Source organism: Falco biarmicus, chromosome 3, assembly GCF_023638135.1.
Source record: "Falco biarmicus isolate bFalBia1 chromosome 3, bFalBia1.pri, whole genome shotgun sequence".
NCBI classification, from domain to species: domain Eukaryota; kingdom Metazoa; phylum Chordata; class Aves; order Falconiformes; family Falconidae; genus Falco; species Falco biarmicus.
In genome coordinates this window covers 82,141,835-82,385,291 of record NC_079290.1, presented here as the reverse complement: position 1 = coordinate 82,385,291, position 243,457 = coordinate 82,141,835, and the positions used below count along the sequence as shown (strand labels likewise).

General features: G+C 38.8%; 1 protein-coding gene across 2 annotated transcripts; it reads right to left on the bottom strand.

The window, feature by feature from the left end:
- Positions 1-3,749: 3,749 nt before the first annotated feature.
- Positions 3,750-228,656, bottom strand: ADCY2 (adenylate cyclase 2). 2 transcript variants are annotated; one of them, XM_056332858.1, is made up of 25 exons: positions 228,090-228,655; positions 208,142-208,339; positions 163,231-163,392; positions 121,661-121,810; positions 82,117-82,265; positions 80,789-80,900; positions 79,620-79,747; positions 71,653-71,811; positions 71,160-71,292; positions 70,655-70,831; positions 69,278-69,321; positions 67,679-67,759; positions 62,771-62,840; positions 59,622-59,719; positions 52,860-52,944; positions 40,817-40,954; positions 34,100-34,219; positions 28,521-28,705; positions 26,943-27,027; positions 20,268-20,426; positions 13,476-13,622; positions 11,850-11,957; positions 9,672-9,786; positions 5,785-5,909; positions 3,750-4,537 (listed from the first exon to the last, which is right to left on the bottom strand). In XM_056332858.1, the coding sequence occupies exons 1-25, from the start codon at positions 228,318-228,320 to the stop codon at positions 4,385-4,387; spliced, it is 3,312 nt and encodes a 1,103-aa protein (XP_056188833.1). In that variant the 5' UTR covers positions 228,321-228,655; the 3' UTR covers positions 3,750-4,384. The 2 variants fall into 2 exon arrangements, with proteins under 2 accessions (XP_056188833.1, XP_056188834.1); XM_056332859.1 differs by lacking the exon at positions 20,268-20,426 and having other exon boundaries at positions 228,090-228,656.
- Between the last annotated feature and the right edge of the window lie 14,801 nt (positions 228,657-243,457).

Genomic DNA, 243,457 nt, shown 5'->3' with positions numbered 1-243,457 from the left:
ACCTTGCCACGCAAACCAAATACAGCTGGCTGATATCTGCTAAACGGATACTCCAATTCAGACAAATATACTGTTCAATAACCTTCTTGGTAAGTAGAGTAATACAAAATTCCATACATGAGATGACATTACTTTCATAACAATTGCTATTTGTAAGACTGTTTTGTAATGCAAACATGAAGATTTCTAGTCCAGGAATGTCAAGCTTTCAAAATACTTCACGTGCAATTTTTTCCTGTCAAAACTGAGATTTTCATGAAGAGCATCTCAATGGCTAAACATACATTTGAAAAACGCTCCATCAAAAAATTTCAAACAAGTCTTGGCAGAATCTTTGTTTTGAACAGTGGCACCTTACAACATAAAGGGGTTCATACCTTCATAGTTGCAAACACAACTGAAATGTCCTTATCTTGCATTTTGACACATTAAAAGCTACACTGACCGGAATAACTCCTGCCTCTAATTTTGAAGATGTTTAAAATCAATATGTAGTAAACTTCAGATACAGTTGATTTATACACCACTTTTGATGAATCCACACAAAAATGAAGTACTTCAAGGAACAGAAATACTCTCTTAATTACATGTTTTTTCTAAGGCACATATTCTACATTTGCTTCCCCCTCAGAGTCACTCCACTATTGTTGAAAAGAAAGGAAAAATAAAAAGCCCTAGTTTTAAAATTGTTTGGGGTCCACCTGTAAAAAGTGTTGAAGTGTAGTATCTAGTTCAGGTGAAGGAGAATCAGCTACCTGAAAACGAAAAATTAAAATATCTTCATATAGAAGTACAACTAAAAGGAAAACTACATATCAAAGGACAAGGTAACCATTGCCTTTAACAGTAAATCTGCTGCTTTATAAAGATCCTGAAAACACAGCTAATTGTTTGTTCCGATCTGAGGTTCTGAAAACAGAGGATAGACTTTCAACAGCTTTACCTTCAGATGCGCACAGCTGTCACTTCAGAAATAAGCAGATTGAACTACCTGTGCCTCAGTGGAAAAATGGAAGGCCTGTAGATATTTTATGAAATAGAGGAATCATAAAGGAATATAAAGAGAATGAAAAATGGTTTTCACACAGCATAAATAATATGCTAATGTCTCTCTTTAGAAACAGCAGCTAAATAGCATTAATTTACAGGTAATCCCAACTACTTTTGTAGTCAACAGAAGTTAACAGAACATGCAAGTCTAATCTTTCTTCCTGTCTTTTGGTAGCCTTCCATAAATCAGAGCAAAGCATTGACCTTGAAAAAGAAATCCAGCAGGCTCCCCAGGTGTTCCCGTTTGGATTTCATTTTCCCATATGACAGTGAATCATTCATACTGATCTTTCGGTTGCTGCCTCACAATGTGAAATACATTTGCATTTTACTTTCAGAAGTCACGCTCTTTGTGGTTCACTAGTGACCTATTAACTATGGCCCCAACACAGAATTTGTAGAACTTGATGAGCCTTACTGTGATGTAGAACATATGGAATGTGAAATACTGGGTTTTATGATTATCTTTTCAAGTTACACACTAATACGTGAGCAGTGCTATATCCAGTTATTGAGGCAGATTAAATTGCTGCAGGAGAGGAAGAAAGAGGATACAAGAACTCTGGGTCAGTTTAAATTGGGAAAAATAAAATAGTATAAACATTAGATGTAAAATGCGTTGAAAGACAAAAAAGTATTTATTGGATACAAATAGCTTCTTTGCACTAGACAGATAATAGTATTACTCAGCAACTGAAGGCTAGAGAGGATGATATGCACCTTTCTTCTGGGCGTCATACTGCACATATAATCAGCTTTTGCCCGCTTTCTTGCTCTTTAGCAGGACTTGGCTGCAAGAATATAAATGCAACACCAAAATGAGTGAAGATCACCAGTGAAACAGGAGTGCTCTGAACAAGGGCATTTTCAACATGCTCTTGGAGGGCACGTATATATCTGCCTTTATATTTCATTGGACCAGTCAACTCACAGCCATTCAGATGTTTTAACATTTCATGGCTTACAGAAATATAATATTGTTTAACTTTTATAAATATCATAGAAACAAAGCTATCAAGTTAGGTACAAGTTTTGCTACTGATTTGCAAGAATACAAATGAAAAGCAAAATCCTGAATTTACAGGTTATACCTGAAAGCTGCACATATATATGACCGTATAATATAATCAACTTTACATAGCTTTCATCCACAGTGAGAAATGATTGCCTTGACCTGTGATAATACCAGAATGATTTTAAGGGCCCAGAGTACATTTAAAGTCTAAGAAAGAGACTAATAATTTTTTAAATTGTTCTTAGGACAAATTTATAATAAGTGGAGAGGACAGATTTAGGAGAAGTCTGAAGCATAGCAAAGTGATAGCTTGTTTTAGGCAATGACTGGGACATTGTTCCTGCTGTCATATGAGCTATTTGGAAGGTCTTTCATTCCACTGCAAAATATTTATCTTAACATACTAATTAAAAGGAAGGAATCATAAATACAACAAAATATTTTTAATGAGATTTTGTTAGACTGAGTGCTTATCTTGAGAGTTACTGATCAAAAGTCTCCAGCTCTGGGTGAGACATCAAGTGTGTTAATGTTGGACACAACTGAAATAACTTGCATTTTGCTTTTGGACTCAAAGGGATCAAAATTCAGATTGTCTATTTTACTGCAAATGTAGGCATTTTGGAATCTACTGCCATTCTAATTTGCTGCTGGGCAGATGGCTGCTGTGAGTAAACTGTGCCACACTCAGTGAGACTGTGGCCTGATGCCATTTATTTGTGACCCACAATGTTGAGAACTCCTTCTGAAAGGACACCGGTGCAATACAAATGTAAATATATGTTTCATGAATGAGAAATCTGAATACTTTTTACATTTTAATAACATGCCAGAGCTAATAGTGCATAAGTTAACTTCTATATTCATATGGTATCAGTCAGAAAAAACCCTTGTAATTATATGCTACTTTGTAAATAGGATGATTTTATTAATTTTGGTCTTGCTAGTATCTTATGACTAAAAGAATATGTTAATTTGAAGTACTGATTATAACAAAGCAAAAATTAATCTTTACTATCGCTGCTTTAAAGGAGCATTGATAGCACGATTACCTGCTTTTTCAGTCTTTAACCTGGCTTATCTATGAAACTGCAAGTGTGATACTTTTTAATTCAATGAGATTCAAATTAATCTCAAATATCCACAAAAACAGCATTTCTTGTGTCTTCTGCTCATACTTATGTCCTGATAAATTAGCTTATTTTAACTATCCCATGAAATCTGGCATTGTAAAGGTTAAGTGAAAGGCATGCAAGGGCAAAAGAGGTTGTCAAGGTGCAAAACAAACAAAATGTTTCTTCCCTTGTACAGTTTCTTCTAGTTATTGTTCAAGCATTGCAGGCCAGTTGCAAAGTAGCAACACTGCTACTGTCTTCAGTATCCCCCACTTTGCTTGTGTTTATGATTTTGAGGTAAGTCTTCTGTATCATCTAGGGAGTAAATGACTGCAAAGTGCCTAGGATGTCACCCAAGACTGAAGACAATAGAGGTGATTCAGTTTCTGAAAGGCAATAGCCAAGTCTAGCAGATATTATTGACCAAGGCTATCGAGGTAGCTGGCTATAGCCTGCCTCAACATCTAACTGCTGAATAAAAAGCCACAGTGGCAGAAGCAGAGGACGCGCAGGTTTAGAGCAACAGAAGCCATGGAAGGAAGCAAAACTAAGAGACAGCAACAATAAGACAAAGTACATATAAACTTTTAATGAATTAACCTTACAAAAGACAATAGCTTCAAAACATTTGACACGTTTGTACAAAACTATTCCAGCATTGTTAGTTCTCTCTTCAGAAAGAATGCCAGCAAGCCACCCAACGTGTCCCTGGCTATGAGATGCAACTGGTGATCACATCCAAATCATGTGTGGACAGAGTAAACTTATTTACAAATACTGTATACTTTAATACCAGATTAGTAGATGCTATTGGGGAGCGACTGTATTTTCCAGAAAACACCATGCATCAGAAAATAGTATGCACCCCTAGCTTTATTGCCTTTTTTCCCCCACATTTGTCACTAACATATCTTTTTAGTCCTTTCAGGATTAATCATCTTTTAATTCCTATTCCTTCTTTTCTTGTCTTTGAATAACAGTGCAAGTAGCAGTACAATCTTCCAGTCCTATAGAGTACATTGCAACTGTCCTTGAACTTAGGAATATCAAGGTGCAAAATGACGGCTCATGGGACTATTCTGCAGCCATATTAAAATAAGTGCCACATACCAGAAAATAGCACGCATGTTAAGGGCCAAAATGTAGTTAAAAAGTGCGTGATACTTTCCTGAAACTACGGTATCAATGACACGTACAAGCATCTTCAAGATGCCACGTTCCCTTGTGAAAGGGATCTTGTCATTTCAGTATGTACAAAGTATGTCTTCAGTTCTCCTTTTCCTTTCACATTTATTATTCCTCTGCAAGTGCTCATGTATCCCAGTGTCTGCAGGACGTTGTTTGTCTCCTCTGTAACCTGCAACAATACAGTAATACAACCAGCATTGATAACAGAGAAAAGCAGAATCTTCTTCCAGAGTGTGACTAGAACATTTGTTCTGAGCAACTACAAGGGGTTTGCTATAATGCCTACAAGGCCTTTAAGGGTCTCTGTAGTGTGAAAAGTGAAGTTTGAACACCTGAGCTTTCCACTAGCCTGTTGCTGGATGACCATTCTAATCACATCAAGTATAAAATTTGATATAACCATTGTAAACAGAGGGCTAGCAGATATGCATATGGCACCAGGGACAACATCTTCCTCATATAGCATTTTTCTCAACCTCTCCTCAAATGGAGCTGTTTTCCATTTCAGTAGATCCAAGCTTCCCCATCTTTTTGCAAATACAAAGGCTGTGTGAATGGGGTCATTGTAAGACACCAGCATCATCTTTCAGAGCTGCTGTTGCAGGTTTCTCACATAACTGTCAGTGAACCAAACTTTAGGCATTTCTGCCATTTTAGATGAAAGCCCACTAAGACAGAGGTTGTTCAACAGCATCCATTGTCTCAGACTGTTTCTTTGTGAAGCAAGCAACTGTTTGTAGATGTCATTGCTTTGACATCCCTTCAGTTTTCAGTTTTGAACAACAGTTGGTAACTTTAATTTTCAATTACTTAGTTCTGAATAGTCTCAAACATAGATTTGGAGTGCTCTCAGTCACATGCTGGGATCCCAAAGTGCTAGGCAGTATACTAGGCAGACAGCTAAAATGTGATCCCCGACTATGGAACCAGTGAAAAGTTAATAAATTGAAGGTCTTTACAGCTTTGTCTATAATCTAGATCTATAAATATTATTAAAGATAAAGATTAATAATCAGCATGGTTCATTAAAATGGAAGTTTCATGATTGCTTTATGGATTTAATTTGATGTACAACAATTATGGTTATTTCCGCTATTTAGAAATAATTAACATCAGGAATTCTCTTCAGAGATAAGGTAGCTAGTATTTTATGAGTTCAGAAATTCCCAGAATAGACATGTGATTTCCTCTCTTAACCTAGGGATGCATCTCTGGGCAACCCATGACTTCCTCCACTGTATTCCTCTGTAGGGCCAAGACAAAGTTTTGATTCTTGTCCCATTTTCCCTATAATTTTCTTTTCATGCTTTACTCTCCTGCTCAAGATCTAATTATTTAGTGCACAAATATATGACATTTTTTTAGGCTCCAAAATCAGAGGATTAAGATAAATACTAGTACAAAACCAAGATTTACCTGTATTTTATCTAAGACACCGGTGCTGTCCATCCTGCTGGCCACATTTACTGTATTGCCCCAGATATCATATTGTGGTTTTTGAGCTCCAATTACTCCAGCTATTACAGGTCCATGGTTGATACCTGGAAAACATCAGAACTTAACATTAAGAATGAAGATCCACCAACCAGGGACACTTAGTGCATCCATGGTATTTGGCCCATACTGGATAGTGAGTACAGCAACAAAGAGCCTGTTCACAACTGTCTCATAAACCATTTAGAGCAGGAGGATGTTAGTTATAAGAATGCCAAAAGTTAGTTCATCTAATTTTAGTTTTACAGCTCCCTCCCATCCTGAGTAAATTTGATATTTTCAACCATTAGTACCCTAATGCTACTGCATTTATTAGATAGCATGAAGAACACTGGGAGAGCAGGAGCTTCTGGGAAAACATACAAGAATTTCTTTAAATTTCTACTTGTAGTGTAAAGAGCGTCTCCTCTCTGCAATACTTGATGGCCAAATCAAATGACTGTTACAGTATCCTTTGCTTTTTAAACACAGAATAAACTAATGTGAATGAGCTGAATGGATTTGAAGCCTTGTTCTGAAGGCTGGATTGCCCACAGAATGGTCCTAAATAACTGCAATATAAATATATGTATTCAAATAATTGGATTAAGCACAGAGTAAGTGTAACAAATTGCTAGCTCTGAAATGCACGCTGCTAGAGTGAAGAACAACGTAGTCCCTCATTAGAGTCTGGGCGATTTTAATCTTGCAGTCAATTTGTGTCCTGTGTTACATTTGCAAAGGGAGCTAGTTGTACTCTGCTAGTAGGGAAGGAAACTAGGAGGCAAAGTCAAAAGCACTATTGTTTACCAGCATCAAATATACTACAATTGTAACTTACATACTGATGAGCAGGAAAGCCAAGTTAGACCTAGTGAGAAATAATCCCTGGACAAGTGAGTAGTTTGGATTTCTAAAATTATTTCCACATCAATGGATCATAACTGACTTCTATTAATTCCTTGACAGAAACCATTACTAGGGATATATCTATGCAGCAAAATGAAAGTGTGACTGTAGCATGGGGAAGCATCTCAGCATGAGCTCACCTAGTATGCAACATGGCAGCATGGGCTAGCAACCCCATTATAAACCCACTTGGAAACCCTGGAAAAAGCAACTGTAGCAGTTAAATTTAGAAAACTGGGGAAATATGCACACCCTAAAGGATGCCAGATAGAACCTGGTAAGTATTTGTCTAAGCACTTGTGATTAAGTGCACAAAGGAAGTTAGGCCTTGCAACACTCTCCATTAAAACCAAGCCATGGGTGTGTCTTTCTGCTTCATGACATCCACCGTGTGGAAAGCACTAGGGACCTAAGAGTGGGATCCACAAAAGGCATCTGCCGAGTAGCCCAAGCTGGCTAGTAGGGAATACCGAAGAGATGTGTGTGGCATATGCTCTGCCATGGTCCAGAAATCAGGGCAGTGAGGTGGGACTTTCCTACAAAATACAATGGGCAGGAGGCGACTTCTGTTTTTTTATCTCCTTCCTGAACCACCACTACTAATGGTTTGAGTAATACCTCAGGGGCTAGAGAGCCAGCTTCAGATCCCTTCTTCAAGGAGACTTCTACCCATAGGTCTTAGGAATGTGTTTTGGTCAGCCAGGCATTCTGGGTTGTGCTGCTTTAGGGCATTCCTGCTAGTGCGGGTCTATTTTGCATAGCACATGTGAATGTTTGTTGGGGCAAGGCTGGAAGAGTTGTACTCTCAGTCCAGGCGAATACTCTAACAGAGCGTGACACCATCTGTCTCTAAGTGACATGCAATTATTCTATGAAAAGGCAAATACTGTTCAGCAGGACAGACAGAGAATACCTCATTCCAAAGTATCCTACAGCCTGGGTGCATAGCATTCTGCAGGGAACAGGGATCCTCATGCTTGAGCAGCCTCAGTCAAAAGTAGGAACAAAATTAAGTTCACCTACAACACAGTCAAATGTTCTAACCGTGAAGCTACATGGAAAACAACGTCAGTCTCTATTCTGTTCTGAAAAACCCCCAACCCAGTACCTGTGCAAAATTTGCTGCAAAAGCATATCTGAACTTGTCTAATAAATCAAGCACCTTAGCTAACAGAAGGGGACTAATGCCTGAAAAATAAATGAAGGTTGAAAGCTGAGACTTCCAGTGAGTTGCAGCAACTCTGGGGTTAGATGCTGGCTGAGAAAGGCCTTTACAAATGGCAGTTTGGGTTTAAATCCTTACAGTGGAGATTATGTCAGAGGTAGATGTTCAAATGTTTCAGTGGCTCTAATTGCTATGGCTATCACAGGCTTTCATGGTCAGGTGGTGGTGGGAAGTGGAGAAGAAGCGAAGATGGGAAGTGAAGGTCCAAGTGGTGCCTATATTGGATTGAGGAAGCAAAAGTACTAGTTTGGGGCCTGTGTCCCTTTGTAGATTTAAACATTCCTTATTTAATGAAGCAAAGGTGTCTGACTTCTCTGGAACCTCTGGAAAGCATTCACTTTAAAAATCATGAGGAGGCATCTTTTTTTTTTCCCCTAGAAAGTTTTCTTCATGTTCCCCACTTTAAAGCAGTCAGTATTGCTTTAATCAGTTTGCAGGTTTAGCCGCCATATTCAGCAGTTCCTTATCTGTACTGACACTGCTGATATGTTTGCAAGTTATATGGCATGTCATGTATGGCAAGTAGAGAACTTTTATTCTGTACAGACATACGGTATCTCTACATGCTTTTTTTAAAACCCATCAAGTTCTGTAACACTTTGAGAAGGAAGCCTTCAGATTTGCTTTGCCAGTTTTTAACTATAGCATGGAATACAAAACGTACTAACAAAGGAGTGCTCTAAGGAACACATATATTAAGGAACACATGTATTTATCTTGCTAATAAAATAGCAAGTTTTGCCAGTGGGTGGCACTGTGAAATAAACATGAGAGGAGCAGCAGAAAGGAAAAGCAAGTGGTACAGCAAGAAAAGACAAGACAGGGGAATAACTGTTGGAAATCAAATATTTCTGACATGTTTACAGGATTTATGGGTTTCCAATATTTATTTACTGCTTTCATTTCACACTTTCGAAGTTACATATTGCATTGTATAACTGCTGTGTACTGCTATCAGGAAATAAACAGTTCACAACATATGGTTCTTGACCAGCTCTGAATTAATTTATTTCATCATCATTTCCATGGCTTACTGCAGCTGCCTATTTGTTTTTTTAAAATACTATAATGCACAAGTAGAAGCAATTAGAAGCTGAAATACAAAGGATACCCCTTTCAAATATAAACAACTAGTCATCTTTGTTCTTACTTGTCAATAACCACAGAGCAACAAAGAAGAGAAGTACCCTCCTTTATCCAACACTGTGAAGGAAAAGGTGCAGTTTTGTATGCTTGCTTCAGTTCAGTACATCTGAAATATTTCAGACTCCAGCTTCACTCACTCCTTATAGCTTTTGTCTTCCAAAACCATTTATATGGTTTTGGTAAAGCTCTATCTAGAGTCTTCTTGTGTCTTTTGGTATTGATAAGCTTAAAAAATGTTGACCTCTAGAATAATTATTACACAGTTACCATAAAACCGTTCAGAGTCAGGCAAATATATTGCTTCAGCCATTCTGTACTTAGGAATACCACCCTTTTTTGAGTCCTGCCTTGAAAACACTACTTGCCCCAACAGCAGCTATGGTTAATGGGCAATACCACGTAGGCTGCCTTTAAACAGGGTAAAGGTGTTGCTACTTACCTTCATGGCCCTTTTGGTCATTTTACACTTTTAACACTTTAGTCAGCTAGTACTTCACATTGAATTCCCCCCTCCTTCATTACATTCTCATAAAAATCCTGTGATACATACCTACTCGTAACTTGAAGTCATTGAATGAATGCTTGTTTATGACATCCAGTTTTGCCACCAAGGCAAATGCAAACTCCACCATGGTTCCTATGTGCATGTACTGTCGTTCAGGTTCCTGAATTTAAACAGCCAAACAGAGTAAAATCATTTTCCTTAGCCTTAGTTGCTATGAGAATACAACCAAAATATGCTGAACGCTTAAAAACAATTAAACTCTTAGGGATGTCCTAATGCCAGCAGTCAGCAGAAGAAAAGTAATGTACAAGATGGTGCCCTGCCCAGCATGAGTTAGATCGAACAATGGCCAATAGACCAGGATGCATTTTACTTCCACAATCGGGCAGTCCAGAGATGATAGGTCCAAACCACACCCCATCTAATGTTTTGATTGTCAAATAACTCATTAGCTTCTATCTAAACCCACAGGCACTCGATGTCTATGTGTGCCTAGGATTTACTCATTAATTTTTGCTATGTGTTTGCTTCTATTCTATGTCCTTTAATAATAAATAATGCTTGTGGTTATCCCTGCAGAGACTCCTCCCTCTCACTGTTGCACAGCTCAGCACTCTAGCTGTCGCTTAAGATCCAGTTAAATTCACAGTTTTAAGAGTTCCTCCACTGATCTCATCTGGTAGATAAAGCAAGCACCTCTGAGAATATCCAATAGACCTGGAAATGAAGAAGATGCAAGAGGAAGAGAGGAAGAAGGCACCCATCCTCTGCCCCCTAATTTACTGGCTCAGAGCTTATACCACTTATAAAGGCTATAGACTTAATGTGTCCTCATACATCAGTAGTGTAGCTGGCTTTCTAAGTACTGGTTTGATTCCGCTCAGGCTGAGAAGTCATTTTCGGGCTCAACAGCCCAGGGTAGGACCCTGACAAAAGAATGATTTCATAAGAGATGAACTCACTGTTCTCTATGAGAAATGACTGAATCTTCCTAATTTCTTGAGATAAAGTGACAGAAGAGATGGACAGATGACAACTTCAGGAGATGATTCATAGAGAAGATCCATCAGTCTAGGGGGACAGTAGTAGTGCTTGCCAGAGCAGCTGTTTTAGATGAATGAAGCCTGTTTCTTTAGGAGTTCAATCCTAGCTAAGACAGATGGTTTCCTGTTCAGTTGATGTATTCAGACCTCCTCCTGAGACACTTAGTCTTCCTTGGGTGCTTGTTTTAAGCTGGGAGTGGTTCCCAGCAGTATGACTAGCAGTCAGTCACTGCCACATTAGGTATGTGCCTCTTTGGGCATCTGTACTGAAGGCTGCTTAGTTCTGGTGGATTTCTTTCGAAAATGTGTACTAAATCACCAAAGGAACACTAAACCTTGGATCTCTTGATTCACTGTTTGTGGAAATAACTCAAATGATAAATTTCTTCCTGTGCACATACTAGTTTTAGTTGTGATTCAGAGCTCCTCTATGTCTTCTCATCTCCAGTCTACAGTTCTGCATTTCCTTCATCCCCTTCACCTCCCTGTATTAATGTCAGACTTAATTTAAAATCATTCTTTTTTCTGTCCTCAGGATCCTTAGGGTCTATAGTTCAGGTGTTAATTACTTCTGTCTAGAAGGAACATGAGTTTGGCAAGTGCACATTAATCCTTAGCAGAGAATGTGTTAATTCATAATTGCTGTCTGTCACTAACCTGTACTACTCTAAAGATCATGGCAAAAGCAAGGTTTTTGCTTGTAAGTTATGAATTGCTTCTCTGAACTTAATTTCTACTGAACGTAGTTCCCAATCCTACCCTATTAAATAAATCAGAAACGTTCTCAGTGCTGAGCCTGAGGATTCTGTAAGTGTATGGTTAGTACATCTACTCAGCCGTCCCAGTTTACAATGGAAAATACTCATTCTTGAAGGTTTTTTACACTCTGTAAGTCCAGTTCTGCTGCAGCATGTAGGAATAAATTGTTGTATTGTATTCAGAGTAGAAGGCTTGTTTTACACCTAGCAAATACAGAGGTGGCATTTTCAAAATGCAATGTGAAGGACAGTAATTGACAGAGACTACTATACAAAAGTATATACTTGTCCAGTACAATACAATCTACATTAATAAGGAAAAAAATTAGGCACCAACATTACACATAACCTGAATTTTAATGAACAGAATTTTAGTCTCCATTTGAACATGAATTTTAGTAAGCAGGAACCTTTTCCTGTACCTGACACTGTTCTTGGTTGGGTGTAGCACTCAGTCCTGTTGCTGCCATGTAAGTGCTTCCAATGGTCTTTATCTTTTCAACTCCACTGAACTTTGGCTTTGACAATAACTGTAAAACAAGGATGGTTATTCATTATTCAGATCAGCAACCTTGTTATGGTAACAGCATTGCTACTTTAACAGCATTCAGAGCATCAATTCTTAGAATAGTCTTTTAATAGACCCCAAGTGGTTTCACAAATACATACAGGATGAAGGACTTAAGGATGGATAAAATAATGGTTACACCTTCCAAGGAAAGGGAACTTCTCTCTGTTAAAATACCTTTTTATTATAAAGGAACTAAATTTTCCTGGTTTTAGTTGGGATAGAGTTATTTTTTCTTTTTAGTAGCTGGTATAATGCTGTGTTTTGGATTTAGTACGAGAATAATGTTGAAAACACACCGATGTTTTTATATGATGTTGCTATAGTAGTGTTTATACCACGTCAAGAACTTTTCAGCTTCTCAGATCCTGCCAGTGAGAAGGCTAGAGGGGCACAAGAAGTTAGAAGGGGACACAGCTGGACAGCTGAACCGAACAAACGGTTCACAAATATATACAGGAAGAAGGACTAAAGGAGGGATAAAACTATGGTTACAGCCTCCAAGGAAAAGGAATTTCTGTCTGTAAAAATATCTTTTTATTATAAAGGGACTAAATTTATAGTAATGAGAATGAATACCAACTTATTGCACATACAGCTCTTAAAATTTTGTCAGTAGACTTTGCACTCATTTGATCTTGAAACTGAGTCACCATGTGAGCCAATAGTTAAGCTTTAAGCAACTTTCCGAAAGTGTCTCTTCTCTGTCAATGAGAAGGTCCATGTTAATGGGACTAAAATCCAAGGACTGTAGTTAATATCCCAGGGTTTATTGGACATTCCAATGTTCTCCAAATGGCTTTGCTGCTTAAATACTCTTTATAGCTTCAGAACTGCAAATTCAGACTGTGCTTTCCAAGTCATGACATGATCTTAACACCTTTTTATGGTATTTTCATCACTAATAACTTTCTTTAAGACAAATACTGTTCTCAGTGAGACCTTTTCACAATCCCTCTGTAGTCACACTCTGTATTTCCTTGTAACTTCAGAGAATGGAATATTAAAAACATAGGCAGTCCTCTGAGTCACTCATGTATAAATTTATCAATGCTCTGTATAATGAGACCAACACAAATCAGGTATAACACAAAGCTGTATCATTTTAGGGGACATAAATTTACATACCTGACTTTAGGCACTAGTATTTAGAAATTATAGCTAATATATGGCATGTAATATGACTGCCTCATGAACTGTAGCTAAACAACAAAAAATTTCCCATCAGATATACATATAGGATTCTCTTTATAAAGAATCAAAAGAAATTGAGTATGATGTCAGATCAAAATCTCTTTTATCCCACACAAATCTTTTCCTTTTAATACTTCATGTAAGTAATTTCCATGTGACTAGGCACACAAAAGTTCTTTTCTGACAGCTCTTCTACTCTCCCTCTCAAGTACACATTTCCTTACTGTTGCATACCCTGATATATTAAGATTGAAACTATATACTGACATTTGTTAGAAGTACATACATCATCGAAGTCAGCAATGATCTCATTTAGCAGCCTCAGACATTCCAAGCCTTCCTTGTTTACATCAGATTCTGTGTAAAATTCCTTGAAATCCGGAACAGAGGCAAACATGACACAGACGCAGTCGTATGACTGATGGTATAGATCCTGTCCAAAAGAAAACAAAATAGAGAAAAAAAATCTGTCACACACAGCTCTAAATAAAAGTTTCCTTATTAACATGCAGTGTCCTGGTTCTGAAAAGGGAGGCGTTGCAGGAGTCGGAACGCCTTAAGACAGTGGTTGGGTATTTTTTGCATTTAGTTGCATTTATTAATTTTAAACATTGTATAAACCTGTTTGTTAAAAAACCTCAATATATACAGCTGAAAATATTTTAGTGATTTAAAGTCACCTTTTTTTCCCTCCTGAACATTAACTCTGTGAATCTAAAACATTCACTAATTTATTAGATAGGACCCATTTCTGAGGCTTCTCATGAAAATAATTTGGTCTGGCTTGCATGGCTGAAAATACAGTTTGCAAAACGGTATCTAATTTATTACTAGCTGTTTTTGTTATTTTAATAACTAGAAAACTAACCAAAACCACAAATCCAGTGCAGTAGAAATGCATAATGCAACACAATCCTGATTGATAGTTCCTAACCTAAAAGGACAAGATGTCTAATAGGAAAAAATAATTGGCATTTCTTTTCCATAACAAGGAGCTGAGGCAAAGGGAGAGAAGTCACCTGAACTAAAACTTATGTATGTCAGATTCTCCACTGCCTTTTGTGACCACTGAAATGAGAGCACCTCTGCTCCACAGGAAGATTCTGATGCTAAAAATGACACCCCCCCCCCCTTCAGTTTCTTCTCCACTGCCCTTAAACATCAGAATATCTCTTATTTCAGAACAAATTCACATCCTAAAAAAAAAAAATAAAAAAAGAATATTTATTAAGCTAATACATAAAAAAATTCTAGCATCTATACATAAAGATAGCCACAGCAATAAAAAATGCTGTAAAGTCAAATTCTGTTCAAGCTATTATTTGAATAAAACAAGGATTTCAATACTCATGTGAATAAGGTGAATAGGATTTGTTCTGTGATTTCAAGAAGAATCAGATATTATTTCCCTTTTTACTTAGCAAAGCTCTTTTTTTTGGCTGGTTTGGGGTTTTTTTTTGCAATTTCACTGGCAGTACATTTCTTTTTGGAAGAAAGTGGTGTGTCTGTACACAGATGTGTACAAACATAGTGAATCTCTACTGGTGATGTATAACTGAAAAATAGAACTACGGGAAAACTGTTGAGTGCTTCATCCCAGAACAGGTGTGAGGGAAGTTTCTGAGCAAACATGAAAATAATGGTGGACAGGGAGGAACATGGGCAGATGGAGGAGGTAGGTGATTTATTACTAGATTTTTCTGCCCCTTTATTTTCTAAGGATTCTATAACCACAGAATCAAGCTCCACTGTGCCTCCGTGCAGTGGGGATGGAATATATCACTGCAATTCACCATTACTATTTATATTCTTAAAGCTGAGCTGGTTTAAATTGACTGTGTGTACCTGACATCCAGCTTACAGCCATATATATAAAATCAGTATCACTTTAATGCAACCTGATTGTGTAAATGAAAAGTGACTAAACAAAACATCCAAGCCGATGAGTTCACTGTCAGATCGCTACTAAACTTCAAAGAAGTTCTGGATCTCCTATGCCCTCCTGCCAAGAGAGTTTTTCAGGAAGAACTATTATTGTGATAATATGTTTCTGCAGTCTGTTTTATCCATCTCCATAAGCACCTGATTAATAAATTTAATCCATATAATGAAGTAATGAATAAAAGGTGGGGGTGAGGGAATCCCTATGGCTGGATGATGTCAATTGAATTTAGGCAATTTAAGCACCTGTCTGAAGTATTTAGTTTGAGAACACAGTCATCCCATGTGTCCTATATTGTCAGTACAGTAGATATGCCTATGTGGAAGGTCATATTAATGCCAGATGGGCAGAATCACCTCAGATAGTGTTTCTCTCTCTCAGTCAGTTATGAAAAAAAGGCTAAAGAGGTAATTTCTCCTAATGTAGGCACTCAAGAGGAGTGCCTGAAACTCTGCAGGATGACTCTGACTCCAGGAAATTCAGAAGCTCAGGCCCAAAAAGATGTCTCTTTGGTCCAGTGACCCACACTTAAAACCAGGTCCACTCTGTAATACTGCAGTGACATACCTGGCAGCTGTCTTGATTCAATATGTACCTAGGCTTGGTGCAGACATACTCAAGTGAGCCTGAAATTAGTTCAGCAGAGCAGCAGCAGCATATTAACAGGCTTTCTCCTCATATGTTTAGCTTTTGCAGTCTGCATTTTTCTTCACATCTACCTACTTCAATTATGTCAGGCATGTCTACACTGAAGCTACAGTAACATTTGCATATAAATACACTCAAAAGTCAAGATCTAATGTCCTGAGTGTTTTTCATGGGCAAGTTAGCAGGATATGTACAGAAATTATAATCTATGGTTAACTCAGCTTTCCTTCTATTTCCTCAAGTCTCCTTCTCTGTAACGAGACTTCTGCTTTGGGTAAAGGAATTCAGGCCACACACATGGTGCTTGTTATTAAAAGACGTCTGCAGCACAAATACAGGGCCTTGGTAATGCAGAAGGGGAAATTCACAGTTTTAGATAAAAGACTGGAGGGAGATAAAAGAGCATTTATAGCAGAATGTAGATAATGAAGACTCAAAATATTATTTTTTATTCTCCTCATCATCATCATCATAATCATCATCATTCTAGATTATTTCAAACATACTTCTGAAACTTGACCTGACAAAATAAACAAGCTGCATACATCTGTGACAAATATTAATATTGTTTTTTTAAAAAAAGTTCATATTCCTACCAGCTTGAAAAATCCAGTAAGTTAAATCCAGCCAAATTAATAGTATGTTTATAATTAATATTAATACACAATTCTATTGTCCTAAGGATTCTGTTAATTAGTAAAAAAAGTTGGTTTAATTTAGATAACATTAACATTAGATAGCAGCTGTTTTATTTGCTTTATTGAATCCTGCTGATTTAGCATCCTGAGAATGTAAAACATGCCAGAATTCCACTACTGATGAGATACTGGTTGTAAAGTTTGTGAAACAGACAAAATCTAGGCACAGAGGTGGTACTGGGACAGTGCAATATCTGAAATAGTACATGGAAACTAGCACCATGTAGAGATTTATTTGAGAATATATCTTAAAGTCGTAAGAATACAGGTCAGTTAGGAGCTACAACTTAACCCTTATAGGAAAAGGAGGCCAACTATGCAGTTCTGCAAGCATGTGGTATTACTGAATAATATGAAGCAGAGATGATAGCAGATGGTTTCATTTTACTGCCTCATGATACAGGAACAAAAAGATAAACAGAACATTTAAAAGTAGAATAAGGAAAAATAATTTACATGAGCTATATAAATGTATATTTCATTGCTATTCAACAAGATGAAAGACAAGACCTTAGAGAGTCAAAAACCTGAACGCTTATGTGAATACTAGAAAAATACATAACTAGGATGCATATAGAAAGCATCTGCAGGAGAAAAATATGCCCTTACGTTTACAGGTAAAAGCAGAAGGGTGAATGGCACATTAACAGTTCTGCTGTTCCTCAAACTTTTGCAGTTGACTGGACTGGGGTGCAAGTCCTGTCTTGCTACAATTGCCACTGTCTTACCGATGTTAGGTGTGGAGCCCTAATTAGCTATTAAGTGCCTTTTCTGTCTTCCCTGAAAGCTGAAGTGTTGCCCAGAATAAATCACAGCAAATTGCACAATGCACAGTCATCAGGAAGTGAAATATTACTGAGCAAAAGACAGGAGCAAAGATTCAAATAAAAGTGCTGTTGCGACACAGGAAGATCACTGCACTTTGTGCTGTTGGTTGTCCACCCAGTATGGAGAAAACCAACCTGTAAGAAAGGGTTGCGTGTCTGACTGTTACGATTAGAGACACAAATCTTCTTTTTCTATAACCACAGTTATTACTCCTTCCTCTCTTCCACCTCAAAACTAGACAAACACATTGTATGTGAACACTTGTCATATGCTGAAGCTCAGCAAGTGTCCCCTTTCTCTTTCTTCCTAATACTGGGGCAATATCCATCTCCACTAATGCTCTACAGCAGAGTACCAGCATGGGAACAACATCAAATGGCACTGTTTATAACCAGATGAGTAGCAATTGTGGCTGTCACAATAAATGTCAGAGAATTTTAAGGAGGTATTCCCAGCTAATTTACTTTGATCATTCAAAATAATAAAGGCTGTGGCAATTGAGTGTCTTAATTTTCCTGTGAGTACTTCTCCTGAAACAGTACTCTCCAAAATGCTTAAACAGAAAATTACATGCAACACCATTCCAGTAAGAAACAGCTTTGTTTCTTTCAACAAAAATAAAATCATCCTGTCTTCAGCAGTCAACCCCCCCCTTATTTATTTTTTTCCCTTTTTTTCTCTTTGATAACAGCTGAATTTCTGCCAGATGACTTTCCTTACTGTTCCCTCTTCTTCTCCAGTGCCTGGAGATCTCGGGATGGAGGATGCAATCTGGTCCCATTCTGCCTCTTGGAAGTGTATAGCTGTCATCTTCTCTGGGGCAGAATTACTGCTCTAAGTAGGGTGCTGGCTCCATCCTGTAGCTAATGAAACAGGATTCCTCTTGCTCAGTAATGTGCTCACCAGTTAGCTTGCAGCAAAAAAGCTCCTGAGCACTTTTTACACCCAGGAGATCTGGATGCTAACAGCATAAAGGAAAAGGCTGCACAAGCCAGGTGAAGATAAATATAATCTTGGCCCCATTTTCTGCTTTTCATTTTATATTTGTTCCTGTCTTTCCCTCTCTCAACTGGAAAGTACCCTGTTCGGTACCCAGCATGCAGACTGTCAGCAGAAACCCAGTTCCGGAGATTCTGGTAAAGCAAACAAACTTTTATTACAGTTTGCTCTGAAGTAACTTTGCTTTTACCATATCAGCATTAGTCAGTGTGTTTCCTATTATGAAAAGACCTTTGTTGGTCATCTAAAATTACAATCCCACTACTCCCAGTTAACATTCATCCATTCATTTTCCCCCCTTTCATTCTTGCTGCCTCTTCTTCAGCAGCATACTTTGTCTTCCCTTTTCTCCATATAGCTGCATGCATATAAATCTACGAGAAACAGTATTCCAACCAGACTATTCATCCATTAATTTTCATCTCAAATTCTGGTTTAAACAGGAAAGAATATACATAAACCCATATTAACATGAATGCTTGCTGCTAAGGAAAATGCAGGCAAATTTCAATTCAGTATCTGTTGACCTAAATATCCACACAAAGAAAAAGGCATGATCTGTCCTAACATATTCTTAGGTGTATACACATAGACACATACAGAATGTCCTTTAAGACTCAACACATCCTTGCTGACATTGAAACAAATCTGAAGACACAGTGGATGCTTATATTCCCAAACAATTCCAGGAATTTGAAAGGTTCTTCCCTCTTTGAAAGCTGTGTTTAAATATAAACAAAACCAGAAACAACTAAAGATATATTTTTTTTAAATGAATGCTGCTAAAATCATGTCAAATTGTTTTCACTTCAGCTGACATGATAAGATTGGAGAGCTCAGCACATTACAACTTCTGTTCTTCACTAAATTTACTAAAGCTTATTCCAACATAAGAATCTTGAGGGGTGACAATATAAATCCAGTTGCCAATACAAAGGTAAGCAGATGGTGTTGCTCTGCTGGGGAGCCGAGATGGAATAGCACATAAATGAGAAAGCAATCTCCTGATGGTTTGCTGTGTTTAATGCCTGAACTAAGAACTGGAGCTGAGCCAACCTGGCTTCCTGCCAAGGTCTTCACTGGATTCAAAGGAACCCCACAGCAGTTTTCATTTGACATTAGCTACCGAATGAATACTTGCAGGTAGCACGAAAGTACTGATATAAAGTACTGATTAGTACTGCTTAATTCAAACCGCAGTGAAAGGGAAGACATTGTCCTTTTTGACTCAGGAGATCAAAAATGAATCCCTAAAGCTGCCCTCTGTCCTCTTTTGTCAGTTTTGGAACAATTGTTTGGTATGCACAAGTAATTAAAACTATTGCATTTAAGATACCTAGAACTCCTACTCTCTCTCTCTGTATTTTTTTTCATCCTTTTTTGGCTTTATTAAAACTTTAAAGCAATACTAGGAGCAGATCTAATTTCCACCAAAGTCAATAGGGACCTTTTGGTTGACTTTTCTGGTGCTTGGACTAGGTCCATAAGCAGTGAGTAAACAGGTAATTCAGTGTTCAGAACCTCTTTCCAGAATTAAGAGAGATGCTGTTTCAGGGAGAAGGCTAATTTTCACTCTGGCAAGCAAGGTCTCCAGTAGCTGCAAGAAAATTCAGAACCTGGATGCAACTCCACTCTGATCACAAAGGGAAAAGTATCTGAATGCATATGATTTGAATTTAAAACCATATTGGTTCAACCATCCCATTCTTCCTCCTTACCCTTTTTTATCCCCCATCAAAACACAAAGTGCATTGCCACTGAAGATAATTTCACATTTTTTATTTCAAAGTATTAGGGTGCGTTCAGTGCTGTAAAGCAAGACTTTCAGGCAGGTGAACGGGAATGAAAGTAACTGTAAATCTACAATCTCGCTGTATGGACCTACTGTTCAAATCAGCATTAAGTAGTGTTTCCAGGATACGCTGCTTTCTTACAGAGCAGAGGATATACAGAGATGGCTGACCTCATTCTTCAGGTTTCTTGCCAAGAAGTGTTCAGCTACGTGGGCTGGGAGCACGTTCTCCAGAAGCACCCGATTTAGATTCTCCATGGTTTCAATCTCCTCCCGCTCTTTTTTGAACTTGTTCTTCCACAGGAAGTCTAACCTACAGTAATATTCATTCTGTTACAAGAGGACACAGAGGTAAAGAAACAATAGGCATCTTGTCCTGCTGGAGTACAGGTTTAAGAGACAAAATAATCACAGTACACCACCCCTACAAGGCTGTTACTTGGTCACTCAAGTATAATTCCAGATTTTATAGAACTCAAACCCCCAAGCACACACTATACATTTCATCAAAGTTGTAAGGCCCTCCCAACAAAAAGGCCCAGGAAAAAATTAAAGTTGCAAGGTACCTTAAACAACGGAAGATTTATTTATTTACACTCAAACTTTAGTATAAATTAATTCAAAAAATCAAACACTGTTATGGAAACAGTTTACGGTTTTGCAACTTAATATGATTTTTTACAAGTAGAATTTCACTTGCAATAACGGGCTTTCAGGAAGACCCTAACTTTTATCAACTTGAACTTATGTCATGCAATCAGCCTGGCAAAAAGAGGGCAGTACAAGAAAAAACAGCCTATTTATATGCCTTAAGTTTATCAAATCATTATCAGACTATCAAAAATGGCCCAGTCAGTTGGGCCAACCCAGTTGAATTTTGTTTTTTTTGGTTTGGGTTTTGGTTTTTTTTTAACACTCCTTTCTATAATATTTTATCCTTCTTTACCTTTTGTTCCAGAGTTGTTTTTTTTAATATCCCCAGGAATAATAATATCTGGAACTATATGGAAATGTGTAACATTCTTGGAACATCCATATTTTTGGAGATCTGATTTCATTAGAAATATATTGAAAAATGAATAAAAATGCATTTTTGTGGAGTTCTCTCTACTTTTTTCTATATCGTCAATGTGTTGTCATAAATTCTATGGCGTTATTTCTACAGCAAAGCCTCCACTGGCCTGGAGTTGATCTCAGTTGAGCTGATAAAAATCAAGAACTATTTTTATGTAGTCCAATGGTTTAAAGCTCACGCAGTCTCAATGAAGACTACATTATTAACCAGGAGAACCTGATTACGATGACAATCTTAGGATAGAAAAAACTAAAAATGCTAGCTAGTATTATTAGCAGTCAATTAGCATTCACATGAAAAATGATAGTCCTTCTGATTGGAAAGTGGCTGTCACAATGCAAAATAAGTATTTTGATGAGATCACAGCCAAAGGTAGAGTAGAAAGTTAAAATAAGATGGTATTACAATGATTTGGCAAGCTTTTAAAAAGCAATGAAGGTAAAAATTTGTTAAGCAAAAAAATGTATCTGCCAAATATTTGTAAGATGAAAAAATAGTAAGAGGAAAATGATGCCTTTGCTAAATGCATACAGAGCAATACACTCAGGTTGCCTTTAAGTTGTTTGATAAGGGCTAGGTACTATTTAGACACTTAATTACAACATCAAAAGAGATCATCCATACCATGAAATCCTTGTTGATAGTTTTTGTGTGTGTGTGTTGATACACATATTAGTAAGGACAGAATGCAGACTTCAAATGCACTGCAAAAGAAATATTTTGGCTCTTCTGACACAAATATACATTGTTCTGAAAGGAAAATGGATCTTAACATTTTAGAATGGATCACACTGCATCCCAGAAATGTGGACTTATGATGTCAAAAAAGCAAACAAGCTGGATATTTCCAAGTAATTACATGATACTAAAGGATAGTTGCAGATTATAAGCAAATGAAGAGTGGGCAAAGACTTGAATACATGTAAACACAAACACAAAGGAACAGAGAACCTGAGAACAGGCTTCTGCAGGAACTTGGAAATAGGATCTTATTGTTGCTCTCTGTCATTGTTCCTGTATCAAATGGCAATTATTGTCCCTATAAGAACTGAGGTCATGAACCGCTTCATTTCAAAACTGACCACATGATGCAACATACATACAGTCATACTTTTGGAATGTCTGTTTTATATGCATATTATACATTTATACATCTCAGTTCCTCACACAGATGATAAATTCAAATGCCACCAACTGTATTCATGCAGAAAATAGCCAACAAAAACCTGGGACGTGAAAATTACTTGCATAAATTGACAAAAGTAAACTGGACGTATGCTGAAATTAGGTATCCATACATTGTACCAACTTCAAATTGAAAAGGTGCTAGATAAGCTCAAGTTATCAAAAAGGTAAGTTTTTTCTTTAAAAGCTAATATTAAACATAATTTACTACTTTATTACTTATTGAATCAAATTTACTCTGCCACAAAAACTGGCAAAGAGAAGTCAGAAATCAGAAAAAAATAAAGCAGAATGTATTCTACAATGTGCTTTGAAATTATAAAGGTCAACATATTTCAAAATGCCTATTCAGACTTTTAAAAACAAAAAAGCACCACCTTATTAAAATTTATTTCAAATAGTGAGGGGTTTTTTGTTTGCATGATCTATCCAATTTAGTATACACACCATAAAGATCTCTTCAATCTTTGTAGCCTTAGTCATATGAAAATGAAGATTGTTTCCTACTTTACATGTTATCCCCAGAACCTTTTCAACATATCAGAATCTCTGAATTGTGCCCTGCAGGCACAATATCCATGAGATACAAAATTTTCCTTCTTCACCTTACGCTGCTTAATTTGACAGCACTTCTCTGAGGGTGAGCATAGTGGAGAATGCCCAGGAAGGTATGAAGGACACTGTGTTCCTCTGGGCACCGCAGAGCAATTGGCTTCCTCCAGGACAAGAGACTACCATGCATCTGTGCAAGGTAATGCAACACAACCCCAGAGGTTAAAATCAGTTGTAACTTCTTGTCCAATAGCAGTTAAGTGCAAGAAGAACTGATTCACGTCTCACTGATTGCACAGAGATGGGTTTATCTATGTTTTTAAATTCTAGCAGGACACTCACCTGGGTCTAGTTTCAATATCTGCTTAAGTGAAGCAATGAACTCATTCTCATAGTTTCACATACAAAGTCAAGACAAGCAACTCCAGAGTAGCTGCCTACGCTGTAGGTGTATACAGCTGGGGGGAAGAATTCTGCAGTAGAGGCAGCACTAAAGCAGGTAAGATCACTAGAAATTAAACCTGGGGTTTCATTCCAGAGAGGGAGTTAAGGAGATTTTACCTCACAGCCATTAGTTACAGACAGCAAGTGTGAGAAACTGTCTCAACATGGAGCATCACTGGAAGATGTCTTAGAAGACATTAGAAGCTGATCGATAAGAAGTCATCGGCTCCAAAGTAACCAAAATGAAAAGCTGCTGGTCTGAAATGTGGTGGATAGCCTGATCATTCAAAACAGCCACAGTGTCAGGGCACTGAAAAATGGTAAGGATATAAGGCAAATCTTTGGAAGAGAACTGGGGTGACCCTGGGAACAACAGAGCAAGGTACTTTGGAAAAAACTACTACAGAAAAGAGCTATTTAAACGTATTAGCTAAAGCTGATACAAAGGGGAAGAGTTGACACCTCTTCTGTAAACATGCCTCCATTTGTTACAAAAAACCCAATGGGCATGTGAATAGCAGTAAAGTTTGAAATAAGTTTCCATCAAATACTTTCGGAAGAGGCTCTTGAAAGACTACATTATCTAAGAAGAGAAGGATCCTCTCACAGAATAAAAGCTCACTAAAAAACAGAAAAGAGGCTACAAATAAACAGCTTTCAAGGCTGAGGGAAGTTGCCATAAACATCTGGGCAGTAAAGAAACCAATGAAGTTCAGTGTGGATAAATACAATATAACCAATCTTGGGAAAAACAAAATAATCATCTAGCGTACAGAGTGATAGGATATGTATAATTTTGGGTACTGATAAGAAAGAAATTCTCAGGCTACCCCAATACTGAAAATTCAAGCTGGGCCATATCAGATTTAATGCTCAATAGTGTTTAAATATGAGCACGCTCCTTAAACAGTCTAGCCCACAGCAATGTGCATTCTCCAGGGCAATGCCTGGGCAAGGTGCAAGAGTCACCATTCTGAACATCTCGTCTGCCCGCTGCCAGACTATTTTCAAATAACTAACAGTATGCATGGAGAATGAAATGCATCACTTGATCTCAGTGTTAGGGAATGGTTGTAGCCTATGCTGGCATGACTATCAAAAAAAAAGCAGTTCTCCATCTCACTTCTAGCTGCTCACTCCCATCCTATGCTCATTCTTTTGGCACAAGCATTGCTGAAGCCACACCATAAAATCAGATCAGAAAACAGATCTGGCTGAAAACCAACCATTTTTCCAGGGTTAATTTTTAAGCCAGATAATTTCCCATTTTTGGGCCACTATACAGCTCCACAGGCAGCTGTGTCCATACAAATGAGGACATACAAGTATAAGAATGAGTAGCTGAGGGAAGGCCTACTTCTTTCAGCAGGGATGCTGGTTGTACAGCTAGAAGTATTAGCTGAACATGCAAATTAAGTTGGCTTATAAAACATGCAATGATATACTAGCTCTCCCTCTCTTTACCCCCATTCAACCAGAGACACACAACTCCCCTCCTGCTTTTGCATCAGGACAAGCATCTCTGACCAGTGGTGAGCAGGTTCACAGAGCTAGGTTTGTAGGAAAGCATTCACTTTTTGTCTAGATGAACTTTCTGGTTACTCACTCTGGGGACAGAGGAGAAGCAATGCCAGCGTAAGGGAAATGGAAAGACCACCCTTCTCATCGGTGGCTATTATCTTTACCATTGTTAAAATAATCAGATATTAAGAGAAAAGACATGTTATTATCTGCAAAGTAGAAAAGTGCAATAGCAAACAGAGAAATTACTTGCATATTACCCTTTGTGGAAGAAGGGTAAGGAAGAGTTTTTCTTTGCCTGCACTGCCAAGATGACTTAACAACATTCTGCGAGGGCTACTCAATTAAAGTAGCAAGCAGAAACTTTAAAAACAACCAAGAAGACAGACACTTTCACATGAGTTTTTATCAAATCGTGAAATTCATTATCAGACAGTGTTGGGAAGACCAGGAAGATAAAATGGGTTAAAAAGTGATCAGAGAGTGTAATAAAGAGCAGAGTAGCCAATAGGTATTAAATATTGCCACAAAAATGCAGGTGGGAAGCATATGCCCCTGGAAGGGTCACTCTATGCAAGTTCAATTCCTCCCCTATTCTCTTCCCAAGCATTTGCTACCAGTCAGTGTCACTAACAGTAACTTAAAATGTTATGCCAGGTATGTATTGAAATTAGTTCGTAACACTTTCTAGTTATCATTTAGAATTTACTTGAGAGTATTTGAAAACAGAAAGCCTTCTTCCTCCTTCTCCTTTGAGGGAGAATACATTAATAGAAAAATAAAAAGCAAAAGACTAAAGAGCCACAAACAAACAGTAACATGAGGATCCTGGACCTGCAGCTCAAGACTTTTTCCATTATATTGTTTTTCAGTTGGTGTGACAGGGAACAACATACAACACACACTGTTGCTGTATGCAAAACAAACTTTCTTGTTGATGTGACTGAATTCACAAAGAAATACTCTCCTTGCCAAGCAAAGATGACATTCCTTCTCTCCTTTCTTCTTGGTGTTGCACCCACTGCCTGTATCTGACACCTTGGTTGAGAGGGACTAAATGTTCTCAACTGGTGTGGTATTTATTCTTCTTTCTGAGTGGAAGTAGCTGTGCTCGAGCCCCATTCTCTACTATCATCATCAAAAGAGCAAACTCTAACATGGTGTCGGCAGTAAGGCAGATGAAGAATGTTATTTTTAATTCAAGAAGGGTGTTCCCCACGACAGCAAATACTGCAGAAGCTGCCAGATAAAAACTTTTTGTTCAGTAACCTGCAGGGCCTGCTTGGCAGTTTAAATGACGCTCATTACGTTTCTAAGAACTGTAATGTAAATGAGTGATTTAAAGAGTCTGGGATAAGCTCCCTCCCGAGGCTGCAGGCTGTTCATGAGATCTCACATGGATTACCTCTTCCATCTCAGAGCCCTGTGTTGCACACTGCATTGTTCCTGGCACAATGGGCTGGAATTGTTGCTTTTAGCCATGGATCATGGGCAGACCAGAGGATTTAGGGAAAGAACTGCCCCTGCACCTGCCCTCAACTTCATAAAGGGTGATTGATATCACGTTTGTACTAAAAAAGCACAACTGGGCAATAAAAAGAGTAGTTTCCTGTTGGGTCATAGTTTCAGTGCAACTGTGGCCTCAGCATGTGGTATACTTCTGTGTGCATGGTACATTGTTTCTATGTCTGCATCAAATTGTAGTAACTGTGAAGAAAATAGCTTTTAATTAAGCAACGAGGGAGACAGCAGATGGGTGCAGACAGATGGGAGCACACTAGGAAGCTATGAGACAATATTGGTCAGCATGACAAGCAATAGTCACAGCACACTCCCAGCGTAACGCCTACAGTCTCAATGGCAGTTATTGGTGAGTTTTAAGGGCATACTGGAAGGTAATAAAGAAAATAGCTCCTCAAATGTTTCTGCTGCTCCTTGGCAGGGGTGTGGGGCAGAATGGAATAAAGGTGTTTGTCAGAAAATCTAAAAACATTTGAGGAGGTGGCAGGCTGCATGTGGAGGCTGGCGTTGTGTCCACTGATGCAGATGAAAAGAAGTGTGCACCTTACCTGTCTACCCAAAACCAGTAATGTGACGAAGAATATAAACAAAGAAATTGAACCCATTGTCTTCAGGTCTTTCAGTATTCCTGGCCTATAAAATAAAAACATAAGTAAAGCAAACTGCTCAAAAGTTAAACCGAAATCACTTTAGCACAAGAATAAGACCACAATATATACTACTTTCTGTTATGTAAACTAGAACAATTTAAATATTATATGCTTTATTGTTTGATGAAATATTATGATTTCCATTATGTAGCTTTAATTACTTCTACTACATTCTGTGCAAATATGCCTACATTTTTAAGTCCAGTAGTAAGATGAGGATCTAATACACATTTCCTTGTTTGCTTACAAATGGAAAGCATTTGGTGATTATTCTATACAGGCAGAATAAAAAGAGATTTTTAATCTAATAACACTACTTCCATAATGGAGAGCTTGACTGTATCCAATGAATATTAAGAAGCAGAAACAAAAGCACCTAACTCTTAAGATGCCTTTTCACCTCAGAATTACAGGACACCCAAACTAGATCTTGTACAGAGTTAATTAAAAGCTCTGCTTTGGGAAAAGGTGCTAGAGGTAATGGGAAACAGTTCATATTAGCACCCTGCTGCTGACCCTACTGAAAGAATGGTGAGAGATTTAGGAGGAAAATATCAACAGACAAACAGCCTGACTGGCAAAATCAAGGCTGCCAGAAGCACATGCTCAATGTAAACTGTCCCAGGGCTCTCCATCCCACCACACAGATATCCTTTCCACTAGTGCAACGGAAACAAAGACCTGGGTTTGTTCATTTAATCTTCATATTTAAATGCAAAGAAAGCATATACTTTTTTTTCTTTTTTTTTTTTTTTTTTTTTCTAAAATCCAAATAATTTTCCATGGTTCTCTCTGTGTCCTAAAGACCTCGAGACCTCAAGCAATTTACAGCACAGGAAATATTCTACTCTGAATTTTCATTTTTTTCTGTTATGGCATTTGCACTGCACACTCAGCCCACATAGAAGAGCTGTATGCAAATTAAAGGTGTCCAAAAATTATTTTACACAGCAATACTTAGAACTTAAGTAATAATTTTGGTCTTATATAATATCATCTATAATAAAGATTTGAACAGTTTCACTGTAAATTTAACAAACAAATTCACAAGTACAACAAAATAAACTTTTGTTCTACTTAATTTTAAAAAACCTGTAACTGCATTTGTAAAGTTTTAAGACAACGTACTGGTTCTGAGGAAGTTGATTTTCTTCAGCTTGCAGCAAATGTGCTTTAACAGCCTTAATTATGTTCAGCCTTATGCCTTAACAACCTTAATGATGACTTCTTCCTGATGTCCTTTATTACAAAAATGCAAATTAAATCACACTTTATTTCCTATAGTATGTGATTTAAACACCTTGCCCAGACTTGTTTATTTTGTTCTAATGCCCTGAGGTGTGACATTAAATCATACATTAACTGCAGCATGACAATGATTTTAAATTGTGACTTGTAGATTACATAGCCAAGCTCCGAACTGCCATAGGTAGTATTTAACTTGTCTTAATTTCAGGACTGGTGTTATCCACCTACCTTCTAAGAGGTGCCATTGCATACATAAATTTGCTGTAGTCATCCAGCATGGGCCCATGAGTGTGCAGAAGGATAACATTGTAGCCCACCAGTGCAATCAACATTATCATCATTTTCAACTCATAATTTATCCTCAGGAAAACAGAACAGGAAATGAGCCCTAATATGCAGCTGTATATAAAATACTGGCAAAGAAAAATCAAATGGAACATATTTAGAATTTGGCTCTTGAGAAGGAAATCTCACATAATGTAATGTTCACGCTAGTTTAAAGAACAAATTATTGACCGACCACTCAAGCATGGATTCTATCACAACTTGGGACATTATGGGTTACAGACAGACGACAACAACCAGATGTTGGTATTTCACAGCATAGACCCTTTTTTTTGCTACGCTCCAATTCACCCAAAACTCAATAGAATCCAGATTATGCTCCTAATTTATGCTCCCTGATTTACACCCTTTGTCACTTTTGATTTACTCATCTGCAGTAGTGAGGCGTGCCAATTTGTGGCATACCACTGCTGATGCTGAAGTCTTATGCAAGAGTCTACTGCCAGCAGACTGACCAAAGATTTATTTCTGTGCCACTGTACAGTTTTCACTGTTTCCTGAGTTCACCGGTAACAACCCTGTATGTATCACTAGCTTAAGGGTCAAGCTAAAATGTCTAAAGATCTGAAACCAATTATTTCATTGCCTATATCTGCAGTATTTATCAATTGATGCAATACACAGTTGTTATTAACCTCACAGATATGCAGTTTTACAGACTCTAGAAATAGAGTTAAAATATGAATAATACAAAATTATTAAAAAGGTCTATGCATAATATTAAAAAAATCCTTCTGTCAAATACTTTTATGACTACATAAGAATATGTTCAATTGTTAAAAAAATGTTTTCTTTCCTATGTCATGTATATCAACAAAAATATGTATGGTTGAAGTTAAATTCCTGGAAAGGCATTTTCTTTGGATACTTTCTGGAAATGGATTAGGGCATCAAAATTGATGCTAAACCAGGAATAATGCATTCTCATTAGAATCATTATCTTAGTCATTAACATAGAGCACCTTTGCCAAAGATGCTTCAGGAAAATTACAGTCCTGCACCTTGTAAGGAAGTTAGCTTTACTGAAACTACAAAGCATTCTATTTCTAGATATGCTATTTTCAGACTACTGTTGACTTGTTGATGGCAGTACTTCTGACAGAACCTGAATCACTGTATACTAATTTTGGAGGATCACTAAGAAGAATAATTTTCACAGCACCCATCAGACAGAATTGATCTGCTATCTCAATCTCTGCCGTTACTGTAATTTGCTTGCAGATCTGCTTGAAATAAGAACAGAAATAACTGCTGTTCAGAATCACCAAAAATAAAATGTCTCCCATGGTGGCCTTCCACAGGAGGTCACACTTCAAATTCAGTGTTATGTAAAAGTAGCAGCATCCATTTTTTACTCTGTAAGGCGTACTACTTGTGAAATTAGTTTTCCAAAAAGAAACAAGCAAACAAAGGGCAGCCTTGAATCCATAACTGGATGCATTTTGACAAAGACCAAGAAACTTCCAAGTGGAACAGACAGTCTCTGTTAGTGTTCCAGAGGAATATGTAGACTAGATTGAAAATTTCAGTTAAGATTTCAGCAAGTGTTGACAGAGTGGCACACAGCCACACATTTAAGAACGTGGACTCCAATACTGCGTATTGCAATGCAAGATTCCAGTAAGCAAGAAGCAGATCTGGAAATGAGTCTGTAGGTAACTGTGCTTGAACAGCCACACCAAGTCAGGATGGCTTTTTTTCTAAGATGCCACCTTAAATAAACCATTTTCCAACTGTAACTTACATATGCTTGAGGCTATTGTTTCTGAGTGCTTAACACTGCAAAGGAGTTCTTCAATTCTCGTCAAAGGAACTGAAATTTCACTCTTTTAGTAAAAGAATTTGCAGATTTTACTAGATGCTTAAAGTATTGTAGCTTGAATCTTTAGCTAAACCTTTTAGCTTTTCAGACTAATGCAAAAGGGCTTGAAACAAAATCAGGAGGAACTGCAAGACAAAACGCTTCAAAAGATATGCAGAGCAATAAAGGTAGCTGGCATTCTAGCTAGCTTCTCAGAAGGATGCCTGCAGCTACAAAGCAGGCAAGTCACTGGAAAACAGTAAGAATTTGGTGAAGGAACAGTCAAAATAACCATACAGAAAATCAAGACTGGTGGAATTACTGTCAAATGTGTAACATGAGAGCTCTGGTCTTTGTCAAAGCACAAAAACTGCAAGCTGTCAGACAAATGGCAGCCTGTGTCCTGGGCCAAGTGGTCTGCTCTCAGTTCATCAAATGAACATGAAAATGCCTACAGAGGAATTAAGGTCCAGCTAGGAAAAAATCGCAGCTTTTATGTGCAGGTATACTGGGCTTATTTCTTAGTGAAGACGATTTTCAGGCTTGTTCATCCTACACCTCTGTACATCCCACTGAAGAAAGAAATGTGCTCAGGCTACAGAGGCATCGAAGCTTTATCTAAGGCAGAGAGTTGCGGTGATAGCAATCCTTTGCACTGACCCTAACTGGAAGATCATTGCACACTGAAGAATTAGCAATCTATGCTGCAGTGAAGCTAAGCAGGTGCAGGCCCATGCTGTGCTCTGCGTATCCCTTGGCTGCAGGATAACCTCAGCCAGCTCAGCCAACTGACTGCAACCAAGGAGCCTGCAGGCAGCTCCAGCTTGGTAGCAGCAGTTATGCCGCCTCGGTTCCCTTGACTTGATCTAACAGTGCAGCAGCAAGTTCTCATAGATGTTGTTCTTGTCTGACAGCAGAAACAATGAACAGAAATGTTTCCTTTTAAGAAAATCCTGTGAGAGCTCAAAAGAGGAAATACTAGGTAACCTCTCCACAGATGGGATCTGCACCTCATGCTGCCCTGACTGGGGAACTGTCTGGTGCTGCACGATTCAGGATTCCCAGCACCTGAAGGGATATAACTCTACCTACCCTATTTTCCTTCTTGTGCTAGCTCCAATAAATGGTATTTCAACCAACACATTGCAGAGTCTAAGTGACTTTCTTAACGGGATCACAGGCCCAGTGCCTTGCACCAGTGATCTACACCCTTAGGATTTAGCCCAGCGCATTTGGTCTCCTCTCTTAAAACTGAAGACCTACAGTTTAGTGGCTATAAAGACCTTTACTAAAGTAAAAAGGGATTCTGTGCCATTACATCTATGGAAAAAAACCTTGAGAACAAAGTCAATTTGTTCTAGTTAGTCAATTAATCAAATCCCTAGTCAATTAAAATGTCTTCCTTAATTGCATCTTTTAGAAGTCAGTATTAAGAATTTTATTTATTTAACACAAGTAGGTAGCAGCGCTGATACCAGACTGTATTTTATCACAGGAACAGATATGCAGGACTTAAAATCTCCCAAGTCTAAATTCTATTACATGGGAACTACAGAAGCATAATAGCAAAACTAAACAAAACTAGTCCCCATAACTTATGGTGTAATCTTTGCTAAGTCTTTAAAAAGAGCAAGAAAGGAAGCAATACAACTCAGAAAAGCTATTTGGTTGTGGTAGTGGTGATGTTAGAATCAATTAGTTTGCTTCAAAATGAACTAAATTCCATTTGGACTGAAATAATTCAAAAACCTCCTATTCATTCATTTTAGATTACATAGTCAATAGAACTGTCAGATCCACTATCATAAATCACAGGAAGTTTATCTAGATGAATAAAGCTTGAAGTTGACACATAGATTCTGAAGACTGAATTTTTAATTTAAGAAAACAAACATTTGTCAGCTTAATTATTCAATATTTCATTCAGTAAACACAGAAGAATTTTATTTCCAGATTTAAAAAAAAAAAGTCAAAAGTAGTAACTCAAAAGGACTTCATAGCTTTTTCAAGCAAGAAGTTATGCAGTGCCTGAGGATGAAAATGGTATGCATTTGAGGAATGTTTAATAAAAGAAAAGTGAGGAAAAAAGTTTTAAAAAACTTCAGCCAAGCAAACTTTTTCCTTTATTATTATTATTATTATCAGAAGTGACATTTTAACCTAATTTTTGTGCCAATTTAGCAGACAAAGTTTCTCTGATGAAAGAACACATTTTAATAGTTTAAAATTTATAAACTTGTTAGAAATACGCCAATCACAAGAAGAGCTGACAAACATCAATTATACATGGGAAAACAAAGGAAAAAGACACATAACATTTTTTTTTAAGAACAACAGATTGAATCTTAATAACAGGTATAAATTACCAAAACTGTATTTTTCAGATGCTACTTGGAGAACTTACTGATGAAAAAAAGGAACAAAATACCTTTCAGGATGTTCAAAACTATTACAAGTAATATAAAAGAAGATGACTAGAAAACCTGCTAACTAAAGACACAAACAAATATATATATGCATTGGAACAATTTGTTTCTATGTGCTTGTGAGTATGAACACATGCAAAGGCTGGGAGAAGGACTGCATAATTTCTTTGACAATAAGGATAACTTGATGTCAGGGCCAAAAGAAGACGTAGGCACTTATCCATACCTGGTGGTATTTAGTTAGCTAAATTTGAAAATGAGAAACAGAAACTCATGCACTGCTGTTGCTTTATGAGGCAGATGCTGAAAATCTGTAAATGCTGCAGTTACTGCAACTGTAATTTTTTTCCCCAGGAGAGTTCTACACATAATCAGCATCTTGCTTTTGTGTGTGCCTAGGATTGTTTAGCTTGATGTAGTGAATAGCTGTTTCATGTAAAACTTATCGTGTGGAATCACCACACACCATTTTGGTACGGGTCTCATCAATTCTGCATAGAGATAAAAGAATCTCCCATCTCCTCCCACTGCATCCTGCTTATTAATCCAAAGACTGTTGACCTATTCTGGCACAATATACAGCCTGTTATGTTCAACTGCAGGTCTTTTGTAATCCCCCTAAGAATCACTGGTTTTTAGGATACAGATCCCATTTTTTGCAACAATGTCCTTTCCCCTCTTCTTGCATGTGCCACTGTGCATTTGTTTACACTAAGACATCTTCTTCAAATCAGTTCAGATCTATTAAACAGTTGATAAAGTGGTACATGAGTATTGTATTTCCCTCCCTCTCAACCCACCTCTTAATCACACCAAAGTGTGATGATCAGAGATTTCACACTGATTGCCAGGTCAATGATGAAAATTGTGAATATTTTCAGGTCTACCACTGGTCCTTGTGAAACCTGCCTGCAGATCCACCTGGCTTTCAGTACACAGTCTGCTTTGCAGTCACTGGGTGCTCTCCTGTTTGTTAGCATGGGTGAGCTATGCTTTACAGTTACCATACTGTTTCCTGCTTTTTAATCTGACATTCATTAAAATATCTATTTTCAGAAGTGCCAACCCCCTTTAACTTCCAACTTACTTCAAATGTAGTTGCAGATGACTGAAAAAAAACCCAGTCTTTTGCTGCAGTCTTAAAAACTGGTGGGTGTTTAACTTCAAGCAGATCTGGCAACAGTCAATTTAGTGTAATCGTTGTAAACAAACGAATAAATGTAAAATGAACTCACCGGTAGGAAAAAACAGTTGTTTTGTATACACCACCGTGTCTGATTACTTGAATTAGGAAAACTTGCATTTGATGAATTAAGAACTGAAGGAAAAGCTTTCCCAGCATTATCCAGGAAAAACTAGAGAAAAACAACATATAATCCATTAGCTTGTCAGCTGTTTAAGGTCAAAATAGAGAAGAGAAATAGAGAAGCAGAGAAAGCCTTGCCAGTAATCACTTAACTCTGGTATTTCACTGCAAATTGAAATAGCAAAGGGAAAATGACATCACTCGATTACTTGTTCCTGCATTCTCAGACAAAAACAACTTTGTTAACCTCCATCTGACACTTCCCATTTGAGTAAAAGATGAAAGGCTCTTTCTTATGTTACTTTCATGTATCAGAAGCTCACACACATGAGACAATGATGAAATAAATTTAATATGAATAATTCTTTGATTTACCTCAACTGAACTTCCTATTTAAACACAGGAAGAATTAAAGAACAAGAAGTCTTTACTGAAGTTGATTTACACAGATGTAATAACGTAATAACAAAGACAATAATATTGGTACTAATGTTATTGAAACAGAGTAGAACCAGTATCTCCTGGGTCACCACATTCAGCCAGTTGATGTCACAGGTAACCATCATCACACAGTACCTCTGTATTGATCCAGTGCTTTCTTGGCATGTTAGATTTCTGTGACTACATTAATTCCACTGCTTTGAATCTCACCACTTAACTTCTTTCTATGTTTATCCAGTATTCCTGGCCAGTTCCCATGGTTTTTTTCTTTTGCTAATCTCATCCTTTAGGTTTCAGATAGCTCCTTTCTCTCCCTAGTATGTACATTCCTTGCATTTAATGCCATCTCAGCCTTCTTATGCTCAGCAATCTGTTTTTCTAGTTTCTTCCCAGAAAACAAGCTCTTTATTCCCCTAATCATTCTAGTAGTCACCCTCTGCACCCTCTTTCAGTTCAACCTTCTGGATGACCGAAACTGCAAACACACTTCCCAGATTTTATCAGTGAATCATGCAATAGCATTTACACTAATTCTGCAGAAAATATGTTTTCATACATCCTAGAACATCCTACAAACCCTTAATTGCTGAGTGTACTTCACAGAAGTGGGGCTCAGACAGATCATGATGTTATAGCAGCTTAACACATTGCTGCGCATTGGCATAATCCTAGCCACTAACATCACGCTCAGCAAATGTGAGGTAGCTCTCCTTCATTGGGACTCACTTTGGTAAATGCAGTTTACACTTACCAGGAGTTAAAAGCAGTCACATGGATGGTTATTGTGATTCAGCTGAGTTGTCATTAAACCCATATAATTAATCAAAGTCTTGTACTCATCACATCTCCATCTGATGAGCTTCCAACTTGTATCAGAATTTCTGGTCACTGGTCTGTAAGACCAACCACAATCTTGTGCTCTGTACTACTATATTACATCCTAGTTCTTTTACCTATATCCTTAGCTGACTTCTTCCTCTCTAAAATCTCAAGCCTTCCTTCAAAGACATTGCCTGTCACCTTAATTTCATTAGCAAATTTCACCATCCCTCTCAAGGTGTATATGAAAATCAACACCAGGTTGATCATTGCAGAGCTCCACAGGTTGCCTCCCTCTCACCCATTGTTCTCTGCAGGTAACCAGTTTGCAATCCACCTCTAAATTCTTTCCCCAACCCCATCTTTACCTACTGCCCCAGAGAAAAACTGCTTAGTTTCACTCAGAGTAACCAAATGTGGATTAAAACAGTTTATTGATTTACTAACACTAGATCTGGTCAGCCACAGCTCTGTATAACCAAGTCTTGAACACTTCCAAGGATGGAGATCCCATAATCCCCCTTGGCAGCATGTCCCAGAACTGTACTACATGCAGAGTGACTTCTTCTTTCCTTTCTAAGGACTATTCAACCTCCAAGCTATCACCCATGGTCAGTGTCACTTGGTACGTTTTGTGGTGCTGCTGAGAAGAGTTTGAAAACATCATCACTGTAACACCCCTTCAACAGAAGTAGGACTGGTTGTGGACTTGGGAAGGTGATTGCAACGCCACCTGCTACCAAGACCAAGTTGGCACTCAACTTTGTACAGTTGGCACTTTCAAGCTGTCTTCCTTCGCTAACATGCTTCTCTGACTCTTCATGTGAAACTACACATCTTTAACCAGCAATCAATGAACTACACATTCAGGATCAGCATCACTGATACAACAGATAAACCCACAACACCAGACACTACAAAATGTTAGTAAACACCTACAGATTTTGAAACACCCTTCTATAAATGATCCTGAAGAGCTCCCATCACACACACACACAGACACACACAGACACACACAGACACACACACAGACACACAGACACACAGACACAGACACACAGACATATACACACAGACACACACACAGACACAGACACACACACACACTCTCTCTCTCTCACACACACACAGAGTGTTATATGCATATCTACCCATTCTCACAGGATGTGTGGGTTAAATGCACACACTCCCTTTTCTGGGATTTTGGGCAAAGACCCTCCAGACAGCTTTAAGTATTCAACCCTCATCCCTACCCCCAACTATTTAAAGTGACATTCTCATCTTATAAGGTGTTATTAACCAGGTCATTTGCCAAGGGTGGGCAATGAGAGTCCCCACATCCCACTGATAGTGCATTTACTGTATTCAGTCTCAGAATCCCATCCCATGCTTGTCCACTGTGCAAAAGATTATATACCATGAAAAACTCACAGTTCTATTATATAAGATACATGTGTATATGTATTTATATATATTAAAGTATTTTAATTTTGGTTTTGAGCTTTCTACAGGGCATTTCTGACCTATGAATGTTACCTGTCTAGACAGAATTCTATAGGAAATGTGGTATACCTATGAATACATAAATAAATATAGAAAGGGGAAAAAAAGGATATGAAAATGTTGTCAACTCCCGTGAGCCAAACAACGGTTATCTCTGAATGATGTGTTTGTACTTGTCTTTCTTGTCTCTCATCAGTTATCTACATCTGCTATCGTGCTTTGGAGATATATATTGTTCTCCAACGTAGTATTTTTGTGTAAGAGACAGCTCAGTCCTACTAAGCAGTCACACCTACTCAAATGACTCAAATGAAAGCGATATTTTTTATGAATACCAATGTTTGCCAGGGAACATCTGAGCATGCTACCATTAAATTCTCATTTTAACGTCATATATTCTAACAACTTTTTCTTTCCTTGTGTTTGTATAATCTGCAATCTTCAGTTGAGAGTTTTTTGCCTCACACGATGAAAATGCGTGCTGTGCTGGTATTTCTTTCAATAGGAGCCATGTGGTGACAGACCCTACCCCTGCAACATGAGATAAGCAAGGCAGCTGCATCTCCCTTGTTACCTCATTAAGAATCTGCAAAAGATTACACAATACCCTAGTTTAGATCTTACTGGAAAAAAAGCCAGCTTTCCCAGTGTGGTACTTTCAACCCTTCTCTACAATCCACAAGGCATCAGAACCAAGGCTTCATAATGAACACAGTCCAAGAGCCTGTAAACATGGCCAAATAAAATGGGTTGTATCTCACCTTACTAAGCAAGTGGGCTTGCTGATTTCCATGTTAATGTGCATAAAATAGGATCCTATTGAGAAGAAGGAAAGGTGCCAGAATATAATGTTAAGTGCACTAATCAAATGCACGCTGAATTAAACAATTATGGAATAAGCAATAAAATGTGTAAAGTTTTAATAGCTACTATGTGAATGGGTTGACCCCATGACAGGTAAGCAGGAGGGAGAGAGCTGGGAAATACCCTTCCATTGAACTACTGAATCAGAGTAAAAGGCAAAATTAATTGATTGAAGTGCCACAGATAGTTCAACTGTGGTCATCAACCTATGGTAGCACAATGTCATGCAGCAGACATCTGTAAAGACAACTACTGACATAATTTTCTCTGCAGAAGGAACATGCAGGCTACCCTTGGAATACTAACAAGTGAGCTTTTGCACACTAGCAACAAACCCCCACAGGCCAGAGGTAAGCTCTTTAGGGGGTAGGTGCTTCAAGATCAGCAATTCCAGAGCAGAGCTGTGCTTAATCAATGGAAACACATAAAGAACAAAAACAAAGATCTGGCATGTTACCAAAAAAATGCAGCTCAGCTGAATTTACAGCTTACATTTAATTTGATCCCGTAATTGTTTTCTCTTCCTTATTATACAAAATTACATTGGAAATGGACATGTGAAGACTATAAAGAAAAGGATTAAAAAAAAATCTGTCACCATCCCTCTCTCCCCATGACCCCCTTGCCTCATACAAACACAAAACTGTATTTTAAATTCATTTTCTGCTATTCCAAAAGAGCTATGCAATCTCCTTAAGACACAATGGTATACAGATTTTATAGTGATATATGGAAGAAATTTTTTACAATGAGGTTGACGGAACACCGGCACAGGGTTGCCCAGAGAGGTGGTAGACACCCCATCCCTGGAAACACTCCAGATCAGATTGGGTAGAGCTCTAAGAAACTTGATTTAGTTGAAGATGTTCCCGCTTATTGGGGAGGGTGGGGGGTGGGGTGGGGTGGGTGTTGGGACTAGGTGACCTTTAGTGGTCCCTTCCAACCCAAACTATTCTATGATTCGAATCCTGAATCTGAAAGCTGGTAGGCAGGGCACCTTCCTGGGACAGTATAGCCCTGAGATCCTGTTGTTGTACTAAGAACCCTTCATGCATTTGGTTCAGAAGTCACTGAATCAAAGAGCTGTTACAGGGCTCTTTCATCATGCCATGTTCCTTGAGATTGCATGAGTCCCAGAGGATGGTGAGGTACAATCATTGGATGTACTGTATACGGTCACTCAGCTTCCAAGAATTGACCCTTTGCAGTCATGCAGTCCAACTATCTCTCGGAGGTGTCTGGAATGTTCCCTGCAGTATACTTTCTCACGTTCAGTTTAATGCAGATCGGCTTGGCAAAAAGAGTTTTCCTCAGCCATTGATTGTTGCCCTACTCTATATATAGCACCAGATCTAATGCTCAGTGGAAGTAGCATTAGTCACCCTCCCCCTTCAGCTAAGAAGTATTTGATACTTATGTCACCTTAGATGTTTTTTAACTTCCCTTGCTGATCATGACTATATACCGCTCAAACGGGAAGACTGTCTGCTGAAACAGCTAATTTGAAAGAAAATTGCACCCCCACTCTTTTCTACTGTTTCTTGACCATAAAGACTGAATTTTATTTGGCATTTTGGTCTTAATTATGATTTATAAGGTGTAGGATGCTTAGACGCTTTTTATCTCCATTAAATCTTAATGGCTACATTTTGCCTTTTTCTACTGAAAGAGTTCATGGAAATAAATGCAGTTAATGGACTCTGCTATTAAGTACATGTTGCTTAGAGATATAATAATGATACTTCAGAGTCTCTCCCACAATTTGCTATTAATATTAAGGAAATGCAAATTTCACAATCACATTTAAAGTCATTTTTGCTAGTCAAACTATTAAGGTTTAGTTTCAAGGTGGGAATTGTACTTAAAATTATCATCTCATGAATATCATGGAACATGATTATTTGTAACACTGCAGACATTACTGATAAGGCACAAGGACTTTAAAATACAGCATATTAGGCTTTACTGTAATAGTCCACATAAAAATGGACATGAACCAATAATATTAAAAACTTTTTCTAAAAATGTACTGAACAACTGCTGTTTTGCTAGAATGTCTTTTACTAGTTGAAGGCCAAATATGAGGTGGGCTGTACACAACAGTAGAGCTTCAGTCTAAGGAAAAAAGAGTTGCTGACCACATCCTCTTTTACACTTTAATTTAATAAATAACCATATGGTTGCAGGAACTCTAACTCAAAGTATACTTTAAACTTTAATCTGACCTTCATTTTACAAGCAACTCCATCTCTGGGTTTTGTCCTGTAGTACACCAAATAACCTTTGCTTGGCTAAAGTTTATAATTCATAAAGGCATATACAGTCTTCAGCTGAGGACAAGAGTTGATGGAGAATCAACAAAACAAATATTCCCATTGCTAACTGCCTTCACTGCTGAAAAGTGAGCTTATTTTCTCATTTCCAGCCACTGCTTCTTTGAGTTTTTCCTGTACCGGCCCTAAACACCAAATTCAAGTAGCTGAACTTTATATTTTGAATATGGAATTGTTTTTGACTCTACCTCCTCTAGTTAAAAAAAATGCAGGAGAAAGAACGGAAAATATCTACTTTCCTGAAAAGACAATTAACAAAAAAACCAAAAACAAAAACAAAAAAACAACCAAAAAAAAAAGACTAGGATCATTTAATAGAAAAAAACAGAGAGAAGATTCTACCAGAAATTTCAAGCATTCACATTTGAAAGCCCACATTACATCATTACATCATTCTGACAAGTTTAGTACTTACTGTAACAAATGATTGACTAATGGTCCCCTGAAATGTTGTGGGAAAACAAAATAAAACAGTGTAGGTATTATCAATCTTTAATACATTCATAATCTCCATAATACATTATGTTTTCTGTTACTCTGCTTTACATTTCTGCCTCTGGCAATCATTGTCATGTAAAGTTCCTGGCACAGCCATGGGCCATAAATTCAACATCTAAACAAATACTGAAAAAAAAAAGACCTCAGAAGAATAAAAAAACAAGAAAAAATTATCCCTTTTCCCTTACCATATTGAATACAGCCATAGTCAATATTATAGCAGTGGTTGTCAATGTAAGAGTGATCCTTGGCCAAGGACGGTTTGCAATTATTCCAGATGATTTCAGGATCCACAACAATGAAGCTGATGCTTTCTTGCTACATTGCTAAGTGTGAAGAGTTTATAAAAGAGAAAATAAAAATAGCTTTAGTATATTAAATTACTATAAATAAGAATAAAGAAGGCTCAAGATTGAGGGCAGCATTAATCTTGAAACATTGTACAGAAGTATTCAACTGTTATATTCTCATAAGTTACAATTCACCATTTTACATGAAAATAAATGCAAATTTAGTTTAAATTTCTATTATAATATCAATTCTGTTTAATTACAATTTGTAACTTATTAAACATTCAATATATATAAGTAATAATAGAAAACACAGAGTTGACAGAACTGCCATTACCTCTAATATCAGTAAATTACCTCCCCCGCTTCAATTGAAAGAACAATATTTAGTAGCCTTTGGAAACTTCAAAATGTAAGTAACAACTCTGCAAAGTCTTTGACAGAGAGACAGAGGTCTCCTCACGCAGGATAAAGGCTGTATACATAGATGTAGACCTGGCAGTCTACAAAATCGCGGGGTTTCTGGGTTTTTCTTTCATTTGTTTGGAGACCTGTTTGAAGTTCATTTTATGTGAAAGAAAACTCAGCAAACCAGATCAACTTTTCCTAAAACTATCTACAAGACAAATAAGCATTTCATACAACAATTAGACTTACAATTTGAAACAAGGTGTATTTAGTGAATAGAAAATTTCTCATATATATTGGCAAAAACTAACAATAAAAACCTCTGACTCATTTAACCTCTTTCCAAGAACACACTGCAAACTGTCCATTCATACACACATAGTGCCCAGAGGCACAAGATGCTCACACAGAATAAACAATTTGTGGCACATCCAATAAATATTAATTTTCCCAAAACTTTAGCAATGAGGAGATAAGGTTGCCTAGAAGCATCTTGTGCCCTTTCCAAATGCCAAATTCAGCTATATTGAAAACTGTAAAAAAGGCAATGAAAAGTTAAGAAACACCACAGTCCCACAGAAATAATTGCTTTTTATCAGCTTGTCTATTTACTTAATATTATCAGAGATCACTTTACATATTGTTTTCACCCCAGCCACAGCAATCAGCAGAGATACAAGCACAGGAAGTCTCTAAAATGAGAACTCAAGCACTAAAAACTATCAAATATAGGACTTACTTTACAGTATTTATCTATTAGTTCAGGTTCAGTGGCACATCAAACTAAACTACACTATTAACCAACACAATGTGATGTAGTTTGCACGAAGGTCTTTGTCATACTGCACATAACTATTTCCCTCCTAATTACACACTATTTGGACAAGCCCACTACATACCTAGAACTTTTTTCTGCATATTGTTTACATATTGCTTTTATGACAGGAGGTTTGCATACTGGATTGGACAGCTTCTGAGTGAATGAAGTCAGTGTGAGGAAGGCCAAAACAGTAACTGGAATCTCAAGGATGAATAAAGAAAAAGGGAAAAAGAGGCAGGTTTATATACACATTACTCGTCCCTCATATTAAAAGAAAACAGCACTTAAAGTCAAAACACCTGCATTTTTGAGCAAGAAACTTCTGCTCAGATGCCTTTTTGAACTTCCAAACCTTGTTCTCCAACCCTAAGTACATAGTAAATTTCAAGATAATTTGAATCCACATGTAGATTTTAGAAAAATTTTGTCATCCTTCCCACTTTAATAAAGTAAAAAGCACAAACCTAGATTGCTGCTGTTGCTACAGAAGGGGAGTGTTCAACTGGACGCAGGGAATGGATCAGTGTAAAAATTAATCATTCAGTTATCTGTCTAGTCTACCTAAAATCTAATGAGTCAGGGAGCATGGATTTATGGCAAATTAGTCACGAAATCATGCCTTCAATTACTGTTTGCCTTTGTTACAGCACACCTGGAGCTTTACTACAACTTCACCTACATTGTTCTGTGATTTTCTTGGATGTTTAGAAGTAGCTGGAACAGTTTAAATTGGATTAGGGACAAAACTAGGCAGAAACACTGAGAAAGTATGAGGAATATGAATTGGACGAGAAATGATATAGATAAAGCCATACATTGTGCTCTCCTTTCTGAATTATGCTACAGGGAGCTATACTGTTCAAGGAAAGTCTTTAGGATAAGGAATTCCAAGAAAAGAAGCTAATGATGAAAATAAATAATCTGGCCTAACCCAGATACATTTTATTATGAATTTTACTGATTTTAGGTTATTTGACTAAAGGCTAATCAAATTAAACACAAAGACCTGGTGATGATCAAAAGGACAGTGACAGGTGGTGAAACCAGAGTAACCTAATCAGTGCAGAACAGAAACCACTGCATCCGCTGCTCCTAGGACCACTGAAGGAGAATGTTTCAGCCATGGTTTCCAATGGGAAACCAACCAAGAAGCCTCAACAAAAGAAACTCCCTGTCCAGGATGCCCTGCAGGCTAACAATGATTACTACCTAAAAGGACAGTATGCTAAAGAGAAGAGGGGATGAAAGGAAATGGCTGCATGTAAATACTTGTCTAAACAAGTCTGTTGTATATTACAAAATCCTATCTCTAACCACTTTCTGTGTAAGTGCAATCCTTATTCTGAGCCTGCCTGTGTGCGAATGCTAGCAAACTTCATGCTGGCAAGTAGCACAGGATGGGTGCCAGTCACTAGAGAACAACTGATCACATATCTCAGGCAGCTGAGGGCCTGGGTGCCAACAACTGAAGTGTCTCAGGCCAGTCCCTGGAGAGACCCATACGGTGTGTGTGGGAGTGTGTGTGTAACCATTAGGAAACTTAAACTGCAATGTCTGGTAAGGAGATCTACATTTGGAGAGACCCAAGGTGACCGACACAAAGCCAGTCGCTGCGTAAGGAGGGCAGAGCCTGGGCATGGATATTGTATTGGCTTTTGTACTGATGTTGTATTGAGTAAGTCCATCTTGAGTGACCCACAAATGTGAGTGTGTCTGGTGACAGTCAGGGTGTGTGCTCCACTAGCAAACTTCAGTCCTGATCAGCCAGAAAGGAGGACCTAGACCATCAGTGTTGATCACACCTATGTGAGGGCTGCTTGTTGTTATGTGGGTGCTGTAAGAAAGCTGCTCTGTCTGTGGATCTCTGTGGTTGGTCCTGTGCGTATCATATATGCCTGTGTGCTCAATCTCACTAATACGTTATACCTGGTACATGGTACTGACAGCCTCCCACTGATGGGAGTGGGACAGAAGGATCCCCTGGGTCTTTAATTCCATCAAACTGGGCTCCAGTAGACCAGGAAGGAGCACACCCCTGCTCCTGAACGCCACTGGATCCAACAAGCTCTAGCAGCTCTTATTTTCAATTTCATAACATTAAAAAACATGGCTCTGTAACACATGCAAAACAATGCAAAAAAAGATGCTTTCATGTTTTTCTAGTGCTAAGTAATGTAAATTGATGGTTACCTCTGCACAAATGAACAACTTGTGTTATATTAATTTTGAAGATAAAACTTAAGTTTTCACATAGCAAATTTCTGTTGAATCCCCATAGCTAAATACACAAATGTCGGTATCAAATGATGAAGACATCTTAGACTTTTCTACTTTAACATCAATGCTTCCAATTACTGAATTTAAACTTTTTCATTTTTTAAAGTAATAATTGAAAAAGTTACAGTCCAGTGCTTAGATTACTTAGCAATGTCCACACTAAGGTCTGCATTTATTGCTGAGGACTGTTTTACTGCTTTCAAAGTACCTGTACACTTTTGAAAAGACCTATGTAACTTCTGTACTAAAATTCCTTGCAATTCTAAATCTCCTTTGTTTGCAAGATTTTTGATCAATATCACCTAACTGTTCTAGTGTATTTTAGCAAGGAGGAACTAATTGGACTGCTTTTCTACATTTGTTTAAAAAGCTGTTTTTCTGCTTGTAAAACAGCAGCACACCAGAAATCAGTGATGCATTTCTTACCAGGCTGTTTACTGCACAGTTCTGAATTCTGGAGGGGAAGGATCACTGTTTATTTTGTACATCTGTCATGCTCACCTGGTTTGTTAAATAGATGACAGGTCTCTAATAGCAAAGAGATCAGCCTACATATGTTAAGCCAATGAGGCTCCTGAAAGGTAAATTTGTGACAAAACCCTAATTTACGCTAAAAAACTTTAAACCATTGAGTAGAAATTCCTGAGAAAATATGAAAGAATACACTGTCGATCAGTAATCCTCTATGTGAATTAACAGATTTTCTGAACTTAATTTAACTTTTAAACAGTCCATATATAACACAACTGCAGCAGCTCAGTACTGCTGAAAATTTAGTGAATTCCTGTAAGCAGAACTGAAGCGGTGGGGTGATCATTAAATTCAGATTCTTAATGGCACTGGCAGAACTATGCAGGTTAATTTAGCTGATTCATGAGCTTATGTCAAACACTTTTTTTGGTAAATGTTATGTCTCATTTGCAATTTTCTTAAGAAAATGGAGACTGAGATGAAAGGAAGAAAGTAATAATTTCTAGAAAGCATGCAAGAAGGGTAAGACATCTGATCTCAGTAGCATACACTTCTGCGTCCATTCTAAGCGGAGCTGGCAGAATATGGTTTAGCATTTCTGTCCTGCTTTCAGCTGGGACAGAGTTAATTTTCTTCTTAGTAGCTGGTGGAGTGCTGTGTTTTGGATTTGGTATGAGAACAACGTTGATAACACACTATGTGTTTAGTTGTTCTTGGTAACATTTATACTAAGTCAAAGACTTTTCAGTTTCTCAGAAGGCTGGAGGGGCACAAAGAAGTTGGGAGCGGACGCAGCCAGGACAGCTGGCCCAAATGAGCCAAAGGGATATTCCACACCATAGAATGTCATGCTTAGTATATAAACTGGGGGGAACTGGCTGGGCCCTGCCAATCGCTGCTTGGGGACTGGCTGGGCATCAGTCAGTGGGTGGCGTGCAGCTGTACTGTGCATCACTTGGTTTTTCTCCCTTCCCTTTGGATTTTATTCCTCTCTCCTTCTCCCTCATTTTTAATTATAATTATTATGGGTTTGCATTCCCCCCCTCCTATTTTATTTTAATTGTTAAATTGTTCTTATCTCAGCCTTTGAGTTTTACATTCCTTTTCGATTCTCCTCCCCGTCCAACTGAAAGGGAGTGTGAGAGTGAGCGAGCGGCTGCACGGTACTTAGTTTCTGGGTGGGATTTAGCCATGACAGTTTATCATTTTTCTACTAGGAATAATACATATCTGTAGTATTAAAGGTGACTAATGTATTACCGTTTCATCTGAACATGTTAAATCTGATATGACAGTTCAACATGATAGCGAGTAATAAAGTATTTTGAATATTCAGGTTATTAAAATGTATCCTGTGTTGTCTTTGCACACACAAAAACCTACTTCAGCATTTAACAAAATGAATGCTGTCTTTCTGAGTGAGATCAAGGAACCGGTGTGAGAATTAATTGTGACAGCTATGTTGTAGATGAAAGACAGTGTCACAAGACCTGTCACACTTCTCCTTCACATGCTAGCTGAAGTTGGAACATCTTGACTGAAGACCTCTTATTTACAGGAAGCCAGTGAATCACTTTTCTATAGTTCTATTATTGTTCTTTTCATTCTGCATTCAAATACAACTTAATATTTTACTAACACTGATGTTACAAAGAATGAAATCAAGAGAAAAAAATTCAGATTCTTTTCACATACTCATTTCCACTCAAACTTGAATACATCAAGGTTCAGATCCAAAGAACTGGGTGATTAGTTGACAGTGATTATACTGACCTATGCTTGGAGAACGGTGATTTTTCTATAGAGACACAAGCTTACACTTTACATAAATTTCTAACAGTCCTATTGTTAATAATAAAGGATTAAAGTATTTCTAAAATGAGTACTGTAACACCAAGCTTGGCGGCACCTGTAAATCTAAGCCAGGCATTTTGAATCATACAAAATGCACCCAGGTAATGAGTTTATTCAACTTATAGGAGATATAACTGTTTTGCCAAACCTAGAAACCTAAATAAAGAAATAACAGGAAAAACTGAAGTCAGTATCACATTTTCAATTTCACCGTACTTTGTAGTGATCATTATCCTTCACAAAGGGTCACGTTGAAATGATCATGTGGTTCGCTTCAACTGTCTCATTCAAAGGAAAGACCACAGCAGCGAGCTGTATAAATATGCCTTTGGGCACTCACAGGTCAGTCCCGGTACCTCCTGTGCTGCTTTCCTCATTCAAGAAAATGTACAGTTGCTGTGTTATGTGCTATTTTAAGGTAAGATGTTCTCAGTCCATCCTGTCAAAGTTCTTCCATGTCACATAAAGAGACACTGGTTTTGAGAAAGAGCAAACGTGAATGAGTTTTTAAGGACAATGCTCAGGGCACTGAACTAGAGGAAGGAGTTCCAAATGCTACGTTTCACATTGACCAAGTCTTGATCTCCAAGTAAGACTGTAACACCCAAAAATTACCTCGCACAACAAAAACCCTGATCTGTGACCACACTGTGATACTTACATATCATGGATATTACTTCTCAGGTAACACATGTAAAAGAACTTTCAAAACAGTCTGGATGTACTGCTTTTGTCCTTCTTATTAACTAACTGTAGGGAAAACTGTATACTGGACTGTTGGTATGAGGAAGCACACTCAGATATCTCTTTATTTGGAGGTAACTTACAATCTTGCCTTTGGCAATGACACTAAAAAGCAGCTTTGACAATTTTTTTATTTAAAAAAATCAAGACAGTCTCACTAATCAAATAATACTAAAGAGAACTTATCGGCACAATAGACATAAGAAATTTGTGGCTTTCGCCAGTTTAGGCAACTTCAGTTGGTCACAATCACATAACATATCACAAATAGATCACTCAAGAGGGAGTAAGAAGGACTTTTGTTACTGAAATCAGTACAACTCTAACAGTCGCGGAAACCTGAACATGTGATGATGGATTTGCTGTTGCAGTGCCTGTGCTAGAGATTCATTAGAATGACATTTAGGTTTAATAAGCCTCTTTTATGGACCCTACTGGAGGCGTCAAAGTGCCTCTCCAGGTTCTCCTTGTGGTCCCCCATCCCTGTTTTAAACTGTAATTTACAAACAAAGCCTGACTATTGAAGAAACTGAAGGGCCTTGGTCTTTCATTCATATCTGCATTAAGGGAGATACACATCAGAGGTAAGATTCCATGTAAAAAATAATTTCCAAGTAGTTCTGGTGCCGATACGCCTGTCCTTGCAGAGCTTTTAAATATCTTAAGTGTACACACTCTTTCAGACTGTGAAGTACCAATGCTAATTGCTTTAGAGTAAAATACAAATCCCTGTAAACAAAGGTAAAGATTTTGTATCACTTATTACACAATGTGTAGTGTAATGCAAATAATAAATAGCATGCGCTCTTCTAGCGCATAGGACTGCTCACATACTGGCTGCACTTTGTTGGATGCTCTGGGTGACCTCAAAGCAGAACATCTTTCTCAGCTGTATTTTCTGACATTTCTTCAGTTGGTATTGTGTTCTGTTAATTCCATGGTTCAATTGGGTATTTAAGAGAGACTATAAACATGTTCAGATGACATGACAGGAAAAAAAAATACTTTTACTTCTAATCTTCCTTATTAGCTGAAGTAGCTCAATAGGCTTGCATGGTATAAACATATGCAACCAAACCCGATTTCATATTAATGGAAAATAACTGGCACAAAGAGTATGTGGTATCAACTAAGTGCACACATGTCCCAGGTAAGGCAAAGAAATTTTTGAGACAGTATTTGAATCAATGCACAAAGAACATCCACTCGAGACTAATACTTCTTCGGATGGCTACCTCAGCTATCACAGAGATCTCTCCTTTACATGCTTATGGTGGTGGTTTTTTGTTTCCCCTCCATTGTTTACATTACTTTTTCAAATATCTTTTAGGTAACCAGATCTCTGCTTCTTCACGTTCATATCAGAAGGTAAAACTTTTCTAAGAGTTTCCAGATCTAAGGCACTTCACACTCATTCTATGAACTCATCTACAGTTCAAGAAGATAAAGAGAACAGACAGAGAAAATGTATGAGGTAAAGGACCATAACTGTCCTCTATCTGCATGTAATTTGGGAAGGAAACTTCTCAAGGAAAATCCAAAGAAAATACTCAAAATTAATTAAAAAAATGTCCTAATTTAAAATATGAACATAAAAGCTAAAAAGGATCTTTAAGCACAAAAATACTTGTAATTTTAAGATTTAAATCTGAATACTGTGATCATCTAAGAAAGTAAAAAAGAAATAGTTATGCATAGGCACAAAAAAATTAATTAGAATACAAAAGATATAAATCCATTTCAAGTTTCAGGACATATGCCAATTTTAGCTAGGATTGACGAAGGTTTAATCCCTATGGGCAAACAACTGTTTCTATGAGAACTGTCAGCCCTCCCTGCCCTCAGCCTGGCTGCCCGAGGCCGGCAGGGGATGACACACTGCAAAGGCAGGCTCTGGGAATCTGTAACCTCATTATCTGTGCTACTGCTCTGCTGCAATTTTTGATGGAAAAATTCGTATTCTTTTTATTGGCTTTTGGTATCACTTTTTAATGGCTGATGGTATCACTCCAGAACAGATTGAACTGGACCGTGTTGCAGTGCTGCTGCCCAGTAAATCAATAAACTCGCAGTGAAAGAGCACGCATAAATTTCTTCTTACAATATTGTAATTAAATTTCGTAAGAGCCAGTCACTTTAGCATTACAGTCTGGGTGGGGTTTTTTCATTTACCAATGAAATTAAAATATTACAGAGAAACTTGTTCAAAGTTGGGTTTGTAGGACTCACTCTGCGGTGGTGACAGCCATTTATAGTCGGTGGAGACTGAGAGGGTGAAGTCAAAGCACTGAGACAGGCACACAATGTAGTGATGGCCAGGTGTCCTAACCTGAACTTAGAATATGCTGTCTTTGCTGACACTACAGGTTCCGCTCTATAAATCTCCTAACAGTCATGTAAATATTTAATTACAACAGCAAGTTTAAGTACCAGGTGCAGGTGCCCAGGTTGGTGGCAGTGCCTTGCAGTGGTGGCGGGCCTGCCTCATGCCAGTCCCAGCCAGCTCCACCGGCCCCAGCGCAGGGCACAGCTCAGCCCCGCAGCCACGGGCGGGCGCCTCTGGGAAAGCCGGGCTGAGAAAGGGCAGGAAATGTTGGGCAGAGAGAGGAGGGAATGAAAAGAGTGAGAAACAGCAGAGGGAACACCAAGGCTGGAGGAGGAGGTGCCCCACACCAGAGCAGAAGTCCACACTGCAGCCCGTGGTGGACCCAAGCTGGAGCAGGTGGATGCTCCTGAAGGAACTGCAGCCTGTGGAGACCCCACAGTGGAGCAGGGCAAAAGTGTGAAGGGAAAGAGCAGCAGAGAGAAATGTCCACATACTGACCACCCTCCACCCCCCCACCGGTGCTGCCTGGTGGGAGGTGGAGGCGTCTGAAGTGAAGGAGTGAAGCTCAGTTTGGGAGACGGGAGAGTGGATGGTGTGGCTTCAATGCTTGTTTTTGTTTCTTACTACCCAAATCTATTTTAATTGGCAATAAATTAATGTTCCCCAAGTTGAGTCTGCTTTGTCTGTGAAAGTAATTGGTAAGCGATCTCAACCCACAAGCCTTCTTACCCTGCTTTCCTCCCCCATGGCCCTGAGGAGGTACAGCACGTGAGTGAGCAGCTGAGGGGGGGCCTCCCCATAGCCCAAAGCTAACTCAACACAGTTGAGCTGTTGTCAGTCACAGGGTCAGTCAGGCCAGAAAAATTCTTTTCTTTTTTGTGCATTTTTATAAAAGAGTCTGTAATTCTATGTGTGTGCACACAAGCACATGCACATTTACTATATGCATTCTGCAAGGGAACCCAAAGCGTACCCCTTTAGAAAAAGAGGTGGGAAAAATCCATGCTGGCAAAAAAGACTCCAAGTTGAATTGATATTAGGATGATAAAGCTTGATTTCTGTTAGCTGACACTATAGTGTTAAAACTCTGATATTGATACTTATTCACTTGAGAATTTCAGGCTTTTTTTCTTCTCCCTAGAAAGCATTTACAGTTATGGGTCAGATACTGCAGTAGCTATGCTACTGAAATGCAACAGGGTGTCACTGTTGTTAAAGCTACAAAACGAAATTTTGACATGAAGGAAGAACTCTTACGGAAAGGACTGGGGAAAGATAAACCTACAGTCTCTTTAGTTAGCTGCCTTTTGTTAGATGCCATCCATCACCTTACAGAACTATGTTCATGCTTGTGAAGGAAAGGCAGTGCTGCATCAACTATGGTCATAACTTACTTGCTGAAAGGCTTCTTAGCAGCATAGCTTCTGCACTAGAGCAGCTGAACGCATAAAGACAGGCATAAATAGCTTCTCTTCAAGCTCTTTAGGTTAGAACATGACATCTCGCAAGTCAACAGAAACGCCATAATAGGTCTCAATTCTGGGAAGTATTTACACTACATATAAAACATAGGAAAACCAGCATTGAAAATAGGTGTTAGATATTATTGAAGTGGCATAACTCCTCAACTCTGACTTGGGATATTTGCTTAGCCATCCTTTTAAATGCAGTAAAATATGTTTGTATTCTTCCTAAGATACACTATAAATAAAAGCCCCAGGAAATTTTGTGTCTCAGCACTTCTTGATAACATTTCATTGGCACCTTTTTTCCTACAGGTAAAAAGGCTGGCTTTTCCTTGAAGGATTTTTTGTTTATTTGTTTTAAATATGCTTATTTAGCAGCAGTACTCCGACTCCATCATTTTACTCTTATGTCAATAACAAAAAGCAATAAAGTATGACATTACATGAGAACTAATTTTCGGCCTTAAGTAATAGCGATACCTACCTCTAGGACCTCAGTCTGAGGATTTTAAAAAATTAAAAATACTGTTGCATTCTATCTCAAATTACTGAGCAGTGGCAGCTTCCCTACCTTATTGGAAAGACAACTGAAATGTACATTAATTACATTTTCTTACAAACATGTCCCAGTTAATTACAAGCCTCATAAGGGAAGAGAGAAAAATTATAAAATCCTGCTTCCTCTGTTTCTTGCTTTAACTGCCAGACCACCTTTCCTTACTAAGTTACATCACTTCACATAGTGATGTAACTGTCTTTCCCATGTGCGTGTTTTGCTTTTTTATTAAAATCCTTCTCTCAGCTTTCTCCATGGGAGCTTGTGTAAAGATAGAGAAGCAAAAGGAGAAGGACTAGTATACAAAAAGTTTCACCCAGATTACATGTCAAATTCAAATTGCATTTACTTTCTTACAGATCCTGAAATACCTTGTTTTAGATGGAGTTATACATTGAATCTATTTGAGAATAACTGAGAGGACAATAATACTTGTAAATTATCTTGTGAAATGCTGAAAGGTTTGCTAAATTTTGAATTATATTAAATTCCCAAATTCAGCATAATATCTGGCATATTAATAGGCATTGCAGTAATACCTGGACCACGCAATGATAACATTTTAATTTTATTATAGCAATTTAATTTTATATATTATAATTAAATATTCTCTAAACTCAGAAAATGGTCTTTTACAACGCTTAAACAAATACACAGTCCCCTAAATTAAAGCACTCAAGAGTCACCTCCTGTAATCACAATAGTAAAAATTTTTGAAAAGAATCAAACAAGTAATCAATTATCAAGCAATAATGGAAATCTCTCAGAGGATCCAGCTTCATGGGGGAAAGTGAGTATCACTGTAGGTACAGACAGTCACTGCACTGGCATTTTCTGTTTTTCAGATAAATGAGGACATTTAACAGTAAGTTAACATGGACAAAACAATGTCCTGAGAAGCCTGAGTGTGCAAGCTGTTCTCATTTAACTGGTACTCTGCAAAAGCAGAGTGACTTGGCAAAATCGGAACATGTGAAAGAAACCATTAACTAACGGATTACATTTCCTTCAATACCTACCAAAAGCTGTCCAGCAAAGCAGATGAACAAAATGAAGGAAAGCAAGAGAAATGCAGCCCCAAATGAAATTCCAAGAATAGATGTTCTACAAGAAAAGGAAAACATGCATTAATTTATCTGTTACACATTTGTAGAATGATCTTTCTTTGTGTATAATACTGACTACATGAAAAATTACCATGTTCAAGTAGCAACTTCCAAACACCAACACCATGGAAAACAACTCCAATCCTTACCAGAATGGCAAGCCTTTTTCCTGCCGTTTTCCCACTGCCAAAATGCTCGAATTGGCTTTACCTCTGACTTAACAAATGTATGACCATGAGGAGATAATTTCTACACAAATAATTTAAGTGACGGAGTGCATTAACAGCAGCAAAGTTTTATTTTGTTTTTGCCTTAGAAAGCCTGTATTAAAGATCCTCATTGCTTTATTTTTATGCTGTTGATTTTATAATATTTTATGAGTCCAATAGATATACAAAATAAACTTGTTGGTAGCGTACACTCCCCCCAAAGGTAGAAAAGCAACAGCATGGGACAGCAATGTCCAGTTTTCACTGTCTTGCAGCTAGAACCTGTAGTATCGGTGATGCTGCAGTCTCTTAGCCAGCAAGAGCTTTAATATAGTGACTAACATTTCATTAATGAATAGGTAAGGATTCAACACCTTTGGAAACTCATTTTGTATCAAATCTGACCGGCTGGCCAGTAGATTCTGAAGTATCAGAGGACAGGATAGGAAGGAAAAGTAAACACCATGAAGAACAGAAAATACAACAGATTAAATGAAAAAAAAATGAGTAATCTATACTCTTCCTGAAATCACCCTTACACAGTGTTCTAGCTCATCCTTTTCTTCTGTGTTATAAATAGGGAAACCTAGCCAAATAGCATCACTGGACATTCAGTAAAAAGAAACAGGGATACAGTAACAATGCATGCATGCATTCATTCTGCAAATGTGGAGATCTCTCTCACACTAAAGTGTAATTGCTCCATCAGGCACCATACAAGAGCTACTTAGCGCTGCTGCCTAGGGAAAGATGCAGTAGGACCTAATTATGTTTAATGAATGCCAAGAGGAGATATGAAGCTGTGGGATAACTGAGTTGTTTAAGCAAGGGAACTAGATGCCGTCATGAAGTCCCTCACCTGAGTGTCTGCTTTCAGTTGTAACCACAGATTTGACATTTTTACAGAATTAAAAATCTCTCTCAACTCCTTTGAGCACCAGCAAAACCCTCATTTTATCAAGCCTTATAGATTAGAAATATTGGCATGACATTTAAGAAGTTTTATATCCCTTGCTTTTTCCACAAACTATAGTAAATGTTATATTTTAAATTAGCTTCTCCATAAACACGATTCAGAATTAAAATACAGTATTAACGAAACATACATCTCTGTTCTTTAGAGATGCCATGTGAATTCAAATATGTAAATTTCAGAAACTGTAACACTAAAAACTTAGGAGTGGAATTCTATGGATCAGTTTTCTGAGATTACGTACAAACATTAGAAAACATTTTGACCTGTTTTAACAATAGTGTTATGGAAGCTATTTTCAGGAAAGAACAAAAAAGCATTAATTTCACAAACCAATTTGATGCTATATTGCTGCTATTAAAATAATTTTGGAGAGTAATTTATGAGCTTTCCTGCCAATCACTGAGACAACCTCTTATATGCCAATTATTCATCAGATTTTGGGTTGATGTGAACAGCTGATGAAAAACAAAATACTGGCAATTCACAACTTACATTAATCTTGAAATAATGTTTCTTTTACAAGTTAAGTTGAAATAATTCTTGATTATGAATACATGTTCTCCAAGAATTTCTCCTTGAGACTGAGACTGTGAACTGTGTATCAGAGTATGTAAAAATAGAGTCTACTCCTAGGAATTTAAAATCTAGTAAGCAACAGATGACAGAAAAGGAATATAATTACCAGCCCCCCCCCCTTTTTTTTTATTTAATGTATGTATAAACACTTCCAGTCATATATTGTCCTTCAGTAAGATTCAAGTAACCATTTCTGCATTTCAGACTATTGCCATTCTTTCTCTGATATGAAGCATACAAAAAAGGAGCCTGCACACCCTAAGAAATTATTCAATACAAGGATAGCCTTATGAGTCAAGTTTGGAGTCTCCTTGTAGAAGGAGAAATGAAGATGTTTGTGAGAGAAACTAGAGACAAGAGAAATAATATTAACATAGCATTAGGAGAGGTTATGCAAAAAGTGGTTAATCGTGTGGGCAACAGGCAACAACAAAAGGTCTCTGTAGCTGTTTTACATGACCAATGATGTTATTGAGGTGGCACAACAAGAAAACTTACATAGCAAGGTGAACCAGATTCGGATTACCAGAACAAAGAGTATAAGGAAAAGGAAAAGTAGTATCTTAGAATCCAGAGAAAAAAAAAGTTGTAAGATTTGTTTTCTCCCCACACCCCCTTCTTTTCTGGGAACAGCAGGACTTCTGTTTCAGCTAGGGTAAGCCGAAAGAGTTTCACGCTGCTCCTAGAAGGAAAGAAGCGAGCTGAAAACGCTATAATGGGAAACAAAATACTAAAAGTCAAGTGCCACCATAAACAAGCCTCATTTGAGGCAAGGACCATAGGAAAGCCATAACATGCATTTATTTTTTTGTCACTGGAACATTACAAATGCAGAACAGGTCTTTACAGCAAGCTAATCTTTCCTTTATTGTGCAGAATCATCAAGCACATTGCATAAGTCATCAAATGCATTGCATTGACAGATTTGGGAAAACCATTTTGTCAAAAGAACACCTGGGATCTCATGAGCCTGCTAACTTTTCACTGGCCTCTTCCTATACCTCAAGGAATGACCTCATTTCTGAAAGGTTTGCTTTCTGCTATGGTGCCCCAACAGGAACCCTGACAGGACAACCCTTGGCAATAAGTTACAGAGGGACAGAGTTTAAAATTGAGGAAACAATATGAGAACTTCCCAGGCTTCAGATAGCTCCAAGTCTAAATAATTTATGTTCTTGGCTATCCTTCTCATATTTTTCTGGTTTCATCAGCAAATATCTGTTTTGAATATTTCATTTTTATCAGGTGGTATGAAATCAGGAAAAAAATTGTTTTTATACTTATGTCTTCTTGGTAACAACTGAACTGAAAAATGAAAACTTATTATGAAGATAAAGATACTGAAAAATGGAGAAGAGAACTTATTCCTTCGACACTTTTGTAACTTCTAGGAAAACACATGGCTTATGGCAAATGTCCCTTAATGGGATGTAGAGAATTTCATTAGCTTGCCAGGTAATTAACATCCATGTTTTGAACTATTTGATTGCAAATTCTCTTTTGAGATGGTAATTTCTAATTGCTTCATTATGATTTTACAAGTATACAAGGCAATAACTGAATTCAGACCTTTTTGGTATCTAATAGCTATTTCTTTCTTAATTCAACTGATTACTTCATTGGTAGATTCAATGGAGGCTAACTGTATGGCAATTTTGACACTAAAAAAAAATCATTTGAGTATTATAACTTCCATTGAGTGTTTTTTAAAAAAAGTCAGATACAGCAGAAAAGAGGCTTGTAATGGCAGTTTTCTTTCATTTATACTGCTACATAAAAACTTTCCCTAAAAGCAGGCATGTAAGTACCACCTTTTCTGTGAAGAAATCCAGCTATGCTTGACTGGATTGATACTACATTAAGGCCTCCTAAGCACTTTCCATGGGTAGAACAAGATAACTGCTAGCGTGGCATGACTCGGGACAAAAGGACACAGTTTCTTGAACATAGCAGCCTCAGAGAGCAAAGACTTAGGAAAAATCTTAAAAGTAGTTCTAAACAATTTATTAAGTCAAATAGCACAAGAAGTAAGTCCTGTTCAATAGCAATGTACTTTCATCAATTTACCAGTTTGCATTTCAAAAAACAACACTACTTGCTGCAGCACAAACAAACCAGTAGGCTGCAACAAGTTTTTTACCATCAGTCAGATTCTACCACCCATGCTGCTTCTCCTTCCTCCAGAGATAAGATCAGCTCACACCACACTACCCCTCCTCCACCCACCCTACAATCCTCAGGGCTATTTAACCACTTAGCAGGAACGAGCTACAGCTGCACATCATCCATGTCAATCAACCCACTGCCTTCGCAGCAAGGCCACAGCTGCATGTTATCAGTGCTGATCAACCCACGGCCTTCATTCCTCTACAACTACCAAGTCCATCTTAGTTGACTGTTTCCCTAAATAAAGAACATAGGGGTTGTCTACATTTGTCTATATATGTCTAGAAATGTCTAGAATTACTAGAGACAGTTCTGTCACTTGGTAAACCAAGAATGCTCAAGAGACACTGAAGGCCTGTTCCAAGGAAATGTAATGATCAAGATTTGTTGTCATTTTAATGTCACAATAAAGATCTGTTCCTCATGATACATTTCACCCCAAGATATTGTTTACTTGAGTAAATTTATATTTACCACTTTATGTACAGTTTATTATGAAAACACCACACCAATTTATGGACCCTGGGAAAATTAAAACATTAATAAATTATTTCAGCCTTGAAATAGATGTCTTGTGATATTGGAGATATTACTTATTTCTTGGAACTTGCTGGATTTTACTCACCATCAAATATCTCCAAATCTACTTTAAAGCAGCAGGTGGTATGCCTCACAGAAATCAATGATACTACACTGCTGCAAAACCAGATTAATGGAATAGTGGATCAATAAAACCCAAGGACAGACTTAGTTCATCTCCCCGTCTTTATTAGATTGCCATTTAAAAATCCTATAGAATTTTTTCAAGAAAATAAAAAGGCTAGACAGAATTTTAGACTAAACTATGATTTATTTATTCCTTTTTTTTTTTTTTTTTTTTTTCTGGAAGGAAATAATGTTTGCCGCACTGCAGTATGTTCAATTTAAGCTACATTTGTGATGACTATATATACTGGTGATTTTTCAACTGTTTTTTTTAATTTGAAATACTCTCAGTTTCCCCACAAAGATGCAGATGCCTATACAATACCTTGCCTTTCTGTCTTCCATTTTTGCATCTCTTAAATTAATGCACAGACCCCTGGAAGCTGAATACCATTCATGTTGGCAATACCTGATTTTACATTCTTGCTTTTACTATTTAATATGCAGCCCTAAAAGAGTTCCAAAAGATAATTCGCATTTTTTTGTGATGAAAATGAAGAATCATATGTATTTTTTGCTTTAATGTTAGAAAGAGATCACATAGTATCAGCATATAGCATATCCTTTTACAAGTTGGAGGACACTTTCCTTACTTGAATACAGCTCCCTAGAGTTCACTGATTTTAAGTATCTGATATATTTTAATGAGCTACACCATTGGTTTAAGAGACAGAACAAGGACATAGCAAAATGAGCATCTTATGTATGATAGGTGATAAATCTAGATGAATTTGTGTGACTGAAACCAAAACATAAAAACAGATTCATAAATCATGCTGCTGGAAGGGACTAGTTAGATCCAAATTTGGGTTTTGGTATATCCAAACCACACATTTCCCTGAATTAATTCCTGTACTAATCAAAATAGAGTATGACCTTTTAAAATATACTCATTATGCAAAATGACAAATAAAATTAATCATCAGTCTTAATTCCATATTTTGCAATGGTAATATCTAAAGTCAGACCTAACCATGTAGAGGATACTGCTGAACCCTTTCTTGGAAGAGTGCCCCTTTGCAGCTTGGCTCTCTGTGTTAGAAGCTAAGTGGGAAACCATTTGAAAAGAAAATGCTGCAACACCTAAAGAGAAGCCCATAAAAACATATACATTTTATAAAACATGTCTGCAGTATGGAAAGCCAAAAAGCTTTGAATTTAAATGTGAGCAAGTACTACAGCACAAGACCAATCAATCAACTGAGGTAATAAATACTGCTCCTGAAGTTGCTGCACAGGAGAAAAGACTATGAGTGAAGAAACACTGTATCACATGGAATATACAATGTTGGCTTTGGAAACAATTGCTATAAAACAAATATGAACTTGCCACTATATAAACAATCAACAGTAGAATTCCATTTTAAGAAGTCTAATAAAATATTCTTTATTGGAACTCTCTTCCAGCTTTCTCAGCTTTTCTAGAATATGCACAGATAGAAAGATAGCTGATTTATATACAAAAATATAAATTAGCTCATAATACATGAATCTGGATTAAAATAATTATTCCAGCATTTGAATATATTTTAAGATTAATTTTAAAAAGAGAAATTTTATGAATAGTAATGCTCTGTATGCTTGCTGAATACAGTAGTATTATCTCAGTAATATGTTACATATATTTATTTAATCACAGTCCCAATTCTGCAATACGTTTTGTCCCACTTCAATGTCCAATTGTCACACATATTTCACAGGTAATTTTAGTTGCACAAATTTATAGCTTGTATTACTTTTTTTTTACACATATGAATTTCACTCCTGTCATCATCACACATTTTTAAATGCAAAGAGAAAAAACCTAAAATGAATGAAAAACTGATACTAACGCTTGGCAACATGCTATTGAGAGCATTTAAAATTAGGAGCAAGCATAACATTGACAACGGGCTGAAATCCTCAGTTTTCTTTGTTCAGTTTTATTTCCATGAACTAACCTCTGTAATCTGATAATTCCAAAATGTTTTTCTTATGTATTTTTATTTTTTACATTAATGAGCAAACAGACACAAGAATGAGTACATGTTAAATATCACTTACTTTGGCAATACCAGAATCTGCACAACAAAAATACAGAAGAATATGAGACAGGCACAAGTCACATAATATTTAAATGCAGGCAGGGTAGTTGCTCGATACTAGAAGAAAAAAAAGCAAATGTTAAAACCACAATTTCCAAAGCAGATAAAATATCACCCAACTGAAATGTCAGCTTAAAGATGGAGATATATATAGGCAGTATTTAACAACATTAAATTTCCTGTTGTTCAATGACTTCCACATCCACTTACAAAGGGCTAGAGATTCTCAGGCATAGTATTGAATCCTTTTACTTCTTGAAGAACAGCTTAAGTAGCCATGTCAAATGTTTTTGTCTTGTTCATCTGCAGAATAGGACTATCCCAAATTAATCAAAAAAAGTTCAATGAAAAAAAAAAAAAAAGCGAAAGCATTGAAAAAAATATTTTTAGGAATGGCCAACCATTCTTAGCTGATTCCAAGTTTCTTAGTCATTAACTCCCCAAACTGTTTTTTTAGTTGTTAATAAATACTGAATGGGCTGAACCAGTTACGCTTAATAGTCACTGAGAGAGGAAACTTCAGAGCACACAGAGCAGGAAAGTGTAAACTGCGCTACCAATTTGTATAAATGTTCCATTTCCAACAGCATAGCTAGCAATCATACTGTTATTTACTGGAGCTATATTATTACCTCAATTGAAATATTTTATGTCTGTTAAAAGGCCTCATATGTCTGCTAATACTACTAAACACTTGATATTCTTTGGAGAGAGTCAGTTTGATCTGCTTTGTCATTAAAAACCGACCTATTTAAGAATCTCTAGTTAGCCTGTCTAGAGACATAAGAATTAAGCAATGGAATATTTATCAATCAGAGTTGTTCTGCTATTTCAGATAGGTATGTCTAGATTGAAACCAACTAAATATTCAAAGGGAAATTACCTAAGTGTTGTGCCTATTAAATTTATTTATTAAATTTATTATATTAAAATAGTAAATTAAATAAACCTATTAAATGACTTATCTGTCAAAGATTTTTCAAAGGCTAAGAGTTTAAGATTTCATTATTAAAAGGAAATGTACCAAAGATTATTTTCAAAAATTCTTCAAAATGCAAACATCGTAAAATGGAAAATGCATGAGCTGTGCTTTCTAACTGCAAGCACACAGCTGTGTCTTTGTGCTTACTGCCAAGTTCTGCCCTTGAAACTCGTGCAGCAAACTTCGCATGAGCATGTAGAAATTGAGTTTAGCAGCCCAACAGCTTTTTTTTCATTTTCGAATTATATGACAAATTAAAAGCAATTCTTATCACATACTTAACTGAATTTGAAGGCACAAATATGACTGTGCTTGATGGATATGTTTGCAGCAAGTTTTGTTCTTCCACCTGTTGAACATGTCTGTTGTTTCTTAATGGTCTTGTCCAACAATTTTGAACCTTGAGCTGCTGTTAAAATCCCCACAAATTCCAACCCATTTGTAAATTCATTTAAGTGTTTCACACTTCTCTAGATATTTCCCAATGAAGTCAGGCAACTCACTCCTTAGGTTAAATAAATATTTTGCTTTATTACCTTGCTGTACTTTCATGTCCTACAGGGCCTGAAAAGCTCCTGTTTAAATTAAAAGCAGGCTTCTTACTGAGTTCATTAGTCAAGACTGGACCAGTGAGTCATTAAAAGGCCGTGAAGAAAGATATTAAAAAGCCGGATCCAAAAAGAACAATTAGTTCTTTGCCATTGCAAAATATTCTACAGTCTAAAAGAGATTAGACTCCTACATCGAGTATCTACACAGCCAAATAACTTAGCTCCCTGGTTTTCTCCCAAGTCCTGATTCCTTGATTGTCCAAAATGCATGTATGATGTTTTCTCTCAAGTTCTCTTTCAGAATTTATCGGTTAAGTACCACCCACATTAAAATCTGAATGTGCTCCCAGGCACACCTTTGATCCACTCAGTGTACCCTTTGAACAGTACAGATGAGACCATGCCAGGTCTAGCATCTTCTCTCTTACGCCATCTTCTAAACAGGCTCAACAATCCTTGAAACTTTTTTCGCCTTAATGCATTGCCAAGGGCATCCAACACATGCCTTTGGCAGCTGGCCATAAGAACATTATTCTGCTGAGCTGTGAAGGAGTCTGAAAATTATTTCAGATGCTTTCAAGTGAAATATATCTACAAACATAATTAAATATGCATTTGACCACCATGTGGGATCCAGAGGATGCTGTACAGTGTGAACACAGTATGGCAATACTTCCTCTACCCCATTCTCATCAGGTTCACTCATTTATACAGTCAGCTGTTGTCAAACCTATCTCTTACTTCCCTGAAAGGCAGCCTAACTGTTCAGTTATCAGCTGTCCTATGCTTACGAAAAAGCAGAAAAAGGCAAGTCCCCAGTCTCCCTGCTGAAGCTGTGTCAGTATGTAGAAATATACTCAGGCTCTACAAGACCATAACACAAAGAAAAGGCCTGATTTTCTAGGCAAGTGGTCATGACAGTCATGTTAAAGAGGGGATTCTTTCATTCTGATCATTACTCGAAAGACTAGAAACAGTATCATTTACTCCATCTGTACATACATTTTCAAACATGTTTTATCACACATACTAGTTAGAAGAACATTTAGTGTGTTGCATCCAAGACAGCTAGGCATTTTTCTTAAAAAAAAACATTTATAGTATTGTTTCCCCAGAATGACTGTGAGCATCAACTGCATATGGAGAAAACTATGAGTAACATATCATTATAAGACTATTCTTACTACAGGTGGAATCTTTGAGACTTGGCAAAGGAAAAAAAAATAAAAACAGTGGAGTCTGATAAACGTGTTTTGAGTATGTAGATGATGGAACTCAGGAATTTTTTGCTCCAGTTACATCAAATTTGGACTATTAAACCTCCTCCCACTTCTGTGAGGCCATGAAAATGTCAAGGAATTCAAGTGAACTGCAGAGCCCTACAAACAAGAAAGCAGACATCACATTCATAAAGTTTCTTCTGTAAATGAGCTAAAATATTACTGTAAGATTTGAGCACTTCTCTCTGCAGGAGAGGTGCTGTGGCCATGGCTCTGTGTTACAAAAGCAAGGGACATGCTTTTAGAACGATGCAAAGAAGGAATCAACGGTGAATTTGCAGTGAAAACAACTTACTTCTTTTTCCAGAGTCTTATTATAGAAAAGAAGCGATATTCTTTGAATGTCTTCAGATTTAAGCCACTGCCTAGAAGATAAAAGGAACATTGTAATGGACATAAGAATAAAGCAATCCCGCCTTTTTATGTTACTGAAGTCAGCGAAGAAAATCACTTTGAAGCAAGCAAGTTCTTGTGTATTGCAATGTATATAGTGAATTGCACTGACAGTAAAAGCAGAAACTACAAATCCTGCCTCCTTTTTGACTGCTATTGCTATTGTACACATGAAAAAAAAGGCTCAGATGAACCACTTTTTCTGTGGATCATTCCTAATGACAATCAAGGGGGAATTTATATGATGTAATTCTGACATTCATAATCCACTCATCTCCAAAATACTGTAGCATATCCAGTAGACAGAAGAGAACCTGAGATAAAAAGAGTCCTTCACAAGGTACCTTTAAGAAGTGCACTGTTACACTATGCAAGAGTGGCAGGTAAATTAACACTTTACAAACTACTACTCTGGATGAAAATGTGAAAAACATTATTAAAGCAGGTGGACTGATTATGTCTTTGAGCTGTATTGGTCCCTTGACCACGACCCTGTACTCTAGAGGTAGATTTTGATGTTTTTACTGATTATAAGAACTTCTTCCATGGTTGAAAATGAGAAATAGAATAAGTACTTGCACTGAAATGACAAATCTATTTTAAAAGAAGTGAATCCTGACAAAAGCTTGACATAACTTTTACAAAATGGAATGTTCCAATATGAAAGTCTAGATTTATTTTAATGGACACTTGAAAAGAAACATACTATTTGCATTTCAAGAGGGTTAGGTTGCTTGTACCTCAAGGGGACTAGACAAATTTGCAAAAAATATTTAAGCTGACTACTGTTGTGAACATGAAATATTTGAGCTTGAACAGTAATAGCAGAGCTTGAGATTTTTTTGCAACCTTTACAGCAATGTCTTTAAATTAGACTCTAAGCTAGTAGTGTAGCTAATGCCTTCTAAATAAAAGGGAATGTCTCAAATGACAGGCTGCAATACATATATGTAGCTGCAATGAATCACAGTGGAATACATCCTAAATTAAGGTCCTGGGAGAACAGGAATGGACAGAGTGGAGTGTAAGCCATTAGCTTTGATTTATGAAATCTAAAATATTTCCTCTCCTGGGAGACTGTTCCAGCTTCTGTGCAATCAGTTTCATTATAAAAAGGGGCTGAAAAAATATTCAGTTCTAGGTATACTTAATTAAAAATTATATTTCCCAGTTCACTCTGCAATAGCTTACATCTCTGATCACAGTTAGGATTCTGAAAAGAAACAGGTATGATAGGCTGTTGTACATATAGCATGATTTTGTTTGGATCCAGCTGTAATCTACTGGAGAAAACATTCAGTTTGGAATATTTTTGGTAAACTGTGAAAATAAAGTGGAAGTCTTTTCATTTAGTTATAAAAATCAAGCAAAAAGTAACCCTTTCCTCCAAATTGTTAACTAATTTCCCTTTTTTTCTTACAGTATCTGACAGATGGATTGATTTTATTACCATTACCACACTGGCAAAAAGTTCTGTCTGCATATCTACCCTCAAAGTCTTAATGTGGTCGGTACACACTTGATAGCATGTGAAGTCAGTAATGCCATTTAGAGCAAAACCTGCCTCATAGTCTGCATTAAAAACTCATGTTTTCAGGAGTTTTTAATTAAATTTTAAAGCTCAGAAAAAACTATGCTGGTTTTAGGTAGCAGGTGCTGAGAGGTCTGAGATGAGGGAACAGTATAACACAGACAAATGGAAGTGGACAGTAACTACAGAAGAAGGAGCACAAAGTCACATACACTTAGCACCAAAGATAAGAGCTGAAAAATTCTGCCTATAGCCTGACTCCTTGATGATCCTAAAAGTTACTGAAGTATCTGCAAGTACATGGGGGTATGCCTTCTAGGAAAATAGGTACCAAAATTTCTGTTAAAATCCTTTTGTAATTCAAGCAACAACACAGACAGCTGAATTATGCCTGTATCGACAGGTCTGATAGGGTTTGCGCTGACTGGCAATGTACAGCAAGGAATTATGCACAGAACATCGCAGACACCATGACTTAAAGAAAAGAGAGGAGAGAGTGTGTCTCTTTAACATAGTAACCTACTTACCAAAGAGCAAATAACTTTAGTTTAGCTCCCTCTGTAGGTATATATTTAGCTAGCAGATTGCTATTCATCCATCATGTGTCCTACAGAAATCCCCTAACCACCAAGGGTCAGAGTGTCATAACTAGGGCTACTCATCACCCTCCTATGCACGCCAGACACCCTGCAGCCAGGAATACTTTGTTCAAGGTACAGGGAAAAGAAACGTGGAGAAAGTATTATGTTACACCCTCATGGCTAAGACACTCAGCTGAGAGACAGCAGCTCTTTGTTCCTTGCTCGATCTTCTAAATCTGTATTTACACATCTTTTAATGTAGTACTCTAACAGAATAATAATGAATAAACAGGTCATACTTTTCTCATGCAACTTTGCAAGGAGCATTGTCAACTAAATCTACTACTACGAATGATGGCACAAGGCTAGCAGGCTGGGTTTTAGGTGTCACAGTTTCTTTTGCATTCCAGAAAAATGAACTGAACCCAGATGCCCCAAGTTACAGACAGTGTGTGCATGTGGTGCTTGGCAGTTTTGTGGAAAAATAGTAAAACTAGCTTGTGAACCAGCAGAAAAGCACTGAGTGAGGTTGCCAGAGAAAACACTACACTGCTTTCAAAGCTTGAGGTACCATTTCAATTTGTACTGCACTATTTTATGCTGTGTAAAAAAAGTGTGATTCATTTGGACTACAGCTTTGTCTTAGACTAAAAAGATCCAGACTATATTTCCTTTTCTTCCAGTTACTGGTTATTAAACATCTAGGCATGTAATGTCCAAATCCTGACACTATGACCATTTGCTTGCAACCAGTTAATTTTTTTCCACAGAATGACACATGGCAAAGAACCACGATGTCGATGAAAATGTCAGACCGCACTGACAGCTCAGGGTAAAAGAAACAATGGCTCTGTACAATGAATGTTTGCATTTGAATTATTTTCCCGCAATTTTCTAATCAAAAAGGATAAAAGATTGATAATTTTAATACAGTATTTTACTTGCAATATTTTTTTTAAATTTTCCTTAATTCACAGACTTAATTCACTATACAATCCAAACTCTACACTTAAAAACATTTAGAAATACCGGTTTTCTCAGATTTTCTGAAAAGTTTGCTTCTTGATTCACAGAAGCAAATGACTTAGCTTCACAACCACACCATTAGTTTATAGTGTTATAATAGTGCTATTTTCATTTTAAAGACAAAAAATTGAGGCACAAAACCCCCGTACAACTATAAAGAAAACATAAATTATTAGTTTTGTGTCTCAAATGTAGGAAATCTTTTACCTAATTTTTCCAAGGGCTGAGAATTCACAGTTAAAATACTGAATTAACTTGCTGTTTGTGGAATCAGCACTTTTGGCAACTTGGTCTCAGTTTCCTGTATCATTTAAGTGATTCATTCAGCCAACCAATACAGGGATAGGTAGAGCATCTAGTTTTGGAAGGTGGCATTCAGCCTCTCTGATAAATAAGATCATTCCTTATTTTTCTGCAGTTCCCCACATAATTCAGAAAAAGCACTGAAATGTTTTCAGAAACCTTTATTACCACACAAACATCTTTCATCCCCAAGTTTCTCTGAATTTTATGTACTAATTAGGTAAGACAGGGATTCTCTGAGATAAAATAACATCAGTATCATAACACCAGTACTTTATTTTAATGCATTTATACAGATGCTTTACTTTTGACATCAAACACATATAAGTTGCCAAAATTTATACAGCTGTTTTAGGCAAGTCTAGTATAATCAAAGGCTTTGATATTTGTATTTTGTATTTTATTTTTGGGAATTATGATATTTGCCTGTCATATGACCTATCCTCTTTCACTGTATTCTTTGTATGACCTGTAACTATCAACACTCTATTCTATAAATTATTACTGAAAAATGTTTTCTTAAAGCCAAGTACCTTTAAATAGGACTATCAGATGCAAAAAACCAAATTTTTCATATGAGCATTTAATAATTAGGAATAATATGAAGGTGATTAAGATTCTGAGTAACAGAAGTAGAGGGGGAAAACATGTAATTCATTACAATTGTTGTCCACATTTTTGAAGGGCAATTCCCTTACTTAATCAGATAAATATAAGAAACCTGAACACTTATTTAGGACTGTTATTAATTTTTCTCTCATTCTTATCTATTCGCCAGCAAATGGAGAACATCAATACCGCCTCCAGCTCTTCCTAGGACACAGAAAAAACACATGCCACGTTGCCTCCCCCAACAATTTTAATATGTCATCAAGCTTAGCTTTCTCTAAGAAATCAACCAACCAGTTGAAACAGAGAGATATTAACCTATGATTTTAGAGAAAGTTTCTAATTCTGAGATGTTTCTGTGACATTTGTGAAGGACCAATTTTCACGTCATTCTGATTCCTGAGCCAGGTGTTTCTTGTGTCTTACTTTTCTGCTCTTGGATGAGATAATTCTGTAGAGTTACAGCCATGAGTGTACAGATACAGTTATGGATCAAAAATCACTTTGCCATGAAGATCAAGACAAGCCAAAACCTCTGTCACACCATGATTCACAGGCAGTGTCTTATTCCTTATAGTAGAAAATGTTACAGTACAGCCTATCTTTATAACGTACAGAGCTTCCTATACCAGTATTAGTGACACCTTTACTGTTTTCAGACTTCTGTGTGCATGTCAGAGTGAGGAACAGTAAACACTACCCTCTGTTCCAGATTTATGTCAAAGTTGAAGGAAGGAGACAACAGAGGATGAAAACATACTTTTGAGCGTTGATTCCATCAATGGCCTGGATCATCCTCTCATTCAGTTCCTCCTCAAACCTTCTTTTCTGTGATTTTGTTCTGAAATGAAAAATGTGGGAAATTACTTTGGAAAATCATTACATTATTAATAAACATTGACTTTAAACAATGGGGTGATAGCTGGCATAAACATAAGAATAATAACAATTGTTTTAACATTTATGCTGCAATAGCAGCATGCCTCACTATGGACATTAGACTACAGTAATAGTTTCAGAAACTCCTTCCATAATATAGTATCAAGACACCTGGTATCATTTCTATCTTTTGTACCTATTTTGGAGTGGAATTTAGAAGCACAAAAGCAAGAACATCTCAGAATCTTAAAGAATCGCGTTATTTGCAAATAACACAGACATAAGGTTGACAGAAGTCCTTTTGACATATTGTCCAAATGTAAATGCTTGGTTTTAAAATGAGAGATTGTTTTTATTTTTATCATGTATATTCAGTCAAAACTTGTTCATCTTCTGGAATTTAGTAATATTTTTGGTAATTGCATAGTTCTCTAGTAACCTGTGATTTGTTGAGAAGACATTTCCCAAGTAGAGAGATGGGGAAGGGAACAGACAGAATGACTTGTTTGTATAATTAAAGACAATAAAATACAAAACTTTAAAGGGTTCTTTTAAATGATGTTATGGTATTTGTGATGTCACATATTTTTGGAAGAAAGACATTATCTGAAGTGTTATCAGGTCATTAAAATAAAAATTACTCATTCCAGGTTTCTGATAGTGCTAAGCTTGTTCTTTAAACAGATGCCATTCAACTCTGTTTCCATTTCTCACCATCTTGCCCTGATCATTGAAGTACCAAGCAGGAGAATAAAAACTTAAAGCTACTGTGATTCTGCAGACATTTTGTGTAGCAGGAGCACTACAGGAAGACCACAAAATACCTTTTGAATGTTTACTGCTGCAAACATACTACATACTTTGAAATAATAAACCACAGCGCAAATACAAAGTAATTCACAAAATATAAAACATGTTTCGTTTAGTGCATATTATCAGCTGTTAATAGCCCTTTCCATCTTCTCTTTTCTTACCCCTCTGTGCCTCTTCTGCATTTTTCTCCATGATTTTGTCCCCAGTGACGGAGTAATTGAGTTCTTAGGAGAAGCCAACAGTAGCCCATCAACATACTTAGACTAATTCAGAATAATGCTACTTGTTAGCAGGAAGTGTAACTCACGATTCCTAAGTAACTTATCTGCCAAATCTGTTTCCATAGCCCTTCTCTATGTAAGAGGTATGAGATGAAAATATAGTTTCGGGAAGAAATGTCCTCAATATTTTAAAGCATGTCTTTTATATATATATATATATACACATACATACATATATACATATACACACATACACATTTGTATATATAATACATATATTTATAAATAAAAATTTATATATATATATAAAAGACATGCTTTCGAATATTGAGGACATTTCTCACTGAAACTATTTTTTCATCTCATACCTCCTACATACATATATATGAAAGTATATGTCTTTATAAGGACTTATATGAATAAATGATTTTTAAAAATTAATTTACCTCTCTCTGCAACGCTGAAAATGATATTGCCCCATGGGAACATCCTAAAAAACAACAACAACAAAACCCTTATGATCTGTAAAAGACTTTGACGATGTTAAGTTGCTTTTAAAATAGTGTTGAAAACAGGGTCAAGTATGGAAAAAAGTTTCCAATACAAATATTTTTAGCATTAGATTAGAACTGTCTAAAAGAAAAATCCAGACAAAAGTGAAGATGTAGTGACCTGGAGACAAACTGATCTATCATTTAAAACACTAAATAACTAACGCAAGTCTGAATCCAAGAATGTTTTGCTTTACTAGAAAGTCACTGCTTCAAAGGCATCACTGTTTTAAGGTAGCCCAAACACCTGACAGCTTCAGCAATAAACAGTGTTAAATGTTTTTTGAAAAAAATAGACCTGAGTGGCTAAATACAGGCAATGGTCATTATTTTTTATTGACAAGCAACAGGAGCCATCACAGCCACTTTATTTTATGAGTGAAAGTGATGGCTGGGTACTTTCTGTAATGAACATGTCACAATCCATATTCTGATGCACTGTCTTTATTGAACAAGATGGGTTAGGTAGCTCAATCCTATGTGCTCATACATAACAGGAACAAAACTGAAAGCCAATGATGAAAACTATTAGAATTTATCTTTATGTCCATGCTTTTTACAAGTAGAAGATAATGCAATGTCCAAGCTGTGGACCGACAGTGTCTTACTGACAGCAGTAAAACAGTTAGCAACATTGAAAGAAATTGTTTCTGTTCGGCGTACGAGACGTAATATTGCACTACAGTACTGTGAAATGCAGGCCATCAGCCACAGCTAATGAGTGGTTAGCGCACCTTCAAAAGGTAGATGTTACTGTGAGTATGGATTTGGTTCCCAGAGAACTTTTCTAATAAAGTCCACTCCAGGTGCCACAGGGATATTCTAACTTCACAGCCTTTCCTCCATGTTTGGCCTTATTCCAAATGGAGAATGTGGCTAAATAGCCAATAATCTCAGGGAATGTCTCTTTATCAAAAGTGTTCCTTCCCAAAGGTCTTGCACTCTGGCTTTATGTTCAAAATATCTTTCCACAAGGTGAACAGCAGCAACTCTACAAGCTGTGACTGGGGCTCAAGCTCAGAGTCAAATTGTGCAGTTTAGTAAGTACATTAGACTCCTTACAATGCAGAGATGCATTTATAGTAAGACATGGCTCCTTAGTCTAAACCAAAGCTCACAAGCCAATGGAAAAGCTCCCAGCAACTTCAATGGATTTACGCCCTGTACAAAAGCAGGTATCTTCTATCAGAAATAGCCAGGTATTTAGCAGTGAGCAGCTTTTTCCTTTCAAATATTGCTAAATTGTATGAAATGATATAAGTAGGCCCCTACTGTTGTGCTAATCTTGCCGTTTTCAGTGGTCATGCTGTCCCTGTGGGTCAAGTGTGCAAACGGCTTGGCGGCTCCCCAAGATTCCAGGTACCGGGTCATGCGGACAGAAGCTCTCATTTTGGCTCCATCAAGGGTATGTCGAGGTCTAATATGGTGCTGAGGGCTTCGCTTCTCTCCCTGGTTGACAGAGAATAAAAAGTGATATCATCTTTGATGTTCATTACCTTCTGAAGCAGTAATGCATCATCTGGTACCACATATCTGCATGCTTAGGAACTTAAAAATGGAAAGATGCTAAGAACCTGCAATTCCTAATGATATTGCTGGGAAATATCAGAGACTTATTTCTGAAGAGCAGGAAAGATTTGCAATGCAAACATTATGTATTTGTAGGCATCGGTAATAGGTCTGATCAATACCTTATGGTAGTGAATTATTCAGTAAAGGATTAGTGGTCCTGCTCAAAAAGAACTATGACTGGCCACAAAATAAAAGTACTACTAACCTTAGGATTGATTACAAAGTAAGTCTTAACATTATGCTCTTTCAGATATGGGTCCCTCACATCTCCATCCCCATCTTCCACTTTGTAAGCTCCATTCAAATGTGCCAAGGTGACTGAGGTGATGTGAACACGGCTGAAATTATATTTTAAAAGAATGACAGAATCACAAATACCAACCAAAAGCATAATTTGAACCTGAACAGACTTTTTTACTAGATTTTGGATATACATTTTAAACATGGTTCACTTCTTTTACAGTCCCTCTAATCTCATTTTTAGAAGTTTTAATGGGCATAAACCTAAAAGCTTCCATCCACAAAAAACACTCCTTAAGTCACAGGAAATACTGAATTCCCTTTTTTTCCCTTAAATACAGCACTAAGAACTAATTCAGGTTTCTCCATGAAGGCTGATGGTTGAAGACATGGTACCTATGCATTTCTCCATGATACACAAATCCACATGTCCAAAGGTTAACAGAGAAGCCTCTTACCCTGGGACTCCTCCAGCCTCCATGTGATTTGCCAGAGTAACATCGTGGGACCACACATCGTACTGCCACTTCTGTAGTCCAATAACGCCACAAAGCACATTCCCAGAATGCACTCCTACGCGCATATTAATATCAACTCCAGTTGCATCTCTCACTTTCCTGTAGTTGAGAAGAAAACCTGTGTTAATATACATAATAGGGCCTTTTTCTCTTTAATTTACCAGTCAAATTAGCAGTAACAACAGTGATAACATAAATTTCTTTTTAGCATTGTCTCCATTCTTTTTATGCAAGGATTGTTTTTATCTTATATTTTATCTTTCCCATTATCTATATTTGCAACTATTTGTAGTAAATATTAATTCTCATAGTCCCTTCTTTTATACTTATCTGAAATTATTTGTGAGGGCTGAACTAAGTAGTGGAAATGTTTGGTCTCGTGGTAGAACATGGGGACTATTTTTGTTCTACAGGCAGCTTTTGGAGATCTGGAACTATTGTTATGCACCCTTTTACCCGAAGACCCTAACAGCTATGCTCAAGACTTTCTCAAATCTGTCATATCTGAGAGGATGGATGCAAAATGTAGCACCTCAAGATATTCTACAGGCTGGTGGCTCATAGGCCTTTTGGGTATATGGGCTCAGTGCCATTCAGCTTGTGGAGAATATAGGCTCAACAGCCTTCCATATGCTTGGTGAATGCTGTACCCACTAGATCATTATACAAAGCATGAAGAGGCCACCCTCACTGTGCAGACCACATCTAAACCTTTGACTTTCCCAGTGACTTTAGACAGAGTTGAAGTATCTGTCCACCCCAATCTAAATCTCAGAAAAAACTCTACACATAAGATAGGTATTAATCTTCCCACAGGAAGCTATTCTGAATCACAGGTAGGTTACTAAAGTAAAACAAACAGAACATTTTCAGACATATATCATATGGGTACGTAACTACATATATAAAGAGTTATAAAACTAATCCAGTTGTCTGCAGGCTTATAGAGTGCTAAGAAATGGGAAGACTGTAACTTAACTGGATTTATGTATTTAAGCCCCAACTCACGCAGACCAAAACCTAACCAGTAATAAACAACACATATATACATTTATCTTGAAGGAATTTAGGGTGCTGATGGAAGGAACAACTACAGAATAAGAAACCCAAATGGCTTCTGTATGAGTCAGGTTCATAGTTCTAGCAACATCTTCAGCCTCAATGACAAGAATCATCAGCTCCGTACCTTCTGAATTACAGACTTAAACTGGCCTGTTTCTCTTCTGTTGTTGAAAGGGAACGTAGAACTTAACAGGCTTAATTTGATATGGTAACGTCTGCATTTAAACAGTAGTTCTCAAGTGTTCTCTTTCTGACAAATGAAAATAACAGTAGTATGAAAGTATTTTTTTAAACCGTGTTTTGAAGTTATTAAAAAGAAGAGAGGAGAAGTTTTTTTATTCCTGCAGTCTCTATCAAGTGTCTATTGGCATCTCTTTCCACTTTGCCATTTTACACTCCTCTCATGTAGCTGACATACTTGAAAATGAACTGCTTGTAAATGATCTTTGTAAACAGCTGGCAAATGACAAACACCACTTTGCTCTGCACAAAAAATATGACACAAGTTTAACACTTTGGAAAAAAAAAAGTGTTTTACAAAACCAGACAAAGTGGAAGAGGAACATTCATCCTTTAGGAGTGCTTGTCAAAAGGCTGCCCTGCCATATCCTGCAGAGCAAGCCATAAAGTCTGCTTTATAAGCTCTCAGGAGTTAAGGAGGGCAGCAAGTAGACTATGTTCCAGAACTCAATCTTCTGTCTCACAAATTAAAGAAACCACAGATTTTAAATTAGAAATGTTACTCTGGACCAAATTAGGGTTTACTGCATCTTCTCTCCTGTGCTCTCTAAACAACTCATATGACAGTGCAGGCACTGAATGCATCTAAGAACGTAGTCTATCACATCCCCATAGGACATTTGCCTTACCTACACAGTATATCTGAAATTTTCCATTGTTATTTCACTTTCTGCTCCCACAATCTCTCCAGTTTCCCTCAGCACACCACAGTCTTTATGTCCATGCTGGCTGGGCAGTCAAAATACTCATCAAGACTGTATTTTTCCTATTGCAGCCTGGAATTTGAGTTTGTAAGGATTCTATGTTTTTCAAAAGCATGGTTAGTTTGCAGGTAGTTGTAGCAGCTTTACTCCACACAAGCAAGAGTTCAGGTCATTAGGAAAACATCTACTATTTACCTGAGCTTTGTTCATCAGTAATTCTGCACTAATGAATCTAAGACTCACCTAGTCCTGTCTTAAGCACTTTAACACATTCAGTGAGCCTTGAGCATTTAGTCCCCGGAAAATTGCCCTTTAAAAGCATAGTTCCCTTCTGGATCAGACCTGCAGCAATGAAATCATATTATTTTATTTTGTATCTAGTTTTCAAATTGGTATATCCATCTCATCCACCAGTTTCTTTCACTTTCCTCTGAAATGGAACTCACTTCACACTACCAAATCAAAGACCGCCTTTGAGAACGTACGGCTGAGAAACACCAGGAAGTCACCAGACAGACAAGGGGGTGGAGTTCTGGATGGAGGAAACCAGCACATATATTCATACACAAACATATTTTGCCTTAACAGGTAAGTTCTAGCCTTAAAGCACTCTGTTAAGGTGCCAGCTCTCAACATCACAGGCAGCACTGATATCTATGGCTTGATAAGGTGTGCACCCCACTCCTGGGCAAGCAGGCCACAGATTACAAGAAACATTGGATTTGCTCCAACATACAGCAGAGAAGCAAAGCAATTAATCAATGGGACTACTAACATGTTTTAATGAAAACAATCTGTAGTGTAGTGAGGCTGAATTGCTCAAAACAGAGTTACACATCACTAGGAAACAGAACTGAATAAGGCTTTGTATTACAGATCACCCGGCAGTTTGGTAGAATTCCTCTTTAATTCAAACAGAACTGCAAGTGAAACCATATTTAGGTGGTAAAATCTACACAGAACTGTTAATCTAAACAGCAAACTGCTTTATTTCAGTAATTCACGCACTGAGGAGTCAGTTTGCACTTCAGTGACTGAATATAACAAAAAATCCTATCTGACAAAAGACATTTCAGACAGAGTGAGTAAAACATATATTGAATGACATACTTGCAACAGCAAGAGTAATACTACTAGTTTTACAGGCCACAGAAGTATGTCAGGAGATGCTTCCACACAAAGATGCAGCAATCACACAAAAAAAATATGGAGTTGATTAATAATCAGTAGTTTTTATTCATCTGCAGGCTACAACACTTGACATAATACTTTGAAAGCATTTTCAAACACAGGGTATAGATCTCACACTTCTTACAGAGATTTAAACAGGCTGTGATAAACAGGCATCTGTCTACAGGAGTGTTGTGAATTCTGGCTGCAGTAATAAAGTCAGATGAAAATGTGCTATACAACTAAAAGATAATTTGCTAGTGTATAAGGCTGCTCTTACCAAGGAGGACCCTATCATCCAGCATTAACAATGAACATACTTGATAGCAGTTTGAGCAGAAAGTTACTTCAAAAAAAATCGGGAAGTTCCGAAGTGTGAGGAACCGACAGATTGCTCTCTGAGCTCAACTAAAGCACTGCATTATGATGTGCAAAATTATACTTTCAGTTCTTTGCAAAGGGCAATTGAGTTTAGCATTGTTTTTCCACCAGCCTGTAACCTTCTATAGTTTTCTTTAAGTAAAAAAGCAACAGGTTGACTAGAAAATCTATGCAAATGCTTTTAACTCACATTTACCACACAGCACACAGATCTTATGAAACATAAACCAGAAAGCTCTCATTTTTGCTGCAAGGCTGGGGAAAAAAAGCCAGTATTTTTAAGCCAACCAAGGCGAGGGAGTCAGAACTTAGGGACACTATTTTATTTACTGCTCAACTGAAGGCATATTAACTTTAGTTCCTAATATGGTAGAGAAGCAATTGGTTTAATTATAATAATGTTCGAGTATAGCTAAATGAACAAAACATCCAGTAAAAGCAACTTAGGAAACCCCCAAATCTGTAGATTTTAATGCTTGGCAAGGAGAAGCACTCTGAGTACCATTTAAAAAAGATTTCTTTGGACACAATGTAAGGTACAACTGTATCTGGATGAAGAAAAAAATTTTAGGAAATGCAGCAACTTGATTCCTGTACTGAGGTTAGTTTTACAAAAGATCCCTAAACCAAGATCAAAATCTTAAGTTTCCACAAATACCACACCTTTTCCATGAATACATTAAAAGGCAAAGAACCAAATTTGCAGTAATTAACCTGTCCATACAGTAATTACCCTGGATCAAATCAGAAGACCAGGCAGCTGAAAGCCGAAACCTTCTTGTGACTATAATTACACACATATAAGGGTAGTATTTATGATTAGAGGAATCACTGTTTAGTTAATCATTGAGACAACACTGTTCAACATAACCACGCATTTCATGACAAGGTACACATCACACATATACCTCACAAGGATAAAGTAATTTCTTACTTTGCTACCTGGACAGTAGTAAATGCAATTTGGGCAAAAACATCAAAATTGGAACTGAAACTTACAGAAGAGCATACCAAGTTTTAAACCCAAAGTCCAGTTGTTTAAAAAACCACAGGGGACTACCAAATATCCAGACCTCCACATGATACATATTTTTGCAGTGTAGTTCACCTAATACTGCAATACTGTGTATTCACCTAATACTGTAATTTTAGTGAAAGGAAACATATTTTCAACAGAAAAGATACTTGTGCCATTAATGATAATGACCATAAGTAACCATTTACAGTGCTTTAACTCCTAAAGGCAAAAAAGAACTTCAGGTGTGAATTACAGAAAACGAATTATCTGACTTTGGTTAGAAAAAAAAGAGATAGAAGGTTTTTTGATTGTCCTTTCCTCACAAAATGTTTTCTAAATGAGCTAACAGAATCAGACCCTTGCTCATCAAGTAAACTACAATACTGAGCTCAAGTTTCTGGACAGGCAAGTTTAAGACCCTTTGGGATGACGTGCAGGCATCCAATCCAGGTTTAAGTACCCTCTTATTGAAACATGTCCAGCTTTGGTGGCAGAACTCATTCCGGGCAAGTGTCTTACAACAGAGTTATTACTGCTCTGCACTGAGAGTTCAATCAGCAGTCAGGTGAAGAGATGAGGGGGAGTAAATCTGTCCTTTTTTCAAGACTTCTTTGTAAGTCCTATCATCCCGAAGGGGAAACTGCTATGGTTGCCTATAATCTGTTCCCAATCTACTCATTAGTAATAAGCTAGAGGATTCCTCAAGTATGCCTGTAACTGTATCCTCAGATGCCTTGAAGTGTTAATCCATCAGATACAACCGTATTTCTTTTTCCTCTTTCACAATCATATCAAGTCTCCTGTTATTACTTGAGTTACTTGAAATAAGTTAGAACTACTATTTCAAAAGCAATTACATTAGGATACTCAAATTTCTTGTTGTTTTCTCTTTCAAAGACAGAACAAGCACAGTGATTACGGAAAAGAAATAAGGGACAAATACAGTAACCCACAAATCCAAAATACTACCGACAAGCACAGAATTAATAGTGCCTTAATGTGTTAACTGGAAGAACTTTTTAGAAAGTCCTCACTTAAACAATAAACTACAGAAAAGATGAAACTAAACCTAAACCTGAAGTCTAGTAAGAAAAACATATTTAATTGCTTATTTAACAACATGGAGGTGGGCCTCTCAGCCCAGGAATCAGTAAGCTGTTAAAAATGTCTTTGGTAGACACGCTCAGTATCACTCCACAGGCTCAGAATTTGAGGCATCTTAACTGTGAAGGAGCAACTGCTCCTGACCATCAATGAACTTCAAACTCAGCAGCAGCCAGGAGCTTTGGCCTCTCACAGAGCCATTTGACTAATCGGTGGGTGGCAGCATCATGACTCTGCAAAAAGCAAAGCTTCCAAGTCTTAAGTGATGTCTATTGAGTTATTTACCATCTTGTAATCACAGGATCATGGAACAGTTGAGGTCTGAAGGGACACCTGGAGATTGTCTAGTCCAAATCCTGCTCAAAACAGGGCCAGCTAGAGCTGGTTGCTTAGGGCTGTACCAGTTGGAGTTTGATGATCTCCAAAGCTGGATACTCCACAAACTCCCAGAGAAACCAGTGTCAGTGCTCAGTCAGCCTCACAGTGAAAAAAGTGTTTCCTTATGTTCAGAGCAAACCTCCTGTGTTTCAGGTTGTGCTCGTCATCTCTTGTCCTGTCACTGGGCACCACTGAAATGCCTGGCTTCACCTTCTTTGGGAAAGAAGACCCCCATCTTCCCGGGGAACGTTATGGAGCAGATCATCCTGAGCACCATCATGCAGGACAACCTGGGGATCAGACCCAGCCAGCATGGGTTTATGAAAGGCAGGTCCTGCTTGACAAACCTGACCTCCTCCTGTGACAAGATGACCCACCTAGTGGATGAGGGAAAGGCTGTGGATGTTGTCTACCTGGACCTTAGTAAAGCCTTTGACACCATCTCCCACAGCATTCTCCTGGAGAAACTGGTTGCTCATGGCCTGAACGGATGTACTCTGTGCTGGGTTAAAAGCTGACTGGATGGCCAAGCCCAAATAGTGGTAGCAACTGTTACATCCAGCTGGTGTCCAGTCACAAGTGGTGTTCCCCAGGGCTCAGTATTGTTTAATATCTTTATCAACGATCTGGATAAGAGAATTAAGTGCACCCTCAGTAACTACAGATGACACTAGGTTGATCTGCTTGAGGGCAGGATGACTCTGCAGAGGGATATGGACAGGCTGAATCGATGGGTCCAAGGCCAGTCATAAGAGGTTCAACAGGGAGAAGTGCCGGGTCCTGCACTTGGGTCACAGCAATCCCAGGCAATGCTAAAGGCTTGGGGAAGAGCAGCTGGAAAGTTGCCTGGAGGAAAAGGCCCTGGGGGTGCTGGCTGACAGTCGTCTGAACGTGAGCCAGCAGAGTGTGGGCCAAGGAGACCAACATCATCCTGGCTTGTATCAGAAACAGTGTGGCCAGCAGGACAAGGGAAGGGATTGTCCCCCTGTACTGGGCACTGGTGAGGCCGCAGCTTGAATGCTGTGTGCTTCTTTGGGCCCCTCACTGCAAGAAGGATGTAGAGGTGCTGGAGTGTGTCCAGGGAAGGGCAATGGAGCTGGTGAAGGGTCTGGAGCACAAGTCTTGTGAGGAGCAGCTGAGGGAACTGGGGTTGGTTAGTTTGAAGAGGAGGCTCAGGGGGGAACTTACTGCTCTCTACAACTACCTGAAAAGAGGTTATGGGCAGGTGGAGGTAGGTCTCTTCTCCCAGATAACAAGCACCGGAACAAGAGAAAACAACCTCAAGTTATGCCAGGGGAGGTTTAGATTGGATATTAGGAAAAATTCTTCACTGAAAGGGTGGTCAAGCATTGGAACAGGCTGCCCAGGGAGGTGGTGGAATCACCATCCCTAGAGATGTTTAAAAAATGCATAGATGTGGTGCTCAGGGACATGGTTTAGTGATGGACTTGGCAGTCCTGGGTTAATGGCTGGACTTGATGATCTTAAAGGGTTTTTCCAACCTAACTGATTCAACGTTTCTTTGCACTCTCTCTTCAGGTACTTAAATGCATTGATGAGATTTAAGCTTTCTCTTCTCCAGGTTGAACAATCCCAGCTCTCTCAGTCTTTCCTTACATGAGCAATCGGTCCTTAATCATCTTTACAGTGTAGTGATGACATAGCCTGGCACAACTCAACAACTTAAAACAATCCTTTGCTTAAATTGAGATCAAGATTACCATGCTAGACTCTGCAGTGAAACACACAAACTACTGCAGGTCTGAATGTTTCAACCATCAGCACAGCTACAGATAGAAAAGAGACAGAATTTTTATTGTTGAGTATTTAACAAAAAGTTCAGTACTTACTTAATGGCTTCACACATGTCCAGTCCCATTTTCACGCAATTCTTGGCATGATTTTGAAGAGATATAGGTAGTCCAGAAACACAGTAATAGCAGTCACCTAGGATTTTTATTCTCATACATTCATTTTCCTGGAGAAAAAAGCAAGGTGAGATGGTCACTTTCAACTTGAATTATATAAATGAGGGGTTATTGTTACAAAGACTGACTTAAATGATATTAGCAAAATCACCCTATTTAAGCTTATTTCAGTAGAGAAGGATTTGCCTTGCTAAAAAAGAAGTGCTGTCTGAGTTTTGTAGGGATGATTCCTCCATTTGTTATGGTCCTTAACGGGAAAACCAGGAACGAAGTTCACTGCAAAACATGTATCTCAAGTGTTGTTCACACATTAAAGAACTGAGCTGAAGTGCACTCAATCTAAATCAAGGGGTTTTTTGTTTGAAATATGATACAGAAAGACCAAGCCTTCTACATTTACATCTTTGAAGATGTACTATGCAGTACTTCCTGAAACCAGCAGTCATAATCTTATTTCTATCCTTTGTAGCCTAAGGCAATATAAGGATTTATTTTTTTTAACCAGTACTGGACAATAGTTTTTGAACTCATAAAAAACACAGAAAATTTGTATGTGTTTTAGTGTTTCTGATTTCACCTTCACACTCAGCATGAAGTTTGATGTAGTTTTTGTAAAAATGACACCTGAATAAACAGAAGAAAATCTTCTGATTGTACGAACCTTTCATCAAGTAATCAAGAGACTGTGGCCAGTAAATAAAATTGTTTTGATCAATATTATCTATTAAATGCTTTTTCAGAGATCAGAAAACTGACTATATCAGTTTTTAATTTTTAGTTTCTTAATCCTTGTTACTGTAAAGAATCAATTTAAAGAGCTGTTCACCTGCCATTAAGCTTTTTTAGGCTTCATGAACTGTCTCTGTTGGCCCTATTGGAGAGAGCTATCTTGGGTTTCACAGATTATCACACTGGCAGAAACACACTGTGGCACTCAGACCAGAGCCAGATTTTTTATTCACACATTTCTAGTCTAATCCTCCTGCCAAAGCCTCATAAATGTTGCCTGAAGGTAGAAGAGTCCCCCAAAAGAAAAAATATCTTGAAGATGCCTTACTTACACTAACCGCAGCAGCCCAGTAGAAACCCACCTTTGCAATCTGATCAAACTTGCCAAACAACTCATTTAACATGTGCACTAATTCCCCAGGCGAGCAGTCACTGGCCAGGCGAGTGAATCCCACGATATCAGCATACAAGATACTACAACAGAAATGAACAGAAACTTGGTAACACTTTCCTTCTGCACAGCTCAGAATTACCAACACTCAGCAAAACCTGAGAGTAGGCATTCTGGACTTCACAGCAGTATACCCATACCCAAAACTGCTACTGCTAAATGTAGAGCAATAAATATATTTATAGGTAAACCTACATTTTCCTTTATAGGCATTATGTTTATAGTTAATATATACCTTTATAGGTACTACCTTCACAGGTATTACCTTTATAGGTATATTTACAGGTATTTATAGGCATTCTATATGTAATTTGTAACAGTGTATTCAAAAAACAGAATTTTTTTTCCTACTCACAAATCGGCAGTATAATAATTATTTCAATAAACTAGTTTAATCAGAAATTGCTTCATAACTTTTTATCACTGTAGACATTTTCTGTCTAGATTTACCTGTCAGTGATATGCAGCGTGGAAGTCTTTGTTCACTTGTTACTCAGACTACTAAATTCAAGCTTAATTGCTAAGATATTCAAGCCATAAACTATGTTTCTATTCACCACAAAAAACTGACCAGTTCAGAAAATCATGCTAAGGAAAAAGTATCTGTGCTCACAAGTGAAAGTGAACTTCCACAAAAGTCCTGCAATACTTACTTTAAAAAAGGAATTTCTAAGAATGTAATTCAAATTAACTTGTTCAACCAAAAAAACCTAGGCAAAAATACTTGTAAAGATGAAAGAATATTTAAAATAAATGGTGAATTATTTTTTTAACTTCTATAAATTTATATTTAATAGAATTCATTTGTCAGCAGAATATTTTATCTCAGGTGATGTGTAAAATATGTATGTGATACAGCTGCCTCTATTTACGTCATACAAAACCTGAGAAATTGCTCCAGTTAAGAAAATTACAAATTGATAATAATGTAACTGACACGAATTACAATTTTGACTAGTATACATGAAAGCAGGATTTGGTACTTTAACCTGAAAAATTAAGATGTTATGAAGAAAGCCTCACGTTAATGCGTGGCTTTTTCTAAACAACTCCTTTGTGTTACCACCTTTGTTGTTCTTCTGGAACATGGAATTGTTAGCATTTGATCCAATTAATGGATACTAAACTGCTAGTTGTTGAAAAACATATTAAAATAATTATTTTCTTAATTACTCCCTTAACACTTCCTTTTCAATTTTTTTCTGAATGTTATTGATACATTTTATTACAGTACAATACCTTACATTGGTGTGCCTTTTGACATACAAATTGTGGAAGTTGTTGGTGTTTTCCAGCTGGCCTGCTTTGGGACCTTGTAACCTCTGAATGATCTCTGCTTTCATTTCCATGGCAATGTGAGCAGGCAGTAAAGAAAGTAGAAGACGCTCCTAAAATTTAAAATGAAGTGTCCAGAATTTCTTTAAAAAGAATGAAATTAGCACGGAAGTAATACTGTGCAAGGCATACTCTACTGTCAACACCCTAGAATATTTTTGAGCCTTGCACTCAGGCACTTGCCTGGTATGGCCTCCAAAATCAATCAGTTCCTTGAAGAACTTGACAAAGATATACACAAATTTCCAAGTAATATCCAACTTCTTCAAGGTTTTGCGTATATTAGAAAAAGCTTAAGCTAAACTTAACATCTGAAGAAATTATGTACAGTAATCTATTCAATATCTGAGTAGGATGAAGGAAATAGGGATTAGCAAATAAAGCAAAAGCTGCAAGGACTATTCAGAGGACTTCAGGGAAATGCAGTCCAATTCAGGGAAGAGTAGGCTAAGTCATTCTCTTTTTAATGTATTTTAAATGTTTAGTTATAGTTTTAGCAGTTAGACTGAAAAAGAAAAGATGAAATCAGGACATAGAATATATTGAAAATATTGGACTTTTGCAGACTATTTTGATAAATACTCTCCCTTTACTTTAACATGGCATTTAACAGACTCAAGTTTTTTGAAAGTATTAACCTAAAAGGAAATATATATAAAAAACCCAACAAAACCTACATATTTTTCCTTATCTTTTGTTGGTATTATACTCATGGTCTTCTCCTTGTGAAACTTTCTTACATCAGTACATTTCAATTTTGCCCATTTTACCTGTTACAGCTTTTCATTGAGTTCCCACTTGTCTGGAAAACTGGATCAACAAGGGAATAGCTAGAACTCTGCAAAAAAGCTCCTTCCTGCTTTGATCATACTCCACCGCAAGACTGAACAGGAATTTCCCATTTTCTCATAGGCAGAGCAGAGAGGCTAATTCTGCCTAAGCACGAAAACCAGAACCCTGAACCAGTGAGGAGAGGGAAGGCAGCTGTAAAAGCCCATGATGGAGTCGAAGAGAGAAACAGCTATACCAGAGAAGATGATGAACTCAAAATGTGCATGGTCTGCAGGTGTTACTCACAGTGATGGGTTCTCTTTGTTTCACAATGTGTATTTCTGCAGAGTTTGCTGTTCCATTCACAAAGATACCCGAAGTGTAACCATTAATCCAGTGCTCTGACAGGGATAATTACTCCTGTTCAGGTCTAATACCTTGAGTAGAGCATGGCAATAACAGGGCTATAGACTCTCTGATATTTGCACCTAACTCAGCTACCCATCTCTCACATATAATGAAGGCTTCCCATTCCTCATGGCATTTGTGTACCTGTAAGCACAGCATTAACTTACATGAGGCCCTATGAAACAGATCTTGCACGCACTTTGTAAAAAACCCTCTATTTCAGTGACTACAGAATCTTTGTATCTGAAGACAGAATCTTTGCTGCTAAGTACACTGAACTAATAATCTTCATTTTTTTTTTCTCACTTTGGTGAGATCTAAATATAATTTTAATTCACGTATGTATGGACTGCTCTTTATTTTGCATACTAAGGCATATCACATAAATGGTAAGACAAATCATGAAGTAAATGTTCAAGATAAAGCATATTTGTCTCTAGCCTAACTAAAAGAGGCAATAGCAAGAGATATACTGTTTTCCTACTTCTAGGATCTCAGCTTTGACACTTTGTAACTGAGAAGCATATACACAATTGACTTTTCATCAAAATGTTAATGCGGCTTTATCTCTTACATGCAAGATTAATGTAGTATGTTCAGGCATTTTAACAAATGCACATCCAAGAGGCCAACGTGTTTTCATTTCTAATGCAGTCCATGGTCCATGGTGGAGGTATTCTGCTAACTTACTCTTGTAAGTTACTCTTTATCTAATAGAAGTTGCTGTTTTGTGATGTAAAGGACAGGTCAGCACTTGTTAACAAATATAATTAATAGTTAACAAAGAGGTGAGTGTCTTAGCTCCAGTTTTACATCACTGCTCCTGTTGTGCCACAGCTAGTAAATGCAAGCTAGCTCACCATCTCCCTATGACTCCGTTATGATTCCAGACATGCAGTGAGACAGACACTCAACGTCCAAGTTACTGAGTCTTTGAAACTCAGAGAGGCTGGCCAAAGGTCAAAGAGAAAAGCAACAAAAATTTTCAAGAAAGCAATAGGAAAAGGTTTTGTAGGAAGCAGTGTAAAGTCAACTAACTATAAGCGAAAGAATCGTAAGAGGAAAGGGAAAACAGAATGCCCTTATTTTGTAGGAGACAGCAGGGGAGACGGGATATTTCCCCTCCTTTTCTTCTCCAGGCCAGACCACTATTCCACTCTGCTTAAACGTCCTGGTGAAGCTGTTCACCACACCAGAATTTACCTCCAAAGAATGTTTTCCTTCCACCATTTCCACTGTACAAAACAGAAGATTACAACCAGAGGTGGTTTTACAGAACTGCAATTGGTGAAGCACACTACAAAATACCTTGCCATGCCCAGCTACACCTAAATGTTTCAGCCATTCTTTCCATAATGCAGGCTGCGAGTGTTCATATTTCAGTCCTGAAGTTACCATTTGTGTGATGACGTGTTACCAAGTCACTTATTACATTTCATACAGATTGTGAATTCTAGTTTCTTTCACTAAAAGAGAACTGTGAAAAAAGGTGAAGCTCAACTATTTTTGAAGATCATGGCTGGGCTGGTCAGCTAACCAAATACAAAATGGTGACAAACAAATTGTTCCTTCTCTTTCTGCTAAAAGGTCCTAAGAAATGCAAACCATTTAGGAACACCTATTTGTGTTGTGTCATCTCTGTTGTCTAAAAAGAGCATACTGGAAAGATCAAAACTAATTACTAATCAGATTTCAGTGCCAAATGTGCACTGAAACTTCTGCAGACTGGAACAGTGAGGCATATAGCAAATCAAGACTGCTGCCTACAATAGCTTTTTGATTTGACAACACATTCTATACTATTCTCTCAAAGAGACAAAAAATCTACACATCAAAACCTAGGTGAACTAATATACAGGACATTGACTTTGAGTCCAAACACTTGTCTATTTGTAGTAGACCGAGAAGCCACTCTCAGAGCCACAGCTTGCAAGGAAAAAACCAAAGTAATTCTGAATGCAGGTCAAGATGCAGCATTTAAAATTCTTCACAATAAAAATAACAGTATCTGCTTCTGGTGAAAGAGAAACTGCTATGCTATAGTAATAATGAAAATCCCCTCACAAATGTTTTTCTTTGATATATTACCAATATGACATTACAGACAGTACATGCGATTCACACACGCAAGACAAACTATTTCCTGACGGTCCATGTTTTCTGGTGCTATGCTTTCCCCCCACCACTCAAACCACTCCAGCCACTTGTAGCTGAGGTCTTAAGCCCTAGGGCTAAAAGACAGAGCGAACAATCCATACTGAACACAACATTAGAGTGTTTTTCAATACTTTAGGGTTAAGTACCGCTTTCTTCTGTGAACAAGTCCACCTAGATCCCAGTAGATGGCTACCAAGTAGTCATTCTCCCTGGATTCTCTAACTGAAGATTTTCAGTGATATCTGTCAAACTGTTACTTGAGTTCCTGTTCTCTCAAACTCTCACAGCCAAGTTGATTTCCTTGTCAGAATTTCCTCTGAATTACACAGATTACTTTAGCAGTCATTCCCAGTTACTCATCCCTCCCCTAAAGCTTGATAACCTCTAGATGTCTGTTTACCCAGAGTAAGTTAGCATATCTCAGTTAAAGATCATAGCCCTATGTCAGGTTTTGCAAGGTGGCAACTGTATTTGAAGTTTCTTGCACAATGGTGGTCATACTGTTGTTATACAGTAAGCTAGCAAAATATCCTCAAATGCTTGGTATGGTATGTTTTCTTAAGTGTGTATTTCACAAATCAAACTCTTCATTAAACTGAGGCAATAGTGCTTTATTTATTTGCTCATTCCTGTTTTGTTATGTAAACTGCCAATTGTGATTCAGTCATTCATACAAAATTATGTGACTATCAACTCTTTAATGAAGCATAAATAATTTTAAGAATTTATAGATTTAAAGGTCAAACATTCTCCCACCTACTCTGATCTCTTGAATAATATAGACAATAGAATGTCATCATGGAGAAACAAAGGTATTCTGATAGGGCTCACTACATTAAAATTAGCTTAGCGCCTTACTCTCAATGGAGAGAGACTGTCCTTCAAGACAATTCACAGAACCTAATACTGAATTTCTGCAGAGGCAAGTCTCTCCCTCTCCCTCCATCTCTTTCTCTGCTCTTCCCCAACCCTTGCCCTCTCCCAGGAGAGAACTGCAGTCCAAATTTTGGTCTTACTGGAAGGGATGTCCATTCCTGAGCTTCTGATGTTGAAGAAATCTGCAGAAAAACTATATATATGTAGAACAACAAAGCATTATAGGGAAATTTTTGTCACTGTAATCCTATATAGGGATATTTTTGCCCCTTACAATGTAATTTAGGGCACTGTATATTGAATGCTACTTTTCTGTGGGTTGAGGTTAGTTTTCAGACTCCCCTGGCACATGTCCAATCAACTATTTAGCAAGTTCTACAAACCAGTCAGTAAGTCAGCAGTAAGAGCTCTAGAAGCAATTAACCTATAAATGCATCCAGCTTTACAACAAAGTTTACAAATAAACATGGATAAAATAAAATTTTCAGCTGCCCTTGAAATGCGTCAAGAAATAATCTACAAGAAAGGAATCTTGCAATTCCTGATCACAAAATGATGAATCAGCCATATGGCTGATAGATACGGTGATCAAGAGGGTACTTGTATGGCAAATTATGGTACTGTTTACCCAGATGTCATGCACATTCTCTTAAACACACCTGCTAGGATAAACAGCTGTAAATTGTTTTTTCTTAAAGCTAACTTGTACTCCTAACTGGGAGGTGAGATGGTTTTCAAAAATTAAGCACTATTATGTCCTTAAATTTAATCCTATGTTACTAACCTCCACCAACCTTATTACTCGTACTGAGACCAATAAATTGCATTTTACTTACACAGACCAAGAAAAGTATTCAATCTTGATTACAGATACATCAAGAGATGGAGAATTCATCAACTTAGCTGTTTTTTCTAGTGGTTAATCAGCTAAACTGTTAAAAACTGTAAAAATATGTTCTGTATTTCTTACTTTGAGGTCTTGGTCCTGCTATACCTATCTCAGCTCAAGATTAATGTCCACACTCTTTTCCCTGTGAAGATAAACACTGATCAAATAATTATTTTTTTATTTTGATCAGATAAACACTTAGCTCTATAAATCTAACTATTTTCTACACTCTGTTCTATAAACCCTCAACAACTTTCAGACATTTTTTGAAAATTCATTTGACACAAATCCTAACATTGTGCTCCAGTAAACACATACACACATACCCTCCTGCCTCATTCCTTGCAATATGTCCATGACTTACTTACACTGCAGAACTTTCTGATGTAACACTTCTGGAGTTCCCTGTCTGCTATGTCTCCAAAATCTTTTTCAAAGTTGCAGACTTCCAATTTTCTAGCTGACCCATACTCTTTGATTTTAGAATTATGACTTTCCAGAGATTTACTAAAAACTATCTTGATTAATATAATTTATAAAGTATTCCATGTTATGGTATTTACAGACCAGTATTTGGCTTTTCTGCAAAGATGATTGTCTGTGATTGTCTTCACATATCTCCTAGATCATTAATAAAAAACACATAATAGCATAAAGGATGAGAACTGGTTCTTGCACAACATGGCACACATACCAATTCATTGAACATCTCCACTGACAATTTCCTGTTACGTTACTCAAAATCCATTAGACTGTGGTCTTTTGATGGGCAGCAGTGCCAGTACTTTTAATGAGGATGCCCAGCATCATTGCATCAAACACCTTACTGAAATCTGCTGGTTTTGGAAAGTTATTTAACCTAAGCCTGTTTCCCCTTAAAAAACTGAAAACCATTTTTGTATGACTCAATTTCCTACAAAGTTGTTGAGTACATCACTCTATTTCTTTCCAAATACCAAAGCAGCATAGCAGCATCTTCTATTTCATATTGATTGTTTATACTTTTCCTACCTAGCAGCAGCCCCTTCCTTTGTTAGGATGGCTTTTTTCCTGGAATACTTCCCAACTGCCATCACTGGCCTTGACAAAAACAGGCAAGAATTTTTCCTGACATCTGGAAATCTCCTACATACCACATTTTTTGTCATATTGAACATTTTTTCACATATCTAGTTGCTGGGCTTGCTTTCACTCATGCCTAGTGCAGGCTTTCCGCCACAGCTGACATCTTTTCTGATCACAGAACTATGAACTCTCATCTGTTCATTAAGAACCTCCTGAGGGGCTCCCCATTGGCAGCAACATTCACCTATGCTTTATTTTTATTTTTCCCTGTGAAAAATGAGGTTTTTTCAAATCCCCAGGCATAGCACCATAAGATGTTCTATCTTCATGATCCTGCAGGTGAAATTTCAAGGCTGGCAATGCCAGGAGCTAATATCAAAATCATAAAAACAATGCTCACAAGTGGAATGAGAGCACCATCCTCTCAGTCCTCACTACTTCAACAGCCATGGGACGCAAACTCCGTCATGATGCTATTTTGCGGAAGACAAACCGTAGGTGTCTGGGAGCTGCTCCAGTGAGAGAGGGAGCCCCACGTCGGGGCTGCCAGTAGGGCAGGGCCCAGCCCCGCAGCCAGGCAAGCAGGGCAGGCCCAGGGTGGCTGCCAAGGGTCCAGGTCACCAGCCCAGACCATGGTGATGAGACATGTCCACCTGGGTGTTGAGACTGAACCAGGGTCAGGGTGAGGCTCAGGGAGACCCAGGAAGTCAGTCATAGGTCAGGGGCTGGGGCCAGACCGAGGGGTCTGTGGCCAGGCACAGACATGGTGGCAGTTCCACTGGAGCTGTAGCTAAGGCCAGGCTGAAAGGCACAGCCACAGCTGAAAATAAGCTCCCAGAGGAGGGGCTGGATGAGGACCTGTCCCCAGGGAGCTGCCCAAAAGCCTTTGCCCAGGAGAGTGGGGCTGCCCTCACCGCACCAGCCCGAGCTCCAGCCAAGCTTCCAGGAGCAGGGAGGTGTCTTCAAATCATTTTGCAATTTGTGACACGACTTGCTCACTTAGCAAGAACAGTACAACTGACCTAAGCTTTTGACAGAAATACACGTATTGGTTTTCAGGCTAAATACGCACTGTTCTGCACCCTCAAGGTGCCTAGCTTATTTGCTGCTGAGTAACTCTGTGGATGTACAGTTAACATCCAGCCCACCACCTCCATCTCCAAATAACACTAAAGCTACCTGAAAGCACCGCTTGGCTGCAACAGTTTCAGTCTGTGGGTCTGAAAGCTCATTTAAATGCACAGGCTCACCACATATTTGGCAAAGACAAATTCCTTCAAGGAACTTAAGGGATGCTTAATGTTTATGCATAATTACAGTTTGCATATGCAGGCTGCCTATGACTAAATTTGCAAATAAGGTTCACTACACCTTCAGAATATGTGCCTATCTTGCGGCTGTTCAGGAGACGAGTCATTCAGCAGCAAAACAATAAAGTAAAAGCAGAACATAATGACATACACAGCTAGAGCTTCTTAATTAATTGACACAATTTCAAGTTTTTTTCTGTCTGATCCTGTTAACTCTTGCTTTAAATTTTATATATCTCAAGATCACTGCTTAATAGACAGAAGCAGAATTCTGAAAAGAATCTGTCTGATGAGATTAACATGGTTATTACTGTATCAGCCTTTAATAATGGTGAAGTATTACACTGCTGGCATTTGCTCAATAAAATTATTTTAAACAATGAACCCTTTGACTCCAATACATCTCATTTCACATTTTTTTGAGAAGAGTTTTATGTTATTTTTTCACTAGAAAAGAACAAAACCATACAAAGCTCCTGAAGAGCTCATGGCTCTTCCTTCTTCCAAACCATCCATGGTATATGTCAGGGAAGATATTCAAGAGTACCACTTGAAAGGTATCTATGCAGCCCCTTCCCCAGAGACAGAGGTTTCCTGTTCAGCTGCCCAGTTTAAAGAGTCAAACCCTGTGGTTAAAAGCATAAAATCCAAAGCAAGACCAAAAGCAAGTTTAAGGAATAGATCATGTCTGAAGCAGACTGCCAGCATAGCTCCTCCGTGCCTTTCTAGTTGGTGTGAAACTGGTTGGTTTTACTTCAGACTTTGCCTGCTGATGTTTTAGCCATCTGCTTAGAGAATGCCAACTAAGCATACAAGAATGGATTTATTTCTGTCTTTCACTGGTATTTTTCCAATATTTTATCAGATACGACACAGATACCACACATTTGTGTGATGAAATGTTACTCACCACACAGAAGAAGGACCAAAACCAAGGATCAGTCACCATATCCACCTGTCAGGAGCTCATAAACACTCCAAAGTGGGTCAGAGAGAGCAGTCAGAAACAGGGGCAGACAGCAATAAAAATGAATCAAAAACTCTGAAATTCTGCATTAGATTTGTCAAGAGCAGAGGTAGATAACCATTACTTTGGCCCACACAACAGCCTATTTAAATGGGGGGGGGGGGGGAAGTTTATTCAAGCAGAAGCTAATTCAAGAAATTTATTTCATCCTTATATAAACGAAAAGTGAACCTACAGGAAGGATCTGTCCTACTTCTTGTGAAACAGTGATGATAAATTTTAATGACACAAGTTGTATCTTTTAACACCTTTTTTTCTGAGCATCAGTAAGTTTCACTATTTATTCAACAGCTCACTTCCTAGCCTTGAAGACAGTAGAAGCTGACTCACCCTAGCCAGAAATCAAAGAACAGGCAGATGTCTGGAGGGTATACGCTGTTACTGCATTCATAGAGCGGACCTTTTGTTTCCTTACAATGGTTTAAATAAAAGGGAACAAGAATGATTTGCATTGTATCTCTATCTCAGGAATTAAAGTTTCGTTTTTACTTATTCACAGAATATGTATCTTGTAGCAATCTCCCAACTGTTCTCTAATGATTATATTCACTCGCTAGTAGATATAGAAAGCTTTAAATGAAAAACTTTGCTCCCACCGGAAAATAAACCAGAAAACTAGAGTTTTGAAAACCAATTATTTTTATTTTGGGGAACCTGATCAGGAAAAACCCAGTAACTTACTGTACTGCAGATACATGCTGAACTATTAATGAACACTTATTACTAGGCCTAACCACAACCCAAAATCTAGCACAAATCATAGCAAGGGTTAAAGCTTTAAGAATTATCTTTGGTTTACTTCCTAAAACTCCCAAATAACATTTTCCATGTTACTGTGCGTACAATTTCTGAAGTGTTTTCTATATAGGATCTGGAGGTATTTAGGCATATAAGAATGAAGACAGAAACCCAGGCTTAATCCACAGAATGACTCAGGTGGTAAATACAAGACTTTCAAGTGCCTTGTCACCTAGAGAAAACCAATCCCAAGAGGACAGGCACTAAGATTGTGTGCATGCACAGAGTAAAACAGTATCCTCAAAATGCAACTGAAAAAGATTAGTGCTGAAAGGGGAGGCCACATAAGTAGGACATGCCCAGAAAAGGGTGTTGCTTAAGATTCTGTACAGAGCCACCAGGTACTTAGCTCTGGGCTGCAAGGATGCACCTTTATTTGCTTGGGATTCTGTTGAGGGCAAAACAGTCTAGAGTCAGGGAATTTTTAACTGAATTAATTTATTGCAAACAAAACCAAGCCTCTCATTGCTGATTGCAGTTTTGGAAAAGAAAAAAAAGAAAATACACACTGAGACATACAGCCATCTATCCTCAGCACTTCTTGGTCCCAATTTTCCTAATTTTTGCTATTATACGCAGTCCATCAAAATTCCTGTTACAAGGTGACAGGCAGTGTAGGAAGTTGAGCTGGTATCTCTGATGGTTTGTTTCTGCCACTGTGTGCTTAACCACTTCTGCTGCTTATGCTTAATGGTTTCTGCTGTCCTTTTCCTCAGTGTCTCTGGTCCAGCCAGGGACCTTGATGGGCTACAGTGCCCTCAGGTGTGTCCGTGCTCCAGCATGGGTTGTTCATAGGCCACAGCCCCTCAGCGTTGTAGGTACCCTCTTTTTATGCAGAGTCCTCTACAACAGCTTGTCTCCAGACTCCAGCAGCTGCCTGTTTCTTTCTGAACTGTGTTTGGGTAGGGGTGCTGTGGACCTCTGATTAGATAATGCTTTGATGCTCAATGGGTAAGTTTTTGTACAGAAAGCATTTTTTTCAGTGGTTGTTTTCATGCACCCCATGGTAGGCTGCAGGCAGCTTTCACTGGCATGTGGCCATTCACAACCCGCACCCTGCAGCTCACCACTGCAGCCCCCTGCAACATGCAGCTGCTAACACAAGCTCATTACAGAGCCTGAGCTACCAGTGCTGAGACACAGGGTGTTAGCTCCAGAAATCTTTGTGTTTTAACAGAATATCCAAGGGTTAGACAATGCACTCCATGAGTTACCTGTGTTCAGACCAGTACTCTGCCAAAAGAGACCTTCTCTTTCTTCCTATCCACAAGAAAAAATGCTTATCAGTGAGTATGAGGTTATTTTGGAGGTAGAGCCCTAGCAAACTTTTCAGGTGAAGCTAATCTGCTCCAAAATGAAATGATTTAAAAATCACTGAAGCATACATGATTTCCTGTCTCTGCAGCACTCTAGGTAAATTCCCTAATCCTCAGGCTCCTGCACAAGGGCTGTTGAGCTCCTTCTTTCTCTCTCATGGGATGTACAATCCAGTGGAGGCATTTGGTGAATGTCATTCAACACAGGGAAAGCTGGGTCCCAGTTTGTCCACTTGGGGGATTAGGTACAGACTCTGCTATCTAAAATCCTCACGTGTTGAGAGGTTTTAAATGGGTCTAATTCTTACTAGTTCCATTTTTCACTTCTGTTGTTTTGGAATCCTGGTTTATACACTGATGCCAGCATATTTATACATGTGAATATGAATTAAATATGCTATAAAAACAAATACCAAAGCTGCAGCTGATTGCTTTTGGCAGCCTTATTTCTAATGGCAAACATGTCATGGATTAATTAAATCTGTCCTATGATTACTGCACTTAAATAACTCCCAAGCTTTTGAGAAATTTGGAAATGGCTTGTGAGGTCTTTACCTAAAATCCTTTTTGATAATTTCTAGCATACATCATCAATATACTCCATACATTTATTTCATTGGGTGACTTTTGAAACTGCATTTTAAATATGGATTAACGCATCTATCCATCAGAAAAACATGCTGACAATGAGGATTCTGTTGCTGTTAAAAGAGATAGAACTAAAGGAAACCAGAAGGTTATTCTGAAGATAAACCCTTTTCTGAGTATATATAATGACTGATAAAATGTTACTATGTAACTCACAAGATCATAATTTATTATTTATCCCTGATACATTAGCAATACAGGCACATAATACCAACTAGTTAGCATACAGAAACCATAATTCCTGGAAAGGGAGGCAGAACTTAAAATTTGTATCTTCACTGTAACAGGATGCTTATTTTCATATTTGGCCCCTGCTCCAGTCTACTTGGTGAAAAAGTTTTACTGCCTAAAAACTCTTTCTCCATGGTATTAGCAAAGGTTAGAGAATATATACTTCTTTTTCACGCTAGCATTGCTGTTCCCACCATTTACACTACGTAATTTGGAAGAAAACAGAAAAAAAATAAGACTTCTGTATGTTTTCAGCCACTTGTAGTAAGAAATGCTATAAAATACACTTTTTGATTTTTATTAGCATACTATTGTTATTAATAAGCCAAAACAAGACAATTTCCTTTTCATTCCTGATTTGGTAGAGCCTCCAAGACACACCTTAAAATGGTCATCCTCCCCTTGACAGCCTCATGGCTGTATTCAGCAGTGCTTGCATTGCCACATCCAGCACAATTTAGCAACAGGCAAATGCTAAATCCTGCCAAGCATCCACAGAACATGTGCTAAATACACTGTTGTGCTCTGATGAATCAGGGCCTTCCTATAGAAAAGTGCCTTGTATATTCAGTTTGGGTCAATACAGAACTTGCTTGTTTCCAGTTTACAATCTCAGTATTAAATTTATTTTTATTTTTTTTAAATTGTTTTTTTTTTTTTTCCAAGGGGTGTGACTGGAAGGGAAAAAAGGAGAACCAAATATTATCCTCCAAATGCTGCACTCTGAGTCAAATGGATCCTTCTAAATGAAAGCCACTGAGAGGTGCAGCAGAAGGAACCTTCCAGAAGACAGAATGGAGCAAACAAGGAGAGAGCACAAAGAAGTGGGATATTACTCTGCTGTAGTGCAACTGACTTCACGGAGTAGACTGTCAACCAAGCACAAAGGTGACAGCAAAATTTCCTAGAGACCCGGGAAGGGACTTGCTGAGGTTGCTTCAATGCTGGAAGCCACTGGAAACTGTTGAACTAGAAGGGCTTTCTAGAAGAAGGCTGGAGGAAACTTTGCCCTGCAGGGACTCAGTCAGAGATTTATTTTCAAGTCTTGGCATTTCCTCTGTTTCATCAGAAATTCTGAGTTTACCTTGGTTGAGGACTTATTTAGGATAAGATAACAGTGCTGTAAATAAACCCCAGTTTTTCTGAGATTGGCAGCTATTCCACCCAAGGACCTGTATGAGTCAAGCTCTGTTATACCAAGTGTGGTTTAAAGTTTGAATGAACTCTCTCAGTGATTCAGCAACGTTAAGCCTTTACAGCTACACCTATTCCTGTACAGATAGATTACAGCCCATCCAATGAGCAAATTCAAAAAATTATTTGGGCGCAAAAAGATGTTTTGTATTTGGGCGAGTCAAGAGAAACTTTCATTACAAAAGCTCATCCCTTAGCTCGTAAGAACTGCTGGTCAAAGAACAACAGTGCACATACACAAGGCATAACACAAGATAACACTTAGCAGATAAAGGTCTGTATCTTATTTCTCTGGTTTTATGTCAGCTCCTTTGCTATTCTCCCACACCCTTTCCCTTGTGTAGTCTCCAAAGAAGCCTGGTGCTTTGGTCTGAGACTGTATGCTGAAATAGTGACAGCTGTTTCAGTGCAACTGGTCCATTTTTCTTTGGCAAACCTACAGCTCTTCCAGCAGGGCAAAATTCACTGGATTCATGACAGTAATAGCTACCCAGCCCAGTCACTTTGCATCTGCCAACACAACTTCTTCAAAGTTTGTTTTTCTCTCAACACTAAGGGGAAGGTGACATTTTGATAACAACTTCCTCTGCTGCTTTCAGCTAACTTTCCTCATATATAGGTTCACATTTGCATTCTTCAGATGCTTGTTTCTAGTATGTAACAGCAGCACATTGAAAGGATGACTCCCCAGCTGCACTTCTTCCATTCAAGTGGTACAGAAATCCAACAGCGTATGCAATATGGTATTTTCATGTTTCTGCTTCCAATGCAGAAGAAGAGAGTAAATAGAAAGGAAGAAAATATGGCCCAGCAGGAACTGGAAGACCAGCAATAAATCATGTTTCTTCAGAGTGATATAGGAGACAGAAATGATGAAGGACTGTGCCAGCTGGCCAGATTACCCTTAACTACCTAAATCTGATGGTTTTGCTTTTTAAAATGGCCAACAAGAAAGCAGGGGGCTACTCCAAAAGCAGAGGCCCAAGTTATACTGCAAGATGTAGCAGTAAACATAGTTGTTATTTTCAAACGTCAGCTAGAACACTTTTATAAAGAAGCAAGGAAAATGCCTGCTGTTAATTTTACAGAGACAACTGGTCTTACCCTCAATATCCATGTTATTTCATAAACAAATATATCTGACTACAGTAAAGTGAGGAAAAAACCCCAAACAACCAGCAAACCAGCACCTTACAAATTCCAGTAAAATTATTCACTCGGTATTTTTTTCATCTTCTAGAAATGTACATAAACTACCATCTGTATACTTGCAGACTCAGGCTTTATTTTATACATGAATAGAGATCTAAAAATATCTTGCTTAACAAATCAAATTTATTTACTTTTGGTAGCATAAAGCTCACTGTAAAAGCTGACAAATCTCCACATATGGTGTACTATGCAACACTAAAGCACTTCTGTGAATAACACTGCAGACTGGTGGATCATGCTCCAACAACAAATTATTATTTCTGGGATATGTACATATTTTATGGTTGGTAAGTAACTTTCATTCAAATCTTTACTTTCTGGAGCAATGCAGAAAGCTACTTTAAAAATAACCTGAGCATAAAAGAAAATTAGAGACACATAAGGGATTAACATAAGGGATTATTTTTTTTTTTTTACAAAATACCCTAGTAAAAAAAAAATTCTCAATGGGGAAAACTAATCATACTAAAACTATTTGATCATTCAAAGACATTTTTCCTGTCTCATGACTGTTAGTTTCTTCAAGACCCTTTTGTGAGGGATCTTGCCTTCCAGAAATCCAGGCAGCCCATATCAAGTGGATCATTCTCACCCACAGGACAGCCGAAACCTTCAGAGAATTCTTAGTTTTTTCTCCACAAAAGCTGTCTTGACTTTTCTTCTGTAACTCACCCTCACCCAAATTTGCAGTGATCTGATATTCTACTTCCACTATTATACGCAAACCAGACACTGAGTTTCTAAGCCGGTAGCCCTCTGGTCTCCCCTGGAGCCCAGCCCAAACTGCCATCACAGTTGCTTCCCTCCTGTCTTGCAGGGTCATCACAACTCTTGGTGAGAGACTCCACGTAAGAGTTAGCAGCAGCACTTGAGCTGTTTCATTCCTGAGTTATTTTAGATTTCTCTGCTGAATACACTGATATGAGGATTTATTACCCCTTATTTAGTCTATCTATTCCTTGACCTCTCATCCTCACACTTCACCTTGAGATAAATGCTATAATGAGTTTTCCATAGACATGGGAAACTCCGTTCTTCCACAAAGAATGCAGAAGCATTAAACAAAATTTATTTATTAGACTTACTACGGGGAACCACATGGTATACTTCCTGAATATGAACCTAGTCGGAAAAAGACAAATCAGTTAATTTCTGTACAGATAAAAAAATACTTCATGCTTCTTTCTGATTGTTAAGTTTACAGTAACATTCATCTCCTAAAAGCTAGTTTAATTTTCCAAAAAGATTTATTTTTAATTTTTCAAAATTTTCAGTATCCCCTTTCATCTAAGCAAAATTTCAGATGCTGTTGCAGTTATTTAAAATTACTCTATTACTTATTTGTATTCATAATTACAAGGGATTAAACATTAAGAATGGATTAAATTGAATACCTTTTCTATTCTTTTTTTTCTTTTTTTTTTTTCCTGTGGTTAAGAAAACTAGCTAGTCTAGAATCAACTAAATTAATACTTTACTTTCAATGGCAGAGGGAAAGTAGATTTCTTATCATTGATTTTTAACATTTTAATATATTTCCAAGAAGACAAAGCAGGAAAGCTATACAACACAGCCTAGATCTTTAAACTTTTACTATTTCTTTTTTTATGCACTTCCCTTCTGTATCAACAGGCACTTGAATTCTTCAAATATGACTTAACAAGAGTGGTTAACTTAAGTGTGTTTAAGACATGACTAGAGATACCTTTCTGAACAAGTGCCTAACTTTTTTCTATTTCTGTTTTATAAAATGAAGTACTGTATACTAACGTTCAAGTTCAAGGGGCACAGATATGACAGAATGTCTTAAATTTGTATTTTTCAGACTTCTTAAAGCTGAGACTAGTATCATGAAATTAAAATGAATTAACAAAATGCTATCAGGCCATCTTCTTATTCTGCTGGAATTCATTACAATACTCTTTTTTATATGTGTATATATATGTATACATATTTATTGTAAAAAATCCTTTCATTTCAATAATACCACGTATTCAACAATGGATGCTACAGAACACTCAAATAGAGGTTATCCTACATCATGTCTAGTACCTTTGAAAAAAGCAATTAACCCAACACCACAGCTCCACAGCTGAAAGGCTAAAATCTTCCTATTCTGAATGAGGAAAACTTACAAGCATATTCTCCTGCATAGGTATTGCTTTGCGTAGACCTATCAGACAGAAGACAGATGGGTACTTGTGGCAGTGGGGACAGAATGGCAACACTGCAGCAGTTATAATTACCACAAAGTGATGGTTACAGCAGCCCTTGCAGTGCTGTTTGCTAATTTGTTTAAAAGCACATCTTTCACTGAGGGGTAAACAACCCTGCATTCCTGTTAAGATAGGCAGTGACTCAGAAGTAGCTGTTACTGCACTCACCCTGCAGCTGATGTCAGAATTTTCCCAATGCCAAATCTACCTCACAAAATAAAAGCATCTTTAGAGGGCAAAATATTATTATTATTATTTTTTAATATGTGGGCTTGTCAAACTAAGAAACTGATTCATTCAATGAAGCTAGGCTAAGCACCTGACCAACTCAAGCACACATTTCCATGGAATGAAAACAGCACCATATCATACCAGTAATTTTATTTTCCTTCCTACTTTGTAAAAATGTGTCTTATTACTGACATATATTAACAGGTTGAAAGTCCAGCATCATTTAAGATAAGAAACCATACCAGAGAACTGCAAGTGACACTGTGCATATTAGAAATAATAAAGCTGACTTGTCAACTAATACTAGATTTTTCAGTTACATTACCCACTGTTTCTTCCTCTCAGTGAAAATGTGTCTCACTGCAGGTAAATGACTAGTTGTGATATTTTTAGGGGAGTTTCATTTATGAAAGAAAGTTTCAGATATTATGTCTGGGAATGGAGGAAGGCAGTGAGTCACTTAAAAAGTAGAGTCTATGCTTATGCTCAAGAAGAGACAGAAGGGTTTTGGCAGTGGTTCTATTTGAATCCAGTAGCACTGCAGCTCTTCTCTAACTGTATGAAATGTGATATACTAGACAAAGAAAGTGACCGAACCATATCCTGATCTTGTATCAGAATTTTCATGAGTATTAAAGAACCCAAACTTACTTAAAAATTACTATTACATGGTAAATCTCTTAATGGATTCACCTCCCAGAAGAGGAGGGGGAAGAATGCCCTTTGAAGCAGGGATATGAGGACAAAGAGGCTACACAAGCTGACAGGAGCAGGATGCAGAAATGAGTACCGGTAGCTAGTTGGGAGAACACTGGTTAAGTACTTTCATGGATTAAATGGTTGGCCCTTCCACACATAGTGAAGGTACTCAGGCTATACCGGCAACAGCCTTTCCAGATCTGAAACCATAAGCCTGAGTAAGGTGGTTTTGAAGTCTACTGTGTGCACACATTATGTCTTTTTTTCCACTTTGCTCCTGCACCAGAGCAGTTTATTATGATTTAAAGAGAGTTTTCTGAATGTCTTCTAAACATTTTCAGTGAAGATGGCATATGTTAAGATGTTTTTAAATCTAAGAAGTACCACTGAACTAGATCAATTCATGACCAACATGAAGCCTTCTGAAACAAAGTTTCAGGGAGCCCCTATAATGCTTCTGTCAGGATCAGAGTCATCTGCTGGGCATCTGGTGATACCTGCTGAAGATAAAAATCCTTTTGGATACATACATTTTGGTATATGCTGTTATGGCTTTTTTGATTTTGACATCACAACAGTGATGTCAATGAACAGGACCACATTCTTATGTGATTTTGGGGGTTAAAAAGGATATTGAATCTTTTGAAAACTTTCAGTATATTCTCAGTAGTGGTACACATTGCGGCCACTCCTTCAGCTCCCTCCATCTTTTACAAGTTCACTCCATCTCTCGTGGCTCTCCATAGTCCACAGTTTGTCTGGTTCTACTGCTTCACTGCTTATGTAAGATCCCAAAAGGCTTAAGTCCTTATCCATTTCCATAGAGTTGGATTCTTTTATCTTGCCACTGAGACTCTGATCACTTAGTTTACTCCTACTAGTATAGAAAACAATAGCATGATTTTTTTCTGGAAATCACTGTAAATCATCACTATGACTAACAGACACTTATCCCGTGGCTTCTGCATTTTTATCATAATCTACAAAAGTCACTCTCTTCCTCAAAATGGATGGCTATTTTCCTACACGTTTATAAAGCAGACATTTATTTTTACCAAAGTTTCAACAAGCATCAAGCTGACTTGATTGTCTTATTTTAAGTATGCCCCTGACAGTGTATCATAAATTTTGCAGATCTTAGAACCGCCTGCATTTTAAAGCATCCCAAATGTGCAATTCTACTTAGCTGCCATCAGTTTCCTGAGATTCACCTATTGCATCCATGTTTGCATTCCAAACATACTACACTGTGGTGCTGCCACTTCCTTTTCACTTATGTGCGTCTTCATTCATACTGTTCACACCTGTCAACCAATTCACCTTCAGCTAGTCATATCTTTAAAATGCTAATGTATGCTATGCTATGCAACAACATACTTAACATTTTTTACAGGCTGGATAATAACATTAACTGAATGAAAAAATGTAGGAAGAAACTGTGGTACAATGATTTATGTAAGTTATAGTACATCTATTTATAGCATTACACAGCCTTTTAATGATAAGTCTGTTGGCATAATTTAGAATCCTTGCACAGAGCTTGGACAAAAACTCTAACAACAACAATAATATTTAATTGCATTTTATATGCAAAAATTAATGGGACTTCAGCTAACAGCAATATGTTATTCATATGCTACTGGTTCTAAATTGGGTTGTGACATCGTTTTTTCTCAAACTCATTGAAGATGCATACATCAATTTACAAGAACTGTAGAAAATGCATGTGGGGAAGAAAAATTAGCTCTACAGTTTACACAAAATGAGGAAAATTGAGAGAAAGTTTATCACAGGACATGCACAGAATAAGCAATCAACTCTCATTAGAAAGACATATATTAATAGAGCAATAAAAGATTACATGAAAGAAAGATTTAACATATAAAACCAGTATAAAAGAAAACCAAAAGCTTGTGATTTTGTTTAAATTATCTTGTTAGAGCAATACAAAAACCTTGGACATATTTTCAGAGTATTTGCACATCACAGTAACAGTCCCAGGCACACTAACACTTCCGTCTTCTATTTTTGTAACCACTATAACAAGCTGAACATATTTTTTCCCTATGGTACCAGAAAACAAATGTTCTTTCTTAACATATGGTGACCATGCAAGGATGTATTTTAAAATAACCTGGAAGAATATCTTAAAATGAAGGAAGACGACAGGTGCAAATTTCTTTTGGTAGATATCGAGAGAAAATGGTGTTGTTGGTTACTAAGTTAGCATTTCATTCTTCACAGATTTTGTCCAGCAATCTCTACTTTGCAAAATCAGAGATGAGTAACTCCTCTGGAGTAAGCCTCTTTACTGTGCTTGTCTTTTAAAGAGTATTGTCAGTGTGGATCTTATTATCAGTTGCACATAGTTCCTCTGAGCAATTGGCCTTTTTTGAATTAATAAAGAAAAAAAAATGTAGCCCCAGTTGTTGCAGTATATCAGACCTGGGCTTCCTGAGGGTTCCCTTCGATATTGTAAAGGGCATTATTAAAGGTATCTGTGAAAATACTTGACTCATGCACAAACCCAGATGTGACCTATTATGAAAAGGCAATTTAACAAAGCCAAGTTATGTCCTTGCTTTCCCTCAGTCCTCTCACATCTGAAAGATCACCGTAGCCAATATAGCTTGGAGTTGAGATGAAGGCAGATGTCAGGATCTGCTCTGACTAGAGCATTTCTAAAGGATCACATGTGACTGGAGAAAGGCAATCTTCCAAAACTGACATTCTTTCCTAACGTAGGAAATAAAGAGCATCAAATCATTAAAAGGCATGCAGAAAGAGTTCTGGAGAAGCAACGTTCTGTGACCAATAGAAACAAAGGATTTTTGTTATCAGGGGGTTTAACCAGAGTTGGTAGGACCAGAAGAAGATTAAAATGCACTGCACCCAGACTGCCAAAAAGCTAGGTAATATATTTCATTCCTACCAACAAGGGGAGATTGGGAAGTTGCAAATTCTGGGGCATCAACTGAAGGATACAAATTAATGTCGTAGTAGAACAGGTTTTAGAGCAAAGTGACAAAATGAACAGGAACAATTATCAGGGCAAATATTTTTATGATGATATAAAGTGATTCATAATAACTAGGAGAAAGATGGACTGTGAAAAGCTGCAAAAGGGTCTCAGAACACCAAGGCCACGGTTTCACAGGACACACAACTAAGTGCACCCACCAGCTGTCACTGAGAGCTCCCTTCCAGCCTCCCACACTGCTGTCAGCCATGACAGTTCCCAGCTCTCTTCTGTGACACTTGTGTCTGCATTGAGCATAGGTAGCAGGGTTTTGACAGCAGAAGAGCTTCAGAGGTGGCTTCTGTGGGAAGAGGTCAGTGGCTCTGCAATGGACCCACTGCAGAACACAGCTGAGTCCATCAGCAAAGCTGGTGGTGTCTCTAGGAAAATGTGTGTAAGGAAGGGTAGGAAATGCCATACAGCGAGGAGGAGGAAACCAATACAGAGAGAAACAGCAGAGGGAACACCAAGCTCAGAGGAGGAGCACCGTGCTGGAGCAGATATCCATGCTGCAGCCCATGGAGAACAATGTGAAAGCAGATGGGTATGCCTGAAGAAACTGCAGCCTGGGGAGAGCCCATGCTGCAAAGGAGTGGAAAACATGAGGAGGAAGGAGCAGCAGCAGAGAGGAACCACTATGTACTGACCACCTGTCTATCCCCCCAGTGTTGCTTGAGGGGCAGTAGAGGAGCTGGGAGTGAAGGAGTGAAGGTGAGCCTGGGAAAGGGGGGAGGAAAGATGTGACTTTAACATCTGCCTCTTTTGCTTCTCACTAGCTGAAGCAATGTTAGTTGTCAAGAGATTAAATTGATTTTTCCCAAACTGAGTCTGTTTTGCCCACAACGGTAACTGGTAAGTGATTTCCCTGTCTTTATCTTGACTCATGAGCTTTCTCATCCCTGATTGTTTTCCTGTTTTCTCATGTTTCCCTGCTGAGGTGGGGATGGTGGGGGAGTGAGTAGCTGGGTGGGAATTTGGTTGTGGGCCATACCTAACCCACGATAATATTACACTGTTTTCTAAATAGCACAGGAATCTTCCTATTCAATGCTGCAAGAATGTTTGGTCTTATCAACCATCACTAAAGCCTGAAAATTCATTATCCTCTGTAAAGTCATCAACAGAGGAATTTTCCACTATCTGCTAAAAGCAGAAAATTAAAAAATGCTACACAGATTTGGTACTGCCTTACTGCTTGAAAAGTCACATTTAATGACCTATAATGAGAAAGCTGGTAATTGCTGAATTTTAAAAATCCAGTGATAGCAGCAAGGAAGAAGAAACTTTAAAATAGGCACACAGCGATCTGGGCTTTAGACCATTTGAGACTGACTTAAGTGGGCATCAAATAAAACTATGCAGGCAATGACTAAAACAAACAAAAGGAAATTATTTTTCACACCGTATGCAGTTAAGCTGAAAAAGCCTGCCACAGGACTCGTGGATGTCAAAAGTGGTTAAATGCAACAAAAATAAATTCTGGTTCATTAAGTAACTGAGCCACGCCACAGATTTCCTTGTGCTCAGATAAGATTACTAGGAAAGTACCATTATATGCATAAGATCTTTTCCACTTTTTCATACACTACTGGCTAGCAACAAGGTATTGGGCTAGATAGTAATTTCCTTTGCCTCACAGGGCCTGTTCTTACGCTTTGTAATCCTACCAATCTGTTTTTCAACAACTTTCCTCTTTTGGTCTATATAGAATATCCTAAATAAATATACTTGTCCTCTGAGCCTCTCATGTGATGGTTTAAATAGGCTCCGTGTCCCCTTCATGCCTTTTCAGATTTCAAGTTATCTCCTTAATGCTGTTTTAAATAATTTTCCTGATTTGTGTGTAGTTCCCTTTTTTAATGATAACATGGCTTTTGTGTTATATTCCCTTTTAACCATGGAGGGATGCTCACATACAATGTTCAGGACTAAATCAAAGCTTACTTTCCTTATGGGATTCTTCCAATTAGCTTAAAGAACTGAGAAGGAACTTAGCTTAAAAATTTGGCCCTAGTAAGCTTGTGTCTGCACACCTACCCATGCTGTATCATAACCCATAACAGACCATGGCCCACAACATTTACCCAGCCCATATGGATGTGACTGAAGCCTCCTGGTGTCATTGCATTTCCCATAGGCAAAGCTACTCTCATCTCCCAGTGCAGTTCCTCATCATCAATGAGAGGCTGAGACGATAGAGCAGCTGGGACTTGAGTTTAGCTTTTGCATTTTCGTGTTGTCAAATGAGTTTATTCTTCTTTGCATAGACTATCTATAAGGAGAGTTGCAGGCAGGTTATTTTACATTTTTGAGATTTTTATTGAATGGCCATTAATGGCCATCTAAAAAAATGAGAAGTGGGGATAAGGAAGGTGAAAGAAGTTTGAATAAGACCAACCTATCAGACAATCACAAATATTTAAAAGCACTAATCTGACTAATCACACAAAAGGAATTCAGTAGTAGGAGTGAAACTGATAAATTCTCAAAGAGTAAACTGGTCGTGACTTATAGGGTGAAAGATCTCCCTGAAAGACTGTACAGAAAAAAAAACCCAAACCACAAACTTTAAAAGAAGAAAGATATACATGAGGAATGTAGGAGATATCCCAAGAGATGAAAAGAAGCATGGAATAAGACACCAATTTATTCACAGAGACATGAAAGAAGGAAAGAGAATGATATTTAAGACTATAAAATACATTTTGACATCCTTTTAACAAGAATATCTGACAAAGGCTAAGGATGCCTCAAATGCAAATGACAAAGGAAACGGAATGATTCTTGATGAAGTTATTTACAGGATGGTTTTGGGTATTCAAAATGATGAATCTAGGAGAAGTTCAGCTGCAATTCTTTGCTCCATCAGATTTCATTACTTCATTAGTAAAAAGGAAATCCAAAGCACTGGATATAAATAACAGTGCAGAAGAAAGGCAACAGTTTATTAAAATACAGCACCCACAAATGCATGTTGGCCGAAGTAGAAGGTTATTACACAGTCAGAAGAATAAGACTATGAAAGAGCCTTCTAAGCCGTTGCAATAAAAGCCCTACCTGGTGTTAAAAGGGAGGTATCTAAAGTTACAAAAAGCTGAGACAACATACTTCCTTGCAATTCCAGGGGTGTAAGATTTCAGGGATCTTACAGACTTTCCAGTAATCGACTAAAGGACATTAGTGCTGCAGCCATTTATTATTTTTTTTTTAGCTTGGGGTAATATCCTACACAGACAGCCAAATTGTATTAAAAAAATTTAAAACATGAAAGCGTTTTAACTTACAGTAGTCCAAAGTGCCAGAGGCAAATTTCTTTTTCTCACTTTAGGAGGAAAAAGATAAATGCTACATATTTCTATTAGATTTTGGTTACAGCAAATAAGCAAAAATAACTTGTCCTTGAAGGAGGGTATTCTGTATTTCAATTAAGTGCATTGTGGTTTATGTAGCTACACTGTGAAAGTAGGAAAACTACTGTGTAGAATGTAGTGGTGAGAGATCAATTAAACAGTGAAGACAGTTCCAGTCCCGCACTGGTAGACAACAGAATGGATTAAATTGCTGATTCTATCTGACCTCCAGTAATTTGATTTTTAAACAAACTTTGGAAAATGCAAAGGCGAAAGGACAATAGCACATTATACTCCAAGGTCCTCTGAAATGTCAAACTGGACTTAACAAGAAACATAACACTGCCAAAGTGTTGTATCATTACAGAAAATCATCTGGACCAATTGGAGAAAGTATGGTAACACAAAATATCAGAGGTCTAGAAAACATGGCCTACAAGCCACAATGGAAGAAACTGGGTTTGTCTCCCCTTTTAAAAGGATAACTGAGAGGGCAACAGAAGTGCCTTCAGGCACACAGAAGACTGTAATAAAGAGGAAAGGAATAAATTCACATTCACTGTGAATTGCATTCTCAGGCCTACAGTGCATTGTGGGATATTAAGTTGGGCAACAGGGAAAACACTCTCCAAAGATAAAGGCTGAGGGCAACAGATCGCCTAGGAAAGGTGTAGAAGCTCCAGATTTTGAAAAGCTGGTTAGAGAGACATTAATTGAGGATGTTTCAAGTATACTTGCTCCCACCACCAAGTGAGGAAAAGGATTAAATAACCTCTTCATGTTTGAGACTTCGTTACACTTTACCACAACATTCTTAAGCAGGAAAAAAACTTATAAATTATATTTTGAAAACAGATTAGTAGGGTCTACTCTACAATTCTGCTTCTGCTCATGAAAATTGGTGGAAAATTTTAAATAGGACAAATTAAGTTCACAAAATGGGTTCAGTAGCTACATAAGAGGTGAAGATAAAATGCTAAGTAGTTAAGTCTGTGGACTTCTGCTTTCTCTCTCATTTCTCTTTTTCCTCTTTATTCCTTTCTAAAACTCTGTCATCAGAAAACACTAAAACTGGAAGAGGGAAGAGGCCAGGAAGAATTTATTAGTGTCTCAGGGAAGGTTTTAGAATAAAAGTGTCGGGTTTCAATGAAATAAGGAAATACAGGGGGTAGTAGTTCAGGGAGGGTGTTGACTTTCACCACTACAGCCTCTTAAAATGGCTGAACAATATTTTTATTGAGATGTCAAATTTACTTTCAGCTATGATCATACAGAAAGCTTCATTTGAACTTCAGCTACCTCAAGAACTAAAGCAGCTGTTAATTTTTGAGGTTGTTTCCTTCACAACTGCATTCAGACATATTTTTTAAAATGAGAGGACATTTGTTGACAATAAGGGCAACTGTTCACATGGTAATTTAGATTTACACAAACATACAATTTAGTGTTATTCAACATTCTGGTTTAAAAACTAGCACAGCAGCACAGATTGAATGGCTTACAATCCGACTTCCTGGCAGATTTTAAAATGCAATTTAGTGAGAAACATATTTTTATATTGAGTATTTTGAGTAGCATGTCTGAGACATCACAGATTTCCTTAAACCTATTTGATAATCTGGAATAATACATAAATTTAATGTTTTAACAAAAAACTACTTGCCTCAACATCCATGTACTTTGAGAGCTGTTGTACATAATCATGCTGTAGGTATGTAGATGCCCAAGCATCTGAGGCTGCACCTTTTAGCTCTAACAGTAACAGTATCAGCATGCCCATACCACCTCCCCTTCTACCCCATATAAATTGAGTATATTCCTCTCAATCCAAAAGACTCTTTTTATTTAAAAGAAACCAAAATGTAACAAAACATAAAACATGGCTCTGAGAATCAACAAGGCACACAGCCTGTGATCTTCATCTTTCAGGGCAACAGAATTCACAGAACCTCTACTTACTACTAAGTATTTTTTCTTTCTCATTTCAGTAAGCATCCACATGCATGACACTTACCAATACCTCAAATATAAAGAGGTTGCCTGAAAAGAAGCCTAGTGATCTACAGGAAAAGACTGTCATGTTCCTAACACTGTTGTTGAGTACAAACTGCTGAATCCAATGACCACTCCAAAGGCAAGGAAAGGGTTCTTCTTTATAAAGAAAAACCCAAGAGATCTTTCTGAGGAATCACGCTGTGTTTAAGAAGACAAATATATTTCAATACCCACTAAAAAGAGGTGCCTCTGCTGAAGATGAATTCTGTCTGTGAAATAAAACCCACAAGAAATGGAACACTAGGCAAAACTTCAGTTGCATTCAGTATCTGACCCTCCTCTAAAAACCCTAGCATAATTGGCACTGGTTATGCTGACCTCCACCTCCTCTATACTTGCAGATGAATCATGACTAAAAGCACAGCTTATTTCATTAAAAGATTGCTGAGGAAACAAGAAGCTATCGCTCAAATAATTTTCCTTTTACACTAATCAAACACAAGTTTAGTTTCCACCACAAATACCAGATTTTTGTCCAGTGGAAAAACTCAAATGAGTCTGTTAAGAAAACATCCTGCAGGCAGGTAAGAAAAAACTGAACACGATAGTTTTTGCAAGTGCAAGCCCAAAATAACTGTAAATGAAGTTTTCCTAATTAGATAATGAATGGGTATCTTAATTCTCAGAAATATTTTGGATTCAAATGCAGAGGGACTTCCTCAAGAATTGCTGAATAGTTAACACATCAATTAAAAAAAAAGTATATTGCCATCCACAGAAACTTTATGGACTTTTGCTCTTCTAGCTATGAGTAACTTCTTGATTTGCATCATTTAAAAACCTAAAACTGTCAGGTTCCAGATCATGCAATGCAAAATTCCCCCCATTTTTTTTCATCAGGAGATCTAGCCCAATGCCAAGGTTCACAACAGTGTGCAGAAACAGATGAAGAGAGTCCTGAAATCAGCTGCCTTGTCTGTTCTGGGACAATTAGAATGATCTTAGATGTGTCTTGCTTTTAGGGTGAGAGGATAAGCAAAAGAGCAAACATCAGATAGTCCTTCAGGATTGGCTTTGGAGCAAAGAACAACAAAGGGATGAAAAAAGAGTCATGTGTCCAGCATAACAGTGTTATCCTGTAGACTCATGGTAGCCACTGTTTGATAGGTATTAAGGTATACTCATGTCTCATTCTGTCTTTGGCTTTCCTTGAATGGCCTGTAACCTCCCAAAGTTGGAGCAGACTCACCAAAGCAAGGAAGGAGCCCTTTGTGGCTAGAATTTGGCAAGGCCAAAAGGAGTGAATAGTGATGGAGGAACACCTTCCCTGCTAATTTCACAGGAGACGGAACCCTTGCCTTTGATCCACTAAATGATTTTGAAGATGTTTGTTTCTTCTGTCTAGAAGATGAATTTAGACAAAACATCCCAAAAAATAGTCAAAGTATAATTCATTAGAAGATGAGCTGATGAAGCATCATAAAAGAAACACTAGTCTCCCTAACTGTCACTGAGCAGCAAGGACAGACTGTTCTGCAAGGGAAGACAAGTTGGGCACTGAGTCACAGGACTCCCCAAGACTTGCGGGCCAATAGGCAGGACTCAAGATCTCATCAACAAAGAAGTATGAAATCATACCAGCAAGTCAGGGTGAGGATCATCTCTGGAGATAGTAACCAGAGTAAGACACAGTTCAGAGATCTCCAGTCAAGTACATTGTCACAGGCAGGTCTGAGGTCAAGCTAGAAAGTCAAGTCTGTGGGTCCGGGTCCAGATCAACAAGTTAAATGGGACAGGCATGACTGCAATGCAGCTGCAGGGGCAGTGTAGCTCAGGTAGGGACCAGGGGTGATAGCCTCAGCAAAAAAGTAACTTCTAAGGGAAGGAACAAGGAGACCATACTAGAAATTCTTACAGCTTTCTTCATAACAGCTTTTATTAGCAAGCTGGCTTTGCACACAATCAGCTCCTAAGGAGGTAGCAGAGTGGACTCCTAAACTTGTTATCTACCACTTGGTATGTGCTTTTGGTCGAAAGCACCTGGGAATAGTGCTTTCACTATCTATTCACAATATTTTCCAGAGTTACTTTTTTTTTTTTTTTTTTTTCCCTTGGGGTGTTTCCTACAGCTTGAAGTCCTTCAGATTCTGGGAAATGCCAAGTGGAGATAAGGGTTTGGAGAGAAGGGGAAAGAGTATTACAAAAAGAGAAAGGTACTTGACTTACAATATGAAAAGAGTTAGAAATAATACCTAGCTAGTCCATTGACAAGGATATGAACTTCCAGAAAAGTCTCAGTTTAACCAGACTGCTAGGACCTTAAGATGGTGAACATACCTCTCCCATTATAATCTGTGCACAATAGAGCAAGGAGGAAGAATACAGTGGCACATAGGGTTAAAATGTCCCAAACTTCAGTTGTTTAACATATGTGCACTGCTAGTGTGAATGTTCCTATGGACAATCACTTAAAGAACAAAAAATATTAGAAGTGACATGAAGAAGGTATTTAGAAGTGACAGGATTATTGACAGTGCTAGAAAAATACAGAAACTATTTGTAAGCAGCAACACAGAAGGTATTAAAAATACCCAAAGGTATTTAATTCAGAATCAAACCACTTATTTACAATGTGGTAGTAAAAACTCTGGAAAGAATATAGAGCTCATGGCACTAAACCAAATGAATAGGAACTCCCAGCATGATGCTGCTGCTAACAAGGCTAATGTGAGCTATAAACTTGTAAAAATACTTCTTTATGAATCTTTACCTCTTTATAAAATATTCACCTAGACCATTATTGATAACAGTGAGTTCAGATATGCTTCCCATAAAAATGATACAAGAAATCATGAATCAGTTCAGTAAAAGACACAATAAAGATCAGATGCCTGGAAAATACTCATTACAGAGAATCCTTTAAGATGTTCAAGCTATTTACAATATTATAAGGAAGTTTATGACATAACTGAGCAATTTTTTATGTAAAAAAACACACAAAAAATTGCAAAAAGCCTCTGGCTTATCGAAATCTATGTGTATGTAGCTCCTGTAGGCACAACACCCTGTAATCCCTACTTGTAGAGAGTATTTTTCAAAGCAGACAGCTGAAAAAGACATAGTAAGCATATTAAGGACAAAGGGATCTAGCTGGATTTAAAAATTTTTAAACTGGAAATAAAATGGCAATTTAAAAATGAGGCAATTAATTATGGGAATAATTAACAACTGAAAACTTCAGACCCACCATCAAAAGATTCTCTTTCTAAAAGGAAATACATATTAGCTGTTGATTTTAGGGTTTGTGATATGGCTGACAAAACTGCAGGTAGCAGGAGAAAAATTAACATTTGCCTGCCAGCAGTATATTTCATCACCATTATCAGGATATCTATGAAAAAATGGCAAATAGTATCTGCTTAAACTACACATTTTACTCTTAAAACAAAGGAGCATGACTCATCGGTTTATTGGAGGATGTTAGATGTGATAAATTACTGCAGATCAACACACAGAGAAGCTGCTGAAATCTCATCTACTTCACGGCAAAATGGTAAATGACCTTTTCTCTCTATGAAGTCCTGAGGTAGGATAAAATATTACATGCAAGAACTGCGGTGTCTCTATTGATTGACCTGTGCAGTACGTACTTGCACAAGACATTTGCTAAACCATTCATCTAAAAATAGTGGACAATATCGGTGTCTTCATGTAGATAACTAGACTTCCAACGATGGTACCTCTCCCCCCAACGATAAAATATACCTTCCCTGGGGTGAAAGGCACAGTTTATAACATTTCAAAACATGACATGCCTTATTTCTACATAAGGGGTCTCTCATTCCTCCTACAAACTATTCAGCAGAGCAAAAATTGGAAAACAGCTTAAGAAAAGTGGTCTTCTGCAAATAGTGTTTCTCTACAAGTTTCTAGGTCATTTGTCAGAACCCTGAAAAAGCACTGAAAGGGCAGTATCCCACAATTGACAGATGTCTGGAGTTTTCCAAAGGACTAAACTGAAAAGCTGTATATTAAGGGGGCTAACCAATCACCCTTCTTCACTACTCCACCTCTACAGGGCAGAAGGTCCTAAGCAGCTTCTGCAATAGTAAAGTATTATGAAAGAATAACTCCAGGACTTCAAACAAGATGCAGGTTTCTAACGTAGTACATGATCCATTTGCAGGCAAGGAACTGAGTATCTTTTCTACCTGACAAGAGTTCTGGTCAGCAAGGCATATATGAAGCCTCTGTCCCTCCTATCACTACCCTTGCTATTGTTTTTTGATCTACAGGCCTTGGTTGTGACACAAAAGTAAAGCACAGTAACTGACTTGGATAATAAAAGCTTGGAGTATTCGCTCTGTTAACACGTGCAAAGAATGTTCCACAGTCACTTTTTGAGGCTCACAAGTCATAGGGAGCAGGAAATTGTTTGCCAGTAGCTACTATACCTATTGGCTAGTCTGTTGTCTCATACCTTTTTTTCAGAAAACACATTGCATTTAGCACTATGAAAACATCAACTGAACCAATAAGCAGCATGAGAAGGAATCAAGAGAGGAAAAAAAAAGTGATTGCAGCCATGCAAACTGAAAAGTGTCTAATGAATTTATTGAAATGTCTGCACCACTAAAAAAGAGGGTCCAAGAACTATAATCCAGTGTGGATGTGGAAAAAGAAAAAAACGCAAACATCTGGGAAATATATTTTTATGGTATATCCAAAGCAATCAGAAATAAATCCATCCACTTTAATGCTTTCCAGGTGCCTCTCAGAATATCATTATCATCTTCGCCACAAATGACAGCTACTTCCTTGGTAATACTGCAATGAAATACTTGCTATTACCAAATATAGAATGTATTAAACTTGTGTAGGACCCGTCCCTACAAGAAAATACTAAAAACCACTTTTTCTTGTTTTCCTTTGGAGGCATGAGATTGAGATGCCTCCAAATACGACTGAAGTGAATGAACAGTATAGTCACTATTAAAGCAGAGTAAATGTCATTTATAGCACATGCAATGATGCTATTAAGATAACTGGTCTATTTAAAGAAGTGGGAAAATCCTTGGTGTAATCCAGTAACTAGTGTGGTCACTACGAATCCTGTTTAAAGTTTCAGTTATTTTACTAATATTTCTAAGAGAGCCTTAGTTATTCTCTGATTTCTTTACATGCACTTAAATACACCAATGCCAAGATATTCAGAAATTAAATGTATGTTCCAGAAAGTTGAAAGAATACTGTTTCATTGTAGCCACAACTTTTATGACAATCTAGTCCTTAAGACTATATTTAGGTAACACAAAATTTTGCTGTAAAGTGCTGTAAAACAGATAATGTAGCACTGGTGCACTCATTAGGCTTTGTAAATATACTTTTAGTAGGGAAATGGTGGTGAATGGGGACAAGCCCACGATTCCATTCTGAATGCATCTCTGTCAAAACTTGTCCAGTTCAGAACAGCACCTTCTTCTGAAGAAAAATGTTTCAAAGACCATTCTTGTTAAGAATCACAAAAGTATAGACATGTTAGTAGAAGTGGCAGCAGAATACCACATCCCAACACAAATGCAAAAATGTGCTAGTGAGAGTAAACAAAGAATACAAGAAAGATACCGAAATCCCTCTATTTTACCAGCCTTTGAAGTGTTAATTTCTGCAGCTGAAAACAACTGTCTTTGAACCACCAACATTGGTAGAACAATATAAAAAGAATAATTATAATTTAAAAATTATTGACCTGAGGTGCTGTTATGTGCTTATCCATTTTTCTGACAAGATTGATAAAGTAAAGGTGTGACACAGTGATTTTTGAATGAAGTCTTTCAAAAGCACTCTTCCACATTAGATTAGAGACAAAGAATAGAGATGCACACAACTGAATGTATTCTACTTTAAGCTATTTGCCCTAGTTCATTTTCTGTCTTCTGCTAAATCAGGCTTCCTACTTTGCTGTAGAATGCTAATACTAAATGTATTTTACCTCTTTCACACATTGCATTACACCGTAATTACCATTAAAAACATTATAGGGAGTCATAAATAGAAATAACAGTACTAAACAGCTACTGTATGATGAGAAGGATAACTTAGACTGAAAAAGCAGAAAGGTATCATAAATATTATATGGTCTCTTTTCACCACTAAATGACTGCTGTATGATGTAAAATTATTATTTTATTATGCATATGAAATTTATCAGTGAAATGTGCTTTCTACAACACAACATAGCTCAAAACATAAACCAAGACAGCTAGACTATCAAACATTAGTGCCCAAAGCAGGTTCATAAATCCACATTCCAGACCCTTAACAAGTGACCTACTTTTCGCTGACAGCCTACACTAAAATTTTCTGTATCCTGAATATTTTGGTACAATATTGTTAATTTTAATGCTACAAATATGTACCTATTTGCTATTTTAAAAATACTCTTTATGTGAAAGGACTCAGCATGAAAATAACAAAGAAGCAATTCTAAAATGCAGAATCAACAGAAGTACCTCAAAGCCTCCAGGTAGGAACCAGAAATCTTTCTAGCTATTTCTTGAAATTAAAGTTTTGGATTTTTATTGAAATATTGAACCTTAGGGGAAAATTAATTCTCTTAAATCCTTAAAATCTCTTAAAGAATCTTAAACAGATACCAGAAAATATTCTTCTCACTGTAGTATCATCACACTTATGTAATCCGTTTCAACTTCAATGACTGGGCAACCTGAACGTAATGAAGTGACAATGGGTACCTATGTAATGTTCAAATCACTCATCTTTTGATGATGAACATACACTCCTCTTGCAAAATTACTATTATTCTCATCAAGTCAGAGCAAAAATGGCTACCTTATTTCTGGTGTTACATTTCTGTAAGCAAAGACAGTATTAGAAACAGAAGAATTTCAGTAGTACCTGATAGGATTTTTTGTTGATATGAAAAACATTAATTTGTTGTCACAGGATATGATACAAGGGGACATTTACCTTTTAATTTCTCTCTATCTGAAGTCACAGTATTCTGGTATTTCACAGCACTCTGCTGTAGGAAAGACGTTAATGAAAACTACAGACTCGCTGAAAGATTCAGGTTGGAAGCGACCTCTGGAGACCTATAGTCCAATATCTTCTTCTGAACAGCGCTAACTTCAAACCCAGATGAAGTCACTCAGGGCCTCACTACCCCAGAAAATATGGCTTTCACCATAGCACCACAAGCTGTATATTCAACACAGAACCTCCAGACTTTTCTGAGCTTGCCTTGGCTTGATTTTCAGTTGCGGCAGCGATCACCTGGTGGCCACGTGCCTGTGTGCTTCCTGCGTTGGCTTCACTCTGGGACCACCCGTGGCAGGGGCTGGCACCCCTACCTGGTCACTGTGGGGCAAACAGCACCCTGGGGTAACCGGGCTGGGGGGGGGCAGCCTGCGGCTCCCAGACTTTGCCAGGGAAGCAGGCAGAAGGCGGCAGGCTGTGATAGGAAAACCTAGTAACATAGCCTCAGGTGGAATAAAATTGAGGAGGCAGGGGATCCAAATGACCAGCATTTACCTCCTCCTGATGAAGAGCTCGGGACACTGACAGCTTGCAGTGACACCCTTGCTTTCTGCTCATGGAACATCAATATCATTCACCTTAGGGCCCAGAGGGACATCTAAAGCATAACACTCAAAATCTTGTTTATGGACAGAAAGTAAATAAACCTGATAACACACACATGTATGTGTATATATATATATAAAGCTAAGAATTTATTGGTAATTCATATTTATTGTTGGTATAACTGAAATCTTAACAGTCTAATCCAAGAATCATTATTACTTCTACGCTAATTAGAGAAAAAGAAAGAAATGAAAACCAAATAAAGAAATAAAAACTTCTGTATTAAAAAAGCAAACTCCCAGCTGTAATAATACAGTTTAAGTTGTTGTACACACACTTCCCAGTTTCTAACCCTTTTTCTGGCAAAAGGCTCGTGCTTTAACTGTTCCCTGTCGGTCCTAAGGCTGACGGCTTCAGCCTGGCAGTAGTGGTGAGGGAAGACTTTCAGCAAGTCATCAGCATCTGGAGTCCTTTGTAAGAAGGAATACGATGTTGATATTGATGCTGATGATTACTTCTTGCTCAATGTAGGATCCCCTTAGGGTCATTTTTATATATATAACACACATTTATAACTTGCTTCTTTGTTGGTCTGCAAGTCCATGCCATAGATGTAATACATATGGTGTTTTATATGTGATAGAACTTGTTCTTTGTTCCCCCTAAAAAAACCACTTATGTCCAGGTCTAGGTTTGCGTTTCTTTACCTGACCAGTGGAAAAATTACCTATAGACCCGGGGTCTCCAGTGTCAGGCCTGTGCCCCACCTCTACTCACTGCATGCCTGTATTTCTCCATATTGCATTCTGTGTATCCACTTCTTAGAGGCTTCCACTATGATGCCAGGTCTGTATTTTTCCACATTATGTTATACTTGTAGATATTTCGTTCTTCACACAATAGTTATTCATTAGTGTTATCAATATAGTAACTACAGTCGTACTGTGCCATACAAAAAGTAAAATTAATTAGCTACAGCCAACTTGTCATTAGAAAAATTGCTGTTACAGCTAAAACAGGAAAAGTAAAGCTCCAGGAAGGTAAAAAAAATTCAGATAGCCTTAACCTTGAGGCCTTGCAAACTAAGTACAAAGCACATGGCAATGGCAGTATTGTATTGTGGGACTATGTGGTTACAGAAGCCTGAGGATAATACCAGAGAAAAAGGGGATATACTAGAAGATTTTCTGCATTACAGTTTTAGCTGTATTTACACTTTTCTGGGTTAATTAGATAATGTGGACTGTGACTGTTATTATTATTATGAATGAAATATCACTAATATTTGTTTGTTGTCTTTTCATTAGATTGTCAAGACTTTAATTAGACTAACAATAGATTCTAAACTCTATATTTATAGAGCTTTTGCCCACAATAAGAGTTGAGGCGCAACAATTTGCGCAGTTGAGTCTAGAAAATCTCCTGCACACAGATTCCATCACCTTTCCAGGCAGCCTCTCCCAGTGCTTAACCCCTCTCTTGGGAAAGAATTGTTTATGTCCTTCCACCCAGGATTTGTCCTGTCGCAGCTTGTGCCTATTGGCTCTCATCCTTTAACTGTATGCCTTTTTAAAAAATCTTAGCACATCTTCTTCTGTAAGCTCCTTCAGGCAGTAAGTAGATGTTAGTTGTCCCCCCCCCAAAGCCTTTTCTTCTGCAGGCTAAACATCCCAAGCTCCCTAAGTCTCATCACTGTATGAGCTCCAGTCCACTAATTACCCCAGAAGCCCTTTGGTAGACTCCTTCCAGTTTCTATTTGCATACTCTGTCCATCTTCCCCACAGTCTACCGTGCACAATTGGCACTTTAATTCTTCCTCAGAACAGGCTTTAATTCTGGTAATGACATGTAGATCAATAGAAAGGATTGGCATCTCACCCATGTGCATATTTACAAACATGCCTGGAGTAGAAAATGGATTTGAAAATTTAAAAGACCAAAACTAGGATTTGTTTTTCCAGTTTACTAGCCTTAAAGCTATGTGGGGGAAAAAAAGGAAATGAGGAAGGCCTTAGAAAAATATTCGATGTTCATGAACATATTAGTAGCGTACATTTTAAAATTTATTAATTTAATTTACAGGAATCTACATATAGTTCCAAATAATATATTTCAAATGTTTCTGTTCTTTACTAACAGCCTTAGATTTTAGAAATGCATGAGGCTTCTATGTTTCAGATTAATTTAAAAAACAATTTTGAAATATTTCAGTTCCTGTAATGAATGGTATTGCTTCACCATGTTTTGGTGAAAAAATTAAAATCCCACTCAATGATTTGAAACCTCATTCATTTTCATCTGCTACCTGAGTGTTGTTTCTGAAACTGTCATTATACTGCCTCCTTTTCAAAGACAGCATTTTAGAGAACCCACTGAACACCGACACCTTACAAACACCCCCCTGCAATGTTGTAAGAAGTTCTCAGTGTATATTCCCATGTCTCGTGATGCAAAGCACCAGAAAAGAGAGAGAAGAGTAATTATGCTAACTGCTTGTCAGCGTTAAGATCTTGCACTCAGTGTTAGTGAGTCATCCCTACAAACTGTCAGCCAGGCTGTATCAGTGAGACAAATAACGTTATGAGAGGCTATTTTAAATATGTACCTTGAAATAAGGCTGCAAATTAATAGAGGTCAGAATAGTTTCATGGTTCTCTTTTATATACACTGAAAAGATAGAAAAGCTGTGTGAGAAACACCAAAGTGGGCACTGAAAATACTGCCTTTCACCACAGAAGTTTAAAAGTGACTCTCATAACGAAGTACACTAATGGGAATAAAACGCAGAGTGTGCAGTGTTTCCCAACACAGCCCTATGAAACCACAGTACATAAAGGTGTGGTTCATGATATACACGAACATCTAGCCATCTACACCTGCAGGCAAATACACATTATATAGTGCAAACCCAAGCCAAGACCAAGTATGACTACTATGAAATTGTAAAGGCCCTGGGGGCACTGACTGGCCTTGCTGCCTCTAACCAACTCCACCCTCAAGCTCCCACCATGGCCCAGGAGCCCCATTTCAGCTCAGCCCCCTCCGGAGCTCTGCTGTAGGAGCTGGCTGTGGACCCTATTGATCCTGGCCTCTGGACTGACTTCCCAGCTTCACCTCGGACCCGCCTGGTAACTGCTGGGGCTGACCCTGAGCTGTGGGTTGACCTCCTGGCTTGGCCTCAGACCGGCCTCACCACCCCGAACTTGGCTGGTGCTCTGGATTCTTGCTCAATGCTGGCTGCCAGCAACCAGGTTTTCCCAGCTCGCCCCATGCTGCGGGACAGGATCCTGGCTGGTGAGTCCCTGCCCTGCTGGGATGTCTCATCACCCATGGCTTCCCATCCCTTGGGGAGCAGCCAGCCTTTGCTGTACCTTACAGAAATACAGAGTGGTGTGGCTACAGTGCATCTAACTTGTACCTCAGTATTTATATGCACACCCCTATCACACCAGATACTAATGTACACTGGTGTCACTTGAAAACAATTATTTTGGTATTTCTCTTGAGTGCTCTGGCATAAACGTTGAGTGATAATTCAATATACCTATTTATTGATACAATCAAAATGGTATTCTCAAAAAGGCTCTTCAAAGACACACAAAAAAACCCCAGCTGAAAAGCGATAGTTGTCTACAGTTGTATAAGCCTACTCTCAAACAAAGTAAGAGGAAATCCATGGAACAATTTGGAATATAAATTGTACAACTTTCAAAAACCATTATAAAAGACACGATGTCCATGATCTGGAAAAAAAATTGCAAATTTGATATGGAGCTCTAAGCATTTAGAAGATATGTTTTGCATCTGTATAAAAGTAGCTTGTGTTACTTCTCACTCAAGTAAATTAAATTTTTCTTGTTAAAAAGATGTAGAACCAAGGGTCATGCTACAGCCTTTCACAGGCTAATAAAGGCTTTGATCAAACTCGATGTTTTTTAAAATGCACCTGCTCCTACCATTTCAATGGATCCTATTCCTCCAAAAATAGTCTGCAATATGATTGACTTTTTACATTCTTGGCAAAACAAGCAGTATTACATGACAGACTACAGCACATCCACCTCTGAACTAAAGTCTGCAAAGAAGTATGTTAACGCTTGGGAAAAAAACCCAAAAACTTATCAAATTAATCCTCATTTACCTTCTCACATTTAAATACCTAGCATTCCTAAGTATGGTCATAAGGAGGTGCACTTCATCTTTTTGGCTGGAAAAACTGTGACATGAGATAAAGGACATATTATGGGGTTGAGAGGATAAAGGCTAAAGAAATCTATATAAGAAGATCTGATGAGTTAATGGTTCATTGGGGATAAAAAATCATTAACGTTCATAGAATAATTCACTTCCATTTCATGAGACATTGATCTGTTATTAATCCAGATCTGCAATAAACTACTTAAAGCTGTGTAGATGTCTTAACTAATGTGATATATTTACTTCTATCAAAACACAAATATATAACAAATTATGTACAATGTCTTTCATTTTTCTATAACAACTACACAATTTATCAATGAAAGATAGCTGTTGCTGCTTTCTGTCTTGCTGGGCTCCAGCATATTAGAAACACAACTCCTACAAAGCACAAAGAGGAAGCACCTGGCACAGAATTCCAGATATTTTTGCTTCTCTCCATTGTGGGGTTCTCTACCATTTCTGCAAGACCTTCAGAAAATGCCAGAAAACCAAAACTATTTCCTTATTTCTCTCCATAGAAATTAGTAGTGTTTAGCAAATAATACTCATTTACAGAAATCACCAGCTAGCGCTATGCCTGTTCTAACTACTGCCTTCTACAAGCAGCATCCTTACCCCCCAACAGTGTTCAGTAACACACCTTCCTGCTTCTGCTTCTTGCAGATACACCAATGCATTTCCTATGCCTGTAGGAAAAAGCAACCAACAGTAGAAACCCTTACAACTGTGCTCAGGAAACTAAGAGCTCAGGTGTCTCCTGAATTAGGGAGACCTTGATGGCTGCTATGAATTATGCTTTTTGATTACGGTCTGCATATATCCTTCCGGCAGCCGAGGCCTAAGCACAGGCAACAGTGTTAACCAAATTCCACAAAGTCATCATGAGCCTGGAAGCAGTAACGTCAGCCCCACATCACAGGAACTGCCCAGTCTGGAGTGGTACTGCTCCCAGAAACCTGGCATTGGTTACTCTGCATTCACAAGCTGTCTCACTGGAACAAATCTGGAGATATTCTCACCCATATTCTCAACAGATAGTAAAATGTGCATTGTGTACTATCAGTTAGAAAGCCTACTGATTCACTGCACATAGCTCATGGAGGCAGAGGAGGAAACTTACAAATGACTGCTCTCACACAACCTCTCCTGCAATAGCGCATTATGCAGATTTTGTATCTAATCATCAAAGCCTACCTTTACTGTGAAATGTTCTCCTTAAGACTACCTTAAATTTTTTGCAGCAACTTCAGCCAGTATGCAACCCAAATGCCCAGCAGATTAAGGCTAGCTCTCTGAACACACATGACCTGTTAAAAGTCCTGGTATGGACTCTCCATTTGCTTTTTCTGCAAAAAAAGCGTTGGTGATGGATCTTGAAAACCTTCATTGAAAATGACTACAGGTATTTGTGAGACAGACAGGACAGTTAAGGTCAGCTGGGACATACAAGGTGTACCTCTCCACTTTTTCTGACAACAGAAACATGTCAGTGAAGGCTCTATTATCCGACCCTTAACAGTTCACAGAAGTTTGAGTCTGGTGACCTTCAAAGCAAAACAGACCTATCTTCTTTACTACTTGATGAACTAATTTGTATTTCAAATTCTCTTAAATGAAGCACCTATCTGTCAGGATGATAGGCACTGTACAGAACTTGCAAAGAGAAAAAGAACTATATAAAGCAATCAGAGAAGCCTTTTATTCAGCTGCTACAATAAATGACAGATAGTCTCATTATGCAATTCCCCTAGCTCCTGTTAACATACCTGACCCCTAGAACTATATCACATGATTCGTCAGTATTGCAGTTACAAACACAGTGCGGTAATACCTTCTCACAGTGATTTTGCAGTATCAGTCTTGGGCAGGAAGAACTGAAGTTCCCAAAGCGCACACGTACATCTCACAGCTCATTCAATGTAGACAACAAAAGAGACAGTGTGCAAACAGAATCCATAAAGCATTTTCAACTTTGTTTATCATAAAATATTTTCACAGAAGAAATTATAGAAAACATGTAATTGACAACACAAATCATTATAATAGCTTAATATATTCAGATGGAAACTGAGCACAGCCTTGTTCAAAAGACTTTGTGTATTTCATTAAGGAACTCATTTTGTTAAGTAATTCTTTAAGTGTTCTTGCATTAGCATACTGGATTATACAGTGATGAATGGGGGGATAGTGTGAAAACAGCAAAACAGATCCAGACATGGGTCTTACTTTACCTGTTGCCTCTTCTCAAATTCTAACTTGATACGGGATTTGATGCAGTTGCATGTGTCTTGATAAGTCTGCTGCAGCGCAAGTTCCATGAGGTGTTTGTGGTACGCTCCTGCCAAGTTTCCACAGATAAAAATGATTACATTTGCCAATATCTAGGTTAAAAAAAAAAAAAAAAAAAAAAGTGTTAAGGAATTTATATAACTAAATTAACAGAACGTAATCCTAACCTGCAATGAAAAATTGATGCAGTTATATATTTTGCTTTTGTTTGGTCTCTAGCAAATGTTCACCTTTCAAAAAGCTTTCACTATTAGTGGTAAAATCCAAAGCAACAATACCATTTTAATTTAGGATTAAATAAGAATGATAACGAACAACATGTTTGCCTACTCAATAAGGCATATAGTTTCTTGAAAAGAAATTCAGCGCAAGTTCTCTGTCTACTGCTGAGTATTAGTTAGGTGGGATTATAATCTATTGATGTAAAACAATAGCTATAGCTCCTAATAACAACATTGGAAACCATGTTATTGCCATGTTCTTTTGGCAAGACATTTTCTTTTGCAGTGCCATACAATTAAGGGGTGAGAAGTTTCACCTACATCAACAGCCTGACCTTCATTTTACCTCAGCCTGACCCACTATCTGTCACTCAGCTAGAAATATCAACCTTGGTGATAGTAAGCAATGTTTTCAGTAGTGAGATCTGACATCCCTCTACTAAATATACTTTTCACTACTAACAAAAAATTACATATGCCTGAAACACAAAACTTATAATCTATAAGATTTAAGGTCCAATTTAGGCTCTGTGTACACAACAACACATGAACACGAGAAAAAGTTCCCTTAAATAATCCAGGTTTGCTTAGTAAATGTCTGGAACATTTCAGAGAGTAAAGAGAGGACAGAGGCAGGCCTCTCCTGTGCTTGAACTTCGAAAAGGCAGTGTGTGGCAATGCTAGTACTTTCAACTGTCTCCAGTTTATTGCTGAAAAAAAAAGAGGAGCATTTAGTCATCCTAGCTCACACAGCAGAGTAATGAAACCAATTCTTAATTCAATAAAAAAAAGATAATATCGAAAGGGAACTTAAGTTGAGATACAGCTGCAATCTGGTGAGAGCAGGTCTCCATCTGTAAGGCCCTAGTGTATCATATAACCTGGATTACAAGTGCTACGTGATGTCAGAGTACCCATGGTCTGGAAAGGAAGGAGGAAGAAAGGAGGCTAAAATTTAATTAATTCTCCACAGTTAATCTAATAATGAGGTTTATGATAGATTTCCCCAGTGGTCATGCATTGGTTGGTTTGGATGTACCTATGTATTGGGCAATCTTTTGTGATTTACTAGTAGTGAAAGAGCCAGAGATGTCAGAAAAAAAGTCCAACAGTACACTACAGTATCTCAGGGAAAAGAGATAAATCGTCCTATTAACAGAAATCGATCTCCTTGAGGAATACATTTTATTCACAAAACATACACGGACTTTTAATGCTCCTTTTATAAATACACACTTTAAAATGAAGGTTTTAAAAAAATGCTTTTAAATTACAAATTATAACATCATTACAGGCAATACATGTTCCTTTATTTGTGACATGTCTGACATCTCACCTCTCATGGTTCCAAAAAGCTAAAAGCAGGACCTTATGCACCCTTGCCACAAAAAGGTCTGATGTTTTCAATTTGGTTAAACTTTTCCTTTTTTCCCTGAGACTTGAAGATCATGGCATTATAATGTTTTTTTAAAATAACATCTTTCTTAAAATTTTCTAAAATTCATAAATGTAAAAATGAGGAGAAAAATCTACATATTTCACTTTCTCCAATGAACCTCTGTTACGAAGTAGAGGGATAAGAAACAGTTTAAATAAAACACTTCACAATAGATAATACTTTAAGAAACCATAAGAGATGACGGTGTACAGTAAAGCATTTGAACTCAAAATATTAGTATTTGTTTTTAATCACAACTGCTTGATTCTGCTTTGATGTGAGCAATGTTACAGTACTCTTAGGAGACATGGATGAGTGAAGATCCTGTGTGACAGATTATAGTGCATGGGTAGGGTGTTCCAGATGGCAATCATTGCTGGGTCTTGACATGAAATTATGAAATGAGAACAAATGCCTGAAAATAAAGATTGCTGGGCATGGAATATTCTCAGATATGCAGTGGGAAGTTTTAGCAACCAAATGATCACTGAACTGAACAGAAATCAACAGTGTGCTTTCATAATCTCTGTGTAGAGATCACTGTTGAAAAGCCACACACAAACTTACCAAATGCATTGTCCAGCTTCATAAAGTTATAGACTATTTAAAGCAAAACTTCAGGGATATAACCAATCAAAATAAAACAAAAATAAAATACTGTGGTGGGTACATGAAGGAGTAAATTATGAGTATCATCTTCATAGCCAAAGAAAAACAGATTTCAGTTTTATGACTGAACTAGCCGAAGCGAGAAAATAGATAGAAACAAGTGACTGACAGGCAAGGAGGCTAATTAACCAGGCTTTTCAGATTCTCAATGGGGTAATTCAGCCCACACGAAGCTCTGTGCTGGATTCCAGTACATGAATTAGGCTGTTCAAAACAACTCAGATATCTCAGCCATTGCCCTACTTAGTGTAGATGTAACACACAAGTCTGTAAGTGAATATGTAGATAGAAACTGTGTTCAAAATGTCATTAATTCTTTGTGGCTAGCATGGATTTCATTCAGAAATGTGTCACTACGGTATTAATGTAGAAAAAAATTTCCATGAAATGGATGAACTGGTTTCTAACTAAGACCAGCTGGTTTTTTGCCTTATGTAGTCTGGCTTGAGTGAATATTTCTGTACTTATCACTGAAGAGTCGTTGAGTGAAACAGTTCAATGAAAAATGCACTTAACATTGCTAAATAAAATAACTAACATATAGATTCTTGCTGAGTATCTCTCTTCTCCTAAGTCTTGCATTTTCTTCTGCATTGTGCTTCAGCTTCAACATATGACGAGCTCCATCCCAGGTTTGCTTTAAAGTCTCATAGGCGCTCTTCCTGAAGGAACAGGTTCACAGTTTCCTCATCTCCAAAAAATTAACTGAGCTTCCCGCTTCCCAAGCAAATACTCTTGTCAGTATGCAACTGTGCAAAAAGTTCATCCTCTTCAGGCACCTGCTCTAAGAAGACCTCACGCTGTGAATCCCACCTGTACTGATGCACTTGGAATGCAATCCTGAGTCAGACCAGTCTTCTACCTTGTCATTTCTCTAGGCGAGGACTCTGCAGCTCTTTCTCTTTTCCTCCTCCTCTCAACTCGAGGTGAATGTTGCATAATAAGAGATGTGGTGGATCTTCTGGTCAGAAACACTGCATCTTGCTGCGAGAGCTCCTAACAACTGTGCAGGTAAAACCGCAACCGAGAACTTCTATAAAGGAATTAAAGGGCACCTGAATAGAATACACACATGGTTAGGGCTTCTGTCAAGGAGGACAAGCCTGCTCTCTGGAAAAGGGTGTCACTAATGATGGTAACTCAACAGCAGAAAAAGACCACGGTGACCTCAAAGACAGTGTTGGATGAACTGGCTCATCTCATTTACAAACAGGCACTGTATGAAAAAAGCCCACCCTACAATATACATAAATTCTAGTAAGCTCCCACTCAATTCACCATACAGAAACACTGAGTCACACAGCAGAAGTTCTAATCTCTCTGTATATTCAGTGGAGAGGTAAGGCTATCTCCTGGGCCATCTGCACCCCTTTAGATATATCCATTAAGTGCACACTGTGGCGAAGTTTCTGCTTAATCAATTAATAAATTTAATTCCTACAGAAGGTGATCTAAGTATGAGTCAAAAATTAATGCAAGGAACACTACGATACCACCGGGAAGTATCTCTAGGTACTCCAAGTACCAGCTTGCACCTCTAATCACTTAAGGAACATTATCATGCCCGATTTCTCTTCCATCTCTTTCAACCTACAGAAAACTGTATGCACTTCCAGGCAATGGGGCATGTTCTAGACTGTATTTTTACATTCAAGCACACATATTTTTCAGTATCGGTGAATATAATCTGATGTCTAGTGCTTAACTACCAAAATAGGCTGTATTTAAAAGCAAATGAAGACAAAGTTAAGTAACTATGACTAATTTCTCCAGAGACTACTGAAGTTCACTGAGTTGCTCAAAAAGAATTATTATATATAAGTTCAACTGATGAAAGCTGCTTACAAAGTATAGGTATACAAGGAAGTACCTTGCTATATAAAAATAGAAGAATTATAGGCTGCTGATTCTGAACTGAAGCATAAAGATTTTTTTAAATATCTTAGTAACTGCTGTTCAAATACTGAATATAAAAATCAGTTCTCTGCAGAGTTTCCCTACATGGAAAGCCTCCAGTTTATAAGTTATTTTGTCACATTTTTTTCTTCTTTGATATTGTACAGATCCTTCCTTCAATTCTTGCATGAACAGAATTATTACCAAAAAAACCCCCAACACAAACAACTAACTTTGTCAATCATTAGATTCTACTTTGCTTCTGGATAAGAAAGCTGAGGAAATGGAAGCTGAGGGGTGGGAAAGAAAGGCTATTAATTTATAACGTCTGCATGGAAATTAATGGGAGAAAAAAGAATTCTTGTGTCACTGCCAAGGTGCAAATTCTTTAGCTCTGAAAAGATGAATCATTTCTGCCCCCATCTGATCTTTCATTTGATAGTTTGTGGTGTGGCTAGCCAAGCTAGGGAACAAGTCTATACCTCTTTGGAACCTGTACCGTTTTAGACTCAGACAAAATTAAGCTGGAAAGAACACCACTGGGTAGAAACTGAAAAGCAGCATTTAAAAGGAAATGATTAGACACCATGTAAACCAGCCATTCATATGGTCACCATGTACTATGCCAAATACCATAATTTTAAGAACGTGTGTTCAGAAGGCTCTCCATCTACTCCATGCAACACTCTTGCCCATGGAGCTCTGGCCAGTTGTATGATGCTGAATTTTTTTCTTTCACATTTCCAGACTTAGGGAAGTCCAAAGTGAGGAGTTCCAACACTCATACTAAAGTATATACTTCAAAGTATAAAGTATATACTAAAGTATAACACATTTCAGTGTCAGCAATACCTATAGCCATGTGATAGCTCACAAAGTTGACAGAATCAAAAACAGGAGACAGTTTGCCCATATGGCAACCACTGTTTCAAAAACAAGCAGTTTGGGGGAGTAACAAAATTAATGAAGGCTGGATTCCTACGGATTTCTATCCTTTTGTCCATTTATTTCCTTACTTGCTTCCAACTCCTCAAACAAGCCTAAAACTAGTGGTCAAGTGGTGCCTGGTCCACCATTTCCAGTTACACTGTGTAACAACTGGCCTTTTCCTGTATTTGTCTTAGTGAGATGACTTATTTGAGGGCTGTATCACAAATACTCACGAATTAACAGCAAAAATCAATTTCTTTAATGACTGCAACATTATGTTTAATAGTTTGAAAGGTAAAAGGTATTTCAATCCTAAAATATTCATGAAGGCTACAATAAGAACACACTACAAATGAAGAGAAGAAACAGGAAGCTCTAGTATCCTCAGACCCTTTTTCTGTATCAAGGAGAATCTCAAATGTTTTTCAGAAAGATAAGTAGAAAAACAAATGCAATTTTGCAAGAAACAACACAATTAAAAAAATAAGAAAATGCCCAAAACACCCAATAACCTAAGATTTATTAACATAACTGAGAATGAAAAAAATAGTAAGAATTTGAATTACTCATTATTCAAGACATCAAAAAACTGCACCATATTTTCAGTGCTAAAATAAACTTAGTAAAAAGTCCCTTTGTGGAAGGGAAATTGATGTCATTTTACAAGCCAGGAAGTTGTGGCGCTGTCTTCTAATTTATCCTCTTTGTATTTTTTGCAGTCAGAGCATTGTGGGCACCACCGATATATTCCTTTTCTGTAATATCTATGTTATCTGATGCGATTTTCTTTTTATCATTACTACAGATTGCAGTTTGTCATAGCTCCAGGCTGTTCTGTGGAACGACTGGATTTATTTTAGTTGGCTCTGTGCATGGACAGAGACTATGTGTATGCCAGTGTAGATGAAAACAGATCATAAACTGTAAGCTCCCGAATCAAAACCAGGAAAAATATACTACAAAGAAGAATTAAGAGTTATGGCCCCTTTAGATCACTTCTGTGTAATACACATAATCAATATCATTGACTCTAATAAATGACACTTCATATTTTGAATCTAAAATATTTTCTTTTGCCAGAGAGGAACTCATACTCTCATCGTTCAGAAGAGACCAGCCAGCCACCGCATTGCCCTTCCTGCCTGCAGAGAGGTCTTTTTGTGTTCACATGTGCCTCTGGGATCATTTTATTTCTTTACTATTAAAACTGCTCAAACACATTTGAATATACAATTAGTTGAAATACACAAACAAAAAAAAATCAAATCTATTTAGATATTTATTTAGGCAAAACTAAGAATAACTTTGGGTTTGACTTGAGTTTTGGAAGTAGAACCTGTAAACAACTGATACTCTCACTCATCTTAAAAACTAAAATGTTATCCCAGAGATTCATTTCTAGCTCCAGGATCTGATATAGGAATGAGTACTACAGTGCTATAAGAAAAATGACATTTAATACCATAATATTTAAACAGTTTACTTAAAAAAAAATAATAATGGGGCAATACATCAGTCTTTGATATACTGCAGAAATAGTCACATGTCTAATTTTTGACATACCCTCAGCCTTTTCCAAGAAATTAATCTGCCTCACTCTTAAAAAAGAGACTAAAATCTGTAATACTACTATATTTACTTACAAGACCAGAAATATGCTGCCAGGTTAAATGTCTAACAGTAGATGTCTCCTTTCCCTCAGCAGGACTACTACTAGGCTCTCTCTCCTGTACTATCTACCAACCTTAATGAAGATTATTGATATTATGATTTACCAGCCCTCATGAAATTTCTTGATATATCTCTGAACACCTCACCTTCTCAAAAGTTTTACAGACATTCATCTAGAGATTCAAAAGATACCAGGAGAAATCAGGACAGACAGATAAATGAACTGATAATCACATACGAGCTCTGTACTAATATACTAACTTGTGACATGCCTAACTGGAAATGAGATTACCCTCAAAACCATAACGATGAATTCAGCTTTCTTCCCCAATCACTTTAGTTTATATTGTGTGTAACTGCACTGCATATTACATATGCTACATACTCTGAGTTATCAATATATAACAAAATTAAAATCAATGGACAGTTTAGTAGTACATGAATAAATTACAGTAAGAACATATACTCAATGTATTTTTTCTATTGCATTGCAAACTGTTGACAACATGTTTTAACCTAATTGCTAGACAACAGAAATTAGACATTTTGAAATAGTATTTTCTATGATCTCTAACTAAATGAAATTATGATTTATGTAAGAATCTGTTCTTTGGTGATATTTTTCTCTATCAGTATTCATAATGAACTGGATAAGCTTTTTAATAGAAAATATTCCTTAAATATTTGTTCTGCCTGTCTGATGACTATGACAAACTTTTATCAAGTTCATTTTTCATAATTTGGCAGCCTGTGCTAGGAAACAGTGGTCTTCGGCTCGGTACTTTGCAAAGAATAATATGGAGCTGAAGGGAGAATAATGACCTTGGTGTATAACCAAGGAAAGTGATGACATACAGAACTGGATTAAACTGATTCCAGAATGTTCTCCAAGCCAAAGGTTCTACTGATGACACGCTCACATGTGTTTGTAATGTTTTTTTTAAGACTTTGGTTGCCTTTTTGAACTATATTGAGATCACCAATCAGCATTTGGGTTAATTCTTAACTGTAAGGCATCTAACAGGAAACAAAGTTCAATTTTCTGCTGTCAGGCAAATGCTGTCAAAAGTCAGCAAGTCAGGACAAAGAAAGTACTTAATTTGGTTTACATTCAGGAAGGAATGAAGTAAATACTAAAATTTCATGCTGCTGCCGCCAACTCATTGTATCTTTTCACAAAAGGTGCTATTTTCTCCCCTTCATGCCTCAAAATTCCCAAGATATCATTAGTCAGGTCACACTCCTGAACCAGTTTTTTCTAAGTCACATGTTTTATGGGGATATATTTTGAGTAACACCTCAAAAGTTAGCACAGTACCTCACATTCATACCCGTATTAGTGACAACCTCTATATAGCAGCATGTGGTTATACATTATAGACATCTAAAATACTACACAGCGTTAATAGAATAGGCTATTACTCATAAACTAGCTGAAAGCAATGATGAAACAAATGGAGGTATTTGTTCAGGGAAGAGACATTTTCCATGCTTGCACACTTGTTCTATTCTTTAAGTCTGAATCAAGAACCTACCATTCACTCCTACCTTCTGTTCCTTGTCTTTTAAAGAACTATTTATCCATGCATGGATCTTCCCTCCCAGCTACACATTTCATTAAAAAGGTTTGGGCAAAGGACTCTTTCAAAGGCCTTTTGGAAATCCAAGTAGAGCTATCATTTAAATCAGCCTCATCCACATGTTTGTTGTTGCCTTCAGACAACTTCAAGACATTTCTAAGGAAAGACTTCCCTTTACCTTTTACTTCTTTCAAAACAGAATTAATTTATTCCATTATCTATTCTTACAGCTTCAGTTTTTGCCTCATGAAGAAACTGAGTTTACAGATCTACAGTTTCTCTGAGCCTTTCTGGAACCCTATTTTAAAGTTTATTTTCACATTTGCTACCTTATGGTCTTCAGAAATGAAGGTCTATTTAATACCAACCCATATATGCTCTCCTTCCCTCATCCTTCTGAGAAGACTTTTAATGTGGGAATTTCTTCAGTTTCTTCTTCACTGAAGAGGGATAAATTGTTTCTGTGCAATGGCCTTGTCCTCCCTGAATATTTTTAGGACCTGGATGTCAAACGGCCTTATAGACTCTCTAGAAGTCCTTTTGTTACTCAACTGCTGAAAGAAGGATTGAGCATGCAGGGAAGGGGAGATTGGTTTGGTTCACTGGCATGGCTCTAGATGGCATCTGTACTTTCAGATACATGTTCTTCAAACTCCTATCTATCTGACCTGTGTAACTGCATATATCAAAGGCATTTTGCAACACTTTAAAAAACATTCGCACAGATGAAGTGTTTTCACTTTGGCTGATTAACTTCAGCGGAGAAAACAGATATTAAAACTGCTGATAAAGCATGCTAATTAGCAGGATAACTTTTTCTAGAAGTAAAAAGTGCAACTACAGCAGGCACAAGACACAACGTGAACTGCAATAGCTCCATAAGCTTTTTTATAGTTAGAATACTGTGCATCTAAGGTAAATGTTATTTTAACTGAATTACAATTTAAACCTCTACATAATATTTGACTAAAAAATTTAATTTCCATATTATCATTTTCTGACAGACTTTGAAGTATCTTTATTGCTTATATTCTAATTTACTCTTTCCTGGGTTCAGAATATTCTCTAGAGGTTTTGCTTTAGGGATGAACCTACATATTCTGTGCACCACACAAAAAGCAGGGTTTAGGTTGTGAATGCATAGAGGGAAAATTAAATTCCAGCAGTGAACATGACAGTCTTCCCTTCCAAAGAACCTATTTTAAAAATCAAATGGGTTTAATACTGTGAACATGAAGACAAATACAAGTCCACTAAACTGGCAATAATGCTGTTTCCATTATAAGCTTGTCTATTACTACCTATATCTCTGCCTTATTAGAAGATTTTTTATTTAACACATTTCTTACAGATTGGTTTACAGTTTGCACATTACATTTCTACATATTTTAGAAAAGACCTAAAGCTGTGAGTCTGTTATTGAAATACATCACAGAATCATAGAATCATTTAGGCTGGAAAAGACCTTTGAGATCGTCAAGTCCAATTGTTAACCCAGGACTGCCAAGTCCATCAATAAAACATGTCCCTAAGCACCGCATCTACGCCTTTGCTAAAACCGGCAGACGTTCCTACGTACAAAAAGAGGTTACCAGTAATAGGAAGGAAAGAATATTCTGATTTCAAGATGACTACGGTCATACTGTTATCATATTTATTAATTTCTGACTTCATTCCCAAATTTGACTGAAATAGTGTTGGAACACTATGGATAAAGTAGAAATAGTTCCATGAAAATACAATCAGTTTTTACAAATTCTGATGTACATGTAGCAACAAAAAATAGTTTCCCTTCTCTAATGTTTTTCATCTCCCACCTGTATTTATAAAGGATGCCTGTTTTGAACCTAGCATGTTCTAAGCTAATAGAAAAATTACATCATGGGTGCTCCTAGGCAGCAGCATGAACAATGTGGGAAGTGCATTTGACTTGCAAGTTTTTAATTGCATGGAATGAATACAATTGTTACTCTCCACAAGAAAAATAATCTCATACAAAAAGAAAATTCCTACTTAAAACCCACCGGTTTCAGTTGCTAATGCAAGCTACCTTTCACAGCAAAGTAAGTTGCACCCTGCAACCTATCTTTTAATATTACAGCCGGCCATTAGAAAGATTTGGCATTACATCATGAAGATACAAAGTAATACTACACTAAAAAACGACCTGGAGCAGTCTCTCCCACACACCATACTTTCTCAATCAGAGAAGGATGCTGCAGCATGCATATGTGTATCTCAGGGAAGCAGTTACCAGCGCCAAATACAATCGTGGGTTTAGTTTACTTTTCAGTTATGTAAATCAATCTTTCAAACACCGTTTCCCAAATCTGTAAATCTACATACACATTAAGTTTATTTTTCCTTCCCTATTTTTCCTTATTTAATGTGTATCTCAGATGAGTTTAAGTGTATGGACAATAGCCATGCTTACCACTGGGGCTGGAGAACAGTCCCTGCTCTGTTCTACTCACCAGTTAAACGTGTTCACATAAGCGTTTATCAGCTGTCTGCCACTGTACTCAATACTCATGTACGCATTAGTGTACTCACTACTCATGTACTCATTACACTACCAATCTACTCATTACATCTACTCTGAATATCCCAATCTGATCAGCGCACTCTGGTATTTTACTATTCACCACCTTCTGCAGACAAAGTTTTTCAATCTCCTCTCCTCTTTGAGGAAATGACAAAATCCAACTAGGAAGCAGCCGCTATCCAATGGCTCTAAAAGAGCACACACACTGACTCCTTTCCTTCCCCACTCCCATTGTCGGACATTTCTACAAGCTGTGGTAGGCTGTGGTAGGCTGAAGAACAACACAGGCCAATCCAAGCTCTTCCACCTCTCCCAAATTCATTCCAGCACAATTTTATCACTCTGCACAGAACTTCTCTCCAAGCAACTTTCTAAGACAGCCTGCAAAAGCATCTTAGATATCCATGAACAAAGCTGAAGAACTTACTATTTGGACACTTCTGTCATAGGAGGCTAGTACAGTAGCTAATTCGGTGGTGCATTATGTGTTGTCAGATCCTAACAAAAACTAACATGCATTCTCTCTTTTCTTCTACACATGGATCTGATTAAGATGTTCCAAGACTGCCTCGAGACTCCAAACAACAGGCTTCATGGCAAATAGCTATGGACACTGTAACAGAAGACTTCAAAATTGCCAGGCAGGATTTATGAGGTAAACTCCAGCCTCTGAAAGACTAGTTAGATGGGCAACACCAGTAGGTCTGGCTTTTGCAAGAGCACAAAGACAGGTTTGGCCCCTGCCATCATGACTTCTTGAAGCGAAAGCATAAAAGAGAGTATGATTAGCAGTTCACAGGAGAGCTCTTTAAATGCTGGCCCCATGAGGCCCCATGCAAGCCAGCATGAGGGCAGCCTCATGTAAGGGTCACACAATAGGGCAGGTAGAAGATAACACAACACTTCATTGCTTAAAATGCCAGAAGAGGGACAAAATGGGTAATGGCTTAAAGTGCCAGCAGAAGACTGCAATGAGTAAGGAACTTGGCTTCCTCTGGTCAAAGCTTAAAAATTCCTGCTTTGGGCTTTGTTAGTGCTCCTGAATTCAGTTAACTTGTTTAGTCTTTTTAGTTAGTTGCTCTGGAGTTTCCTTGGTTTGCAGTTCTGTATGCATTCAAAATTGTGACTTTTTTTTTGTCTTCCTACAGATTTCTTCATCTTCCTCCATCTCCACTTTACTTCTGTAATAGAAGAAAGATACTTGAGTTTGTACTGTGCAGGTAGTGTAGATAGTGTCTGTGGAGGTAACACAAAAGTGGACAGTGAATTGCTTCAAAGTGGTCCTTTACAAGGCACTCTTCCATAAAAGCAAGGGGCAGCAAGAGTAACGGCTATTAGAGACAGCTAGCTGGGCAGCACTGAAAAAAAAAATGTTTGAGAGGCTGAATCAGTCCTGGAATCCTGAATCAGTACTATCAGAGGCATAAGTTGTGCATGAAGCAACCATCTTCAGGAAGGCAAATGCAGACCCAGATGCAAAGTAAAATATCAATGAATATAAAATAAATTTATGCTTGACAGAAAATAAATATTTGTTACTCTTGTTCTATTCCTACTCTGAAAGAGTCTTCAGCAGAACTACTTCATAGGCTGACAAAGAAAACAGTTGTATGTGGTTTTTTGTGTTTTGTGGAGCTGCCAACATTGCCTGTGTGGCTGAGGGCAGATGTATCCCCACTGCAGTTACAAACATGTATATATGTTTCTATAGGTTTCTGTGCTGAAAATACTTATTGCCTGTCAAATAACAGAAAAATGTTTTGCACAAAACAGGCTAAAGCAGTGCACACTAATTGTATAAGCACTGCCAGAGCCCCAGAGATTATCTCCTGGAAAAATTATTTTCACCTCCAACAAAATCTCAATATTTTCTTTCATCCCATTCTGGTTTGAGAAGCTACAGCCTTTCAGATAATATGAAAATAACTTGCAGCGTCTGGCTTTATCCTAAAGAGAGAAGGTAATAAATTTGAAGTGTTCCCTTTGTTAGCAAGAGTTTACCACAGAAAAGGAACTTCATTAGTTCCTAGTTCTGAAACTGGAACCAATGTCTTACCTTCAAACCACCACAAAAATCAGCAGTGTTACATAAGGGATGAATGTTGTTCTTGTTAAGAAAATGTTTTGCTTTTTTTCCTAAAGCAATCTGCCATTTCCACATCAAAAATTGTCTTTTGACTTATATTCTCTCCACATTTGCATACCACACAATCCAGATCAATAGATTTTTCTTTGCCTTTCCTAAATCAGAATATCTGAAGATGGTCTCAGATGCAAAAGATTTAGCATACTATTTTCTCATTAGGCTGTCAGAGACCTCAGCAGAGCTCCAGTTGAAGGTACAATGCAAGGACACAACAGGATGGCAACCATAAGAGCAGAGAGAGCTTGCTGTTATCTCTACAAGGCCACTCACAATTATCTCTGAAAGCTCATGGTGATCAGGGGAGGTTCTTCAGATCTGGAAGAAAGCATGCCACTCCTATCTTCAAGGAAGACAACTTCACCTTGATTCCTAGGAAGGTAGTAGTGCAAATCCTCCTAGAAGCTATTTCAAATCCAGTGAAGAACAAGAAGGTAGGCTGGGATTAGCTAGCATGTTGTTGTGAAGAGGAAACCATGCCTGAACAACTTCACAACCTTACGTGATGAAACGACTGGTGCTGTGGATGAAGAGATGGTGATCGATGTGCCAGGGCCTTGAGCACACTCATAAACCCTAACAGCCCTTACCAGCCTCACCTGGGGGTTCCACCTACAGGCATCCACAGGCCCAGAAGCTCTATTTAAGCATAGCCTAGGGCTTTTAGCTCCTGCATGAGGTGTGACAGAGGAACACTGGTCTCCAGTTAAGCTAAGCCTAGCCACAGACATCCTTGATCTGGACCTCAACCTGTAGACTGATTTGACCTCAGTCCTGACTTGCCAGTGTGGATGTACCCAGCAATTGCTGGAAGGGATCCTGACCCATGGATTGACTTTCCAACTTGATCTGGCACCTACCTCCTCGCCATGATTTGGACTTATGATCTTCACTCTTGGTTGAACCTAGTCACTATCTCTGGGCTTGCCTTGCTCAGATGGAACTGGGAGCTGGGCAGTGAGGCCCCAGCCCTGCTGCCTTGTCCCTTATCTGCTCCCGTTCAAAGAGCTCAAGCCTTCCTGAGCCCCAAGCTGAGCACCACGGGGCTTCTAAAGAAAGCCATGAGCCAGCACAAGGACAAATTATTTTGACTGTTTGTCAGAAAAAAAGTGGTATGATCTTTGAATGATAATTTTCAGAGAGTCGCAGCTTCTTCTTGTACCATTTCATACTAAGACTCAGACACAGCATCGTGCTGGCTGTGTAACCACTTCACATGTTACTCTGAAAAGAAAGGCAATTTAATTCACTACATTTCATTAAAAGAATATGATTCACCTAAGAATTTCAGTTCACTGCCTTCAAGATTTTCAAGCAACTTCATCGGATTCAGTATTGAAAACGTAATCACTGCTTCACAAACCAACAATGGCAGGGAAGAGTGAATTTTTGAGATATATTTTTATTTGCTAGACATTAAAACAGCACACCAAGTCAGGAATAAGACACAATGTGAACAGTATATAATTTCCAGTTACTGTAAGTTAACACCAGGAGCATTTCATGTGGATTAATGCTTAAGAGCTGCTTCTATATCATAATTTCTAGAATTCACCAATGTCCCCATACTTGGGCTTGATTCATTGGTTTCATATATGCTTTGATGAATTACAAGTTATACTTGTGCATCAACTTGTAAAAAAAATATTTTACTCTACTAAAATATAAGCATAAATACTAGCTTCAGCATATGTAAGCAAAATTTAGTTTTCATTACTTACCCATCTGTTGGTATAAACCCAAAAGTTTATAAACTGTCACATGAAGTTCTACTAAGTCTAAGCTCATCTTATAAAGTGTGCAGATGATACGAGATTGGGAACTTCAGCAAACTGGAGTTTTGACTAACATCAGTGGTAACTACTAGGAAGGCTGATTTTTGTACCTTCAGACTTATTTCCCTAGGAAGGCCAAATTACAAAACGTGTTGAAATGTTTGGGTTTTTTTAAAAAAAAAGGTCACATAAAATGACTAATACAGTCATCAAATCTTTCACCAATTTCCATGTGACTGCAGTAACTTATACGTTTGCAAACAATAGAGATAATACTACAATGTATAAAAATATATTTAGACGTTATAAATGCTACATTTAGTTTGGAAGAACAACCCACTTAAAATTGGGAAAGATCAAATTCTAAAACTAACAAAAATAATATATCTATCTAATCCTAATTATTTTTTAATGATTAAAAAGCTAATACTGCAGAAAAGAAACCCTAAAATCCTAATAAGCAAACCACATATAAAGTACTCATTAATGGATAATGGTTGCTTCATCTTAATCAAAACACATCCTGCTTAAAAAACATTATTTTATTAGTTTGTAAAAGCTTAAACAAAACATCGTCTTAGTAAACAATGAGCTGACTGCTGTATACTAAAAGACAGAAACTACAAATTGGTTGCACAGCCTGCAACTAATGAGCACAACTGACAGCTGAGACACACTGGTGTATAGCAAATTGTACTACATATCCTTTAAAGGTGGATCCGTACGGCAAATGGCTAACCAGAAAACTGCAAGACTAAAACCCAGAGTTTAAAGCCTTAGAAAATAACTTCTTTGACCATGGACCAAAACCCAACAGTAAAGTGGCGGTCATTGATCGCTCCCAGCACGCTACAGCATGAAGCATTCTAGCAACCCTTCCCAAAATATATCACATGTTCCAGTGCAAGTAACTCTCAATCCCATTATGACTCCCCTCCCCTTAATTCTCGTCTCAGATGTCCTTTGAGATGTCACAGAGAACATGCTTGGATGCTGTTAACCTTTCTAGGATGTAGCTGTAGCTGTACACCATGGTCAGCTGCTTTTGTTCGGAGGTAATGAGTTGTACTAAACACTCTCTCACAGAAGAGTTACTCCAGGATCTCAAGTACAGTTTAGCCTGAATCCCACTAATGTTGTACTGGAAACTCCCCAGGCTTGGACATGCTTTATGTAGCTGGTAGCAATCAACCAAATATGCCCCCATGTAAAAGTATAGCATGACCATACCTCGAGTATTAACACACGATGGTGGTCTACCCCTCTCAAAAGGGGTAAAACAAGAAAAGGAAAAAAAAAAAAAAAAAAAAAAAAAAGGTGGAGAGAAGAACCATGAGGAATACTTTTCAGTTTGGAAAAAGAACAACATTGTGGGAACATTATGAAGATCGACACACTCCTGGATGGACAGAGTACAGAGTGCACAGAGACTAAGTGTTCACTGGTCTCACAGTAAAAAGTCTAGAGGACATTGATGCAACAGGCATATAGGACAGACAAAATGTGCAGTTTCTTGGCATGTGATGCTGAGGAAGCTAAAGTTTATATTAACCTTAAGACAACTGGAAAACTTACCGAAGAATATTTGATCAAGTTTTATTAAATACAAAGACACCACCTCTCACTTTAGGAACTGCTGGGAGCTGGGGGAGTAGGCTTGGAAATGATTATAGTATTCTTACATTGTTAATTTATATTTATTTTTCCCTAGCCATTCCACCACCATGCTGGTGACAGGGTAACTAGACAGAGGTTTGCTTAGGCTTAGTAAGGCTGTTTTTCCTGGTCCCTGTCTTCTCTAAACCAGCGTGGTTGGTGACCAGGCTCCCCTTCAGCTGGAGCAAGCTGTTCCACAGCGAGGGTGCAGGGTATCTCACCCAGCTGCCCACAGGCTGATGGCACCTTGCAGCACCTTAGACCAAAGAACTTTAGATACAGCCTCTCATGCACATGTCAACTGCAGTAACAGCGAGGACATAATAATGCACCATGCCAGGCTAATGAGAACTTACAGATCCAATGTATCAGCCACTTTCTACAGAAGTACAGCTGGGCAAATGGCACCCTTTCAGGTTTGTGCCATACCATGTGCGCTCATTGCTGGACAGCAAAACTGAACTGAGCAACAAGAGAAGATCAAAACTGGCCTCTGTATTTTCACTCCTCTTACCCACCAGAAGTAGCGATCCAACAGAACAGGTGTAGTGCTTCTGTGCCCAGTATGTTCGAAAGGTACCAGGCTCAAATGCTACAAAGTTAAGTGTTTTTTCCTTGGAACTTCCTGTACTTAAAGCTCAAAAGGATCTTTTATAGAGTAATGCAAAATGCCACAAAAGTCTACAACATTACTTTTCTCTTGTTTTCACTGTAATCCCTGAAAGGTCATAATCTTTAAAGTGTTTATATCCAGAATTTTTTGAAGGTAAAAAAGACTAATTGTTGTATTCTAAATGGAAGCAGAACTGAGGCAGCATTTCAAGTATATATGTAGACACCATGCAGTCACTTTTCCCATACAGGTTGCTTCAACCTTGTGCTACCTTCCCACCTTATAAAAATAACTATAAGACTTTGGAAATTAAATTTGGAGTACAATTCTCTTTGTTTACACACAGTATCAAAGCTGTATTGCTACTAAATGAAGTACCTTTACGGTTTGCTTTCTTTACAGATAAGCCAGGCATTCAATGGGTAAAAAGAAGGGATTTCAGGTATGTTTTAAAGAGAGCTACTATACTAGCTACATTCCAAGAGCAGTTTTAGCTGCAGGGTAATGACACCATCAGTGTTTGTGATGAGCACACACCTATTAAGTATCGGAAGAGAGGGGGCCAAATATTGTTCTATTCAGATTTTAAAAATCCATAGTCAAATCTACCTGAAAAAGACATACTAAGTTCCTCCATGCTTTTAAAATACTGCAAGTTTTACTAGGGCTTTTTTCAATATTTCTTGTTAGTGAACAATTGCTATATGTGTTCAATAAAAGATTAAATTAATAGAGCTTAAAATAAGATACTTTTCTTTAAAAAAAGTTACAGTAATGAAAGAATAATCAAACAAAGAGAGCAGGAATTAAACTAATAAGAAATAAAAACAGAGTTAGAACAGTTCATTAATATATTTAATGACTATACATTAAAAGCAAATTAAAATTGATGTTAAAAGCAATGCAAAAAAGATCTAGCTGGGTTTAATGAACTTTTATTCAGCAGTCTATTCTTTCATAAGTCCTTTGTATGCTTTTCTGCTATTTTACATTGTAGGCAATGTTAATCTGGTATTTAAATGATCTTCTACCAGTCTTTCAACATTAATTTAATATTCAATACAGAGCTCATCACAAGTAACATGCTTATAGTCAGTTTGAAAATGCTCAATGGATAAATCTAAACAATCACCAGTCAATTAAAACAAAATTAAAAAAATAATAATATTAATAATCCACCTCACAACTGAACGCATTTTAATTCCGTATTGTTAAAAACACATCTAAAAATAAACAAACTATAGCAGAGTAGTTAGAAGTCCCTTGAAAATTTCTATTATGGATGAAAGAAAAGATTAGTCTCCTACCACAACCAGAGACTAGCATCAGATAGAAAACTGAGGACTAAAGTACAATGGGACTACAAAGATAGTACAACAACAAAAGAGAGAAAACAAAGACAGTGAAAAAACTTGTTAGGATTGTTGAGAAATTCTCTCACAGTAGAAGAAAATGTAAGAAAATTTTAAATACAGAAATTATGTCACACATTATATTAGCTTCTGTATTGCTCATACTTGGGGGAAATATTGAAAGCAAACCAACTGCCTTAAAGATTCTGATTGAAACATGACGCTGAGCAAGGTGGTTATAAAAAAACTAAGACTGTCATAGACACGTTTAAGAAAATGCCTTACAGTTATAGACATGGCTGTAAGATAAATCCTGGATTCTAAATGTCTTCCAAAAGTAATACTCTGTGGTATGTAAATCATTCTTCTCTCTACACATTTGATATTGTCAGCTTGTTTTAATAGCCTGATATTCAAAATATCAAAAATACTACATCCTACCCCCCATCAAACAATCCTTTTTCTCCACTGGTCCTCATTTTTAAAAGAAAATTAATGACCTTAAATACACAACAGGAATAGCAGAATAAAATCAGCAAACTACAGAACCTTGTCAATGACACGTCATGTGACAGGGCGTAGCGGTGCCTCTAGTTGGCAGGGTAAGGGAGCTGGAGAAGGTGGTGCCCAGCAAGGACAGCACCCTTTCTTCTGCTGTAACTGCACAGCAGCTTCCCCTCCCCTGTCGTGTGAGCCCCAGGCACCCTGCCCAGATCACACGCCGGAGTGGGACCCCAGGCAAGGAAGAAATTGCAGGCTGCACAAAATACCATGTAATACAGGAACTGCAGGGGAAAAAAAAAACCCACAGAAGGGAAAGTAGGTTGCAAATGACTAAGTTTCATGTGCTGATTTTTAGACGAGACCTGCCTGTTATTGCTGTTAAAAATAAACAAACAAATTAAATACTCCAGGTTTGTCTCCCATCTAGCATGTTTACAGTAGTTACAGGAACTTCTATCGTATCATGGGAAATGTTTCCATAATTGAGGAAATTTAAATCACATTTGAATAAAGATGTTTTGGAAACAAGTTAACTACATGTCTTTTAGCTTTGCCCAGTTGCTAGTTTTTTAAGGAACTACTGCAGCAGGGGACTATCAAGATAGCGTGTGACGTTACCTGACACATGGTGATTTGGTCTTTAATTAAGGTCAGCATGACCTAGACCACAGCAAACATCTCCAAGCCTTAATTCTGACAGAAAAATCCATTCACAAGATAGAATCAAGTTTCCTCTATGTTAAGAGAAAGAAATCAATCTGGATTTTAAAGTGCAGGTATAGCAGTGTCAAAGTGGATACAGAAAAGCTCTTCTGAAGTTCCATGACAGACAAGCAGAAACAGATTTTGCTTTTCTTCTTTTTGTGCTGCTTCAAAGGGCGTCAAAGGCAATCTCCATCAACACTTACTGCAGGGCTGGGGTGGGTGTCCACACGTGTGTGTGGGGGGGCAGAAACCTTTATAAGAATTGTCAGGTGAAGAACATAACATTGATCCAAGCAACACCTGCAGGTGGCTTCCTAAGATGCTGTCTTACTCATTTTTCCCCCCCGGTTATCAATCATTTCTATGTAAGTCTATTCAGAGCCCAAATAGCCTCTCATTGTGTCAGGCTTCAGACCAAAAGGCCAACTCAGCACTGCAACCTGATGGTCGTGTGTCCCACTCTAGAAGCACTAGCCCCTAAAACTTTGCAGTTCACTGCAAGGCAAGCAGGAAATCTGTACCTAACACATATGGAAAACAAAGCACTTTATAAAATATTCATAAGTGGCTTTTAGGCACACAAATATATTTGAAAATTTGGTCACAGTTCATTTACATTGAAATAGCCTATTTGCACTTCAGTCACGTCTGACAGTGAGCAACTCGGGAGACTGTTTTATTCCAACTCATCTCACCCTGTTTCCTTCTGCCAATCATTTCCCCCTCTCTGAGTCTGCATGAATCTCATGAAGCAGTCCTAACCATCTGGAGCCCATGTCCTGCCCTTAAATGACTGGAGCAAATCCTCCTGTCAAAATTAAGGCTGCTGAGGTGCAGCTCACCTGGCAGGAAAGCCCCAGCCTCGCACAGGTTTTCCAAGACCCACCGCTGGCTGGTCTGCTCATCAATCCAGCCCAGCCTCAGTGACTACAAGCCAGACCTCCTAGGTCGTTTTGTGTGGGAGCTCCTTGTTTTCACAGCCGTGGCAAAAGGGCTACTAAACTATATTCTCCATTTGTTACGGTCGTCTTGCGAAGTTACAGTAAGATGGTCAGAGCTAGTCTGTGCAACCAGATTTTATAGTATTTTAAACTAGAAGTTCGAAACCAAAGATGGATGGTGGCCCACAGTAGGTCAAGGTTCAGGGTGGGGGAGCCACTGCTGGAGTGCAAATGAGAACTGATGCAGTTGAGCTATACAAGACTGTAACCCGTGACACCAGATGATCCTCACAGCTCCTTCTGGGTTTGTAATCTATAAATCAGCCTTTATGTCTGCTTGACCAGCAGACTTTAGACCCTAAGGCAGCTTCTGGTCCTGGATAAGTAAGTTTTATAATAATTTCCAGGCTCATACTGATGACACAATGCACCTCCTTTTCCAGGTGAAAAGTAATTAAATTCCCCATAGTGCAGAAGGAGACAACAAACAAAATCACAAAAAGGAAACCCATTAAGTTATATTGATCTTTAGAAAACTTTAAGAAAGCAGGATGTTTTTTTATGTACCATATGAAAAATCTTAAAATAATACCAAATAATGATATTCATCAGATCTGTTGATAGTAGACAAACAAGCATATGGCCAAATAAAAGGTGTTCTTTTCCACTCTAGACCTGAGCTTTTCCTTGGCAATAATTTCCCCAAAATAAAACATTATAGCATGTTAAAAATATTATATAGCATGTTTGAGGTCAAACTGTATGAAAGCAAATATTAAAATCCTCATTTAAACAAAAAGGAAATGGAAGAAATGGAGGCAGGTAGCAGAAAGATGATACTTCAAAGGACTTCAAATAAATCAACAGGACTTCAAGAGACAAGGTCTGAGACACAGGTCAGCTCTTCTGAATCCCAAAGCAACGTACCGTGGCACTTTGGCACTGATGAAATGTTATTGCTGCTCTATCTTTAGAAAACACAGAAGTTTAAAATAGTTATGCAACTGAACACAGCTTTGGATATTTATTTTTTTTTATGCAGCTCAACAAACTTCTTAAAAAGTTGAACAGAATTCCCTTCTGTTGACTGTCTTGTAATTTGAGTCTCTACAACAGTATAAGGAAAGGGGAAAACAAAACCAGCCAAAACCACAGAACAGGCAAAGCTGGCTGCCACAATACAGTATTAATCATACTTGCTGTTCTCTTTCCAAAACCTTACTTAGGTAAATGTAAGAGTGCAGGAGACTTACCAAATATTAAAAATAACTAGGGTTTTAAAGAGAAGTGATTACTTCTCCCTATACACTAGGATTTAGCATTATCCTTTCCCTCTGCTGTCTCCCCCACCCTAAAATGCTGTAAATGGCAGTAAAAGAAAACTGAGTATCAACACTCTCAACCTATGTTTGAGTATATACATGACTTGCTCATCTAAGCCTATCCTGCCCCTCCAGATAGTCTTACTATGAAGCAACATTGCATTCATCATATGGTCTGTGTTTTAAGCTAGGAGTAATCAAACATGATGGTCTGTTTCTTACCTCATGGCAATGTGCATGATGTTGATGAACAAACCACAATGAGAATCCTATACTTAAGTTCATACTTCTAAAAAGGTCCTGTGATATTCAGATGTGCTTAATTCCAGCATGACTTACTGAACTAAAATGGAAGTTACCTCAGACACAAACCTAACCAAAAAACCTTCCTAACCACAGCTGAAACACAACAGTACAGTTCAGAGCTTTTGATTTGCTACTAAAATTACATCTGTAGGAAGGGCAGAAAAAATAGTTATTTATCTATATTATATATATAAATATATCTTTTTGCATGTTTTATATATATACACATGTACATACAATAATACTGTCAAGACCTCATATAATGGGAAACATTTTATCACTGCTGAACTGTTGAATATCACAGAACATACCATGAATTTTACCCAAGAAATACTGTGAACTATCTGTATTCATAATATGAACAGATCTGCAAGCCTGAGTTCAAGGAAATATGTACGAGGTTCAAGCCATTCATGCTGCAGTTCTACTGTGATCCATGTCTTGGACGCTTGTTAAGGAAAGACTCTAGTATCTGAAACATAATACCCCTTTGAGACACTGCTTATTGCTCTTTTGTGAACTGACTTTGTCAGAATGAGGCACAACATCCATAATGCATTCTGAAAATTCTCTTATCAGCAGCTACATAATTATCATTGCCTTCTTTTGGCATCCAGTTAATGAGACAGTAATTGCATTATCATTCAGACACTCCGTAATTTTTCTTTTTTTGAATTCATGCCCATTTATATGTCATTCTAGTGGATATGTTTTTTTTAAAGAGGAATACAGTTGTCTTAGAAAAAGCAGAAATATCAAATTATTCCTCCTAGTCTAGGAAGTATTCTTTGCCTGCTCCTAAGTATGGAGTTTCACGTCCCATATCCCAAGTAATAAGGGTATAGAAGCATTATTTTTTTTTTTAAAGATTCAGCTTCCTAACCCTTAAATTTGCCTAATACTAATACTAATACTAATCAAACCTAAACAATAAGCAACAGCCCTGTAGAATCAATCCTAACTGCTCAGGTTTTAGCATAATGCAGTATTATCATAGTCATTCTTTTTTCCTTTCAAATTATTTTTAAGTATTAGCAGACCTCAACGTTTTAACTTCTGACATGAAAGGCGAACATATTTATTTCTCTTACTTCACTCTGATAAATGCATAACAATTCTTCTGAGCCTCCTTCACAAATCACAAAATCATGTGCATTTTGTTAAGCAAAATATTCTAAGTCCACTTCAAAATTGCATGGGTAAGGTCACAGATTTTTAATTTCCTTCACTAGTAATATTTCAGCTAATTTTTGCTTGCCTTGAGGATCAGGCTCATCATTTTCCTTCTTTTTATTCAGGGTTTTCAGAATTTACAATGACCCACTTCCTTACTAAACAAGCATGCTATGAAGCATTAATGGTTTTTCTGTCTTTCAGACTGTGCTTTCACATTGTGTAAGTGAAAACCTTCAGATCAGAGAAAGGCAAGAAACAAGCTCAAAGGTATCAAATGGCTTCTAAACAACAAAAGAAAATTAATTTCCAATTCTTCAGCCTGGGAAAAAGATGATAGGGGTGGTGTGACAGGAGTTTACAAAATCAAAAAAAGGCCTGGAGAGGGTGAACTGAGATCAACTGTTCAGCCTTTTCCAGCGTAAGAATTTGGGGGACTCAGATCACAGACTTGAAACAAGCAAAACATGGTTCTTCCAGTGCAGTTAAGCTGCCGAACACTTTGTCACCAGATGCTGTTAAGCAAGATATGGTATACTGAAGGATTTAAAAAAAAAAAAAAAAAGCAAACCTAAATTAAAATTTTAAAAAGGCCCAGCTAGACCAGAAAAAGTAGTGAGAAACAGGTTTGTAAAGAAACAGGAAATAAGAAATACACAAAAATTACAAACCAGGGTGCCAAGGAAGTAGGAAGAAGAAATAAATAATGGGAGAAAACTTTCAGCAGTTTACAAGGAAAACTTTGAATTCAGAAAGCTAGAATAAAATGGCAGACTTCTAAATTTTGTTAAGTTTATAGTCAATATGAACTGAAGGGTGCCACTTTAAGAGCTATCAACATGAAGGCCCACAGTCCTAGTATTTTACAAAGGGAGGATTTATTCTTCTTTCCATAGTGCAAAAGAAGTCAATTTAACTGCATACACTTCAACTGCAAAAGAGCATTGCAGATACAGTGGAGCATCACCCTGAAGCAGTTAAGTGCAAAGGCAGACAGCCATGGATTTTCCAACTCTTGCTTTACCTCTTAGCTCCTCAGTTCTCTAAGACACCCCATTACACCTCACACCAAATCATCCAAATTGCAACTAGCATTAATGAGAATCTGGACACCACTATCCTCCTGGTACTGTTTTCACAAACTAACAAACAGGTACTACAATTCCTAATGAGAATGGAAGGAACTGTGTCAGCCATTTTAAGGGTGGAAAAAGCAGTCATTACTGTAGATCCCTTTCAGAAGCTTTATTAATGCAATCTGTTTCTCAAAAAAAAAAATATAAAATTTAACCACCTCTCTGGCTTGACTCTAACACTCTGGGGTCAGCTCTGCTCTTTATCCTTACATTTGTTTCAGCGTTTGTGAATCGAAAAAAGAAAAATGTACACCACCACTTGAATGGATGCTCAGTGCCTCCCTAGGGACTGCACTGTCTGCTCTGGCAGTCTGCATAAGAAGCCTTTTCCTCAACATACACAGCCCCTTCTCTCTGCACCCCCACAAGGACTGCCTGCAGCAGCCCTTCGCTGTCAGGTATTGTATCAGTCCAGTAATTATGGAGTAGCATTTTCACAGTCATTCTCATTCCTTTTAAACTCTGTTGTGGTTCCCTGGAAGTCTGACATTGATCAGTGAATGTATAGTGACAAATTAATTACCTCGTCATGTAGTAATACATATGCCTACAACTCCCAGAAGGAGATATGAAAGTTTTAAGTTTCTTACGATGACCATGGCTTATGGATTCAGGGCTTAGCACATCCCACATGTGAACGCAGACAAAAGGGATGCCCAGAGAGCAAGCTGTCCCCATGTTATGAGAGCACATGTCACCTCAAGTAATGCCAAACAGCAGAGTGCCTTCTCCGAAGATCTTTGCACACGTAAAACGACCACAACCACACCAACCTTCAAGAAGTATGTGGTTTTATTTACATAGCATATGTGGTTATACTGATTTATTTAGGCAGAAAATAATTTGGTGACCTCATTTTGTTAAGAGTGACCAAAAGAGAGTGCAAGACCTCTAAATCATTCTTTTGTAAAGACAATAAAATTAAATGTTCAACATGATCACCAAGAAAACCACTTCCTACACAAAATCCATAATGCTGTTTAAAAATATATGGATAGATATTTGAAAATAGATGGGTCTGGATTATGTTGGAGGTTGCTGAATGTGGTAGTCTGACAGAGGTGAAGCTGCTGCAGCACCACATCACCACATCCATTCAGTTGTGAGGGAGAGGGGCACACATACATACAATGATATATCCATACATCCATAGCCAGTCACACAGATCAACACAGACTGAAAACACAGCACTCGGGCAAACACAAGCTGCACCAACATCCTGATCCTGCTCCCCTCTCTGGCTGACAGGATGAAAGCAATTTAGCACAAAACACATCCATAGATACATTATGTGTCCCTGCAGTAACTGGCCATAAATACCCAGTCTGTTGAGTAGCTGGCCCGGGATCACCCACCCACAAACAAGTCTCTCTCTGGTCCAGCTTGGATTCCCTGCTTTCTCCAGTAGCCAAGCCACACAGCCTCTAGCCTCTCCAGTATCTGACCAAGGCATACAGCCTGCCTCATCTCCCACTCACCAGCAAGTCTGGCCTGACCAGCAGTCACACATGCTGAGATACGCAACCACAAAATACACAGTCTCTCCAGCTACCCCTGCCCTCAGTTCTCTCTGACCCATGGCTCCTTGTCCTGTAGCTGATACTTAGACCCCCTCTAGACTCTCCAGCTGATCCACCCCAGACACTGGGGATCCCATGACCCCAGGTCTCAGTTCCATGGTCTCTCCCCACACATATACGTACATGCACGTGCACACTGAATACATTGTCCCTTCATCTAGTTAGAAATGGAGGCTGAGAAGATGACAGGACAGACAGCATGGGCCAGGCACAGGGCATGGCCAGGTAGCTGTACTGAGCAGCAGCCTGTTAACATACAATCAAACCCTTTTATTGCCTTACCTCTCTATTTTCCCACACTTGTTCCTCGCCTAGACCACTATGATCCCTCCCTTTCCTCAGCATTAGTTCCTCCCCTAAACATCCCGCAGTAAGTCTTGGGCAATTCAAAAATCCTTTACCCCGCATCCCATAATGAGACTCACAGCCTGCTGGCAGCGACCCCCTCCATCCACAGGGTGAGCTGGGGAACCATTCCCCACTGACCCACCTGGTTGACGGTTGTCACACCTAGACACTGGAGCTAAGGGCTGTCCTGTGACAGCCCAGTGAGGAGCTGGGCCAGGGTGTCCTATTTGCTCCAATTGGGTTACTGGGGGTTCCTCTGACATTGTTTCCCTGCTCCTTAATATTTTTGCAGATTAGCTTTTAAGTAACATAGACCTAAGAGTCTATCCAGCTGATCTAATCTGAGAAGAGTCGGTGGAGTCTGGAGAGTACAGCCATGGACATCAGCAGAAGGCTGTGACAAGGGAAGTATCCAAAGCTCTTGTGAAAGCAGAGGTATGTTTTTTTCCAGAGAGGACTGGCTGGGTGCAGCTGCCATGGTTTTAGTCCAGTAGTAGTGTGAGGAGAACTGGAGTCACTGCTGGGGCTGATCCAGCAGGCCTGAACATGGCTTTCCAGCACACCTTCTGGTCTCCTCCCATCAGCAGAGCTTTGCCACTGGAGACTCTGCAGCATCAGTCTTGCATCCAAGCCCTGCATCAGGCAATTCAAATGCAGAGCTGGGTTTAACACTGACTCCGCTGAGGAAAGGGGTGTCACAAAGCAGGATCTCTATTTGCACTCTGCTCTAACTAAGCAGGGGCTTAAAGGTTACTGACAAAGCCCAGGACTGTTGACACAAGCAGATCCAGGGAGGATCCAGAACATGTTTACAAAGGTTGCTGCTTGCTGTCCTGGGCAGGCCAGCTCTGCCCATGTGCAACCCCAGGATTTGACTCACGAATATTTTTAGCTAATGCAGCTCAATGGAAGCTGAAATTGTATAGCAGAGAGAAAATAACTAGATAATGGTTTAGGGGACTACGTGTGTAGCATGTACAAGAGACTGTGAAGTGACTTGGTCAATACCGATAACAGTAGAAGAGAATCATCTCTGCATTCAGGGGTCATCAGTGCAGCATCAATAAACTGAACCGAGGTGAGAAAGTTAGCCAAAAACCCAATAAAAACATTAACTGTTTAAAATGCTGGATAGCACACAAAAAGTATCATCACTGATGACTGAACAGCAAATGAAATAAAATTTTAGACCAAATAATGCAGAGCATTATCAAAGGTGCCTTTTTATCCACATTTTAAGTTTTCAGCATTCCACTCCTCTTACTTACTAGCATTTATGCTTTTATCACCATTTTTGCACAGAGAATTTCCATCTGTTTCTTCTTGTTCCCTCTATCCTTTTTGCTGCATGTTCTTTTTCTACATCGTGACCATTTCTGCTCTTTTAAGACTTTCAAAGTGTTACCCCATGCTTATTTTACCAAAAAGGGGGAGGGCAAGCAGAATCCAAGACAAGCCCTAAGGGCCTTAACCAATCTAAGTGGATTTGATGTTACAAATTTAATTAAATGTGATAAATGAGTGGACCTAAATAGCATGTTAGCACAAAAGAACTGCAGTTGAAATGCCACCACTTCACTGCCCACTTGGGCTCAGAGGACACCGTCTCTACAGCAACAGGCTCTCCAGGTGTCACAGGGGGAGCACACCATCTCCTCTCTCTGTTCCTGCCCACTGGCGAGTCAACTGGAGCAGGCAGACAGCCTGGGAGCATTTATCATTGTCACTATGAGCTGTTCTTTCCACAGGCCAAATTTTAATGACTCTTTCCACAGGCCAAGCAGTGTGTAAGCATCCAAATCATCTCTCTCAGAAAGAGAGCGTGCATTCACGTGTGTGTATGCAAAGGTCAGCAACAGTCAGCATTTAGAGACCATCAGCAAAACCCAAAGAGACCTCCGGCAAAAGCTGAAACTCCATCTCACCACCTACGTACTAGAGAAAACAGGATTATTGTACACCTCATATTTGCGTTCAGAGCGTGAAGCTCTCTCACACAAGCTGCTGCAAACCTCCTTGACTAATCCAGTTTCACTAGAAGTATGTATGTGAGTAAAAGCTCAGCAGGACACCATCTCTTCCTGCCTGCAAAAAATTTGGGCAAGACCTTTCTCTATGAGTCTTGGGACAACTGGCAGCAAATAATGCTAGTAAATAGGACAGGCAAATTCTACTGTGTTTAGCCTGAAAAAATGTTGCTGTGATAGAGCTGTTGCTGAACTAAGACCATACTGAGGGAGACGGCATTCAAGAGAAAGATTATTCAAAGGTGGGCCTTCGAAATCTTTTACACAAACAGAGCAAATCTCAGTTTTGGTTTCTAGAAGACAAGAGTGATCTGTGTTGAGGAACTCAAAATCTCACGCTTCAAAGCTTGAGCTACTCATTTGCATGGGAACTGGCTGAAACAATTTACCCCAGTTTAAAACTGGCCAGATGAACTTTTAAGTTCTTTTCATCCTCTTCTGAAGTAGCAGATACAAGCAACAACTGTAGGAAGGATAGGCACTGGGATGCTGAATAGCTAGTCTTCTGCATGCATGGAAGTCTTCCCACTTATAGGATCAATGGAGCCAATTATTCTTGCCTAGGAATCAATGAGAAAATTTCCTTTGGGTCAGGTTGCTAAGGATGTGGAGGGCACCTGCTTCCTTGTTCAGCACTGAGAATGAACATTTGCTGGGATCATTTAGGGTGATTTTGCTCACGTGTTTGTTTCTTGACCTGCTGAGGCCTCAATTACTAACCAACTATCAGTCAGTTCTGTGCATCTATAAGCAGTCAAATATTCCAGAGACCTCTACTGTTTTGATATTGGTAAGTCTAAATTATTTGTTAAAACAGTGTACAGAGCTATGGATTAACTCTGCAATTGTATATCCGAAGGCATGGGAGCTGGGCTAAGGTTCAGGTTCAGAAAAAACTCTCTGCATAGCTCTGTGTTTCCAGAGCAGCATAAGTACTTCCATGCAGCTTGAACTCCCAAAGCCCACGGACCTGAGCTAGCTCGGTGCAAAACCAGCTTGCTTACTTCAGGCTGTGTTCTTGTACCTTCTGAGCTGATAAGCTGCTATACATCTATGAGAAAATACATCCTCAAAGGGACAAAGAAAATAAAACTGCAAACAGATTAAGAAACTTTGTCTGTTTTCAGGCTACTGCTATCCAAGTTAAAACATATGGAAGAAAACCAGTAACAGTGGAGGAGCCAAACACCAGCTGTAACTAATACCGTCCCATTTAGAAACTGATAGAGCTATCAGAGTCCATGCGGGTGACCTCTGCAGCAAATGTGCAGCATGTAGTCTTTAGTATATCCAGAACGTGTCTAAACTGATAGCAGATAAACATGATTTCTTATACATAACTAGTGAGAGGCATGTGAGAGACATGATTCCTTCTCAGTCTCACACAGAATAAATACTGATGTCATTCCCTGGCTGTGCAGTGACAGATATACCCCAAGAAGGGAAAGAATATGCTGTGTAATAACCAAAGGTGCAATCCCTGGGAAGAATTAAGAATTACTTCAGGGTTTGCAGATGATGTTCTCCAGCTGTGTCTCCACTGGTAAACCAAATGAGACTGGAAGAAAGTTTTGAGCTCCATGATCATCACTGCTGTACAGCTGTTATCTTGCTCACTAGCACTGTTTTAATCTGGGCCAACCAACATTTTCCCAGAGCCCTGACACATCTTGGGGGCCAGAACACATCAGGAATTATTCAGAGACAGCTGACGCTTGGCTGCCCAGTTTGGGGAAGAAAGAAGGGTCTGGAGTTTAGACAGGTGAACAAGGGCTGTGCCACCCAGCTCCAGTGCCAGAGAGAACAGCTCCCCTTCTACCAGCAGTGTAGCTGTAGCTGCCAAGAAAAAAAATAAATCTGTGGCAGAAGTCTGTGCTACCTCATTTGCTTCTGGCCTCCACTTGCTTTTTTGGGAGCATTAAACAATTCCATCACATGCTTCCACAGTGCCTACAACATTGGCACTTGGAGGCTGTAGTTAGTAATTAAAAGCCAGGCAGCTCTGCAGCCAGCGCTTTACTGAAACACACCAAGGACTAATATACGGTAGAAGTGGGCTGAGGGAAAGGAGGGCTATCCAAGCACTTGTGTGAGCGAGCACTGGCAGGAATGCACAAGAGTGTAAATTTTAGAAAGTGACTGCAAAAGGAATGACTTCTCCTACCTGATGAGCATCTTAGCATTTGGGCATAGCAGAGGACAAATAAAAAGATCACATCCTATTGCAGGCATGTCTGAACAGATGGGGGCTTGAACCACTGCAGCTTTGGGAAGTCAGTAATTTTGGAAGGGGGGTATCTCAACTGGATTCAGACTCACCAAAAGCTTCTCTACACAACAAAAGGTGTTTGGGTTCCTGCTCCCTCTTATTTTATACTGCACTGAGTGGCTGACAGGATGGGGAAATGTATCCACATCTTGATAGTCAAAGGCATTTTTCTTCTACTGAATTCTTGAAAATAACATGTAGGGATAGATGATACCTGTACAAGTACATAAAATGACAAAGAGTCGTGTCTACAGTGAGTATCTTGCCATGAATTTTATGCTTCAGCTGCAATGAGAAGAGAAGCAATTCACAATAAATTTCACAAATACCAAGCTGTAAAGGTACTATGTAACTGAAAAGACCAGGCAATGTCTGTGAAAATGGGAAGAAAACAGCAAAACTAACTCAACTGAAGGAAATTAAAGGTTCTTTACTCTAGAAAAATTACCTGGAAGGACCGTATTACAAAACTCTGAATGCATAGATTTAGCCTTTCCCTAGTAAGTTATTTACATTAAGGTCATCCTTAAAAGGATATGGAATACAACTCCCTTGCAAAAGGTATTCTGTACGGTGAAAGTTTAGTTGCTGGTTCAGCAATGTTATGCATGAGAGGAAGGCACAGCCAGTACAGCATGCTGCTTTCTGTTCCAGCTTAGAAGCCCTGGAATTTCCAGCCAGCTGTTTAACTATTTTACATTTCTGGACATACAGCAGCCTTAGGATTGAGCATTCTAACATAGACATGTTATAACTTCATTAATAAAAGGCTGGATTTGTTAATCAAATAGATATGTATTTTGGAAAATTAAAACTGCTAAAAAAATTCATTTTTAGGATAAGAAATGTAAGCTGAAGTAGTGTAAGACTGATAAATATACAAATTAATTTCATTGCTGATAAAAATACTAAATGGAGTGGTCACAAAAGGCAATCTGATCCTTTCAGTAAAGGTTAAGAATCAATGCTAACTGGAGGTATTTCAATGATTTTAAACAAAGGATGTATTTCTTACTTGTCTTCTGTGCTTTGATTATTTCCTACACATCTCATCAGAACGATTTTCTATACATTTCTTAGATGCTGATTTTGGGCTGAGGGTAAATGCTGCCTTTGAAAGCCCACATTGCTGCCTGCACACATGCTTTCACTTCACCATAGCATGCAATTCTCAGACTTTGCTGATTTCTACCACATTAAGTATTGCGGGTCTTCTCTTTACAGCCTTAGGGACTTTCTGGAAGATGTTCACATTCTCTCTGTTAATGCTTAAGTATTATGAAATGCACTTATGCAATCTCCTACATATCTATACTCTTGGTGGCAAATGCGCTCTTCATAAGCATATCCAAACTGTACAGATTGTCTTAAAGAATGAGTGAAACACAAAGTATACCTGCAGATTGTAAAAATTAGTTAAAAAAAACATAGTAGATGGTATTTCAATATCTGCCCAGATTTATGAACAAAATCAGGAGTAAAGAAACATATGTAATAATAAAAAAATATGCCTACTGTATTGTGTCGTGCAGGACACAGCTTTCCTCTGTCAAAACAGGTTTGCAGCTGCTGCACACTGCAGTGAGCCAGACTGCTGCCCGGGTGGGGAGCACAAAGGGAAAAAGGGGTGAGGGATGGGACATCAATAGCTGCTGCCAAAAGAAATAGCCTCCCTCCTTCAATAGCAGCCACTGCCCTCCACCCCTTCAGCAGGGACAACAGCAACTCATTCCATTTAACTGTGTGGGAGAAAGCAAGAGTTGTATAAGCCGCATTACCCTTCGGAAGTTCCCCATCTCCTTCAAAAAGAGGTATTCAAGGGAGAAGGGTACACTCAACCTACAGCAACAGCTTTTAGCCATTCACACTACTAAAATTCCTGAGTGCTTTAAGCTTTCACTGTGTAGCTATACAGCCCAGGGGTTATACAACAATGATTGTACTTAAAGACATGGTCTTTTTTTCCCAGTTGTTTTTTTTTTTTAAATAAACATGATTTTTTCTTTTACTGCATGATAACAGCATAAACCAACTCCTATTCTGTTTCTGAGCCCTAGAGCTGTAAATTTTCTTCTTTTATTAGCCAGTGAATACTGAAGCTTTTTAATTTTATTTTGCTGTTACGAGTTTAAATCAGTGCTCTAAACAAAAGGTATACGCCTATATGCTGCCCGTTGATTAGAACATCTAAATGTATATTATAGATGCCATACCAAAGTTGCCTGCATTTAAAAATCTAGCCCATCATCTGATACTGTCAATTTCATATTTTTCTAGGAGCTGATGAGACATAGAAACATAAGAAAAACTATTAATTCTGAAAAAGCTAACTAGATCTACGGAAATATTTGTAATTTTGATATGGTATGTTCTTTTAGAGATTTCTGTTAAGTACAAATTGCAAAACACATGTTAAGCATCATCAAGGGCTACAAAGACGATGAGAGGACTGGAGAATCTCTCTGATGAGGAAAGGCTGAGGGAGCTGGGCCTCTTTAGCCTGGAGAAGAGAAGACTGAGAGGGCATCTTACCAATGTATACAAATATCTTAAGGACAAGTGTCAAGAGGATGGGGCCAGGGTCTTTTCAGTGGTGCCCAGCAACAGGACAAGGGGCAACGGGCACAAACTGCCACACAGGGAGTTCCAGCTGAATGTGAGGAAGAGCTTCTTTGATTTGAGGGTGAGAGAGCACTGGAACAGGCTGCCCAGAGAGGCTGTGGAAACTCCTTCTCTGGAGATCCAGATGCAATTCTGTGCAGCCTGCTCTAGGTGAACCTGCTTCAGCAGGGGGTTGGACTATATGATTTCCAGAGGTCCCTTCCAACCTGACCATCCTGTGACTCTGGGATCTCATGAATCTTGACAGAAATAATCATGTAATTTCTGTTAGATTAAATGATCAAAAGCTGCACACAAACACACACACAGGAGCACAGAGAGACAATGGTGATGGGAAGCCTGAATAACACCGAGCTACCCCCAGGCCCATCACAGGAGCCATCAGCCCACCTGCACAAGCCCAGAGGGGAAAAGAGGAAGAAAGGTGGGCAGGAACCCAAATTAAGGACCCCAAGGAAGGGACAACCTGCCCAGGCCCCTCTTCAGGCTGTCCCAGGGGAGTCTTGGCCCAATGTCCAGGTGCGACGCCCATCCCCATGGGTCATCAGGAAGAGCTCTCCAGATCACCTCTTGGACTACGGGAGATGACTGCCCAAGGGCATGGACATGTGATAGATACAGGGCAATGGAAGACATTATGGGATGTTTAGGGCAGGAATCAAATGTAGGGAAAGACTGTGGTGATTTGGGGAGGGACATCAAAATAGAGGGGAAAAGAGAGAGAAGGGGATAAAAAGGAGGTTTACTTCTTGTTACACTGGCCTGGCCATGCCCTGTGTCTGACCAGTGCAGTCTGTCCTGTCTTCTCATTAAACTCAATTTCTAACTCTTTTCCTCGGTGAGGGACTCTCCAGTCTGTGTGAATATGTGTGTGTGCAGGTCTGTGTGGTGTGCAGCAGCTGGGCTACAGCCACAGCCCACAGGGGGGCCCTGTCAGCAGCAAGTGCAGGTGTGCAAGTGAGCACTAGCAGTGATAAAGCTGGACCAGCTGGTTGGTAAGTGACATGATCTGGGCGACTGACAGAGAGATGTCCATGTATGTGTGCATGGCCGCAAGCGAGGGGGGCAGTACCAACAGCTGGAGTGGGGCTTGTATGTCCAGGTGCCAGCAGCTGGGGAGACTGGGATCCAGGGGCATCTACTGGGTGGACTGCGTGCCTGAGCCCAACTGAGGGATCTATGGTATGTATGCATTGATATATGCAATACACCGTATCAACTGACAGACCTTCATCCCGGTTGGCCAGAGTGGGCAGCAGGATGGGGCCACTGGTTCTCTGTGTGAGCGCTGCATGTGTCAGTCTATGCAGCCAGCTGTACAGCCAGCTGTACATAAATGCACATATTTGTTCTGTACATGTGTATAAACGCAGTGCACTTTTGACAAATAGAGATCACATCAAGTTAACTGGTTTCACTGTACAAGACACATGAATTTTCCAGACAGAAAACACATACATGGCAGATCTTGGATTTTAAACTTCATAAAAAAAACCCCACACAGTACAAAACCACTAGTTACGCCAGAAAAGATAAAGAAGAGTATAAATGCCACCTGTGGAAGAAGACACACAACGTAAGCCAGAAGGCTCCTGTGGCTGCTGAGAGTCTGGGATAATCTCAAAGAATCAGTACAACAAAGGCAAGCCGTACCAGAGGGGGGTTTGCTCATCGGGCGATACCTGCTGAAAGTGCTCTGAGGGCTGAAACACCTAATGATCCAGCCACTGGATCTCCAATAGCAGGCTTGTGAGTAGCCAAGAAGAGGAAGGCCTGCCACATGCTATCAGAATTATCCACCCAATTTTGAAGAGTGTCTGTAAGATTAAATCTATCAGCATTTTCAAAGAATAGGCGAGGTCCCATTGCAGCCTGCAGAATCAGACCCCAAGAGGAGGCGTCTGGAGCACCAACCCCCTCTACAAAGGAACAAAATGGCTCTAGTAGCAGCAAGGTTAGAGATTCAAACTAGTAGCAAGAAAGTTTGGAGATTCAAATGGGAGGAAGGGAGACTTTGCCTGATTGTGCAGTTAAAAATCAATGGCTATGATGGCCCATTCAGGGGAAAAAAAACCAAACCCAAACCAAACAAGCCAACAGTGTGCTGAAAAAGGGAAGGTGGCTTTATTTAAAAAAAATTAAACTCCCAATTTCTTAGTCACTACAGATCTTGAAACAAATTATACCAAAAGCTCGTGAATCAGAAGTCAATCAGAAACCACAATCTGGAGGTACTCTAAAGCTAGTTTATGCATATACACCAGCAGATCACACAAGAATTAGGTAGCAGCCTCATCTTTAGCTGTCCACAGCACATAGAATAAAATCCATATCATAATAGGAGACCTCTGCCTCGCTGATGGAAAATGCACAAGATCTTGTGGATGTAGTCTGGGAATTTCCCAATTCAAATGTTCTTGAAAATAACATTTTCATGTAGCAATTCATTTTTTTCCACCAGGAGAGATCATCATCTTAGGATTTATCCAGGCTACCAGAAAGAAACTGATAACAAAAGCAAAGACGAAACACTACTTACAAAAAGCTGTTACAAATTGTTTCTGTTTGCTATATGAATTCTTGAACAGAGTAATAAATATATATATATACACACACGTACACATGCATGCTGCCCAGTTACAATTTTGTGCCTCTAAAAGGGACCCTTTTATACAATGCTGCAAGGAACTGCCAAAAAAAATCCCAAAAGGTATGGAACACTAGTTTAAAGAAAAAAAAAAAACCAACCCCAAAACCAAAACATGAATGGCATTTTATAGTGATTTAGCCAAGGCTTGGAAAACATTTAGCCACAACTGATGAAAAAGATGACAAGAACAACAAAATTACTCATTGAGAGAGTAAAACAGCAATACTTTTTTTGAAATACTAGAATAGACCAAAAAAAACCCCAAAGCACACACTCCTCATATATAACATAAGGAAAAAGAAAAATGGAAGATTATAGTTTGTTTAATTATTCTGGTTAGCTCTTTTTAACAAAATAAGAGCAAAATTACCTCTGCCAACAGTATCAACCCATTATGAGATCAGAATGGTTGAGCAGTTGAATAGAGCAGGGAAAACACAAGTATCTGATGAGAATCTGTTCTGGTTTGGGAAGAAATGGGTTATGTGTTTATAGCAAGGGATAGCAGGGAAATACTTTCCCTTCCAGCAATAACTGAAAGGGATGTTAAGTTGCGAAAGCCGCCTGAGCCAAGTGCCTCAGTGCCATAACTAGAGCCGTGTTCTCTTGCAGCAGTCCTAACCACCACGCTCCCAGAGGCAGAGAGAATAACATCCTCTGTTTGGCAGTACGATGCTCACCTGGAAAAAGTGGGCAGAATCCCAGATTCCAGACCGTGTGCCTTTTAAGGGTTAGGATTAAAATTATATATATATAAAAAAATAAATAAAATAAAATTGATCTCTGTACACACAAAGTTACTTTTTCATAAACTGAGACTGGAACACAGGACTCTTTTTTTTCCTCCTCCCTGTCACAGATTCCATAGCTGTGCATTAAACTCCCCACAGAACTGCAAGGGGAGACTGACTGGGTATTCCACTGTAGAGTCTGTGTCTCTGTGCTGAGCGCTGCAGCACACTAATCCCTTTGTAGACCTACCCCCCGATTAGCATTTGGCACTGCTGCAGCTGCCTCCAGCATGTTCCTCTAAGGCTGATGTCCATGTTGCAAGAAAGACGTTAATGAAACACAAGTAAGGACTCAAAGAACTGTGAAAGTGATGAAAGGCTGACCTAGTGCAAAAGCAGACAACTTATTTGTTTTACTAACAGAAAAGTTATAAGGCAAATTCATGATATTCTAGAAGTACTCTCATGGGAGAACCAGAAAATGGATACTATTGGGTCTGTCAGTCTACCGGCCAGAATAATTAGATCCAGAAGCTGGATGACAAGGCTAGGCACATTCCTATTAGGACACAGGAATAAAATTTTAACACTGACAGTCAACTCCATCCTTGCCAATTTTTAAACCAAGGCGGATTCCCTCCCCCCCAAAGATGTGCATAGGTCAAACACAAACCAGTTTATGTAACCAGCAGAGTGTGTTGAAGGATTCTTTAGCCCAGCAGGAGGCTTGTATCTCAGTATCTCTGGCTGAAACCAACACTGGATAATCAAGAGCATGCTAAGCCTTACTGAAGCCAATTTTGGGCATAAAACTTTACAGAGGACAACAGAAGTAATGACAAAACCAGTAGGATAGGCTCTGCCAAATCTCAAAATAAGTGTAGTGCGTTTGCATGGCAAGGTTTTTGTCATGGCAGGGCTACAGGGGTGGCTTCTGTAAGAAGATGCCAGAAGTTTCCCCCATGTCCAATGGAACCAATGCCAGCTGGCTCCAAGATGGACCCACCGCTGGCCAAGGCTGAGCCCATCAGCAGTGGTGGTAGTGCCTCTGGGATAGCATCTTAAGAAGGGGGGAGGTGGGGTAAACCTGCACCAGTGGAAGAGAGGAAGGAGTGAGAGTACGTGAGAGCAACAGCTCTGCAGACACCCAGGTCAGTGCAGAAGGAGGGCAGGAGGGGCTCCAGGTGATGGAGCAGAGATTCCATTGCAGTCCAGGGAGGTAGGTCTGTGGTGGAGCAGATATCCACCTGCAGCCCATGGAGGGCCCCATGCCAGAGCAGGTGGATGCCCAAAGGAGACTGTGACCTGTGGGCAGCCCACGCTGAAGCAGGTTTGCTGGCAGGACCTATGACCCTGTGGGGGACCCAGCTGGAGCAGCATGTGAAGAACTGCAGCCCGTGGGAAGGATTCTTATTGAAGAAGTTCATGGAGGACTGTCTTCCATGGGAGGGACCCCATGCTGGAGCAGGGGAAGAGTGTGAGGAAGAAGGAGCAGCAGAAACAACGTGTGATGAGCTGACCTCAACCCCATTCCCCATCCCCCTGTGCTGCTTGCGGGGAGGAGGTAGAGAAATCAGGAATTAAGTTAAGCCTGGAAAGAAGACAGGGGTGGGGGGAAGGTGTTTAGGATTTGGGTTTATTTCTCGTTGTCCTACTGTGTTTTGATTGGGAATAAATTAAACTAACTTTCCCAAGTCAAGTTGGTTTTGCTCATAACAGTAATTGGTGAGTGATCTCACCCTGCCTTTACCTCGACCCACAAGCGTTTTGTTGTATTTTGTCTCCCCTGCCCAGCTGAGGAGGGGAGTGACAGTGCAGCTTTGGTGGGCACCCAGCGTCCAGCCAGGGTCAACCCACTGCAATAAGCAAATGCCTCTGAACATCAATTTTTCTCTACCAATAGACTGAAGGTATGATTAACTTCCAAAATACTATGGGATGCCAACCAGAGTTACTGGAAGATGCTGAAAAATTGCAGAGGGACCAGCAGAGGGCTACCAAAAGCATCATCAGGCAGAACTTGACACAAGAAGACTGAAAGAATGGCGTTTGTTCAGTCAAGAGAACAGAAAGCTCAAAGATTTAATCTAGGTCTTCCAATACATAGGAAGCAGTTATAAAGGAGATGTGGGTACTCTCTACAGAAGACTATTTTCTATATATACAGGATACGTATGCTATAATACCTGATGTTTACCTGCAGGTAGTTTTGTTACACCACTGTCTTTCTGCTTCTTAAGTGCATATTACTGGTTCCCTATCTGTCCTCTAGAAAAAAATTCCATGCCAGAAGGAAATAGACTGTTCATTGCTAACACTGTATGCATTTTTTCTGCTTTGTTGAAGCAGTAGCCCTGAAATCAAAATAATCAAATTTTGTCAAAGACAAGCGTAGCTCCACAAGCCAGATTTACTCTACTTAGCCCTGAACGTGCTTCTGTAAGCTTTAAAATTTCAGTCTACTATCAGTTCACCATCTCTGGGCTTTAGTGTCCAAGCTCTGCAAAGCAGCTTGAGTCCAGATCTCAGCAATATGTATATATATTCTTTTTTTTTTTTTTTTTTTCCCCAAAAAAACCCCATTCAGCACCATGGTTCTTTTAAACAACTATACCCCAGCTTTTTGATTTGTTGCTGTTAATTACACACACTTATCCTATACCAACTTGAGGTATATCACTGACAAATGTTATTTCTCTTTTTAGTGTAATCAGTATCTCTGATCTAATCCTTTATTTGTGGTCTCAATTTTCAGAAGCAAAGAACACAAAAACATTTTTTTGCTTACACTCCAAAGTATAAACAATAGTAATCTAAAAGTGTACAGAGGGCAAATGGACTGTGAGAGTGGCATTTAGTCCCTTCCACACTTTCATAAGAACGCAGTGCACTCAGTACCTTCAGTAACTGCCAAACTATTCAGAACATTTAACACATCTTACAAAGAAAGAAAAGAAAATTAGTAACATACTGGAAATCAAATACTCTTAACAAATGTACAAATTGCTCGAAGACTTCCACTCTGAATGAAACAGGAAGTCACAGATCAGGTGAAAGACACTAATTGTACATCACAGCCCATGATTCCTTTCTTTTGATTCTGGAGACATGATATGGTTAAAAATATAACACATTCTGAAAGCACTGGTTTAGATATAACAAATTTTAATGGTCTAGAAAGATAGCCAGGAAAAATGAAATGATTCTGCAAACAGCAGCTCCAACCCAAAATGCTTTTAGGAAAGGAGTGGCAAACATTAATACCGTTTTAGCAGTATATCTATACCCAGATTAAAAGCCATAAGTTGACAGAAAACCAAGAATAACAGTGTCCCTGATTTATTACACTACAATTATCAATAACTGTATTACTGAATTACTAAAATACTACATTGACTGCAGATGATCACAGTCCTTGCTTAACATACAGCACAACTTGGCAACTTCGGCAAAAAATATGCAACTAACCCAAATCAGCAAGAGAAAAGCAAACCCGCTTATCTCATTATTTAGAATGTCTAAACAAAACTAAATATTGGAACGTATTTTGTTTGTGACCTTCATTTTCAGTATCTCATATAACACAAATCTGCAGCCGTATCTGGAAATGAAATGTATTTTCCTGAACAACGTACAGGGCATGACTTCTGTAAAATCACTGCAATTTCAAAGTTATTGAGACACAATATTTTTCAAAATAAAGCTCAAGTAAGTTAAAAGGTAAGTAGAAATTATTCGCTTCATTCTTCATGCTATTCACAATAAATACCATGATGTCTATCTTTCTTATTCTACTGGTATGTTTATAAGAATGCTTACTCTTAAGCTTCAGTATCATTTTGATGCAAAAGTTAAAATACTTCTGTTTACCTAAAATGACTTAACTATATAAAAAAAAAAGATGTATTTTCTTTTCAAAATAAAACTATCTTTTCCTTAAAAATACAGATTTCTGTCAATGATAGCTGGAATCTTCACAGTACTACAACAAAACCTGTAGTTTTACACCAATTAAAAGATCTTCTGCAAAACAGTAAGGAAAAACAACTCCTAGTACTTGGATTTTTAAAAATTATTGATCTGCAGTATGTCAAGTAGTAAAGTACCAGAGCTGAGTTACGAGCCAAGACTCAACTTCAGACACAGATGGGTTTCCTAAATGTCATGGAGTCTGGAACCAGCCAGTCCCCTTCAGTCAGTGGCCCCAAGCAGGAAGACGCTGTAAATTTCTTACAAATGGCTGAGAATTACAGGACAAGCCCTACAGCAGACTTGGAGAGGGCAATGTCTTCACAACAGATCTTTAACCCAGCAGACATTAGGGTATTCAAAGGAACAATGCTTTTTTGAGTCAAGGATAACACTGATATCTGGAAAAAAATCCTTGGTCTTGGAAGTTGGGCTTTAATGAGGTGAGCAGTATGGTTTACATACCAGAGTGGTAACGAATCTAACACAGTACGGCTGCATCACACAATTTTTCAAGCATTGTGGTAAGTGCTACGTTGCTACAGATTCCACCAGTTAACATGCAATTCAGCAAGACATAACATTACTGATGCCTCATTATTAGAATGTGACTACCTGTGAATTAAGTCTGTAGCAATTCAGAAATAAACTTATACTCCCCAGCACCCACTGAGGCACTCCTGGCTCATTTACCAGGCTATTAAGTGCACAATTAATCATTAATTCCACAAAGCACCTACCTGCCAAACCAAGTGTTCCTTTACAACAGCTGTACCTGATAGACAGACGCTCAGCACAATCGTATGAGATGCAGAGGTCAAGACGCTGGCAACTATAGCATCCCTCATGTTGAAGGGCAGCATGGTATACACCACAAAAATAATGAACAAGAAAAATGACACCTGTGCAAGACAGCAAGACAAAAAAAGCAGCATGTTAATTTCACTTTGGAATAACATTTAAAAAGTAGTATTTAATAATGAACCATCTTCAGCATAAAGCTACACATCAGTTTTTTACAGGAAAGTTACTGCTAACCACTGCAGAAAATTGATTTAGGAAGAACTCATTTTAAAAAGTGTCAGAAACTTTACATTATATTTTATTTAAGATGTGAAGTTTTAAGATACTAAATCATAGCTCAAGAATTACATGATACTCCATTTTTTTCAAATTTAACTTAAAATTTATCTTCAAATTTTTGTTTTATTAACACCCTGTTTACAGTTAGAATTATAGTTCTTTTGGGACTGGTGGTTTCTGATTCTGAGCTGCATTACAAAACAATTTGCCAAACCCCTTCACAGGGCCTAAATTTCAGTACAGAGAGATTTCATTCATCCTGATGCACTAAAAATTCACAATTTAATATAACACAACATTATGCAAAAAAGCCCAAGTTCAGCCAAGCATTTTGGTTTAATAAGGTTATACTTTATGTGTATCTATGTGATATAAGTCAAATTCCATTAAAACACTGTATTTTAAGCTAATATATTTATCTGAGCATGAAAGACAACTTCAGACAATCAAAGTCCATAAGCAGGATTAACAGTTAGCTTCTTCTAAAGGGTACTAGCATCCACACTAACTTTTTGGGACAAACTCTCCAAATGCACAACCCAGCCTGTAACAGCAAAAGGGACTCCTTCACTATACATAAAAAAAGATCATATATTTGATGGTATGCATATGTGCCAAACTCCACCACACATATGAGAAAATGTAACTAGATTTTGGACACAGATTTAGCACACATAAATAGGCAGGCAATTCTGAATATGTGTCATATTACATATATTTATATCCCTATGTAAGCCTTTCCATCAGTTTAGTTGACTTACAAGCTTATCAACCATCTAACGGTTGTACACACACAGTATTTAACTCAGAACATTCCCAAGCAGGTGTGAAGAAATAATAATTTTGGTGCTCATTTCCCTTATTGTCAGTTTTTCTTCACATTTACATGGTGATGATTCCATAGTCAAAACTGAACCCTAATGTATGTGTACCTAAAAGACAGTGGTGGTACTCTTCTCCACCATGGAGACAGGATTTGATGGAAGAGGAAGTCCACCTCTGTTTTCCACTCAACTTTCTCTGATTCCACCATTAAGATTAACCCAGCTCCTCCCTGATCACTCATAATCTTTCTGATGCTGCCCATCTGTCCCATATGCTCAAGAATAAAAAACTTCTATAGCATGAAATGAAATGGAACTGCAAAGGACACGAGAGATAATAAGAAAATAAAGTAACAAAAAGGCAAAGGGAAAACTTTGTTTCTCTACCCTTCCAAACTACCAGCACAAGGAAACAGAAGTGTTTCCTACCTGTTTAGTTTCAGTGCTCCCTAAAAGTTTTAACTGTGATCAGGTGTTAGTAAAACCAACAGCAAAGAAAAGGGGGTACAAATTTGGTCTAGATAAGAGAAGTATGATGATATTTATTTACTTACTTATTTATTTATTTTCTATCTATCTATTTATTTATTTATCTATTTATTTATAATATGCATTTATATATTTTTTTATATTTATATTTATACATATTTAAGTATGTTGTTTTCAAATTGTCCTGGCTGGGTAATAATCAACTGTGATACTGCAAGAATTAAAATTAAATAATAGTCTCAAAACTTGGGAAAGATGTAGAAAGTTCTGGCAGGCTAGAGAAAGGCAATAGAGCACGTGTCTTTGAAAGGCTGGGAAAAAGTCTAAGGAATTAAGAATTGGTCAGCTTAGCTTCAATTCCTGGAGTAATAACAGATCAAATAATAAAGCAATTCATAATCAAGGGTTCTAAAAGTTAAGAAAAAATGCAAGTAACAGCCAGTGAGATTTTGCTAAGAAATCATATTAAAGCAATCTCATCTTCCTCTGTCATGACAACAGACGTCAGGGTAGGAGGAAAACCTGAATGATCAGTTAAGCAGTAACAAGGGATGTGAAAGGTCCGCTGATACAGGCATAAGACAAATGGATGCCAGAGGCAAAATACCTTACCAGCATGTAAGACCAGCTGCCTAAGACTTGTTTCCAGTTAAAAAATAGTTTGAACAAAAATCCTGGACTTTAGTCCTGGAAGAAGGATTTCAAATGTCTCTAATCCCAGTGACTTTTCATGAGAACAAGGTTTTGTTGTTTCTAAGTTTAGCTTTCTAATTGACTAGAGGGAAGATGACATTTACATATTTGTGAGAATTTTATAATTTGAAAATAAAAAATTATCCATCTCTAACTGTCTTGGTTTCAAAAAATAGAACTTGCATATTTTCTGTATTTGAATATGGTTTGCCTTTACAGCCAGATGAAATGATCCACCCCACTTGTGAGGTACGTGCTAGGTACTTACTAAAACTCATTAGTGGATATAAGATATATTATGATGCTGTTGCTTTTCAGCTTTGACATAAAATAGCCTCCTAAGCACATTAAAAACTATTTTGGTATCAGCTCCACACTTGTTATACGGCTGTAAACAAGTATCCTTTCTTTAAGTTACCCTACTACTTCCCTTGGTCAAAACAAATGGATAATTTCAACCTTCCACAACTACAATCAAAGAGAGTTTTTAGAAGTTTCAACCCCTCTTGACATTACACATTCAGACCTCAAATTCTCCGTTACTCACCGTCAAACAGGCTGAGTTTTACTGGAACTGTATTAAAGAACACTTCATAACAAATTGACTGTCAGCTCTTATATTTGCATCTTGAAATTTGAGTCTGAGAATGCTGCTGCAAAGCAGGAGAGCTATCAGTCATGCTAAGACAGAAACTCATCCAAAATGCATGTAGGAATGGCTTCTGTCAATAGTTCTTGATTCTTGCCCACAGTCATCGTGTTTTATTTCCAGCAATGGCCTAATGACCCAAGGAGCTGAGAGCTCTGTTTATCACAGAGGTTCCTATTTTATTTCACCATGGCTCAGGAATATTCTCCCCAAGTACCCTGAAACAAGATGCTACTACCTTTCATCTTGATAGCAGAGATGCATAGTATCTACCGCTTGGGACCTTCCAACATATTTCAGAATATCGCTGTATTTAAGTTTGATGCTGTAGAAGTTGATACTCAAAGGCTCCTAAGTAGGGTGGCTCTTCAGGTACAAAGAGGAGACAGGCCCCCTGGACTGAATCACAGTCTGCAGAATGGACAGCGGCCCTTGACCCTTTTCATTATCTTTTTGTAAGAATTAGCAGAAAATTGCTGATACAAAAGTTAAAAAGCAATGACATCAAGTTCTGAAGGACCTCACTATCCCATTGCAAGAGTTGCTAATGCATGTCACTGCATGTCTGCACTTGGTGTGCGTACCCATCAGTAAACACAGTATTAATTTTCAGTGCACTATTTTTATTAATTTTCAGTGCACTATTTTTGATACTACTAAAAGCAGCCTGTTCCACCGAAGTGTGCCATAACCACAAAGCTCATCGCTGTTTTGAAACTGTGTTGGAAGCAATCTTTGATGTGAGTCATCACTATGACTGCCTAGTTGAAGCATGCTTCGTGTCCTGATCTGAACTTAGATTGCTTTAGGAATTTGGTACTCAGAGACTTTCACCATGAGCTTGTGTTATACATACCTTGGAGAAGGGGAGCATTTGGGCACTGATGGTATACATCATAGCACATAGCATTCAATTTTGGTTAACACTGGTGTAACATCTTACAGTATGTAGCTTTCCTGCTTTGATGGAGGGGTATCCAGGACTCATGCCCATCATTCTTAACTACCAGAGCTTAGCAAACTCTGAGTGTATTTGCTGCTCTCTGTATCTCTTCTCCCACACTTCAGTACTGCCACATTTTCATCTACTACATAAGCAGTTCTTTTCCATAGTGATTTAAAAGATGATGAGCTTCCATAGTGTGGCTGTCTAGATGGGTATGTAACAAGACTATTTTTCTGCAAATTTACTGTAGTGATACCATTAGAGAGGCTCAGACACCAAATGGTATGATGACATCATGGTGTGGGATATCACTGATGATCACAAACGCTCATTCTTTTGAAAGAACACAACATAAACCACTAGGTAAGCATCTTTATGCATCTTGAAAAATGGAAAGATTTTGGTAAATCAAGCCCATTCTGAGTATTTTTTGTGTTGGCATTTTTCTCCCAACACCTCCAGATGTATGTTGGCCACTCCAGCCTCTAACCTATACTAGTGACTGTCATCTAGGAGAACTGGTATGACATTGGCAACCCTTGACGGTCCACAGACGTTGCTTTGGAAAGGTCACTGGTTTGGGCTGTGATGCACAAACTGCAGTGGACCAAATCCATTTTTGGAGCCCGTGGATCCAACCTGTTCTCAGAAACTTTGTCTCCCTGGTGACACCAGTTTCTACTGAGTGGCATCATCTTAACTCTGAAGGGTATGTGGAGTAGAAAGTTTCACATATTTTACACATTAAAGTTGTCCTTCCTAGCGCATAGGGGGCCACAGGGGATGTTGCTTTTGATGCCGAGAGCAACTATACAAAAATACACTGATCATTCATTTTGTATGAATTATGTTCCAACAATGACTCACAATTTCCCAGCTATACAGCCTTTTTAAGATTGTGTTAAATGGCTAATCGTAACTGGCTTGACATATGTAAAATTCACTCAATTTAATGTTACTCTGACCAGAACCTCCCCTTCAGGAATATGACATCTTGGCACTGAAGCATGCATGCAAATCTAAAAGGGCTGTTTCAGCATGAGCTAGGGGAAAGCACTGCTTTGGACACAGGCAATACTAACGAGGCTACAGCTAATAAAGTGTCTGTAGTTATTTGGGACAACTTCTTATGCACAAGTGTAATGACAGTAAAATTCTTGGGAAGATAGTACTACCTTTTCACTGTGTAACCAGAAAAGACCCTGTTCCCATATTTAAACTGTTAGACTACAGATATTCATACTAAGTAGGTCAGCCAACTCCAGGATCACTTTCATAGGTTTTTCAAGGTCAGCTTCCTCCTTACTGTGTAAAGGGAGTAAAGATAGATCAGGTAATTAAACAATTTTCCCTTGGAGACACCTGGATTACAGCTACTGATTTCAAACGTTGCCTGTATAAATAACATCACATAAGAAGACACTCTAATTCTTCTAAATGAATGTTTCATAATAATTGGCAGGACCTACTAATCTTACCAAATAGTTACAGATGCTATATTCATGATTTAACAAAGTAACAAAAAAAAATTAAGGTGTAAGAAGGGTATTTATACAAGCTATATACTGTGTTAAAACTTTGTGTAAGCAGAGTAAATGTTGCAAGTATGTAGAGGTCTTTGCCATTCTACTACTGAATTCTAGACCTCAAATCTTCAGACTCAGACTTCTAAAAGCAGGTAATGTTAAAGGAGCAAAACAAGCTACTCACATAAAGCAAAAATATGAAGAGTATTAAAATCAACTTTGTTCTGAGTCATCTATAAAAAGGCTTAAATTATGAAAGCACTGGATAAGGTAAAGGTGGAATTGTTGTTCACTAAACCCTGCAACACTAGAACAAAAGGGCACTCAATGAAAATAGTAGAAGATTGATTTAAACCAGATGAAAAGGAAGTAGATCTTTACCTAGCAGATAGTGAACTCCTTGAACTTGCTGCCACAGGAGGTCATAATGTGCCAGCAGGTTCAAAAAGAGATCAGTCAAAATTCATGGACACATTGTCCATAAACAAATAACAAAAAGACAGGGTAGGGATGTTCACTCTGATACCACTAACGCAACTGTGGAGGCTGGCAAGGTATGAAGGGAACAGACCACAAAAACTGATCAAGCTTGTGTGCTGCCTTTTAATAGCAGCTTCTCTTAACATTTTTGGAGACAGAACATTGTGCTAGATGGATTGTGGTCTGAACCTGAAGGAAGTTTCTTGTGTTCTTGTGCTAAGAGTCAAACATACTTTGAAGAACAGAAAAAGAAGAAAAAAAGAAGAGAGGAGCAGAGCAGAGAGAAGAGGGAGAGGGGAGGAGATATTATTACTTCACACATTTTTACCAAACATATTTTTTAATTTTCTAATAATTATCATTGAAGTAGTAAACAACCCTGTAAATCATGTATTGTTCTTCATTACGGAGAACCTCAAACTAATAATCCCTTTCTTTTGTGCAGAGGTCTAGGTTTAAATGTCACCAGGAAACAACTAGTCATTACAGCCTCTGCCAAAAAATTAACTACAGCCATTAGCAAAATAGCACAGAATAAAAACAAGTTGACTGCAGGAAAATGGATATTTTTAAATAGCTGTGCAATAAGGAACCTTCCAACATGTGGCTGAAGTCACAGATTAATATGACATTAAGATGAAAGACCCCAGAAAAGGAAGGAAAATTCACATTTGAAATAATAAAGATATAATCTGATTGCATGCTGTCTACTACGTGATTGCTATGTCACATAATCTTTTATTTCACTGAATGGGATCAGTGAGAGGGATATGGGATCTGGAAGGAGTGACTCAAGGACCATCAGCAGTGACCTAATGATCCACAAGAATTTTTGATCCTTCCTGCTACAGAAGAGGGGACCAAAGCATCCCCAAAGAGGGGGTGTTACCATCATCACTAGCAGCTTTGAGATTGTTCCTGAACACACTCGGAAAAGAAAGAATTTGTTGCACCCTGTAACTCCCATTTGTACTATCATTCTATTGCTCACTTGATTCTCCTCCGTCCACTATGTCTTGTCGCCCTTGTTTCAATCACAGTCTAGTCTAATTAGTCAAGCAGACAGATTTTTTCTGTTACAATGCTGGTAGATCCCTGCAAGCAGAAAGAAAACTTCATAAAGCACTATAAAGCCCAACAATAGTATGTGTTTGCAGTGATTTGAGTCTCCAGCTGGATCAGATGACTATAAGCTATGCTTTCATTTTTTTTTCAGTGATAAGACAAGTGAAAAGCATCTGAGAGAGAAAATACATCGTTCATCCTTGTTATTCTTCCCTCCTGTGTTTTGACCAGATCAGAAACCTACAACAGCAGGAATAATTCCTGATCATCACAGCTAGAATTTTCTCAAAAAGGGACAGTTGGTACCCTCTGTAATGTTGCCCTAATAATTTTTCTTTTTTTTTTTTTTTTTATTTTTTTTTTTAACCTAAGGCCAGTGAGAAAAGGATTAGAGCATGTTGTTAAAGTCAAAACCTTGTCTTCCCATGCCACCATGAAAGTAAAACCAGATATATATCACACAACTCTAAAATAAAACACAATTCTGAAGTCAATTGCAGTTAAATTAGTGCATTTTAAAGGTGGAAAATCAAAAGAGAGCCAAATGATTATATGGGATATGTAAACAGACTGAAGTCCAAAGCAATAAAAAATACTTTCATTTACACTCCTAAGGAGGTAATTCTACAGCACTCAAGCACTTTTGCCTCAGATTTAAAAGGAGTGTAATAAGAACATACATTGAAAACATTTTTAAAGTTGCCCTAAGAATGAAGAAGCATACATAACTGGGAAAGAAACATAAATTGCATAAAAATCTAACCTGGCTAGAAAGGATGTGAAAGTCCATGTTAAAATATGACTGCTTGCACAAGAACAGAAAATATGAGCAATGACAGCAGTTAGTTTAAATCAGAAATCAAATTAACTAGTAAGGGCAGAAAATGAATACACTACATTTCAGGAGATCCAAGGAGGTTCTTCTGCATGTTAGGTATGAAAGAACTCTAACAGTGAATTTTATCAACCATTATAAGGAATGTAAAACTGTTAATTACAATAAAGGAAAAGCAGAACCATCAAATAAAAATGTCCGTTCCCTATTAATGGAAAAACTAAATAATATATTTACATTGATGCTAAAGAGTAATTGTGGTACAGTTTTCTGTTCCAAAATATTAGCTCACAAATATATAAAGCCACAGACATTAGCACTGAGACATTTTTAAACAGCAGGTCCAATGAACTGTGCCTAAGCATCTTATAAGAGTTCGGGATTAGGTATGTTGATTTTCAATACCTCCCAAACACCAGGCCAGTTCCAGAGAACTTGAGGTAAATTGGATTAGTAAAAGGTAAAAATAGGAAGTGAAAAACAGCAAATAAATGGTCACCTTTTACACTGAAGGGACTGCTGGAGGACTCAGAGAATTTATTCGGTGTCTTCCTAAAGGTTTAGTAAAAAGGAGCAGAATAATGACGTGGCAATGTTTGATGGGTTTTTAATATTATTCAGGGTATTCAAAAGCAACAACACCTGGGAAAAGTTGAAGAGGTGCCTCACGCTACCGTGACTGGGCCATAAAATAGCAGATGAAATCCAGCATGATAAATGCAAAATAGCAGGCATGGGGAAAACAACTTTAACTGAACTCTTAAAAAAGCAGGCTTTATCTTAGTTACTACAACCTCAGAAAAAGATACAGGAGTCACTGTGAGCAGGTCTTTGAAAAAGCAAATGATAGCAGTAGTTGAAAAGGCAAATAAAAGGGGAGCATTTATTAGGAAAAGAATAGAGAATCAAGCATCACGATGCCATTGTATGAATCCATGGTGCGCATATTTCTTGAATACCTCATGCTATTCTTCTCTTGCCATCTTGGAAAAAAATCCAAAGAACAAATCCCTGTGTTGGTAACATTCTGCCTCATCCTCCTCTTCTCCAGGCCGAATGGTCCCAGTTCTTTCACCCTGTTTTCAAATGAAAGATGTTCCAGTCTCTCAGGTATCTTTGTGGCTCTTCACCAAACTCGTTCCGGTACATTCATATTTCTCTTGTACTGGGGAGACCAGGACCAGACCCAGTACTCCAGATCTGGCATCACCAGTGCTGAGTAGTGGGAAGGGATTGCCTCCCTTGACTTGCTGACTTGGCTCTTCCTAACATAGCCCAGGGCATGATCACATGACCAAGTCCAGCAAAGTACCACCAAAAACCCTGAGGTAGCCCTGACAGACATATGCCTCTGACATACGGAACCACGAGAACTTTGCAACCATCACAGTAGCCTTAACACATTGAGAAGCCCTGGAGATCTTCTGTGTTTGTCTTTATGAGAACCTACCAAGAGTGGTGCTTGAAAGTGAAGAAGGGAAAAGGAGGGGTCAAGGTGCAAAGCAAAAACGTAATGCAGCTCAGTAGAGCAACTGCACCTCTGTGTTCTGAGATGCACAAGATGTTTCAGAGAGCAAGTACCCAGGGTATGGTACCCAGTAACCCAGCAACTTCCCAGGGAAAGAGGGCATGCCTCTTCCTGACCTTACCTACTATCAAGCAGGAGTATGCAGATGATAACACTGAGAAGAGCAGTCACTCCTCCTAGAGAGCAAGAAGCCTCCTTTTCTTGAGAGGTGCAAGGGTCAGCAAAGGACAACACACCCTGGGGAGCTGACATTTGCTGTGGCAGGTGTCAAAATGAGGGGAAAATAAACAGAAAGGTGATAAAGGGTCACAACTGGGGTATATCTGGTAGAAATAATAGTGAAGAGCTTGAACAAAAGAAACTTGGATTTCATTTGCACAGATCAATAGTTCATGGATCAACAGTGTCATTTTAACAGCTCAAGGCAGAATCTGCTGCAAAGGAAAGATGTGGTATATTGAAATGACTGTGCAGTATGACTCCACTTCCAGAAACCTGACAACCTGAATGGATGGTTGTTTTGCAAATTCTGTTTTTTTCCTAAGCATATATTTTTGGGCAAACCAAAGAAGAAACACAACAAGTTGCCAAGGAAAGGAGCCCCTCAATGGCTGCCATGAAATACTGTGACTGTGCACAGAGTGGTAATAGCACAATCTTAATAGAAAGGAAGGAAAAAGATTTCTTCTTGAGGAGAGCTGCCAAAATAGGACATACTTCCTTGGAAAATTTTATTAATCATAGAAAAAACACATCTAGAAGTCTATGATGTGAGAAAAATGGACAAAACCACGTTAAGTTAATCTGAGCTTTGACAGAAAAAAACAAGGAAAATTTTATAGCACTTAATTGCCATGAAGCTAAGTCAGGATTTGTAGCACCTACTCAAAAATCGGTGTTATCCCGCTGCAACACCTGCCTTTCCCAAAAGTTTTGAAATCATCTCCGAATACATTCCCAAACACTTTAATTCAAGGTGAGATTACCACTTTGGTTGCCGCACAGTGCCTTTGGGACCTCAGCCTTTCGTATTGCTCAGAGCTTTCTATTTGCAGCCCCAGCTGTTACGCCCATGGGCCTGCACATGCAAACTCAAACAGTGTTGCTGTAGTGGGTTCTTGTGGGAAAGGATTGCCACTGGCGTGGGCATCACCTCTTTTTTCCCCCTTTTCCCCCTCTTCAGTTGTGAGTTTTAGTTTATATTAGAGGACCCAATAACAAGCATGCAGAGAGCTTAAGAGCAGAGCAGCGTGCAGCACCTGCCCCTGACATAAGCATGCTCCAGTCAGCACTAACGGCACCATGTTCAGGAGCAATCATCTGGGAGTCTGAGCAGGTCCTGAAGAAAACCATATAGTCACTATGGGAAAAATATTGCAGGGAGAACCACCCACTGCACTGGAGAGGACACACAGGGAAGGATGCTCGTCTGGGGTCCCCCTCATGTTTCTCCTCCCATCTGGCCACTGGGAAGAGTTTGTCCTTTCCCTTTTCTCTCTCTCTCCCATTTTGCTTGTGTTTCTTCAGCACTACAGTCAATGCATGCCATCAGCTACAAACCCTTTACACAACAAATCTTATACATGTGAACTAAGATTCAAGGTTTCAAAGACAGATAAAGTTCAAATTCCTTCATATAATGGGCAAAAGTCTTGAATTAATTTATTGGCGTCTACAAAACTGTATGTGCTTGTATACAGTGATGAGTTAATTAAAAGAAAAGCTTTAAACAGAGAATTATAACATAAAAAACTGAAAATGTATATTTTTTTCTTATAATAGGAAATAACATTTGTATTATCAATAATGATGTTCAATTTTGCAAGTGAACAGAACAAGGCAATTCCCCCATCGTGAGAGGAATACTTTTCACCTCTTTTTTGACATACCCAGTCCCATAACACTGTTGAAGCCAGACTCCCAAATCCAGTCAAGTTCCTGACCTTAGTAGATACAACTGGAAGAAAATAACTGCCAAAATTAGAAATCACAAAGTGTTAAAAAATAAATGGTCACATTCCACCTAAATTATGCCACAGTCCCACCCAATGGAACTGCACTAGTTTGCTCATGAAAAAATAGCTGGAAAATAGAGGCAAGAAATTCCAGATACTGTGGGGAGTGCAATGACAAAAGAGAAGGGGGAAATACAGAAGTGTTCCTTGCAGTTATTACAACAATACAGTAGCAATCTTCTCTCTTTTTTTGCTATCTGATTGTCCACACACACAGAAATAGATGGAAGCACTGGAAACACACAGACATCCACATTAACAGATACGGCTAAATGCCACCTCCTAATAAACGTTGGCAGATCATACTGTAGAAATCAATGGAAACCATGCATGACTTGTAGAAGAAGAACACAGTCATAAGATGATACTCTCAATACATTTCTGAGAAGACTGGTCACCTACAAATGAGTGCTCTAGGTCAAATCAAAGTCACCGCTGACCTCATTTAGTGCTAACAAAATAAATGAAAAAAAGTATGCTGTGCACTTCAGAAGCAGCTGGACTTTACACCACCTCCGTGACAGCTGAAGTGAAAAAGCCTATTCTTGAAGTCAATTCAAAGGCCCAAGCATTTAAGTAAGCCAGAGAAATAAAGTTTAAACTAAACACAGGACCTGCATCCTGCATTTCTTTCCCAGGCAGCTTATCCAGAGGACTAACACACTACCAACAACAGCAAATCTATGCCAACATATATTCTTACAGAAACTAAGCTGCCTCGTTCCTTCTCCCTGAATGAATTCAGCTGCCTGATCAGTGGTACAGAGGAATCTTGCAACACCCAGCATGAAGAAAGCTTCATTCAGGTCAAGGGAAAATGTTTCCTTTGGTTTTCTTTGTGTTTTCTCAAATGGAAAAAAAAAAGAAAAGGAACTACTTGGAAGCACGGGATATATTTTTGCTTCTACCCGTTAGTATGCCAACTGTCTCCCACTATTGCAGTGGCAGGTTAAAAGTCAACCATAGCAAAGTGACTGATTATCACTGTGTCTAATCTAAAACAGTAAACTACAGGTATTAATTCCACTTAAAAGACTGGATAAAGCAAGACTGACAAGTTACAGCTGTGACATACAATGTAAGATTCAAAGACTGAAAAGACTGCACAAGGAGCACGAACTGCCCTGACCAGTGAAGGAGAGCATTTCACCTCACATTAGACTGGCAATTTGTAGGTTAATAATTTAATGCAGCACTGGGTCTTTCAGCAGTCCAGTGAGAGGGGACTTAATAACTATCTCTGCCATCAGGTAGGAACAGCTTTATCCAGTTAAGAAAGAAGAAAAGGATGATTATGTGAATCTAAACAGAACCATAGGCCAGACTGGGTGTAAAGGAAACATACACATCCAGATGAAATTTCTGTTCCATGAATAAAAATGTAGAGTTTGCGTAAGAACAGGTTTCCTGTGCATAAGAACATGATGCCCAGCCACATAATTAGATGGATGCTGCAAACAGCCAGACAGAATGATAAAAGCTTCAGAGTGGATCTAAGGATAACTAAACCAAAGCTGATCTTCCTTTACTTGTCCTATCCCACCACAAACACATTTGCAACTGTGTAGCTTTCTGTTTCCCTATTTTGTAAACAAATTGCTTATTTTACAACTACTTTAACCTGGCATGTGTTACAGGTGATTGGTAGATAACTGGTAAATACTATCTTTGCCAAAGTGGTAATCTTTAAAAATGAGATACTGAATCACACTCTCACAGTGCTCAGTACAATTCCAGAGAATGTAAAAAAAAGTGTCAAGCTAGATAAAATGCCTGGCAACTAGGTCAGGCTGAGTTTGTATGAAAGAGATGTCTTCTGATAATAAGCACAGATCAATGACTTTAGAAGCTCACAAGCAATGGCTTTACCTCCAAGACTCTTCCAGCAAACTTGGAGCATCTATGAAGGTAATTCAGTTTATTTAATCTATTCCCTTGCATCAGGAATCATAACCACATCTGTTTTTTTTTCCATTCATGCTAAGGACATCGATGAAAGCAATATAGCTGCACCAAAATGCCAAGCAAGTGACACAGAAAAACTAACTCATAAACTCGATGTTCAAATCCATTGATAGTTACCGATCTCCAAATTTCACAGATGCTACTATTTTAAAGTGTAACATAACTATGTCAGGAATACGATTTATCAATCAGTAAGCTCTGAGGAGTCACACACAGGTTAGATAAATATCATTATCCTCAGTGACTGAAATAAGCCAGTGTATGCCAGCACACCCTAAAAGCATCTGAAAGAGATATATCAGTACTTACCAAGAAGGGAAAACAGAGAGAAAATCAGATATCACAAGACTTCAGCATTCGCATACTCACACTTCTAAACATTCATAAAAGTACTTCTGAACTCCTATTACAACATCTAATTATACACATCTTACAGACACTGTAATTATTTCACCAATACGCCAGGAGAAATCTGAAGTAGAACTCCACAGCTCTGATATGCAATTTTCTACATTTTGAGATATCAGCAGCAAATCTCAGCATTATTCTGCATCCAGTCTACCTCTGCAAGCAGCTTTTCCTAAAGGAACAGTTCAGCAAAAGCTTTAGCTACAAATGGAAAGAAGTATGAATTAAAGATGATAGGATTAGAACTTCAGGACAGAACAAAAGTGGGGATTTCAGTGGCACCTTTTACAATCATTGCTTCTCTAAAAAACAGCTCTTGCAAGGGACAGGTAGCTACATTTGCAAGACAGGCAATATTTGTCATCACTGTACTGAAGCTGAATAAAAAATAATTTATATATCCCCTCATCTATTTCTGGGTCAAATTATAATTAATCCAATTATTATTTCCTTTGTACCACAGACATAATAATTGTATATATAATGTACATATAAATTGTATATTTATAATTTATACATTTTCAGTATCGATAAAAGCCATACAAATCTTTCTTCTCAAGATCAGGGCATTTTCATTTACCTCTTCCTAAGAGAGAATATGTTCTCTATTATACCCCAACACACAAATTCTTAGGAGCAGGAAAACCCTCCTGGCCCTGGGCACAAAGCCTAACAGTACAATGGCCAGTGATATCACTACAGATGTGTGCAAGGATTTTCCCTCAGATTGCATCCTGGAGATTCACGACCTAAAGGATTAAACTTGCCAATTCCTTTCCCTCCTGTCAATGTTACTGGAATACCTCAGCTTCCCCTTGTTGCAGTGTAAAATTATAGAAACAATGTACTTCTTTTTCAGTAATTTCCTTCCTCTTTTGAAGTATTATCAACATGAGAGATATTTTTTTCTCTGTAAAGATACAAAAACTATGCCCTCCAGAGTCAGTATACCTTTATCAAATATATTAAAAAAAAAAAAAAAAAAAAGAGTCATGTAGCTTGACTCTTATCACAGCATACATCCCGCGGAAAGGGAAAAAAAAAAGGCACTGTTCTGTTGCTGCCACATTCTGACAGATGTTTCCACACTACAAAATGGGGAAAAAAGATACAATTTAATGCAGGTGGCATTGAATAGGACTAGGAAATGTTGAGAATGCAAGAGTTCAAAGTCCCCTTCCATTCTCACATGAAAACTGAAATCTCTCATGCCCTTTGAAACTTTATAGTTTCATATATATGATGGACATTTTAGAGACTATACTTGCCACTTTTTATTCCCTGATTTACTTCTAAACAAACAGTAGAACAGAAAATCTTGTTAAGAAGGGAAAAAGTACAAGCTTAATTCTGTTCTCACTTAACTGGTTATAAGAAGTTGGTAGCAGGGGAGTTATTTTTTATATACAATAGTATGAGACCAGAATCAAGTTTGAGAAATTAGGAACAGATTTGGATTCAGGCAGTCAAACTAAAATTTCTAAACTTGTTCATTTTTATATTTTATTGATGTTGCATATACTAGTATGCTCATTTAATTCATTTTGGTAGCTGGGCAATAGCTAAAAAAAATCTTGGAAAAATCATAAATAAGATGAAATTGAAGCTAATAGAGGCACATACCCTAAAAACTTTAGTATGCAAATAAATAGAGGAGTACAGGTCAAAACATTTAAGTTAAAATGTTATCAGATGGGAGAAAATTATGTTGCATGTCTAACATGGATGAGAAATCAAGTATGCATTAGCTAAAGTGTAATTTTGTCAACAACGTTTTTCTTTCGTGGTACAGTGTGGCACTTTTTTCTCAAATCCACTTATCTTTCTCCTGTACTTTTAGCTTAGGCCCACAGATTTACTCACACACTTAGGATTAGGCATTGGAATAAATGAAATAGTAAATTGGTTTCTGCAGAACCAATCATTTTCAGCATCCTTGATTTTCTATCTTCCTTCCTCACGCTTCTTCCCTTTTCAGTTTGGAAACACTGAACAAAACTTTAAAGTTTTGCCTAACCAAAATAAGCACGGATGATTCCTTTTGAAGAGACTGAGGAGCATCAGTACCATTTCTCATGTGAAGCCTGGTAGGCAGCCCACAGAGTTGTGCGTGCTTCCAGTGCTCCACCTCGACTGAGGCAAGCTCTGCATTACTCAGGTAACTAATAACATTAAATGATTTCATCTGTCTTGCAACATTCCACATGCTTTGCAGAAAAATATCTTAAAGTTATTTGACAGAGCTCTACATATGCAATTACAAGTGGTCATTTAAAATGGAGAAGAACTGATAGCTCTTAGCAGCTACCTGTGATGGGTTATTAATATCTACTGCCACAGTTCAAAGGTTCAATACATCTGATCCTGCTAGGGATAGACACAGATTCTGAGCAGTAACAAACAGGATTCTCCCTTTTGCAAAGGGCACTAAATAACTATTTTTAGCCTGGGTATGTTATTCTATGTAAAAAGAAGATGTCTCTGCATTTTCAGTGTAAGGGTATGAAGGAATGTGATATTCAGTGTAAAAACACTCCTCTTTATTTCCAAATTCACTACCCTCTATTCCCAAATGCCTGCTAATGTCGTAAAAACAGTTACAGAGACAGACAAGATCCCAAGCCCCTGAAGCAGCCAGGCACCCTCTTCCCAGGTGCTGCCTCTCCTTCATGATTAGCAAGTCTTTGCCTCTGCGACTCACTTTGGATTGGGTTTGGGGGCAGGACTGGGGGTTTTGTTTGACTGGCAGCAGCACAAAAATGGATACTAGAAACAGTTAACTCTGCCTCAAAAACAAAGGGAAACCCCAGAGACCCAAGCCAAGAAGGTGAAATAATTTGCAGAAAAGATGCAGGAAGAAGAAAGCTGGTACTGAGGGATTAGCTGCGATGCTACCAGACTGTGACACAGTAAATACACAGACAAATGACATGCTTTTATTGGCAGTGTGCCTCACCTGAGCTACCTAGGGTTTATAAGCTCTTCTTAACTTTTTGTTGCAGATAAAATGGTCTTGACTTGTGAGATTTTTACTTAACTCATTGCCAGCTAACACCAACTTCTGATCACTGCTTTGGTTATTGGCGAAAAAAAAAGAACATGAACAACTAAGCCAGCACATCTCCAGCATGGGCCACCCATGACCACTGTCCCTTGGAGGTGTCCGTGTCACAACGTAGGTCACCTACAGCCACAGTCTCTTCAGAAGGGTGCCCATTTTGTATGGAGTGCCTCCTTCCAGGAGGACACCTCCAGCCACACGTCTCCCTGGCAGCCTCTTCCTCCCCATGTCTCCCCAAGAACATCTCCCTGCCTGCCTCTCCCCCCAGCAGCGGCTGCCACCCCAGAGGTGCTGCATGCTGCTGTGGCTGGCACACAGCAGGGTGCCAACACTGGCTTCAGAGCTGCCTGGAGCCCGCTGTGACCAGCACAGGACACCTTGCAGTCCCCGCTACCAACCCCTGCCACGTACGCACCACACACTTTGCCAAACCACTCTGTTAAGTGGTGTATCTTCTGAGTTTTGGTTATTGTTAGCTTGCTACTTGGGAAAAAAAAAAAAAAAGCATCTTCTGACATTGTTTATATATAATGATTCTCATTTATAAATAATTAAATGTGCAAATACGTATTTACAGGAGTCTATAGCTCTGGTAATGTTTGAACTTATTTCTAAATGAGCTGGTTACAAGTTCTCGAGCACCTTCTCACACAAACCTATCAGTTATACAGCTGTCAGCACTAGGCAGAAGAATTGTTTATCACACAAAAAATGCCATCTCTTTTAAATGTGCTGCAACACATATACCTCTGCACGCACCAGCCGAGTGGAAAAGAAATCTAAACAGGACACAAAGCCTTTCATTAAGGCCAGAAATGGAAAACAAAGAGTGATAATAATTTAATTATGAGGCTAGAAAAAGGTAATAAATACCACTACATATTCATAGTGCTACTTAATTACATAAAAACTATTAAAACCCAGTATTTCAGAATATTCCACTTCCCAACTTTTCAGTGCTTTGTATTGTGGAAACGCTTAAAAATGAACACGTGCTGGGCAGGCATAAGTCTGCACCCAAATCGAGCTCCACCACGGCTCCTGGGCTCTGCATGTATTTGTTTCTTATTCATAACAGAAAGCTCCTCCTGCTGGATCATGAGAGCTAGTCTTGCTCCCAGATGAGTAATTCCATGTTGGAAAACCCATACTACCGATTTACAGAGCAGAAATATGCCTAACTAGGACATCAATATTAAGAGAAGACTAAGCAAAGTTAAGCTAAGCTTTGCTAAGCAAAGTACAGCTGAGTGTATGTTCCGCAGTGGCAAGGCCTCACTCATGGAGCTCAGTAATTACAAGTGCTCACTAACGCTGTAGAAACAAACTTAAAGGAATCTGTTTGACTTTTCAAGGTGAAATACTCTATCAGTGAGACCTTGTTTGTCCAGAAACTCTGAAATGAGCCATTAAAACAAGCAAAAGTCAAACTGACTTTCAATTCTTCCTTTTGATCTTAGTAAATAAGGAAATGAATTTCCAAATAAAAATTCCATTGTTTACAAAACTAAGTCCATTTGATTACATCAATAATAAACTAAGAAACTAATTCAAAACTTTGTTGGGTCTTGTTTAATGGCATTGTTCCTTTAAAGGCTTCTCTTGGAGAAACTTAAATCTGCTGCTTTAAGCACTTCTCTTAGATAAATATGTCCACTGTCTTTAGAAATAAAACACTGATATGTCATTAATTCCATCCTCTGGGGAGGTTATGGAAAAATGATAATTAATGTACTGTCAGAAAATGGTTTCAGATTTAAGGTCGTTTCCTTAGCTACCAATTGATGTGTTAGTTATTTTCCTTTTATTAAATGTGTAAATCAATGGTCACTATTTTTTAATGGGGATATTAAATAGCTTTTTGATTTAAACTGCCAACTTTAAATCTGAACCCACATCTCCGCTCAATAATAATAGTCTCTTGAAATGCTAGCCTGTATGTCAAACAAAAGCCTCAAACATAGATGCTGCTTTCACCAAAATAATTCTTCTTTTAATTTTCCCCTATGAAAACTAACTTTTTTTACAAGGACTTTCAAATCATGTAAAATTTGCACTTTAGTCAGTGAATTTTCACTTTATACTCTAACCCTTGAAAACTTGAGGAAAAAATTTGCTTTCATCTCTGAAGAATTAATGTAAGGCAGTAATGTTGGAAAGATAGCAAAAATTCCCTAGGAGCTGTAATACAGCATTTCAGCGTTCTCTCCCTTACACCTTTCTCAATCCTTTTCTCATTTATTTATTTCTTTTTGCGAAGCAAGGATAAACAAAGACACTGCTCTCAGAACACCAGGTCATTTGGCACAATTAAAAGTAGTTCCAGAGAAATATCAGATCACAGTAAGATTAGTTACCAGTAGCACATAATATGGTTTCTTTCCTGTTCTCATTTAAATTGTTTCACAGTAATTTACTTCTTCAAAGGCTTATTTAAGGCAAATGTTCTAGTGTTCTAGTGGTCAAAAATTAGGCCTTTAACTGGCTGGTTTTGCTGCTTAACAAAATCCAAACATCTTTTTATCTTTCTTGTCTTTCCCTGGGACCCTATTTACCAGTTGCTCCCAGACAAAAACGGGAACGGTGACAACACTGCTACAGCATTTCTAGTCTATTATGTCTTCTCTCTGACACACTTCCCTGTTCAAAAAAGATAACAAGACTAGATAATACAGAAGCACTACTAAAACCCATGATTGGAGTTGTGCAGAAAAAAAGCCCCCTTCCACACAAACCGCAGAGATAAAGAGCCTTGAAGAGTGAACAGAGAAGGAGCCAGGAGGAAGGGAGCAAAAGGGTCTTGAGGGACACCACTCTGCCTTCTCGAATGCGATCACCTTCATTCTTCAGGAGAAACCAGAGCAGTGGCTTCCCAAACGCTGCCAAGTTAGCGGCGTATTTAAATTGTGGCTGCAGCAGGGTAAAATGCACCTCCCTGAGCCCTCAGTTCTCTTCCATACCATGTCCCCATGCTAACAATATGCAAGGAAAGCTAGTGGACAACCTCACAAAAACAGCCTTTTCAGGGAAATCTTGGGGAAGGGGCAGCAAGAATATTACAGTGTATCTGTATTGTTGAAAGAAGGTACAATGGTCACTGGAGTGAAAAGGATCCTCCGGATGATCTGATTCTTTTCTTATTTACACTGACTCGGTGAATGCTTGAATTATTGACGCTAGCACAGCTACCGTTATCACTGATATGCAAGAAGAATCAAGTTGTGTAAGACTGGTGAAATGCTTTCTTAACATAATTTTCAAGGTATTGCAGTAGCCCTGTACCAAAATATGCTTCCATTTACTATTGCAGTAAAAATGCTCTTCTGTAACAGCAATTTTAACTCATGATGTACATGTTAATGAAATTTTACTGTAATTTTCATCAAAACATGAGTGCTAAGGCATTGCAAAATTCTACTGATGCTTCATTTTCAGATTGCTGTCTTACATATATGTCTTCCAAGACTAAAGAACTAAGATGCGGCATCCAGAGTTATTCATTCTGCCAGCAAGCTCCCTATTAATCTCTGCCATGAACAAATTCATTCCGATGTGAACAGTCCTCTTACTTGAACTCCTGAGACAATGTCTTACCTACAGCTTTTTGCTATGAAGAAAAATTGTGTGTTGATTTACTTGTGAAGTAAAGACAAATCACTAACTACTGTGAAGTTTGGTTAGACGTGCTGCATGCCAACATCTTCTCTTTTTGATGCAGTGCTTTATATTTTGTACCGTTTTATGAAAGATGGAAAAAGGATGAACAGTGCAATGGCATAGTATGGTTGCTCATTCGCAGGGCAGGGTATTAAACAGGGCCTTTCATCCATCCAACAAACAATCTTCCTCATGTGACAGTACGGTCGTGCTAGTATGCTTAGTAAGCCTACCCTTTGAAAAAAGGCCCCTGTAAGAGGATGAAATTTGATTTAGAAGGGAGAACGGTCCCAGTTGTTGGGGAAGTTTTTTGCACATCTTGATTACTTCCTAAATTGTCCTTTCCCAAGCATGTTATTGAAGTGTCCTTGCAACTTCAGGCTCAGAACTGTTCACACACATCTTTCTGCTGCCAAACCAAAGATAATCTTTATCTCCTATTGCTGTACAGCAGGGGTCCTCAAACTGTTTAACCAGGGGGCCAGCGTGCAGATGAAGTGGCAGGCAGCCATCTGCGGCTGCTTGGTTTCCCCCCCAACCCCTGGCAGGGGGGTGCGGGGGGTCTGTAAATACCGGGGGCCGGATTGAGGACCCTGGGGGGCCATATCCAGCCCGTGGGCTGTAGTTTGAGGACCCCTGCTGTACAGCTTGCCAAGCAGTAAAAAAAACAACAAAAAACAAACACACAAACAAAAAAAAAACCAAAACAAAAAGAACCAAAAAAACAGAAAACAAAAAAAACCAACCAAATAAAATGGTCAGATTGGTTTTGCCTCAGACAGAAATATACTACTTTCCCCCTGATTTCTAGTTTACTCACATGCAGATCATACCCTGTTTTGTCCTAGCTCTTCTGTCTGCAGTCATCAAAGCCAGAAATTTATTCTTCTTAGGTGAAAGCTACGATTAGCTGATGCTGGAGTCTGTGGCTGTTTTACTGAGAATCCTAAGACCCTAAGACATAAAAATTAAGAATACTTACATTTTCTCCTCTTTCTAAACTTGCCTTTTACTTCCTGTGTTTATTTGCCTTTAGGAAAAAAAAAAAAAAAAAACCAAAACCAAAAAACTGAAAACCACCTTTTTTCCACTTGTCTTTCACCTTCCTCCACAGCATTGTGAATATTCCAAAACATGAGGTTTTCTTCCCCTTCCAGTGCTCTCTTCTACTGAGGGAAAGCAGTACTTCCTACTTCTGAAAGTGACTTCTCAGTTTACAATACGAACCCTGAAGACAAAGCTCAAGCAGCCCATCTGAAAAAACAGCTACTGGGTACGCACAACATACACCCATGCGAACGTCGCCATGCTGGGTGGAAAGGCCAGACAGAGCCTTTACACCCTCCCCAGGAAGACAGTTTGGCCAGGATTCAGCTATGGGTATCAGGTCTACAAGGCATACCACAGGGTCAATCAGATACAGTCGCCAAGGCCTAAACATTATAAAGGCTGGCATGCCTTCTTCTTGCTCAAGAACAACAACAAGGACCATGAAGAAACTGTTAGGCGATGTCACAATGGTCAGTCATTTGTCAGAAATAGGGAGGTAGCCTCAAAAGAGCTTTGAACAATCTGAACTAGGTAATACTGCTAACCTGCTGGTAGACTCAACCTGTCGTCAAAGTAAAACTCTGACTTCTCAAAGATGAGACTCAAGAGTTCATTAAATGATTCAAGCACAGGGGAAGCCACCCCGAAGGGGAAGAGTCTGAGGAAACATATAGAGAGAGTGATGATAGCTCATGTCCAAGGCAGATGATCAAGCACGCAGCACACTTGCAGCCAGCTGTACCACATCAGCTAGCCAGAGACAACTTCAGACCATCAGCCTACAGAGGTGAACAGAACAGGGAACAAACCTTCTCAACCACACCAAACATACCAGAATAAGCTCCAGAAACAGAAACTTCTACCTATTCAAGACTCAGAAAAACTTATTCTGGAGAAAAAATGTCTGCCAAACTTTCAAAAAAACCTCATGTGGTTATACTATGTAGACACCTAAAACCTATGGAACATTTAAGCAATGAAGATTTTTTCACCAAGTAATTACAGTTATAAAAAACAGGGGCTATTATGTGGCATATTATTATTAAGTACCCTGCGGGCCATACAGAAAATACCACATCGACTTGCCTAAGTTTAATCAAATGAAACCTCCTACTTAAGTTATCAACAGTTATATATATATATATATGTATTATATATATACATATATATATATCACCAGTTATAAACCAGTCCTTGCCTCACATAGGAAAGACAGTTGTCCGTCACCATTATCAAATTATTCCACCCAAATCTGGAAAAAATTAACTCCACTTCCACTGAAAATATTAAAACCTCCACTTTCAACACAATTCAAGCAATGATAACCATAAGAACAATACAGTACTGACACGTCCACACTTCTATTTCCCTTCCAGTTACTAAGGCCAGTTGTGATCACATCGTTTCTCAGTAGGACTGATGCCATGCAGCACTTCTTTTTCAACACTGACAGAAAATAGGCAAGAAAAATCTGCAACATACAGATGAGTATTCTTCTAAGTAAAATAAAAGCAAAGCTCAGGTTTTTGCCTGAGTCATGTTTACAGAATCAAGCAAAAAAAGAATTGTTTTCTGTTAAGTGATCCATATCATCTTGAGATGACTTGCTCAAAAGAAGAGAAAACCAGTTTTTTCTCTTATCTCTTATGCTGTCCTGCAAATTAATCAATAAACTATTAATTTATATATAATATTTCATAAGGATATTCACTTTGGAAGCCATATTTTCCAAGGTGATACCTGTTTTGAAACGAGAAACCTCTTTTACAGTCTTTCCTAGAAGAAGAGGAAGATCTAGCACTTTGCAGAAGGCTCACAGACATCCTTACAGTACAGGCAATGTATTCATAGGGATGGTTTATCTCACGAAGCCATTACTCGCCTATTGGCAATTGCAGAGACCACATTCATTCCCAACTGTGAACCATCCCCTAGCAACTCCAGGAGATGTTTACATACAGGAAAATAACAGTGAGTTCATGTTCAAAAATTTTAAACTCTGCTCAGCCCATTTTTGATTTTTGAAATGGCCTACGCACAGGTCATCTTCTACTCTTTATACAGAGATCAAAAGCTGATTACCCATAAACTTAAACAAGATAAGAAATGGTAGTATTTTTCCTGAAGAAGAGCATTGGCATAACATGGCTACATATTGATGGTATGAGAGTTTTTGTGGAAAATTAGCCATTATCAATCACTCCAGTAGAAATAAAACTATGTTGTTGATTTATTCATAACAAGTTCTAAAACAGTTTTCTCATCAGTCCTGGTTGTTTTTTCTCTCCCTCAGTGTCCGCTAGATTTAAATCAATATATACTAGCAACAGAGTCAGTCTTATCCAGGAACATACCAAGCACTAACGCAGTTCTGTTGATTTTGCTCGCTGGAGTGCAGCTGCCAATGGTGAATGAAAAGATGCCTGTCTCTCATAAACATCTGCTTTGCTGTAACTTCTTTCACTGACGCTGTTTCCAAGACTAATAATTTTCACTGCTAATGTAGCATCTTTCAATATGTTATTCACTCAACAAGGCTACAGCAGTGTATCAGTCTGAATGCACTTGGTGTCTGGCCTCCAGCGCTCATGAAAAATGAATTTAAATACAAGGTAAAATATCTACTTCAAAGTCAGTCATATTTTTACCCTAGTCTTCTGTTACAGAGGAATTCAGTCCTTAGTGGTTTGGGGTTTGGGAGAGGGGTAGGCTCTTAGGAGAGATTTATTCTCTCAGTTTTATGAAAGAGCATACATAAATTCAGGTAAATCAATGACCCATACAATTTCTCTAAACAATTCAAGTTTCTGAAGGCACAAAATCCCTGTGGAAGTACCCAGGAACAACTTTATTTTAAGGGTGGCATTCTAAAATCGGCTTCAAATGGTATCTGCAGTCCTGTTTTCCTCTAAAAGCTGATGTTTAAAATCAGTCAGAAATTTCAGACAGAGTAATTGTTTAACCTTCAGACTTCTTGGCAGTTTTTGATTGCTTTCTCTGCACTTTTTAAGACAAAATGTGGTTCTTGAAGAAATCATTCCTTGGCAGTCCTGTTTTTCATTACTGACCAAGTTATCAGCAAGAAAATGTCACCTGTCCTGCTAAAATTAGAATATCAAATGCAAAAAAATAAAGAATTTTTTTGAACGGTTGCATTTTAGTATTTTTTTATCAATGGGTAAAATAATTAAATGGATACAGATAAAAGTTATCATACCTAAAACATGCTCCATTGTAATAAAGTGTATATGTTGCTCTCTCAAACATAAATGGGCTATACAAGGGGGCAGCTACACAGGACCAACTAGAAACAGTAAAAGAAGAAACCACCCATACCTGGTCCTCATTCGATGCCGTATTTTCAGTCTGTTCTGTGGGGCTTTTTTCCTAAAATAAACAAATACTTGTGCTGATTTGCTAGCACCTAATGGCTCATTTGTGATGACTGTTAGAACCTATGTATGACTTCAGCGTTCTGATCAATTCTGTGACATCAGCATGACACTTTTACCTAAAGACTGTAAACCAAAAGGTGTCTCCATCACCAGAAGCTTCCAATAGCATCCACTATCTAACGGGCAATTGCAAAGCCTCAGCTTTTGACATCGCCTCAAGCAACAGTGGTTATGATAAGAGGAAACAGGATTTTTTTCCTGTCTCCTAAATGTAGAATGCAGAGTGGAATTTCCCACCAAGGCAGAGAAAGAAGCCTGGGAATTTTAAAGACACCTGGCATTAGATGGAGGGTATCTTTGACCTTCTTTGACAACTCTTCAGATTCAGATATCTAGAACCTGTCTACACAGATAGTTAGATATTTTTAATTTGAAAATATGCAGTTGCACCTGACAGTTTGTAAAGAACTGGGACAAGAAGATGGGAGGATTTGATGCTAACCTGTCATGCTTGTAATGGCAGAGGGAGCAGCACTCACAACTGGGAAATATGGGAAAAGCAATAACCCGTATTTTGATGATAAGGACTTACGAGCACACAGGGGAAAATTCTCTGTTACACGGAATACAGCTATCTGGTGTTTCAGGTAACTAGTTATTTTAGTATACTGAAAGCTCTGGTAGGTTTCTTTTTCCTGATACTCTAAAAAAAAACCAAAATAGATGTCATATACTTTATCTTTAAGTGGCACAGAACAAAGGCCAGGTGTGTTCCCCTAATGAGAACATGACCATGAAATCAAAACATGAGTGTTAAATCTTAATTTTGCATCTTCTGAACTCCTAACAAATCCAGAACAAGGGCTCCCAAACAGTGGATAGCACATAAACATGCTCATGCTCCTAGAGCTGCTGCTGCTGTTGCCAGACAAAGCGTTTAAGCAGGAATGCCTTAGAAACCCTGATCCAGAGCTCTAGAAACACTGTTCTATAAACTACAAATAAACACTGAAATTGGCATGTGGAACATCAGCTGCTTTCCTCCCGCATCAGACACCATGACTTCTGTAGCAATTCAGCCAGCATTATGTAAGGCAGCTCAAATAGCAAGACTTTCTCTAAGCATTAGATCGTTCACATGGGTAAATCAACCAAACAAACGTAACTGAAAGACACGCAAAATATTATTCTAGTCTCCACTACACTGATTTCACAGTAGCATGATTATTAGGATGTTTCCAGATTGATTTCTGATACGTTATTTTGCTGATAGTTGCTGGATTGGATTTAGATTTGTTCCATGATGAAAATGAAAATTCAGAAGTACTCAAATGAACATTTAAAAACACTAAAGCAGGGGACAGTGGGTGGAGGAAGATCTGAGTATGTGCCTGCTTTATCCCATTTATCCTGCAGTGCTTGTCTATCTCTTTGAAGTGCTGGTATGGGGGAAGAAACTGCATTACCCAAATACCATTTACATAATCAGTTTTTCCACATTTAAAGAAGACATTTCTCTCTGTTGTTACTTTAATTTGTTCCTTGTAATCATACAGCTGTGACAATAAACGTAAAATGTATGTTAATTTCCTCCATCCTGTGTACTTCAAAAAAGGAGGTCACCTCTAGCAAAGCAAGCATTATCTTCATGGCACTGACAAAAACGCTGTACATTGCCTGGCAATTCATTATTTTGCTTCTGCCTGAATCCCTTCCCTGTTCCTCAGAGGAAAGAAATCTCTAGCTTCTATTTACAGTTCTGAAGCTCCAATCAAGAACAGATAGCTAGATACATATAAATCATATATCTATGCCCAGGTTCTAGAGACTGCCTAACACAAAATAATGTGCATATTCATTTAGACTTTTATTTCAAATGAAAACAGAAAGTGTATCTATATGAAGATCATATTCACAATGTACACCTGAATTTAAGGCTTTGATGCACCTGACAGGAGCAGTGGGTCCAGACTGTGCTGCAAATCTCTGTTTTATTCCATGTATGTGGTTACTTCTGTGTTTATCATCACTGAACAGTATCATATGAAGGCAGACAAACAGGTTCACTGTCCTCATACTGTGTTATTATGGTTATACTGGTTATTATCCTTCCACTCACCAAGCCTATACTGGAAGTATTTGTGTTGGTTTTTTAGGTGTCAATGTCATAGCTTGGATCCTGTGAGGGAAACTTCCAGTTCAACCAAAACTAATTAGAATTACCTTCTGTGGGTTGTTACATGTTAATGCCCAACTTCAGAGCATTTCACGAATTCTCTGTAGCCCAGTGCTCTCTCCACCAGCAGTGAGAACCAATCAGTGCCAGTAACACTTAAAGACAGGCAGAGAAAACAGCTCCAGAAATGTGTGCACTTCTCCTACTGTAGTATCTTTAGACTGAGCACCTGCTGCTATAAATCCTACTTAAGATTGCCTCTGCTAGGAAATAGAAACCCCAGGTATCTGTCACCCCCCTTCTGTCCCCAGGTCACCATGCAGAACAGCCGGCAGCCCCCAGTAACTCCCACGAGACAACACGGAGCAAACCAGGAGCACACAATGCTCCTTCATGCCACTCAGGGCTGGCACAGCACACAGCCTGCCTACTGCACGGGGGGTAGAGAAGAGGAGAAGAGGTCTGTCTGCAGTGATTGCAGCCAGATCCCACCTCTATGCATCCTCATTCAGCAAAAGGTACCCCATTTCTTGGTCCAGATCGCAATTCAAGTATTGCTGTGGATAAAACATGTTCTTTTTTTTCTCTTTGCACTAATGGCACAGGACATTATGACCAGCCTTTGACCTAAAACATACTGCCTTCCCCATACCCGCTTTCTCTCACGTATGGATTATAGCTGTCCACCCCATAACCAGCTGCACAGGTGTGCATCAGACAAGCCACTCCATTCCCTGGTTTGTCAGCGGACGTGTCTTGCTACTGGCAGAAGTATGCTGCAGGTGAGTACTCACACCACTGATAACCTCATCCAAACTGGAACGCTCCAATTTCTTTATCTCTTTTCCTACAGTATTTAATTATTTCAGCCAGCACAATGAAGACACCCCTGCTGCAGCCGCAAAGGCTTGTCCAACTGGAAGAGCTGCCAGAGCCAGCCCCTGATCAGCAGGCTGGTGGGCAAACGATGGCAGCACCAGTTGCATGACATCGCTGCCAGCTTGTCAGCCCTGCCCAGGCTCCAACAGCGTGGCAGGGTCCCTCCTCAGCCTGCCCCACGCTGGCTTTGTGCGCCCTTCGCCACTTCTGCCTTTGTCTAGGCTTGCCACCTTGTGTGCTGTCCCAAACCAACACCTGACAGGAATGCTCTCCCCGCAGCACTGCCTTGACCCATGCCAAAGCGGTCCTTGGAGGGTTTACACTGCTATTGAACTGCAATAAAGTAGGACGTTCCTGAAACGCCGCTGTGACAAGCAATTGATTCTGCTTCGCAAGGGCTTCCTGAAAAACCTGAGAGGTAAACCCTTGTGAAGGCCACTGATCCACAAATATGATCCAATGAGGAATTTTCAGTACTTCCACCAAAATTATTGCTGTTTCTGCAAGCAGCTGAATTTATTATCCTACAGGTAAAATCTTCACTTTTGACTATCAGTATAAACAAAACAGTAGTTCTTATCCATAAAAGCTGCTGCTTTTACAGAAACATAGAAAAATGTCAGATAAAGTAATTCACTATTCCATGTTACCTCAAAAGAGGTCACTGTTCTAGGGGAGAAAGAAGATATTTTATTAAACTTCATATTCTGCAAATGGTAAATTGATTCTTTCTAACATCAAAACACCTCAAGTGGGAAACAGAGACACTAAGCACACAATTCAGGAGTTGTTGGCTTCTGAGACCAAGGCTGTTCTTATCCCTTACTTTTTTAAAGGGCTGAAATAAAATTAAAAATAAAGCATTTTTTAAAATAATTGCAATATGGCATGCAATTTCACCAAATACATTATCTCTTGGAAACCCAGTGTAATCAGAGATGAACAAACATTACTGTTGATATATTTAATAACCTGTCATTTTTTTTATTCATCCAAAAGCAGTCTATTGAAGGCTTCATGACAAATCTGAATGAAGCTGGTAACAGGCGGTATCTGTATCTCATCCGAAATGTAAATGAGTCATTCTTGTCTTTTGGGGGACTAGATAGAAGAGACTGCTCTTCAGTCTCATGGTTAAAAATAATTTTCCACTCGTCACACACAACATTCCCTTTAATGATCCCTGCTTGGTACTACTTTCATGATAACCTATTAAACAAATGGGGACATGATGCATCCTCCAAAATTCAAGGAAAGTCAGATATGTAAAGTAAGAATAAGCATGTGTAACACAAGACCAGGTATTGCATTACATCTAAATATAACATACTAAGAATCAGGAAATTAAAAAGAAGGACAAAATAGGGGTGTAAGATGCTGCACAGAAGGACTTCAAACTATGGCCGGTCTTGAATGTTCAGAAGAGATGTCACTCCAGAGAAAATCTCCCACGCTGCTTTGGCCCTGCCAAACACTGGCATTGTTCCAGCTGGTTCCTCAGCTGTTCTCCCTTAATGCTGAGCTGAAATGCCATTATCCCCTGGGTGTGGAAGAGGCGAGATCATATGTCACCTTTGCCTGTATTCATGCAAATACCTCCTGATAATCATGATAAAGCACTTGCCCAAGCACAATTGATTAATGATTGCAGCATACTCTCAACTGAGCTCTTCCACCACAGTTTGTCAACATTAAAACTATATAAATGTCGAAGTGGACAACAGAGATATATCATCTGGGAATTTTTAACTGTAGTAATCTAATCACAACCTTTAGAACGTTGTTTCCTCACTGCAAGGGGTTTAAACTATAATGAAGAAGAACTCGAGAACAATCTTACAGGAGGCTTTTTTGTAGCTTTTAAGCCCGTTTTCTGGACTGGGGATGGAACAAAGCCTTTTGCCAGAAGGTTAGATGGACCGATTGGATCAGAGATGCTATTCTGGGAAAGATTCCACTCTGGGTACATCAGTGGAAAGAATCACTATCCCACATTGCACTTGCCCCTTTTTGGGGGTCCTGCACACTAAGAGGCATGTCAAAACAGACAGTTGCTTCAGCTATATCTTCAACTGTATCTAAATTGACTCAAGGACCAGAGACTGTATCAGTGTGCTAACTATAATATTATAACAGGGTTAATTTACTGTGTTGACAAGGTCCACTGTCAGTGATTTTCAAACCATCAGCATCATATGGGATTGCCCACCATAAAATTACTATGCAGCGCACAAATCAGTGGTGATTGTGTCTTAATACTGCATAATGATTTCTGATATCTACTACAGATGGTTTTTATGCATTCACATAAATTATATATTTCAGTCATTAAGGTTTTTTCACTCCCCACACTTTTTTAATTCTTTTTTCTCTGACAGCAGAAACTTCTTTTTAACAAAACCTGAGAGACATAAATACCATATTCTGAAAATTGCCTAAATATTTCAAGTATGCACTATCCTACAACTTTAAATGAAGATTAGTGAGACCATAATTTGAAAATCAGAATTAATAGTTTGGAATGTTTCAGAAACTATAAACAATTTAGCTGCATTATGAACAGACCTGCTGTGTTTCACTGTTATTCCTGCCCTCAAGAGTCTTGTCCAAAGTGATCTGATAAATAACACCCATCTGAGATATTTAAACCAGAGCAGAAGTTGTGGCTATGCTTCTTTGAAGGCTCACCTGGTAAATCAGGCACAGCTGTTCTTAAAGACCAGCTGAAGATTGCTGATCTGCTGGCAAGCAGCAGCACGCCATGCAACAGCTGAGTGAGTAACCACAGCAGCGCTGATGCGGGAGCAGACAGAACTGCAGCAAAAACTGTGGCTGGGAAGCCTGAGAAGTAAGGGTCTGGGACATGGCCTGGCACGGGGAGCTGGGAACCTTGACTATAGGGCTTTGACCAGGAGGACTTACAAAGGAAGAATGAAAGGAAGAGGAGGATTTACTGAAGGAGTAATTTAGGAGTCCTCGGAACAGAAGGCATTGGGGTGTGCTGGAGGAGTGAGAGATTTGAGCTTTCAAGAAATAGAGGTGGGAGTCCAGGAGCAGAAGAAATTTCTGGATAACAAAGACCCAGGTTTCCACAGGGCAGCCTGGCAGCTTTGCCTGCTCAGGGACCAGTGCTGCCATGCTTTTTCACCCCACCAGCTGCCTAGCGCTGCCTCTTCCCTAACTCGTGGCTTTAGTTGTGAAAAATGTATAGTCCTAAACATTACAGTTCCATAAAATGAATTCACCACTAAAAATACTCCAGTTTCTCTAGCCAGATAAACAATGACACTAGGAAAGCGTCACTAGTTTGAGAACTGAAAAATGGGATCTTCAAATAGTAATTTACTTAATAGTAAGAAGAGACCTAACTAGAGCAACATTTTAATTGCACATAGCTCTGAGTCTTTGCAGTCACAGTTTAGGTGATGGAGGATCTCAAAGTTAAGACTGCTCAGGATGAAGGAGAGGGGTTACAGCACTGCAGTTTTAAACAAGTGTTGGGAGATCATTGAGCTACTCAAAGTTCAATAATGATGAAGCTACTTTGTCAGTCAAGGGGACACTGAAAAGGTAACTTCACTAAAATCCGCTTCATTGGCTTTGTAAACTCTTTTTTTTCTTTTTTCTTTTTTTTTTTTTACTTCCAAGTATAAAAAAAATACAGAAAAGTTGACTGGAGGAGAGCCCAAAACTTCACTTCCATTACTGGAAAGTCACTGAAGCCATCACACTTTCAGTTATATGTCATAAGAAGAACATTTTTAGAGAATTTTCTTTTTTGCCTAGAAATTTCTTTGCTTTAAAATATAATCTAAAATTGTGACAAGTTTAACGCATTACTTCATATTGCATGACTTCAACAACAGACCTTGCCTAAAAAGAATTACTTCCTTATGCATATTCTGCATTAAAATTAATCTATTCAAAACACACACCCCCTCTTGCTAGTGTGTTGTGGGTTTTTTTTTTCTCAAACGCCTGGGGAGTCATATTAATATTAGTGTGCCAAGTGTTAAATTGTATTTAAAAATATATAAGATACATTTCAGTATGTAAAGTACTTGTTGATGTGGTGTATTTAAGAAGCAATTTCCTTAACAGCAAGAAATCTTACTGTAGCAGCATGACAGTAAGACACAGCAGCCTGAAATACACAATATTGTTGACCTTCTGTACTTCAAAATTGTTCCACTTTGTATAACTCCTGTAGTATTTTTGGAGACTGTTGTTTGCCATCCCATTTCTATCCATTGCCCCGGAGTATACAAATAACAAGAGTTTAAAGTCTATTTCCTGTACATGCAAAATGTGCACTGCTCTTTGCCTACTCAGCCAGGCATTTTGTTTACCACTGGGTTACACTAACTTATCCCTAACTAAGGACTATATCTATTTTCCAGGACTGTGTGACCAATTTTCCCAGCTCCCAGAAAGAAGGCAAACACCACAGTAGCAGGGAAAGGTGTCTGCTAAAAAAACCCAATAGGCACCACTTTTGCGCAAGCCATTACTTTGCCTGCATGCCCAGGTCTCCACGCTGCTGGAGTAGAGGTGCACAGCTTTCACCACACTTCTCAGCAGCTTCTTCCTAGTACTGGAACCCCAGGACCTGGGATCAACTCCCAAGGGTTGTGGCTGGTTTAACTGGCTTCCTCTGTCCTCCCTAACAACCCTACACAGCAGCTCCAACGTTTCTCCAGCATCTGATGCTCAGCTTGTGACACCCAATGGCAGCCACCTGCCTGTGAGCACAGGTCTCATCTCCTCGAAACAGTGGGGGGCAGAAGCCAGACACAGTGGTGCTAGGCTTTCATCCTGAGTTCAGTCCGCTCCCACTCTCACCACAGCTGCAGCCATCCTGACCAAAGGGATACATCTGGCCTGGAAATCTCACTCTGTTTTCATAAAACAGGTTTTAAAAAAACAAAAAACCTCTCCTGTAAGAACTGCAACACAATCGCAAAAGTACTGAAAACTGAAATCAGACAAATTAAATAAATGCCATTTTCTTCCTAATTCCTATGATACATCATTGCTCAGCACAGTAAATAAAGAATACAAACCCTACAACACCGCAAGAAGCTGAGTACTTTTGTTCTTATTTCTACATTGTGTGAAATCACCAATCTGTGACTGCTGCGACCAGCTAATTAGTAAGTCTCAGTAATGATGCAAATTCTATGGATCCAGAAAGATTTTCCATATGAGGAAAATCAGTGGACTTCGGTGGCCACTCCATGTTCCTGCAATACTGTAAAATGCCATTTGCAGAATGTTCACTTGGTGGAGAAAAGTAGTGCTTACTGAAAAGCGATTAAAAGAAAACAAGGAGAGGTGAGAAGACAAGGAATTAAGAGGTATTGAAACTACAGGTTCTTTTGTGAACCCTCTAGAGAAAAAAAGCCTGTAACCATTGGCCTACATCACCAATGAGTGTGCTCATCTAAAGCAAATCATGTGGTAGTATAGAAATAAATATGATTCACACATGATAATGTGCATTTCTTGCACTTTTCTGCATTCAGGGCTTTGCTATCAATCAGGATTAAACTTTCCAGTTTTCATCTGACCACAGTAACATGATTTTTCTCAATTTTTCCTATGGAATTTAATATACAAATTAATGTCACGCAGACAATGTACTTTCCTTTCTTGTCAATGCCCTGGGTCATCCAGCAGACCTGGCAGTTTATCTACATCAAACCTGACAAAGACACAAAATTGTATTTGATATTCTTAAATACGCTTCTAAATGCTCGGTAAATTCAGGTTATTGCAAGAAGAAAATAAAAAACACCCATGTGTATCTAAGGAAGACTGCAATCTCATCTATGTGAAAGTCATTTAAAACACTGTATTATACTTGTTTATATGTGTGTGTAAGCAATATGTACACACTGAAAGGAACTGTCATTAGATAACACATACAGTCATAATGGGTAATCAGAGCATGACATGAGAAAAAAACACTCAGATCTCCACCTCATTTAATTGTGGTAAGATATTTTTTTGAGTTCTTTATGGAAAGTAGAAGTTTTCAGATACACGTATGTTTAATATTATTTATTTAGATGTTCACCTTCTCTATACGAGAGACTTTAAAATCCATTTCCTTTGTCCCTGTAAATTATTAGGAAAAAGAATTCAATGATCAAGACTCGTAACAGCATAATAAAGAAAAATGTATACAATACTGTCACGCACGAAGTACAATCCTATTTACTTAGGATCAATTCTATCCCAAACCAACAAAACAAACAAACAAAAATATTACAGAATCTGGAAAATAAAGCCATAATCTTTTGCTTGCTTATATTACCAACAGAGAGAAACACAGCTTTTTTCATTTCTTATTTTGAAGAGGCAGAACAGCAGCATGGTCCAAGGGAATATGACAGAACTCTAGCTGAGCCCTCAGATACTTGACTTGCAACACTACCACTGTCACTAAGGACACCTAAAAATTGTTATTTACACAAACTCATCCATACTGAATGAAATATACTGTTATTAAGACTACAGCTGGCTGCAAAATACAGGGTGATGAAAAATATTGAAATATTAACTTGAAGAAAAGCTGTCTTCATTAGTAAGTGGGAGAGGAGACAACTGTCACAGGAAGTAGGAGAAGGTGACACAAACTGAGAAGGAAATGTATGAAAGGAAGAGCTGGAAAAGGAATACAAAGGAATTGTGAAATAACCAAAACAAGCAAAGAATAGTCAAAGGACATTCATACTACAAATGTGTAAACTGATAAATTACAGAAACCCTCTGAAATTGGGATGTTACAACAAGGAAGAAATCTAGAAAGCACTAATGTGGAAATAGAGTGTGCAGATTACAAAACACAAGTAACGTTGCAAAACCACGTGCAGACATGAGACAGGGAAACTAGTTACTGTGAAGTCATCATTCCACCTGCCATTGTGAATATGATCCTTGCAAAACAAAGATATTTGCAAATCAGTCAAGTGTTACAGAAATCAGAATATCTAAGCAATTGAGGTTGGCCAATTTAAGCAAAGATATGCCCTGAGAAGTAAGATACAGAATTTATATAAGCATATAACTTAGCTAAAATGGTATGTACAAGAAACAAGTAAGAAAAATGCAATCTCAAATCCAACAAAATTAAAATATAGTCAAGTTCAAAACTGTTCAAACTGCCTTCCAGAACAATATAATCCAAAAACTTAAGGTATACAAAAGTGACATTACTGGTAAATGTGGGGTTTTTACAGGAAGTTTATTTTAAGATATAAAATCAACATGAGGTTTTGTAGTAGTTACAGAAATGTACCTTTTTCCTCACTGGCACAACAGGGCATGCTGCACTGCATGAAAATATGAATATATATTTTTTAAGTCTTGTGAATACACCTATGTGGAGGGACAGAGGGTGGGTTTTTTTTCTTGATAGACTGAAAAGGTTTTTCTCCCACCGTTACAGATACCAGGCTGTGGGCAAGTATCTTGGCTTTTTGGTTGCTCTGAATGAAACTCCTAGTACATCAGTTTGTTGGTTTGGGAGTTGTTTGTTTTCTTGTTTGGTTTTTTTTTAAACATATCCCTGCCCCAGATCCTCCAAATCAGTGAAGCCTAGCCTTGACTTTTGGTTAAACTTAATGTTTGCTGTTCTCACCCTGCAAGTTCAGGTGAACTAGGGTGACTGCGTCTCTTGCTTGTGTGAGGATAAGCAGTAACAGCTACTGTGACCAGATGAAGAGTCTGATCAATGCTTCTTCTTAGTAGTCAAGCACTTTTTATTTTTTTGCAGAAGAAACACAGCTTTTGAAAGACAAACACAGCCCTAACTGGTATCTAAGTTTCTGTGATAGTGACCTAGGAAGCTTAGATTTTCTGTAATAATGACACTGGGAGACGTTGCGTCCTTCTCCCTAGTCTGGATCTCCCAAGTATTTACTGGTTCCCTTTTGAAGGACTGCTCCTTTTGAAACCTGCCAAAATCCTCTTGTCTTTCCTCTTCTCAGCCCTTCTATCAATGTGCAAACCAGTCACATACATTACCTAAAGTGGTAGCAAAATCATAAAAGATAAATACCTCTGGGATTGCCCCCCAGCAACACTGAAATGTCTTTTGAGAATTGACTATTATCTGGGTCCATTATTTTTCTCCTTCCTGTTTTTCTAGACAGTCTATTGATGAATTAAGCCAATATAAACACAAAAGCCATGTCATAATAAACAAGCAACATACAGTGCTTTGTATAAATAAAACTATTTTGTCCCACAGTAAAATAAAACAAAACAAAAATAAGTCACTAAATGAATATGAATCATCTCTTGAAACCACAACTGTTTTCTAGTTCTTAATAAATTTATGGTTTATAAACTATAATTATTTATATAACTTATGTTTTAATTATACTGTTCTTAAAAATCTGAATTTAAACACATCTGAGATCATACAGTAACACAATTCTATGACAATTATATTTGTGCAGTTAAGGTAGCCATAAAAATTTACTAATCTAGATTTTATAAATTACATTTTTTCATATGAATATATAAAACTTCAACAAACATCTACAACTCATACTGAGTGAGCCTTTCTACATCAAACATATTTCTAGCTCTGTATCTCTTACCTTTGTAAAACTATAAATTTAGCACCTTGCTTGTCAACTGATTTGTAACCAGCAGACCCATATCGCTTTCTTTCAAGTATTAGTTAATTTAAGGTAAGCAATGCTTCCTAATATCTGCATAGCGCTGTAGATTTGTATATTGGCAAGTGAAACTGAAAGGTATTTCGCAGCCAGCATATTACAAACTGCGAGCACACGGGGGGAAATTCTGTTGTTACTGCTTCCTAGCCCAAAAGAGAAGTGATCCTCTGACAATCCAGACACTAAGATTCAAGTATTTAGCACTACAGTTTTGCCTAAAACTTCATAAAAGCTACAGAAACAGGGAATATCCTCAAATAAGTAAACTGAGGTCTTCTTATGCAGCTTGTAGGAAACATTTTCACCACCTGTTTTATTTTTTTCTTGTCTTAACAGCTCACTTACGGAAATATTACAGCACTAGAAACCTGCAAACAGAAACAGATTTGAGACAAATGGTGAAAAATGACCACAGGTCAGGATTTATGGTGATATCCCCTTTCATTACCTAATTCACAAAAATAAAAACAAACATTGTATCAGATGGCCATGTAAAGGCACAAGCTTTTCCGTGGCATGCAGATAAGCAAAGTCAAAGAGCTCAAACCAGAAGACTCATGCAGTGTCATGCCAAAACCGTCAGGTAAACTGTTAAATTTCTGAGTGGAAAACAATTCCAATGAAAGGTGAAGGCTTGCATGGCTGCCCTAAATTTATACCTGCTAACAAGAAATTCTGGATAGCTTCTTTAATGGTTCTCTGGTAGCTCCATCATACAAATAATTGTTAACTAATATGTACTAAGAAATTATTAAATGTTTATTTTGTAATGTTAAATCTATTATGAACCACATAAGAAGCCTTATGAATGGCTTAAATTATTAATATCCATTTGTCATCTCGTATCTTGACTTCAGCAACTTCCGAACAATATGGTGATACTTAAAATTAGCATTGCCTGGTTTCAGTATTCTCAGAAACAGTAATACTCTTGTTGCTAAGTGTTATTTCCCATCAGAGAGAAAAATCTTTCCATGTTCGGTTTTGCACCCTTATCTGAGACTCACATTTTTATTGTACTTCAAGGGAGTTACCTTAACGCTTCCCTTAGCAAAATTCATTCACATGACTTGCACAGCAAATATCACACCGCACACAAACTATGCAATAATCTTGATGAAATCTCCAATCAGCTCAGCCTTTGTACTTAATTGTACACTCTGAGGTGGAAAAATCACTACAGGAAATGGAGTAAGGAAAAATAAACCAGCAGGGAAAACAGGGTTTCATAATGTTCTTTTGATAAAGGTGCAGGATACATCCAGTCTCTCCTACTTTACATTACATTAAACCTCTCTCATGAGCCCTATAATGAATGCCTGAAGAGGTCAGAAATATAGCAAGACTATTATCCCCTGATGTTTTAATTTTTGAGACTACTGCTCCAGAAGAACGCTGGAAGGATAAAAGACATTAAAATAGCAAAAAGCCATGAACTTTTGTAACTCAGAAAATCCATCTCTTCTGTTTTTAGATAAACTTTAGGTACAGGTCAAAGTAAATTGTCCCTTAAACGAGTTCAGTAGTCCCCAGATGTAAGTAGTGCATAGTAATACAGAACTAAAAGGATGCTCCTGGATCACTGAAGTCCATGTCACTGTTGTCGAAGACACTGAATGACTGTCAGCTAAGGACAGCATTCCACTGTAAAAGCAATTTATTTTTTTAATCCTTATTATCCTGAAGATAATAGCCACTCCACAAACCCAGTGTCCTAATGGCTAAAGGATTTATTTCTATTTCCAGTTTAAATTTTATTAATGGCTGGCTGAGGTTTTGGTGGCTTTTTTTCTTGTGTGTGTGTGTACGTGTCAATAATCTTCTGTAGCTTCTCAAATCTGATGTTTGCAACCACAGATTATCTGTAGGTGGCAGTCACACCACTCTCAGCATTCTTCTCTTCTGCTGATCTATACCCAAGTCAAGCTCTTCTCATCTCACAAAACTCTCCTTTCTTTTGGTGATCTCACTTGGCACTCTCTGCATTTGTTTCAGTTTCAGTTTATCTTTTTAAATGCAGGTGACCAGAAACGTACATAGCCATCCAGGTGAGGTTTCGTCTTTAGCTGGATACTTTGCCATCATAACTGATTCTTTCCTGGCTGCATATCCTAATGACCCAGTCACCAACTAATGCTTCTCCTCTTCATTCTGCTCATCCCTGCTCATTTTCTGCTGATGAACTCTCTGACTATAGCTGAAAGTTCTCTGTTAGTTCCCAAATGCAGGCACCTCACATTTCCTACTATTAAATTTCATCTAGCTGCTGTTACTGCAGTCCTCAAGGTCATGCTTTTCTTCCCTATAACATTCTGATCTTTTACTGTATTAGGAATCTTTTAACTGGGTCATCAACAAATTTCATTACAGCGGTGACATTCTGTCACCCCACCACTAGTAAAAAGCGCTAATAAAGGCAAACATTCCCCAGAGAGCTCCCTGAGAAATTCAGCCTCCAATCTTCCTCCTGCCTGATGCTCTTGAAGTCACACTAGCTGCCATCTCCCCTCATGTATATGTACAGTTGTTTTAATAATGCTCACCTCCTCTAGCAGTGCTTCTAGTCTTCCATTTGGCACTAAATCATATTTTGTTTTTCAACAAAACTGCTTTCCCTATTTAAAAAATAAATCAGTTCTCTTTCCGTGAACAGCTATCACGACACACCAAAGGTTAACAGTGGCACATCAGTTATGCTAACAGGGTGTTCCAAGGCTCTGCACACGATTTTACTATATTAATCTACTATATTACTGATCTTAATGACTAGCAGGTCTCTAATAGCTCAGCTTTTTCCTGTATTCTATACAGCTACAACCATACCAGACTTGATAAAAACATTTAAATGTCTTGCTATTAAGCCTGTTACTTCATATGTCTATAAAAAAAATTAATATTAAGATAAAAATTGTCTATTCTTCTTACTCCTTAAATATAACTACAAATATGGCTTACACTTGTGGATTGTGGGTTTCCTCCTTTTCTATCACACCTACTCCTAAAGCACAGTATCATCTGCTGGGCAGTATCTTCCCCTTTCATACAAGGCTCCTAGTTTTCCTCATGTCTTTTTTCAGGTGACTATTCATCTACAAGGTACTGAACCGTGCTCCTACAAAATCTAGTTCCTCACTCGGGATACTCACTCCTGATAGTCTGATTAATCTTGAACTTGAAAAAATGTCAGGTCTCCCCCGCACTCCAGATCCTGAGCTGGCAGTACAGCTGACAGCAACTCATCCTCGCTCTCCTGCGCTGCACAGACTCCACTGACACCTGCCCTGCTCTCCTTCTCAAACCTCTAACTCCTGTTTTTTGCACTGCTTAACCACACAACACATTATTAATAATTTATGGCAGGGCTGACTTTAGATAAGGCAGGTCCCAAGCAAGGTGCAGAAATCAGACCTCATGTAATTCTGTACAAAGAAAATTCTTCCCTTTCTGTGGACCCATCGGCTCTCCCCACTGCCTAACACAGGAGCTGATTACCACAACCGCTGAAACTCTGTGCAGGCCATCACCCCTCAGCACACAATAGACTGATATCCTCAGGTGCCAATTAAGTATTTAAAAAAATGATAATTATAAATACTAATGTAGAAAATTTCGCCCACATTTCATAAACCAGGGCTGCTCCAAGGCCTGACCTGAACCATTCCATACCAACACATTAAAAAAAAAAAAAAAACAGCAACAAAAAGTGCTTTAGATTCAGCTCAAAAAGTAGCATTTAGGCTAAAACAGCCAAATGTATATTCTAAACACATCGCTCTGTGGATAATTTTTTTTCGGAAACCAGAAGTGCCAAATCCTGCTTGAAGTAATTTCTGCACTGTAACTGAATATAGATAAGGAGGAACGCATCTGGTGCCTGGGCTGTGCAAACGTATTTATAATTAAGTAGAATTGAATACCAAAATCCAGCAATGATAGAATTAATTAGACTAGTATAATGCTGTATAATTACTCGGGTTTTTTATATCATCCACTGTATGCTTTAAGAGCTCTTTTTACCCATTGATATCAATGTGCTATGACATATTTACATACACCCTGTATAAAAGGCTGGGGAAGTATTAGGCATGTCAGAGGATGACATGGAAAGGCGACTGTTGTACAATAACTACACTGTCAGTGAAACAAGAGGAAACTAATTTAAATTCATTCCCTGGCATGTAACTCTACAGATAGGTACTGGATTTACATTTTGTATGGAAAGGTGCTCCTTCCTATAGTAAGGAAGAGTCCTAACACGACAAAATCAACACATCACCTTTTTCCACCAGCACTACTTCCTCAGCTTGCCTGACTCACATTATTGGCCCTCCACCAAATGCACCATCCACTGATTTCCGCACAGACATTTCTAAGCATCACCCTTGGGTCTCTTCGCACTGAAACCATCTCCACACATTATTGCTCACGCCTCAGAGTTGGAAAAAACTGCCAACAGGCAATCGCTCTCTCTGAGCCTCTTCGTGACTTCCCTCGCTCTGCTTCTTTCCTACCAGCCCTGGCCAGGTGCCCTGCGACTCCTGCCAGACAGCCCAGCCTCCCTCCTGGGCTGTAGCACAGCATCCCGTGTGTAGGTCCCATCCAAGCACCCAAATTCCCTGGGACACCAGGTAAAACCAGGAGCCCCACTGCCACACTTGGCACTGAAAGAAACTTGGGATGACACCAGTGAAAGAGAGTTGCCACACTTCTTTAAAAAAAGCTTGTCAGTTACCAAAGACATTTGCCATCACTATCCTAATCTTTTTCAAAGCCACCCACTGCCTTACTAAGGCACCCTTCATCTCCCTCTCCATGTACTTGCTCTTTGTTGTCCATATAGAGGAGTAAAAGAGTATGGACTAACTTAATAGGTAAGTTAGTAAGGTTGATAGTGCAAATATCCTGGCTTCCCTCGTAGATGGGTTAGTGATGATGCCCACACAGCCCACTGACGGTAACAGCCTTTGGATAAGGCTCAGCAGGCAATTATGGAGCCAGCACAGGGCTTGCAGACTGGCCCAAGGGACGAAGTAACCATCACAGCCGCACTGCCTTCCCCCTTCAAACAGTGGCCAGACACCTACCTGATAATAGCTTTCTCCAAAGCTGTAGCTGCAGCCAAACAAGAGACAAGGCAATGCAGGCAGACAAAAGCAGTCTGCAGGGACAGCAAAAATATAGCTGAAACCAATTATGATTTGCACTTATTTCACATCAGCCCACAGGTTTCTAACAAAAAAGAAAAAAAAAAAAAAAAAAAAGGCCCTGACCAGCCACTTCATTTCCAGCCCTCTATTGTTCGTGAAAGTTATTTGAGCTATGTGCCTGCAGGCTCAGGAGGAACTGCTCTGCATCAAATATATATTGAGTTCATAATCAAAATAGTCTCTCTGAAGTGATATTTTTATTGTAAACAAAAGCTGCAGAAGTTCACACCTGAGGTTCCGTCAAACAACAGAGATAGCTGCATTTAGCAGTTGCAAACAGCCAAAAGGAACACTTAAATCATTAAGCCAAAATTTAAAGGATATGGGATTGCCTTTTAGAAGGAGAAGGCTTGTGCCCAACTGAGAGAGTAACACATTCTTTCTATAAACTATGGTATGCAGAAAATTTATTTTTCAGTGGTTACTAGTACAATTAAGAAACACCATGTTCTTAACAAGCTTAGGATTCAAAGGACACAAAAGATATGATGAAAAGAGTATTTCTAAACTCTGCTGGACCAAAACAGATGTTAGGCTGTAATTTGAAGAAAACTAAAATAAAGTACTTCTTTAGTAAGTAAGAGTGCATGACCTGGCTCTTTCCTTTATTTTCATAATTTTCTAGTTAGCTATGTTGACAAAGACATCTTTGAAACAGAACTAATTTAAATTTTACATCATGTTTCTTTTCTTTCATAAAAGGCATAAAGGAATAACAAAAGCACCCTAATAAGCCAAGCAAAATCGTTTTAAAATTCACAAAATGTAAAACTTCAACAAAGAAACTGTCAGTGATCACTGAGGAAGGATTTTTCAGATTTGCTTTCACGTATAGTTGTAAGAGAGAACACTGATTATTGACCTACATATTCCTGATGCAGAGCAGTGAAAACACCAGCATCACAGAAATACACGGTTGTGTTTTACTGCTCACAGCTTTTTTACCTACATTCAAAAGCATCAAACCTGCAATTAGTCTATTGTGTAAGGTGACAAATTCCCAGAAAGATTCCTGTATTTCCCTAGTTTACTCTTAACTGACACTAGGCAACGTATACCTACAAAAGTGATCAACAAAATAGCACTGCTATTCAGAGGGGGAAAAAATGGGTTTGGGGAAGCAAAGGGTCCCACTGCCTGCAGCCACATGACCTCCAGCGCCCAGCAGTGGCCAGGGACCACCCCAGCACAGCCCCTCTCCCGCCAGATGCCGAGGATACCTGCACAGTGGACTTAAGCCAAATACCTGCAGCCAGGTCTAGGCTTTCTGGAAAAGCCCTGCCTGCTCTGGGCTGGAGCCTCCGCAGACCTGGGCAAGGCAGCTGCTGGCAGAGCAATCAATGCAGCTCCCTCCCAAATATCCTCTTCTCCAAGCAACACTTGCACGCAAAGCAAGGAGCAGACAGAAGTATCAGAGGACTTGTGTCCTGGCAACCTGCAGGAAGACAATGCCTTTCCCCAAAGCTCTGCAGCCCTTCCTGCCTCACACAGCCAGCCACATCCCTTGGATGCTGTGGGAATGCCTACATTTTCCCTAAGAAGAAAGCAAGGCAGGACAAACCGTCTTCACAGGCTAAAAACAACCCTGGGGCCAAGTCACCACCATCCCTCCTAGATCTCTTTTAGGCCACGTGCTTTCAAAAACTGTTATCTTTCAAATAACAAAATTAAACTTAGTAGAGTTTGCAATGAGCAAATAATACAGCTAATTAAATATTTGCATCTAAGCTTGAAAGCTCAAAATAATCTAGCATGACATCCCACAACTGGCAATGAAAAGAAATCAAAAGAAGTAAGAGCATGTGAATTATCTAGACTTGACACCACGAAGATACAGGGACTCCCATGCTGAAATATGTTATCTAGAGAAAAATACTACATGTTCTGATTTGCTTTTTATTACATGCAAGTGTGGCCTGGTTTGTTAGTTTCAAATACTTTTAAAACAAACAAACAAACAAACAAGAAACCAAACAAAAATAACCAGGAAGGTGGTTTCATAGACAATTAATCCCTGAATCTTCCAAGAAAATGGAAATACAGAAGTCACCCACAAAGGCAAGAGCTCCAAAACTAGTATTACCAACACACACCAGTAATACAAATAATTTGAATTAAAGATTTTAAAGAAACTACTTGCATACCTAAAGTTCAATATTTGCGTAAGTCTCTGCAAGATCTGAATACCAAGTCAAAGAATTTGTTATTTGTTTCAAGTCTATCATAAAGACCTAGAACGCACCCTGCATACAGTACTACCATTTAAAGCTTAAACTCATGGAATCAGCATGACATTTTCAGAAGGCATATTTATATATTTAGAAGCTTTTTTCCATCCTTTGAAGAGTTTTTGCAATTATTGTATCAGGACTATTCCCATGTGGAGACACTTGGGAAAAGGAAAATGATACGGCAGAACACAGAGAATCAATCAGGCACAGCACCGGATATTGCACATCATTTATTGATATTTCAAAAGTGCTGCTATTAAGATGAAATTATATTGTTGCTTTGTCTTCATTACAAAATTTTTAAAATGTGAAGGGTACATCACCGACTCTCTGCTCATTCATTTCCCTAGAAATGTAAGGAGTCTACCAGTTCCTTTTTCTCACATGTTGCTAGAGAACATCTTGAAGACCACACAAAGACTGCACTGACAGCTCAAACATTTTAAGCTGAAGAAGACAGCATCAGCGGTCTTGGAACAAAACTAGCATTTCTGCTATGTTAATTGGTCACTAGAATCAAATATTCACTACACAAAGAAGTTGGTGACTGGAATCAAATGTTCATTATGCAAAGGAGCTTAAAAATATAAAAGTGAAATCCTTCAATTATTTCCATATCCTAAGTATGTGCATCTCTGGTATTTATAAAATTGATACGAGGATTCTCAGCATGCAAACTTAGTCACAAAAGCATTTTATGACATGTCCCACAAAAATAAATGTGAATGTTTTTGCATAGAATGGTTCTTTGAAATGTTCCCAATGGAAGTAAAATTAATAATAATGACAGTCTTACCTGGTCCCAGGGACAGATGATTCCTCCAAAACACATAAAGAGATATCCCATGGCAACAAGACATACCCAGACCACCAGGGAAAATACACGAAGCAGCTTCTTAAATACAGGTTCTACGCAGACAAGGATAAATATAGCAAAAAAAATTGCTAGGGCCGTTGGAACAGTTATTAAAAATGCCACGTGGTCTTCAATTTCCTGGAAACAGAGGAAAATGAAAAGGAAGTTAAAAACTGATGTACTTCAAGGTCAGACAGCAATAACGTACTCTGAACTGATTGCACATGGAGATCCTAGAAAGACATGACTGAATATCAAAAGTGAGTTCAATCAAAATAGGATTTCTTTCACTGTAAGAGTATTAACTTTGTAAAAAACTTTTAACCACACTACTACATGGCATTTCTTTTACTAAATTGAGAAATATATTATTTGAAGCAGATTGAGAAAACTGTAAATCATGCTACAGTAATGCACCAGGCCCGCAGGACTGAGCAAATTAAAAGGCAAATTCAATCTGCAAAAGTGGAACAGCCTTTCTGCTCCAGAATTCAAAAGATTTCTGTGATTAGTATGGTTTGCAGACAAAATTCAGGCATCTCTATTGAAGACTGCAGCTGTCCAAATGCCTCCCAAATCAAATATGTGGCAATAACTTTATAAAAGCCTTTTTGACAATGGTATTTCCCGGGTACTATCCATTTTGCTTCTAGTTAAAGTATTTATCTGGAAGGGCTCTAGATTACATATGTATATATATTTTTCCCTCCCAGCAACTGCTTATTTCAAAATGCGCAAACAGCACCCAGAGGAAAGACTAAACATAACTTGAAGTGAGATTCAAAATAAACAATATTTAAGTTTATTTACAGTCATTACATAGAAGTTACTACACTAATATCTTTAAATCACCTAGTGATGGATGCATTAAAAAAATAATAATAAAGATTTGATTTCATATTCCCATATGTGTACAAAAGTTATCTCTGGTTGAAGTACAACAGCACTGTATCAGTCTGGTCATAAGCTCTTCAGTCGTTCCCCCAGCTGTTAGGAGTTCGAACAGCCTCACTTGTAGCAGCAAGGATTGCAAAAGCCAGCCCCAAATGCTGCTGTTGCAACAGCGTAAAATCCTCCACTAACCACCCGCTTGGCGCAGGGAAGCCCGGCATACATCTTCAGTGCTGGTGAAACCGTGGGCACGGTGTGCAAGTGCCCACCTGATGATGTGTAAGGTATCTAAGCATAAAGAAATAACATCGCTTTCCCCCTTGTTTTGTAGTTACTTTCTTAGTGCCCTCATAAATCTTGTTTATTGATGGGTTTTCAACTTGAGCTTTTTGATGTGACCTTTTTCCTTTCTTACATGTGTAAGACTCGTTACAATTTGAGCAAAACTAAAAATTTACATGTAAATGTGTAAATTTACAAATGCTGTCAGCATTTATACTCCCTGCCCCCCCATCTACTACCATTTACAACCCCACATTTACATCGAGACCCTTGCTGTAAGGTTCCTTCCTCTCCCTCTCCAAACTCCTTTGCCCCCTCGCAGCCCTGGCTACAGGTGTCGCACACACCGCAACACCCACCAGCTGCCAGGGGCAGCTCTGCCCCCTCCCCGCTGCTGCAAACCCAGCACCACCACACCTGCCGCACCAGGAGCCTCCCACCGCTCCCACACACAAACCCGCTACCGAACCTCATGCAATACCCTCAGCATTTCAGCAGCAGAGGAGAGGAGAGTTGCGGATCCCCTCGGCAGGGTGCATCAGCCGAGGCTCTGCTCCTGCTGACCCCGCCATATGGTCTCTAGCCTAGGAGCAGCCACCGCCCCAGCAGGTTCAAACCACGGGGAACACCAACGATGAAAGTCCACATCTGATGGTGCAGACTGCAGATTATCTTTCACAAACCCTGCTCTACCCAGCAAAAGGCAGCTCATCTTTCAGCTCGGCTTGTTCCTCCTTCCCTGTTACATTTACGAAGTCACACGTGTAAGCAATTATGATCGTGGCACCGATGGTCAGGGTATAAGCAAAAGAAGAGTCAGGAAACTGTAAGCAATGGTGCCAGCTTTGCAATGCAAACACTAATCTCCCAAATATTAAAATACACACATTAAGGCTTTCAAGCACTCAGGTAGTCATACTGAAAACAAATTTATGGGCTTAAAGTTAGGCACAGAGGTAACAGAGCTGCATGAAGTAAGATACGTGCAATCTTGCACAGTAAGAGACAAAATATAAAACCTATCTGGTAGTAGTAATAGCTACAGATTTATGTCTCTGAATTTCATCATTTTTTATCATTCCCATCCCTGCAATTTGTTTCAGTGAATCGATTTAGTAATGTCAGCACCAATGTGAGCCCAGACAACACCAAAAGCATTTAATTTCAACCTTTGACTTCTGCACTTCCAAGTAGGATTGCAAAACTCTTGTTACATGGTCAGAGAAATTCAACCCTTCACCAGTGACAGGACAACATTAAGTTCCTTGCACCATTTGTCACACAGTCCAGCTCACAGCATCAAAGGAACCCACAAGCTCCTGGAGGAAGCCAAGGCTCAGGAAAAAAACAGATTTAAATGATGGGAAATTGGTATATCAGTGGCAATGATCATGCTATAAACATACTAGCGAGAATATCCACATGCACTTCTCCATGTCACTAAAAAAAGTAAAAGCACTGTGCTTTCTAGGACAGTATCGCTTCATAACAAATAAACAATATTTAGATTTCAGTTTAGAGTGTATGTATACTCATACATATTTTGATATGTATTCTATCATTGGATCAATACATCAAAATGTTTGTTCCAAATTAACAGCTAATGAGTCAACAACCTTTTTTTAAGCGTACATTGAATTCAACACCTCTGTAAGCCATTTTGATCACTAAATCTAAAATTTTATTTCTATTTTCTCCTTTTCTCCAGTTGCCTACTGCACAATTTTGCATTTTGTTTTGGTTTAAACATAGGCAGAGGGGAAAAAATAAAAACCAAAAAGTAGACCACAACGTATCAGCTCCTCATCACCGGCAGCTGAATGCAACCTCGCTGACTGCAGAGGGGTGGCACCCCCCTCAGGTGCTGAGTACAGAACAACCCGCTTCTGATGTCGCAAGCTCCTTGCATCACACTGTGCATGGCGTGAATTCTGAAGTAAAATTGAAATTTAAAGACAGAATAGTATACACATTAGGCAATTAAAAAAAAAAAAAGAGAGAAAATAATTGTTATTACAATTTTAATCCTATCCAGAAATCCTTAATTTCTGTACAGGTGGATTTTTCACAATCCTGCCTGTAAAACGCACATTAATGTCAGGTCAGTAAAAGCAGGCCATAAGGCAGGGGTTTATTCTGGAAAGTTCTTATAACAATATTTTCCTATTACTTCAGAGGAACTGCATGTTTATAAAATTATACCTTTGAGAGCAGGACATGTAAAACGTAAAGCTTTCTAATCAGTATTTGCAATCATTGGTGTATTTAGCAGGCTAAAAGATGACGATGGATGCAAAGACAAATGCTGAAGGATAAATGTTCTGTTATCTTAGCCTCTCCCAAAGAGGCGGGGGGTGGGGGTGGGGGTGGTGGAGATGTGAACGCAAAAGACATTCCTTCCTTCTTTGTTGCTAGCCTCAGAAATCAAAATACACCAGAGGTAATGGAATTAAAATATCAGCATGACACTTTGGAACATAATGGCTAAGCCTGCAATACATGGATCTTGCCTGACAGCTCTGTCTTCCTAAGTGTTTTCTATCTTGCTGTCTTTTAATTACTGGAGAAATTAAGAAGCCTACTGTTAAAAAATTTTCCAACCACCATAAATTCTTCATAAATGTGTGACAATCTTTTTATCACCACTAAAATCTGAAGACTCACTTTTCATTCACCTTTCCAAAAATCACCTTCTAACATTCTACATCCTGTTCTTTCCTTTCCCAGCTAATGCCATGCCCTCAGTTTAATTTTAAACAGCAACATCACTGTAGAGCACTTCACTGTTTTATAGAAAACCTTACAGCCTGACAAAGTACTCTATAAAGATAAACAAACAAGCATTTAAAATACCCGGTTAAGCATAAAATCTTTTCCATGGTCCCTCATTTTTTCAGTACTTTTTGGGTACTTTTTCCTTTATTCTTTGTGTCTACTGGAATGAATGGAATTGACAGCAGTCTATATACAGAGGACTCCTGTTGGGATCTGAAATACCACACACTTTGAATGAACTCGAACCATTTACTATATTAAATTCCTACTAAAATCACTTGTTGCTGAGATCAATGAAACACTTTCTAAATGTAAATATAAAAATGTTCCTCAGACATTAAAACTATGTACAATTTCACACATCCATTCTCAAAAATTTTGTGTTAAAAAAGAATGTTACAGGGCTCAAGGATTACTACCTTACTGATCTCTCTATCAAAAGAGGACAGCATCTTCCTTTAACCCGACTGACTGATAGAATCTGTTTAGTTACCTCTGTAGCAAAACTTTTCCTGCAAAGTCTTTTCCAGGCCTTGGGAGAATTAGAAGGATTTTCAGAAGACATACCATCATCACCTTTCCCTTTGTAAAAGTGGACAGCATTTCAATTCCCTAGCCCCTCAATAAATAGTTCCCTACAAAGCCAAAAAGCTGCACAAGTCTCCTGGCTACTTCTGACTCTTACCCCATGGTTTTATATTCTAGTGAATTTGCTTACAGCTGACTGCACTGCATGCCATCTGCTAGACAGCTGGAAAAATCTTCATTTTATTAGGAGGTGCCATGCTCTGCTCCTGGCCAAGTAGCTGTACAGCTTCATCTAGGACTTCATCATTTAGGACAACAACTGAAAAGGTTTGGCCTGCATTCTCAGATTTCTTTTGCATCCATTCCATCACTATTAGTACCTCTTCACTTCAGAAATGGTGCAGTGTCTTTAAGCCCAGATGCTATTTCCAAGCCTACGTGGCATCTTCCAGATCCACAACCTAGAAAAACTCCTCTGCCTTTCATGCCCACCACGCCCACCATATATCTTTCAAAACATAAAGCTTTGCTTGTGCTTGTTTTTCTTCCTTAGCCACCTGGTTAGAAGCTTTCTCATGTGCCACCTTCCACCCACCCCCAACCCCACCCCCTGCCATCTTTTATAGAGCTTTGTGCAACATGTTCAAGGACACTAGCAGAAAATTAATTGAACTGTACCTTTTAATCAAGCTGTCCTGAAGTTTGTGTCAACGAAGCTTTTGTTTTTTACTAAAGCCCTATGTAATTGCATGCCTGAGATTTTCCCCCTGATTCAGCGTTCCCTGTTTGGCTTAATAGACCAATGATGACAGCATCAGGCTCAAATCCAGTTGTTTCATGATGTCTGTTGTCTTGAGAAATCCAGTTCTCTCTGTTAATGAGTCTGATGTGCAGTCCATGCTTGCCGCTAGCACACAGTGATATTTGACTCCTTGATAATCCACAATCAGTCCGGCAATTTGCACATCACATGGATCAGGTAATTCTGACTGGCATTACTACAACTGCCAAGCTGCTACATGATGTCACATATAACCAGCAAGCAGCAGTTAGGCATTCATGGCCATATTTCACAGCATTTTGTATTTGTTAGTACATGGGGACATTACTAGAATAGCAAGAATTCACTCAAATCCTTCAGATGACATTCTGGTCACCTGGAGCCTTTCATCAAATTTGAAAGTCACAAACCATGTGCGCTGTAAAGTCCTGCCCGTATAAGAAATGAGGGATTTTGCAACAGTGCAATAATTCTGCTGAAACCAAGAGGAACTGTTCTGTGACTTTATAGGGCCTGTCATAGTTAGCACAGTGGCAATCAGCCGTGTAAGTGTTGTGAACACCCTTCTGACCACCCATGTGCTTGACTGCAGTGCCAAGCACTTTTTGACAGTGGATTATTTTTAGTGAGTCCAACTACATATAGATGTTGCTCATCTTCCCACTTACTCAGTAGAAAAGAATTGTGTCCAGATGTTTCCAGGTCTGCCAGATAGCTATGAGTGAACCTCGCCTGCCTCAGTATTGTAGCGATGATTACCAGGAACACAAAGTCTGACATACCTGAGATCACAGGCTTCTCTGGTTAATGCAAAAACATCAGACCTCATAGAGGGAGTTTGGAAAGGCTCCTTGGAGGTGCTGAGGAAGAGTCAAAGGCCACGGCTGCTGTGCAAATAACAGTAATGTAAGGATAGTTAAAAGAAAAGTTCTGGAGGCAAAATACTGGTTGCTAGTGAAGAAGCAGAGAACGATGGTAGCATTCCCAGAAATGCTCCCAAAACAAGACAGGTGGACAAGCAAAGGTCCAATAAGCAGCTAAGAATATGTGTTAAAAAGGGAATTCAAACAGGGAAGTTCTGAGAACAGGGAGGGAGCCCCTAGAAGGCAGCTGAGCTTAACTGGAAAAGAATGAGTTTGCCGGCACTTCAAAGGTCATAGGAAAACACTGAAACTGAAGAGCTTATAGAAACATAGTACATGGTTTAAGAGAAGCAGTAACATGATGAAGACCTGTAATTCTCAACTAAAGGAAAGGACAGAAGTTGAATAAACTCAGGCAAGAAGGAAATGACAAAAAAAGCCAGGACAGACTCTCTTGTTAAAAATTTTGAAGAGAAATAAAACACTCATGTGAAAGTATACACCCTTCTATATAAGCACTAAAAGCCTAAGAAGCTAGATGGAAGAAGTAAAATGCCTGTTGTTAGAACATAATTTACACAATAGTCTTACTGAAAACTTGGTGGAAAAAAGACCACCAGCAGCATACTGAAAAAGCAAAAAAGACTGAAAGCCACATGCTTCAGCAGGGACTGAAGAAAGGCTTGTATTAACAACCTACGAGAACCAACAAATATCATGAAGTCCCTATGAGCCAAAAAACTAGACTGAACAGCAAAGGTTTATCAAAATAAATGACCTAGAGAACTGCTCATCCAACCACGATGGAAACTTTTAGAGATCCTACAAAACACAGAGATAAGAAAGGCTGTCAGAGAAGAAAACACAACAGGTCAAGGGATATTTCAGCGACACCCAGCTAGACTGGCTAAGGATCACAGGAGCAGATGGAAGCTGAGACAACTGTCTGTATCTCATGCACAGCTGAAAAAATAAACAAACACTCAAGTAAATAAACAAACAAAACCCCATCTATACCAAGAAAGAGAAAACACTCAATCTGATCTCAAGAAGTGGAAAGAACCTGGTCCATAAACCACTACCCTTGAGGAGCTGCTTTATAACAATGACAAAGCTTGTTAAGCAAACAGATGAATAACAAAACCCAAGCACTCAAATTGAAAGGGGGAGCTAGAAGCTTACAGATCAAAATCTTTGTAGCTGGCCTGAAGACACTATAAAACTCAGAGGCACAGGCCAGAAGTTAATGAATTCCCCAAAATTACTTGAGAAAGACAAAACCACAACCAGAATGCCTGAACAGCCAAGCAGGAAAGCTTCTAAAAATTATCTTCCAAAAAATAAAACCTTAAAGGTGGTAATAAAAAGGATCATAAAATTTATCAGGATTAATATAAAGACTTAATAATGCAGGCCAAGAAAAGAGCCTGAGAAATCATTTTAAGAGTATAAAAACAAGTAGTAAATTATTTTTGAAACTTAATCAGGAGTTGGCAGCCTGCTAAAGGACTTCTAAGCAAACAGATGATGCAGGTGTTGAACAGAACAGTTAGAGAGGAGCAGACTAGCAGAAAGGAGGTGTGGGGAGGTTGTATCTGTGCTCAGCATGGGGTTGTTCTCATTCCAGAATATTCTATACAGGGTGAACACACCAGAATATCTGTCTCAGACTGAAGTATCAGTGTAAGGCATTACAGAGGAAAGCAGGAACACGAAATGTAAAAAGAATCACCACAAGCAGATAGGGTTCATCAGAAAGGGACAATGGGACTACAAGGAGAAAGAGCTAAAACTGTAGTAACACGTAACCTCCACCCAAGTGTGTCCCAGTATCCAAAGTCAGGAATGTGGTGTGATGCCAGTCTCTACTGGGATCCCTCTCAAGGCCTAAGGGAAGTATCGGTAGGCCTGGTATCTATCCTGAGAAAACTGCTTATGAACAAAGGTCCCACAGTGCCCACAAAAGTCCTCAGGAATCCTAGGGTATATGTTGTTCAGCACATCCCTAAAAAAAATTGGGAAAAGGGGTGAACAGCAATCTGACAAAGATGAGGGCCAACTACAAAGAATTACAAAATGTTCTCGTAATAGTCACTAGTGAGCAAGAAAATGGCAGATGAATTTCAGGGGAGATGTGTATGAAGTGAGGCAGCTCGGACAAATCAATCCTAATTCTATACACATGACAACAGGTTCTGTTTGACTAGTAACACTTAGAAACTGAGATATTTGGTGTTTATCATAGTTAGAGCCATGAAAACATCACTTTGGTGCTCACTAGCAGTCAAAAAACAACCCAAATGCAGAACACAGGAAAAGAATAAACATGAGAGAACATCATGATACGACCTCAATATATGATAAACATGGTAAACAATTCTGGTCCTTGTGCTGGTTTTGGCTGGGATAGAGGTAATTTTCTTCACAGTAGCTATCAGGGGGCTGTTTTGGATTTGTGATGAAAACACCGCTGATAATGCAGAGATGTTTTTGTTACTGCTGAGCCGTGCTCACACAGAGCCAAGGCCTTTTCTGCCCCTCACCCCCCCACCAGCGAGCAGGCTGGGAGGGCACAGGAAGCTGGGAGGGGACACAGCTGGGACAAGCTGAGCCCGACTGACCGAAGGGATATTCCGTAACATATGGCACCGGGCTCGGCATATAAGGCTGGGGGAAAAAGAAGGAAGGGGAGGATGTTCAGACTGATGGCATTCCCAAGGAACTGCTACACATGCTGGAGCTCTGCTGTTCTGAGGATGGCTGAACCCCTGCCCGCCCATGGGAAGTGGTGGATGAATTCCTTCTTTTGCTTTGCTTGCACACACGGCTTTTGCTTTACCTATTAAACTGTCTCTATATCAACCCATGAATTTTCTCACTTTTACCCTTCCATCTCCCCCATCCCACTGGAAGCAGAGAAAGCAAGTGGCTGTGTGAGACTTAATTGTCAGCTGGGGTTAAACCAAAACAATCCTTCCACCATCACCACTTCCAAATCAATGCAAATGAACCAGAAAAGACAGGTTTCCAAAGATGGTCAAAGCTGCAACACAGTGGCTATACACTGAAGGAGCAACACGTGTTTAAGGTTTCTCTTCTCTGCATGGAGTGAGCACAACTGTCCTTTGATACAGCTCTTTTGGTTTTTAAAAGCAGTGTCCATTTCAGACAAACAGGGAACAACCTCCCCTTGAGCTACCCGCATGCGAATGTGTAGTAAGGGAACCCCATGAGCCTGTGATTATTCCTACTATATCGTATGCCATGCGATAGAGGACAGACACCTATCCCTGCCAGAAACACAATTAGCAGAATGAGCAAGTGTCTGCTTGTATATTTTATATACATAAATATGCCCCGTGCAAACCCCATGCACCCAAGCTGAACAGTGAGCAGCTTTTTCTATTTCTTTATACATCCGCATTTGTCATATTGGCAGTTTTCTCTCTCTTGATTTATTTTCCATTGATTTGTATCCTCTCATCTTGTTAACCACACGTCATATAAAATCTGTCAACGTGTACAACCATTTATTTAATAAGCTGAGGTTCAGAGGGCCCACAGGGGGTCAGGGAACATGAGCAGGACTACCATTGCTTTCGGTCATCCAGCACCATCTCGATTTTCTTTCAGGATGGCAATTATCAGAAGCAGCTTTACTTTAAGACATTTAATAGCCTATGGAAAGCAAGATGGTCCAGCTCAGTTACTACAACACTCAGGTGGTGCGCTTACAAAATGGTCCTGCCCAATGACTCTAGCTGGCAGCCACAGAAGATAAACCATGTCCCAGAGAGCAATAACACTTAATCACATTCTGCTGCCTCAAGTGTCCACTTCAGAAGAGAGCTGAGACAATATCCAGAAAAGACAGCAAAAGTTTATACTTAGATGAAACAAATTATTTTAGGCTTCAGAGCTAATGAGCACCTACTCATAGCATTTAGGTTATTTTTAATGTAAATGTAGCGATCAACACATTATTCTTGCATGCTTTATTCTTTATTCAGATATTGGTTCTGGGTTCCTCTCAAAAAATGTGGCTTAATAACTTAGTTTAGCTTGTTGTTCAGATGTTCTCAAAATCTTTCCTCCTATTGCCAAAATAATCTTAAAGAAACTCTCCAATAAATACAACTACTATTCACGCAACATCCCAAAATGTGGATACATGAAAATAAATTGAGTAAAACACTTATGAAAAATGTATGCTTTGCAGTTAAATATATTCAAAATATGTCAGTGTTGAAAGAGCTCCATCAGTTAAACATTATGAATAATACATTCCTTCACAGGACTCAGAGATATGTTTTCCAGATTAACTGCACTGTAACACATATTAAAAGTGAAATTATGGCCTCCCTTGTACCCATACACACCCATGGAAGTCAGAAATACTGAAGTACTCATTCAATTCTTTGAACTATTTAATAGTGACAGTTATATATTTTGGCTGTCACTTTTAAAGCGAAGCTAAAAGGTGGCTTTCCCCCACCACTTTATTTCCAACATAATAATCTGAGATTTTGTCTGTAATTAAGAAAAAATGTCAAGATGGAACTTGTATACAAGTAAAGATCACAAGACTTGAATCAGGGAGCACATGAGTTTCAGCACATGAGGAAGCAGTGATCGTTTTAAAGGTCTGTTTAATGATGAAAAAAGTAAGCTTAGGCTTCTATGTCTCCCAGGTCTTTTAAAAACACATTTTGAAAGAATATTCCACAGATTTAACATATCGGCATAACAAGGTAACATGAAAAATAGTTTTAATATTGAAAAGTCACTACTTTCATTGTGTAATTACTTTTCAAGTTTTTTCCTAAGGTTTTGCAATTACTTACTAAACACAGTTAATATTACAACAGAAAATGTTCTTAAAGTTTACTCCCCTAAGGACACTTTCCACACTTTCATATGTCTCTCAGTTCAACCAGCTTCCAACCAAAGACATTTTTTATTTCATTTTTGACTCTAGGGTCAGTCCCACATTCTGCAGTGGGTATAACTTCTAGAATGGTAAAATTTCAAATAAGCTAACCAACATGTTAACTTACACTTGATATATAACTGTGCCAAACAGCTTTATAAAGGGAAAACTTCACACACATTCACAGGAAATTGAGCAAAAGGGATTCTTCAAACCCAGGCATCTCTATGTAGTATTAGCTGAGGTCTTATTTAACAGTATACTGTTACCCCATTGCATAAGGCACAGGTAAGAAAATATAAAAACCCAAGAAATCAAAAACAATCTGGTAAATTGTACAAAACAGACATCACATCACTTGAAGAAGTGTCTAAAATCCCACCACCTACCAGTTGAGTTTGGAAATGGGGCAGAAAACAAGCCCACGTGAGAGACTGTGGCCAGTTACTGGCACAAGCTGGCAGGGTGCCAGCATGGCTTACAGGACCAGCTACTGGCCTGGACAACCTACCACCTCCTAGGTCTTGGCTGGAGTAGACTGTGCTCAGACCGCTGTGCCACTAGAAAGAACCACCACAGTGGCTGCATCAAAGAAATTTAATCCATCCACCTGCCAGGGCATATAAAGCAAGAGAAGACACCTAGGAGGAACAGCTGAGGGAACTGGGTATGTTTAGTCTGGAGAAAAGCAGACTCAGGGGACACCTTACCACTCTCTACAACTACCTGAAAGGAGGCTGTAGCGAGGTGGGTGTTGGCCTCTTTTCCCAAGTAACAAGTGATAGAACAAGAGGAAATGTCCTCAAGTAGTACCAGGGGAGGTTTAGATTGGATATTAGGGGAAAAAAAAATCACCAAAAGGGTTATCAAGCATTGCAACAGGCTGCCCAGGGAAGTGGTTGAGTCACTGTAGATGTGGTGCTTAGGGACATGGTTTAGTGGTGGACTTGGCAGTCCTAGATTAACAGTTGGACTTGACGATCTTAAGGGTCTTTTCCAATGTAAATGATTCTATCATTCCAGAAGAGCAAGAGCAGCAGCAAGCAGGTGCTGAGCCAAATTCAAAGAGCATCTGTTTTCTTAAAACACGTTGCAGGAGAAATAATGTGTCTGAGTCTGCAGTCTAAGTTCAGCCTTGATGGAAAAGCAGCAGGGGGAATCTAGTCTTCCTATGATTTTCCTGCAGTGATGACCAAAGTACTAGCAACTTGGAGACAGGGATGGAATTTTTACCTGGAGTGGAAGGACAGCAATCCACTTATTCAGTCAGTGGGCAGGTCCACTGTGTATGCCATAACATTTAGGGTCTTTAAGAGGTCCCACAGCACACAGTTCAGCTGCCTGAGGAGGTTGGTGGAAAAACCAAGTTCTAACTACTTTTGCAAACCCCAGTGAGTGGCTCTAAAAAGCCATCAGTCCACATGGGATCTCACGAGACTATCCAATCATCAAACACCAGACTGGTTGCATCTGAAGCTATAAGAGAAACATACCCAGGCCACAGCACATCTTACCCCAGCTGCCCTCTGGAGCACACTCTGAGCATACAACCAGAAGTCACTGCAGCTGCACTCTGGAGCTCAGCTTCCCGGTTAGAGAAACCAAATCTAGAACCACGGACAGAGGAAGAAGTGGATGCTCAGACAACAGACCTGAGGGCAAGGCTGAGAGGTCAGTGGTGATGGGTGCTGCTTCCTCTGCTTCCCCCAGACACAAGCCTGGAACAGGTTCTCTCCAGGTACAGAAAGGGACTTCTACATCACGTAAGACACACTAAAAACAGGAGTTCTATTTACAGACAAGAGATAAAGAAAATGTTTCTAGACAGGTTGGAGAAACACACAACCGGGAGGATAAGTGTAGAGACAACCTCACACCCCTCTGCACAGATGGTGTGATTGTCACCTGAATTTTCAGTGTCACCTGAATAAGGTTCAGTGTCCAGAGGTTGCTTATTCAAGATATAAAAACAAAAAGTCTGGAGGTCTGGAGAAGAAAATGTGTGGAGCTGTTCTTTTTTGCTAATTCACTTGTTTTGGGATTTGGATCCCCAAACCAGATGTTTAATCTGTTGCCATCTTCCCATCATCATTTATCATTAAAGTTTGCGCTGATTCAGTTCTTCCTGAAATACGAAGAAGCCACTGTGGCAACACTTAGCTTGTTCGGGACCACAGCTTGGTGTGACGGGGGTGTAGGCAGAGGATGAAACACTACAGGTGTTCGGCTGCACTTTGTTCCCATGACGCTGACACACCCCGTGGCTCAAGAGATTTGCAGATCACTTCTGTTTTAAATGTCCATGCCGCTATCAGCTTGGAGTGATGCATGGTGCAGTCTGGAAGATTCCAGTGACTACTACCATTGCAACAAAGGGAAGTTTTCTTATTCACAGGATAAAAATAGGGCCTGTGAACTCCGGTTAATGTCCTTAACCTAGGAGACATCTTGAAGGCTCAACCAAAGAAACCTATTCACCATTTTTACAGGAGTTTTTAAGATCCTCACAAATGGGTCAGGTATCTTTGTCCACAACATGGAACTTGAAACCAATTTTAAAATATTTAAGGAAGATAAGCGGAGAGGTATTTACAGGGCCATGGCAGATCCACGATGAAGTTGCAATACATGATTTGTGAATCCACATACCTGGTTTGATGCTGATAAAGACAGCAGACAATCGTAGCCCAATCCATCATCTGTCTTACTGCCACTGCACCTCAGTAAACAACAGCTCTAGTCAGGACATTATTTTTCATTTTTGTCAGCTGCAGTAATGATGCGGAGTTGTGGATCCACCATTTTGAGTCACAATCTGTGACATTAATTAAGCTTTTCATTGCCAGGGTAAGATTACAGTTAAAGGCTAAGTATTTTTCCAACATAGCTATACCTATGGTTTTATCCAGCTCTTATTCAGTGTTTGAGTTATTCAATACGAAGGATGAAACAGAGGTATGCAAAGTGAGGTTGGGGATAGTTTTCTGTTTCTAGGCTTGTTAGGCACTGGCAAATGAGACAAGCTCTTAGCAGCATTAAAAGTAACCACAGATATACTGGGAGTGTCATTAGCAAATGAGACAAAAAAATGGCCCAAACTGACGTCGTACCAAGGAATGAAAACAGACACAAAACTAGGCAATTCTTGCTTCAGACAGGAGGATGTGGCAACCTTTACAGTTCTGACTAAAGAGGTAATATGGGCTATAAAAGTCATGCTCAGACAACCAAAGATACTACTGGAAGGAACATTTGGCAGGGACAGCGGTATCCTAAGGCTGTATCAAATAGCCAGAAACTATAGCTGGAAGAATATATTGTAATATGGTGCCTAGAGGCAAGAAAAAAAATTAGAAACATAGGATTTCCTCATGGAACACTTTTATAGGGGGCTTGAAAGCAGAGCTGTATGCTCAATTATAGCTGGAATTATAGAAAGAAAAGGCATTATAAACACACTAATGTTTCGTTTGCATTCTTCCTCATCTTGGTAGTAGCAATAATCTGGCAGAATGTGTTTAAGAAGAGGTAGGATACCTCCTGGGCACAACAACCCCAGCATCAAGCATGTAAACAACCCTGTCTCTGCTTGTCCTTCAATTAGTGAGGATTTTTCTACTTCATTACCTTTACTGTGACTTAGCTTTATTTTTGGTGGAATGGATATGCTAGAGTTTGAAAACAGCATAGCAGTTCCTTTGGCTTCCTTTCAGTCTGCAAGGATTCCAAGGAATGCTTTCAGACCCTGGGTATTCTTAGATGTTGGGAAGACAGTGCTTTTGAACCAAAAAAGCTTCATATTACACAGGGCTGATTTCAAAGGATTTCCTAAAACTGAGAGCACATGTAAACTCACAATACGGCTGGGAACTTACGAAGTGGCTGCGTTATTCTGTGTGGTTAGGTTGTAACAGAGCACCTCACGAACAGGGATAGAACATCACCACAGTGTCAGCATGGTGACCTTTTGGTGTGGATGGATGAATTTTTCAGATCCAGAGAACTGATGAAAACATTACCAGAGACACACAGCAGAGGCCTTTATGCAGACACACAATCCCTTGAGACACTGTGATGAGAATGATGAAACATGTCTTCCAAAGCTATTTTTTCACATGGACTTGGAGACTTTCCTCCCTCCATTTCAGGATGAGATTCTGATTATGGAAATCTAGAAGGTTTCAACTGATGTCCAGTTTTTACCAGAAGCAGCAAGGATTTATTTTAGACAGAGTATGACCAATTAGAGAGCGGGAGGATTTGCTGTCATCCCAACCAAGGGCTCAAAGAACCTGGCATACCCCAGTTCAAGCCCCAGGAGGTTTACAGGACTCTTCCGACCCTCTTCTCTTTGCACAGAGAAAGTTCCCTGCCAGCCAGGTTAGCAGCTAAAAAGTTTCCATGTACTTCTTCAGAATGAGGCAGCTACTCTGCTTCCATGCAGGATCAGCTAAAGGTAAATTCAGTCAATCTGCTGCCAGAAAACCAGTTTCTGCAGAACGTACGTCTGCCATGTTGCAGGTATACCTCCCTAGTTAATTATATTCCCCCTTTAAGAATGATTGTCTACTCCCACTTTTGCTACAGAAGATATTTGGGCATGTCAGTGATGTAGGTGTCCAGCCAACCTTTAGTTTCTGCAATTTATGAATCAGTAAAAAGGTTCAGGCATCATAAGTGAGCCTACCAGCATGACCATAAACTTTTCAGGAACTTCAAAGCAGTGGTTGAGGGGGATAAGTAATACTTCTGCTCCACAGACAGTCATTAGAGCTGCTAGATCAAAGCCATCTCAGATTTTTAGAAGTGGGAAGGCATCACAATGCCATGCTGTAGAAGCACTTTTCACTCAACAGATGCTCCACTTGGCCAATGATATCAAGAAGCTTGCAGCTCCACATCAACATCAACGCATCAACAACCACATCTTAAGAGCTTTACAAGGTCACACATAGCAGCAAGGATTTGGGAGACAGATGAGGGCTGCAGACTAGTGTTAAAGGTAAACACAGCATAGCAGGCTTGCAGTCTTTGAGCAAGGGGTACAGGCCAGTCTAAAAGAAAACACATGTCTATCTTGCAGCAGATGGGTGGAGCTTGTGTTTTGGGAAAAGGGACAGACAGAAGATCTTGACAGGCTTAGGTCTTATCCCACTTATGCCACAAGTGCTACAAGATTCTGATATCCCTGAACTGTAGATTTTTATTGACACCTCTCTCTATGGACTGGGCACTCTTTATGTCTAGAAAATACATGGATAAAGGAAAGCTAATGGCCTTCCAATAAATTGTACAATTGGGTTATTATTACTGTTTTGAGTCAGTTTTGTTTAATCATGTACACAACTGCAGGTATTTCAGATACACTCACCTTTTACATTATGAATTTTAAAATGGCATTTTTTTCTCCTACAAATTGCAGTTATAATAGATATGCTCTGGCCAGATATAAAACTGTTCTAGATACCACTAAAAACGGTCATAAGTTTTTAGTACTGAAAAGGGAGTTGGTCCTACATATTATATTGAAAGAACAAGTCAATAACCAGACAGAAAATGAAGCTGACCTCTGGCATTTATAAGCACTGGAAGGTTTTCACAGGTTTGGAAAATAATTTACTCTCTATCGATTAAAGCAGCAGCTAAACATGGATGACTGATCTCATTTTGCCAGATTTCAGTTCACGCTAGGTACAGAGAAATACAGAGGGTACTCTGACACAGTAAATTCAAAGGTTGATACTATCACTACATTATTTAAAACTCCAAGCTGTGAACGGTCATCTTTCAAGCAGACTCTGGGAGTCTTATATCTGAGGTTTGAGGAGGTAGAGTGCTTAATTTCAAAAGTCAAAATCACAATGGTTTTCTGAAACAAACAAACCCAAAATCTCCCAATAAACCTCTCTCAGTAACAACAGCAGAACATTGTCTGAAAGAAAAGTAATCAGATTTCCAGACATACTTTGTAAGTAATCTTGTTTACTGTAATTTTGCAACAGCTTTTATAAATTTTTCATCTGAAATCAGGAAGGCTACTGCTTGTATTCTGACAGGTTGAGATAGCTGAGTAAGTGGAATACATCCCTATGTGGCTGTGTTTGGAAACAGTTAAGAATATATTGCCAAAAAAGACCCCACAAAAAAAAAAAGAAAAAAGAAAAACTCCAACAACAACAAAAAAATCCAAAACTCAGACATCAGTGTGATATATTTTTACAACCAAATAAAACATTAAAATAGAAGGAAAAACTTCCATTGGTTTCAGGGATTTTTTTAAGAAAGCCTAGAACATAAAAACGGCTCATGCTTCACTAATATCCATCTTTTCTTAACAATGTTCAGTCCCACATTCCACGTTTTAAGCTGTTCTTTGAAGTACAAGCAAGAAAGATGAATCGAGAGTTACAGCGAGTCATTTTGGAGTTTTGTTTCCACAACGGGGTTAAGTAATTTCAGTAAAATCTTAACTGCTTTGTACAAAAACTAAAGGAAACAACTGTTAAGAAAGATTTCCTTTAACTTCAAACACACAGCACAGACCTACACAGAACTATCCCATTTCACTTCCATTGCACCTCCTCTAAAAAATTAAATCTTTTGTCAAAACAATCATATACGTATCAGATCTGCAAAATAAAGACAAGGATGTTAATATTGTCTCTCGTGGCTCAGTCACTCCTAACTCCATGCCCCTTTTATATCATCAGACATACACCAAAGAAAAAGACTAAGATTCCGCAGCTATATAAAAAGAGTATTCTTTATTCAGATGCAGGAGAAACAGATCTAAACCTTCAGGAACATTTTAATCACAAACGCAACCAGAGCTGAGTATAATAAAACGCTTTTAGGTGAAACGCCGGGCAGGGCTCCAAAGGATTTTGTCCAACATCCTGTGGCTGGAAGTCCGTACAGGCAAGCTTTCTCTCTGCCTGAAATTACTTTCATCCGTCAACTGGAAACTTTAAGGATGAACCCCACCTCTCTCTCCACTCACCCATCCAGTTGTTAGCCACAAGAAGATAAAGGCTCAGGAAAAAGGTTTTAAAAGCATTTTCTTTCCTTTTCCGGTATGTCTGGAATTCCAGACTGAACTATAAAATTCACTCTTTCTGAAGTAGTAACGCCTGGCAAGACTCAGCCAACTCAATTTTGTTTCCGTAACTTTCAGCAGTCCTTCGATCTGGGCCCAGTGTTATGCCACTGTTGTTACCGTGAAGGATTTATCTCAAGAATAATGAGGTAATACAGAATTATTTACCTCAAAGAAACATACGAAAATAAGTATGTGCTACTTGTAAACAGGCTGTCACTAGTACCATGACCAAAAGGTATGAAATGTCGTGCTAAACACTGTCAAACCCAAGTTCTGCCACCTTGACTGTAGGCGAGTATTGTGTACGTCTCCGCACATAACTATGTCTCAGCTTCAGCATCTGATGGACTTCCAGTTCCATCACTGGCCCCTTCAGCCCTGATGGACAAGCACCCAAGTCAACACACCAGAATGAGATAAGGTGTCGAACCTGTATTTTGTACACAGAGCTCCAAAACGGAAACATTTAAGCATTAAACAACTGAATTATGAGGCCATTACTGGCCTCACATCAGCTCTTTTACAACTGTTCTGTATTTAGTAGGAATGGCACTTCAAACAAATAGCTCAAAATACAAATACCAAAAGGAAATAAACCGCCGATTAACTCTATGTTTAGCTAATCCTGCAAGCATTTCCTGCAGCTTTTAAGACAAAAGTTTGGTCATAACAAGCAAGAAAGCAGGATTCTCCATCTGTTTAAGCCCTGTTCAGTGCACTGCCTCTGGAAGTGAAATCCGTTAGATTATACTAACCTACCTATCCTTGCTCTTAGAGATCCCCAGCTCTATTCAATAAACATTAAGCCTTCCAGAAGACCATTAGAAGATTAAAAAAACACACGCGAACAACAGCCTGAGACCCCTCAAATCCCCGTTCATTACTTCAGAAGTACACAGTAATGCAAACAGCCTGTCTCTAATCATTAACAGCAGGAAAACTCTGAAAGGAGCAAGAATTTTACTGCCCTCTGCAGCTCTTCCTTTGCGTTCAAGGCAAGGGCAAAACGCCACAGCTTTCTGGGCGAGATAAACTGATAGCGGCTGTCACCTGCCGCTGCGACGCCCTGTGCCTCCCAAGGGCTGGCAGCCCCGCACCGGGCACGCAGCAGGGGCGTCCGACCCACCGGGCTTCACCGCCCCCAGAGCCGCGGGCAGCGCTGCCCCGAGGGCTTCCTGGAGAAAATGGGTCAAACACTAGAAAACGGTATTGCGGGGACGGGGGGACACACAGGGCGGGGGGGGCGGACACGACGGGCAAGGACGGAACGGCTCCTGCTCCCCTGCCATGAAAATGTTACTTCAGATACCGGTGCGGACTGCATTCGTGTGCGGCGATGTAAACCCTGCCACTAGCGGGGCCGACACGGCTGCGCTGCCAGTTGGAAGGGAGCAGCGCCAACGAATTAAGTGAATTAAACTCGATGCGCTTGTTGACTCAGTTTCTGCTCCATCAGCCGCGCTGCCGCTGTTCCAGCGCCGCCTCAAAACGTCGGGCTGCAAACTTCGGGCGGGGGGTCCCCGCGCCCCGCCGCCGCCGCCCGCCGCCACCCCGCCGCCGCCCGCCGCCAACTTTCCTCCGCAGGAGCGGCAGCACCGGCGCTCGCCCGGCCCGGCCCGGCCCGGCCCGCCCCGCCCGGCCCCGCTCGGCGGAGGGCGCCCGGTGCGGCGACGGCAGCCGGGCGGGGGCGGCGGGGACGCCGGGCGGCGCGGGTCCCGGACCGGGAGAGCGTCTCTTACCAGCCCGGAGGCGAAGAAGACGGCGAGCAAGGCCAGGCAGGCGCCCATCACGATGAGGAGCAGGAAGACGATGAGCGGGTGCTGCTGGCTCATGCAGTAGTAGGACTCGTAGAGCCAGTCCCGGGAGCGGGACTGCTCGCCGCTCGCCCCGCAGCCGCCGCCGCCCGCCTGCTCTGCCCGCTCCAGCAGGTAGCGGCGTCTCCTCCTCATCATCATCGCTTCTTGCCACATCGGGCAGAGCCCGCGCAACTCCCTCAGCGCCGCCGCCGCCGCCGCTGCTGCAGGAGGCAGCCGGGGAGTGGAGCGGAGCGCGCTCCCGCGCGGGAGGCGGAGAGGAGGAGCCGCGGCGGCGGCGGCGGCATGGTGCGCCGGGCGGCCGAGCCGCGCAGCCAGCCCGGGGCTTGGTGCGCCTCCGGAAGGCACCACCCCGCACGCACATGCCTTGCCCGGCTCCGCAGGCGGTGGGGGCGGGAGCCGCGCTCCTCCTCGCTGGGGAGGGGAGCGGGCGGCCGCCCGGAGCGAGCGCCCAAGGGCGGCGGGAGGCGCCTCCGCCCCGGCGACCGTGAGCGCAGCCCCTGCCCCGCGTCCCTCCGCCCCGGCGCCGGGGGATGCCCGAGGGTCAGGGCCGCCCGCCGCGCCCCGCCGCCCGGCCCCCGCCCGCCTGCAACCGAGAGGCCTCGCCGCCCCCCCGCAGGTGCCTCCCCCGACGGCGCCCAGTGTCGCCACCGCCCCCCGCGGGCCCGGCGCTGCCCGAGGGGAGCCCGCAGCGGGGCCGTGCGGGGCCGCGCCTCCCGGCGCAAGGGGGAGACAGGTCTGAAGATCTCCGTGAAGTGACTCCGGGGAGCAGGGGGCTGGCCGGCGCTCTTTCGCTGGGTGCCTTTCCCGGGGGCTGAATCTGCTCGTTAAAAATCACACCTCGTTTTTTGTCACAACCGGGCATTCACGTTAGGAAGCAGCGTGACACACATTTTCACCAGCTTTCCTTGCACTGAAGGACTTAGTTATTCCTAACAAAGCTGGCACTTGAAACAAACTGGACATGTAACTCACTAAACTTACCATCTGTCATGCACAGCATTTACTGGGTAAAGCTCTGCAAGCACATCCAGGCAGTGCTGCCTCCCCGGCCCACTGCCTCCCTGCATGTCCCTCCCCACAGAACAAATCCCTCGCTGCCCTCTCCGAACCACTTGCTGGCCTCTTTGCCATACCCAGCATCTCCTAGAGGATGCAGGGCAGCCTAAGCTCTCCAGGGAGAGCAAGAGGCCGAAAACAACATGGATGCTACTGGGCCTAAATGTCCCAAGGGTGGCCTCTGGTGACTGGAGTAATGTCAGGAGCAAGAGGGACTTGGGAGTACTACGATACTGCAAAAGGTGAAAAACTGGGGCTACCATAAGCGGTCGTTATGTGATAGATGTAGAGCAGAGGGCTAACCATTAGCCAGGTAGAAAAGAAGGCAAGGTAACCAGAACGATATGGACCAAAACTGCCCCTGTAATGCTGCCTTCTTTCTCTGCCTCTGTTCATGTTTTTATCCAGAAGAAGAAGAGATACATCAACGACCAGTGTAAAAAAGCAGAGAAACCAATTGCACATATAGCTCGGAAGTCCTGTCCATACACTTGCACTTCTTATGTTCTGTGGGTTTGAAACAAGGATGAGGTCTGAGCTTCTCTGCCCCCTGTTGCTCTCAGCTGGCTAGAAGAAGAGCTCCTCAGCTGTCACTTTTCCTTCCCCTGAAGTGCTTGCTGGGGCAGGAAGAACACAGAGGAGGAAGAATTGGAAAGTTACAACTTCACCCACTGTTCTGGGAGAGAGAGGGCGAAAAACTCTCAGAAGCAGCAGTGATGAGATTGAAGGATGAACACAAATGTATGTGGGGAGAACATTCTGGCAGAATTAATTGCCGGGAAGGAGCTGGTAGAGGTGGGTGTGAGAATTTTTGCAACATGAAAAGGCTTCACTTGCAGTCACTTCAGAAACTGTGGAGCTGGCCACCCTCACTGTCACACACACATATGCAGTGGGATAAGCAAGGGGAGTTTAAAAAAAATCAAGAGATAAACCAGAATTACAACATTAAATTTCTTTTAAAAGCAGATTGTAATATTTGGGTTTTGAAAGCATCTGAATTTTCATCTGAGGAGAAGGACTTGGGGGTGCTGGTGAATGAGAAGCTCAACATGGCCCTGCAATGTGCACTTGCCGCCCAGAAAACCAACAGAATCCTGGGCTGCATAAAAAGAAGCATGACAGGCAGGTAGAAGGAGGTGATTCTCCCCCTCTACTCCACTCCAACATAAGAAGGGCATGGACCTGTTGGAGCAACTCCAGAGGAGGGCCACGAAGATGATCAGAGGGCCGGAGCACCTGCCCTAAGACAGACTGAAAGAGTTGGGGTTGTTCAGCCTGAAGAAGAAAAGGCTCCAGGAAGACCTTATTGCAGCCTTCCAGTACCTAACAGGGCCCACAAGAAAGCTGGAGAAGGACTTTTTACAAGGGCAATTAGTGACAGGACAAGAGGGAATAGCTTTAAACTGAAAGATAATGAATTTAGATTAGATACTAGGAAAAATTATTTACTGTGAGGGTGGCAAGACACTGGAACAGGTTGGCCAGAGAAGTTGCAGATGCCCCATCCCTGGAAGTGTTCAAGGCCAGATTGGATGGGGCTTTGAGTGACCTGGTCTAGTGGAAGTTGTCCCTGCTCATGGCAGGGGGTTTGGAACTAGGTGATCTTTAAGGTGTCTTCCAACCCAAACCAGTCTATGATTCTATGATCTCTCAAGGGTAGGAAGACCAGTATCACATACATAATTATGTAAAATACAAGTATAATTACATGATTCTGTTACTCACACAAGTGTAAAAGATGTGAACAGACAATGTGAAGTGTATTCTCTGCTTCATGTATACAACAACCATCCCCCCCAAAGTACTTGAATGTTAATACAGATGGCGGTACTGGTTGCCTTTCTTCCCAATGGTTCTGCTTTAATAACTTTCCACTACTTTCCACTTCTCTGAACTTGAACAGAAAAGGCCATTCCAAAGAGTTTATTATGAAGATCATGCCATTTGTTTGTTATTTCACTAAGATCTTACACATGTAACAGATAATTCCTCATTATATTAATCTCATCCGGTTTCTCAGGAAATAAAATTATAAATCCAGAACAAAATCAGAATTAACCCAAAGGTTGCCCAGTGGTACCTCATGCCTTTCCAGAGCAATGAGTTCAGCGTAACTCTCTTCTGAAAGACCAGACATAAGGTGCTTCAACAGCTGAGCAAGGAGTACCCAGTTATATTTCCATTTGACACTGTTTTCTTGCCCACCTGATGGACTCAACCACTCTGCTTTCCCTCTCCAGACTAGGTGCCTGCATCTTTCAATTTGTTCTTCAAACTTTCAGGTAGGAATGTCCCACAACTTAATGTTTAAACCTAAACCCTCATCAGTCCTTAAAGCAGATCAGTAGTTAGAGGCAAAGGTCCAGTGAAAAAAAATACTATGCTGTCATGCATGACTGCAACATTATATATATGTGAACAAGGTAATTAAAACTGCACAGTACCTAAATCTGAATTTAACCTTCTAATTTGAATGCTCTACTTTTTAACTAACATATTAAAGGGTTTTTTTTTCCTCCAGGATACATTTAATTAAATGAACATTATTACCATCAAATGACAATTATGTCATTGCTGAAGTTGAAATGCCATATGTTTTTAGAGACCAATTTCCCTAGGTAGCCTAAAATATACATCCTTACTTGTCTCAGCCTGAAAGTTTGCTGTGCCTTAGGGAAAAGGAAGGTACAGTGAATTTTATAACCTGGGGTTGAAAAACAAAGGACTTTCAGTAAAAAAGCTATCCATGTATTACACCTTATTTCTCTAATAGGGAAAAAACCCAAAGCTAGCACATAAGACTGTCAGAAAATATCTACTGTGTACCCTTGGGAATCCAACAACGTCAAAGAATTTGCTCCTTAAGCAGCTGGTGTCTGAGCATGTGCTGTACCCTCTGGAGAAGCAAACCAACACAGAACCAAAAGTTGAGGTCTGCAGTTGCTTGTCAAAGTAACCATGTGCCAGAGGCATTACACTCTCCAGTAGCAGACCGATTAACCTAGAGAACTTCTGTCTGGACTGTCTCCAGAGGTACCTTCCAGCCTCAATTGTTCCGTGATTCTGCAATATCACAGCTCATTACTAGTATCAAGGGATCTGTAATAGGTGCTAGGGAGAGAGCTAAACAGAAACAGGAGGCACAGGAGAACGTCCTGTTCCCTATATCACTCTCTTTGCCACTCAGGCTCGATCAGTCTCCATCCCCTCTTTCCTTTATTTTCCCTTCCTTGTTGTCTTCTCCTGCATGGGCATTCTGGTTAGGGATACAGACTAGACAGCAGAAGAAGAGAAACAGATCCTTTGCCCTCATCTACTCTGTTCAGCTCTAGGACATAGCTAGCCACAGGAAGTAAATCGCAAGGAACGGATGCTGAATCTTACAGTTCTGCAACATAGGAAGCACTCAAAAGAGCCATAGCAGCTGGCCTGAGCAAAATACGCTACTCACAAGTCAGATTCCCTCCCTCAGCAGCTGGCTAGAAGAGCAAACGCATCACAATAGTCCTGATATTGTACTGCCACTGCCCACATGCATCAGGCTATCTTATGCTGAGCTGCAATGGCAGGGCAAGTTGCCCTGCCAGTAAAATTACACACAGTCACTGGCTGAACCACACTTCCAGAGCTTGGCTGTGGGAGCATGGCCAGAGACAGGTCAACAAGCCCTGCTTAGTGCTGCAGAGTCCTGGGGACACCACCTGATGAGCCATAAAAGCAATACATCTGGCTTGTCCACAATTGTAGAAGGCTGGGATTAAATTTTGTGCAGGGACCCTGACACTCACAGTGACCCTGAAACCCATAGGCTGAGAAATAGTAAATCTACATGGGCAATTACTTAACAACACTAATTCTCCATCAGGGATACACAACTTTTTCTTACTGTTTAATGCTGAAGACTGTAAATTTTTGCTGAATGTTTCTGGATTCATTTTACTGAGGTCAGTTATCAGGACTTGCTCTTTCAACCCTTATAACTGCAGCTATGCGCTACTGTTGCTCTTCAGAAAATAATGACAGAATTTCCTACAGAAATAGATTTGATTTCACACATCTGGAACCTGGTGAAATTCACTTTTGATTTAGATACAGACTGGCTTGAGGCGTTTAATATTATTATTTAAGGTGCTAAATTACAGTCTCACTGATCTATCATTTCTTGTGTTCTTGTACTTTTCTTCCTCTCCCTTTCTGAAGCTAGTATGTAAATTTGGGTTTCTCTCAGCATCCATAAATTTTTAAGGGTAATTACTAATAAATTCTGAGGTTACTGAAGGAACTACTCGAGAGCCAGATGAACTGAAAATACTCCATTAATCTCCCTTCTTCTTTGTTTTCATCACAGATGGCAACTACATCAGTCATCTAACCATAGATAACCTTTTAAATAAAGATTGAAGCAAAACAGACATCAGTATTTTAAATGTTTTGGTACCATCTGGCATTAGCTGAATAGTTGGTCAACTATTCACACAGCCTACTTTCAAAAAGCATGGGATAAATAGATAATTAGCCAGAAGTGCACTAGTTTTCTCTCTGTTCCTTGCTCTTTCTTATTTTGCTCATGCTGTTCTTTATACTCACTGGTATAATTTGACTTAGTTTCCACATGCTATATCATACCATACCTTTCCAGTTTCAAGATATTAACCTCCAATTACATACTTCCTCATCTTTCATATTGGGACATTTTGTCTTTGTGGAAACTTACAAGTTTTACTTAGGAAACCGTCTAATCTTCCAGATAAACTGCTTCCAGGTAGGAGATCCAGGGAAGGTGGGAGGAAAGGAATAAACTTTTAAAAATTTAAAACTGATCAGGCAAGTTTTTCAAAAAATCCAGATTAACTGGACAAACACCAGTACTGTAGGCAGCTCAGGAAAAACCTGTTCAATATACGACTACAGTCAAAACACTTTACAGCATTAGAATGCATAAAGAATAGGATGATGAATAATTTAGAACAGACAATAATGCCTTTATATTGATCAATCATACAGCTTCATCTTGAGTCATATTACCCTACTTACCCAATCTCATAAAAAAGGCTGCAGAACTAGAGCCAGAGTCTTCAGAATACAAGTAATAAGAAAAATTAAACAAAAAAAAATCAAGGAAGAGTTTCTTCTATTTAGCCAGTGTATAGGACTGTTATCCACAGAAATGAAAACATACAAGGGAAAACAGCAAATGCATATAACATAACCTGAAAACTTCAGAAAAGACTGCTTGGAATTTTCTATTTTCCATATCTTGTTTTTAATAAAAAAGACAGAGTGAAAATTAGAGGAATTAAATGCAAAATTAGTGAGTGGGATATGTTATTTCACCCAGCCTGTAGTAAATCTTTGGAACTCTGTGATGGGAAGCTTTTAAGAACAAGAATTTATTAGGGTGACAAAATGGATTTGGGTTTATGATTGTCAAAATAAGTCTGATAATCACCCATAATAACATAAATTATGAGGAATATTGATCCTGTCGCTTCATGAGTAACGTCAGCGCAAGGCAGGAGGTACAGACATGAGACAAAAATATGAAAGGCGGATAATGTCACAATGGGTTTTTTGCATCTTCCACTGCATCGTAATGTCGATTTTTTTTCCCAGGGACAGGTTATTGGACTGGATTATTCTTTATTCTCATTTATTTGGGGCAAATGTGTCCCTATCATTTAAATTTATTTAAAAAGATACTGTTTCGTCAATACAGGGCAAGACCATTGATGCAAAGACAGTGACTCACACAACACAATCTACATATTCTCCCTGCAAAAAGGAAGGCATATATGTGGTAAAATTGTTTTCTTTGTAGATATTTTATTATGATCTTTACTCCATCTACACAATCCGTGAAAGAAAAACTGTAACCGTGCAACCCTTCAAATTTATTGCAATGATCAAATCTTATAGGTGGCATTTACTGACCTATACAGGTTAATCAGGTTAGCCCATACTACAGAACAGAAACATAAAACTAAATATAAAACCAACAGTTAAAATAAACACATGTAGCTACAGTCATATAAAAGAAAACCAAATTCATATGTATCTAAAAAGACATTTTTGCAAAATCTCTGGTTTTGTTTCAGTTTTTCCCCCAGTAGCTATCATAGCTATTTTAAAGGAAAGTCCTTCCTAACAGAGGCTGCAAACGACAGTGCAAATTAAAAGTACAATCCTGCAAAATTCAAGACATAATCACAGTTCTGAAAATACTTAAAAGCAAATAAAAGTCTACCTCCAGGATTGCTGTGAGACTTTTTGAAAAGTCAGACTTAACCAGTGAAATAAGATTTTGCAAGATGGAAGGACCAGTATTTTTCCTAAATTAAATATTTCCTGCTCTTAATTTTGTAGTCTTCTTGGCTCCAAGAAAATCAATCTGGGCTCATGTTTTTATAATTATTTTGTTATTATTTATTTAATAGCTATCAGTTACTATTTTGCTTAGACCAAGAAAGGGATACTCTAGGAAATGTTATCAACAAGTTAATATTTAAATTGAGTTGGACTTAAGCACTAAAGTACAGAAGAGTGTGGATCAGGATGAGATTTGGACCTCAGGTAAATTTTGTCCATAATTTTCCCACTTGCCAGAGCTATACTGTCTCTCCTCTCCTGCAGAGGTCCTGCATTTCTTCCTTTCCTTCTCCATAGGTTCAGCATGTTCCGACAGAGAAATGCCACATGCTCCCTTCAGCAATGGAGCTGGCACTGCTTGCTTTCAAGCAGACCTCTGCTGAGCTGCTTAGTGACCTTAGTGAAAACATGTTAACCACAGATGGCTTCCAGAATCACATGAAGCACTATGATGTAATGGTTTCAGCTGCATATTTGATAAGAGCACCCAGCTGATAGCAGAAAGTTGTAAGAATTGGTAATGTTTCAGGACCCAAGTTTGAGGAGATCTTCCAAGAGCAATGGATCCCATGATTTTGGAGAAAGTGTTATTTCTGGAGCAAGGCATGAGGGACTGAATTGCTACTGAGGACAAGAAACCACTCTGGCCATGAAAACCAGTGGTATTGGATGAGTGATAGACCAGGGTGCTGGTGTTTGGGAGGCTGGAGAGATTTACTGAAGGGAGGCTTTGGATCACTGGGCAGAGTCAGGTCCTGGCACAGTGTCACACCTTAAGCATAGAGACTGTGGGTTGAAAGCACAGCTTAATCCTACTGCACACCCCCTCCCCGCAGAGGAATGGGAACTGTAGAGTAAATGTCATTGGCAAATGCTGCCCAGCCTTTTGCCTTGCTGGTGAGGTCTACTTCACATTGGGAAAGCTCCTCTACAGAATGTGTGGACTACCCAGTCTTGCAGTTTTGGAGGAAAGGTATTGATACTAATCAACAAAATATTCCAACTTCAGAAGTTTTCTTCAAACCAGCTGATTGATATACAACTGGGTACCCCTGAGGGGTATTTGGAACAGAAGGTTATAAATGGCTGCTATAGCAATCTCTCAGATATTTGAGTACCACCTTGTCACTAAGAGTCCTTGTGTAATTTTTTCCATTTTTTGAGATAAGGATTTCAAAAACTAAAGTACCAGAGACCTATCCATTTCACAGGGGCTTTCTGTCTCCTTAGGACTGGACGAAAATTCACAGAATCACAGAATAGTTCAGGCTGGAAGGAACTTGTGACAATTGTCTAGTCCAAACCTCTGCTCAAAGCAGAGTCATCCAGAGCAGGTTGCTTAGGACCAGGTGCAGTTGACTTTTGAATACCTCCAAGGAGGGAGACTCCACAACTGCTCTGGGCAACCTGTTCCAATGTTTGATCTCTGTTACAGTAAAATAAATCTTTCTAAACAGAATTTTTTGTCTTACATTTTGTGCCCATTACCTTTTGTCTTTTCACTGAGCAGCACTGAATAGAGCCTGTCTCCATCTTCTCTGCTGCCTGCCCTCATCAGGTATCTACAAAAACTGGTAAGATCCCCCTTGAACCTTCCCTTCTCCTAGCTAAACAGTTTTGACCTTCCCTCATAAGACAGATCCTCCATTTGCTTAATCAGTTTCATGACCCTACATTGGACTATGTACATGCCAGTATGTCCATGTCTCTGTTGTACTGAGAAGCAGTGCTGAGAAGAGGGCAAGAATCATCTCCCTCAGTCTGCTGGGAACTCTTTTCCTAGTGCAGCCCATTAGGCTGTTTGCCTTCTTTGCCGCAAGGGCCCATTGATATCTCAGGTTCAACTTGCCCACCATGACCCACCCTGGTCCTTTTCTACCAAGCTGCTTTCCAGACATCTCATATTACCAGATATCAGGTAAAGACCTACATGTTCTTAAATCCTGTTGTGCCCTCATATGTATTGTTATTGATTTTTAGTATAATGGTAGGATTAAAAAGAATTGGTTTGCAAATCCAAGTATTTCCAATGTATTTTTTTTTTTAATTTTAATTCCTGAGCCTTTATTAGCTATGTTTACTAAATGTCACATATGTTTTACCTCAAATTGCTTGAAAATATTCCCAAGTTTCTAAAGTGTTTTGTGATCTGTAGGAACCAAAAACACCCCCAAAATAATAACATTCTTTCCTACTTATATAAGGTTGAAATATTTCCACAGGGTTTTTCAGCAAACGCTTAGTGTAACACAGTGCATTTCTATACCTTGTCAGTATACAGTACATAAATGGCACAAGGTTCATCTGACCAGCACTAATTATTTTTTTTTAAGATACACGTATTCATCAGTTAGTAACTGATTTTGCTACTGTGCATATTTTTATTCAATATAGGTCTCCGTTATAATGATCAAAGATTCTTGTTTAATAGACAGCCATATAGGACTTACATGACTGTACTAAGTGATATGTTAAAATATAATGGTCAATCTCACAGCCATAAGAAAGCATCCAGTACATGAGATTTTTAGGTTAACAACAAAGTAACTCCTTGATCATGCATTTTATACCAATACTGTCAGTCTCATGCTTCTCAGATGTATGTTTTATGAGTTATTTGCATTGTTACTGGGAAACCACCCATGCTAATTTGAAACAACCACTTAATGAACGGCTCTTGAAGCCATGCCGATTAGGTGAGCGTTAGACTATTGCAATTGCATTATACTTATTACAGTAAATTATATGTATTAACTGTCACTATACTAGTATGATAGAATACTTCACCACCCCATTTTCACTTTTAGGGCACAACCAGTGATTCTTGAACCAAAAACTTATAGACTTTTATGTATAAGGTAATTATAAATAATACACAGAAGGGAAAAAAACCCTAGCAATTATGTTAATATGTGTGTTCATGTATCAATATCCCCACACCCACACCTTAATTACCCTGCACGGTTCCAATCTCAAAAAAAAAAAAAAGTTTTGAACATGAAAAGATATGGAAAAGGATGATGATCCCAGCTGGAGGAGAGACTTAATGGAACAGGACTCTGTTCAAAATAGGACATGTCATCCCAATCTGATTGAAATTTATAAAATACAAAAGCTGTAAGGGCAATGAGTAGAGAACAGCCATTCATTATTCTGTGTTATGCAAAAACTAATGCACACCTGGTAAAACTGTCATAAGGCAGGCTTAAAGGAAAGAAGCATTTGTTTTTAGAACAAAAAGATCCCACAACATAATTAAATTGTGGTATTCACTGCTAGTCACTGTTACGGAAAACGAGTTTAAATTAATTTTAAAATAACTAGAAAAAAATCAAGGAATTAGTTAATCAAGGGCTATTAAAAATTACAATCAGAATAGAAGATCTTGCTAGCGAAGACCTGAAGAGGTTGATCCATTGGAAACTCAGTAGTTAAACCAAAGGGAATATGATCCTATGAAGACAAGTTGAGAGATTTGGGGTTGTTCAGCTTAGAGAAGAAAAGACTCCAGGAAGGCCTTATTGCAGCCTTCCAGTACCTAACAGGGGCCTACAGGAAAGCTGGAGAAGGACTTTTTACAAGGGTCTGTAGTGACAGGACAAGGAATAATGGTTTTAAACTAAAAGAGGGTAGATTTAATTAGATATTAGGAAGAAATTCTTTACTATGAGGATGGTAAGACACAGGAACAGGTTGCCCAGAGAAGCTGTGGATGCCCCATCCCTGGAAGTGTTCAGGCCAGGCTGGATGGGGCTTTGAGTGACCTGGTCTAGTGGAAGGTGCCCCTGCCTATGGCAGGGGGTTTGGAACTAGATGAAATTTGAGGTCCTTTCCAACCCAAACCATTCTATGATTCTATACGTGTCCTCTTCTTATGTGCCTTCTATAACCTTCTCTACCAATAGGCAGGAGCTTGTGCAGGACAGTATGGACAGTCGTACAATTTTTATTCTTGTGGGAAAGAGGTGAGAATTAGTTATAGTTAATTGCAGGTCCCATTATGTCATTTCTCTATTTTATTAAGTTCTATTTCATTATAAGCACCTAACATCCTATCTGCTGTATGGAGTTAAATTAAGTTTTCATGTAGGTCTCCACCACAAAAAAAAGCCCACTTTTCTTTTGATCATGAAAGTGTAAATTCTTTGTGAAGTCAGTAGTTCAGCTATTGGAATGATTTTTCACTAGCAATGTGTTTTCTTACATGTGCATTCATAAGTGTGTGATCACCCATTAGTGGGGTTGTGGGCCATATACTTACTGGTTCAAAGCAACATAGCATCTAAACTTCATATGCAGCTAAAGGTAACAAAATAAACGGGAAAAAAAAAAAAGTGATTGGTAGACAAATATTCCAAGGATGTAAAATATAGACAGGACTATACCAAGTACTGAGGCTTTGGAAAGGAAATGAAATTTATAGAGCAAGTCACTACTTTTAACTTTAAATATAGGGTAGAAAAAGTCACAGAATAAATAAATAAGTAGACTCAAGAATAAAGAACGAGCAACAGCTTGATGACAGCTACAGGAAACCAGTTAAGGATCAATATAAAACTTGGAACATTTGTCCAAAGTCCATCATCAGTCTCCTGCTAAGTGGTAAAGTCAAAAGAGATCAACAGACTGATGAAGAAATAAAAGAGAACGCTTATGTGATTTGGTAGATAATACTCAAAGACAGCTGTGACAGGGGTGTAGGAGTATTTTGGAAAGTTATCAACATATAGAGAACAGGATAAGAATTATAGGGTACTTCAATGAAGAATAAAATTAGTATAAAATCTGGTTACAAAGAATATCCAATTATAAAACAATTAAGAGAGTACTTTAAATATGTCCTTTAACAAAAACAAAACAAAAAATCCCAAACAAAAACACAACAAAAAACCACCACCAACAACAAAAAACACCTGAACCCAAAACCTGGTCATTTTCTAGGCAGCTGATACACTTAGAGAAGAGTAAAATTTTTAACTGTAAGTTTAACTACAAGTACATAATTCCCAGGAGCAAAGCATGATGTGTTCATAATTGTCATGCTGAAATACAAAAAGCAAGAGCAAAAAAATCTAACACAATCTTATTTATTTAATTCATAAACTGATTGTGTTGGTCTGCAAATGTGAAAATATCAAAAGGAATGGAGAATGAACAATTTAAAAAAAGAAGAAAACCTTTTGCACTGACTCCTAGCTCACAGGCTATGAAATCCTGGTTTTGCTATTGTACTGTAGATTTATGTTTTAAAGAGAAGAGAAATATAGTAGTTTTCTAGATCTGTGAAAAGCTGATATTTTAAAAATTAAACATTCCATTCATTGACTGCTTGGGAAAATACATTAAAATCTGTAAAAGCTGCACAAGTATTTTGATTAAGAAAGCTCAAAGTAATATGTTATGAGGTTGTAGGAAGATCAGTGCTTGTTTTGTCTGCTATCAATACCTAATTAAGCCAGGGAACTGTTTTTCTACCATTCTCCCTGAAGTAACCATGCATGTGTCCCTTTCGTTACCAAATTCACAGCTCTGGTAGGAAATAATGATTTGCACCAGATTATTTTTTTTATAAGGCTAATGACCTTTGGTGCTATAGGAAAAGGCAGAGCAAACAGTATAACAGAAATCAGGACTTAAACATAATCTTCTTCCACAGACCTTATTTGATCTTAACTTCATTTATTTTGTTAGACTAACAGGGTTTAGAACAGACAACTGGAAAATCTTTTAGATAACTTGTGTTTCCTTTACATCAGTTTTCAGGTCTGAATCAAAAGCTTTTGAATTTATGTAAAATATAGATTGGAGAAACTTTCCTGGTTTAAATGAGATGTTTCCTTATATTGTGCGTAAGCAAGGTGTGGGACTCTTCGATGAAGGATGCTGTGAATGCTAAATCTTTCTAAGGCTTCAAATAGCAACTTGAAAAAATTGTGGGCAGGTGGGGGGAACTTGCTGGTGGCTGTTAGGCTCAGAAACAACTTTCACTCCAGAAAGTTCCTGAATAATTGTTTTTCACAGCCACAATTTACTGATGGCTGAAAGGGAAGTCAAGAGGGGGCATCACAACACATTTTGTCCAATTTTTATACACCTTCCTTCTGTAGCCTTTTGGCTCAGCCAACCTAGTATTTTAAGTTGGGTTTAAGTGTAGCTACAGAAAAAAAAAAAAAAGGTTCTCTTGCTCTGTGGTCATATGACTATTGTCCAAGTTGTTGCTACTGTAACAGCAAAACTACTCAGCTTCCTGGTGTCTGCTGCCTGTTCTGTAGTTTTAATATTGTTTTATATATGGTGTTACCTAACTTTTTTTAGCTCAATTTTTGCTTAGCTGTTTTTCAACTGTGTAGTTATTCTGCTTCTAACAGAATCATGGCAATAAGGTGTAGCAAACCTAAGTAACCATTGTATAAGTATTCCTGGTGAAATCAGGAAACATGAAAAAAACAACTGAGCAAACCCAGGGGATGAACTTCCAACACTGCCTTCTTCCTTGCAAAAACTCAGGACACTGACAACTTGCTGTAACAGTCCACTGGAAAGGTGGGAGCTTAAAGGGCAGACTTTTACTGTATTACTAATGACCTTTAATAGAATTAAGAAATTTGGATTATAAGTGGTATCATTGTTGTAACTGGACTGTGGCGATGCAAGTCGAGATGGATGCAAAAAACACTATATCCTCATGACTGTGTTCAGACAAAATGGCCAAAATGGCGGTTTTTATTTTTACATATTGCTTATATATCTTAGATAGTACATGTGTCAGATTCTGATAGGCTTTCTGTCTTCCTCTTCTTGCTTGCTGTTTGCTGTTGCTGTATGTGCCCGTAAGCTGCAGTTCTAAGTTCCAGTTCTTCACATCCTGTTTACATACCTGACATTTTTGTGGTTGTCTTAAAGGTACACGACTAAGTCTTTAAAGTCAACTAACTCATCTGCAGACCCCTACACTGGACAAAAAAAAAGTGGTTGCTATATTTGATTAGAACTTCTGTGCATAATACTGAGCATCTACTACTGGCTTCTGTTGGAGACAAGTTCCCAGGATGGATGGACCTCTGATCCCACTCAGTAGGACCTTTCTTGAGAAGAGGCTGTGAGAGAATTATCTCAATGGAGTGCCAAAAATATCCCCCTAGAACAATTTCAAAGTTTTCTTATTTTGGAAAGCACCGATTATAATGTTCCTGCTATTATAATTTGAGTTTCTGGAGTGTTTCAGAAATCTTGGAGGATAGTCATTTAGACTGGTAACAGAAAACATATCTTTTCAACAAACAGATGAAGGGATGCAATTTCAGATGCAATTCCAAAACCCCAACTGTATAAAAGTAAGCATTATTAAAAAGTGAGCTGCAAAGCCATTCTCTTTCCCTCCTTTACTTTTCCTAGAGAATTATCAGTAAATTAACTGGTGAATAAAAAAAACCCCCAAAACCCAGTCTTTATTGAGTGAAGGTGAACCCATCTAGAAGGGAAAGATCTGCCTTTGAAACTGACCGGGTGACTTCTGGCCAGTGAAGAAGGGACTATGTGGTCCAAGAAAATCTTAGATCAGATATTCCTTTCATCCTTCACTTCTCTGGTTCCTGCATAGAAATGGAATAATCACAATTACAACACCACAGGAAGAGTCTTTCTTCTCTAAAAAAGACAGACATCCGTAAAAATGATAAAAAAGCACAACAAATATTAGTCTTAGCATTATGCCAGCAACTTTAACATGTGAAAACTAGTTAAAAGCAAAACAATTAAAGTTACACAGTTACTGCTAGAAACCATAATTTAAAAATAAGATAGTTCTTTTATTATTTTTGGGCCAGTTCCTGAGGCTGTCTAAATACTGATAAATCCCACCCAAA

Coding starts and splice junctions, on each gene's coding strand:
- ADCY2 (XM_056332858.1), bottom strand. CDS start 228,320: ATGTGGCAAGAAGCGATGATGATGAGGAGGAGACGCCGCTACCTGCTG. Junction 163,393..208,141: donor TCATCTGTCCCTGGGACCAG/GTAAGACTGTCA, acceptor TGTCTTGCACAG/GTGTCATTTTTCTTGTTCAT. Junction 4,538..5,784: donor GTGTCTTAGATAAAATACAG/GTAAATCTTGGT, acceptor GTATTGTTGCAG/GTTACAGAGGAGACAAACAA.